The sequence below is a fragment of the Camarhynchus parvulus genome, chromosome 1A (genome assembly GCF_901933205.1).
Source record: "Camarhynchus parvulus chromosome 1A, STF_HiC, whole genome shotgun sequence".
NCBI classification, from domain to species: domain Eukaryota; kingdom Metazoa; phylum Chordata; class Aves; order Passeriformes; family Thraupidae; genus Camarhynchus; species Camarhynchus parvulus.
The window spans coordinates 27,824,263-28,098,341 of NC_044586.1; the positions used below are offsets into that span (position 1 = coordinate 27,824,263).

Here is a 274,079-nt window from a genome sequence, read left to right on the forward strand (position 1 = left end):
GGCACCTGTCACCCCTGAGGCATCTGGGTTGGGGAGAGGTGCCCAGGCCCACAGGCAGCAGGAAGATTTGGTTCTTCTCAGACTCTCCCTCATGCCAGTCAGCCTCCAAGAATGCCTTTGGTGCCCAGAGGCATCCTAGAGCCTATATTTAAGCAACTAAGCATGTCGGCATTCCTGCTACAGGCAGCAGAGATCCAAGGCTTTATTCAGTTGCCTACAAGATGGCACCTAAAGCAGTGTGGGAACCCCTAAGGTTCTGAGACACCTGCCCAGAGCCAGCAGATATGGCACAGGACATATGGGAATTGATGCCCACAGAGAAGGAAGAACATCCCACAGCCTCTCAAGTGGTACTTGATGTTCACAGAATTAAATGAGCTCTTTGTGAGTGGATTCAAAGGAGATTGCATTCTAGAGATTCATTGAACCAGCCATCAGCTCCCTGCTTAGGGTCAGCCTAAGTAGAGCTGCAGTGCTCAGTTCAGCACCAGCACCATTTGAGATGTCACAGGTTAGCCCCTCTTGTCTCCAGCTGCCGCTCCAGAAGGAAATTACCATCCTGCAGGTCACATCCCAGGTGTGCCAGCCCTGGCTGAACATCTCACACCACAGAAGTACCTCGGGTGTGTGTTACACAAGTTCCCCCACCCACTACCCCTAGCCTTACTGGGAATTAAAACACTTAGCTCATATGTAAACACCAACATGTAGGAGTCTTCATCTTGAACTGCACTGCAGCACAAAAGCTTCACAAGCACTGGAGGAAATCCTGTTATTTTCAGGGTTACATGCAGAATTTCTCTTTGAGCCCTGAATCTGTTTATAGATAAACTGAAGGGGTTTTTTTGTATCAATAAACATGGCAACACAACAAACTCACACTGCAGATGTTGCATGAAGGTAAGCATGCAAATGTTCCCCAAAGAGGCAAATAGTGGTGCATATGTGTATTGAGCTTTGAGATATGTTTTCCAAAATTTACCTTCTTTTGCGCTGTTTTAAAATGCTCACACTGTTTTGGAAAAAAAGTTTTCATCAAGGAAAACTTTTTTTCCTTGAACTAGAAAGCATTAAGCTGCTCATATTAACATATGAAAATTTGTGATTTATTATTGTTTCCCTATTGTCACTTATTTTCTGTGCCTCAGACATGCAATTAACTCCATGTAGTCAGGCCCATCTGCCAACATCTACACAGGACATGACTATACTGTTGTAAAAGTAACAGAAGAAATTTCCTGATCACCAAGATTGCCTTGAGCTTCAGGGAAGCTGGCTGTCTCTACAGGAGAAGAAATTTCAAATAGGAGCAGCTTGACTTCAAGACAGTTCCTGGTGCAGGCAGTGTGGGTGCAGGCAGAGTGAAAGCAGAGCAGCGACCTCACATCGAGCACCGTGGCTGCCGGGATGACATCGTACCCTGCAAGCACGGGGACATCCATGGGCGCCACTCCTAACTGGGGAGCTGCAACAAGCCAAAGTGCTCACACCAGCAAGAGCAAAAGATGACTCCATGTTTGTTTAAAGCTTGCTTTCCTTTCTTTAGCTTATGTAAGATTTTATCTCTTTCCTTTTTCATCAGTTTTGAGCATTCAAACCCTAAAATCAGACCCAAACCCAGTGGAGAAAAAGACACCTGGTATCACATTAACTCTTTTCAGATAGACCCAGGAGACTTGGTTAGCCTACCACTTAGTTGTTGAGTATCAAAAGCTATTACTATTTTATAATTACGTTTATATTTGCCAAAAATTTGACATTTTATACATTAGCAAAAGTTTAGATGCCTCACTTGGAATAATAGCTTATGGTGCTTCCTTCTATCAAATGCACTAAATAAATCTTTTTTCAGTTGTATTAATGCAATAGCTGTATATAATTCTAGCAACCATTTCAAAACACATTAAAACTATTTGCTATACTGGAACATTTTGACATTAAGTCAGAGGTGGTGTTTCAGTTAGAGGTGGTTTTCCCTTCCAGAGAATGTTTTCACACATCATAGGAGGTTACTTACTGCTTATAGGAATTTATTACATTTGTTTGCCTCTTGACAATATATTCTGTATCTGTCATCCATTTTTATAAATGCCCAATGAATTTTAAATTAAACCACATTTGGGAAATCAATTTCAGTCTGTCTCAATAAATCACAACATTCTAGCTGTAATGTCTGGATGGTGAAAATTACTTGAGTCTAAGTAATGTCCCTAAGGCTCAGGAATTCTCTGATCAGCCTTGAATGTTTTTAAGGTGGATGTTACTTAGAAGAATAAATACATGACTCAGAGAAAGGTTAAAGGAAGGTGAAAAATTTTAAGCGGGATGTCACTAAAGGCACACAGGAAGCAGAGCAGATATGCTAAGAGCAGCACATAGCAATTCAGTGATTTATTTGTTATGCCAAAGCCAAATCCCAGCTCCAAATCAATGTTTTGCAATGGATTAGCCAATGTGGCAGGAACAAAGATTGAAGTCTGCCTAAACAGCAAGGATATGAAACGTGCCTAGTGAATATCGGTTGAAATGTTGTCCATTAACACAGGGAAGCCACACACGAACATGAAAATAAAAAAAAATACTAACTTTATTCTGTGTTAAATCAGATACTTGCAGAAACAGCAGAGACATGGCAAATCTCTGTTATCACTGGAACAGGCTTTGGATGTACAGGGACTATTTGATGAAAGAGAAAGGGGTCTTAGAGAGATGATAAGACCACAAAATTTAAATAAATAAATAAAATAAATAAAAAAGATTTCTTGAGGATCATAATCACTTTGGGAATAGTTGCATAAAGTGGCCATTTAGGATATAAAGGGAGCTGGTGACAAGGCCTCAGGCTGTGTCTGAGTGAGCTGGAGTGGGGGTAAGTATGTGCATAGCTGAGAGCCACCATTTCTCATTTGCATTGCTGGCCTCAGCCTTCCTGTGAGCAGTGCAGATCAAAGTCTCCTCAGGACGGTTAGGAAAAGCAGGATTTGGGATTCTTTCTCAGTGCCCTGCATGGTAATACCCTGAGCTATACTTCATTCACCCGGAAAATGTGGCCAAGTCCTCCAAGGTGTGCAGAGGCATCAGGAACTTGGACTCCCCCTCTAGAGGCTCCTGCAGCTGAGGAGCCCTGGTGACAACAGCCTGCAAAGGCAGCTGAAGAGGTGCAGTAGGGATGGCCAATCTGGTCTGGACAGCAGATCCAACATCCACTTAACTATGCACAGGTGTGCACACACAGCTGGATTGAGATCCTAACAGTGGGTCAGCAAGAAAAAGCATGGAAGGGTTAGTTTGCCAACCATGACCCAAGAAGAAACTGCTGGTGTTAAAGATGAAGATAGGAACTTGACAAAATACTTATTTGAAAATTGTTAAAGTTGTCTTAAAACACCTAATAGGGATATGCAAATGCGTGGAATTACTAAGCATGAACAATTCCAATAAGTATTTTGATTAGGTAACAGTATTTCTCACTTTAAAAGTTAGAAGTTTGAAACAGATTTGAAGCCTGATGCCTCTATCTGTATACATTTATTATGAGCTTCTGAAAGCACCACGATAAAGTGACCCTGCAGAAAAATGGAATTGTGCCTCTTGGCCACATCCTGCTAATACCATCTCAGCAGGCTCATCAGAAACAGAAAGAATGGGAATGCACTACTGGAGCAGAATTGAGGCAACCAGGGCCTATAGATTTAAACATTTAAACTGAAACACATTTTCTCTGATGACACAACTAGAAACACAGAAACAGATGTGCGAGATTTTGATGCTGTCATGAAAACATCCTAATGCATAACGGATCCAAACTACGTTTGGCAATGGCCAGAAGCACTGCACACTGACCTTCTGAGCAGGTTCACATAAACCACAAGCCAGCCTGCTTCAGCCTGCTTCAGCATGGATGCAGAAAATGATGCTGCCCAGTCAGGGAGTGTTTTTCACCAGATTCCTCTTGCAAACACAGCCTGCCCGTACACAGGGCAGAGCAGAAGGCATGCACAAGTGTAAATCAATTCAGCGCCGGCAGAACTGGAAAGTAGCTAAAAACAGTTGGCTGCACTTCAGAAACTTTAGTTCTAAAAGTATTAGTGTAAAGAAGCGTCAAATTTAAAAACCAGGACATCTGCAGGACGTGAGTATACAAGTCTTTGCCATTTAAAGTTCCTGTAATGAAACCTGAGACTGAAAAAGTACTCAATACATGGGTAACAAGGACCTGATAAGAGACTGTGTTCTTTTATCACGTGAGCTGCCTCGCAGAAGTTTCCACAAACAACACGCACAGAGATATGACACGAAGGCGTTTCATGGGCTGAGATCTCCGGCACGGTGTGTGGCTGTCGCGTCCAGGCAGCGCCCAGGCCAGAGATGGCTCCTGGTGGCACCTGCGAGCCGGGGAGCCACCGGGCGAGGCCTGGGGCGCAGGGCAGGGCTCAGCCCACGCAGCTCCCGCTGTGCTGTGCTCGGGCAAGGATGAAGCCACCGATGACAAATCACGGGTGAAAATGTAGGAAGCAAATCTGGACAACCTCTCCTGGAGGGCCTAAGACCCCGCTTCTTCCCGGCTGGGTAGGGACCCACCTCGGGGCAAACAGGTGCCCCGCGGGCCCGGCCCGGGGCAGCGGCAGCTCCTCGGCACTCCGGGAACTGACCAACGGCGTTTCCCACCGGGCTTCCCGCGTCCAGCCCCGCGGGACCGGCCCGCTCGGCCCGGCGGGCGGGGTAGGCCGGGGGAGGTGGGAGGAGACGTGGGAAGGACTTCGGTTACCACTACAAATCTGGTGACAGACGCGCCGCCGGCACATGGCGATGGGCAGGTGGGTGCGGGGCGGCGGCAGGGCCCGGGGCGGCAGGGGGTGCGGGCGGTGGGCGGGAGCGGGGATGTTCGCGGCGCTCCCCCGCCGCCGCCGCGCGTTTCCCCGCGGGCCCCGCCGCCCGCCGCGCTCCCCGTTCGGGCGGGGGGCGTGAGGCGGGCGGGGGCGGCCCCGCGCGGCACTGACGTCGCGGAGGGGCCGCTCTGAGGCGGCGGCGGCGGCTCGGGGCGTCCAAGATGGCGGCGGGTGAAGGGTGCGTGCGGGACCGGCGGGCGGGAGCGGCAGCGGCAGCGGTGCGGCGGCGCTGCCAGCCCGCCCCCGGGGCCGGCCTGCGGGGAGCAGGTGCCCGGCGGAGGGGAGCGCGGGGCGGGAGACAGCGGCGCCTTTTCCTCGGGGAGGGATGGTAGGGGCGGCGCGCTGTTTGCGGAGGGACACCTGAGGAGGAGGTGCTCGTTATCGCGGGGGCGAGCCGGGTACGGCGTGGGGTCGGGGAAGCGGGACCCTGGGACCGCCACTCCCGCCGGGCAACAGGCGTTCTGCCGCCTGCCCACCGCGCTCGGTGTGTGGCGGGGAACCCCTGCATGGGGCCCGCTGTCGTACGCGTCCCTGAGGGGCCGGGAGGACGTCGAGGTGAGGGAGAGCGCGGGAGGAGCGGAGGGCGGCCGTGAGCAGGGCCCGCTGCTCTCGGCTCCTGCCTGTGGTGGCCGAGGCGAAGTCGCGCCATGTCGCAGAGCGCCGGGGAGCGCCGGACCTTCTGCGGGACCGGCCCCGCGGCACCGCGCCCTGGCCAGCCTTGCGGGGCGTCTGTGCTTGCAGGGCTGTCAGAGCTGGAGCTGTCAGAGCAGTCAGAGATGTTCGTTTTTCTAAACGAGCTCAACTGTCAAGTGTAACTTCAGATCAGTAAGAAGTGCCTGTGTGTTTTAGTCAGTGCTTTTGGTGCCTGTGTGAAAGTGCTTCAATCTGTGGTGTTTGTTTATCGTCAGGTCTCCTCCGCAGGAAACGCGCGGTTATTTGCAGCAGTAGACATCCAATGTAAAGCTGTACCGCTGTCTGTGGTGTCCTGGGCTAAATGGCAACTTCTAGGCAGCACATTGGATGTACGTTCTTTAGCTGGTAAAAAAAAAAAAAAAAAAAAAAGAAAAAAATAGAGCAAAAAAAGTTAAATGGCACGGCTCCAAGGAAGGGAGACTGGGGGGTTTCTTGACAAAGACTGTTCTGTTAGAAATCGGAAATAATTCACAAAATTTCTTTTTGAAGTGCTGCTTTGATTTCAAGTCTAAATCGTTACGCCTGCTGGACTGTACTGCAGCTGGAAGTTATGCACATAAGTGTTTCGTTGAGTTGTTTTCTTAAAGAAAACTCGTTTAAAAATCAATAAAGCAGTACATCTTCCTTCTAGTTACTGAATTTGTTATCTAAAACTTTTGAGTTGTTTAAGTACCCATGATTCCTGCGTTTTCAGATATTCAGCAGGTACTCTGAGCCTGATGAGAATCAGTTGGTAAACAGTCATCTGATATAAAAGCCAGAATATAAATGGGCCACAAGAGCACACACACGTGTGTGTATATAATTGTAAAATTTTGTACTGCATTTCTAGTCTAATGTTGGAGACTTCTCATTTATGTGTCAGGCAATTAATTACACAAGTAGTGACTAGGGGTAAAATACAGCCTTTCCTTTATAGTTATGTTTTATAAATTTAGCTGTGAAAATCGCCCTTAAATTGTTAAAATCTTGATTTTTTTTTTGGCATGGAGCAGAAATGGAAGAAAACCGTCATTTTTCATGACTTATAAGTTGGTTTTTTTGGCATCACGTGCTTTTTCAGCTCATTAATTACCCAAAAATGTACATTTTGCCAGCCTTTCTTGAGTGGAACAAAAGGAATTAACATGTCAGTAAGGCTGAAATATGGTACAATAAAAAAATCCTTTTCTATATATCTTTATTCTAGCTTGTGAAATTTTGGTGCAAGAAAAAATTTCTGTATATCTCTCTGTTTCCAGACAACTTAGTGCTTTCAATAGTAGTATTCTATATGCTAGTAGTTGTTATTTTGCTTACTGCTTCAGCTCAGGTCTGTGGTAAGAACACAGAGGGGGGCTTGATCTCTGAAGTGCTGGTCAACTAATTCAAAGTTTCTTTGTGTGTGTGCACAGAACTGAACCTCAGGAGAGAAGAATGCAGAAACTAGGGCTGAATAACTTCCTTTAGGGAATTTTAACATCAGAGCATTAGATTGTACTATTTTATTGCAGCTGCAGTTTTCAGGTGTGGGAATGAGTGTGCAGTAATTTTCCTGTTTCTTCCATCATTGTCACTTCACTCCTGTTTTGTGCCCTGAGATCTTTTGCCAAGTTTTGGTTCTAAGGTACAGTTTTTAAATGTTGTGGGTTGATGCAGTCTCAGTACTTCAAACATTCATTATGTCAGTGTGCTGCTTGACATTCATCTGAAGTTTTCTTGTCTCACTTTTGTACTCTAAGCTTTTTTGCAGTGTTTTCAGATATTGCTGTCTTTTTGACCAAACTGCATTTTGATTTCTTCACTTTTTTTTTCCAAAAAAGTCTTCTCCCATGCTAAAATGTTTCCTTCCCCTCCCCCTTCCACCCTGTCTCTTTTCTCCACACATCGACGTAGGTGGGAAAATGTCATGCTGACTTGCTTGCTGGTGGGGGAGCTGGGGCTTTAGGTTTTTCCCTTCGAGGTGCTGATCTTGCTCTTTCGTAGAATTGTGCTGCTTTTGCATGAGGAGCTTGAATGTGCAGTCCTGATTTACACAGTGGCTGCCCAGAAATCAGTGGACTGTTTTTGTCCTCAGTCCAATATCTGCTTATACTGAGGCATGTAAGTAGTTTTAGTATTGAGAATGTTTTTAAAAGTGTGAGAAAAAATTTGCCCATATAGTATTAAAATGAAGGAAAAAAAAGGCATAGGGTTTACACAGTGACTTTAACAAGCCCAGAAAATGTTGACCCCTCAGATTGCTGTGACTGACAGCGTTGCTGTGTGTGACAGCCCTGTGGGAAGGCAAGGTTTAGTGTTCTTTTCTGGTCTGCTGGAAAGGACTGTTACTAATATGTTATGCAGTAGAATCTATATATGTTAGTCCAAAACCAGAAAGAGAAGTCTTTTCCCTTAAAATTCTCTGTACCGTATTTAATTATTGCAGCACGCTTTACATACATATTGCTATCCTGAATTTTATCAGTGTTACAAAAGTTCCCCTTTGCTGTGGAAAAGAGGTTGTCAGACTAGAAGACGTGAGATAATGCTGATGATCTTATTTATAAAGACAATATAAAAAGCAAACTTACTGTGCACAATTATTTGTAAAAGAATCTAATTAGCAGCCTGCAGATAAGATTGCCTTTTAGAATGAATTAATGTTATGGGTGCAACAAGATGAAAGAGTAAGGAAGCCCTTACTTTTGTGATCTGCTGACCATAGCACACAGGAGATCTCGACCTCCCCTAATACACTGTGGCTGGTACTTGATCTGGGAGCTGCTTGGTGGTGCAGGGGTTGTGGTGTCTGTAATTCTTTGGTGCAGTCAGTATGGACTGGAAACAACTCTTAGCCAGAATGAGTGAGAGATTAACAGGGGCATGTAAAACTGTGTACAGTTTTTTAGTTTCTCTACAGCTGATTCAAGCTTTTCTTCATTACAGAATAAATTCTATACAACATGTGCAATGCTGGGTATTATGTGCTTGGAGACCTATTACAGCTCTTATGTTGGTATCTGTATTGTAATATTTTAAAAGGCACTAGCCATGGGCCAGTTAACCAAACAAAGCCATTTTTGGTTGAATCTTTTAACGACAGTTTTTATCAAAGTACCAGATGAAAATTAGAGCTTCTTTTCTAGCCATCTGCAACCTTTTACTTGTTTCCCTTCCTTAGTGGTGTCATGTCACGTGCATTAGGATTTCCTCTAGCTAATGCTTATTTTACACTAAACATCTGTTCTATATTGAGAAATCTATTCAGTTTTTCAGAACTGTAGAAATTGGTAAATATTAGCATATTTAAAGCTAATAGCAGGAATATGGGTTTTTTGGTTCTATCCAGAGTTGTGTAAATCACTCAGTATTTTTGTAGTATGGTTTATTCACCTGTAAAGCAGAGAATCCAGGACCTTTATACTGTACAGCCTAAGTTGGGTCCAGAGCATGTATTTGTAATGGCAAACTCATCTCACTTGGCATAGACTGAATATTTGACAAAGCCTTGAACTCCTCAGGTGAATTAATTGTTTCATCTGGCAAGCACTGTGCATAGTGGTGCTGGTGCTGTGTGCTCTTTGGCCCTTCTGGTCAGCGATGTATGTGGTGAGCACAAATGCCCCAGATCAAATGTCATCATTTCCTGATGCATCACAGCATTGTTACCATTTTTCTCTAGATGTTCAAGATAGTCAAAATGGTAAAAACAAGAATGAATCGCCGTCTCTTTAATTTTTTGCTAATCAGAGACTGTTTTGGGTAAATGCACCTTATAGGAAGAAGCAAAACCAGCAGCTTTGAACAAATAAGTGCAACCATACAAACTTAATGAAAGATATAAGCCAGTGCTAGTCAGATTTTTAAATGAACTTTTGAAGAGCTGAATTAGAAAGTTTTTATAGAGTTTGTGGTAACCGATGTAGATACCTCCTGGTATTTCTGTCTTTAGAAATCAAGTTCTGCTTTGCGAAGTTACTCTTTCAGAGGTGTTAGGATGATGTGTTAAAATGTAGATATTTAAGATACTTTATTCTAGAAATAGTATAATGGGCACAGAGGAGCAGTGATTTAATTAAAGGTGTGGTTTAATTAAGGGTTTGAGTTGTATAAAGCCCCATTTGTCTGAACTGTTGGCACTGTGTAAACATAATAAATTTAAGTGAACTTTGCACTTCTGCCCCTGTATGCTTAGGGGTAGAATTAATATGAGAATTTTGGAATCTCAGAATGGTTTGAGTTGCAAGGGACCATAAAGATCCTGTAGTCCTATCCCGTGCTGTGCAGAGGGACACTTCCAATTAGATCCAGTTGTTTAGAGTCCAATCCCGCCTGGCTCTGAACAGTTCTAGGGATGGGGGGCATCCACAGCTTCTCTGAACAGCCTTTCCCGCTCTTAAATGGGAACTCTGTAACAGCATCTTTTAACAAAATCAGTGCCCCTTAATAAAAAAAAGCAAACCAGGCTGAAAGTGTAGCTAGTATGCTTCAGTCCTGAGCCGCCAAGCGCTGGGAATATAAACAGTGGTATGCCGGCAATTTAGTGTGAAAGTGGAACTGCTGTTGAGGGTGTTGAGTATGTGTGGCTCCACGTGAGTGATTTCTTTCATGTGTTTGGTGGGACTCAGCTGAATGAGGATAGTGTGATCTTCGTGTTAATATGAATTTGGTACACTGACTCCTGTAAAAGGGATATGGTTGGGTATTTATGAACTATAATTTTCTTCTTTTTTTAGTTGCAGGTTGAAATATCATGGGCAGAAAACAGTTTGGATGATGTGTTTTGCCAGCATATTTCTGCAATTTCAGTTTTAACAATGGATAAATGTAAGCACGTAGGACGTCTGCGCCTGGCCCAAGATCACTCCATTCTCAATCCTCAGAAATGGCATTGCATGGACTGCAACACCACGGAGTCGGTGTGGGCGTGCCTCAGCTGCTCGCACGTAGCGTGTGGCAGGTACATCGAAGAGCATGCACTAAAGCACTTTCAGGAGAGCAGCCACCCCGTGGCATTGGAGGTGAACGAGCTCTACGTGTTCTGCTATCTCTGCGACGATTACGTTCTCAATGACAACGCAACCGGAGACTTAAAACTCTTGCGGAGTACGTTAAGTGCAATCAAGAGTCAAAACTATGAGTGCACTACTCGAAGTGGGAGGACTTTGCGTTCTATGGGTACCAGTGATGATTCCTACCTTGCACACGGCGGTGCCCAGGCCACGCTTCGGAAGGAAGACAGGATGTTCACAGCTCTCTGGCACCGACGGCGTGCCGTCCTCGGCAAAGTGTTCAGATCGTGGCTTGAGTTGACACCTACTGGAAAAAGGATTTTGGAAGAAGAAAGACGTCAAGAAGAAGCAGAGCTAAAAAAGGATGAAGCTAGGAAGAGGAGACAAGAACGAAAGCGTGAGTTGAAAGCAGAGATGGAAAAGATGCCTCCAAGAAAGAGCAGTCGTTTACAAAATCAGATTAGAATGTCCTCAAAACCAGAACCCTACCCTCAAAGAACATCACAGAACATGGAATTTTTGGCAGAGTTGAAAGAAACATATACCTCAGAAGAACTGAGATTGAAAAAAATAAGTGACTCTCCAATTAAACGAAGGCCTACAGTGACTCCTGGAGTAACAGGACTGAGAAACCTGGGAAACACATGCTATATGAATTCTGTCTTGCAGGTATTAAGTCACTTACTTATTTTTCGAGAATGCTTTTTAAAGCTTGATCTCAACCAAACTCAGGAACTGCTGGCAACAGCAACCAATGGTAAAACAAGATCTTCATCCAAACACCTGTCAATAGCTGCCTCAACATTACACGTGAATGAAAACCAAGAGAAAGCAAAGGGATCATATTCTGTGAGGCGGCCTAGTTTATCCTCTGGATTAAGTGGAGGAGCATCAAAAAGTATGGAACTTATTCAGCCCAGGGAGCCCAGTTCAAAGCATATTTCTCTCTGTCATGAGTTGCATACTCTGTTCCAGGTTATGTGGTCTGGCAAATGGGCTCTGGTGTCTCCTTTTGCCATGCTTCATTCTGTGTGGAGACTAATTCCAGCCTTCAGAGGGTATGCCCAGCAAGATGCTCAGGAATTTCTCTGTGAACTTTTGGATAAAGTACAGCAGGAACTGGAGACTACAGGGACCAGATACCCAGCTCTCATCCCTGCTTCTCAAAGAAAACTTATAAAGCAGGTTTTGAATGTGGTTAACAACATTTTTCATGGACAGTTGTTAAGTCAGGTATGTTTTATGATTACTTTTTTAAAGGTGTTTAATGGTTTATAGTTCTGGATTTACTCTAGTCAGTCAGGTATGGACATACTTCAAAGGTTTATACATTTATAACTGTTGAGGGGAGATGGTGAGGATATATTACACAGTTTCAGAAGAAATATTACACAGTTTAAAGAGAAGCTACCTTGTAGTCCTCCCACTACCAAGAACTCAACCATTCAAACCCAATACACCCGTTAATCATAAAAGTCTTACATTTGTTATTTTAAAACACACCTTTCCACCTACTGAGAAATACTTGTATTTGCTGTTAAGCACCACCTCATTTGAAGGAATGAAGAATTTACAATTTCAAGTATCTGGCTTATCACTATAGTGCTACTAGATAAAAGGTGTTAAGGAAGGTTAATCTAGTGTGAGTAGAAACTGCTTAGGTAATGGATGTCAAACAGGATATTATTTCACTAAATAGCTTGAATTTGAGCTTGATTACCAGTGAGTAATTGCATGCCATGATTTTATATACAGAAATACTAATACTTCTTTTCTATTGCAACACAAAGATACCGAAGGCTCTGTCAACACAGAAACCAAATTTGTGGGGTGGAGGCAATGGTGGTTCTCCTTTTTGCATGACTCCTTTTTTTCCCTACTTCTCAGCTCCTTGTTAAGTATTTCAGTGTGTTCACTGCTATTATGCATATCATAACAGTGTGTATAAATGTCTGAATACTGACTGAACAAACAAATGCTCGTTTCTGTTGAATTAATCTAAAAACTAACCACATTGCAGCAGGAACAGAAGTTGGGAAGTTCCTGGCTCCTGGAATGGATTTGTAGTATACATGAACATGTTAACTGAGGGAGTGTGGAAGCATTTGATGAATATTGTGTGTAAAGAAAAGGCTTAACACAAAAATGTCTGTTCCTGGTATTCTGACTAGTTGATTGATAGTTTAATGTTTTATTATGTAAAACTGGAAATCCAAGTGTTTTTTGACTAAGGTAGGATTGTTTACTGCTACGATCGCTGTAAACTTCATAGGAAGGTAACAGGGTTGTTTGCAGCATATGTCAGCCCTCAGTCATTTTAGGTTTTGTGAAGCTACTGGAAACTGTTAGATCTATCAGTAAAACTGGATCACCAGCTACCTTCTGCCTGGCCCAGAGTACGAGCACTTCTGTGACATACTTCCTTTCCTTGGCACTAGATATCTTGCATCAGTGTTGCACAACTGGAGGTGTTTAGTATATTATGTCATTAAGGAGTTTTTTGTTTGAAAATTCCATTCCTCTCCAAAATAGCAATTTTGCCAGCAAAATAAGGTGTTTTTTTTAGGAATAGTGACAAGGTTTGCTTGCATTGCAAACCTCCTTGCAGGATTCATCGCTTTAGTGAGAATTTTCAAGGCTCTAAAGACACAGCATCATTTCAGTAATAACTACTTTCACATATTTTTAGCTTTTTATGGTGAGGTTTGTGACTAGAAACCCTCCCACCTTCCTGAGACCAGGAGAGGAGTAGTGAGAATTCTCTCATGAGTAAACTAAAACAAAACCAATACAAAACAAAGAAGAAATCCTCACTTCCACACTATTGAGTAAACCAGAAAGGGAATTAAGCAGTTTTGAGGTATCCCCTGACTTCTGTGACTACATACAGCTCTTACTGCAGCTGCTCCATGTCTGTGTGCAGAATACAGCCTTGATCAACTCAAGAATGCCTCAGTGAAATGAGAGGAACAAGAAAAAGAGAATTGAGGCTGTTATCTAGTCATTTCTCCCTGGCTCATTAGGCAGTTCCCACAGACTGTTCAACACTTTACCCCTCCCAGTGTTCCCCTTGTCTTTAGCCACTCCTTTTTTTTTTTTTTTTATGTTTAGTCGTCACTTGTGGTTTTGAACATGATAAATATTATAAGGAAAAGGTAAGCCCTGAATATTTAAATTCCTTCCTTGTAAAATATATTCAGATCATCTTAATGATTTAGTCCCTTGTGTTTGCACATGGGAAGATGAACTCTTTAAAAATTCTGTTAGGCAATTATTTTCTTTTCCTTGGTAAGATTCCTACATCATGATTTCACTAGGCGTTTGTCAGAACTGCTGTAATGAAGTCAACAGAAAAGGCAAGAAGACACCCATGCAGGGCTGGAAAAAACCCCCAAACTTCTTGCTGTGTCATTGCATCTTGGACAGGGCTAGCTCTTAAAAGCAATGAGTGTATGTTCAATCCTTACAGGCTTAACTTTATCTACCCACAAGAGAAAGTAAAACTGTGATAAACACAGTAATAAAAATAAATATAGTAATACTGTGACAGTATTACAGCTTCTTTCTAGAAGATAATTGGAGCTGTTCCCAGCTACCCTTATTAAAAATAAGACGGAATTTTATTCTGGCATGTTAAGTTACATCTTACTTCATTGAGAAAGGGGAATTGGGAAGTGTGTTTCTGTGTGCAGTTGCCTTCCATTTTAGAACCCCTAAAATGTTACCATACTTACTGGCCTGTTGTACAGAGAATATAAGTTCAAGATACTTGATTCTGTGAGATACTCAAGTGCCATGAAGTCAATCTTCCTGACCTTCAAACCTCAGGAATACTATGAGCTACTCTTGATAAAGAACACAGAGGATCCCTTCCAGTGCTGATAAGCTGTGTGTTTACTTAGGTATCACATTACTTTCACATGTGCAGCTCAACTTTTCCCTCTTTCTTCTAGTTCTAATTTAACTTGAAGGGAAGTAATAAACCTGAGTTTGCCATCAGTCTGTTGCTATTGAAGTGCTGCCTGGTTCAGCACTAACCGAATTTAGGATCTAAGATTAAGAAAGCAGAGAATTGAGTGTTTGAGAATCTTGTGCTTTTTGATAACTAGATAGATAGTTCACTAGATAACTAGATCTTGTGCTTTTGATAACTAGAAAAAAGTTTTGGGTGATGTCAAAACAGTGGAACATTGTATATGAGTTGTTTATGTTTTGCTATTTTCTCAGCTGATTTAAAGTAAATTTTCTTCATCTACTGCTTGAAATATTTTACTGTTTTGTGGAGTACTAGACTAGGTAGTTCATAACTCCAGGAATGGCATGAGCAAATTGCCTCTGGTTTTTTATTTTATATTTATTCTAATACCTGTTTTAGGATTTCAGCCTTTTACTTTGCAGTGCTGTGAAACTGCAATAACTGGTATGTCTAAGATAAGTAAAGATCTACATTGTAGGTGCAAAACCCTTCTCCTCTGCTCTGTCTTCACATGCTAGTCTTCCTGCAGTGATGGAGAAAGTGGCTCGTACCTCTCAATCCCATTGGGACTGAGGAGATCCCAATATGTCTGTTAAAACCCTAGTTCTTTTCAATCCCTCAGTGTTTGTACTCTTGTGGAAGGTACTTACTGTCTCCTGTCCTCAGTCCCTCAGTGGGAAAGGAGAAACTACTGTGCTGTGAACTCATGTGGCCGTGGTAAACTGACCCACACTGGCTCACTGATCTCTAAAGTACACTTCAATAGCTCAAGTATGTTAGGTGTTATCAAGAGTTTTTTGGCTTGTGTTTTTTTAAATGGTACCAACTAAATAGCACAGTATACAAAAATTTTTAAAGTATCTTTATTTCAACTTTGTCCATATTAAACAAGGAAGGGGACAGGTGTGTTTCTAAAAACCCAGAAATTGAAATAACAGATTTTATTGTGTGCCACATGTACTCAGAAATCATATGAGCAGAAATTCTTGTACAAGGATGAAATCCACCTTGAACTTCCTTCTCTGGGCTAAACAGTCCCAGCTCTCTGAGTGTTTCCTTATATGTCAGATATGTCCAAGGCCTTTCATGATCTTCCTAGCCCTTTGGTGGACTCCAGCATATCCATGTCTCCCTTTCTTCTGAGCACTGGGCCCAGCACTTCAGCTGTGTGCGAGCTGAGGAGAGGGCAGGGAACACCTGCCTGGACCCGCTGGTGATGCTCTGCCAAGTGCAGCTCCAGAGGCTGTTGGTCTCCTTTGCCGTAAGGGCACATCTCTGGCTCCTGGACAGTTTGTCCCCCAGGTCCTTTTCTTCCCACTCAGCCTGTACTGCTGCCTGAGTGACTCATGCCCAGGAGCAGGACATGATGTTTCCTTTTGTAGAGCTGCATAAGGTCCCATTTCCGCCCTGTCCCGCCCTGTCCCATTCCCAGTGGGTGACAGTGCCCCCAGCCAGCCTTACCAGCCACTGCTCCTGCTTTGTGTCATCTGCAGGCTTCTCAGAGTTCAGAAAAATTGCCTCCAGTATTTTTTATAGCAATGCCTGGTAGGAACTAGCTTCTTATACCTCTGGGCATGCTTAAAACTTCCTAAGCAGTTTGATTACTTCCTGATCATTTTTAAGATGGGATCTGAGCAAGATGCTTCTCCCTGCTCCTGCTCAGCACGGCAGAATAACAGTGTGCAGTGATCAGAGAAATGAATATGCCAGGTCTCGAGGAGTGAAGGAGGTTCTAACCAGTGTAATATGTAAACTATTCTTAAAGCATATTTCAGGACAGATTGTCTGAGAAAAGGGGAAATGTGATTTTTGAGTTGTTTGAAAACCTTCTGGTTTGGGTAGTATGCTGTGAGTTGGAGTTTGGGGGAGAATGCTGAGGGTGATCTGTGTACTGCTGGGTATGAAGTCTCCCACTGAATAGACTGTTGGAAAGTAAGAACTTGAGGCAGGTAATGGGACAATTTGCTCTTAAACCAGTTGATGTCATGTATACTGATTTCTGTATTTTGGTGTTAGTCTTTGTGCTTTTACGTTTAGCCTGACCTCCAAAATGATTGTCAAGTTGTTTCCCAACTAGATGAAAGTAACGTTTTACATTAATCTGTAAGAAGCCATTGAAACACAGACTGCAGTTATCTGTGGTTATACTTTATGTTATTCTGCTAAATAGGTAAAGATAATTTTGAGGATACTGTATGCTTATCATTACAAAGTTCAGTTGGGTTTTTTTAATGCTGACTGTCATATGAATTATACATTCCAGAGATACCCTTCAACTTCGATTACTTTCTTGTGCAAAAATTGAGTTACTAATCACTATATATATGTCTCATCTAGTGAAAGCATAAAAATGGGACTGGCTATTTTACTCTTCTTAAAAACAACAAAGGAGAGTTGGAGCAGAGGTGGTTAAGAGTTTTGTTTCTTCCATGGAAGTGCAGGGAACATAGGCAAAACAGTTGATGATGAATTTGGCTTTTTCTGCAGCAATATGTTAACTATTTTCTTTGGCTGCACTTACACTGAATGCCATCCAGGGCAGTGGCTGTCTGTCACGTTATTGTGGCCACAGTGATGCTTGTCTGAGTAGTCTCCGTGCTTAGCTTGAATCAAGCAATTTGATCCAGCTCTTTTCAGTCTAGCCTTTGGCCCATGATTGAATACTAAGCTTTAACCAAACAATTGTATTTAGTACCCGTGTTCAAGGCATGAGAGGGTGGTCAGGGCAGAACATAAGGTAGAGATTTCAGACTAGTTAAAATCTGTAATTTATTTTGTTCTTGTGTGAACTTTTCATTTGCTTTGCTATAAATGACAGCATTAAAACTTCTTATAATAGCAATTCTGAATTACAAAGGGAATGTGGAATCAAACTCTGAATTTAAAAAGTATAATCATAAAGATAGACATCACTAACCAGATTGCTAGAGTAGACACACTTCCCTATTACTGTTGTGCATACTTTTACTGTACAAAGTTACATGGAACAAATGCATGAAGTTTTTGCCCTTTGAGTTCATGTTGGGGTTCATTTTGTGTTTTATAAAATTTCAACCAACTTTTGAACAGTTTTTACAATTTCTGCCCTCTCATGGAGAAAGAAAATCTGGGTTGCACTGTGTGAATGATAATGGAGTTTGAGATAAAGGAGTCCCATTTAGGACAGAAAGAAGAGTGATGGGAATGTCACCAAGCCAATGCCAGTGGACAGTGCAGATGAATTCCACAGAAGGCTGGGAATCCTCCTGCTTTTTGAGTAAGCCACTTGGTAAGCCCAGCCTGGCTAAGAAAAACACTTCCACCCTTGTTGCAGCCTTGCCTGGCTGTCCTTTCCCACCACATCCAGGAGCAGGGAGCGCGCAGGGCCTGGTGGGGTTGGGTGCCCTTGCCTGGGTGTATCGGGTTACCGTACTGTTGGCAGCTACAGAAATCCCAGAGTTTAACTCTGCTGCAGAGAGGACTGGCTTGGATTTGAGGAAATAAGTGCTGCTGTGTATCAGTACAGGGTTTTGTCCCCACAAATCAGCTTTGCTCACAGTTGCATGACGAGATGAGAAGCAGATTTATTGCATCTGTTTGTGTTCTCCTGGTTTTTTGATGAGAAAAACTGGAAGCTCCATCTATTATTAATGTATTTTTCTCTGGGTTAGTACTCCTTAGCTAGTTGGGAAAGAAGATCTTAACCTAGATTATTAATATAATACACTAAATTTAACACCTCAAAATGTGTTAAAATTATCTGTATTGGAGTCACGTGTGTTCTACATCCTGAGCTCCTTAATCTTAAATGTGCATTCACGCGCAACAAATTCTTACATAACTCATCAATTAAATAAACTTTTGGCCCAACAAAATTACCCATTTGTACAGCAGAAATTTATTGGCCATTCTGGGATTAAGCTGGAGTGTGATTGAACTGTGGCCAAACATACCATTTTGTCTCCCATGTCTAGATTTCAGCTCTGAATTACTAATAATTTGTGGCTTTGAAACGTTGCCAGATGTTAGCACTTGCAAAGACGCTCCTGACAGTGTAAATTAAAACAGAAGAATCTCCTCTTTTCTGCCATGTAAGTTTTGAAGTTTTGTTTTCTAAGAACAAGGCAGTGGCATTTCATCTTAGAATTTAAAGCAGTTAACAGCTTTCCTAACTGCACTGCTGAATGTTCATGCTGGGATACAAATCCACATGTGCACTCGGTGGCTAATGCAGAGATGGAGTATAAGCTTTGCAGCTACTGAGTGCAGTTATAAGAACACCTAGGAGGAAGATACCACGAGGTGACAGATAGGGCCTTATATAAATGATCATGAAATACCAAAGCAGGGTGAATAATTATCTAACAGCAAACCTTCAGAGGAAAACAAAGGAGCATCTGAACAAAACCGAGTGTACTTTCACACTTGTGTAGGCTTAGTAATCACACTGAAGAGAACTACACCAAATTTATGTGGAGCAGCAGCAGTCTGAAAGGGTCCCTGTGAAATAACAATTTTGGATGTCACATGAATTTTCATTCCTTTATTACTATGTCTTTGCATTAGTTGTTCCGAACAACTTGTGGTATTTTCCTGAATAGGAAGCATGCAACACCTAGTGTGTTGTCTTTCCAGCTTAGAAGAGCTACTTCTTTTAACTTACTTTCCTAAGTATTGAATGTTATAATAAACTAATTGTCTCCTGCCTGTAGTATCTGCATTTTCCAGGTTGACTCACTTCACTTCTTTACATTTTATTTATGTTGTCTTACTGCTTGTCCTTTCCCTAGTGTGACGATGGATCCACTTACTGAAAGAAGAAATAAATTGTTTTTACCTGTTAATTTTTCTTTGAAGAAGTGTGCTTCCTAATCCAGGCTTCCCTGGAAGACTTACAAAGTAAGAAGGATATGACTTTAAAATCCCCAGCTGTTCCTTTTGTTTTTCTTTTGTGTGTGTGTGTGTGGTTTTGATTTATTTTGACTTATTTTTAAATTAACCTACATTATAATTTCTCATGTAAATTTTCCTTTTTGTGAAAAGACTCCTGAGACTTCACCAGCTGCTTTCTTTTGGACAGTCCCAGACAGAACACTTTGACACTGTTTTTGTTTCTCAGTAAAACATAAGAACACTTACTTGTTTGTGATAACGGTTTTGGACATGCTGCTTCAGAGAAAAGAAATTAGGTGTATCATCTCTGTCATTAAATGACTTTGTCTTGTCTTTGGTTACCCTTGGTTTTCTCTAGGAAAAAGAATCTCTTTTTAGAGCTTTGTTATGGTACATGTTTAGCAAAGTACATTTTTGAGTGTAAGCAGCTGGTGAAATATCTTTTTTACAGGTTACATGTCTTGCCTGTGACAATAAATCAAACACCATAGAACCTTTCTGGGACCTGTCCCTGGAGTTTCCCGAGCGGTATCACTGCAATGGCAAGGAGATGTCGTCTCAGTATCCATGTCTGCTGACAGAAATGCTGGCCAAGTTTACAGAAACTGAAGCTTTGGAAGGAAAGATATATGCATGTGATCAGTGCAACAGTGAGTAAAGGCAGTATGTACTCATGCGTACATTCTCTGTGTAAAATATAAACTGACAGTGCAAGTATAGGAGTCTTAAAAGTACATTGCAAACAAAGACCTTCTTCTTATGCCCTGCTGTGGTCACTTGATAGCTGTTACTTGCCCCCTAGAAGATTAAATTGTTCAAAACATGTTTTGAAGTGTGATGCTTCATTTAGATACAGTCTCATGACACACTAATGGGGTTTCTGGGGTACTCCCAGCTGAAGAAGCCATCACCTTTTAAATTAAGGTGACTAATGTAAGTGACCACAAGTGTTTTTTACTTGCATTGTGAAATAATCATTGCAAAATGGCTCTCAGAGTGTATCCTTTTTAAGGAGGCACGTACCATAAATAATTAAGTCCACACAAATTCTGTGGATAAATTTAGACTGAAGTACAAGGCCATTACCAAGATTTGTATTGTGTAACTGTGTGTTTGACCTCAGCAAAACGAAGGAAGTTTTCTTCTAAACCAGTTATACTCACAGAAGCTCAGAAGCAGCTGATGGTGTGTCGACTACCTCAGGTTCTCAGATTACACCTTAAACGGTTTAGGTAAGTAGTACTGCAACAAAAACTGTTGCAAACTCACAGATTCAGTCTTGCTCTACCATTGCTTAGGATCAGTGTTTTTCAGATCAGTTTCATTTCCCTTTACTAGTATAGTGAGAAATAGTTACTAGAAACTTCTTTTCCTTGTACACTTGAAACATCAGTAAGATATGTTATAAATTTAAGCTTTAACTTTTAACTTTTTGGATTTCAGTACTTGCTACTTTAGTACCAAAATTATTTTATCCTTGTTTTCAGTCAAAACCTACTAACCTTGTTCTGAACTCTATTGGTAAAAATTAATCTTGTGGTAGAGTAGGATGTTCATAATCACTAATGCACAGACTGTATTCAGTGGAAGTCTCAGATAACAATCCTGTATCCAAATACATAAATATATTTAGCCTCAGAGAAGGGAAGTAGACACTGCATCTCTGTGAACTCATAGCACAACATCAGTACCATCTGTCCCTCATACAAAGGAAACTGAAAATGAGATAGAATAAATGAGAAATACTAAGGAGGTATAACAGGTGGAAAATACTTCCTACCCACCACTGCAGAGATCTTAAAATAGATGTTTCAGAAGATGAGAACAGTAGGTACCTTAGATACATTTAAAAGACCTTGAAATAAAGAAGTGAAAGAGGAAGCTTAGGAAAAAAAACCCTAGCATTTTTTTTGTGCACAGAATAATAGTGAAAATATTATTTTATGTTCAAACATAATTCAGAATGCTGTACTCTTTCCTTAAAAACACTTAAGTTTTCATTTGGTTTAACTTCCCAGGTGGTCAGGACGCAATCACCGTGAGAAGATTGGTGTACATGTTAGTTTTGAGCAAATGCTAAACATGGAGCCTTATTGCTGCAGGGAATCCCTCAAGTCTCTCCTGCCCGACTGCTTCATCTACGACTTGTCTGCTGTGGTAATGCATCACGGGAAAGGATTTGGCTCAGGGCACTACACTGCCTACTGCTACAATTCTGAAGGAGGTAGGAACCAGCTGGGACAGGAGCACTGAGGGAGAAAGGGGTGTTCCTAATTCTAAACTGATACAAAGAGAGTCTTTTCTCAAAAGCAAAAGGGAATCAGTTGTAGCTGATCTGCCTGAAATGAGACATGCAGCTCTGTAGACCAACAGTTCAGTTTTTGTATTGCCTTGTTAAATCTGTTCTAGCTATAAACTCTCTTGTAAATCTGAGGAAGCTGAGCTGGGCTTTTAAAACATTGAGGTAAATAAACCAGATCAACTGAAACAATTTACTATTTGTACACAACTCATTAACTAGGACAAAAAACTCATTAATTATTAAATATGATGCAATTACCTAAAATCAGTGTCCTGATGACTTTTTTTTTTCTGGTGTATTTCCTTATTGCAGGATTTTGGGTACACTGCAATGATTCAAAACTCAACATGTGCACTATGGAAGAAGTATGCAAGGCTCAAGCCTACATTTTGTTTTACAGCCAACGACTTACTCAGGCAAATGGACATGGTAGAGTCCCTTGTCCTAGCACAGCTGAAAGTCAGCAGCACACAGAATTAGCTGGCTCTTCCATGGACAACAGTAGCAGCTAATCCAAAGCCAGTTAACTGTGTGCATGGTAAAGGTTTAAATTGTCATAACTATGTATTTTTAAAAGGAAGTACAGTATTGTACTTTTTCAATGTTTATATAGTTTTGTATTAGTTGAAGTACTCTTTACAATGGTTAGCAAAAGTTTTTATTGACAATAAGTAACTTTCAAAGTACCTAGAATTTCAATACAGCTATTTTTTTAAAGAAGAGATTGCTATGTGCATTTAACTTTTACCTCAGGCTATTTTTTTAAGCTGGTTTTGTATTTTGATAATATTTTTGAATTGGTTTAGAAAATTTACTTCAATGGGCAACTGATATTTGTCTGGTTAATTTTCTGTATATGCTTGTGTACATTTTATAGTATAGTTCTAATGATACCGTGATTCTTACTGTCTTGCAGGAATTGCTACTAGGTCTTAGAATATTGACATTCACCAGCAAGGAAAGTTTAAAACATGTCAGATAGTAACTGAATGTTTTGTAGGCAACTTCTGTGAAATTATTTTGCAAGCTTGAATGGCTACACTAAAGATACACTGATAGAATTTCTTAAAATCTGAACTTGAGGAAATAGAGCATGAAGTTATTTTCATGTAAGTGTGTAAGAGGAGTGTTTAATAACACAAGAATGTATCTTTATCAAGACTTGCATGTTTTAGCCTTAACAAACCTGACAGCTTAAAACTCAAGTGCCAAATTCAAAGTAATTTAACAACCAGGGGCTCTTTTATTCCAAAAATTTTTAAAGTTTTCTTAAACAAACAAATCAAAAGCTCAGTAAGCCCCCGAACAATAAAACCACACTTACCCCACTGTCCCTGCTACAAGAACATTAGCGTCCCTTTTCTTGAATTGGGCCAGCTTACTTTAAGCTGCAGCAAGCATTGTCTGTCTCAGTCATCCCTGAACAAACAGCTGATGAGAAGCAGCTGCAGTGTTGGCATGAAAGCATTCTCAGACTGGTTTCATTACCCACAACTGCTGTACCTTATACTACATGGTCCTACCACTAGCATTAACAGAACTGTGCAGTGAGGAGAATTTAACAAGCAGGAATTATCAATCCTCCACATGCAGTAGTTAATGCCAATTAAATTTTAATTGTGAAGTTATTTTGTGTAAGTCCTATGCAAATTGTTACCTCATCTTCTGCAAAGTTTATACCTCAATAAAATGCCTTGATATGGACAGAAAAGCGGGTGTGTACTGGAATCAATTCTTACATTATCATTACATTTTTAAAAATAATTTTTAGATTTTGTCTAACAGGAGTTAAGGCGTTAACTATACAACTGATTTGGCCATCTGTCAGTGATTTAACAGCTGGGTTTGCTATCATTTCTGTTTCTGAAAGATGCCATATTATAGCAAGCACATAGCAGCCTCAGATCTCAAACTTCTTGGTCTTGTGCTTGTCTTAATTAAGTATGCAAAACAGTTCATGTGTTGGTTTGGGGAATTTTTTGGTTGGTTGGGTTTTTTGTGGTTTTGTTACTGGTTTTTTTTTTCTTTTTTTAGCCAAAAGCCACGTGCTGGAGTGATCTGACAAATGTACTTGTTATGGCTGTTCAGTCTTTCAAATACTTTCCTCTGCTGTCCTGGCTGGTGAGGAAATGCATGTAATTTAAACACCACTTTCTACTTACAGGTAGTTCAGAAAATTTGCCTTTTAGGCTTCTGATACTTTTTGTTCCTCCAAGCACATCTCTTAGGAGATCCATAGGGGTCTTCAGAGACTCAAGCATTAACAGAAGAGAGTCTGTCTTTTGAACATGTAGAGAGCAACTTGGGTGTGAGAGTTAATTGGTCTCAGTCATCACTATTAAGCACATTGAAGGAATCTTAGAAGGATTACCCTGCCATCTTTACTAGAAAGATTGCCTAGGCTCTGCTTCCAGTTATTCCCCTGCATTGCAGCAAAGATTGCTGAGTCTCAAGGCTTTCTCTGAAAGACATCTTTAGCTCTGCAAAAGCAAATCCAGCTTTCTTCCCATTGCTCCTCTTGGATAGAACAAGAGAAGCAGAGGAGAAAGAGTCCTAGTCCTCCTAATCAAGGCAGTGGGGAGGGTAGAGATGGTTAGTGCAGTCCTCCACAAGGATGAGCTAATTCACGTGCTCTTCTTTACAGCTTCCACTTCAGTTCTTGATGTTTAACTAGTTCAGGTAGTAGCTGTGCACCCTTTAACCAGATTAGGGCTGTTGGCCTCTCTTGCCATAAGGGCACGTTACTGGTTAATGGACAGCTTCTACACCAGGTCCTTCTCGGGGCAGCCTCTGGTTCCTGCCCAGGAGCAGGAGTGGTAATTCTCGGTGTAGAGCTGCATGAGGTTCCTCCTGCCTCATTCCCTGGGCCTCTCCTGCTCCCCTTGTGTGGCAGTGCCCCCAGCTGGCCCACCAGCCACTCCTCCAGCTTTGTGTCATCTACTCACTTGCTGAGATCTCAGGGATGCAGCACACAGGCCAAAGCAGTCTCACTTTAAACTGAAAAACAATAACAGTTTCCAGTCTCAGGTGGTAAAGGATTTATGCATCCTGACAGCACCCACCTTCACTTTTCTCTAGTGGTAGAGAAGGCTTCTACAGAGTCCTCTACCATTTAAGGGATTCAGAGATTTAGCCTTACTGAAAGAAAAAAAAATTGTAGTTTCAAAAACTGGGGACACAGGCACTTCCAAAACAACTAGGTAAAAAATGTATTGTTCATCTGAACTGCTGCCTAGCCTACACAGCTTTTGGGTTTTTTCCTAGAGCCCTGTACCTTTGTAAAAGAAGGGAGATGTAAGCATCAGTAGAAATGCAAAGCAAAGCTAAAATGAGTATGACTTCAAGTTATAAGAGTTAGGTGCCTGTCATGGCAAAAACACAAGTCAAAAATGATAAAAGAGTCAGAGCAGAGTTGTCTTTTTTCTTTTACTTTAAAAATACTGAAACATTCAAAATTATAAAACCAGAAAAGCCTCTTGAATCCTTGTAGAAAAAAAAATAACTATGCATAAGTCTTAAAAAAAATATAACCTGCTTCAGAGCATGCCATGCTTTTGGCAAGCTACATGGTCTTTATCTTTAAACACACCTTTGTGAAAGTGTTTGGGCTGAGGAAAACACACTGCCCACCTCCCATTCTGGACAGCTGACTGATGTTCCACAGAAGGCAGAGTACCAACAGTGCATAATCCTGGGAAATAAATAACAGTGAAAAGCCTTATTCTCGTTTTTTTTTTTGGAAGTAGGATTTGGCAAATTCCTCTATCTCCACAAACACCAGCTGTAAAAATCAAATCAACAAATTCCAGTTATGTTTACACATCCCATCATTAAGTTTGCATACCATCTTACTGTGTTTTGGTACTGTTCTGGAAGTAATATTTTGATACACTGAAGCAAACATGACACAACCACACAGAAAGACACAGCAGCAGTTTTCTTGCTGGACCAGGAACTCCACTTGTCTCCCCACAGGGCCTATTTCAGCCTCCTCTTTGAAATGTGGTCATACTCACTCAGCTGTGTTTGCTGTACCCACCAGCCCTGTCGTACCCACATGTAAGAGGAGAAGCATGGTAGTTGAGTCTAAAATTAGGAAAATCTTAGGCTATGCCTTCATCAAAAGGACATGTCACTCAAGGTACACTGTACATACTCTACGTATGTACAAGAAACAAGACCCTATCTTCTGGGTGTTTGACAACAGACCTCAACATCTGGCTCAAAAGTCTTTTGGTAAAATTTTGATTTTGTCAAGTGACAAGAGCATGTTTCACTTACCAGACAGCATGGCCAGGACTTTTAACACTTACAGCAGCAGGAAAAGGCAGCCTGAAGAGCATGAGAGCAGCAGGAAATTTATTTATTTTAAGGAGATAGAAATAGGGCTTGCCTTTTATATGCCAGGCAGGAGGATGGAGGAGGGCCAGCAGCACAGGACACTTGTATGCAGAAACACCCAGTTAAATTTATGGGCAAGTCATCACGCTCTGCAAGTATTTTTCTGACTCATTTCTACTTCAACTTGCTACACATGATGATCAGCCTCTACGTGTGAACTAAAAACAGCCAGCAAATTAAAAAGTTAAAAGAGGCCATAGTCCAAACTAGCTCTGCTAGTCCGGGTCTATTATATTCAGGTAAAAAACCCAAAAAACAAAGGAAAGAAAACACAAAATTGATTTGTAAAACCAATTTAAAGTACTATCAGTGAAGTTAAGCCTTAAGCTGTAGAAACAATATCAAGTCACACTGAGCTTCTACTAAACAGGCACCTTCTAGGGAGAAAAGTCTGGAAATTGCCAATAAGCAGGCAATTACTAAAACAATTTGTGTTGTTCCTAGTGGACTTTGTACAAAAATAGGCGAGCTGGAAGCCAGCCAGGCTACAAGAACCTGCTCGAGTCACATCGGGAAGTGCAGAAGAGTATGGTCTTGTTAGCATAAATAAAAATAGCAGCAGCAATGTACCCAGCAGAGATTCTTTCAAGTGCCAGCTTGCACTTTGCAATGCACAAGCACCCACACTAGCTACTGTTTCTTGGGAAGCTGAGACACACATAGCCACACAGCTGCATAAATTAAAATTCATTGCTGGGATGCCAAGATTCCCAAACAGCAACAGCAGAAATAAATACACATTTCAGTATCCCATTTCATCCATTTCTGCAAGTTTAAACAGTACTGAGTTTGAACAATACTTGTAATTGGGGTAAAAACCCCACCAGTGTCTATTATTTTTAAACTGTAGGCAGTACATGACACTGCTCCCCTCTAAATTGCAGCTCACATAATCAGGTATGAAAGGACAAAAATGCAGCTTTTACCTGAAGACAGAGAAAATAACTGATATTTTAAAGTTAATATGAACTTTTCTATATAGAAGAGACAGGCTGACTATAAAGGAGCAGGGGAAGTGTCTGTTTTCTAAGCACTTATGTTTAAGGCACTGTTAGTGACCTATTAACAGAGCTGTCATTTTTATCACCAGTAGCTATTGAAAATTTTAATATGCAAATAATGAGGTAAAGATACAGCATTGGAAGACATATTCATATAGGCCTGCAGAGCCATGGGATTTAGTTAACCTCTACAAATGAGATTCAACAGTCAGATTTCACTGCAGCAGGAAGTCAGACAATGACTTTTTATGTCAAGGAAACATCAAATACTCCAGATTATTTTGCCTGCATGAAGTAACTTTTAACACCCAAAAATAAGTATTTTCTTTGTCGCCACCACTTGTGCAATCAAATGTGAACTGTAAAAAGACAGGAAATCACATGAAATTTGACTCTGTGCAAGAGGGTATGCCAGTGGCAAAGATTCTGTAGGCACATACACTAAAACTGAGTTGACTTCGGCCTGAAGCGGCATGTTGATGCCACCAGCAGCAGAGACCACCAGCTGCATTAATAGAGCTGAAGTCTAAACTAAAGACTGGCACACAAAAAACCCTTACCACACACCTTTACTGTAGTTGTCACATTTTGTCCTGTAAAGTGTTGATGACTTCTTGCCCTTCAGTACTTCAGTATCCCAGCACTGACAAGACTATTTAAACAAGCATGAAAGGCCAAGTTTCATATGAAGGGTAAGACAAGGTCCAGTTTCAAGACAAGAAATGGCAAATCAAGTTTGTAAAATATTTAATAGAGCAGTTTCCCAGTGGACTCCTGACCAGAATCATAACCAGACTTCTAAAAATTATATATATTTTCAGATTTGAAAATTTATCTTTATTTTTTACAAAATGGATTCCAGGAAGTTTAAAAGGCAATATCATAGAGGACTGGGGCGCAGAAATCAGGTGTAGTCATTCAAAGCATTCAAGTAGGAATATGGTCATATAAATATTTGAAAAGCATCTTTTATCATAAATGTTCAGAACAAAATGTATAACTCATTCCAAACTAAAAATTGAGCTTTATAGCACGTATTTCCCTGAACAGAAAAAATAAGTAACTTTTGAAATATTTCTAAAGGCCTGAAAGCTTTTTCCATGGTTAGTTACAATTAGAAGACTTGCCTTAGATTAAATTCCTTCCTTTCCAAATACGGAAAGTATTAACATCGGTCCACTGTTAAAACAGACAATGTGTTGCAAATTAATTCTGGTAGAGTATGTTCCAAGAAAGCCTGGAGTACAAAGGTGCTGAGGTGGCTCTGAGTTAGTAGTCGTCGCCCCTGCTGACGACCTCCTTGCAGGTGGGGCGCAGCAGGATGGTGTGCTCGAACTGCGCCGTGTAGGAGCCCTTGATGTCGCACAGGGGCGGGTAGGGATCCACGATGCCCAGGTCGCACAGGTTCTTCAGCGCCATCAGGTATTTGCTCTCCCCCAGGCGATCCAGCCACCGCCGGCAGAAGGCAAGAGTACCAAAGTTTTCGTTGATAACGTTTAGCAAGTGTTTCGCTCTTGGAAGCCTTGGAGGGAAAAAACCAAACAAGAACATGTTGGAGAAGAAAGAGGTATCACCAGCATGCATTCACTACAGAAATAAACCACACCAACTAAGAGTAAGGTTAGACTGCAAGGTCTTTTCAGACTGCTTAGACTTGGGATGTCTTTCTACATCAATCATATCTTTTCTTTAGAAAATGAAGTGCACTCTTCACCTGCAAAACAGATTGTGAACCTATCTGCAAGCTAAACTAAACACGGGGACAGAAATCTCTCTCTTAAAAAATAAAAGGACATTTCATTTTATAAAGAAAAACAGAACTGTTCCTGATTCAGAGTGGTCAGTAATCTGAACTAATTTTGGCAGAAGCTTGATGGTTTAAAATGCCGAGTTTTCACTTCTGAAGTAAATACTCAGTAAGCTTTTTATCCATACTTCTTAAAATATACAGGCATAAAAAATATATATTTACAGATCTTCTAAGAACTAAGTTTAGTTGCAGTCAAGCAGTTTCTTTGCGATCTTTAGTCTAATTCTTCCCATCCTCTCTCACATTCCTGGTATGTGCTATGGAAAAGCATGTCTGCCTGCTATATTTCTGACCAGAGTGGTCTTTGTTTCAGAAAATATGTTGCATTCCTAAAAATGACAAAATGCAAACCCAGTGAAATTAAAAATGAGGAATTTCTTCGTTTTACAGCAATGCACTAAAACAAAAACTCTCAAAATATCCATAAAATAAAGCGGCACAAATAGCTTAATCTGGGAACAGCAATAAGCCAAAGATTGTGGCACACAACCACAGTACAGATACTGACTAAAAAAACCCACTATACATTTAATACACAGGTGAATACACAAATATAATCTATATATTAAAAATAATGGCAGGAAGATTGTATTCTGAAAACCTATTTTCTCCATTTTCAGTTTCTTGGAAATAATTCTGCGTTATTCCACCGAGAGTGTATTTTGTAACAATATTGCTAGTATTGCCCCTCAAGTCCTCCAACAGCCTCATTAATTAGTGAAGAACATGCATTGTATCAAATTTGAATCCCAAGGGGGTGGTAGCTTTATCAAAATACACCAACAAAATCCAACCTTATTGGCACATGCCCAACATCAAAGTTCTTCATGTAATGAGAACACTCCATATCATCATGAACGACGCCTTTTCCTGTGCTACCAAAGGTTTCTATGGCATACACTTCACCTTCCTAAGGAGAAAAAAGGAACATGATGCAATATGAAAATGTGACATTGTGTCATTCTGATACAATATCTCAGTATTACACTTCTGAACACAAGTAATTAAATGGGAATAGATTAAATTGTCAAATCAATGTAGAAAAAATTCAGCATGGAGATTTCACACATTAGAGTTACAACTATCATTGACATTAATAGCATTTTATTTCAAGCCAGAAGCATCAGCATGTTTCTAGTCACAACTTCTCAAAGTCCTTGCAGTTAAAACATTGTCAAGGCCTACATCTAACATAGCTAAGAGACTGCATTTGCTACTTGGAGGTACTTCTCCTGTGCTATTCAGGTATAAGTCCTAGGATATGTATAGTTTAGAGATAGCAAGTAGATGTTGATTACAGACACTTACTCCACTGATGAACTTTCTGCCCAATTTCTGCAAGAATTTTCTGGTAACAGGTGCTAGTATCTACCCTTAACCTGCTCATTTTCATTCCACAAGATGAATTTCTTCAAGAAATGAAGGTGATACATATCTGCAAGGGCATTATCAAAATTCTAGCTAAGAACATACTAAAATGCCATTATACAAACTCATTTCTGCCAAGTGCATTCATACATCCTTAACAGCAGGACTGTGACAGGGACTTAAAAAGCCATGACATCAAACACTGATGGACACTATGAGTTCACTGTTTATTTTATTAAGCTACTTTTAAAGTCACCAGCCCAGAATGAGAAGCCATATGAAAAGCAGTAACAGGCTTCAAATTCAAGACAAACTTTTGAAGATGTCCCTGAATATTCAACTGACTCGTTTAAAAAAAACAACCCTCAAAAAGCCCCATACAATGCTGCCACAAGATTCACTTAAAACCCACTTTTTCTGAATAAGGATCATCAGAGGCTCTGTTAGTCACAAAAAACTCCCTGGATTGCAGTTTGATACTATAATTAGCACAGTACAGCAAGACCTTGGCTATGCTTCACATTCTTCATTGTCAAACTCACAGTACTTAATGATGTAGAATTGTGTCCTAAGTAACCTACAGAAGCTGAAGAAATTAGAAAAAGTCTTCTCCCCAAAGCCAAACCATTAACTAAGTCAAACTAAGAAGAACACACAAGTTTTTCTATCTTCCTTTTCCAATACTCTTAATCCCTTTGCACAGTCTTATAGATAAGATAGTTTAAACTTTGCCTTTTTGTGCACATCATAGGTCAACAACTATGATACAAGTTTTGGGTGATGAGAGTGAGCCTACCTCAAAAAACAATCCTGTCCAGACCACACCTGTACCTATTCAGCTCTTACAAGTCTTACCTATCCTGATAAGACTTACTGGTGATCATTAGTGATGAAGCTTAGAATAAAATTAAAAGCTTCTTGTCTCATCACCCATCTTTTAAATCTTATCTCATGAGAACAAGAGCTTTAGCGAAAATGATGGCTAAATCTCAGGTTCCATGTTTGAATACTGCCTTCCCAACAGGTACAGCCATTGCCTTTCCCCTGCTCCAGAACACTACTCAAACAACATCTTTGAACAAGCCTCTCACATTAACTACAAATACACTTAATTACTTTGTATCTGCAGAGAAAAACTACATTGGAAGCTTTTCAAGAAAAATACTGTATCTAACAGTACTCACAAAAAGTTATCCAAAACTACACTTCAGATGTATTTATCAAGAATTACCGGAGTGAGAGAAGATTTCATTACAGAAGAAACAAACAAGGAGTATGAATGACCTGCAAGTCATTCAGGAAAACTCTGATTTCCTGAATTCCAGTTCACCCCTAAATATGAATTTCTGTTCTTTTCCATGTTCCTAAATGCAACATTCCAACACCCCATTTAATGACATAAACACACTGAGAAGTAAATATGCAGGAGTTTCAGTAAGTATTACTACAGCATTCAGATTTCAACAGTGGTGGGTTTCTTTTTGTTTGTTTGGTGATGTGTTTTTTAAATAGCAATGTTCCAAGGCTTCAATTTCAGGAAGTGTTAGATAATGAACACTCCAGGGCTAAAATGAAGAAGGCACTGAGACAGAAGTACTCCTGTACAGGAGCATTACACAGTACAGCAGTTATTCCACTGCAATTTTTCACCAGAATCACAAAAACTACAAATCAAAAGTGCACAGAAATACTATTCTTGCAATGATACTGGGAAAATCTAACAGAAGGAATAAAGAACTCAACTCACCTCCATTCTTGTGGCTTCTCCTCCCTTCACAATGGGTACTGTTTTTCCTGCATGTATCCTGTATGGCCCAATGGAGTGTCCGTTCAAATTGCGGATTGGCTTCACTTTGGAAGAGAACATGAATATTACAGGCAATTGCCTAACAAATGGTGAACCCTTTAGGGCAATTTGGTTTGTTATCCCATATTAAAAGAGTAATAGGGAGTCATCATACTGCAGGGAACCAAACACAGAACTATCCACGTATCTTGTACAAACACCAGCCAAAACACAGGTTAGTTTTGTACGCTTTAGCAAGGCTTCATTATTAAAGAGCGGCAACTCCAACAAGCTTATTAAATAAAGCCAAACAGCAAGTATCAAATTATCTGTACAGTTCAAAACTGCTGTTTAGCATTCATCTTATCATCTTATCTGTTAGAGATAAAATACTTGGAAGCATAAAGCAAGAACATTTCTCCAAAGGAAAGCAAGCCAGCCATGAACATGTATTTATGCAAGACTCATACCATACTTCTAGCAGAAAAGTATTTTCAATATCCTATGTGGAAATCAGTATTTATACAAATCTATATACAGGTCCACACTTCTAAAACAACTATCCCTGTATGAAGAAAATAACTTGCCTTGGTATGTTTTGCCATCAATTTCAACTTCATAAGACTCCATAACTTCTTGTATGGCCTCTCCCACATCACAGAGACGTACATCTATTCCAGCACACTAAAAATAAATGCAAATATAAATGGAAAATAATCACAACATTTACTGAAAAAGTCTTTGTAAATTACTTACATAAGGATCATACCTTTATTCCAGTATTTGTGGCATCCTTTACAGCTTGTAATAGTCTGTCATACTTTGGATTGAACGTGACTGTAAAAGCACAGTCAATAATACGACCTGAAATCAGCAGAAGTTAGTTAGCTTCATAGTATTTGCACTGAAGAACATTCTCAAGGTTTTAATTAATAAATGAAAACTAACCACTAATATGTGTTCCAAAATCTATTTTGCAAATATCATTGTATTGCAGGACTGTTGGATCTCCAGCATTGGGAGTGTAGTGGGCAGCACAATTATTCAGAGAACACCCCGTAGGAAATGCAAGACCTGCATTTAAACCATTTTCCTTTATCAGCTTACGTGAGCAGTCTTCTAGTTTTTCACTGAAAGGCAGAGGGGAGGGAGAAGAAAAAAAAGAAGAGGATAGTTGTCATTAGTACCTCTTATGATGACTTCAAATAAATCAATGCAAGAACAAAACCTCAGAAAAATATTAAAGCATATGTTTTTATGTCAAATCAAACTATTTGAAAGCTAAGTAGACAGACAACCCTAGGCAGAAAAACATAGGCATAACACAACAATCTTCAGCTCTTTGTGTTGTTTCCTCTTCTACCCCTGCTTGGGCAAAAATGAGTCCTTCTATATTGTTTTTAATTTAGGTTTAAAAGATTTATCCTTACAAGGTACATTTAATCAATTCTTCCTGAACAGCAGAGGTTAGACAACCAGAGTTTAGGCAAATTAAATGCATTCTTTACAATTACTGTGATTTAAAAGGAGGTGGGAAAATGGAGGTAAAGCCTCTAATTTATAAAAAAGCCCTCTGATTGCAAAAGGACTTTTTAAAAAAAACCTGAGTCATAACTATGATAAAATAAAACCTTGTGAGACTAGCATTTGTTTTTTGGTTTTGTCTAATCTCAAGATGCTAGCTACTGCAAATCCACAAATACACATCCAACAGTGCATTCTCCTTCAGTGTCAGTGAATGAGGTAAACTGCAGCTCACTGCACTGCACCAAACTCTGATTTTAAGAAAGCCAGAGAAATATGAAAAAAGAGAGCATATTTTAATCAGCAAGGTCCCATAATCTGAGGTACATTAGCAAGAACAGTCATGTTTAGAGAAAATGTGTGCTTAGAACAGCCCATCTGTATAATTCACTAAGACAGATTTGTTTCACCCAGACAACTGAGCTGCCTTTCTTCTACTTTCCCTCATGGCATATTATGTCTTTCTGTTATCCTTGCACAGTTACCTTGGGGATCAGCTCTCATTAGCTTTCTTACTATCCTACTCTTGTCAGCACAGTCCTCAGTCACACCAGGCTGAAAGCACCTGATTTTGGAAGCTAAACTGTTCTGGATCAGTGCAGTACTTGGACAGTAGACATTCAATCTAGATAAACTGAAGGACAGAAAAAGTAATAGTTGGAAGAATCACAAAAATCAGTCCAGGCTAATTCTTTCTTTAAATTTAATCAAATTCACATTCATCTGAATCCATTTGCTCACTTATTTCTTACTAACTGAGAATAACAAAAAACCCCACTGTGTTTCCACCAGAAACAACAGTCAGTCAGTGAAGACTAAACACAGTCCAAACCTTCCTGCCCTGAATACACAGCCATGCTGGTTTTATGCCTCCTTGCCCAGTCCCCAGCACAGACTGCACCTCACTGTCCACAAGGCATTTCATGACAATTCTGGCAAGCAGCAGCAGCAGTGCTGCTATTGCTGCTTCTCCCAGCACTGCTGCAGAGCAGCAAAGGCACAGAAAATTAAATGAAGCATATAATCGAAGTACATGAACATCATGGAAAGCTTAGTTTAAAATTCAGTATAATCCCAGGCCTTGTAAAGCTGCATAAGCTAAAAATGCAAGAGGAATCTTAAAGGAAATAATTGGCAACAGTGGTTGTGTACCTCAAATACAAATCTCCCCAACACTCATTACACAGTGAATTGAGTACACAAAACTGAGAGTAAATCTCTCCCCCTTTGGAAAATGAAGAAAAATCTACAGCACAGGTCTTCTAGAAGATGCGTGTCCTCACCAGATTTCTATCATTGTCATTCCAGGTTTTATCCAGCTCATAACGTATTTCCTCACTTGTCTGTGTGCCTCTGCAGCCTCCCGAAAATCATTCCAGATTTCCTCACTGGCTTGGTCTAGCGCTTTCTTTTCTTCACTAGTTATTCTCCAAGCAGCAGTTCGCCTTGAAAATAAAGGAAAGGTTTCAAACAAGTTACGATAATCACAGCAGTCATTATAACTTCTGTCTAAAGCCTGCAAAGTGTTTATTAACCAGTCAGGTCTACATTCCCTTCTGTAAGAAAAGATCCTGATTTCTACAATTTTCAGAATAAAGGAAGCCTATTTAAAAAAAATTAAAATCTCTCAGTACCACAGACTAGCGGCTGTGAAAGGCAGTAACATCCTACCAAAGGCCCAGACAAGCAGGGTGCTTGAAGGATGCCCAAGTGTTCAAAGACACAGAACAGGCGTACAAAATTCATATTAATGCCTACAACTCCACCTTAAGTTTAGCAGGGCAAAAAACTGCATCAGGCTCTACTCATGCAAAAAGTTTATTTTTTTCACAATCTTATTCATTCAGACAGCATTGTTCCTGTATAGAGATGACCCTCAGCACTGTAGTGTGACTGCTTGGCCTAGAAACTGTTGCTGACACAGACAATAAGCATCTTCAAAATTTAAGAGGTTGCAGTTCCAGTATTATTTCCAGTCACGCTCAGAATATTTAACTAATAACACCTAACACAGTGCATGGTAAGTATGACACATGCCAGAATGTTACTTTCTAAATGGGCTGGATGGTGAATTAACATTTGTTATGGGAGAGCACCACTCATTCTGGCTCTTTGGTAGGTTCATAGAAGAAATACATAAATATTTTTAAATATAGGATTAAGTATAAGATTAGCTTTGAATATATTTTGTATTATGCAAAAATCCAATGTGACTAAGGTTCCATGAAAGCAAACAAACAAAAACATAATTAAAGTACTCCAACAACTGTCAGAACTTAGCTTAGTAGAAGACTACTCTGACTACAAGGTAGAGATAACCCTTCAAACGGTGAAGCTGTAGCCACATAATAGTGCAAAAAACCCCAGTGATGACTCAAAGAACTCTGTACATGGTATGCAAGACAAAAACTACTAGAACAATACACAGCTACACATGCTGGCAGTTGGGTCTTCAGAGAAAATGGGTGGTAGACAAGATGTACCAAAGATGCTGAAATACACTGATGTTCAAATTTAGAAATTAATGCAAATGAGTTGATTCTAAGCAAACAACTGAGTACACAGAGTGTAAAGGATTAGTTTTTGAAATCCAAAGGTGTAGCTTTTTACCTGTTTCACAGACACGTATCTTAGCTCCACTTTGAGTTTTCCTTACAGCCAAAAAACAGGTACAAGTGAATGAAGAGACTATGCCCTTGAGTTTTGCTGCATTTTGAACTAAGAATATATACTTATATGTAGATAAGTATACATATTTATACTGAGTATTTCAAAATAAAAGGAGGATAACAGGCTATTCCATAAATCTTCCTCAAGATGATCAGAGGATACAAAATATTTTGAAACCCTTTTGCTTGTTTCCAATGAACTTTCTGCTTCTTTTCAGATAAAAGTGTAAAGCAGAAATCCCACATTTACCTTTCTCAGCAGTTTTCTTGCTCCAATAGCAAGCATCACACATACTACTCTTACAATTTGCCTCAATCCAGCAAATTCTACCCAAAAAAGAAAGCAACGTGCTGTAAAACCTGGGCTCCTGCACTGCCACTAGAAAACTGGACTCCCGCCAGCACAGTAGTCATTGAAGATGGAAAAGGTGCACTGCAGAAAAACACTGGGGACAGAGACTCAAAGATCCTTTCAGACTGTTCTGGATTCCAGCAGCAAACACCCCTTGGTAGCAAGAATTGCTGACAAAGTCTGGGCAGCTGCTCTGCCATCTGTCACAGACTTCAGCGCAACTCCAGCAAACTGGCAGGAAGCCATCCTCACTCTGTCTTACTGTATTTCAGCATATAGTCACTTCACACAAGTCAACTGGGGGACAGAACTGCCTCTCTATATGTAAAAACACTGTTTCAGACCCTAGCATTTTGTTGAAAAAGCTGCACTACTGCCACCTGGGAGCTCAGGAAGGGAGGCAACAAGAATTTCTGCTAGGGCCTAAGCACTTCAGGACACATGAAGAATCAGTTGGTCAGATGAAGGCCTCATGCTAAACATCAAGTCCTCCCACAGGTACATGAGCTAACAAGCTTTTTTTTTCCCCTAATGTGCTGCCTGTCACATGTCAGCTGAAAAAATTCAACTCTTGCTCCAAACCATTTGGTCCAGCTCTTCACTCCAGTTACAGCCTGCGGTTTTCACCAGTACAAATCTTTACAGGATCACACTGTAATTTAGATTATAGTGATCAAAGAAATCTAGAAAATAATTTCCTCAGATTATCTTCCCCCAGATAGTCCAGTCATACTGGAGGGAAGGGATGCCATCCAGAGGGACCATTACAAGGTTGAGAGGTGGGCCTGTGTGAACCTCATGACATTCAACAAGGCCAAGTGCACGGTTCTGCAACCTGGGTCAGGACAATCCCCTCACAAACACAGGCTGGGTGAAGAATGGATTGAGAGCAGCTCTGAGGAGAAGGATTTGGGGATGTTGGTGGACAAGAAGCTCCACATGACCTAGCAATGTGCACTTACAGCCCAGAAAGCCAAGTCATACACTGGGTTGCATCAAAAGCAGTGTGGCCAGCAGGTCAAGGAAGGTGATTCTGCCCCTCTACTGCATTCTTGTGAGACCCCACCTGGAGTATTACATTCAGCTCTGGGGCCCCCAAGATAAGAAAGATGTGGAGCTGTTTCAAAGAGTGCAGAGGAGGGCCATTAAGATGATCATGGCTGTAAGCACCACTTCTGTGAAGACAGGCTGAGAATAGGTGGGGTCCTGCAGCCTGGAGAAGGGAAGGCTCTGGGCAGACCTCATAGCACATTCCAGAACCTAAAAGGGAGAGCTTTTTCCAAGGTCATGTAGTGACAGGACAAGGGGTAATGGCTATAAACTGAAAGATGGTAGGTTTAGATTAGAAGCTAGGAAGAAATCATTTACTATGAGGATGTGAAAGGCACTGGAACAGGCTGCCCAGAGAAGCTGTGGAAGGTGTTCCTGCCTATGGCAGGGGGGTTGGAACTAGCTCATCTTCAAGGTACCTTCCAAAGCAAACCAGTCTGTGACTCTGTAACAGCAAAGAGGCAGAAACAAGTAGGCAGGGTCAAGAATTCCTGAATTTTACTTTAACAAAATTGGTGTATCAAGAAATACTGCTTATTTCTTTTCTGCCCTCCCGGTTGTATCATTTCAAATTCCCACATCTGCAAGAAAAAACACAAGCTTCAAAAAAACCATCTAAACACCCCCCCCCCCCAAACAACTGGAGATATAAAAATGTTAAACCTGTTAGTCTGTTGTCTATGGAAGCATTGATTATCTGCTATTATTTTTAGGCTGAAATTTGAATGACGCCCACTTCTAGCTGAACTTCTCACACAAAATACACAATTGTGGGTTGATGAGAGGTAACTTTAGAAAGCACAAGACATTAACAGTTAAGAATAGAAGTGCAACTCTTAAAAAAATCAAAGGCAAAACCCTACTGACCTCAGCATGAATAAGACATGGCACAAAAATGCTCCACCAATATATAAAATGAAGGAATTACTCAGAATATGAAATGTCCTGGCATTAATGTCAGCTACTAATTTAAGCAGTGGCTTATATTAGGAAATACTAAAGTAGCATAGCAAGATTTGAATATTTAAATTAGGAAGAAAACTAAGCACATATTTGCTTAAGCACATTACATGAGGAAACTATTTCAGGTTCCTTAGAAGCATATATTCTTCCTCCATAGCAGAACATCAGGTCCAGAAGAGACACCCCACTTAAATCCTGTTATGAAAGGAGGTTTGTTTTTATGGCTTTTGTCCTTTTTCTTTTCAATAAATAGTAGTTAAAAAGAGAAAGTATTTTAATCTTCAATAGCTGAATATGTATTAGAGGTGTAAAAATAGTGTGTTATTTGTTAATAAACTATGTACATGATTAAGTTGTTTATTATCTAATTTCCTGGTTTAAATAATATTCTTATGAACATGGCCCAGCTTAAATACTTAACTCTTAAACATTAAGGAATCACTCCTGGATCAGCCTGTCAGAACTATCCTGTGCAAGCACTTCATTAGCATGCTGATCTTGGAAATTGTGTTCAAACTAAAGCAATGAAAAAGAAGAAGCTTCCTCGAAAGCAAATTTTCATCTCATAAAAATGAAACCGTATTACCTGAACACAACTTAGAGGAGGTACTGGAAGCATTACTTCTCTTACTTATTTTACTTACATTCCATGAGAAATAGGCATTGACTTTTAAAAACTAATAAAAACAACATTCCAGAGTACTTTCATTCTGAAATAAAAGTCATTGAAATCAGACAATGCTTTCAGACATACAAATATCTACCTACTCTCTCCCTTTGGTTTAAACTATTTTTTCAGAGCTTTGATTCAATATTTCCAGGGAAGTTTAAAAGATCTGAGTAATATTTGGTCTTTTCATTCAAGTTTGTATACAATTCAAGTTAATCCTGTGCCATGCATCCTGTGTCTCTCCCAGGTAAAATATGACCTTCCACAACATTTCACATAGGAAAAAAAAAAGTCAGGAAAAGTCATTCAAGTTAGTATGTCCCAGTTTCTGACAATGCACAAAGAAATAGTAGTCTCCTGTAAAAACATAAGGGTGCAGATCTCTGTTCCAGTGAGCCACTGGAAGCTGTTTTTTGTTTAGTGCAATTGCATGGTATTCCCACATTACTATGAGTTACAAAAACAGGTGAGGTTAAAATAACTACATGTTAATTCCAAGAGAGAGAAGCAAAGTACAGAATATACCAGGTAGGCTTTTAAATTAAATGGAGAGGCTGACATGTCTCTACCAAAAAATAAGTAACAAAAAGTTGGCATCTCAATGGCCACAAAACTGCTGCATAATAGTGTCTCATCTCCCTGAATTTTAAACCTTCAACTCATTTCTAACTCAGACAAAGTTTTTCTTACAAGCTGCCTGCTGAAAGTCTGTCAGCACCATGGGTCTCAAGGGCCTCCTGCCTCACAGCAATTCTGCTCATACTGGCTGCACCTTAATTAAAAGGGTAGGGAAAGACAAACATTTCTGGCCTGAAAACCAGTATTGAGTTCCTTGATAATCCAGTTAAAGGAAAAAAGGGCAAAACCCAAAGCACATTACTCATTTTGTCCATTTAGTTGCACATTAATATTTTTTGCAGCACATCAAAATGAAAGCATTTCTTCCTTAAACTTAAAACACTCACCCATCTTGTGTTGGTGGATATTCACATTCTTCTCCCTTTGGGAAGACATTGCTGGGGAATAGATCACATATTGGAATAGAAGGTGGATCTGTCTGGACCTTAGCTGTTAAGTATAAGAAAGTGTTACACACGGGACTCTGGAAATACTAACCCTCTTATTTCAACCATAAAAGTTAAACAGCAGAAGTTATTAAGATCCCCTTAACTAGAATCTGGGCTTCTACCAAGACAACATTGTATCACGAAGCCCTCATATGACTTCATTTAACCAATGCTCCAGGCCAGTGAATGCCCTCAATGGCATTCAGGGATACCAGAAAGAAGATAACTTGGCCAGACTTAGCCTAAAAACACAAAGTGCACCCTTAAATTTGTTTCAGCTGCAAGACCAGCACTTGCACACACTTAATACCAAATATTCATATAGTCTTTATTTTTGTGCTTGATACCTACGTCCTTTCTTCTTTTTCTTCTTCTTCTTCTTTTTCCCAGTTGCTCCATCTCCTTCACCATCTCCATCTATAGGAAAGAAAGTGCTCAGCTAAACATAAAATAATCTTAAAAGAACCAAAGTTTGAATAGAACACAACAACATCTGGACTCTCTGAAAACACTTATCTCACAGCAGAATTTAATGGATTAAAAGACAACATCCAGAAGCTGCCACCAAACCATCAGCATTTTCAGTCCCTACACCAAACACAGACCTAAGAAAATAGTTTTGAAAGTTGACAACAAACATATCACCAAACAGAGGAAAAAAGAGAGCTCAGCTAAAGTGTTTTCAGAAAGTCCTACCTCATATTCCCCTGGTCTCAATTCAGGCAAGCAGATGCATGGAATTGTTAAAGGACACTGTATTAGACACAACAGCTAACAAAAAGCTAGAAACTACTGCATCCACCCCATCTTCTGATCCTCAGCTAAAAGAACGTACTGCATCTGGAAAGGTAAAGATCCCATAGAAGTGAAAATGACAGCATTCTAGGCCAGGGTAAATTTAATCTTGAGATAACCGGGAAGGTCACAAACAACACTCTCAGCAAAAGCACTGAATGTGCGAGATACAAGGGTGCTCAAACACTGGAACAGGCTTCCCAGAGAGGTGAAGATGCCCCATCCCTGGAAATAGTCAGGGTCAGGCTGAATGGAGCTTTGAGCAATGTGATCTGCCTGAAGATATCCCAGCTCATTGCAGGGCCTTGGACCAGATGACCTTTAAAGGTCCCTCCAACCCAAAACATTCGATGAATCTATCCCAGGTTTCCAGGGAGCACAGTAGGTAAGCACCAAGAATCAGCCACACCATTTACAGTCACATCTGGGAGGTAAAAACAACCCTGAAGACTTCACATTTGGCTACATCTAATCAATCCCTACTTACTTCATACTCAGTACTTCAGGTGCTATCAGCTACCTAAGCCTTCTGGTCCTAACCACAAATTCTTTTCAAAACAGACAAGTACTATTCATCTACATATAGAACATTTTCAACTACAGCAAAAAATAAAATGAAAAGAACTTCTAGAATCAAGTCAAAGCATTCCATTTTGAGCACATTTATCCAGAAGCTTGTATTAAAAACCAAACCAAAACACTGACCAGCTGCTGCAGTCACTAGATTTCAAGCCTGTCATGATGGTCAATATAATCAGCAATTTTATGCCATGATGAGTGCTGTAATTCTGCAGCTGGGGCAAATTTCAGTAGTGTCACTCCTGCCCCTCCCCAGCTCATTTTGGCATTAAGTATCTTAATTTAAGTTTCTGTAACAAATTGCAAACATAAATACTTTGTATCTATAAAAAGTCCCAACCTACCAGATTCTTCATCAATCTGTATTCCATAGGCAACCAAAAATCCTTATCAGTGCATATAAATTTCTTTAAAATGTGATAACTTTGTCACATTTGTCTTGACCTTGAGCAGTGCCCAAACCATTCATAAAAGAAATTCACTATGCATACTCCCGTTCATTCACCAAGAGATTTCTGGATTATTTTTTCAAAGGCTAGGCCTAAACTGAAGAGGAAAAAAAAACCCAGCATTTCTTAAATATTGCTGCTGTTGCTATCTGGGTATTGTAGCTTTTTCATACATCACTGCACGTGAAACTGCCAACTGTGAGCCAAACCAGCCCTGTCTATGCTTTCATGTCCTTGAAGACTGCTGCAGACTAACTGTGCTGCCAGAAACAGAACTACTGCATCTACCAACACTGTTTGTCTTCAGCTTACTTAGCTGCTAAGGAAAAAACTGTCACCAGAAAAGCAATTTCAGGTCTTTGTGAAACAGAACTCCAACCTTATATCATTTTGGTATAGCCATTTAATAACTTAGCACAGTATCTTGCAAAAATATTACATATCAGCATATTTTAACATGGCCAGGGAAATCCACAGAGCACTTGCTAATCTCTCCTAGAGTTCAAAAGTTATAGCATCTCCTTTTTGAGGCCATCCACTTACAGGCTTATCAAGAGGAAAAAAAAAAAAGGAAAAAGGGAGTAAGTATTTTATTGATTTTAATCCAATGCAGCATGTCTTATAAAACAATTCTGAAACTACACAATTAAGATGGTGAATAGTGAGAACCAGTACAGGCAAGAACACAGCTGTCTTCAAAACACTTCAGTTAGTTATAACTTTTCTGCAAAAGTATCAGTTTTACTAAAAACACATCCAAGTCTAATATGTGGGGAAAAAAAGAGAGATTATTAATTCAGTCATAGCATCACTTCATTGCTTTATGCTTTCTAATACTGTAAGAAGGGTAGGAGAGCACAGCATTTGATCTGCAACTATCATTGTTATTTCTCCTGAGATAGAACTCTAACTATTATAATGATTTCAAAGATTTCTTTCCATTGTATACAGTTTTCACTACCCTTCTTGATACTTCTTCCTAAAGTTGCAATAATGGCAAAGCACATATTGCACTAATTTCAACTCCATAATTTGAAAGATACCACAAAACAAGCCATAAGAATAGATTTCTATGCACGGCACCTGCATTAAACTTGATGCTGCAGATTGGTAATGGTCAAAGATAAATTTGTTACTTACTATGTCTCAGCACTCTGACTGAATTTTTTAGAACTTCCATACCCAATTCCTTAAAATGACATTCTGGAAGGACAAATTCCAGCAAGTGAACTAAGAAAATTTCTAAGCAGACTGCTCAAAGTGTTGAGCCAACTTTATATGCTAATTCAGAAAAATGAAACTAAATTACCACTTTAAGAAACGTGTTTTCTTAAACATCCATTTCTGTTGAGAACCATCCATCAAACCAAAGGAAATATTAACTGGATCTTCCTACAGAAAAGATGGACTCGGTCTGGATTTCAATACAGACACTTTCAAGGTTCTGGCTTAGAAAATCAGCTACACAGCACAAGCATGTGTCTTGCTTATGTATTAATTTCCCCCCAAATTCAATTTTAATGAAAAATTATAATTACAGGTAAGCAGGTTTCAAGTCACTGGTAAAGACTGTAAAACCTACTAATTAAAATGCTCCCTTAAAATTTTCTCTGTATGTTTTAAGCCAAGAATAAGAGACATAATTTGGAACATAAATGTCTACTGGCTGTGGTAATGCAGGTGAGAATGATTTATAGCTTACCTTATCTCAAACTAAACATTCCCCTTCAGCAGGTAGATCCTTGAAAACACAAACTTTAACAAAGCCTGTATTGCTGTTACTTTTATATGTACACCTCTGTGACAGCAAAATCATTGCCAAATGTAGAAACTATAGATTGCTACATCTCACCTCTCCAAATAGAAACCCAACCAAAATCAAACCAAGACATCTGTAAACAGTCTGTTAAAAGGGAGTCTCAGAAGAAGCTGAAACTGGAAATGTTAAGAGAAAATATAAGTTATACTTGCCATCATCATCATCATCTTTTTCTTTCTCCTCCAGGGCTTGCTTGTCCAATTGTTTTGCTACATCATCAAGAGCACCTTCCATTTCTTTATCAGTTTCTTGTCCTGTTTGTAAAGTTAAAGTATGACTTACTGTAAAACATTAGCTCCATGTTAGTAACAAACAGCCCCCAAAGCTTTATAAAAACATTATGTTGTACTCATCCCACAGACACCCCAGTACCTAATGCCTTTTTCTGTCTTAAAGCAGCCCCAAAGTGTAAGGCTGTAGGACAGTACCATGACAGGTGCTTTTAATGAAACCTGCACATAAAGGTAGATTAGCCTGACACTTCTTTTAATCTAGCCTGATTACTTTTTTTGCCAGGGTAACTAATTCTTCTTCCCATAGCAGCAGCCTGCTCTTGTGAGATAATATGGGCATGAGATAGATAATTACAAACGCACAGCACGATCATGGCTAACTGATGGCCTGCTAAAACAAACCCAAACCATTGCGCCTTTACGCTATTTGCCCAGACTTGCTCCAGCTCTCTCCGAGAACTTGGGAGGGGTGCAGAGCCTCCACCAGGCGGGATGACTCTTACAGCGGCAGTCTTACACCTTTCTCCCCCCGAGGCATAGGAGGGGTGAGGGCAGCGGTGCCTTCCCTTGCGCACACCGGAGCGGGGAGGACACCCGGGCCCAGCCGAACGGCAGCAGCATCCTCCGGGCACCGCCAGCCCCTCCGAGCCGCGGGGATCCCTCTCAGCCCACACCGCTGCCAGGGGCCAGGACAGCGGCCTCGGCGGCGCCCCGCACCCGCACGCCGGGACCCTTGAGCCCCCCACAGCCGCGCCCGCTTCCCGGTGTGCGGCCCGAGGCCCCGCACGCTGCCCAGCCCGTCAGCGCAGGGTCGCGGCGCGGCCCGGCCCTTACCCGCGGGGCCCGCTCTGCCCTTCTTCTTCTTCTTGCGCTTCTTCTTGGCGCCATCGTCGGCGCCGAGCCCGGCCGCGCCGTCCCTGTCCTCGGGCTCGGGGGGCAGCTCGCCGTTCAGGTGCTGCTCCCGCTCCTCCGCCCGCCCCACGCCCGCCATGTCACCGCGGCCGCGCCGCCTCGCGCGCACGGAGCGAGCCGGGGAGAGCGGCGGGGCCAGCGCCACGCTCTGTGGTGCGCGCGGAGCACGCCGGGACGGCGGAGGACTCGGCCGGGAGGGCGGCAGGGGGCGGCCCTCCGTCGCGCACGCGCGCCGCCGCCGGGGTGCGCGCGCGGGCCCGTGAGGGGGAGGCGGGGCTGGGGCCGGGGCCGCTCCCGGCTGCGCGGAGCGATAAAAAATGGAAAGGAGAAATCTCATAAAAACAGCCCTTTCCCTCAGGAGGAACAGCTGCTACGGTCCCGTACAGCACGTAAGATTGTTAGGGTTTTACCATCTGAGGGCACTGAGAAAATGTGACTAACGCGAGAGATAACTGGTGTACAGAAAGAAAATATTACAAGAGGAAAAAAATCACTTGTTTCAAGTCACATAGAGCAAAAAAGGCAAGATTCTAATACGTGATAAAGGACACTGCCTTGTCCCATTTCTGCTACTCTGTATAAAACCAAGGCAAAATGCCAAATTTTCCAGCATCCACTAATGAAGTATTAAATCAGCCCAGTCATTAAAATTCATTTAGTGAGTTTATACTTTTCACAGGTTTTCTAGTAGTATAACCATGCTCGCTGAAAAACACTTTTCCTCCTTGGTGTACTTGAACATAACACAGTATAGTGTAGTGCCATTATAATTTATAACATATAAAGGTTAAAACAGGGCCTTGTGTTGCATAGCTACGTTTTAAAATGCTTCTGCAGGCAGGCCTTAGCTTGGGAAAGCTGGTAATGCCTGGTTCCTCCCCTGAGGTACAAATTCTGCCCCCTTGGCCCCACCCAGGCTGGCTGATTCCGTCTGCCCCTTCCCTGGCTCATACCCATGGGCATCTCCTCACTCCTGACCTGGTACAATTCCCAGCAAGAACAGAGCTCAAAAGGACTAAACTAATGCTGTAGTACTGATCAAAGGCCATCCTGCTCCAGGCAAGGTTCACGGAACCATGATTTCCATCCACTGCTCTCACACTGCCAATGGATGACGCGAAAGCATATGCACTAATGCTACCTACAGCGCTCTGGATTTATTGCTTTCCATTCTAATCTTATAATTAGATAGAAGCAGAATCTACAGAGCTGGTTTGGTTTGATGTTTTCTTGTGGATGGTGACAGGAGAAAAGGGGCGCATCAATGATCAAATTCCCTGAATTCTCCATTTTGAGTCATCTTGCATCTTCCTGTTGTGTGTTTATTGTAGTTGGGCACTGTAATGGTCCCAGGATATCTGACAGCAGTGATTTTGTGGTTTGCTTTAGTCCATTAGTCTCTCATACATCAGACTGCTCTACCCCTTGCTCTGACCCCTGTAGTGCCTTTGAAAGCCTGAAAAAGAGTGATTGTGCTCTTGTTCCATTTGATCTGGTGTTTGCCAAAACAGGTTGCCAGACCATGGGTTTTGTTGACTCTGGAAGTGAAGTGACAGATAAAGGAGTCCATAAAGTCTACAGAAGCCCAGGGAAGACAGAAGGGGAGATATTGGCCAGAGACAGATAAAATTAGAATGCATCTCATGCAGAAGCTGCAAACATAAGATCTGGAAATGCATCAGGGGAAAAAAAAATCACAAGCAGAATAAATGTTTCTGTGGTCAGCTGAACTAACAAAGGCAGTTTTCTCAGAGCATTATTTCTTTCTATCTGGCACCATTCATAGTCTCTGTGATACCACTGTGATAGAGGGAGAGATGGCTTGTGCCACATGGTTCAGCAGTTTGGCCTGTCTCTGTTGAGGTGGGGACATTTCTTTGAGCTGCTATTGTTTACTCAGCTGATGATTTTTGGAAAGTGTGTCCAAGTGTCATTATGTTTGGGCATGTTATTCCACCAATTTTGTCTGAAAATGAACCTTCACATAAACCTCCTTTCTTTAAAAAAGTAGGCTGAAAATAAATTGTAGAGTGGTGTCACACTTAACTCAACATAGAATGTAATAAAACCCAGCAGAGTGAAAGCAAGCTGTGAGTGAGCTAGAAAAAGCAGGATTAACCCACTGTCTCTACAGTTTGAGAAGGTGTTATTGGACCCAGGCTGTGTTCATCAGGCTCTCAGGGCAGAGGGCACATTGGACAGAGCAAAGTTAAGCATTTTCCAGATTATGCTACTTCCAGAACTAGAATTAGCACTATAGAGAAAAGAATATGGATAACTAAGAGGGGAATATCATGATAACCAATGTGCAAATATAGGAATGCTCTATAAAAAATTTGCAAAGTGGGAGTAAGAAGCTGGCCTGACTGCACTGACAAAGCAAACATTAATATGAACAGGCTGACAACTGGTTCCACATTCCCCATCTGGCTGCTTTGAAGAGGATCTAAGCTCGTGGATGCAGAGAGAGTGAGACACACCTTATAGAATGCCCTTACCAGCTCAGAGTTTTTTGTCCTTCTTCTGTTATTGCCAGTCAGCTGTTCCTAGTGTTTAATGCACATTATATTAATGGATGCTACTTTTCCCAATTGCAGGCTATACTAGACAGCATGATAAGGTGAAAGTATTGGCCAGGCTGTAGGCCAGGAGAGACCTGTGAGCACCATTTTGAGCTGGAGATTTTTCTTAACCAGCCTCCCAGACAAAGGCAGGCAGTGGCTGGGGAATTAAGGGAAGGGCTAAATGCAGTCCAAAACATTCAGCAGGATTTGAAACACTTTTCTGAAAGACAACACAAAGAGTCACCTCCTCTTATTTTTCTTCTAAGGAGACTGCTCCAATTGCATTATTTTCCAAGCAAACAAAGTGATGATCTTCAGAAAAAGACTTTTTTTTAGGGCATGTTGTGTTTTCTTTCGTGTTTTGTTTTCAAATCGTATGTAAGTGTCAAGAAATGGCATGGAATGGAGTGGGGGAGCTGTCTCTGACAGCTGTGGTTTAATCCTGGAAAGAGGGTGTGCAAGGACAGCTAGGGAGTAAGTGGTTTATATCAGCCCCCAGAAGAGTTGAGCAGTGGGATGTTATATTTGTTTCTGTTTGTATTTCTGGGACTGATGCCATTATTTTTGTGTTTATGACACTTTAATATTCTTTTTTCCTAGCTGAGGGCCAAAACTCATAGTCCTTACTCAGCTGTAAAAATTCACAGAAGTCAATGGGAAAATTTTTATGACTAGAGGTTTAATATTAGGCCTAAATGCTGGAAGTAGACAAGGAAAACGTTTCCTGCATGAGAGCAAATATGTGTTATGGCCTCTAAAATGAAAGATATTCCTTGTCACCCATTGCCAAGGACAAAGGATTCTTGTACTTCCTCAGCCATCTCCAAAGTTTTCTTATGACCTAGATGAAGTAGCGAGATCAATGTGACAAAATTAGACAAAAAATTCACATTTAACTCTGTTCACTGTGGTCTTCTTTCTGCATTCCTTAGTGATTGTTTTTTTTCTTTCTTCTTTTTGCTGAACACCAGTTAGATTACAGCCTGTCAGCTGTAATCCAAATGTACTGCCTTGTCTCAGCTGGTGTCCCAACATCTGCGTCCCTGGGACAACAGGTTTCAAGGGTGTATGAGTGCTTCTGAAAAGAAGCAAATTTCTCCTCTCTGAGTGGTGAAAGTCACCATGAGAAGCACAGTCTGCTGTGTATGTACTCAGACTGGGACAAAGCAAATGCTTCTCAGTTTGCATCAATGGATGCGTGCTGTGAAATAAGAAAGTAAGTCAGCTTTAGAGCTTACTTTTCAAATTGCTTTTAAACTACAAGATTCATGTGAACAAAACAAGTCAGTGCCTCAGGAAGACTCCTGAAATTTCTGTGGCAAGGAGCTATTGCTTTAGGCAGGAATGCAGAAATTAGAAATACATTATTAGGACATGCTGCAGTGAGCATCTCCCTGACAGCACATCTCTGTGCCTGTGCCTAGTCTTAGTAAGGGATGAAAGGCTACAGACACCCTAGACTGATGTTTTTAAATAATTTTTTGGGTATTTATGATGGAGTCATAAAAATGATTTTTTATAATAAAAGCATCTTTCTTGATATGGTCACTGAGCCATAACTGCAGATGGAAGCAATCTTCTTTTTCAGATAACAAACTGAGACATTGTATATCCTCAGAAATAATTATAGGTCATATCTCCTGAAAACCCTAGTTTAGAGTGGTATGAAACTAAATTATCAGGAACTATATTTTGAATTTGAGATTGTAATCAATTTTATATAATTTAATGCACCGATGTATTAATGTATTCTTATTCACACAGTGAAGGTTCTTTTCTTATCTGAAAAAAAACTTCAAGACCTCACACAGAAAGTAATTTAGTGTGAAAAGCACTAACAATTTCTTTTCCACAGCCTGCTGATGTAACAGCTTTCCTCTGGGTTCTCTGCTCCACCCCTTCTGCATTCTGGGGAGTAATGGAAGTAATGTTTACAGCTGCAGTGCTGGAGGCAGTACTTGTGTATTTCTTTCACCAGATATTTTTATGTCCAGGATAGTCTTCTGTTTCAGCTTCACAATTCCTTCAGTCTTAAATTTGAAACAGTCATTCATTTTGCTGTAGATGAAAACAAGAATGAAAGAGAAAGGCAAGAGACCAGAACTGTTCTTGTATTTCACTGTAGATCTTCCCTCTGGTTTTACTGCTAGGTAATGGTGTGGCACCATTAGTGGTGGGAGCAAGGAAGATTCTGTCAACTACTTTTTCAAGGAAATCACAAAACTTACCCCCAAGGCAGATGTAGCCAGGACAGAGTAGGACAGACAGGGGCAGCACAGGGCTGGAACTGGCACTCTGCCATGCCGTGTGAGCAGAGAGAGGGAAGTGGGAAGGTGACAGTGTCCTACATCTAACACTACCTCCTTGAGCTGTGATACCTAATGTTCATTTCTGCTGTCAGCATTTCATGAGTTTCATATATTTAATTTAAAAACTTTGGACAGTTAGTTATATAATGCCACAGAACAGCTTTGTACTATTGTTTTGGCTTGGACTGAACAATAGCATATTGCTGGGTGCAGAGCTCTGTGGATTTCATGAAATTCATGTCTGCTGACTAATGTACTGGCAGCCAGTGTTCACAGCATTCCTGTGGGGTGTGACTCCCCAGGATAACTGGATTTTAAGTTCAGATCTCATCACATTTGCTTTAGATGGATATGTTTGTTCCAAGGACAAACCTTGTTTTGCTGAACTTGCTTTGGAATTTCAGAAATTTACTCCAGATTGTTTCAGTTTATGAAATTATTTGTGTGCATTCAGACAGTGCAAGAAGCTACCATTGAAACTGGAAAGGGTAACTGTGTGGTTACAGCAAAGCTTGTTTGTGTATAGAGGCTTGAAGACTAACACTTTTATTGGTAAACTTTCTTTGTAAAACTCAAAAGCTTTTTAAAACTCAAAAAAATATTAAGAAATTTTCCACATTGGCAGGACTCTAATTATAATAAATATGGCCCTCTCAAAACCATAGAAAATCACAGTTTCCAAACTGGGAAAAAAAATAGCCCAACAGAAAATAGGATCAATAGAATGAGTATCTGCTGGAGAAAACGTTTTTAGACACTCAAAGTTGTATTACATCAAAAAGTTCTTTGCATGTGACATCTAAGAAAGGAAAATTTTGGATTTATTTGGTTATCATTCTCTGGAGCAAGAGTAAATAATTTAACATAGGAGAGGAGAAATCAATAACCATGTTAAATTGCCTTGTATTGCACTTCAGCAGGAATCCTGGTTTGGCACTGGCTGCACTAAATCTCCTCATGCTGCTCTGCACAGGTGTTTCTAAGCTTGATCTATGAGGGTCTTCCTTGGGAGGAAATGTGGCTCAGTCTCAGCTATGTAGGGGCACACTGCCAGCCTGTTCAGATATGGCTGTGGCAGCAAAGATAACCAGTCTGCTTTCTGGGGTTTTTAACTGGGACTGGTCTCACTGAATAATACAGCTGGTTTTTTCTCCTCAGCCCAATTCAAGGCAGGCGTGCCATCTGTACACAGGAGCATACTGAAAGGCATGAAGATGCTTTCTTAAAGAGTGGTACAACAAGAAAATAAAAATATCCAGTTTTATCATGTGTCCCTGTGTAAAATCACTATGAAGGGCTCAAACCCAAGGAGCTGCCCAACATCTTTGATCTCAGAGGCAGATGAGAGCTCACCACTGAATATATCTAGTAAGTCTGTGGCTGCCAGCATATTGCAGGAACTTGGACAGAAATTGCAGCTCCTTGCTGGGTATGAGACTGGTAACATGCTAACCTGTTGCTGAGGAGAGCTCAGTGAGGGGATAGGTTACCATAATTAGACCCAGAAGTCACTAGTGTACAAAAGTGTGGAACCAGGTGAAGCCAAGTTGCAGAGGAGGTTCAAAGTGGTGCTCTTGAATCCAAATGTAGAGCATGAAATCACTGCCATTGGAAGAGAGCAATGCAAGAAAAGCTGTGCTTTACCAGCCTGCACTGCAAAGGAAAGAAGAAAACCTGAGACAGCACCAAACATGTCTCTCGGAAGTAAAGGTAAGGTCATGCTGTGTAAATGTGCTGTGTTGTAATGTTTGGCTTCCAAGGGGTAGAAAGCACTTTCTGTTAAGTCTACACTCTCAGCTGGCTGCTTGATCCAACATGCTCCAATTTACAGCTTGTTATACTGCAGTTCTCTGCATAGCAGTGTTTTAGGACATGATGAAATAACTGTGCAGCTTAAGAAAGAGGTACAAACACTTAGAAGAACAAAGCCAGTGAAACTGGGCAATGTTTCAAACCATTTATCAAAGCATTTTTAGTCTCCTCTTTCAAGGTGAGTGATAGAGTCATAACATATTGCGCCAGCAAAAATATTTGCATCCAGAGCATTTCATTCAGCAAGTGTAAGTAATCCTCAGTGCAGAACCACAGGTTGGGGTCAAGCCCATTCTAGGTCTCTAGGTGCTACTGTAGTCTTCCTCTTTAAAAAAACAAAACAAAACAAAAAAAAACCCAAAACACCTTTGGGTTTATGTTTTTGAAAGCAGGTTCGCCCTTTAATATATGAACTAAGCATTGCAATCTGTTTTCTTCCTGTCTAGCTGCTGCTGTGCAAATTGATGCCAGTCAGGCACCCATCATAATCAGCCTCTCACTCTCATCCAACGTCTGTGAAGAAAGAGGTAAGAGTTATATGGCTCTTAGCAGAGGAGGTTAGAATTACGCAATACCTGAATAACTATTCTGAATGTCTGATTTAACTGAAGTATGGATTAGCGTAAGGGAGAAATTGTCAACCAATTATTCTCCTTGATTTTTGGATCTATTTTTTTTAAATATCCAGTCTTTCTCTGATTATCTCTGATCATCTGCCAACAAGGTTTTCTACAGAGCCACTACAGATCCACTACTCTTTAGAATAAAGAGGTGTCTAACTGCTTTCAGGTATTATATTAAGCCTTTTTCTACTGGAACCCATCTGATCACATATATTTGACATAATTCCACTTTTGCTCTGAATGAGAGAACTAACAGACTAACTAAAAGTTCTTCACAAGGCATTATATCTTAGTTTAGATCTGCCTAAAACATGGACAGATTTGATGATCTGAATGGAAGAACTGCTTACTCTGCAATGATATTTTGATTTCTTTAAGGACATTGCCATGTAAAAAAACCAGAAAAAGCATTTGTTCATTTTCTTCCTAATGCTGGCCATGAAGTTGGTCAGGTGCCACTGGGGCTGCAGAACTGAAATTCCTTGGCTGGTGAAGGTTAAAAGTGCTGCAGAGACATTCAGCATCCTAGCATGGAGGATGAGCTCCATAACCAAATAAATGGGCACTGAACAAAACTATGCATTCTCTTCTGTTGTTTTCTGAAAATGTGGCATCCACTTTTTTCTGGCTGTAACAAATAATTTCTGAAATGCTCTGGTGTAGAGTTGCATGCTCTGGTGTCTCTGAGCTATTAAGTTTACAAGAGTATTGATTCCACCCTTAGCTCTTGTGCTCACGGGCAGCCTCTTACTCTTCTGTGTCAGCAATCTCAAGATTGTGCACACTTCTTTTCAGCACTCTGCCAGTGCATCTGCCAGTGCACTGTATAGTCTGGCAGCTGTTGGAGTTTTCTTAATCCCAGATGAACACCTAAAGGGTTGACAACCAGCTTCCACTAACCTGTCCATACCCTTTCCTGTCTCTTGGAAGCTCCCATTTGCTTGGTCTGTCATCACAGGCTTATTTTCTTGATTTGGTAAAAGGAATGGATTTCTGTGTCTACAACTCTTACCCACTAAGTTCTTGTTTCTGAATAATTTGCTAAGTAAAATATACCTGCCAAAGTGCAGCTGCAACCACAGCTGTCTTACAGGACAGGCTCTAGACTTCTTCATGCTGCTTCTTTTTAAGCCTTCTATCATAGTACAAGATAGCCTTAACACCCTGAAGGATCCCCATACAGAACTGGCCAAGTGTTTAAAATGTGTGGTAGCTTCCAAATACATCATCCATTCTCTGATTACCAGCTAGAGTGCTTAAGTAGTATAAAGGAATGGAGGAGGTGTCAGGATAGTTAAGATTTACACTGCCTGATCAATTCTCCAAGGAAGAAACATTGAAATTTATAAAGCAGGCTTGGTTTAAATGAAAAAAATCTTTGCTGATAAGTAATTGTAATTGTTAATTATTACAAGTTATTAAAATTAACTTGTATAACTTTGTCTCTGCAGCACAGTTTCTGAATTTCTTCTGTTATATCTTGCTATTTAACTGGCAGTTCCTGTACACTGGCAAAATGATAAACATATTCAGATTTAATCTTACGTGGACAATCATCATTCACAATAATAGGTTTAGTAGTAAGAGGCTGTATAAAATCAAGCAGTTTTCCATGTGTGAAGTGTATATGCTACAGTGTATTGTATAATATAGTACACTGGCATATTATTCCTCATAAAATGGGTTATTATCCCTGCTTGACTCCTTGGGGAACTGAGTAGCCCAAAGTTCAAAAGATTAGATGCTGCAGCAAAACATGGAGTTCGCATTTTTTGGCTGGCCTCTGTATGTCACCTTCCAATTGCTATGTAATGTGTTTGCAAAGCCAAGAAAAAGAAGAGTAACAAAAAAACTTATTATCTGGGGCTTCCCCAGGAAACATAATATTTTCTGATTATTTAAATAAGTGCTGTTGTCTTCCCACCTATGAGACATACCTTGTCTTAGAATTACCTGTTTTAGAGAACTCTCTGAAATGTCTCTGTCATTTGCCCTCATGGATTCTGGGTCCTGGCCTGCAATTGTTATAAGGGCACAGAGCTCATCCAAACCCTGAGAATACTTGACACTGTCTGTGGTGCAACTGCTCTGGGGTCTTCCATATTACCACATTCCCCAAAGCTCTGCAGTCAGCTGCTTTGATCATCTAGTTGAAGATAACTTTTATGGCACAAATAGATCATGCGGTCTCCCTACAAGCAAAATGTTCCCTTCCATCGGGCCTGAGCATGTTTGCAAGGATTTGCAGACCCTGTTGGCCTCTCAGGTTGGAAGTAAAATGCTGTTTCTGATAGTGGTATATGCTGATGCTGTCCTGTGTTAGTGCCATGAGAGTTGGCTTAGTGTTCTTAAATATTTATGCTTAGCCTGGTCAGCAAAAAGTTTACACTGAGCAATATTTTATGGCAAAATTGGAACAGCAAGAAAGATTGGCATGAAAAAATAACATTACTTTGATTTTTATCAGCTGATATTTTACCTAATTAGCTTACCTCAAAATTGACCAGCTTCTGTGCTCATTTTTTCCTTCAGTGGTTTTTTTTCCCTAATACTACTGTGATGACCTGCACATTTTTTAACTGCTTCAGGACATACAGATAAAAGTACTGGAGGCACGTGCCCATATATACATGTAGAACATAGTGCACATAGAGTGTCTGATTGAAAAAGATGTCAGCCAAAGGCAGGACTTAAATACATGCCTCCTAGGTTTGGCTTAGTTTAGCCAGCCTCGAACTCTCTCTGCTTCCTTCTCAAGATCAGTCATGGTACTGAAATAGATATAAATTTGGCTGTTAGAGAAAGAAATTTTAAAATATTTAAATTATTGTTGTTTCTCAGAAGGATGAAGTAAGCAATAGCAATGAAGAGCTGCACAACAGGTATTTGGAATACAAGACGGTGAAAGTGAAGTAAAAAAATCAGATAGACTTTCAAAGCTGACTGCTCCTCACATCAAAGGATCTCTGTTTTGTGCATGTGTAGGTCAGTGTGGTCATTTCTGGTGCCAGCTTAACCACAGGCAACTTGTGTGATCTTGGACATCCTACTAGATCCCTTTCTGTTTGAGACTAATGTATTGAATAACATTTACCATCAATGTTTACAAAGCTCCTCAGGATTCTCACATGAAACACAATTTAAAAGATTGCAAAATCATTCCCTGTAGAGAGGTCTTAAGGAAACAAACCAGAAATCTGCCACTTAAGGCTGATACTGCTCGGAGAGGGAATTGGGAGATCAGCAGATTGTGCTTAGTCAAGTGGGTGGATTTTGTACTGCAGGCTCTGCTCATCTTCCATTTCTCCCAACCTGTGTGTTCAAGGAAGGACATGACCGGGTTAGTGGCTTCACTTATCTATATGCACCTGGACCCAATACCCAGCATACAGAGCTGATAGAGAGTGCTGGTCCCTGTGTTCTCTGCAGAGGCATATAACAGAGGCCATAAAACTAGAGAATAATAACTCCTTGACTCTCATTTTAGCTGTCCTCTGAGCATCTTGCTGTTTGCCAAAGCTCTGTAAACTCCCATGTAGGGTTTCTATACCAGCATATTTAGCCCTTATTCAGGTCTCATTATAGTTGGAACTTGCAACTCTTTTGAACATGGCAGCATCTGCCTTCCTAGCAGGCAGGGAGGTGCACTATGAGCGCTTCATTGAAGCTGCAAATTAGTGCAGAGAGCACAAAGCTATACAAGGACACGAACAATGTGAACAATAATGGACATGAGAGAGGTGATATGTTGTGCAACCTAAATTTTTTTCTGCAGCCTGGAGTCATATCTTAGTTGGGTGTCTAACAATGGCCTGGGTTTATTTTGGCTGATTGTTTTTCATCTAGCCTCTTCACTCAAACATAAAACTGGGCGCAGTCTTTGATGGCCAGAATTCTGCTCAAACAGATTAATAGTCTATGGAGAGTTTGGCGTTAGAGAATATTGACTTGGGAAGAGGAAAACACCACCTCTATCTTGTGTGCAAGTCAGATGGAGGTGAAGGACCATGGAAAAGAAACATGGAGATGACTTCTACAAGTCTCTTCTAGGAGTCAAATGCAGCCCCAAAGCACTGTGTTATCTAAATTGCTAAGCTAGATGGAAATTGCTTTGAAAATTGAACTTCCCATTTGTTGTGAGGACAGGATGCACTTTGGCTTACCAGAAAATTTAAATATGCAAAGGAGACCAGCAGGCAATTGGGAGCCAGGAATACATGACATGAGCTGCAGATGGATATTTCATATGGGCAAATTGCAGGCACACTTTTGTCTCCTTCACCACTTCTTAGTGCCTCACAATGCAGTGAGGCGCAATGCATCATGTAGGTCATAAAAAGAGCTGATGAAATGCTATTTGTTCTATGCATTCTCCATTCATAATTATGATTTTTCATATTAAAAATAATTGGCATAACTTAAAGGAGAAAGTGGGGCTACTGACCTAACCCTGAAAAGTTTACATACAACAAGAAACTGACATATCTGTGGGTGATCACCACCAAATACTTGCAGTTGTTTGGCTCCTCTAGTTAAATGCATCTGTACGTCTCTTCCAGCCCCATTTTCTAGTCTGTTTTTAATAAGGATAGAAATTAAGGCTATAATTGTATTTTTGAGATCTTAGTAGATGCTTCTTTTAAGAAAAGCCATTTAAAAAGCGTTGCTCATCATTTTATATCTTCGTTTTTGTTCTATTTATTTCACTGGGTTTCATTCATTCTCCTAGGTTTGTGTTAAGCCATCTCATTAAAACAATTGCAAGGATTTGTTTGGATGCTTATCCTTCTATACAGCTTTCTTAATTTTAAGGGTGGGTCTCCTATCTAAAGGGGTCTGTTGTTAAACTGCAGCATGAACACTGATATTTTCTATATCCTCTGTGTCAATTTCAAATGCAGCCGTAAAAACAGACCTCTTCTTGTGGGAAAGCACACAGGTGATTTCCTCTGAAGATTTCCAGACCTTGTAAATTGAACATCAGCATTTTTCTTCTGGATAATGTTATCAGCATCCATGTTATTCTTAATACATATTAAATGTAGAGACATTAAAATGTTCCTGAAACGGCCAAGTGAGGGCTCACACATGCATGACATCTACATGCTATTTGACCTTATTTTTTCTTCCTTTAAATTTTACAATAGATTTTGAACTGTTTTAGAACTCCTAGGAATTTACTAGTAATTGGAAATGGCATTAATGTCACAGCATTTAACAACAGTTCATTTTTAATTTGAATTACTAAACCAAGAATTTAAGCCAACTCTAGTCTGTATCACAGAGGGATAAAAATTGATACCTGCCTCACAGGCTGGTACCATGAAAAAAGTCAGATGAAGGGACAGATATGCAAAGTGGCTCTTTAATTAAGGACTCGTAGATCAAAGAGAGCTTCTTGGATTTCGTGGCTTCACTGAGATACACCAGGAAAAACAGGTTTTGTATTGCTGCTTGTTTACAGCAGCAGCCTAACAGTGATGCTTAATCAGGAAGGAGGTCTGGTGACTAATACAAATGAATGGTCAGAGAATGGAAATGGCCTTGGGATGGCAGGTATGCCCAGCCAGGTATAGCACAGGTAATATTTATTGCTTTACTTTTCTTGTTGTTCTTACATTTTTTTTTTTTTTTTTTTTTGTTTTCAATTTCACATCTTCTGTTCTCTCTAAGGTGTCTTAATTGCAGGGAACATGATGCTTGTATTTCTTTAGCACATCATAGAATCAGAGAATTGTTTGGGTTGGAAGGAACCTTAAAGGTCATAGAGCTCCAACCTTCCTGCCATGGGCAGGGACACCTTGCACTAGACCAGGTTGCTCAGGGCCCCATCCAGCCCAGTCTTGGACACCTGCAGGAACAGGACATCCACAACTTCTCTTGTCAGCCTGTTCTTTACAAAGAACATCTCTCCCAACAGCACCTACATGAGTGGGTATCTTTTTTTCTGTTTTACTCAAGTAGTGTCTTGGCAAGAAGAAGGAAAAGCAAATTGCCTGGAACTATATTAATTCAGGATTTCAACAGAGGTCCATCCTCTCAGCTGAAAGCATCTTGTAAATGTCTTTTCTGAGCTTTGGAGAATGAACAAGGAAAATGAACCATTCCTCGTTTTGCTTTTGGGCACATTGACTAGCAGGCAGTTGTTTGCCTTACTTCAGGCCTCATCCTTTTTCCACTGAAGTCCATGAAAAGGCTCTCACTGCTTTTTTAGTTACCAGAGCTGGTCCTAACACACTGCAAAAATTCCAGAAACAGAGGTAGAATATTTGTGACCCCAGTCAGTAAGCCTGCCTTCAGGCATGGAGTTTGTAAACAAACCCATTATTTACAGGGGTTGGATCAGTGATTTTTTAAATTCCTGCTACCCTCTAGAGAGCTACTGGCACCCTGCCTAGCAGTTTATACAAGGCCTACATAAGGCCCTATCAGAATGACAGGTATCCAAGCCCATACCATATTCTTTACTTGGCTCATACTACCAGGCTGGCAGCTGACATAAAGGAATAACCTCAAATAAATGGCAATAAAATTCTGAAGAGCTGCCATGACTGTTTCATATAGGCAAATATTCTTACTTGGACTTGTTTGGTTTGGTTTTTTTTCTGTAAACTGACTTTTGTTTATTCTGTAAAATCTGTAGGCATATTCAAATCTTCATGATACTCCAAAATATCATGCTGCATCTACAGTTTTGGTTTTTACTAAGTGTGCAAAATTGAAGGCATGTAATTATTGAAAGACTTTGTGTTATCGAATACAGATTACAGAATGTTACAGATCATATAATTTAACAAATATATAAAATTAATGTTTTCAGAAGCCTTATGAAAATGTTAATGAGTCCAGTAAAGCTGTTAGTTTTTGAACATAATATATGAATGGGTAGGAATGTCAGGCTGGAAAAGGCTGATGCAAACTGAATTTTGGATTAAATAGCAACAGTTCCAAGACCCCTGATTGGTGTCACCAGGGCATTCTTCATGGTCCATGTGCACAGACTAAGACCATGTGCTAAGGGCTTTAGTGACCACAATTTTAAGAAAGAAGTTTTTATGCACTAAAATTTTTTTTTTTTTTTTTACTGGGGTCTAAACACTGTCCAAACCCTTCCTACTGTAGTTAAGGGGAAAGCAAGGAGTAGAGCTTCCCAATTCTGTCCATGTGTGACTCCTCAGCCTCTGCCTCAGAAGTATACTTGGTTTGATAGGTAGGAGAGGTCAGGTTTTCCGGCTATGCAGCACCACCTTCCAAAATATGCACAGTCTCAGTACATTGCCTTTAGGCAGAAGTTATCAGACAAAGGTCTGGGAGCTGTTTCTGTCCGCAGTTCTTAAGCTACAAGCTAACTTTGCAGGATTTAAATGAGAATGACAGCACTAAAACTTGTTTGTAGACTTCAGCCTTGAGTAATCGATAATTTCCTCACTTACGACCAACTGTTTTGGATCACTCTTTGCGACTTCAGTATGATTCTTCCATGCAAACATAAATATGAAAGCTTGTTGGAGTTAGTAGATCTTTTTTAGCCCTTTAAAGTTAATGAATCCATCACAGTGAGGATTACAGGGTTCTTTGCAATTAGCTTCTTCTACAAGTAGCAACATGAAGGTGTGTGCTCCTCTTTGGCACCGCTGCTGGGCGTGGCTCTTCCAGTTTGAAGGGTTGGTGTGTTGTAACTGCTACAGGGCTGCATTTTGTGAAGGCCATTTTCTCTGCAAACTCTGGAATTTTCTCTGCAAACTCTAGAATTGAGCTTTGCCATAAATACACCTCCCAGATTTATTTCATTTTAAATGTGCTAACTGCCTTGCCACTGACTGATGAAGTTAAGAGCTTCTAGAGATTAAATATAAATTCCTGTGGATTTATGCCAATGTCCACCTACTATAGCTCTGGCCCAAAGGGACAGTTATTTGTATGTAGTTAGGTTCCTATTCCTGCCTTTTTTTTCAGTCTAGTTTCCTTAATTATTTAATTATTCTCTATTCACAATTTTTATTAAGTCTCTACCACCCTACATTCAGTGTATTTAGGTGCAGCCAGAACACAGCTGAATATTCTTTTTTTCTCTGAAAGGATGGTTAAATATTATCTATAGTTTATCTAGAATTCTATGATCTGTCAGAGAAAATACTAAGTATACTCACTGCCCATTCAGAGGTAGCTATAATTTATTGTGATGTAGGAGGTGGGTACTGAATGAAGCCCCAAGAAATCCTGATTGATATCTTTCTGGTCTTCACTTTCATGCAGTGTGCTGTCTGTTGATTTAGGCTAACTATCTAGCCAAAACTCTACATCTTTATGACAAAGGCTGTCTTATAGATTGAAACATGTTTTGGTGAAATAGATTTTTTGAAAGATTTGCCAGTCAGGAAAAATAAATTTAAGAAACAGTTGAAAAGGCAGAAGAAATCTATGAATCAAGCAAAACAAAAATAGAATTCTGTTTGTTTAGATTTTATTTCCATCTTCCTGCTATGTATGAAACCATTTAGCCTAGAAAAAGTAAAAGTATGCATTGCACACAGGTAGCATGTATACATCTTATTAATTTGAAGAGGAATTTTGATTTACTCCTGAACTTCTGGGAAATTCTATTTTTCAGTTATTAAATGACACCTTGTAAGATGTCCACAATGTGTAGCTTAGAACACAATCCATGAAGCTACTACTACTAACACCTCTATATTTAGCAAAAAAACTCCCAACTTCTCCTTTGTACAGTTTTCTGCTTACACTGGCAAGGAAACAGTCTAAATGAGGGAAGATAAACTAGTAAATGAACATATTCAAAATCTAACCTATCTTTTGTTTGTTTGGAAACAAAATTTCAAACTATATTTCATAAGCTAAACTTTAGTTTTTTGAAAATGGATACAGACAGTGATATTTGCTTACATCATAATATTGTCTGTAGTTAGTGGCATTTTAAATACTTGTAACTTTTATTTCATGATAGATTAGCTGGAAACACCAAAAATGGTCTAAACTTTGTGATAAATCAGAATTTGTCATTGTTCTCTACCCTTTGTGTCTTATTAATTATTTTCCCTCTGAATTTTAAACAGTGGTTCTTAGAGTCAGAAGGAGTCTCTCAATTAATATTCTTCTTTTCCAAAAATCAAATAATCTTTTTTTTATAGCAATAAAATAGCTCTAGGTTTTTTTTTTTTATTTATTTCTCAGCAATCCAAATAGTTAAAGATAATACACAGCAAAACTTCATAAGCCAGCAAATATTTGATTGCCTTACAGTGAAATCAGTGAGTAATCATAACAGGAGTGCTAAATATTCTCTTTAAATTTAAGCATTGCTGGTGATTGTCTTTCTTCAAGAGATGGATTCTAAGATTAGTACCATTGTGTTTGGAGTCCTGTTAGTGTCTGCTTCCACATCTGTCTGTGAGGCTTCTGCACCCCAAGGACTCTCCCACACTAGACATGGTCATGATTGTGAGAAGCTGCGCAGTAGGCAACATAATTCATATCCAGCTCTGGGCTACACCTTTAAGTACCAGCTAATCCTTTCAATTCTCTGCCCTAAGTATCATAATCAGAGATCATTAAAACCAGATATATTGCCATGACCTGTCATTTAGTAGTTCTTTGCATCCATATTTTCTACTAGCAGAAAATACTTTCCTTCAAAGCTGCTATTATGTGGACAAACTATTGGACAAAATTGAAATTTAGAGGAGATTAGAGAAAATTCATTATGAGAAAATTCTTCTGATTCTTGGCTATGTAGCTCTTAAGTATCTTTAGCCACAGAATCTTTGTATTAATTTATTCTGAAAGGACTTATATAAGATGTAATTCACAGATGCAAATCTGAAAAAGATTAGTATTTGCAGCATTTAAATTATTGGTCACATTGTCACATGGTTAGAATCTCTAACATTTTAGAGAATACAGAATGTTGGCATGCAAACCAAGATTTTGTTAAAAAGAAGCAAAAAATAATAGTTATAATTTCTGTGTTTCTGTAATTGTGTGACTAACGGTCACTATTAGCTCTCCATTTTGTATCACAGAGTAGATGAGTTACATTTGTAAGTGCAAAACCACTATCAGTTTCCAAATCAAGGCCTCCTTTGTCGCTGCTTTTGGCAGTGTTGGTGTATTTTGGGAATTGGCTGCATCCACCTTCAGAAAATGTCTGACCTTCCTCTGCAGCCCTTAAGGAAGGGCATAATTCAGTCTGCAGATGTTCTCTCAATTACCTCAGGTATGCAGAGATCACAAGGGAAGAGGAAAGAGAACAGCCAAGCTCCCAAGCAAGAAACTCCTCTCCTTGTAGATCAGATGCTTCTCCTCACAGCATGTAGCAGGAACCATACACTTATCCTGTCAGGTGAATGAGGGGGACAAGGAGAAGAGATAAAATAACTGTTGTCACCCTGGTCACTAGCTGGTTCTTTTCTGACTGCTTACTTATGCCACACAGTAAGAATTTACACTCTTTTTACATGATGTATTTTTATCAGTACTTCATATGACATTCTAAAAGCAACAACAACAAGGAAGCTGCAGTTGTGAAGGTTTGGAAAAATGCCCATATTAGATCTTTAAATACTATTTTAGGAAATAAGATTTTTTTTGTATTATTAGCCATTATATCATATACTATTTGTGATAGTTGCCTCTAAAAAACTCTGAGAGCAATGCTTCTCTAAACCAGCATTTATGAAGATACAAGCCCTATGTATCTTGTGCTTGATTGATGTTCTGCCCTTTCAAGTGCCACCACCTGACAAGTGTAATATATAGAAAATCTGAGCGTCAGACTTGCTTTCTCAGAGTTGTTTGGAGTCATAGTCATGCTACTTTGTTTGCCTTCTTAAAAATGTGTAAGGGCAGCCAGAAGAACAGAGGGAAATTGTTTACAGCATCTTTCCTGAGTCCTTTCCTTTACAAGTACAAGATGGTCTATATTTGATTTTAAATAATCTGCTAGTCTCAGGTGAATGCCTTTTCATTCAATTCATTAAAGCAAAGAGGTTTGCAATACCCTTGGCAATCCTCTGAAACCTGACTTCACCCAGGCATGGAACATCTTGCTAATGCAAGTTGCTCATCTGTTTCATTTTGCCATTAAACCTTCCCTTACTTACCATTGTTTTCTCATGCAGGGGTTCTGTTTTACTGAATAGTAAACTCAAATCAGAGAAGCTGCCTGTGGCTGGGCTCTGTGTAAATAAAAGAAGGAATGTGCTGTATGCCATTAATTCACAGTGAGGAATCTAAACTAAGGCTGGACAATGATGGCTCCAATGCAAACTCTGCTGGTAAGAGTTTACAAGCAGTTCATATCTGCCTATAGTCAAGTAGTTCACCTGTTCCTCCAAGCCATGACACCATTGCATGGGATGAATTGTGTGTGGGTAAGAACAGTAGGAGTTTTTCAAACTTTAACAATCCTCAGCTGTCCTGTGTTGTGTTTGCAGTTTCTTTTAATGGAACAAGGTGACATGATTTCTCACTGCATCTTTGGTGGTTCAAGGTTCCCTTGTGTCTTTGAGGCAAGCCTGCTTTTATTGATACCTTTCCTATAGGTGAATAGCAACAATGGCTTTTTACAAACTTCACAATGTCTAAAAATGAGCAAAATTAAAGGAACAAGAGAGGAGTGAATAAGAGCAGAGTGGCAGGTGTTTATTGGTGATATGATGTCTTCATTGGAGGTGTAAAGATAAGGCTCTGGATCTTGGCATTCCTGCTGCCTGCTTTACAGGACCAAACAACCTACAGAATCCCCCCAATATACAAAAGACTTCTTAAACAAATTAATCTTCACCACACTTGTAAAAGACAAATAATGCCAACACATGAATAGAATATGAGTATACCACACGAATAGAAAATGAATATAGAGACCTTCAGTAACCTTTGAAGTCTGCTCTTGGCTGCTACCAAAGCCTGCCTGGTTAGCTCATCTAGTTAAAACACATATTTCTCCTGTTGGCTGGCTTTCAGAGGCTGTTTTGGCAGGAGCCAGGAGATCTGCAGCACTCCTGATTGCATCAGGCCTTAAGAAACACCTGAAATGCTGAGATGACAGCACGCCTTAAATAATTGGGGATGACTGGGCCTAGGCTTCTCATTTATAGAGACATTTTTCTGCTACTAGATTTATTTGTTAATCTAACTTGGTAACACTCTCCCTGATACTTTATCTTTCTCAGGGCAGGGACAAGCTGTGGGTGACATCCCAGGCTGCTTAACCTACTGTGCTTTGCAGAATTATGGGAAAGGAAGAAAAGATGTAATAATCAGATTCCCTATCTGCCACACCTGGAGTATGATCACCTCAGTGATAATTAAATGTCCACAAAGGAGAGGATCAAAACAGTCTGTCTCATTTTCAAAAACTAACAAGGACACTTGTGAAGACAAAACAAAACAGCTGTATGCAGGAAGAACAAAAACAGAAGTATGCCTTTGCTCAGGTGGGTTTTACCAGATTGTCAAGATATTTTTCCAACGCATGAAGTTTAAAAACTTTAAAGAGGTTTGTTTTTATAAAATTCTATGTTTATCTGGTTGCTAAACTGTCTCAAGTTGTCTCACCAGAAATTCTAACTGGCACCCATTCCAAATATGTGTTCTACAGGAAATTAGGAAATTCATATTAAAAAAAAAATTCCAGAGGAGAACAAAAGTTTAGAAATACTAAAAATTTTCTGTTTCTGAAAACTAAATATTACTTGAATCTGTATCTTTGAAGATGGAGTAAATTGCCATTCCTAGCTTAGATGAATTCCTCACATCATTCTGTTTTCTGAAACAGCTGAGGGAGTAACCCTCAATATGAACCCTGAACAACCCCCTTAATGTAAAGCAGGGCCCTAAAACTTGAGAACTCTGTGGCAGAGTACCAGGAAGTTTTGTGGCATTGTGGGACCCAAAGATTAGTAACTACAAGAAGCTTTTGCTTCAGCTGAGCAGAAATCTGTCATTTGGTAGCGGTGTGAAAAACTATCTTTTTGTTGAATAATTTTGATTTCCAGGAATCAGCACTTTCTAATAAAAATGAGTGAAAAAACATTCCACACCGAAGCATGCTGCTAGAAAATTTCAAACAAGATCATTTTCCTTACAGTATAAACTTAGTGAGTAGTGATTTAATAAAAGACACTGTCCTCCCTTCACATGGCTAAGTACTAAGGAAATACGCAGCACAAAGTATATTTGTGTAAGTCTGTATGTAGAAAGACTGGAAATATGAGGAAGTTAAAGTTTGGAAAGGCAGAAAAGCAAAAGATAAGCAATAAGTAAGATAACTTTAAAATAAGGAATGGGTTTTTTTGTTCAATGTTCCCCGAATGTTGTCTATTACCTGAAAATTTCTCAATAGAGTTAACAGTAGAAGTGATAGTAGAGACTGAACAGGCATTTTTATCATCTTAGCACAGAGGGCACAACAGTAAACATCAGTGACTTCTGTATTCAAAATTTTCCACCTGTCACTGGATATGAGTGGAGCTGCACTGAAATTTAAATGTTAAGAGGATTTGAGTCTCCATACATGCAGCTTCAGTACCAATTAAGGCATTCAGATTATTTCTTTCACTGTGTCTTATTTTCCCAGTTCTTGAGAAATCGGTCACACAGCAACTATCATTTCTGATTTGCATTTTAAGAGTTTGCATAGAGGAAGTGACCTTCTGGCCTTCATGAAGTCATTGAGGGAATTCCCATACATTTCAGCACTAACAGGATTTTTAGCTCAAGAATCAAGGGCTAAATCTGAATTAAATATCTACCTCTAAGAGGAAGAAAGTAAGGATGTTTTCAGATGTAAATTTTCATATTTCTCCTTTCTCCTGGAAGCCTGACCCAAAAACCTATTTGGGAAATAAGTGGAAAAAAAGATTTGTGTATTGCTTCCTCAGCTCACAGTGCCTGGTCCTGTTGGTCCAGTTGGCCCCTGTCCACTAATGGTAGGAGCATAAGATTTTGAAAGCCTGGGATCCAGAAGGTTGTGACAAATCCATAAGAAAGTTGCACAGGGGCTAGTTACCTCCTCTGTGTTTGCAACTATGAAGTCCAGCTTTATAAATCAGAGCAGCTGTTAATTCTAGGAAGAGTTAAACAGATTTGCAAAGAGAAATCAAGACATTAAGAAGCCCCTGCCATCAATTACAGTGTAAATAACCATTGCTATCTGATCTGAAAGAGAAATTTGAGTTTATAAGGGCTTACATAGAAGGAATGTTACTAGCTTAATTGGTCAAGCAAAATTTACCACCTACTTAATGATATAATTGTACTTCCCTTATTTCTTCTGGGTTGTCTGGCTTCCCTTCGCCCCCTCACGTACGATGTCAATTCTGCAGACACATTCACAGGGTTCCCTAAGGGTAAGGGTTCCTTATTAGAAAAGAGACCTAACATAGCTCCTGGCAGGTTTTTGGGATCTTAAAACAATTGCAGTCATTATTTAACTTTCAATGCCATTTCTGTGATCTGGTTACAAGTGAGTGACTGCATTTTAAGAGCATTTGAGCCATCAGGAGAGCAGAATGCTCATCTTTCCTCTGCAGGAGTACTGACTGTTTGTCCTAGTGGCCTCGACTCTTCTTTACCTATGAGCAGTTCAGGAATTTCAATGCATCAGGTCATTCTCATTCCTCCTGCAAGGGGCAAGAAGCACATGCCAGTTGCCACAATATTAGAAAAGGAATATTATTTATATGATCTAGCCATCTATATGTACTTAACCCCGTTTCTGCTTTCTCTCTGGCAAAAAGTCTTGATGTACAGCACTCAACAGCATATTTTAGTCTTTAAAAAATAAGAAACCTTCCATTTTGCAACATTGAGAAGTACTCTTTGCAAATCAGGAAAAAGTGTAAGAAGGAACATGCATTGATGTTAGTTTTAAGTACCCATTTTGTTTTCCGACATGATCTGGAAACACTAGAATTTTTTTTGTAGGAAATTAATTTATAGGTGATTTATTCCATTGAAGTTTTGCATGCAAGGCATACATTGCATGTTGTGAAATACATTGCTGTTGTAAGACTGTGAGGAGAGGATTCTCCAGATCTTGTTCACCCTTGTTGACAAGCTGTTTACCTCTGTTGCAAGCTGTCATTAGGCTACAAAAATGAAATCGTGTTTTGCATTGCACAGAACTGCATTAAATTGGATTTTGATAATCCCCACACCTTTCCATGAACACCAGCACAAACACTGTTTTGCTTGGTTATTTTAATTACTTTCTCCCAGTAGGAGAGAGCACCCACTAATTGTTGTTTGGTTATTCTTTGCTCGATTCTTGCTAATGGAACATTCACTGCTTCCTGTCTTTGCTCTGTGCATTTTAGTGCCAGCCATGGCAGTAGAACAGAGGTACTTTTAAACATCCTGTCATCTTTGCTATGGCAAAATTAAGGCTGTTTTAATCACTCAGGAACAAGCTATTCCTACAGAAAGAAAAATTTCTCTACATGACACCTATCTGTGATCAACCTCTCTGTCCACTGGGTGACACCAGCAGCCTATCTGACATCTGCTAGCTGTGCATAGCGCCACAGAACACATATCTGGAGAAGATTTAATCACAGAGCTGCTCTTTTCCTAGTAACACTAGGAACATTGTCTTTCCTCTCTGGTGGGAAAGTGAGATAAATTAATAGGAAAACCAAAACGCAGGAAAAAACTAAAACATCTTCCAAAACTACTACATGTAGTTTACAAGGCTGAAGGAGACAGAGTGAGAAAATACTCCATAAAATACACAATGAACTGAGGTCCTGTTGTACAAACTCATTAACAGGACATGCTTTAATATGAATGACCCACAGCTGAGGAAAATGATTGTGAACAGCTCTGAGTCTCAGGTAACAAATTACTGAGATGCAGTTTGATTCTGTCCATGTTACCCTTTTTGCATTCCCATATGGAAATAATTTATCAGTTTTAAAAGAAAGATCATGGTAACATGCATATTTTCTGGCTGATAAACTGATTAATCCTTAGAACAGCTTACAAACTACTTTTAAAAAATAATTTAAAGACATTCTCAGATATGGGCAACATTTTTGTTTGGTTTTGCTGTTGATTTTGTCATTTTTCCTTTTTCTTTACCTGTAATTCACTGCTACAAAAATTAGGCACCAGTACATGCTTGATTTTAGTCCTCCTCTGATACAGATGTAAACAAAAGATGCATGAGGAGTAAAACCTAAAACCTAATTAGACTGTCATCATGGTCTTAATTGTTTTAAAAGCTGAATGGTAAAAGCAAGATGGCTGGTTCTTTTGCTTCAACAAGAAACTAACTGTTGTTTAAGGAAGAATGGAGTTTGTTTTTAGAAGGAATGTGTTAGTAGTCCTTCCTGTCAACACTCTTAATGTCTCTCATATGTTAAATAATCAGCCCATGAGCCTATGTCACCTGGTTACCCCTCCTATGGCCTTTCAGCTGATAGAGTGAACATCCCATACAAAGGGAGCTCTTTTTCCTGTTTCCAGGGGGGTGTTCAATCCATCTTCAAGCAATTCCCAGACAGACTCACCCAGCTGTTCCTGTGCTCAGCTGGAACAGCTTTATGCTACCAAGAGCCATAGCAGTTCAGAACAGTTTCCCAGGACTGCCTTGTTGTTACACTTGACCACAGCCGTAGTGCAGGATACCAGCATTCTCTGAGGATTGGGGTTCACTGAGGAAACCTGCCTGAAGTAGCAGCTCCAGCTCTCCTTGTGTTATTGCATACAGTAGTGACTTGCAAATACCAGAAGAAAGATAAGAAGCTTCAAATGCAACTCTGCCAGAAGTCACAAGTTGGACAGGGTCACAGTCATCTCCAGAGCAGCTCAAAAGCAAAGTAATAAATAATATTCAGAAGTTCTGGATTCTAAAATAGGCTATGGTACTTTTTTGTTAGACAACAGCAAAGCTTCTGGTGAAGATCTGAGACTGGCCCAATTGCAGTTTAAAAGTAATAATCATAACGAATTAAGTAATTACATTTAGGGTAGACTACAATTCCCCTTTTCTGTATTTCTGAAAATTTTGTCATGTGGCAGAGATGACAATATTGGTTCATGAATTGGTCATGCTTGATTGTCTGGAATGTTCAAAGCTTGTTACAGAGAGCTCCAGAAGCACTGTGCAATACTCACTAATTGATAATCAGTTGGTGTACGAAATTAGTAGTCTGCTAGTCACTAAGTGCAGAGTAATTCACATGGGGAAAAAGATTCAGAATTATTCATGAAGATGCAAAATGGATACCATAGCTTTTAACACTGAAGTAAGAGATCTAAGACTCATTCATTGACAAATCCCTGAAAACTTCTGATCATTCTTTGTAATGCAAGCACAATGTTAGTCAAAGGGTAAACAAAACATTCTTGAGATTCTGGTACACAGCATATGACTGTCTTCATCACATCTCAATGAGGGATATAAATGTAGAATGGCTGTTCATATAATGAAGGACTAAATAGGGTAGCTTACAAAAGAGGCTGAGATAAGAGACATATTTTAAAGCAGAAATGTTGTGGCAAAGGAATAAGAAATAATTATTGATCGTTTCTGAACACACAGACTGATCAGACACACCAAGGAAGAGATAAACAGCAGATTTCAAACAAAAGGATGTTCTTTTCTTACAGCACGTCATTAAATTGTGGAACTCTTTGCCACAGGATGTTGAGGAGGCCAAAAGTGTAAGTGTGTTCAAAATGGAATTAGATACATTCCTGAGGGCTGGCTCTGTTGGCAACTGTGAAAAGTCATGGGCCAGACACAACTTTTGGTTGACGAAATCCCTCAACTGTTAATCCCCTGGTAATGGAAGTCCACTGAATTGTTAACTGCTAATGGCTGATGTGGATCACAGAAAGAAGGATCTTCTTTTAAATGTTGTTCCATTCCTCCCCCAGTTACCAGGCATTCACAGGGATAGGATGGTGGACAAGTTCAATGAGCCTTTGGTATAATCCTGCACATATGTTTTTATACCAATATGTGCAAGGTTATTGCTTTAATTGGAGTAAAATTTTAGGATTAGGGAGGAAAATGCACAGAGTTCATGAGAAGAAGGTTCTTTACCTCTGAAGTCATCCTTGGCAAAATATATCAAACAATTTTGTATATATTTAATTTTTAAAGCCTTGATGAAGCACAACTAATGTTCCCAGGAAGGGAAGGTTTCCCTCAAACTGTGTAAAAGATTAAAAACCTACTTAATTTTAGATACTTTCTTCTGGAGGCACATAACTAATTTCCTCTGGTCCTTGGAATTTCCTCAGATGATCAGGAAAAAAAACCCTTCAAAATGAAACACAGTTGTCTCTGTGTCTAATAATTTAAAAGGCTACCCTTAGTACACTTAGGACAGAGTCCATCCTTAATTTCCTACTAAAATTATTGTTCAGCGAAATAAATACAAATGAGTTTGAGAGAAGGAATTCATGGCCTCAAAAAAAAAAAAAATTAGGTTCACATGTTAAGCAAGAAGGAAATGCTGTATGATATTAAACATTTGCCTTTAGACAGCTTTCTATATAGTCTCTTAGATGCCTCAAGGAAATGGTTTTACAGAAGCATCACAATAACGCAGTTGCTCCCAGGGGCAGTTGTTTCTCCTGATTGTGGCATGTACTTCCTGCCATATGGACAGTCCCACTCTCTGCCCCTGCCCCCATCTAAAGATCTTCAGCCAGGACTTAATTCCTGTGCTTTCAAAATGTTAGGGAGCTGTGTGCTTGAGGGGCAGGAGGCAGAAGGGAACCAACGATTTATTTGCAAGAAGTGCCTTTTCAAAAGCATTGTTTGTGCTGAGTTAAAATAACTACCAAACACCAAACATTCCTTCACTTTTCTTTCCCATAGGATTTTCATTCCTCTTTTTTTCCAAAGTAGATGCCTTTTCTGTGTAGTTTACAATTTGATAATCATTTGCTATTTGTGAAGAAGTGACAAGGATAACATATGAAACCTACAATAATAAAACATGGTGTGCTGACATACATGCAAAACACAGTGCTGTTCCAGTTTAAGAATGAACTCCAGCCAAGGTAACTCTTTGCCCCATCGGTGCCATACAGCATGGAACAGCGGTTAAATATCATGAGAGCTGGCTGAGGGGCACTGGCATTAAATGATTACGTTTCTAGATGTACAATCACCTCTGGATATGACTGACTCACCTCTAGCAGCACAATTCTCAACAACTGCATTTTCCAGTTTCTGGAGCATGTCAAACTGACACCATGATGTGATAGAGAGGGGAAAGCAACCTGAAATCTGACCCATATCCATAGGTCTGGAAACGAGTTCCCGTGCTTGAGGAAAGCAACAAGGGCTGTGAAAGTTACTGACACTTACTTAGTGTTTACTTAGTGTAAGAAAGATGGATTTGGTCCATTAGTCCAGATTCTCCATGTATCTCAAACAATGACAGAGGCCTCTCTAACAAGCAGCAGAGTGCCTGGTTTGTGCCACTGGCAACCTGCTAAGTGTGAAAACCAACCACAGGCTCACCAAATGTGTGAGGAAGCTGGAAGAGGAAAAATGAAAAGGAAACAAAGCAGGAAGAGGAGAAAGCTTGCCCTCGGTAACACCTGCTGCATTTACCATTAGTGGTGAAATTCCTACACACCTACAAAGAGACATCTGTGGGGAAATCAGCCATCCAATCATAGATGCAAAACCTGGGATGAAGAGTAGGGAAATCCAAGGGTTTTCTTCCCCAGGATATGAATATGTACCAGACTCCCATAAAGGTCAGGTGAAACCAGTCGGACTTTAACCAATCCCAGACTTCCCCAGCTTCAGCCAGTGTTCTAGCATGCAGGTTTGAGATGGGAAACCTAACAAAGATTTCATTAAATCCACTGTTAACTTTTCATTGCTGTTCCTACATGAGTCTAGGTTGAAAATATGGAGACAGCATAATGATAAGGCACAGTACACATTTATAACTAGTTGTACCAGCCAAGCTAATTTATCAGCATGAGGAACTTTATAGGTGAGGTTTTCGTGACACATTTCCCTTGAAAAATAGAGTATTGCCTTGAAAAAGGTGAGGGAAAATTACACCAATTCATTTCATTTCAGCTGATTCTCAGGATCCAAAACTCTTAAAAGGAATGCTGGGTTCCATAATTGCATTTGCCTTCCAGCCTTGCCAGCTTCTTAAGTGCACTCATTGTGAGACAGGCTGAATGCTTTGCGCTGATTCGGCAGCTCATCAATAGCATGGAAGGAATTTGTGCCAGTGAATTTGGACTTTTCTGGATTGAAGAGTTGAATGGAAGTCTTCTGAGAATATAATTCAAACTAGTTTCTGCCCTTTTTTGCTGCAGATAATCAAGATGACAGTGTTTTTAGTAATTTTTTTCCAGTAAAAGTAATGCTTAAGAAATAAGCCCAGGATGTGGAAACCTCTATTTATACAGTGAACCTAACAATACACACATCAACTCTTTGTACAGTTTTATGGTTCACAAAAGATATCTTGAAAAGGCCAGTCAGGAACTCAGCGGGAAATCTATGCTGCTTCTACTCTTGGTTTCTTTGATTAAGAAAGGCATTTTATTTATTTTGTGGTGATAGTGTACTTGTTTGCTTATTAACCATTACATTATTCACTATCTCATTCCAATTATTCAGCCAAGCAGCAATTAATCAATAATGAATTTTTGTTACTGTCATCCTACTGAACAGGCAAATTGGTTTTCAGTTAGGCCTTTAGTTTAGGCAAATGGGTAATGACAGTTCTTGACTTCCTCCATAGTCTAGAAATAATCTGAAGAGGTCATCAAGCCTTGCTGTTTTTACCAGTACAAAATCAATCTGTCAATGTCATTACAGAGACAAGAGATGGTGCAATCCTTACAGAGCTGTAGACATCTACAAAATAGAGCTTTAGACTTGAATTTATTTTCTAGAGTCTTTCACAGCCCCTGAAGGACAACAGGCACTTTCACTGTGAAATTTGTCTCCTTCCAATGTACAGTGGGAGTGGGTCAAAATGAATCACATGCTGGAAATGCCTGTTTCTCTCCTGAGGGATTCAGTCTCAGGCGAGTTGAAATCTACTTTTGCTGGTTAAGCTGTTTGTAAAAACTCAGTGATAGAGAAGCCACAATATATTCACAAAAATACATCTGAATGCTTTATTCTCTTATTGCTTGGCAGTTTTTCCTATCTAGTTTTAGTTCCTATAGTTAAAACATGCTCTTTCTTTCTCTGTTTACATAGACATGGAAAACAGGCTGTTCTCTTTCTTTCTGTAGAAGGTCATATTTTTATGTCCCTTTCTGTCTCCCATAACTGTACTCCTGCACTCAGTCTTCATGTCTGTGTGCTAAACAAGCCCAGGTTATGCAACCCTTCTTTATTAGTTATATCTTCTGGAGCTCTGGCCAGTCCCCTTGCTTTCCTGCAGATTCATGCTGGTTGGTATGCATTTGGCCACTCCAGCATTGCTGAACTTACAAGTTATACTTTGTGTTTCCCAGGTTAGATTGCTATCTGCACACCCCATGGTGATTAAAAATTGTTTGCCATCATCACCAGCACAGATAATCTAAAACATGAAAAGGACAGCTCAATGATCTTGTTTGTACATTGCCAGCCCAAGAAGGGTGGTACTACAAACCCAAAGAGATAACAAAACTTTCATTACATGTATTTCAGCTATAGTGATTAAATTTAAATAAACTTCAGCATGAGCAAATCTTTTTTAATTTTTAAATGTGCATGCACATCCACATATGTATTTGTCTAGTTGCCTCTCTAAGGGGCAGTTTGAATCAACAGATTTGTTTTTATGATGAGAGCATGTGAAGTTTGGTAATGCACATGAAATATTCCTCGACAGAAGGCAGAAGGAAATTAACCTCAAGAATGACCGTCTTGGTCAAAAACCGCTAGGGAAAGAGAGCTTGTGAAGACAGCCCTAATTGACTCCTTTTGTCAGCTGGAATGATGCAGAAGGGCACATAAGAGGAAAAGTATGGGGTGGGCTGAACTCACAAAACCCCTACTGTGCATTGCTTAATGTCTGCATTTAATATCTCAAAGTTCCCATTCTCCCAAAGGTTAAAAGAAATCAGGATGGAGATATATATGCTTATAAAACCAACCTAGTGTTCCCAACAATAAAACACTTTTTATTTTGACTTTTTTTAATGTTCTGACAGATTACTGCATAGAAGTTCAGAATTGCATTAGTATTAAAGTTCATCTTTGACCTTTCACCTTTTTATGTGGAAGAATCAGTCAGGGAGAAAAAAACATTCCCCTTTGCCCTGGCTTGCTTATTATGACTCTCTCAAGAATTTCAGTCTGGGGCTATATGCCAGAACTATGTTTAGCTCTGAGAGGAGAAAAAAATCTCCCCCACCCCCCCAGAATGCCACCATCCAAATTCATCTCTCAGCTTTTACTAAAGACCTGGATTTAAAACACTCTGGATTAAATTTATCCCAGTAGGAGTAAAAACTTTGCTATGCCAGTTTATCCTTACTGAGAAAAGTTGACCTTGAGAGCTGCTTGCTCATGAATCTTCTTGTTTTATAAGTTCTTGGTGTTTTAGAGGTGAAAGAAGCCAGAAAGAAGGTAAAACTTTTACTTATGCCATAAAATGCCAGCCTGTGATAGTCATGTAAGGCTATAATAAGGGTGACAGGAACCTGAAGAACACTGGAAAACTTTGACTGGTAACATTTACGTACCATGCGAGCAAACAAAGCTTCAAGCATACTTGAATTTTATGCTTGAAGGCACAAATTGATTGCTTGTGGTGGAAAGAATAATGAAATTCCTCAATGTCACAACATCACAGAATCAACCAGGTGAATTGTAATGGAAAGGGTTACATTCCTCTGACAGCAATGATGATTGCCAGAGGCAGCCTTTTCATTTATATTCACTTAGAAAAGTTTCAATGCAGTGTGCATTCATGCATCAGATAATTTTTGGAACAGAGGTGCCTACCCCATCTATCAACCTCTTCATTTTGTACATTTATGGACCACATGTATCAGAGAACAGCAGTGCTGTTTGCAAAGCACTCTGTAGGCAATCCCAGACTGGCAGAAAGTTGCTTCCCTACCTGCTTGTTAGCCACACTGAAACGCTGTCAGAGCTGAAAATGCAACAACACAACCAGTGTGCACCCCACCATGTTTTGGCAGAAGGATAATGCCCATGGTTACACAAAGCCAGCATGGGAGCAGTGTTGGGGCTTCCTCATCCATGTGGCAGAGAAAGGCTCAGTTGGACTACACTGCACATGAGGACCAAGCCAAAGTGCAAATCCCTGGTGTATGGAGCAGAGGCAGTAAGCTGGGCTAGAAGTGGCTGGGGGTTTCTTCTCATGTTCTTTGTGCTCCCACCATAGGCAAGGAAAGAACATGCAGAACTGAGGGAGAATGATAAGAGAGATAGAGAACCAAGAGACTGGATGATCTATGTAATGAAAAACATGATAGGGAAGGGGAGAGAAGGGGAAGTTATGGGAAGCAGGATGAGGCATTATCAAAAAGGAAAAAAACAGGGAGAGAAACATGGTACAAGATATGAGGAAGAGAATGAAATAAGAATAGAAAAATCAAGAAGTAGTCAGGAAAGTTAGAATAAATAAGAATTTGCCTCAAGAGGAAGAATACAGACAAAAAAGGGTCCATGTATCCAGAGAATCAGTAGCTGAAGCTGATTGCTAGTTGTCATTTGCTGACGTACACTCAAAACTGTACCCCAAGGAGAGCTTATAGGGTTCTCTTTGTTATGATGCTGACACAGCTCCCAGCAGTGAATTTAAACAAGAGGACAGAGAAACAAGGACCTTTGCTATAGTGTGACATGTATGATCTTGATGTAATTGTTCATCACTTCCAAATCTGTGCTGCTCTGAATGCTCCTCTCACACAGGTAAATAAAGCTTCATATTAATGGGACTAAGAAAAATGTTTCAGAGTTGAGTAAAACAGTGCCATAATAATTTTTGCTATAAAACTGAAAAATGCTTTTCCTCCCCTCTCAATTACCCAAAAGTAAAAGCAGTAAAAGCAGTGTTCTATATTACATTCATTACTGGCTATATTACAGATTAACACATACTGGTATGAGTGTAAAATGAAGGCAATTCAGTGGTCCTTTGGATTTCCATCTAGTGAACAATACATTCATTGTTGCTTGAGTATGCCTTACGCTGAAGTATTCATGGAGTCTTGCAAGCTGAGAGCTTCCCTGAAGTAAGCCAGAGGTTTCCATGTTTAACACCAGGAACATTCCACAACAGAAGCATCTTTGGATAGTACAACAGCTTAAATGATCCTTACAGTTTCACATTCAATTCAGCCTATTTTCTATGAAACAAAGGCTCCTTTACACTGCCAGAAAAGTGACGTGGGCCTTCATGTCAGCGTGAATCTGGCCCAACTATGACACTGACCAAGAAAAGGCTATTGCTCTCACCTTCCTTCTTGTATCTAGTATTTCAGAAGGCTTTTCCTCAAGCCCTAAGTCTGACATCATCCATATGTTATATCTATACATATGTTATATGTGTGGAACAGTCTTTGCCATATGTTGCAAAATTATTTATCTTATTTGAACTTGCTCTGGTAATTTTGAATCTGGGGACATAGACTAGTGAGTGATACTGTGACTAAAACCCAGCGCGAATAGAAACGCCATAAAAACCCAGAAGGCTGCCTTTTGTTGACATCTTATAACAAAACGCATCATTATCTCAACTTGTTCAAGAATTCTAGCACAAAACAGAATTTGGATTTTAACTCATCTGCTTTGTTGAGAATGTCATGATGTGATAGCAATCTATAAATACCAGCTTCAGGAAACATTCAAATGGTTGAGACATCATGAACTTCAGAATCAAAATCAAATTCAAAACTGTGGAAGTAAGAGTAGGGAAATGTTTCTGGGTCTTTCTGAACAGCTCTGAATTAGCTTTAGTTTTGTGGTTCACTTCTCTAGGGAGAAAAAAATTACAGAAGTTTCAGATTTTGCCCACATTTTGAAAACTTATGGCTTTTAATATCAAGCCTAGTTAATTCCTGTAGGTTTATAATCACTTGTCAAAATAACCTTGGTCATCTTTCTTCTCTAGAAAAGTTTCTTAAAAGATACAGTATTTAAACAGAAAAGTTCATTGCTACTTACAAAAGTTTAAAAGCAGGATATCGTACTTTACCCCTTCTTGGTAAAATGACAAAACAACAACAACCACTACAACAACAACAACAAATCAAATAAAAAATTGTTAACATATGAAGAGAAAACCCAAACAGTTGGTTTTTCCTGTGTCTAAGGTGCTTCATTGTGTTCATCTTCAAATATGCCATATTATGACACACCTAAATGGAAATGTTACTAAGATGGATGGTGGGTTTTGATAGTCCATGAAACAGCATGCAAAATGTTGTTTTGTACACTCCCATATGCTCTTTGGAAATCTTGGAAGGACCAGAAGAATCTGAGTTTTATTTTTAAATTCTTAAATAAAATATTTTATACAAAAAAGTCATGAAAGGTGAAAGCTTAATAAAGTTGTAAGTCAGCCTGCCTAACAACCCTCTTTGTTTTTCAATCTATCATGTTCATTTAGACTAAGAGGTTGCTCTTGCCAATTCAGCATTATTTTTTTGTTCTCTTCTTTGGCAGATGTACATCCAAGGAAAGCTGCTCTTTGCCAACTCTATTATAATCAAGTACAGCCAGGCTACTAAAGAGCTTAAAAATAGCTAAGACAAAGAGTGATTATCACATGGGTTACTTCCAAGGGATTTCACGTTCAGGTATTTTACTTTATATCAGCATTGGTTGTAATAATTTCATTCTCAGACCTTTGGCTTCTTTGTTTAATTTCTTATATATAAAGCACTGTGACTCAGAGCAGCAAGTACAGCAGTCTCAGTATCAAAGTACTTGGACATTTTTGGTGTGTTTACAAGTTCTCCATCTTGTATATTCCTTCCTGTCCCATTCAACAGTCTGGGCTGTCTAAACCCAGCTGCTGAGTCACAGAATCTTTACTGGTAGTTACTGTCAAGGAGGAAACAAGAAAAGAGAGGAAGGTCCTGGGCTCATCCCGTTTCTTTGTGCATGTCTGACCAAGACTTGTTTTATGGGCTGTTATATATACATTTTGGCACTTGTCATAAAAATTTAATTGCAATTAAAGGAGCAATTACTTTTGCCAGCTGTCTTCTAGCAATTAGCTTCTTAATTTCATTAATATTTGCAGGGAAGCTTTAGAAACATAACCTAGAGAAATAGCAGGAGATGGTCAAATATCACATCTTCATACTGAGCATACAGCTACTGGAGGGAGCATTCCCAGGAGCTAAAGCATGTCCTGCAGTAGTTGGCTCTCTCACAGAAGTTTTCTAAGCAGAAATAAAGATAGGCAGGAAAAGGAAATAATTGCAGCTTCTGCAATTTATTTACTACACGGCTTTTTCGAACCGTGTAGTAAATAAATTGCATATATTTATTTTCAATTTAAAGCTGATGCAAGCCAGTAATCAAACTGAAACCTCAAGAGTACCTGGAATTAATGCAAAGATCACTGTTTTCCACTCTTGGTTTAACCAATATATCATACAGGCAATGATGATGATGACGATGATGATGATGATGATGATCTATTAATCTACTGTTAATAGTTAAGAAGCAGTGATAACAGTGACAACAAAGAAGAACACAGAATATAGGCCAAAATGAATAGAGCAGTCTTTTGCTGAGCTGCTCTCAGCTAGCTTAGACAGGTCATGGAATGTCTTCTTTGACTTCTTTTTAATTTAACAAAACAATGTATTTCATTTATATCAAACACTGGCACATATTATAGTTGCAGTCCATTCATCTCTGAAGGAAGCTTGTCACTTCATGTGCACGCAAAACAATTACTGGAGTGGTAGAGAAGTCAGGGATTAAATATACCAGATAATTAACAGTAGCATTTTCAAATATATTAATTACTGACCTATCATGCTTTCTCTCCAAGTCAAGCATTCTTGATTGAAGTCTGGACAGATCAGCTTTAGGCTGGGTGTTTTTGCAAACACTTCTGTGAGTGATTGAAAAGGCTACAGTGGCCTGTGGAATTCCCAGTGCTAGTTCTTCTCTACACTAGAATTTTCCTTAATTTTCCACTGTGGTATCATCCCTAAATGCAACTTTAGAAGCAAATAGCAAATGTATGCAGTTGCACAGACAGGCATTTGCCTAATCTAAACCTACATACAACCCATGTCAGGTGTGGTCAGAACCAGCATGGTTATTCTACATGTGTGTTTCTGCTCCTTGGTACCATAACACCATGACAGGAAATCCTTAAATGGACTGGGACACTCCATGGGGTTCTTTCATGCACAGGTGCAACTGTGGCACAGGAATAGTTTTAATGAAGGAGAGGGCAATGAAGAGTCTGTGTGAAAACCAAGGCTAGGTGACATAGCTATTTCCACCTACTCTGCCATAATTATAAAGATGGTGCTAAAGATGAGATTAACTTCATCCTTAAGTTTCCAAGAGTAGAAACTTCTGGTGTTTTCCCATCTTGCCAGCTGATTTCCTAGCCCCAAAAATTCCTGGATACTCAACACACAGGTGCGAGTGCATGCTCTGTTCACTTCCTTTCTTTCAATACCCTTGGGCCCACTATACAGGACCTTTGAACTCTTTCCTCCTGCATAGCATTCTGTGGGGAAGACAGCCTATTGAGAGCTCCAGGTTAGGGAACATACTGCACTGCTAAAAAGGAATTAGCATCAGTGAAACACTGAAAATCTTGCTTTTCACTGGGAGATAAAAAAGCACTATCATTTCTCTATCTGTTCATGGAGTGATTTCTTGTGAGACAGCATTTTCTTGTTTGTAAATCAGCTGTTTCTTTAATGGAAGCAAGCAAGCAGGTCCTAACCTGCATTCATTTTTTTTCCCTCTTAATTTACCTGTAAGATGAACTAAGCATGGAGATGGCACAGATAACTGACTAACTTAAGTTGATGGCCATATTTCTACAAAAAATAGCCCTTGGAACCCTCTTTCAAATCTCTCCTCCAAATTTGCTTCCCTCAGGAAGCCCACCAGTATCTTAATGAATGTAAGCAGAAACAACCATCCATAGGAGTTATGGATTTCATAATTCAGTACATTTTTGTACTTGTCCATTTGTTTATACCTCGAGAGTCCCATTCCAAGTTTCTTCTTTACTACATTATAAAAGTACAGACTGTGCTGCAAAATTAAGCTTAATACAATAAAGCTGGTTACGTGTTGGGATCAGTGGAATGTCTGAATGACTGGCTTTTTAGGACTGGTCTGGATCCACCTCAGGCTGATCCACTACACTAGAGCTGGTTAATTGATACGGTGTGAGTACTTCCAATATGAAGCAGCACAGCAGAAGGATGAGAAGAACAGGTTTTAATGAGAGAAAGAAGAAATACAGCAATACAACTGATACAAAAAGTACACAATATAACACAAGAGTCTAATAAATTAGCAGAAAACTTGAGAAACAGGAAGAAAGTTTCAGATGGTTGAAGAAAGAGGCTTGCTCAAAAAGATACAATCTTAAGTCTTCATAGATATATATACATTCTTGGCAGTATAGGAAACATACAGTTCTAACATAGAAAATATTGACTGAAGTGGTAGTATCAATTCCTGAAGAATATTTGCATATGGTACATTATGAAGTATACACACAGGCAATTTAGCATTCAAGAAGTCTCCAAGTAAAGGAAAACATTATGGATTCCTTTTTGGTAGACAGACATTTCCTTCCAACAGCAGCAATTGGATCTGTTCAGTATTCCATATGAAAACAAACACACAAACCTGAAAACAGCAAACAGTAAGCAGACCTTTTGCACAATGAATTATGCACCAATTTGGCAGCAAGATTCAAAAGAAAAAATACTCCTGCCTCACCTCTTGCCTTTCATGATCAAATTACTTCCCTTCTTTCCAGTAACCTCTTAAGCCTGCCTTCCTGGGGATGTGAATTAGGTGAGAGTAGTCATACCTAAGTGAGAAGAGTGGTTAGTCACTGTTAACCCTAAAACCAAATCAGTGAATGTTTACAGGAAGAGGTGAACATCAGCCACAACTCCTAACAGCAGCAGAATACAGCCTTTGATAAGTTCTGATACAAAAGTCTAAGCATTACCAGGGAACGGAAAAGCTCCAGATAAAAGAAGTGACTCTGTCCTGTTGCTGCTCTTTTGACACTTCTGAAGCCTACAAAGGAAGTCTGTCTCTTAGGAGTCACACACAAGTAGAATACATCTCCTGCAGAACACCTGAGCCCCATTCCTGGATTAAAGATCTACTTGCTACCAGTGTCCTCAACTGACACATTATTTTCTTCCTAAAGCCCCACCTACACAGGCATTTAGGTGATGCTAAAAGGAATTTTGCCAACAGTTGCCACAGCACAGAGGTCTCTGAAGGATGAGGAGAAGGTACAATGGGAAGCATACGACACACAGAAAAACATTCTTTCTTCAGTCATCACTAATTCAGGAGAGAGTAACAAGTGCTCATTACTAAAGTGCTTGTACCAAGGAGTCAGCAAAAAATACTGCAGAAACTATTGCCAGGATTGCTTAAAATTAATTCCATCTTCAGGATGAAAGTGGAATTACAAATAAAATTCTGTATAAGAAATCAAGCAAAGTGCTCATACAGCATTTTTGCATCCCTGTATAAGCATTTCTCTATTCCATTCAATCATTACTAATTGGAGGATGGATAAGCCACATCCACTCCACCTAGGCAACTGTCAGGGATACAGGATAAAGAGAAAAAACGATACAGGCAGTAGTGAGGCAGAATTTTATTACAGATGCTGAAGAAATAATAGCAACAAAAAAGACTTTAAAAATGGTTAGCATTACAGTTAAGAAAACTACTTCTGAAACTGGGGAAATCCAGGCAAAATTTTTAAAATGGCTTAAAAATAATCCTGGTGATGTACATGATTAAATATGTAAAGAAGACTTTAGGTCCAGATTCATATCCATGGTAAGAAGAATGGAGGTAAATGAAGTACAAAAAAAGAAACAAAATAATTTGGGGAAATATCATAAGCAGGAAAACCTATCACAATAAAAGGTCAGCATCCAGGAATGTCTTCCTGCTACTGCCTACATCCAACCCAGAACCTGAGTTCTTGGAGCCCTAGCACAGCCAGCCCTCAGGCTTCATACCTGCTTTAAGGACCTGCTGATCTAAACCTCCTCGAGGCTGATCCTGATCGAATGACCCTGTTTAAAGCAGCATCAGCCACGGGCAGGGTGGGTGCAGGGGAGGCTCCGCAGAGCCAAAGTACACAGGTTTTCAGTGCAGTGGAAGGAAGGAGACTGACTTCACACAGAACTTAAAGGAAGAGATGCAGAGGTTGATTACACACAGCTTGAACACAGAGCACAAAAAGCAGAAAGTCTTTCTATGGAAATGAAACATAGATAAAATAGAGGCTTGTTTTTAAAAAAAGCTGCTGAAGACTACCAGTCTGGTGAGTGTTTCCTGTCTCCACATGGACAAGAAACTGTGGATCCTTCCCAGTGTCTGCAAACTTCAGAATGTATCATGTGATTTCCCTCTGTAGCCCTGCCAGAAGTCTCTTGCTGTAGTTTGTTCTTTTGAACATTTCCTCTTACATTTTAGCTCTCATTTATTAGCCAATTAAGCAGCAGCTTATCAAGATTCTTTTCTTTTCCTTCCCTGTATTCCTTGTTCTATGCTGCCTTTAGGGCCTGTTTTAGGAAATGCTAGAACTAGCAGGCAGGAGATGTTGAGGAACATGTATTTGTTTACATGGTTAAGGCAGGGCAAATGGCCATACAGGCACTCACAGCAGCTCAGGTGCAAAGACTTGACAAGTGAAAACAAAGTGAAGAAGCTTCTGTAATAAAAGATGTAAAATCAGGTTTGAAATACTTCCACAGTTTGCTTGGTAGAATACAATTCTTTTGCCTTTGGATAGCAAGAATTAAGTTTTTGTTTACCTTTCAAGTAAGTAATGGAATAGTTTGATATGAAAAAAATACAACCTCTTTGCTAGACAAGCCTTGCAGTGGGACATCTGGCAATGCACATTTACATCATGAAGGGGGGTGTGTGTATGTGTATATACATATATATCTGTATGTATGTGTATACACACACATATATATATTTATAAACCTTATTCAAACCCCTTAAATTAAGAAATAATTTGTTTATGCTCCTCAATAAAAACTCAAAATGGTTCTATTCAGGGAGATTTAGTAATACTTGTATTCTGGAAACACCTGCTCTTTACCAGTGGGAAAGGTTTAAGCACAATTGCTAGATCCCAGCACTTTCTGAGATCAAGATCAGGCAGCTGTGGAGCCAAAGCACATTGACATAGCAGCTGGAGAGTACATGCTCAGCCTCTACTGCTGAAAGCAGCAAACTTGTTTAGGGGAAGGCAGACTCAGCCATGACTGTGCCACCCTCCTGTGGGAAAGGACAAGTAAGGCTCGTGTAATGAAGAACATGTGTTCAAGGGTCAGTCTTGCTGAGGAGGCATTAGCATCTTACAATCATTAGGCAGTGAAGTTCTGAAGTCCAGGAAGAAACAGGAGGCCAGGTTGAAATGTAGGTCAGAGCTTCCTGGAAGGAATGTTAGGACAGACATTGCACCAGCCCTACGAACCCTTCTGTTTATGAGTTTGTGACTGAGGATGCACAGCAGCACCTTGGTGTGGATTCCCTCTAGTCTATCATTTAATAAAGTTTAGACAAAGGCCTCCTAACTAATGGAAAAAAGTGGCCAAATTCCTCAGCAGTTGGCAAGAGAATGCTGGAGAAGAGCTGAAGGCAGCTAAGAGGGAAGAGAGAGACAATCAGAGAAAAGGTCAGACTCGGTAAAAACTGGAGCTCTGAAAGACACCTGCAGAGTCATCGCACCTAGCTCAGCACTCCTGTGGTCACCCATCTCAGGAGAACCCTTTGCAGAAGTGGTCAAACCAGAAGAGCTTCTTCAGCCCAGAGTACATCTTTTGCAGTTTGGCCACGAATGTTCAAGTTTCTGCTGGGGATAACTTATCTGGTGCATTACAGATAGTCCCACAGGTGAGAAACAAACTACAAAACCCTCCCCATCTGGTTTGTGTGGCCCATGAAAAGGAAAGGTGGGAAGGAAGAAGTTCACAAGTGGGATTGCGTACAGCATGGATGCTGCAACAGAGGCAGACAGACAATAAATCCAAAATGTTTGTGAAGCATCCTGTTCCTATTTAGGTTTCACTCAGCACTGTTCAGTGATCACTGCAAACTTTGCAGACCTCAAGCACACAGGTGCCTGCAGACCACCCGTGAACATCCATGCTGGGACATGAAAAGCTTGGACTGTAATGTCATACTGAGCAGTGCAGGAACAGCCAACATGAACTTGTTTAAATTTCACCAGCTGTGCCTTTGGATGAAAGATCTACTGAACAGTTTGTACATTTCTGGCTTTTATCCCATAATACAGTTAAAGCCTATTATTATTATTGAAACACAGATATCAAACATTATAAATAGCCTGCATTTATGGTGCTTCTATTGAGATCAAATGCGTGATTCTCTGTCAGTAATGGCTATTGAAGATACTGACATTTCTCTTTTTGTTTGTTTAGGAATGGACCTTTCTTAAATAGCACAACGAAATGGAAAGGATTGGTCGCTCTCTCTTTTGGAAATCTGAGATTATTTTCAGTTTTCATCCATGCAGCTGGAGAAGGTCAGGAAGCAATCTTTAAATATTAAGATTTGAGCACAAATCAAGCCAACTAATGACACTTATTTTGGGACCTTGTAATAGAATTGCCATTATTTTAAAATGCAACTTTAAAATGTTTTTCAGTAAGCCAGAATTACTTATAAGAGTCAATATACCAAGAGTGTGGTATAATTTTGAGCTGCTATACATTATTATTTCTGTTTTGACTGTATGTTCCCCGTTTATGGTGCCTGCCTTCTGTTTCAGTTCTCAAGTGAGAAAGTCAGTACACAACTCTAGATCTAGTTATTTCTGTTACAAATACACATAAAAAGAATTTGTGTGTTATTTTAAAATCTGAACCTCTTAAGAGTGGTGGTAAAGGGAGAGGACCATGGATGTCAGAGGGTCCAGAAGGATGAAATGAGTAAGTAGAAAAAAACATGCACAATAATTTCAGTTTTACTGGCAGTATCATAAACAGTTCCTAGAAACTTTGGGGAGTAAGACACAAATGGTCTTGGGCAGCCTAGGTCTCAAGAACAAAAGGAATCAAAATGAGTGAGGGAAGTAATGAGTGGCATCATCCTCATAAGGATTGAGGAAGCCAGCTGCAAGTTAAAGCACCCATGCACTTCCAGTCCTATCCATATCCTAGATCACTGAGTGCTCACAAAAGCCACCCTAGAAGAGGGACTGGATTTCATGGCCATGAACTGATTTAAGCCATCATAGAACTGCATCCTCTAAAGCAAACTGTCCATGAGGCCTTTAAGATTTAAAGCTGAGAAGGTACAAGGGTCAAAATATGCTGATCACATGAAATTATTCAAGTTTTGGTCCCATTCAACCCTTTTACAATAAGCCACTTTGTAACAGAGAAACTTTTTCCTTGTCTACTAAATTGCAGTCACTTTTTCAGAATCCTGTGTTCAATACAGAAAGTGTAACATGGGCTAACAGTGCACTCACTCTGTTGAGCCTGTTCTGTTCTGATAAGCTGCCAATAACCTGAGCCACAGCAGTGTGAAAGGGAAGGCAGCACAGAACAGGTTCATATCCAGCTGTAGCTCAAGTCACATTGCTTTATCCATCTACAAAAGAAAGTTCATGGGAGGTAGATTTTACCCCTAGCTATGACTGTGTATTACCATACACTACCATTACCTCTTATCTGATTTCTGCACAAATTTCCAAGTCGAATAAATTTGATGTAATTTTTAGCATTTAAAATCCCAGGTGACAAAATAAACACATATACAGGAGGGAATTAAATATAATGAGAAAATTAATAAAGCACACCACGAAGCATTTTAAAAATTAGCCTTTGGTTGAGAGGCCTTTGATTTGATCTCTGATATCCATATATCCACTGCCATGTTTCTTGTGTGATAATATATTTTGCATCAGAGACCAAAAAAGCTCTGCAAAGTCAAATTGAAATTTAAACAAGTGTTGTTTGGCATCTTTAGTTTGTGTTAGACCAGGTGGCAGCTGTTGGGAGATCATTTTGTTTTAACAGCTTTTTGTTTTGTTAGCAAAGAAAAACATTGTCCAGCCAAATCCCGCTGACAGTGAATAAATATTTTTCCTCCATCAGACCAAATATTTTCATTTGCCATCCTAATAGCTAGGGCTAAAAGATCTAAAAGGATTTTTCTTTCTATATGGACTCAAATGTATTTGAAAGGTTTGGTGTTTTATAGGAGGTGATTATTACTCTGTACTCTGCACTGCTGAGGTTAGTATGGAGTACTGCACCACACTTTGGTCATTATACATCCAAAACTGGAGAGATTTGTAAGGAAAGCAAACAAAAGGCAGAAAACATGACTTCTGCAGAATGACTGAGGAAAGTAGAACATCAAAGAAGTTTATTGACAAATCTTCTCATGTGTACAAGACAGTAATGATGATGTAAAGATGACCACATACTGGCACTGGATCTAGGAATAATTGACCGAACATAAGCCTGAGCAAATCTATGGAGAAGGATTCTATCAGAACCTGTTAAGGTGACATCCACTACCACTGAGTCAAGAAGTCCCTGAGCCACAAATAGCTGAGGAACAGTCTGGAGAATATCCCTACACAATAGTCTTCCCTCAGCATCTGTTTAGTCCCTGTCACAGACAAGATCCCAGAGCAGCCTGGCCCTTTACACTGACCAAGTGCCATTCTCACACTCTGCTCAGACGTGATAGTATGAAACCTGTTAATTCTAGAAAGCAGCTACCTCTGGGAACAAGCCACTTGCAGAACTATAGCCACCCTTCAAAAACAGTTTAAAGGTCAAGGGCAGTTTAGTGTACTTGTCCTCTTGTTTGTTAAAAAAAAAAAGGAAAAAAAGAAGAAAGGGATAACCTACAAGATTACAGAATTCAGTGTGGACAAACAACTCCATGCAGTCCACCATATAAATTAATGAGAAAGTTGCAAATTTAGCACTTCTGAAAAAACCATAAAATTTCCAATATTATAACAAACAGTCACATGGAGACAGGTGTGCTCGGGACAAAGTCTGAAATCTCAGTAAAACTGGTTACTCTACCAGATTCCATCTTGCATTTAGAAATCTAAGTGCATGATTCAGTGATGTCCAGCAATCCTCTGCTGGGAGTAAAACTGTCTCATTTCTATGACTGATGGCAGAAGCCTTCACATTTGCAAATCTTGCCTGTAGTTGACAGAGGTACATTTAATTGCATTTGAAAGATGCTCTATTATCTGTAACTCTCTACATTTGCTTCCATGACACAACAATTTAATTTCTATCATGAATACATACACTTAAAAAAATGGACAAGTTACCTTCTTATCACAGATCTTTGCCCAGATTTAAGCCTTTACCTAGATCCTTAGCTGTAAAGTGAAGTGATATAAAAAGATGTAGTGTTAAATTGTAATCCAGTCCAAGAAGCAAATATTGTCTTTGGAGTGCTTTCCAGGTACAAGGAGAAGAAATTATTTAACCCTATATAACTTGTTTCTTTACTTCACAGAACTACTAATTGGAAATGGGATAGGGCAAATGCATTTATTGTTAGCTCTGCTCTTCACAAAGGATTTTGGCTGCTGATATTCTTTTTCATAACCCATAATTTAGTATGGACTTCCTGCTAAATATTTCAAAAAGTTGCAAAGCTCTAAGAAGCAAATGTTCTGTTTTCACAAAAATCCCAATCTTGGGTAACGAGCCAAAGAACACAGAACTGCACTCAGACCTTGACATGCTCAATATATTAAGACAACTCATTAGAGCTAATGCACACTTCAGTGTGTTCATAAACATTATTTTAAAGGCAGCAATAAATTATGCCAAGAAATCTGTCAGGTTCATGAAGGAACCTACAGCATGTATATACAGTAATCTCAAGTGACAAAATTATGAGAAAATCTGGATCATAACAGAGTGTATGACATACGTAGATGGAACCTGGTCATCAAATCAAGAGAAGTCAGGCTTTGTGTGCTATACGCTGTTAGCAATATTTTTCTTCAGGAAGAATATTAAATAGATCAAAATAAATGACCTGATGGCTGTTTTATACAGAGGTGATGAGAGGCAGAGAAAACAAGTGAGTCCAGGTGTTCATATGAGCAACTTGTAAGACTGCATTAAGTAAGACCATGGAAATCAGTTAAATTGCTTGTAGAAAATCTATTTGTTCAAAGTAGGATCAGGACTTCCTCCAAAAAGTCATCGTTTGATCACAGCTGTGTCTAATGTCAAGGCTGTAATTTCACACTACACCATCTTTGCCAATAATGTAAATGTGGGCTATCCTGCGTCTCAGGCCAGCAACACAGTACGTGCTGACACAGCTGTTTTGAGGTAACTGCTGTTACTGCATTGCTGCAATGAGAATGGTGAAAAGCAAAGAAGCCTAAAAAGGGTGAATTTTTCACCTGGGTGGACTCATGAACTGGTTTATAAAATGGCCACAAAACCCTGTGTTGACATATCTGCTGGATGAAAATGAACAACTCACGATGGACAGCACTTTTTTAGGCCAGTTTCATTACCAAGACCAGCATATAATAAAACTGGGCCCCAAGTGAGCCACCAAAGTAGATTCTCCAGGATTTTTACTAAGGACTGCAGCAAAGGAATAAAGAGATAGCAGCTTTTATAAATGTGAGATCTGTCACCAATTCCAGTACCAATGCAACTCAGGCTACTACTGACTTCATCTGAAACTGTGAACACAGTGATAATTAATATCCTAAATCTGATTATATTTCCAGGTTGGTATCATAGTCCTACACACTGCAAACTATGATTTGGATCCCATAGGAGAAGGTCAGGCGTACTCTTTCTGGGATACACAACATCAGATCATGACATGATGGTGGATGAGTTCATGGAAAAATATTGATGGAAGATACATTTAGGCTGTCAGAACACTTAGCTAGGAACAAAAAATATCTGGGCACTTTGTGAGGATCTCAAGTTAAGAATGAGGAAGACTTCTTCAGAAGCATGGACAATGCTTCAAACACAATCTATCCAAAGCAGCTGTTCTAGACTTGGCCAAAAAAAATTGCTTACCACAGAGAAAATAAAAGTGTTTCATCATCTTAGCCTAATCTTTAGTTATAGAAGAATAAACTCTACCACTAAGAGGAGGCTTATCTTCTGAATACACTATGAAAAGCATCTGATTTTTTTTTCCTACAACCTCCTTAAGACATCAATCACTCAGCTTCCAGTCACTTACACAAAATAAAGGACACAGAACACAGTGTTACTGGTCAATGAAAAACAGCAACATGTTCTCTTCCCAGAACCGTGTGTGAGGGAGAAGACAGGCACTATACAGTGAAAGAACACTGTAAGTCATACTCCCTTCTCTATCAGTTGGTATTTCCCTCTTTACCCTCTGTGAAAAAGTCCACATATTTCACAGTGTTCATGCAAAATCACTAATACAGGCCAGGGAGTTGAAAGAAAACATTTGTTTTCTGACATACCATCAAGAGTTCCACCCTAACCTGCTGACTGGCATTACCTTCCCCTCTTTCCATGACACCATCCTAGGAAAGATATTGCTCTGCACCACCAGCATCTAAAAAGCCCTTTACTCTATAGAATCTGCAAAACACAACAAATACTCTAAGGAACTGATGCAGTGTTTTGTCCTGGAAGTGGAGCTCGGTCCAAGTAGAGTATTCCACACAAAGAAGTGGTGCTCTCGCCATTAGAGACACAGGAGCTTTGCTTTGTTTTGTGTCAGAGAGCAAAAGGAAGAGAAGGCAATTTAACCAGCTCCTCTATGAGGTTAGCATCAGTTTCCTGCTCCTTGTAACACTACCACAGAGATAAAAGCAACTTGCATAACCTCCTACCAAACATCCAGACTTCATCATCAGTTAACTAAGTTACAAGAAACAAAATACACAACTGTAGTTCTCTCATGGATTCTTAATCCCACAGGTTAAAGTTGTGATCTAAGGAAAAGTGAAAGAACATTAGCGAAAAGCAAGTATAGTGTTCAAACAAAACACTGCACGTTGTTAAGCTCTCAGATAATTTCCTTTAAGAAAATTACTTCAGGACATAAGCAAAAATGTACAATTGATCATTATATCAAATCAAACAATTACATAAGGGTTCAGTTTACAAAAGGTTAACAAACAATTAATAGCTGGCTTAATAAATAGGTGTTTTCTTCTCATCTCTGTCAATCCAATAGATAGCTTCTAGCTATCTGTAGTACCTTCTACTGGTGTGCTTATAACTTTCCCTAAAATTTACTTACGACACATTTCTCTAACATGAATTACAACTTATAGACATCATTTATTAACCCTTCATAAAATTCTAAATAAACCTTAATATGAATCATGATTAACTTCATACTATTTCAGCCCCATACCCGAGGACACACGAAATACTAGCTCTTTCAAGTTTTTATTTAAAATTCTACATTTTAGCTGGGTGCCACATCACTAGTTGAAGAATCACAAATGCCTATCATGGCTTAGCCAATGCACTGCAGACACAAGAAGTGAAACAAAAGTAGTGGGGGACGATCACAGAGAACAGTTCAGGTTCTTCCAAAAGAAATGTCCTGGCTGTTTTTGTTGGAACAAACATTGATACCATGACAAAAGAATCAGAGAGGAAAAAAAAATGGAGTCTGTTGTAAATCAAAACACTGTTTTTCCTTCTTTTTAGAAATGAAAAACTACAATATGTCATTAGATAAATAAATAAAACAGAAAACACAAAGGTAGATTCCAACCCCCATCACTAGGATCTTAAAAAGGGACAGCCATCTATTTCTTGGATGCATCCCAAACTTCTCTTACCTGCAAATTTTCAATATACTTTGAGGTCCTATTTAGTGTATCAGTCTTAGGGAACATGATGTATTATATTTAGGTCTCCTTTTTTTTAATCCGGTATTTTCAGCTTCAACCCCCCACCTCAGTTTTCTTCCATCAAACTGCCTGCTGTTAGTTTAATAAAGTTCAGCTCAGACTTATACTTTTCCTTCTCTTTCAGAGCCTCTCTCTTCATTTTCACAGTTGTCCACAAAGTCTTCATTCTCCTGTGTCTTTTCTTCTTCCTCCTCTTCCTCCTCCCCATCATCTCCAAAAGTCTCTTCCTGCATTGTAGTAAAAGTGAAAGACCTGGCAGCAACTTGTGCCGCCAGACCAGATGTGAAGTTAAAATCTGTTGATATGTGGAGCTGGGCCAGCCTATCCTTGATTTTTGAATGTAATGCATCCTTAGAGGGAGGCTGTGAAGCCTCTACTCCATCCACACTGCTTGGCTTGAGCTCTTCAGCAGCCCCTTCACACTGATAATACATTCTTCCTTCAGCCCCTGTAGAAACATCTTTACCTGTAATATTGTCTTTGTTTTTCTCCATCTCAGGATCTTCATACAAATATTCTGTCCTGCTTTTATCAGCAGCATTCACTTCTGGATTAGAGTCTTTTTCTTCAGATTTATCACAACTTTGGCTGCAGTCCTGCTTTTCTGTATCTGAATTCATATGTGACTCCACATTATTTAGTAGATTCAATGGTTCTACAGGAGACAAGGGTTTCACTGCAGCTTGAAAAGGGGGAAAAAATTAAATGATAACTAAAAGCGAGCTGCCATATATAAATAATTTATTTGCCTGAAAAGATGCAAGATTATAAGGGTTAAAATTACTTTAAAAAATCCCAAAACAACAGAAACACAACCCACACCAAAACTTAAAAGTGTTTTCTAATCACAGAGCTGAAGTGAAATGTGATGGCTACTTGTAACTATTCCTTAAAATTTGTGACATGAAGAGACAGCACAAAATTTATGGTGTCTAAAGCCAGCATCAAACACAGAGGATGTATTCAGTGTTAAAGCAAAACTCAAGTAAAACTACTGTAGTGCATACAGATTTAACTGTCTTCTTGTGAACAACAGTTTACCTAATCCACTAAAGACAGCTGGTACATGAAAAAGTCCTTATAGGCAGTATCTGATCTCATACAGCACAACATACAAATACAACACATATCCACACAGTCAGGTCAGGTGTCCTCACAAATAAAGTATGGTTTAATTTAGCCTCTCTTGAAGTTAGTAGCAGCAGTGAGTCCCACTGCCAGCAACGGGATGCTTGCCAGGAAGTCTCTCCTCCCAGAGTTAAGGGTTAGTGTAACTCGGTACAATCGCTCCTTGAAGAACAGGCGGCTTTCATGTTAACAAAACGATATAATGTCCAGTTCCAAGTAACAGATTCCCTAAACTGCAGCAGCTCCATTATAGTAGCAGCACGAACATAAATGAGAGCGGCAGCAGCAGATTCCCAAGTTGCATTTCCCTTTCTAATTCCATTCTGACTTTACCCCTGCAAGCAGAGATGAAAATAACTCTGGGAAATACACAAACTTTTCATGGGAAGCAAAATTTACGGTATTAGGATTTTTCAACCGCATCCTATTTCAGTAATATTACTTTAGCTAGCTGAAGGCAGGCACATCATTATGGTTGTCACATGGATAACTATTGTCATTAGCACACTGAGAGACTGTGGCATTGAATGTGTATTGCACTGCTTGCTTTAGAACTTGATATACCAAAGGAGCACTGCACCAGACTCATCTCAGTTGTTTATGGAGTAGTTCTTTCCCTCTCTTGTAAAATATATGTTGCTACTTATTTCTGCCCATTTGCTTGAAGAGACAGGAATATGCACAGTAATCTTATAATTTGGGAGCAAACTTCTTGCCTACTTCCTCCAAAGAATACTTTGAAAGGCTAAATTTCTCAAAAAAAAAAAAGATACTTGAGATTGGTAGCTGGCCAATACGTGGAGTTGACAAATTAATAAGCAGGGTGAAATTCATCTGTTTTGAGAGCATGGCTTTCCAAATCTGATAAATAGCTATATAACAACTGCTGTATGGACAAGGTGGGAGAAGGGGAAACAGCTGGATACCACACAACCACTGACAGAATGAACTTTTTTGCAGGGGAGAGATTAGGGAAAAGCTAGAAATGATTTTGCGGCAGAAGAAAGTTGTTTTACAGTGTTTGACAAATGGAAATGAAGCTACTAAAAACTTAGTAGACCTTTTCAAAAGACCTTTCCACAGCACTTCCATGTAGTGGCTCAACAGGAGGCCAAAGGACCAGAAACATAAGCTTACCTACACTCCCATAAATTACCTATTACCCAGAATGTAAGAAGTATTACCATGGTACTGGGCCTTGGAAAACTTGCTTTAGTCTAGTGCTCTGCTAAGATGATATTTTTTTCTTCTGGAATCCAACCTATCATCTCCAATTGACTTCATGTTGTGCTCTTAAGACATACCAGCTTGTTTGGAGCTGACCTCTTATGTGGAAACCCTCACCAGTCCCTCTTTAAATGAACCAAAAATCCTCATGTCCTTGTTAGGATAAGTCAGAATGGCTAGCTGGGTGCCTTCACTAACAGATTAAAGCCTTTGAATATTTCAGGATCTTTTTCCATAATAGTCACAAGTTAGGAAAACACAGGATTTCTGGAATTTGATTGTCCTGTAAAAGCAAGATTCAAGAGGACTATGGAAAAGTGGTATCATGGCCATCCAGTGGCTTGGGCCAATGGAGACAAGAATATGAACCTTTCTGGGTTTCAATCCTCAAGATAAGGCAAGTCAGAAATGTGGAAAGTGCAGATCACATAAATGTCTCTTTAAGGACTGACTTGTGTATGGATAAATTAAACCATAATATGCCACAGTCCATGATATCATATTTACTGGCTTGTGTTTCTTTTGAAGAAATATTGAAGGATTTCCTTAAAAATCGGTAGAAGATGTTATAGCAGGTGTACATATCAGTCTGTCAGAATAAACACACACAATCTGATCCAACAGAAGACAGTATTAATTACTTTCTTGAACTGCCTTCATGTTTTCCACGTTTGTATAGGACAGAAATAATCAATGTCCTACGCAGCTGGAGAAAATCATACTTTCTTCCCTCCTCACCCTTTTATCTCTAATCCTAAAGCAATGTAAGAGGAAAGGAAAAGGAACCAACATGAGCCATAAAGGCTTTCTGGTGAACAGTTACTGCAAACTACAGGAGTGAGCTGACTCTTTTCAGCTCTGGCCACACATGGCCTGAGGATATGCTGATAGGTATTACCTGCTCAGGGCAAGTATTACTGCTCAGGTAAGGGAATGTCCTAGGCAAGTTCTCCTGACAAAAACTCTTTCTGCAGGAGTTTCACTAGGTCTGTGAAGACTTGAACTGGAGGTAGGATCACTTTGTCCTCCAACAGTTAGGAAAGGAAGACTTGAAGAAATTTATGTGAAGAGTTGTGTGGTGTCATATCTAACAGAAATACAGAAATCCTACTCCTGAGCAAACTCTGGTGCAATTTGATGTCTTGGGTTTTTAACGTAACTAGAAGAGAAATCAGTACCAATACTCAAGTAATCTCTTTTACCACAGTTGTAGCTTAATGGATATAAAGAAGAAAATTCCTAAGAACAGATATTTTTGATGGTTTGATGTCAAAAGAGACAGTCTCATAAATAGGTATGGTCAGTTACTTAGTGTTCCTAGTAAACTACTGGAAATTTGCAGTGCTTGGTCATTTTTCTGGTAGACACCGTCAGAGGCAGAATCCTTGGATATGGTGCCAGACGTGAGGGTTGTTTTGCATAACATAGAACATGGAACTTTTCTAAAAAGCTTTTCCTAACCTGTCTTTAAGAGAAAGAAATGAAAACAAGAAAAAGGAAAAGACAAACTCCTGCCAATTTTAAAGAGAGTAAATCAAATAGCTCAAGTAGTGAGAGGAATCAAGTTTTAACAGACAAGCTGTCTTGTTGAGGCAAAAGAAATGTTCATATCCTGCTTTCAAGTGCAAGTGAATGGAGATACCCAGCAGTCCTCAGAATTAGAATAGGCTAATTTGAAAGAACTCTTCTTCTTAGGTGGCTTGTGTTTTTTTGGTTTTGGCTTTTTTTTTGTGTGTGAACATATTCTGTATTCAGTCTCTCATAGAAACAAAAGCCAGTTTTATTATTTTATTTCTCCAATATTTCAAAGTCCAGCTCTTCAGTTTAACCTATATACTTTTGTACGTCCTGGATAATTTTTCTGCTGGTTTCTTTAAATTTTGAAAAGTAATTTATTTATGCACCCTGGTAAAAATTCGTATTTACTGGAAAGCCATGAAAGAAAGTCAGTTCAATCTGCATGGTTTATATCCTGACAGCTTTCTTTATGTCTTAATATTTTTGTGTGTTTAATATTTTAGCTCAGTGTTTTGTTTAAAGCCAAATTCTTACTTCTATGAGTTCATTTCAATAAATTATATATGCTAAAATATAAAAAGATGGAATGGCAACTAAGACCACACAGCTCTGTCAAAGACACTGCTACAGCTAAGCACTGTCTGAATTCCAACATAGTCAGAAATCCATGGCAGACACCCATGTTTTTTAAGGAAAGAATTAATTTTCAAAAGAAATGCTTACCATGTTCACTGAATAGTAGCTGTTTCCACTTCTGTCTTTCTATTTCTGAAGCTTTGAATCCCAGTACAGATTTCAATTCTTGTAACACCCTCTTAGATTCCTGTCTCTCTCGCTCTTGCCTCTCTCTTTCTTCTTGGGAGAAGCAGTAAAAATCTTCCCTTTTGTATTCATTATCTGTATCTGAATAATCAACATATGCTTCCAGTTCCTAAAGAAAGAAAGGAAGAAACTCTTGATCCTCACTGTCAGGTGCACTCAATCCTACAATCTGATTCATGATCAAGTGATAGCAACACAAACTAACCACAGTAATAGGATGGAGCCCTGTTTGAGCAGAGCCAGTGGACTTGACACTGCTCTTGATGGTATCTGTAGTATTTTGGAGCAAGTCCACTCATTAACAAGATTTACCTTCATACACAAATAGGAACAAGTGATATACCTTGAAAATGGGAGACCATTCCTCTGTAATTACAGGTGGAAATAAGCAATGCTGATGTGGGTTTTGTGTTTTTTTTTTTTTTAATTTACACTGTAACCAGTTCTTGGTAGTTGTGCATCTTGCTAATTTAACTTACATAAATCCTTATTAAGAGGATATAGAGAATAGCAAAATATACAGGATTACAAGCATAAAAAAACAGAGCAGCATTTATAACAAATTGTCAATAAAGTAATTAGTCCCAGCTTTTTGATATGGAAAAACAGCTAGAGAGAATACATGTGGGGGAGAAGCACGGGAGAGACAGAGCAGAACATGGGTGTTCACTGTGCTTTCAGAATGTATCTGCCACTCAGTTCTGGGATGGAGGAGGCCCACCTCTCTTTACACAGCCCAACCATCACCCAGGAGGTCCTCTAACAACACAAAATTGTTCAGTGTTACAGTAAAAAGATATCCAAAAATGCAGAGCCTAAGCAAACTGAAGGCAGGATGATTTGTGCTTGAGTTGTCACTTTTTCAGCTGTGTCTGTTTATCCAGCAAAAGTAGGACTATTTCATATACTGCCTTTTAGCAATTCTCACTTTTTATTATTTTGACTTGTGTTGTTGCTCTCCTTTGGTCACTCATTTCTAATGTTATATATGAGAAATGAATAGTAGTGCTCTTTTTTCCAGGATGGGGAATACCTCCCCATGGAACAGCAAAAGGAATGTACACATTTTTTTGGCAAGTCCAATTCTGAAGTGGTACTAGCCACTTACTTGTCTATCTCAGCAAGACAACAAGGTCACTGCACAAGCAACCGAAAAAAAGAATGGATACAGCAAATAGTCCCCGATTATTATTTTAAATGGTCCTTTTTTTTTGTTTTTTACCTGCTCTTCAGGGATTGGATCTTTGTTTTCTATGTATATGGCAGGCTGTGTTAAAGGTACTGTAGTATGCTGTAGGTTGTCACAGGAAACTTCAATTTTGCCTTTAGGGGAAAAAAGAAAAGGGATTTAAAAGAAATAAAATTGAGTATTGAATGATGTTTCTGACTCACTCAGGCAGGGTCCAGGTATTTTCATAACCAGGATTTGCATACATGAAAAAAACGGTGAGAAGGTTGGTTAGGTTACACTGAAACTGTTAGACAGCACTTAAGTAACTTGGCTGTTTTTATAGAAGCTGGGTACAATGGAACTTGTGCTGAAACACTTCAACTAACAAATCTCAGAAATTTTATAGACTTTGAAAACCTGCAGATGGCAAGCAAAATCAGTAAAACCAGAGAAGAGACTTTGTTCAGAAGTTTAAAAAAATTATAGATAAAACAGCTTCAAATGACTGGAAAATATTGGAAGGACTATTTAAAGAAAGTTTACAGGAAGGTATTTGTGAGGTAGCAAAGAGACCAGAAATAACAGCCAGTGTGGATTTGTTGAAAATAGAAGATGTTAATTTTGCAATGCAGTAACAGGGCTTGTGTATAGAAAGAACCAAAGACATCCTGTATTTTGTTTTCAGTAAGACTTTTGACATGGTGTCATGACATCTTTATAAGAAAAATGCAAAGGCCAGGAAAAGTTGCTATTAGGTGCATAGAACGGCCTCTTGGATCATCACAGCATGATTACCATTTTCAGACTGGAATACATTGAGTGAGGATTTGTCTCAAGTCCAGTACTCTTCAATATTGCCAATGGGTGAACGAGAGGTGTTGCATCTCATTAAATCTGCTGATTTGGGGATAATCTGCAAGAACACTGAAGGGTACCACTAGAATAAAAAATAATATTGGAAAATCACTGATACAACCCAGGTAGAAATGGATTTCAGACCCAGAAGTTTGGTGACAATGGCTGCAAATTTTTGTGCTTTAGAACAGCCAAATGCACAAATGCATCACAACTGACTGGGGAGCGTCACTGAGAGAGAGGTGAGGAGCCTCACCATCAACTCTACCCCACTGCAAGCAAAAAGCCAAACTACAAACCAGTACATACAAGCAACAGCACTGACTGTTAGACACATGAAATAACATTTCTACTCTGGCACTGATCGGGCTGTGGATGGAACATACTGCCCAGTCTGGGGCCCCTTCATTCAGCAACACTGTGGGCCAACTAGAGGAAATGTAGAGCAAAACACTGGAAATTAAAAAGAGGACTAAATAAAGTATAGTCACCAGGGAAGAGCTGAAGCATAGGGACTCATATAGAGAAGACAGAAAGAAGCATAATAATAATCTTTGATAATGTAAGAGCCATCAAGAGGAAATGGATTTCCATTGTGGGTGGATCAGAAGTACTGCTTTTAAATTGCAGCAAGAGGTACTTCTATTCAGTAATAACATTCTACTGGTAATGGAATTAAGTGCTGGAATAGATGCCTGGAAATACTGTAAAATGTCTCTGAAGATAAGTTTTTTAGGAAGAGGTAAACAACATTTACTCACAAATACTAATTTACCCTTGAGAAGGGAAATGGTTTAAATGACCTTGCCAAGCCCCACCTAACCCTATTTTCTATTTCTAATCTATACACTCAACACTTAGGGATGGTGAGATTGCAGCAGAGTACCACAGCCTTGCTCTTATGAATATCTAAAAAAGTTGTGTACAATTGCAAAGATGGTTTAAAAGGAAAAATGATGGAACTTAAACAGTTTGAGGGCCATTGTTTCAAAGATCAGTAATACAATGCTGTAACTAGCCATAAAGAGTACTCCATTCTGTAATACTAGCAGTAGATTACTACATGCTTAAACTGTTGAAGCTTTAAGTGATACATTTTATCAGTGATGAAAAAATGTGAAAGAATAAAGAAAAGAAGCTGAAAGTTCTAGGAAATGAGCAAAGAAGTATATGTAGATGAATGATAGATAGGTCCATCATTGCCCAAGGAATTTAAATAGAGGTGATCTCTCTTAAATGCGCTAAAGCCCCACTTGTTCTGAGGCTCTGCTCTGTACCTGACAGGATCAGTGAGTAAGTAAAGGCACTGATTCTAGAAATAGACCATATCATGTAAAGGAGGAAGCCAAACTGCATTCCCTGGAGGAGCTATATGCTAAAATATAAGATACATTCCGATGTCACCACCAATGACAGGCTGACAGGAGGGTGTGAGTGTCCAATCTATTACTCTGAAAGGCTTTGCTTTGGCTGTTTAATGTACCTGTAAGAAACCAGCTCTGGCATATAATGATTCAGGGCAAGAAGCATGCACTGCTTGTTCAAGAGGACTCAACTCTTTATACAGATGCTCTACTGGCTGAACTAGTTAGTTGGACTAAACATCTGTGGCAGCAGAAGTGCTCAGCATCCACTTAGACAAAAGGCTCTAAGCCCATGGGGTTCTTGAAACAGCTCTTGTCAAAAGATTGATTTAGTTTTGGATAGTAATGCATAAAGTAAAAGCTGTGCTGAGCTTGTTATATTTATTCAACAGGAAGGTATCTTCTCCCAAAGAGTTTTCAGAAAGTATTGGGAAAAAAAAGAATTTATTGAAGTAATTTGCATTACATGACTGACAGACCAGCTGTTAAAGTATGTAGGAAGACAGCAAAAGAATTGAACTTGATTTCATGTACAGCTTGACAAGGTCAACTCACAGAAACTGGATGGCTTAGAAATATATCAGGAAAGTCAAATGTTGTCAGATAAAAATAGTTTTCAATGACCAAAATAATTTAAAGTAGCTCCTGTGGATTAGTTCAGTAAACTTGTTGCAAAAGAGAGGTTCAATCCCAGCACATTTCCAGGAAAGCCAATGGGCAAAAGTGAAGGATTATTTTATTTTTTATTTCCCACACAATCCCTTCTAGATCACACACGAGGTTATTTTTGTACTGAACATTAAAAGGAAGCAAGTTAAAATAAAAAGGCCTGCTGAGAAATTTATACACAGAGTAAAAATAAATTTAAAATAACTAAAAATACTATGGTGTGTAGTCTAGAAAGAACTTTTAAGCAAAGGGGAAAAAAGATCAGTAGAACTGCAGGTTGTGGAGGTGTCAACACAACACAATAGGTCAGCACATGCAAATATATCAGGCTACATCTAACATCCTCACAGGCTGTTTTACACAGCACTGAGGGGGAAGCTGTAAGACTGCACTATCAGGCAAAGTATAAGAGTTTGTTTATTCCATGTCTGGACCTGCACAGAGCCTGCAGGAAGCCTCCCAGTGCTCCAAGTTTTGATGTAAGCATGAACAAGCTTGGCCTGCCTGCCTCTAGGCCCACAGCAATATTTATCCATCTACTGGACATTCCACCCATACATCATTAAGAGCATAGTGCACTTCAGATTTGGATTTCTCTATACTCCAAGTTCTGCCCTCCAATTTTCCTAGTGCAGTCTCCATTACCAGCATTTTTCAGATGCTGGGCTGTGCCTTCCTAGAACAGTAAAAATGCTCCTGGAAAAAAGAAAGATTACAAATTACAGGTTCAATTCCATGCCAGGAGATCCTAAGTTCCATTCAGTTATTTAAGTTGGTTATGCTTCACAAGAACAGTATGGGCAGTACAGATCTCCAGTGAGAGGGACAACAAACAAAACACTGGGATATGCTGCTCACTAAGACTTTTAAGAACACCAAAGGTTAGCTCACTCCCTTTGAGGGAGGAGGTAAATGGGTATTATATGCTCAACATGTCCTCCATGATTTGAAATGTTCCAGAAAATGTGATTGTCAAAAAAGTTTCATGACAATGTCATTATCATTTCAATTAATGGCATCATTTTAATGCAGTAAGTAAATGAAGATCTTGAGGGCGATTCATTAAAATCCTACCCCTTCACAGTTGATTCACCCATCAAAGGCAAAAAGCCATGATCAGTCTACACCTGAAAATGTAACCATCTGAATCCACAGGTCTAACAGACTGAGTTAACATGGTTGCATTTTTTGCTGAAACAAAAGCTTCAAGGCCATCACAATGAAAAAGTCTGATATAAGGGCACAATTTTTCAAAGTGTATGGTTTTAAGACCTTCTTCAGCTAAAATTCTGATACACAGGCTGAACACTGTCAATGATTCATCTGATCATTTCATTTCTGAAGTGTATCCCATTAGGTGCTAAATTAATCTCTCATATTTACCTTTTTTATTTGGGTTTCTTCCACTCATTTTTTCCACCTGAGAAATGGCTTCTTCCCAGCAGCTGTTGCTTGCCTGGATATGAGGCTGAATAAACTTTAGTTTTTGTTCCAGAACCTGACGGGCTTCTGTTGTCAACTCAGGCGTCTCCTTAGTGCTAACAAGCTTTTCAAGCTCATCCTCAAGAATTATTACCCTAAGTAATAAGGAGACAAACAGTAGTAATAATAAATATTTGACTTCACCTTTCTTTCAATTATTTAAGTAATATACTGTTATTTCCTTCAAGTTTTAAGAACCCAACTCAGTCAATTCCTCAAAGATGCCCCAAAATTTTAAAATTAAAATATTTTTTTCTACATCAAGATACATTGCTTATGTATAAGATAAGCAAGGCGATACCTACAATTGTTATAGTAATTCTTACGTGTAAGGTTAAAGGAGTAGGACAGTCTCAACTGTTTCACCAAAGCAGTGACAAATCTTTAGGGATATTTACTAGTTAGTTAGTATGAGCTGAATGTTCTTATAAAGCATTTGGTATGTGGAAAAATCAATGGAAGATAATTATGTTTTTTAAGGGAGTCACAAAAGCAAGGCAAAATTTTAGCGCACTGCTTATCTTCAAGTTTTCAGATACTCAAAGAATACCCAGGAAAAATATCAGATTCCATAGTAAACCTTTGAGCCCATACTGTGTGAAGATATGGCTATGACCGCAAAGACTTTTTTACTTTTAATTGAGGATACAAGCTGACAACCCAAAGAACTTCAAGTCCAAATCCTTCTGTTAATTCAGGTGTAAACTCACTCATTGAGCAGGGCCTTGAGGTGCAGCTGCAGGCTGCGCACGGCTGTCTGCAGGCTGTTGAGCTCCCTGCACTGCTGCTTGCCCCTGGCTGCCCACTGCAGGCCCGCCTGGTGCTGCGTTTCGAAGTAGCGGTAGAACTCGTAGCTCCTGCGGAGCTCGGCCAGGCAGGCGGCGTGCGTGGCAGGGAGGCCCTGGGCCACGTCGCGCAGGATGCGGTGAGGCAGCCGCTCCGGGCACACCGAGGGCTCGGGGCACGCGTTGGCCGGGGAGAGCAGCAGCGCCAGCCTCCGGAAAAACTCTGAACTCTGCCCTACCCAGAGCTGAAAGAGGACCTGCAAAACAGGGGAGAGTTAGCTCCGTGCACCTGTGTACATCTACTTCCAAAGTAAATGTACGGATACACCATGGGAAAACATTCCTTGGCCGGCAACGGGAACTTTGAAAAACTGCAAAAATCCGCTGACTGTTTTTGAAGGGTATTCCAGACCAAGTGAGGTTCAGGTCTTGTGAACCTTAGGTGACTGTTAATTCCTTGATGAAGGATATTAAATGCAATTATGCTCATGAAGTTGTCAGAGTCCAAAACGTCATATTCCTGTCGGCCAGTTTCATTATTTGCTATAATCTCCACATACCCTACGGCTCGTAAAGGGCTGCCAAAATTCCAGTGGCAGCAAAGACATTTTTCCCTTTATAAGGCCAAGCTGTCATTTCTACAATCTAATAGCTACTACACTGCTCCACACCCAACCTTGAAACATGAGCCTAATTGCACTGTACTTCAACAAAAAAAATATTCTGCATCTGAAGAAAGTTGAGCTGCTAACTTATTTCTTTTTTCAGCCAAAGTAAGAAATTCCACCAATACTACTAAGGAAGGAAAGTCTTTTAAGAAATGGATTGATTCACAATGTTATATATGATACTAAAGAGGACAGTCCATCTAGGAGCAAGGCAGTCCAAAATTTCAATTTCTTGAGAACTTCCACTTCCAATGAAATGAAAAGAATTGTTTTCTTAGTTTAGAAAAGTTTACTCAGCAGACCATGACAGTACAGCAGCACCTTTTATGTCCAAAATGAAAAGGAAAGGTTATGATACTTTTCTCTGCATAATGGCCCTTATTAAAAGGGATCAGCTGTAGGTGATTATGAGGTGGAGACTGAAACTTGTTCACAAGCATTCCAGACCAAGGAAGGCAAAACATTTACTCATCACATCAAAAATACTTGGATGCAAACTGAGAAAGTATGCCAAAAGAAAAAAGAATCTCAATTTACAAAAGATGCTAATGAGAAAAAAAGAATACATGAATTATATGAAATTAATTTGGGGTACACATGCAAGAATGATTTGGCTGGGTGCAAAAATACAAAGCAAACAAATGGGCAGCAATCACTCAAGTGTCCCTGAACGTGTGGTGCCCTGGCTAAAAAAATCAAAAGCTCATGCTGTAATAAGCACAAAAGAAGACCAATCCCTTCCACCAGACATAAATCACAGGCAGTAAAAAAACAGCATACAGAAATAGTGGACTTCAGGAACTGATAATAATATTTAAAAACCTACCTGAAAAAAGGCACAACGACAAGAGAAAAGGAAATTCCAGATGTATTTATGGTTGCAAGCAGCTTGCTCTGTTAGTAACTACTGATGATCTTTGCTGACACAAAATATCCACCTGGCTCTCCTCAGCTTAAACTGGGATGTTTTTCTTAAGTGAAAAATTTTCACTCTTTAAATTGCTTTACTTCAAGGACAAGGTAGCCAAAAGACACATGCTACATTTGTCATATGGCTTAGCATGACCAGCACTTTATTATAAAGGCAAATTCTCTCAAAGTGAAAAAACAAAACCAAAGAGGACTGCACATACATCCAAGGCTCACCACACAAATATGTCCCAAGGAATCTGCTTAGGACTGATTTTGTTAATTTAGCTTGGTTCAGTTATACCACACCCAGCCTACATTGCTAGCTTTTATGAGTTACCATAAATTGAGATTTTCTAGTTGTCATGAGCTTGTATCCAGAAAGCATCCTACCCAGTTTAACTAAAATAGAGTTCAGTTAAATGACTGCAAGTTGCAGGTAAACAAAGGCTTAGCTTACAAACTTGGGCACCTCTTACTGGCTTCTTGTGCTTAAAAAGAAGTGGGTAAATTAGCAGGCTTACATGGTTGCAACTAGAACTTCAGCTAATGAAGTGCAAGAAAAAAAATCCCAAATGCTGCTATTTATTGTAGCTCTTAGCTTAAAGCTAATTAGACAAAGCCTCAAAGCTTAGTAATCACTATTACTGGTAGCATTTACTGTCAGAACAAAAGAAGTCAAGGTCTATAAATTAAGGGAAAAAAATGTAACAAAAGCCAACCCCAGAGAAACACGGAAGTCATATAATAATGGAATTTTCCATTAAAAAGACAATGCTAAAGGGGAACTGCCCTGGCAGAGGGTCATTAGAGTATAGAAAGCTTGCATTCAAATTAGATCTTCCTTCCAATTGACTCATTCAAACAAAAAAAACCTAACATCTCAAAACAAAATAGATAAAAAGGTCATTATATAGTTGTCACTCTGTTCAGTTTAAAGTTTTCCAAACATCAAAGAACCACACTGGCTCACGGCAGCAGGGGTCCAAGCTTATGATTTCTGCTTCTCAGTGTGACTAAATGCAGCTACTCCCTTTGGCATTTACAACTAATTTCTGATTTTTGATGTCTCTGTTTTTATTCACATCAAGAGATTAGATTAAAAAAGAATTAAGTACAAATCCAGAAATTATTTTATTCAGCTGGGATCAGGTGAAATCAGAGAGCAAAAAATCAGGTTTAAGGGGCTTGATCAAGCTGATTATAGAACAACTGACTTGAACTTCCATGATTTGCAGAAAAATATCCTAATGTTGTATTGAGTAACTTCTCTTTCTCTACATGTACAAAGAAATCAGATGAATGCTGATAAATGTAGAACACATGGTAAGAGCCTGACTGATTACACCTTACCCTCAATTCAGTGTGTCGCTACAGGCTAAGACATACAAGCCACAGGACTTCATGACAACAGAAAGATTTTCACCAGAAGCCTGTATGGAAGCATTAATCCCTTCTAGGAGAGCTTACCTTGAGTGCAGGCAAGCTGAAGCCATCAGTCAGATTGTGTGCCTCCTCTTCAGAGACCTGCTCCTCACTCAGTCCCAGGCCCAGCTCCTTAAAGGGGACCACACAGATGTAGCTGGTCACGTTGTCACTCTCCGAGTTCAGAGGGTAAGTTTAGCTGGAGTTAAGGTGGTAAACAAAGCCACTTTTGCATTAAACATACACAAAAGGAAAGAAATACTTAATAAGGTTTCTCATTCCAGGCAATTTTTATGAAATCACATACTTTCATCCCAAATCTACCTGAATCCTCTTTTGCAATCCTTATTTGAAGCACAAGTATTAAAGGCTCTTAGAAGGATGAGAGATATGACACTGACAAAACACCTATGTCAAAATACAAATACATAAAAAGAAACGAAGTAGATTGATGAAAAATCCCTGCATCCCTTTTGAATGAGTGAAACAGCTTACTTTTAAATACTGAGTTTCCAAGACATAGTTCATGTCAATCTTAAACCAGAAATTGACAGAGGAAAGAGAACAATTGTGCAATGTTAAGTTTTAAAGGTAGCCTGTGTGTTATAGACTAAACTCAGGATGTAAATTCACTGAGAGGTCTGTCTGTGGATGAACTTCTCAGAGAGGTCTTTACAGTAAAAGGTCTTTGACATTTCAGAGAGCTCTGTGAAGAACAGGAGCTCCCTGACTGTGTCATAACATTAACTTTATTGATTATATCACTGTAAAGACATTTTGATCTTGGCAGGATGAAAGACAAACTGGTATCTATCAACACCATTCAGCACATTTAAAATCACAGTAGGAAAATGTACATTTCTAGTCTTCAAGAATGCTTAAAAAGTAGGAAGCAAGCCCAATATAACTGATACCAGAAATGAGAAAAAATAATTCATAGACTAGGCAGCATTTATTTTAAAATGGCACTAATTTTAGGATAATCTCAGGCTGGGAAGGAACAGTTCAAGATTTTTGCATGTTTTCTCATAGTTACCCAGTCACAAAATAGTAAAATTAATTTTAAAACAGAAACATAAACCTATCGCCGTAAGTACAAAATCACATCTGTTCCACGGAAATATATATATATTTGTAAAGCATTAATGAAAATATGGTCTTAATTTAATATATTTGTTTCTCATTTATAGTTTGATCTAAAAACTGAATGCTCTCATCTCTTGCACATAAAGCCAATTAGAAACACTTGTCTCTTGTCCATCTAATGTGTTTTCAAGGGGTAGCTATGAGTTCCATCTGCTTTCACACCCAAATTTTCCATGTGCTAAATTCTCATAGGACTGAACTTGCAAAACTGATTTGCTCAAGAGACTTTTACCAGTTAAGCAGAAGAACATTGCAGGAAAAAGTAATATTCTGTGTCCCAGGAAACAGTAAAGCAAAGTGTCCAGGATATAAAAAACCATATTTCTCCCTCCTTTATTCCTAATGTCTGGAAAGGAAGAAGCCTATTAAGTGTTCCAACAAAACCCTGCAATGTAAATTAATTAGGATCAGAATATTGCTACTGTCACTAGCAGCTGCCTGACGTAAATGGTGTCTACTCTGAATTAACCTGACAGTATGCCCAGCAGAGGGAGCACATAGGATGAGGATGGTAACTCCATCAGAAATTGAAAAGTCAGGTCAAAACCCTTCAGGACCACTAATCTTAGAAATCACTTGTACTCCTTGTTAGCCTTTTCCTGCAACATGGCATTTCCAACAGTATGAACACCACAAAAAGCAGTTTGGACACACATGGAATCCTAAGTCATGCTAAAAATAAATTCCAGGCAACATCTCAAATGTGAGGTTTGACCAAGGAGCCACTTACCCATGCTGTATCTCAGCCAGGGATTCCCAGTTGCCTCCTGTACCTCCTGCCTTGCCCTCCTCTATTGCAGCCCTTCCACTCCCATTTCTATCTGACAGATGAAAGCAGAGAACTGATCCCATGCCCCCATTAGCTTCCTAAGGATCAGACATTTAGAGAGTTTAAACACATACACACCATTATATACAGGAACACACTTCCTTCGTGCTCTTTGATGTTGTAGTATTTTTAGCTCTACTGACTTCTAGTCAGTAGTTAAAGCCAAAATACTAAAGCCTAACTATCTTAGATTAGCTAAATTTTCCTGTCTCTGTGAAAATATTTCATTCATCTGTTTAACTTACATGCCTTATTAGCTTGAAAAAAGAGAAGGCAATGCTACTTAATAATGAATTGACAAATCCAGAATAAAATACTGTACAGTGAATGTCTAACCTCTTATCAGGTTAGACACTCTTATTTACCTACAGAAAAACAAGAATGCTAATGTATCCCTGTATGTAACAATTTAACATTTATACTTCAGTCTTCAAAAGCACATTCCCATCTGAAGATCTAACAGGAGGGCCTCACCGGATCCCTGGGAAATCCAAGCTGCTCTTCTACAATTCTCACCTGCTCACCAGGGTGAGCTAAGCATGTGATGAACTGGCTGGTCAAGGAAGAAACCTTGCACTGAAAAATGCCCAAGTGTCTCTACTCAGTTATTTCAGCATGGCAATTTAGGCTTTTATAATCTCAAGAGGGTACTATTTTTTGTTTAGCTTACTTGTTTTCTTGCATGAACTTTTCCTCTCCCTAGTTAAAGGTACAGGTTTTTCTAACAGTTCATGATGCAATAACTAAACCTTTACAGAGCAGAAGCAACAAGTTTTTACTAGATTTACTACAGGAAATTTGCAAATGTCCCTGTGCCCAGTGTATCTCAAAGACAGATCGCATTTTATACGCATTCTATTCTATCACTCAGTTTAAAATACTACTATCCAATGTTTGGCTTTATCACTAATAAAAAATAACACTATTTATGCCTTGACAGTGAAGAACATCACCTCACAACAAAATCCCAGCTTTTTAAGTTTACGTGGTCCAATGCCCAAGTCCTACCTATCAAAACAGTTCAAATCAGACCATTCTGCATCAGCTGAGGATGAGATTATTAACATCAGCCAGTAACATAAGCTACAAAATTTCCTCCATTCAGCTTGTATAAAACTACACCAGATTCCCATGATGCAGAACCCACAAGGCTCTTAAGAATAAAAGTGTTAAGCAGCTAGCATGCCGAGGGAAGCATTGCCTGAGTTACCACACAATTCAATGGAGGACAGTGCAGAAAGCTTCTGGACTGGTCTGTGCCACATCCTGTAAATATTTACCCAAAGTGCCTAATTCCTAGTTTACTCTTTCAGCCATTGCATCCTGCTATAACCTTAGACAGATTCTGAATTAAAAGAGAAATACTCTTTTCTATGGGATTTTGTTCTGTGATTTTGAGCAACGCACTCTTGCTGCCACGAACAAATCAGAGCAAGAATGGTGTGAGCAAATGCTGAGTTCTTTCTGCTAGTGCCCAACGGTCTCTCCACACAAAATGTAAGCAATATGACCTTCCATCTCATTAAATCACTGGTCTACCAAGTTTGACACAACTGCCTGGTATAAGGCTAAAATATGACTGCATATTTTCTCTTCTACATGGGAACAAATTTTAATTAGGGCAAAATTATTTAACTGTACTCACTGAAGGCAGCTATCTAACTAAAAGAGGGTACACTAGCCACAAGCAAATATTGCTGAACTTCTACTGAATAGAAGTGAGAATGATAACATAACAAGTTTATGCAATTTGTACCACTATGAATAAAGCTGTGACCTAAAATTTTTAATTCTCTGTCACAGGTTCATTAGACTGATCTCCTTCTAACATATTTGAGATATACATTAACATAAAAGCTTAATTTGCTGCAGTTAATTTGGTAGGAGAAAATCAACTTACCTTTGAACACAGGGGTGTCGACTGAAAGGCCATATTGTTCAGAGAAGAGGATATTTTCGTGCAAGGGATATTTTGGGCTAAGAGGAATTATAAAACAAAATCTTGAAGGGCTCTGAAACACATCATCAGCACTTACACCAGAGCATGGGTGTCAGTAGTGATACAATGTTTTCAGTGCACTGCATCTTATCACACAGCACAGTACACAAAAAGGCAAATTTAAAGCACGTTCCAAACCAAACACAAGCCCCAATTTACTAAGCTACCTTTTCTTTCCCTTGTTTAGGTATGTAATTAGATACTGTACGTTTCTAGACATCCTGACTCTCAACACAAGTGCCAGTAGGCAACATGGACTACCTGAGGTGGTGGGTTTTTAGAGGAAGGATATTTTTTCAGCATGTACAGAGTAGCCAGTCTTGCAGCTCGGAAGTTGGCTCTGACGGATCGGTACACGGCTTTCCGGAGGCCGATCAGGTGCTGACTAGGATGCTGTCCAGCTTTATTAAATGGGCAAGCGGCACTGACCCTGTCAAGCAAACTTGAAAAGTAAAATGTGATACAACTGTACAGATGTCCTAAAGTATTTTTAAAGAACAGTACATCAGTTTTCCTATTTCATTATTTAGAAAGCTTTTTCAAATCTCTCAGTAACTATGAGACTAAACCCTGATCATCTCAATGATATATTTAATCAAAATTTCAGAAAGCAGCCAGGATTCCTCAGTAAATAGCCTTAATTTATTCTCATCTGGCAAAACTCCTGTGCACATTTATTTTCTCTAAAATTTTCCAAAATTGTGTAGTAATGGTAGACATACTGTAACATTATCTCAATCAGGATACAAAACTATTACAAGCCCACTGTCAGCTTTGAAAGTTTTAATAAACATGCATTTAACATATACCTCTTTATATCCAAATTTATTTTTTCAATAAGTTTTGAAGGAAAAAGGTGCCAACACATAGCTTTCCATACAAAACACTACATTCTTTTAACGTTCCTGATGCAGAAAGTTTTCTAGGTGAAGAAAAGTATTATTTCAGAAGTGACATAGATTTTACCATCATGCAATAAATGGGAGCTATGAGAGTCTTGACAGGTAAACACATGCCATGTATACACCACACAAGCATATTGGAAGATACATTTGGTGTCTGGCTATTCAGGTGAATATACCATTTAAAAGAAACAATGCCATTTGCCTATTAGAATATAACTCAGATTGCTTTAGCACTGTAAGAAATCATCTCATCTGGAAATAAAATGAATTGTGTTCTGGGTGAACATTGAACAGGTCTGTGGAACTTTAAGCTCCAGCTGTATCTTTTCATGTACAATCTGATGTCAAACCTGTGACTGAGACTCTGGAAACAGCCTAGGTGCACTCTACTTACTGGGACTGATTTTACTAGAATCAGCTCAGGAATGAACATGGTCTGGACAACAGGACAATCAGTTATGATTAATTGTTTGACTGGAAGCCTGCTTCTGTTCTCACCTTTCCCAGGGCAGGGTGAAGAGGTGATTTCATGTGCAGTCACTTAAAAGGGAAAAGCACACAGGGTCCCTGGTAAGCCAGAGGTGGGTTGCTGCATTGGTAACTACTTCTGTAGCCCATCTGACTAAAAAGCTGACCAAGTCAGCAGACTGACACTGCTGGGAAAATGTCAGTCATACTCCATGCGCTCAGCTGGACCATGCTGCACATTGACTGGGAGGGGAAATAGCCTGTGGCCTTCACTATCAAATATGAAAACCAGAGCAGCCCACCCAGTGAGCAAGGCTGGAACCATATATCAGTATGTTTAACACCATTAACACAAGCAGATTCATGCCAAATATGGCCATATATTGAATATGCTAGCTGAAATACTATATAAAATATCTGCATACCATTTAAAATTATGTGTTATTAAAATGGTTTATATAACATCTCATAAACTACTTTAAAATCTGAAAAAAATAAAAACCAAACTGTGTTCATTTTCATTTCTAAATGTAAATTTAAAATGCTAGCCTTGCTGTATTTTTCACTAGGGAACACACATGTAATGCAGTACATCCCAGTCTCTAACCTTTCCCTAGATTTTGGAAGTAACTACTGGAAGTGTTTATGTATAAACTCTCACATCAGTTTGTAGACCCAAGCCTATGTGAATTGTCAGAAGAAAGCTCAAAGAAAATGAGCAAAATTCTTCTACCAGGGATCTATGTTCTACTCCAGTGATGCAGACTTTTCCAGCTCCTATAGAGAACAAATATAGCATAACTCAAGCACAGCATGTACTGGCAATATGCAGCAAAACAATCTGCTTTCCTTCTGAAATGGATTGTTTCAGTGCTTTTTATAAAAAAATTCTTCCTTATTTGACTAATTTAATTAGTAGAATCTATTACATGTCTTTCTGTCAGGCATGTCCTATCCCTAAATTCCTAGTGTTTCATTTATCTTCACAGATCACAGAATGGTTTGGGTTGGAAGGGAATATGAAGATCCTCTAATTCCAAACCTCCTGCCATGGGCAGGGATACTTTCCACCAGGCTCCTCAAAGCTCCATACAGCCTGAATACTTCCAGGGATGGGTAAGTCACCACTTCTCTGAACAATCTGTCCCACCATCCTCACAGTCAAGAATTTTTGTCCTAATATCTAATCTAAACCTGCCCTATTTCAGTTTAAAGCCATTCTCCCTTGCCCTATCACCACACACCCTTGTAAAAAGTCTCTCTCTTATCCTCTATGTATTTTAATTGGACTTACATGTTATCAAAATGTTATCAGCTTTGCATATCAGCCACAAGTAGCAAGAAACAAAGAAAGTTTAAGGGTGAATTTCCCATTTTCTACAGCTCCAAACCCATTTTACTGTATAGAACAACAGCAACATATTTCTACATTAATTTTACAAGCCAAATCTTAAATTGGCTTTCAACTTTTAACAAATTTATATAAACACATTAATAAAAATCTATTCCTGCACTCCACCATGAAAGCAGTTCTCTAAAGATGCTAATATACATCCATATGTATTAAGTTCACAGAGCTTAATTCAAGTTTAAAATACAGTAAAAAGGGAACATTTCAGAAAAGAAGTAAATTATTTTGGTGACAAGCAAGGGAACAAACACTTGCTGCTTACTGCTGCAGTCTTCCATTATGTATTCCTTCAGTTCTTATTTTATGATGTGCAAGACAATGGGCATACTTTCATTACCCTCCAGAAATTCCAGGCTGCAACCTGTGATCAGGCTTCATTTGGCTAATTGCAAATGAAGCAATTAGACAGAAATACTGCCCTTCTGCCTGAGTAGAGCCCTGCCCTACCTTTGCTATACAATTTCTGTAATCCAAGCCACCCAGGTGACGTCTCAGCCTTACAGAACTGGTACCATGCAGACACACCTGAGATTCCAACAGAGCCTTAAACACTTCCAAAGGCCAGGCTGGAATCGGAATATCAACTTGTCTTTGAGAGCAGCTAATGTAAGAGAAGCCTGACAGGATTACAGAATCACAGAATAGTTAAGATTGGAAGGGACCACTGGAGGCCATCTAATCCAAGCTCCCTGCTCAAGTTCTTAGTTCCTGATCTAATTCCTGTTCTGGTTCCTGTGGCTGCAGTCAGTTTTACTGGGAGGAGAATGAAAGCAAAAGGATGTTTGACTATTTGAGTATAGCAGGCACTACCACACAGCAATAAACCACTTAACCTATAGAGGACTGACCAAAACCTCATCAGTAATAATCTACCATTTACAGAGACAGTCCAGTATCAATTAATAAGGGGCAAATAGGGTAGAATAAAGCAAAGCCATAGATATTTCAATGGATGTGTAAATTAGCCTGTGAGAACAGGAACGGATGGTGTCATGGGGAGGAAAACCAGCAGTGGACCATGAGGAACTTCAGGCCAAAGCTGCAGACCCTGTCAGAGTTTAGCTAAGTACAACCAGTCAAAGTCTGAACTTGGCACTATTTAAATAACAACTGCAGTGTCTTTCCACTCACAATGTGGTCAATGCACAAGCCTATGCTGAATCAGGAGTACCTTAAAACAGCTGCACATGTAACACTGACCAGGATGCTGCATCTCATTCCTTCAAGGATGTAAAATAACACAAGAGGATACTCAGTAACTTTTTAAATGCAACCATTTCTATTGCCATGAGATTTGAGATTCCTTCTGAAAAAGCACTAGGATTTGATAACCTTACTACGGGAGAAAACACTAAACTTTGTTCTGCTGGTTTACTGTAGAAAATTGTGGGGAAAAAGGAAAACTAGAATTTTGGATCATACTCCAAGAGGTACTCAAAACACAGAATTTCACACTGCCCTGTACAACAGCATGTCTTGCACATGTGGATGCAGAAAAGGACACTCTGGAGTTAGAAGTTCCTCTAGGCTAAACCAACCCAAAACTTGTACAGCACTGAGTTCTTTATACTGTACAGTTGTTCCAGTGAAGATGCTGGCACAGTCAAACTTCTCCCACTCCATCCATATACCCAAGTCTTTTGAAAAGCTTGCCAAAGTTTCAAGTAAAGAAGCTATTAGATCAAGCATCAGCTTAAAGACCAGTCTGTTTTTTGTTAATCTGTTATCTAAGATATGTAGTGAAACAACAAGGCAGCAGCAATTTAGACATTGGCCACAAGTTCGTTTGCTTAAACTTAGGCAAAAATCCAAATGTTTTTCTCATCTGTAATTTGGACAAGCCCGAACAATAATTTCTTTTAAGAACCCGTTTGCAAAGATAAGACTGCCTATTGCTCAAGTATATGCTTCTTCAGCAAAAATCCAGACCAAAACAAAAACCACATAGCTAGGCAGACTGAAGACATGCTTATGCATTCCAAAGGCAGAATGAAACATTTCTTTAGTAGAATACACTGAAGGCATCTCAAGCTAAAAAATTAATCCAGAATTTTTAAGTCTAAAGTTGCATACATGCATGTAAGAATGTGTCTGAATGTAGACTAGTTGGTCTGGCACAGATAACACCTTGTTGCCCACAAGGGAACTTTTCATTTTTTTTTAGAAAGAAGTTGACTGTATTTTAGGTGTTGGAGTTTCCCACCTCCTTTAGCCTTAAGCAGAATTGGCACACATGGATTCATCTTAGGTGGTTACAACACAAAAGCATCCGCAGCAATGAGAGTGCATAGAAACAGGCCTGTTGGCTTTGGAATCACTGCATACACTGAACACTTTCTGATGTCCTTTCACACAGCAAATCAGCAAAACTTACCAAATAACTACAAGAGCTAAATAATCAGAGCACTTTTGCATCCCTTAAGTGGAAGAAAGGCAAATTCAACAGTAAATAACTTAAGAATCTAAATGTTTCAACACCTGTATGCAAGCAAAAAAGACTAATGTTAACTTTACTTGAGGTGGGAAATGATGTTTGATGGTTTTTGCTGATTACTGTGTTCTCACTACTTCAGACATATTTTTCAAATAAAAATAGAATGGTTTTCATGTCATCCTGTTTTGTAAAATATGAGTGATTACTTACAGATCAGTTTATTTACATCAATTTGGTAATGTAAAAATGAAACCTCTAAATGACTCTCCAAAATAGTTAACTTAGTTCAAAGTCCATTTCTTCATATATTTCATTGCTAGCAATGCAGGACATTCCAAAGGTACCTGAGTTTTGTGAGCCTTAATTAACCTTCAGGATGCGGGGTTTTAACACTGAGATGTTAGAATTCATACTTTTGCTATGAATGGTAATTATACTACTTCATGTAAGTTAAAACCTTTAAGTATTATGTTTTCCAGTAATTCCAGTTGTTATGGGAGACAGTGTAACAAGACAATTTTAGACGACAGCTGGTTTGTATGGATCCATGTGATAAGTAAAGTGAATTACAGACTCACAGGGTAAATCCTCTGGAAATCACTTCAGTCTCCTGAATGAGCCGTAGAGCTTTCCTCACGAGGTTAGTAAAGGCCCGGCTATTGGCCACTGTTTCTTCCAGCTGGATGCAGTGTTTTCGCAGGGACATTTGCAGCTTGGCTGTCCTCCACGTGCCCCACACTCTAGCAGCTGCATAGAGCAGCAGGGGCGCGCACAGCAGCCACGAGGATTCCTCCCACCACGAAGGGAACATGAGCAGCGCACTTACAAAGGCAAGGAACAGCGAGACATCCCTGCAAACAGAGACAGCAGCACCACCACACATTACTCAGGGCAACAGGTAGGAAAATGACCAAGTTTTCAGTTACATTTGAGATTACAAGATCTTATTGTGGAGCTTTTATGTAAGTCCTGATGGGAGCTGTAAACACTAAAAACTACTCCTTGTGACAGGTTTAGATGAATATGTACATGATATTACTTGGCTGGTAAACTCTAAGGAAACCTTTCTTCAGCTTTTTTACAGCATGAGTAGGAGAGTAATGTATCACTTTGAAAGGTCAGTTTCCCTTACACACTTACATGATTTAAAAAAATAGAAAAGAAAATTAAAAAAGGAAAAAACCTGACTACTCAGCATTATAAACCAGGGTGTGTAGGAACTGTAATATCTGTACTTCCAGGTTCAAGAGTACAGTAGGGAAGGGCATGTTTCTTTTGGTAGCAAATCCCTCGGTTAGTGCCAGCTGTATTTTTTCTAGAGTCTGACTCATTTAACTTGGACATTAATGCACCACTAGTTTCTAACACAATTTTATAAAGATGGCTTGAATAATCTTTTAAAAAAACTGGCACCTTTTGAAAATCTGTAAAGAATAGATTTCCTAGTATCTCAGTTACTTCTCAAAAACATTTAAAAACCTTATAAAGTTATTTTCCTCTATAAAAATTCAACATAAATAAATAACTGCTAGAAAATACACCGTGTTTCATATATATTATTACATGGTTTTGTAAAATAATCACACTCTTCAGAGAGATGGATGGGATACCAGCTTCAAGGTGCATTACGACTATACTTTTCCAGAATATTTTCAATGAAAAACATTTTTTTCCTTCATCCCTTCAAGCTGTGTATCCTGCATTTAGGTTTGGAAGTATAGACTTGGAATATTTTTCCATTTCTAAAATAAGGCACAATCTCTGGCTTTCTATTTCCTGGACAGTTTTGCGGTCAAATTTCAACCAGCTTTACAAGTGTTAACTCTTTAAGGCTACTGGCTACCAATAGGTTTTAGTAAAAATCCAGGGTTAAAATATTCCAAATATGTAACTACCTCTGAAAGGGACAGACACACAGTCTCTAACTTCCTTGGTACATTAAAAAAACAAAAAGTACCACAAATAAAATAAATAAAATCACAACAATGAAAAACTAGAAGGGATTTAACAGCTCACTTTGTTCATTTTCAGCTACTGGTTGGTTGACCCAGATCATCATGGACAGGCCAAAGATGAAAATGGAGACTCCACAACCCATGTTGTGGCTATTCCAACTCCTAAGTATCCTTAGAGTTCAGAAGATTTCCCTCAAGTCCCAGTTTGAATCACTGGCAGATTAAATGCATTATTCTTCCTCATATCCTTCCCTTTTCTGAACAGAACAAATGATGACTGATCAGCACCTTGTACATATCATAACACTATTCCATCCCAGAGATATGCAGATCCTTTCCTGGAGTAGTACTGCATACCCAATTATTCATCACTTGGTATTTCTTAACTTGACTTTTCCTTCCCAAGTGTAGCAATAAACTTTTGTCTTTATTGGATTTTCTATCAATTTCAAGGTATTTCTCCAAGGTACTGTTGACCTCTGGTTAATGAAAACATAAACTTGATGTCATCTGGAAGTTGAACAACATTCACAAATTTTTTAAGTGTACTTTATAAGCTGAAAGTTAAAGAAACTGAATAATGCCAGGACCAGAAAAATCTGGTTCAAAAGTTCTCTTGTTTGACAGAGAGCATCAATACTGGCACAACTTAAACAGCTGAGGTGTGACTCTATAATAATTTTGTCTACTTTTTCACTATATATATGAGAAAATAGCACTGTCCCATATTATGTGATATTTTTTCCTACGGATTACCACATTTCCAAGCAAGACACTGTCAGAACCACCACTGGCATTGTTATTTTTTAAATACAGGTGGTAGCTGTTCAGATACTGCTGCCTCATACACAACACATTTTATAAAGACCACACCAAAACCAACACTTTTTAATTCAGTCTTCACACTCATGTCTCATTTTCAAAATCACCTCTAAATAGCTCCAGAAATTAATTAATTAATCAACTATGTTAGTTCCTCCTTATAGAATATATTAGTTAGGGAGTATTCATTCATGTTCATGTAGCTACGTCAGATTAAAATTCACTCTTTCAATAAAATGCACAGTGGAAAAAACATGCTTATACAAAAATCTGGGGACCAGAAGAATAAAGACCCAAGGACGTGAGAAAAAATATAGTTACTTTAATGTTGCATTTTATATCAAGAATGCACAATATATTTTTTGCTAGTTTCTCAGTGACTATAATGGTAGATATCCTCAATACAATACCAAATATTAGGAGTTGCTAGGGAGCGTAGCGTTGGAAGCTGTCTGTTTTCCTGTTGCTTACACTGCCCTGCAGACAGGATACTGGGGTCAAGGAATTCAATCAGTTCCACATCCTCCTGCAGCAGAACTTCCTGTTGCAGGATGGTACGGAGCGTGTCAAATCGAAATCCAACATCCTTACCACATACAAATGGGCAGGAGAAAAAACAGGCATTAGTAAAGAATATGTAAATTCTTAAAATTAAGTTAGCAGAACAAGAAAAACACCCACACACCCTACACTTCATTGACAACAATCTGTTCCCAGAGCAGGGAAATGTTTCAGATATATCACAAGTAGCTACTTTTTTATTAAATTTGTTTAACCTTTAAAGCTCACACACTACCTAACAGTTCGGGCTTGCAGGATGCATCACACTGACTTTCTGATCTGACCCAGATAGTAACAATAAGTGGAAACACACCACAGAGTATGCCAATTAAAAAAACAGAAAATACTTTTTTTTTTTAATGTCATGACATCATTTATATCATTAACAAACAAACAAAGAAAACTTAGAGAGAGAAAGAGAGATACTGCTAATTGGTCAATAAATATCACTTGTGGACACTTAATAACAGCAGTGTCAGTGCACTGGATCAAAGCCCCAAGCCAAGGCAGGGGAATACCCTCCTGCAGGAATCTGTACCTTTCCGAAAGGAACTCCATCCAAACATGAAACAGCATGGGGCTCTGAAGCCCTCCCACCTACTGAACCTCAGGCAAGCTTTAGGGAGTTACATGGTTGCGAATTTGACACCGTTAGCATTTGCTGCTTTTGTCCCAACTATAGCTCTTGAAGACAAATATGGAGCTCATGAAGACAAATACAACCATCAGAGTAGCCCCCTGAAATTTTTATTTGCATACTGCACCAAACCATAATTAGTTCAAGTTAAGAATGTCATAACAAAACCCAACAAACACTGAACATGTGCATCCCAGAATCTAGCTAATTCCAGGAAAGAAAAAGAGAGTATGTCTGAAAAGTCTCTAATAGAAACTTTTAACACAAATGTGACATTTCACAGTACAAAATCTGTTTCATTCTGTCACTGACAGAATGAGATTCTTTATGAAACCATAAGATAGCTAGTTTAGAAATTTAATTCCATGCACAGATGTCACCTCAGATAACTTTCATTCTACTTTTAATGGAAAACATTTGTCTCAGGACTATGTGCAAGAGGAAACTCTGCCCTCCTCCGACACATCCTGTGTCATTTCAGTACTCTGCTGGAGTATGCAGCAGGACAAACATGTTTTCCATGTTCTCCAGCTCTTTCATATGCCTCCATCTCAAGAAAGTAAGGCTAAAAATTGCTGTTAAGCTAATACCCTTGATTCATAGGGGAAGAGGGAGGAAGAAAAAAGTCAATCCAAGATCACTAATGAGAGATTTTCAGAGGAAATTATGTCCTCCTGAGATAAAGGAGAACTGAGATACAGCAGAACTCTGTGAGAAATGGAAAATTCTAACTTCTCATGTTGCTTAGTATTTTCTTTTGAAGCTCCATTTGAAGCCATCATCCCTACAACATGGTAGAAAAAAATAAATCAAAATTCTAGATTCTGGAACAGTCTGAAGTGACATTTGCAAGCCATCCTAGGAGCATGAAGGAGCTGGATACAAGTCAAAGCAGATCTGAGACAAGCCCAGACTGGAAAGTGGTGCTACAGAGAAAGAGCAAACAAAGTTTGCTTTGCCTTTCTCAAAGGCAGAAGCCCTGTAGAGAGCAGTGTAGAAACAAAGAAGCCAGGATGGGTCCAGGGGCAGTAGAGCTGCACTGTAGTGGTGCTGTGCCTCAGCTAACAAGCTGAAACAGAGGGTGAAGCAATACACAGCTGAAGCTCTAGAACCTTCTGTCTCAGGTGGTCTCTACAAGGAACTAGGCTTCAACATAAGGACTTTCTCAGTCAGTGTCTCCCCACTGCCCTCCACCAAAGGGGTACCTACACTGCATTTAAACTCATTTCAGCTTTCAATAATTTCTTAAGTTTCTCACGTATTTTATTATCTTCCAGCTTTTGAACATCTTTAACCTGGCTTCTGATACTGTTCCTGTCCTCTTGTGCCCAATTTGGCACAGTAACTGAAAACCAGAATTAGTATCATCTAAAGAATAAGTAACACTCGTAGAGCCAAAACCAACTATACAGACCAAAGATGATGTTCAGAGGATGAGATACAGAGGAGAGGAAGACCTGTGGATTAGGAAAGGAAATGGAAAAATAAAAAAAGTGATCACGTACCAGTCGGTGAAGTATGTCATCATTTTTCTTATACTGTGGAAAAGGAAACCAGCTTCTAAAAATCTCAACTAGTTTTGACAGGATGCCTTGCTGAAAGGAACAGAAATTATTCCAATTAAAAAAAACAAACCAAAAACCAAAGCCAAAGTTAAATAAATAACAGCAGACAAATCCTTTACTTCTGCATTTGATTTTCTTGTTAATTCAGACCCAAGTACCTGTAAGGAAGTTTCACTTACTGTGTCTGGCCTAACTTCAGAATGCACTAGGAGAACATCTGCTTCCTGTCAGTTTGCTTGTGAACAGGAGAATAAAATAAAACCTTCAGTAACCCCACCTATTTGGAGCATAATGGATTGTTATGCTGTTCTGTTAAAAATAACTACAGCTAAGATTATATTGATCTCAAGTTGGCAGCTACTGCATTGATATGAAAGACTTTCTCTCTCCTGGGGGATAAAAACCCAAAAGTTAAATGATTGGCAGGCTGAAGAGAAGTGAAAGACCAGAACAGGGACAACCTCTCCTCAGCAGCCCACTGCAGCCTGAGCACAATTCCAGAGGAGTTGTAAATAGAGACAGGAAGAGTGATGATAAGAGGAGGAAATGCCCCCAAAACTCCCCGTCCACACCAGTGCACACCACCAGGTACTTTGTCTCTATGTTGCTTCCCACACAACCTAAATCCACACTTTTATCTGAGCTGTAAATGTAACTTCAGATGCCACTAATAGAGGGACTCCCTCTCAATCATCACACATTCTACTCATGTATCTTCCTAAAACAAGATGCAGGACAGATTATAACTGAATGGATGCATGGTTTTGCTTAAGTCTGCAGCCATTCAATGAACAAAAAACCACAGCTTTTGACACACCATTCTATCTACTTTCCTCAGACTGAAGTGACAGGAAGGATTTTTCAAAATATTTAGTTATATATATTTCATGAATTCTGAGGCCCTGTCTCAGTCTTCAGACTGCTGACATGAAATACAATCAGGTAAAAAGTATGTCAAAAAATTAATTGTGAAGTGCCTACATTTTGTGGCACTGTTTCAAAATAATAATAAAAAAACCTCATACAGATTCTAATAGCTCAATGTATAAAAAGTGACAGCTTCTTATTTTTCCATTTTTTGTTCCCCTCTTGTTTGTATTTTTCTTGGTTTTCCCTCCAACTACAAGTGGGAAATAGAAGAACAAACCCAAGCAACAGGAGCTCAGAGTTTTGTAGTTAACCTGTGATCAGCCTGGCAGCCTTCTGAAAGGCAGTGTGACCAGTCTGGTGCAGCCAGGCAGGGCAGAACAGCCTTAACATCAGGAACTGTCACCCTAAAGCCCTTGTGCTTCAACACATTTTGAAATAACTTATTTTGGTGCCCATTTAAGTAAGCTAACTCAAGCTTTTCTTAACAAATGTCTCATCTTTCTGTGTACAGTTAGAGTTTGAGATCTATGCCACAAGGAAGTGTTTTTAGGTCAGTGAAGAGGCAAACCAATAACAGGGATCTCATAATGATAGCTCTTCCCGAAACACTGACATCATTGTGGCTTAGCAGGAGGAGCTATCCCAGCAATTCACACTTAAGACTATGGAATAAATCCAAGCGATTGTATTTTGATGTTGCTCAAGGGCAATTACATAAGCCAGAAGAATGTCACTAACTGCAGCAAAAGATCATACTTCAAGTTTCTTGCAGAGCAGTGCAAAAGGAAATAAATTTTCTAATTACAATTTGTAGAAAATTGAAATTAAATGAACAAAGGTCTTGCTCTGCATTTGAATTTCAGACAGGTATTTCAGTGAAAAGTACTTTTCCCTGTACATTGAAAGCAGGGTCCAGAAAGAGTAATTCATTTAATTTAAGAATATGCCTCTTGAATCTTATCATTTTCAACTGCTTAGCCTTTGTAAGTCTTTGGATTTTTATAGTGAACATTAAAGCTACACCAAGGATAGTTTTACACTGCTACCACCTTACTAAACTAGACTGGAGTTACTGAAAAAACCTAGCATGCTACAAAAGCAACCTTTTAGTTTTTTCTCCATGGTTTAGTTTAAAAATAAAGATCTGAGCTTGCATAAACACTCAACAGGCAAGTCAGTGCTTGAAAATACAAAACAAGACAACCCACTGTCTTGGGCTGTGACCCAACACAGTACAGCAACACATTAAATTATTCACATCCTTGGAATAGAGTCTCACAGCTTGCATTCCCATTGGGAGTGTTACTGACAAGTAGAACTACTTTCACCAACACACAAGTCAGGTCATGTTGCCAGTGCTTCCAGAGTATTCTTACAGCTTTAGAACAACACTCAGTCAAACTCTCTGTAAACTAAATAACCAAGATGCATAACTCCTAACATTTAAAAAATATTAGCATAGTACATGCACATTTTAGGTAAATTAATTTGAATCTAAACAATAATTCTAAGGACTATTTCTCTTTTATAGATAAATTCTTCAAAAGAAGCTAATGCTACACACTGAATACTTCGCATTAAGTGGGTGGGACAAAGGCAAAGGACTGGTCCCTCTGCCATCCTACATCAGGTCACCTGCACAGCTACTCAGGGCTAGCCCCAGCACAATTCTCAGAAGCTGCCTCCAGCACCAGCTCTGTTCTAATGACAAAGTATCATCATATCTAAGGTGGGACAAGGTGTGACAGTATAATCAATTGAAACATTCAGATATGCGCAGCAGTCTAGCACAATGGCTGAGAAAGGAAAGATGTAAATGGGAAGTGATAAATTCTGTAAAGATCAAGCACAAATACCCAAATGAGATTTAATTCCAGAAAACAAGTCTAGGAGCTCTTACTAACAGTGCTTTTGAGTATCAAGTGATCATGAGACCAGGACTATAGCTGTAACTTTCTCCAGAGATTGGCATAACCAGGAACACTACACCTGCAATTACTATGCTAAATCACATCTCCATAATCCCTCAGATGGGAGCTTGGCATTTCATCAGCCCCTAGAACACAACCTTAAAACACCTTGACAGCTTTTTAATTCACAGTTCATTAAGACCATATTCCAACTAAAAAAAAAAAAATACCAAAATACCACTACCAAAACTACATGTCCTGAGAAATTTTTAAGATGTTCTTCAAATTCAGCTGGTGCCTCTGCATTTCCTTAGGCCTGAACCATGTGCTCTGCTTGTCAGGACAGCAAGACATAACAGAAGTATTTGTATCAGTCACTAGGAACTGCTTTTTCTCCTCAGATTTGTTTTTTCAGTCTCTGAAGATCCCAAAGCAGACCTTTGCCGTGCCAAATTCTTGCTGCATGTCACCTGCTTTCAGCTGCACAGGGTTCCCACTTGACAGAACACAAGAGGAGGAAACAATCTCAACTCAAAAACAAGGCAAGACTTCAGCTTTTACATTTTTATTTTAATAAAGTGTTTAAGGCATTTGGAAACTTGCTTTTCAGAACAGAAGGAAAGTGATATACACATACTGGGAATCACTCAGTGTGGAACAGCATCTGCTCCCTGTAATCATAGTTACATCAAGCCTCAAGGAAGATCATTTTATATTAGGACTGTGGGTAGGTACATATTCAGAAGTCAGAAACCATTTATTTTCCAGACATTTTATCATTTCAGTAGACTAGGCCAGTGAAGGCCAAGAGAAGGAAAATGGTAACAGTCTCATGTAAAACTGAGGAAATGACTGGATAGGAATCCAAATTATTTGTCTGTATGTCATAAAAAAGTTGCAACAAAAGCCACAGATCCTCCTAAATCCAGTCTACTTTTCTAAATGTGTGGCCAGCTGCCTCTCCCTCATTTCTTTCCTGTTGAGACACCCTACCAAAATGGGACACAGAAATCAAATGACAAAAACAGACTTTCTAACATCAAGTTACAAAAGAAAAGTGTTAACTCTTCCCAACTGGAATTGCAGCAGGAGGAATCTCTGACAATTGATCACTAAAAATTACACACAGGTTTCTTCCTCATTTCTACTATGTATCCTTGTCTAGACAGAGATGAGACAATGTGAACATCACCCAGTGTTTGTAAGAAATGGACAGCCCATTTTCACACACCCACTCCCTTCTAGTTGCAAGGCAAACTATGAAAAATTACTTCTACATCTGACACAATACTGAAGGAATTGCTGCCAACACAATAAAATTAAGTGTAAAATGCTTGAGGGGAAGGGAGAGGAAAAAACCACAATACCTGAGGTTTTTAAAAGCAGTATATCTTAATACTTTTGAGGTTCTTAACCCCACAGCACTTTTGTATAAAATTCAGGGGAAATTATATACACAAACACAATATCATACTGATTTTTTGACTGCCACAAAAGTAACTATGCAAAATAATGTAGCTGACAGTCCATGCATTACTTCACAGTAACCAACAGAGTATCAACCAATGAAATGTCATCCTATTTTTTTAATTAACAGTGAACAAATGTAAATATTTAACAAAGAAACAAACAAACAAACACTTAATCAAAGTCTTCCTACACTAAGTCAGAATAGGTATCTTCAGTGTAAATGTACCACAAACCAGCCATTAACTTTAAAGAGAAAACATATTTTCAGGTGATTTCTTGAGGGTTATGGTGAGTGCCAGCTGACAACTTTGAAAAGCAAAAGTGATGGACCTAATATTTCCATGAATACTTTTAAAGGTAGCTTGAAATAAAGAAAATGGTGAGCTAAACCCCAATTTAAATTCAGCCTTGCTTTGTGACCAGTGATAGAAGCAATCATTATTAGAAATGCAATAGCTATCCACATCAACTGTCTCATACAAATTGGTTACTGCATTTCTATTGCCCAGAAATCCTCTTTCTTAATATGTTGTGTCACAGACAAAGCTATACTTAGCAACTGAATGCCTGGGAAGTGCTGGAAACTAGAAATATTCTGTTCTAGAAAATTACAGGTTCTATTCCCAGAACATCATGCTAAGCTAACATAATAAGATCCACTACATAAGACAATTTTCAACACTCAAAAAATTATTTATCAAAGCTTCTTGCTTCCCTAGCTTACGTAAGAGCAAAGAAACACTCCAAACTATACTGATTAACCACAACTTCCAGATATGATAACAGGCTGAGGTTCATTGTCTGGGGGTTTTTGCCTTTGTATTTTTAAATACAGGAAGTGATTTCTCTCTGTTCTGATTTCTCCTGTTTGTGAAGCAATGCAGTTCTCTTGTGAGAAGATAAATACTCAGCAACAGGAAACCGCTCACCTTCTGGGCAGCACGCACAGTCTGCTCCCTTTGGCTTTCTGCTGCTGCACATTGCTCTGCCTTCTGTGACACTGAGGAACATACTTCAAAATCTGTGTGTCCCAAATCCTGCAGATATTGGTACAGTGGGGAATTCTGAAAAGGCAGTTATAAAAAGAAAAAGGAGAAATATAAACAGTGTTAAAAATCATTCTGTGTTTCCCACAAAACACCACTGTGAATTCAGCAACCACACAGCAAGCAATGAATGGACTGAGAAATGGAAAAAAAAATTAGAAAAAGGCTTCTGCTTTCTCCAAAGATGGTACTGGTCTGGTATTCTGGCTTTAAAAAAAAATCTCACAGCACACAAACAAAAACCAACTCAAGTTTTTAAAACTGCTGCAAAACTAATGATTTACGGTCCTTAATAAAACAGAAAAAGTATGGAATTCTGATCACCAGAGAACAGTGATATTTAGAATGATAAGATATTTATCTATATAGATCTGTGAAATATCTTCCTGTTATCTGCACCAGGTATCTAGATTTACTTAACTCTTATTTTTCAGTTAACAACTACCTATATGGCAGTATGTAGGGCACATTTGATGAAAACAATACCTAGGATAACTCCAGTTCTACTCATGATATGTAAAGAGACTTCATTTTTAAGAGAAACTCTCAGCAATTTGTCTGATACAGCCCAGTTAAACAGAGATTAATTTTGAGCTCTGAAAATTTTTATTAATAAGCTTATGCAAACACTAGCCAACTGCATAGAAAGAACACCAACATCCTAATTTAACATACTATCAACCAAAATACTGTATATAAAAAGCAAAAACCTTACAGTAAATGATGCACAGTTGTGGAGGCCTGCAGAAATAACCACCTACAGAACACTTACCACTAATTGTTACACCGACTATCATTAACTTGCTGCTGCAAGTTGTGAAGGGGCCCACCTAACGCTGACTATGTACCAACACAGCCAAATCTCAAATGACTGCTTGCCATGAAATAAAACTTGGAAGCCATCATGCATACCAGCTGAATAAATTTTTACCTTCAGGAATTTTTCTTAACCCTATCACCAGAGTGCTATTTTAATCCCTCTTATCTATTTAAGGCATGCAAAATCATACTTGTGTTTACTCTGTTTCAGTTACTCACAACAGATTCAGCATCCAGTCATTACATGAAACTTAAATATTCATACCAACTCACAGGTACAGACAATCACACTCACCCACAATAATAACAATGATTGTGCAAAACACTAGGATAGGTTAATGACTCATTTCCTTCTGAGAAATTTCCAGTGTGATGACACAATCCTAGATTTTCTCCAAGTACCCCTCTTCCATGGTTGAGTACTTTTTCAAAATGCATCCAACTCTAATTAAACTGTGCTGTTCTGGACCAGCTGTTTCTCTCCAAGTAGAACATGCTATTTTGCCAGAATTCCTTAATTAAAATGGAGGAGAAAACATAATAGACTAGAATACTTGTTTTACTTAAGACCCTGTGAAATTCACTTAATAACTTCAGGACAAAACTGAGAATATGCACAGATATGCATAACATTGTCTTAAAATGGCTTTCATACAGAGCCAGGCTGTGCACTGCCAACACACCTGGAACAACCTGAACACCTCCACACAAGAATTTTTAGGGTAGCATGGAATTCTCCCCATTTAGATGAAGGCACAGACAAAGCAGTGGGTAAACAGAGAATTTTTTCTTCAAAAATCATAGCTATAAGGCTTGCTCCAGGAACTTCAAGGAAATAATATCTAGGCTCTTGGCAAACCTGACCATCATCCTGACCATACCTGCACCTGCCATTATACAACACATGACTGCTCTTCACTTTATTGGCACTCACCAACATACAGACAGCTGGCAAAATAACCCAAAAATAAAAAGGAGTTTTTCTACTATTATCTCAGGGTGCACCTTTCTTTGGGGTCCATGATCAGATAATTTTTAAAAGTTGATCAAGAAAACTGCTCTATTGCTGTTTAGATTAGTTCCATTTCCTAACAAAAAAGGATGAAGGAAGGCAGAATGAGAGGTAGAGACAGACAGAGATTATCCACTGAAAATGAATTATCTAAAATTTGGAAAGCTATCACTAGTAAGTGCAATATGGCATGTAAGAATGCCCAATTCTTCTGGTTGCCTAGCTACATCACAATCTTCCATCTAACTATAATTAGTAGATTTTCTACTCTTCAGAAGAAACAGTAAAAAATACACCATCTCTCCAAACATTAATGAAATTTCAGATTTCAGCCCCTAGCTAGGAAGAATAATTTTATTTGTTCTTGCAATTAAGGTAGAATATGGGCACCTTACTAGTTTTACATAAATCCCCTCTGACTAACTCTTAGAAGGCTTTTACATGGTCTTGTAATGGGTAAATTTACACTTTTTTATCCCTGTACAGAACTGGAAATCAGTTTTCTGACTATTAGCTTAGGAAATCAAAATTAATTAAAATTTATTGTGAATGTTATTCCTTTAATTAGATAATGGGGTTTATCTTTCAGTTGGGTCTTGTCTTTCAGTTTCTCAGAAAGCACTCAGGCTACAAAATCTTCCTCTAACAGATTTCTTTGGTTCCACATGCTTTGTCTGTTCCATTCTTCTGAAATATTATTAGCAGAACTAACCTGCATATTGGCAGAATCCTGAATTTTTATAAACTTCAATGACCAAGAGCTATGCTATGACTAAAATTCCTTATGTAAGCAAAACCACCATTGTTCCCTGTTTCCGAATCCATTAGAAACATGCAAGATGTGGGTAAAGAAAGCAAGGAATAAGAATTGGGCTGAGGCCCTTCTGAAATTAGATTATTAGGAACCTTAACAAACCAATCACAAAAATCATCCATTAAGAGTGAGGTCTCTTGTGTAGCACAGCAGCTTCACATTTTACTTATAAAAATCTGAAGATTACACTCCTATTAGGAATACTACAGACGGCATACATACATTAGTCTATGCTAACATAAACCCACACTATTTATTTATTTATTGTATTTCATTTCCTACTGACCTGTCACTTGCAAAGCTGTGTGGTCTCTATAACTCATGGTTGCCTATAATCAAAGAGGAAAAAATGGAGGATGTCTCCACCAATCTAGAGATAATATCTCCCATGACATGTAAGTAATGTCTAGAAAATCCATTAATGGAATTTTTAAAAGTCAAAGGGTAGATTTTATGTGTGGACATTCATACAGAATTTCCAATATTATCAAGGAATCAGAAAATTATTAATTATGCTACTACACAATTGCAGTGTGATACCATTAAAAGATCCTATTTTGTATACTGTGTTTTAGTACAAGAGACAGAAGTACTACATGCTTACAAAGCATGTTTCATCCTCACAAAGCTCTAAAAGCAATAATTAAATCTCATAATGTGTCTTATGTATCACAAATTATAGCTCTAAGTTTTTAGCTTAGATCCTTACCCAAACCTCTCACTCCTAAAAGCCTTCTTTCCCATAAAAAAGATTGCAGACCTGCATATGTTCTTGAACATGCATTTCTAAATGTGAGAAAAGTTCCTTGACTTCAACTCATGCTGTTGTTCATCAGCACTGTCAGCTCAGCTGCTTTCACCTGCAAATATCATGATAATATAAAAAAAATACACTTCTTGGTTGGGGAAAATAGGAAGCCTTAGCCTTGTTTCCTCCCAACGTTTTTTGCCCAGAATTCCTACATTCCTTTTTATAACAGTCCAACATTAAAAAGGAAAAAAAAACCACAACAGCTTTTACATTTCTCCATGTGATATAAATGCTACACTTTTATTTCAAGAATTTCAGGATACACCAGAAAGTTTATCCTTGCAAGCAGTAATAGGTGGTAATAAAAAAAAATTAGACCTGTGAAAAAGCTTTTACATTGGAATGTAAGGTAAAGGGATAGCAAGTTTGTTTCAGTGGATGGCACAAAGAGGGAATTTTAAATACAAAATCTCATCTTCCTATTAATACAGCATATTATTCTAGAGGAATCTATTCCAAGTACTTCTGAATTTTTATTTTTAACCACTGTCAACTTAGATAATAAGTCGAGAGTAGTTAAAAGTAAAAATAAGAAAGTTAATCATTAGTATTACTCACTTTTGACAGTCAGGTTTGTTTTTTTATTTCTAGTTGTCTCTGGCAGAATGACATGGTAATGAATAATGCAAAAAGTAGAGAGGAAATTTTAAAAAATAATTAAGCTTATTATTATATTACCATCATACTATCAGTTACTGATAGGAAATATTACCTAAAGTAATTGATACCAAAACAAGGTTTTTCAGCAATATGCTCTATTTATTTCTAAAATTTCCTCCAAGTTGCTGCTGCTTCTGCTAAGTCATCTTCTGAGACACAGGAGACAGGGATTACATTTAGGGCCAGTGCATTTTTAAAAATTATGTTAATTGTCCAAAATGAGTGCTGGAAATGAAACAGCTCCAGAATAGACAGAAGACTAAAAGCCATTCTTCTTTGGTGTACTTTTTACAGATTATATATGAAAAAACTTGTTAACAAGTGAAGTGAGATAGTCAGAAACAGCTGATATACTGAGCAGGAACATAGTTTCTGAAAGTTTGAAGAATCAGAGTTTTCTATGGACTCAGCAGAGACCAACAAAAAAACCACTCATCTTTTTATGACTTTTCTAACTCATTACAGTAATACTGCAAAGTCATTCAGTTGTAACCATTTACAGTACAGGATAGGTTTATCTAAGCTTCCATTAACAGAATCAAGACAGAAAATCCTTTCCTCTTCATTCACAACTCCATGAGCATATTTATTTTACATCCATAGCGCTAAAAATTATTTCACTCACAAACATATGTTTAATTACAATTCTCCTTTTTTCATTGCTGAAAGTGGCTGAGACTCATTCTAAACCCAGGATATATTTTTCAGGATTAAAGAACAGTCCACTAAATTACTGTGGGTCTTTAACACTTCCCCAATGCTTATTTTAATAGGGCACTGACCTGGGTTAGAAAAAAACATCATCTAAACTGAAGACTGCAATTGTGTCTGCAATTATAAGACAGTAAAAATTTTAAAAAAATCAAAATCAAGGCACACACTAAAATATAATCAGACATAACATTGCCTATTACTATGTGATGGAAACGCTGTATTAATAGAAAATTCCTTAGCCTCAGAAAACAGTTGCTTTTGATAGATAAATACTCAAATACTTACATCTATTACAGCCTTGCAAGCACAGATACCACACTTAAATATTTGAGGCATTTTGAGAAAAACTTTGCATGCACATATCAGAGACTAAGACACTGTTAGCTTTTATAGCCTTGTTACAATAGCAGCTGAAAATCAAAGCCACACCCAATTATTTTTGCTGATGCATCATGAAGTAAATGACTCAGGATTTCTCCAATAAAGACAGGGGCTTCCCTCACCCCTGTTCTTTACTATAATACAATTTGCCACTTAGTAGCTAATTAAACAGATTAACCTTATAAGTAGTATTTAATGACATTGGACAAAGGCTTAAAGACCTCCTCTTAAAATACAGATGTTCAAAGCTGAGGTTTCCAGTATGTCAAAAACACTGTGGGAGCTTAAGCCACCTCCAAAATAACTACAATTATGAATTATCATTTAAAACCCCAAAAGGTTAAACATTTCTTTATGAATGACAGCAAAGGCTAAGGTATGCTGAACAGGTGGCTAAACTCAGAACAAATCACCAGTATTGAAATCTTCCCCTCTCTCAAAACAGATGTGAAAAAGTTGAGCTAACACTCACAGACAGAGCGATCTTTGTCTCCTGGAAGAGCGTGTTCCATTTTTCTCTTTGGTACTGCTCCCAAGCACCTGACAGAATGTCGCCCACCTCCCCGTTTCTCTCTGCTTGTCCCTCCAGGATGACCCAAGATGAGGATGAGAAGAAGCTGTCAGTGTAACTGCACCTGTGGCCCTGCACAGAGGCATTTTCCTCCCTGCATCAGCGGATGCAGTTTGAAACTTCCCAGGATCATGCGATTTCTCCTGACTAATGTGGCTTTCTAACTGGGAGGAGGGAGACAAAGATGACAGATTGCTAAAGGCTTTTAAAAAGATGCTGCTTGAAAGAATTATTGCACATTGATCTCATATTCAGCCATTAATAAGACTTTCCAAGCAACGGTGTTTAAAAGCCTTGGTCATATTCTCCTGGCTGGTAACCACCTCCTCCTGAGCGCCGGCTGACAGAGAGCCAGGCGCTGCTGACACGGCTGCTATTAGACAATGGCTTCGAGGCAGCCAGAGAGACATTTAGATTTCTTATTCTGCTTTCACTGCCACAGCAGCACAGACCTTGGCTTCTCCAGCACTGCTGATCATCTGCTTTACAAGTAGGTTCTGAGAATTACTTTAAAGCCATTAATCTATTACTGTTCCCAGATATTTTTTGATGCACAATATCTTGGCCAGTGGCAGGACTCGGCATGGGGGGTGGTATGGGGCTGGGTCAGGGGAAGTTTGGGTTGGGTATCAGGAGAGAATTTTTCACCTTGGAGGTAGCTGAGTACTAGAGCAGGCTCCTCAGGATGGGGGCCATGGCATGAGACCTGTTTGACTTCAGGAAGCATTTGGAAAATGCTCTCAGGATCGTGATGTGATTATTGGGGTATCCTGCATGGGACCTGGAGTTGGGCTCAATGACCCAGTTGGGTCCCTTCCAACTCAGCATATTCTGAGATTCCATATGTACCTATTTTGCATGGACTCGTGTGTCCTCAAGAGTTTGGGAAGTTTAACAGCCTGTGTTTATTTCTGTATCACTGTATCTCTGATATGGGAATTCTCCTTCCTTTGCATTTTACAGCAGGTGGCTGCACATTACTGCCATCGTGGAAAAGCATTAGAAAAAAAACATTACATACTAGACAAAGCACTGAAATTCACTGAGAGCTCTGCACTGTTTACCCATTCAAAAGTGGACCTGCAAATACAGGTGAAAAGCTGAGCAGGTCCTTTCTGACAGAGATGAAAAATACTGGAAAAACTGCAAGTAAAAGCAGTAAACATTACTTTCCCTGAGGGACAAGGTAAGAAGCTAGCTGTCTCTGCAGCTTGAGTTTTGGGTGGGAAGTCACTCATCAGACTAGGCTGATGATACAGCAAGGCTGCTTTGCTTTATACCAGTCACTAACTCACAGATTTACTCCTTCATTTACATTCAAAACTCAATTAATTAAACTAATGCACCCGACTGGTAAACTAGTGAAATATTTCTGATACATTTTTTAAAACCTCTTTAAAACATTAGCTCCAAATAATCAACTTATCTACCACAGATCATGCCAATTCTTACTCCAAATGACAACACGCTGTGCAAACAACTTTACTGAAGAGAATGGCATTCAAGAAACAAAAGGCAGTCACATTATGAAGATTTAAAGAAAACTATACTGAGCAATTCTTTATATTCCAGTGTCTCAAGAAAGTTGATTCATGACTTGAAGTTGTAAGAGGAGTACTGCAGTATTAACCCTCTGTACATGACTCCAGAGCAACAAATACAGAGGAGAATTAAAAAACAGACCCCAAAATTTACTCTGAATCATCGTGTATGTTCATCTTAAAATATTCTATTAAAAATAGTAACGGCAATATAGATTTACACACTCTATGGTCCATATAATAAATACTTTAATATATTTCTTCTGATATCCAGAAATGCTTGATGAGTTGACTTGGTCTCTGCAACAACCAGACTGTTCTTCACATAGTTTTAAGCTTGCACTTTATTTTCTCTGCGGTATCACCTGCCCCCAGTCGTGTGATGAAAAGGAGCACGGTCTGTCCTCCCTTTCAACTGAGCAAACCGCTGAGAAGCAAAATACCTGAAACAGTCCATCCATCACCAGCCCAAGTGCCTGTACAGCACACTGCAACCCTCAGCAGAGCCATCTCCCCAGGCTGCATTCACATGGTCAATTGAACCTGCCATTACCCGTGGGTGCAGCTGAAAGCTGCAGTGCCACTTTAGAACACTGATGTTCTAATTTATGCAGCCGAGTGCTGAGATGGAACAAGGAAATAATCTGATAGGAAAAAAAACTAGGATGCTTTTTTTCCTTAGCCAAGTTGGTTTGTCTCATCAGTCTCCTGAGCCATTGTGCAGCATCACCCACAAATCCAGGTGCCTGCATATGGAACAGGATGTGAATAAACTGCGCAAGAGGAGTGAGGCCCAAACACCTCTTCTGCCAACAGCCCACACTTCAAGCAGACAAAGCACACTCCCAAAACCAGCTCATTAGAATGACAAGTGAACTGTGGCTTTGACAGAGCCATGTATTTAGAACTGGCTTTATTGTATGCATACATAAAAAATAAGAGTTCACCCAATATTCAGTGAGAAAAATCCTACTAACAGAGCATTACTGACAGTACTGTTGAAGGTGTGTGAATGCTGGTTTTCAGCTTCTTTTTCCTAATGTGTGAGACATTATTTTTTAGAATACAGTATTACAAGTCTGATGCTTGACAAAAAAAACCATTATTTTGCAAGTCCTAAAGTTTTCAGGCTTTTGAATGAAAGTGACTTAAAATTCTCATCACAACAAGAAGTTTCTTGTAGGGGGATAGAATATAAGAAAATCAAGATAGCGTAGAAAGTAATCTTACCCCTAAGGAGTTGCAGCTGGTCCAATTATCAAAGATTAGGAACAGGCCTGAGTTTAACAGGCCACAACTGTAACCAGTGAGAAGAAGAGTGCTATAAAAGAGTGGGGTGGCTGGTTAAGAAGGGAACTGGAGTCAGTTAGCTACTTTGTGAAGAAGAAAGAGTCAGTGCTTGGTGGAGCTGCCCACAAAAAACACCAAGAAGGTATGAAACTTTTGCAATAAGGAGATAACAGTATGAAACAGCTGACAACAGTTTCTGAGGTTAGATTCCTTGGTTTTTGTTTAATTTTTTTAAACAAACTTATTTTATAACAGTTTATTTGGGTGAAAAAAGCATTTGTGAAAATGTGTGACTGAGTACTTTGATAAAAGCTCAACCTTTTAAGCATGTGGTTTACAAGGGTTCAGATAAGGACTTGAACATCTAGTGATGCACCAATATTCTAAAAAATACCATATATTAGGCATGTTTTACTATTGTAGGCATATAGAAAACATATTAGCTAAAGGCTGTTCTGTATACAGTGCATCGTGCTGGGAATTGGTGGTGCTTCTTCCTAGGATCTCTTTCCAATCTAACAGAAATCTGTGGATCAGATCATTATATGCAGGCATCCTCTGTGCCCCTCAGCACCAAGCAGCCTCTTGGTTTGATGCCAGTGATTTATATGTTATTGTTGACTCTGGGACTTCTACTGGGCCAAACAATCCCAAATTTAAAAGTCTGGAGTTACAGTAATGATCAGATCCTCTAGATCTAGAATAAAACATTAGATTCCACAGTGCTGCAACCATTATGACACACAACCAGCTATTCTTTAACATGTATTTCTACTAGTACTGAAATAACCCATGAATAACAATATTAAGTAAATAATATGGACAGAACTGGTTGTAGGAATGGCACAAGGTTCATGACTGAATTAAAACAATGTCTCAAGTGAGAAAATATTTCTTTCCTAATTAAAATTTTTTAAAATGGAAATTTTATGCCAGTGAAATTAATTCAGTATTGCACAATTGTACATGTACATAATTCTGACATAAATACCTGTATTTCAAACACTACATATGTAAAAGCCCTTAAAAATCTAAGGTGGTGGTAGTTTGATATTGTGTGAGTCAAAATCATATATTTGTGCAGTCTGAGTAACTTTCTTCTAAATACACAGAAATAAAACAGAAAATAAAAGAGTCCTACAACCCCTCTACCAGAACTGCTCTGACACAGCAAGGATCACTTTCTGGGATTTCAACAATGGTCTGGGTGAAACTGAAGGGAGGAAGGAGCATCTCACACATGAGGTGAGCCTGAGAGAGCTGGGACTGGTGAGCCTTGAGAAACCTCAGGGTGGGTCTCGTATCCAAAGAAAGAGTGCAAAGAGGAGAGAAATGGGCACTTTTCAGTGGAGCCCAGTAACAGGACCAGAGGCAATGGGCATAAATTGAAACACATGAGGTTCCCTTTGAACATCAAGACATTTTTTTAGTGTGAGAGTGACTGAGTATTGGCACTGCTTGCCCAGAGAGATTGTGAGATCTCTCTCTATCCTTGAAGATGACCATCTGACCATGGTCCTGGGCTACTGATTCTACATGACCCTACTTGAGCAAGATAGACCAGGTGACCTCCAGAGGTCCCTTTCAATCTCAAACATTCTGTGGTTCTGTGAGCACAGCTTGAATATCTCTCCAAAGGTAAAAAAAAAAAGCTTGCACAAACTCATTAAAATGTAGGACAAATTGCACAGCTGAAAACAGAAACTGGAAGCTGAAAATGCAGTATTTGGATCACCTTCATTTCAGTGTTCTGAAAGAATGGGTACAGGAGAAAAAAGATGAAGCAGAAAGGATTTTTAATAAATCTATAAACTCAAAAGCAGAAAGAATCCAAGCATAGCGCCTATATTTAAAAGGAGAAAAAGCAAACAAGAATGTGTCAGTTCTATGAATTTGATCAAAAGCCAGCATGCTACTCAGAATAATTATTCTTTCTTGCAAAATTCAAAGACAAAGAAGAAAACAAATTATCATCAAAGATATCACATTGGTTCACCAGAGGTAGATTGCACCAAACTTACTTGACATCTTTCTTTGACAAGACAGCTAATTTTTACAGATAAAGGAAATGCAGGAAGTTTATGTCAACTTTTTACACTATGCTGTATGGTTATGGACTTTTGATACTGTGCCATATCAGGATAAAAAAGATGGGAAAGGAACCAAGTATGCTGATGGCAGAGATAAGAGTGGTCTACACTGAATGGAAAGCCATTGGATCAGAAGGTTACTTAATGGAGTTCATGAAGAATGAGTCTTTGGTCAAAGCTTTTGCATTTTTAAAAGCTTTGATATTTGCCATAATTATAACTTATAAACCTTGCTAATAACATTTCCTGATAAGACCAAGGAGCATCATATATGCACAAAATGATTGAAACATAATAGAAAAAGAATGGGAAGGCCTTAAGTGGGTATTGGTAATGGCATGCAATTGAACAACAGACAACAGCAAGACCTTACACAGAGGGACTAATAAAAACCAACTCTCCAATGGTGTGGAAGCTGTTGATAAAATCAAGGACACATACGAGCAGTTACCCTATCATTTGAGTCAAACTCTACTCCCAGCAACCAGCACCAGGACAAGAGGGCACAGTCTCAAGCTGCACCAGGGGAGGTTCAGGTTGGACACCAGGAGAAATTCCTTAACAGAAAGAGCACTTAAGCACTTCTGCCTGGGTAGGTGGTGGAGTCACTATCCCTGGAGGTGTTCAAGAAACAACTGGCCCTTGGTCCTAGTTAATAAGGTGGTGATCAGTCAGAGGTTGGACTGGATCTCAGAGGTCTTTTCCAACCTAAATGTTTCTGTGATTCTGTAAATTCTAGAGACAGATAGAACTATATAAGATAATGGAAAATATTAGCTGACGTGCAAGTAGGTATGAAGTGGCCATGAATAAATTTCCAGTCAGAAATTAGGTGGCAGTTATAAATCATCAAAGTCCTGACACAGTCGCTCCACTGGCATAATGATGCAGAAATTTAGCTAGTTTGAACAAGAAGCTTCTTTAATTTATACATTAAAAAAAATAAAAACAGAAGGAGATCACATTGTCCACACAACAATAAAAAAGCTAACACAATTCCAGTCTCATACAAATACACAAAATGCTGAAAATTTGCAGAGGATACCAAGTAACTGCAGCACGATGGTCTTCCAGGTTTTCTATAAAAATTCATCTTAAGCAACTTAACATCAATTTGTAATCTATGATCTCCCTTAATAAATTCAGGCACCCACTAATAACACCATTTATTGTTCCTCCGTTGTTTAGTACAATCTGCCCTACACTGCCACCATTTTTAATTTGTTGTGCTGCTGGGTAGACGAGCCCAGGCCCAACATATCAGGGGCACCTCTGTGTTTCTTGAGTTCTGTTCCTCCCCACTGTGTTTGTAGTATTTTAATTAGAAGAGCAACTGCTTGTAACAAATGCAAGAACTGAAGTGCTGGGACTATTGAGTCAAGTGAATAACAATTGCTGGCTGGTGCAGGATTTAATTTATAAATTGGATAGAATATGGCAGCATTTAGTGGCCAGAATAACTGCCCATCATTCACCATTGTTCAGTCATGATGATCTGCAGTGGTATTTGAACTTGATGGAAAACACTGCTCTCCCAGAGCAGGAATTAGGTGTTTGTGCTTCTCTGCCTTCAAAGATAAATTAATGTAAAGGATTCCTGGATAATGAGAAAAATGATTGGTCCTTGGAAGCTCAGAAATATTTATCAGCAGGACATCATCTGTTTGATGCTGCAAAATTTTTAATGTGGATACCTGTTATTGATGTCTTCAAGGCCAGCTGGACAGAACTATGACCCAAAAAGACATGCAAAAACCTGGGCATTACCATCATATGGAACACATGAAGTATGCCCCATTTGCTTCCCTCTCCTACCCATCCTTTTGGGTGTGAGGTACATAAAAGACACTTCTTTCCTGATTACACATTTGTTAGCACACCACCACCCCTTATAACAGCCATTGGTATCTGGCTGAAGGGAGCTCCAAATGCACAGAGAAAGCAGCTGTTCACAGCAACTGAGATCTAAAAGCTTTCTTGCAACCGTGATTGCTGAAGAACATGGGAAGTGACCTAGTGAGGTGCAGAGAAAATGTAGTTGCTTACCAGAAATGGCAAATAATTAAGGGGGAGAGTTAGGGACCCAAGAAAACAAAAATTAAAAATACAAACATGTTGTAACATTAACTACCCCAATACTTTTTGGCTCCTTGCCAATTCCTAGCTCTGGCTCATGTGTGCAAAGTATGCTCATAATTCTCTGAGGAGGCTTCATTTTAGAATAGCATGAACCCTGCTGAGTACTCCTGAAGATAATTTTGGTGTGTATTTCATAGTACCCATTTTTATGAGCTGGCAGCCCACCCAGTTTTGTAGTCCAGCCAATCAGCCAACCCAAACAGTATTTGTCCTACTATTGCTTTTCTGATTTTATTATGATGTACCACAATATATGACAGATCTGTTAGTGTCATTCAGTGTACCTGTGTGTATGGATATACACACACTTGGTACAGCAAATGTACCCAAGAGCCTTTATTTCACTTCCTTGTGTTTTGGGAAGTCCTTTCCCAAAACACAAGGATAATAATGAAGAGCATATGCAAGAAGATCTTTTACTCTCTATGCAGCAGATATTTTTCAATCAAAATGGTAGTTGCTACATGAATCGAAGAACTGCGAAACTGTAAAACATGTACAACTTTTACTGAAGATAGAAATGCAGAGGGCAGGCATTATACTTGTGAAATAAATTTTCACCCCAGATTTATAGTATGAAAGCAAGCAATTTAATGTATCAGCAACATAAACACTAACTCTTATTGTTAGGATCCAAGGTCGGGTGTGGATGAACACAAAACTTTGTGGTATGGACCAAAGACTAAAGACATACTGCTTACACAGCTGAGAAAAAAATAATTGCTTGTGTAAGGAGTGTTTTGCATCCTGGTTGAAGGAGAAGCCTTATTGCTATTATAATAATTACTAATTTTAAAGACAGCATTTCTCTATAACCACTTTGTACACCTGCAACACCAGGTGCGCCCTCCATTAAGATACAATTACACTCACCCGCTGCAAACAGACTGGATTTTGTTACCGAACCGCAACAGCTGATATGTTTAGCCACTATTATTTCAATAAGGCCAAGATGATATTGTAGCTCTAACAAGACGCGATATAACTAGACACGGTTTATGCAAAGCCAGTAATAACACAAACACTACAGAGATAAAGCGGTTTCAGTTCTCGCTGCACAGCTGCGTGAAGAAAGACACCTTCTCCGTGAGTGACCCCGACTCAGAGGCAGAATTTTTTAGCTGCTCGCTCCCTGTGCGCTGACCCCGAAGTTCAGCCCGGCGGAGCTCACGGGCGGCTCTCGGGGAACCGCCGCCGTCACGGGCCCCGCCACACCTCCCACCGCGGCCGCCCGACAGCGGGGCCGGCCGGCGCAGCCCCGCCGCACAAAGGATCGCCCGGCCCCGCTGAGCCGTCCCGCCCTCGGCCTGCGCGGAGGGCGCGGCGCTGGCCCCGGGCTGCTCCGGGCCGCGGGACACGCTGAGCACCGCCCCGACCCGCCGCTCCCGCCGGTCCCGCCCGACGTTGCCCGCCCGCGGCGGGCGCTGCCCTGCGCCGGGCCCCGCGCCCGCCTGGCGCCCCGCGCCCGCCCGGCCTGCCCGGTGCACGCCGCCCCCGGGGGCCGTGGCGCAACGAGGGGAGAAGGCACCCGGGCCCAGCCCGCGCCGGGTCGCCCCGCGCCCACCTCAAACACCACTTCTTCGTCGAACTCCGGTGTCATCCTTGCCCGCCATGCCACCCCCTCCTCGTGGGCACGCTGGGAAACCGAGTCCGCCGTGCCGCCGACCGCCTAGCCCCGCCCCGCCCGCCGGGCGCTGCCTGGCGTCGGGAGAACTACAACTCCCAGAAAGCACAGCGAGCGCCCGCTTTCGGGCGCCCTGTGGGCGGGGCGGATGGGGCGGGGGCGGGGCGGGGGAGGGGGCAGCGGGGGCGGGGCGGGGCGAAGGCCCGTCAGGGGGGCCAGTAGGGGGCGCCGGCGGGAGGTGTCTGAGGGCGCTCCGTGTGCCGCGGCCGCGGGGTGGGATGCGGCGGTGGCGGGCGGGGGGAGCTGCTCCTGCTCCGGCTGCTCCTCCGGCTGGGTGGCGGCGCGGGGGAACAATGGGCTCCTTCTCCTCGGCCCTCAGAGGGGCCGTGGCGTAAGGGACGAGGGGAAGCGCGGCTCCGCGCCTGGGGAGCACCATGAGCTCCGCCGGTGAGTGCCCGGGGAAACTTTGGGGAGCGGCGGTTTCCGCCCAGCCGGCGGCCGGCGGGGCGTCCGCGTGCCCCCGCGGCCGGACAGCGTCGCCTCGCTCGCCCTGCGGCGGCGGGGACGCGGGGATGAGGGGCTCTTGCCGCCGGACGGGAGCCGGAGCCGCCGGCGCGCTCCCTGTCCCGGCTGCGCCCCCGGCTCGCTCCGGGGGCAGCGCGGGGAGGCGGGCGGGGAGCGGTCGGAGCGGTGAGGGGCGCACCCGGCTCGGGGCACAGTTCTCCCCGGGGCACAGCCCTTCCCGGGGTCTGCTACCGGCTCCCCGCACCCCTCGGCACGTTTGGCTGCGGGCACGTCCTGCTCGGGGCTGGGGCTGAGCCGGGCTCTCCGCTCGCCGCTCCGCGTGTCCCGAGCGGGTCCCTGCGCCCAGGCTGAGCTCACGGCGGGGGAAAGCTGCTGGGAGGCGGGCTGTGCCAGGAGAGCCAGCACCGGGGCTGGGGCTGTCGCTCCGTCTGACTCCGCGGAGCGGCCAGAGTTTGTCAGCTGCGGCTTTGCTTGGGGATGTACCTGCCTTGGCCGGGATCTTGCACGCAGGAGCCCCACGGCGGTGCTGGAAAGCGTTCGCTTGTGGCCTTTCCAGCTGCGGGTTGGAACTGACCTACTTCAGTGCTTTCCTTACCTTTCCTCCCCCTTTTCTTGACCGCTGCCAATTTACTGACTAAAAGAGCTCCAAGGCAAATTCTTGGTTTAGAACAAGAGCACCCCGTGTTTAAGGGAATTGCTCCTATTTATATTTGCTCGCACGGTGGTGTGCTAACTTAACGCTTTTGTTCAGGCATCTGTTAGATTAGTAGATTCCTTTCTTATCTGCCTAACAGGAGTCGTTTCTGCATTGAAAACATGTCGTGTAAATTATGATGTATTGGATGGAAACACAGCTAATTGTAGGGTTAAACGGGAAGCAGCAAAGTGCTTCCTGTAAGGATTGGGGTGGTGGTGGGTGTTCTAAAGAAAAAGCAATACACAGTTATCAAGCAAAAATATCTACCTAATTCTCAGTGTTTGCCTCTCAAGAATGTCAACTTGTTATTGACTCCAGCGTTAATTAAGTCATCTGACCTCTCATAGCTAATCAGAATTTACTGGAAAATGAAAAGTGATTTAATGCATCTTTCTGCTTCATGTAAAACATTTCCATTTTTAATACATTTGACAGAAGTGATTTTGTTTAGATTTTGAAAAGCATGTAATAAAGCAGGTTATCTCTGCTTAACCAGCTGCATTGTAGGTTCCCGTTTTTAGTAGTGCTGCTGATTGTGCAGTTCACACTGATCTTTTAAGGGTTAAACAGCTGTGCTATGTGTTAAACATAAGTGTTAGGGGGTGCTCAAGAGCTGGGCTGTTAAAATTTGATACGGTACTAAGTTTCAGAAAGTTGGGTTGATTTTCAGTACTTAACAGTGATTTCATAACTTTTAGATCTTAGATGGTGTGACTAAATCGGTTTTAAGTGTACATTGTGGTGGTGTTTATGGGGAAGGTGAGGACAAAAGGGTTCTGGTGAACAAAGTAAGCAAAAAAGGGATACTGAGGAATATGAGAAAGTGGACAGTTTAATGAGAAACCTAAATTTTAGCAAGTTTTTCAAGAGGGAGGCATAAAGAGTACTAGGACATAAAGAGGGAAGATGGGGAGTATTTAAGAGGGGATGAAGAGTATATTGTGTGTGATGTATTATGTGAAGATAAAATACATGGGGAACAGGTGAAACAAGATTAGAGATTCTGCTGACAGCATCATGACAGCCTTTGACATTTCAGTTAAGGAGCTCCTAGGCAGGGTATGAAAAGGCTGAAGACTTGCAGAAGACAGTTCTGAAGGTTTAATATCCCTCTCTTGTTATTGCTGCAGAACTTAGTGCCTGTAATATACAGGCATTCTTTATAAAGCTATTGTTCATAAAAACCACAAAAACTTAACAACTCCTGTATTTGAATTTCAATCTTGTGATCTATAGAATCTTATTTCCTACATTGAAGTTATTTAATTGTGAATTCAGTTCTTACACTGGTTTGTGCTATATAAGCCAGTTTTCTGACAGCTGGGTGGTAATACAGCGTTTCTGTAAAAATGTTATTGTCTGTGAAGGCTTCAGGTAGAACTTGAGATGCTAGAAATCTTTCCTTCAGTTTGACTTGAGGGGCCTAAGTGCCTCTCTTGGGTCTTCTTTTAATGTACCTTTAGGACAAAGCAACATGGTACACCATCATCTGTATTGCTTTATTTTTTTTAAGTAGCATTTGCAGGTGTATGCTTGATAGGCAGGGCTTTCTCTAAGAGAGATACTGTGCTATTTGAGAGGACTGTGGTATGGGGAGAAACCCCAAACACAGCTTCTCCCCAAAGACAGAAGTTCCAAAAGGTCTGAGATTGATAACCCAGCCTTAACCTTGCTCCAGCCTACCTTCTGCCTTTCTAAATAATGCAGTGCATATTCAGTGTCTTGCTGTGTATCTTTTCTATTTCCTCTACAGAATTGTTTCAGTTACATCTCAGTCCAGAACTAACATAACTACATGATGGAGTTCTGCCACAGCCGTTGCTTACATGTTTTAAAATGCATATGTAAGTCTGAAATTGTTGCAGCTAAGGAACTATAGCACTTTTAAAAAATTTCTATAATTCTAATATAATTTGAAGATTATCTCATTGTAGTGATCAACCCATATGTTGGTTTCAATCTTCACTTACACCTATACTCCTGCCATTGCTTTCTCATGCACTACACAAGATATATAAATATATACACACTACATACATGATGCCAGTGAATGTCCATTTACTCATTTCTGCCTGGAAGTATTATGCTGGCTTCAAGTATGTGCTTTGCCTTTAAAAGGAAAAAACAAAAGCTCAGAGTTATGAGTTTGACATTTATTATTTCTTGCTGAAGAAACAGTCCTTATATGTGAATCTATAGAGCTTATTTAATGTGGGCAGAATGTATAACTTAGGCTTGAAATTGGTTTTGACAACAACAGTGAGAAAAATGTATTTTAATGTCAGAAATGTAGTTCAAATGGAAAAAACATAGCAGGAACAGAATAAACAAAATCAACATGACTTTTCCAATCAAACTTCGTTGCTTTCAAGGATTGAAAAAAAATGAGGCCTGCAGCGTTTAATGTCCCTTTAACCCTCAAATGTGTCAAGTCTCATTAGAGTTACTCAGCTCTGTCTCTGCATGTGATCTTAAAAGGTTGTTTATTCATCTCTTGTCCTTGCTCTGAAGTTATCCCTAACTTTCCTGTTTTATTTCAATAAGTCAGTGAACCACCTAAGATTTTGAAATGGATGTTTTCCTTTTGCAGTTTAATTAGGATGTTTTCTAAAACTAGTGGCTTGGAAACCAGTTTTCCCTTGTACTTTAAAAACTACATGTGTTATCTTCCGGGATGTTATGACTCATTCCTTTTTTTGTTTCTTTTGAGCATTGTGGCACCTGAGAAAATCGGAGCCTCTCCATAATGAGAAAATAAATAAACATTTGCAGGAAATAAATTAATGATCTCACAATACTGTTTTGAGGTGTTTACCTAATGAAACTTTCTTTTTGTAACTGAAAACAAAGTAATTGACCTGAAAAGCCTTGTAACGAGTCTTTAAAATTTAGGCTGCTGGAGATCAGGATTTTTAGAATATTTATGTGTTTCTTTCTGCAGTGTATTGAGTGCCAGTGCAATAATCTCTCAGCATATCCCAAACATAGCAGTAATTCTCTCTCTCCCTATGTGTTCCTTAAAAGCAAGATTGGCTTTCCTGTTTCGAGGCTGTGAGTTGTAGGGTTTTGTGCCCAAAATAGTCTCAGGAACAGCAAATTGGCTGTTGGAGCAAGCTCTTCCTTCATGTGAGAAAAAACAGCCCATTGAGCTCTTGGTAGATACCTTCTGGGCATTGCATCATTTTCATATGAAGCCTACAGATGTGATTTGCTGCATCTGAGAATACAGTGGGCATAAGCAAACAAGGTGCCACAAGAAAGCCAATGCATATATTTGCTCTAGGCCAGCTGCTGCATGGTAGCTGTTTGAAGCCCTTTTCTTTTCCTAGTGTGTGAAATAGATTTGTCAAGTAGTATGTGAAATATATGTAACCTTATAGGTGAAAAGGAATAAACTGCCATATATATTGTGGTAAGATAAGAGCATTCATATGACCAGCTTCTATAAAGTAGCTGATTTTTTAAATTCACACCTTTGCTTACCCCATAGTAATTTGATTGTGTACCCTTTCCTTAAGCTTAGGCTGAGCTGCTGTCAAAATCTGATGCCACACTGATTTATTGTTTTACTTTCTTCCTTCTGTTTTGTGGTTCAGAAGGGGCATTGCTTTAGGGTAGGTTGCAGGATCCTGCCAGGATGCTCTGTGGGACTACCACAAGGAGAATCTCTGTTCATATAAAGCATTGTAAGGAAAGGAATATCAAGTTATATCAGCTTGGTAGTGCCTAGAACCATTTGTCCCATTTTTATGGACAGATGCAAGTTAATGTGACTTGTTCTGTTCTTTTGTTGTTCCTAAATATGGAAGGTGTTAACATGATCTCGAAGGTATTGACATAAAATTTACCTGGGAAAAACACTCCTTTAGCAACAGTAGGGTTTATTGCAGATGGGGTTTGATTTTTGATTTTTTTGCCTCAGCTCACCTTCACATATCATTGTTTCTCCTTGTTCCTATGTAGGGCAGGGAAAAGAACAAGAGGTAAAAATTTGAGGATTTAAAGCTGTGTAATAATAATGCTTACGATTGCAATATCTTATTGGCTTTTCTGTTCATTCTCGTGATAGTGCATAGGAGAAGACACCCAAGTGTTTTTAAGTGAGGTCCTCAGCTGTCAAATTTTATCATCTGAAGAACAGAAATGGCAGCACTTTAGGGGTCAAAAGACTGAGAGTAGAAGTTGTTTCAGGATGTTCTCATCCTCCTCTGAAACAAATCAAAGGAAGAACAGAAGTACTTACCAGTCAGGCAATAACAAGTGTTGGTCACAGAGGAGACCAGCAGGATGAGAATGGGTGTTGCTTTTTCCTCAGCATGCTGAAGGATGTAGTTCACCAGAGAGATAAATGTCTGTTTCTGTGCTGTGACCTGAAGTCAGACAAAGGGCGCGTGCATTGATCTGCATAGGTGGTGCTCGTGGCAATTTGTTGTTAGAAAACAAACGCCCTTTTAAATCTACTTTTTCTAAGGGGGTTAGGTGTAGGTATTTTTAAGCACTTTTTTTTTCTTCAGCACTGAGCCTGGTGTTGGCTGTTCCTGCCTGAGCAGCAGATTTCCTGTTGGCGATGGCAGCATTGCTAGTCATTTCATTTATGGATTTCTTCCTTTGCATAGTCAAGCAGGTTGGAGGATATCTCTTTGACAGTTTCTCTGGCTCTTAAACATTTCATCTGTTTATGCAAATCAAATTTTATATTTCTACTCAGATTTGCATTTATTACTGGAATCCCTGGATGCAGGGATTCTCTTTGAGAAATGGGTTAAGGTTGGAAGTGGGAGTGGGGAAAATCATAGTGATTCCCTAATTTCCTGAGTATGACCGGCTAGAGAATCCAATATCCAGTCCAAAGTTCCCTCTGAAAATTCTACACATGTCAGAAAGTGAGTTTAGGTTGTCTGTAAGTGCTTGTGGCTCTCCCCCAACACTAAGTGAGATATTTCTGTAGTTAATTATCCTTTAGGTTTCATATGATTTAGAGTTTTGTTTCTAGTTTGAACATGTCAAACCTCAGTGATCAGCTATGGAAGCTCATCAGGGGTTAGGTGGTTTTTTTTTGGTTTTGGTGGTTTTTTTTGTGATTCAAGAGCCATCTGTTACCCAAAACCTTTCACATATGCATACGTATATATCCTCTTACCATCTTAGTTTTTAAACTCTTGGTTAAATTAACCAGGATGAGCTTCCTTGGGATTTGAAGCAAAATTTTTAGACCTTGGATGCTTCTGTAGTTATTTCTGAGATTGCTGGAAGGTGACATTGCATTTCACTAACAGTCTGGTAGGTAGTATGTACAGAAATATTTTCAACTCCCTTCATCTTTTATACTTAGCAGATTACTTACTGCTTAGCTTCAGACCTGCATGGAGCTCTCATAAAATAACTACGTACAATGATTTCCAAATTCTCTTCAATTTTTACTCTCCTAAGCATAACCAACCATCTCTGTCCTTAGGTGAATAGCTAGTTTCATATGGCACCAGGAAAAAGCCCTCTGTCCAAACAACTAACTACCCCATGCATTTGCACTATAATGTTTTCTTGATTATATTTATTGGTTTTTACCTTGCTTTTGCTTGCCATTTAACAAAAAGTCATTCTCATATGACTTCCAGTCATTCCTTACACCTTTATATATAACAGTTGCCTCCTACTTAGATTTTTTTCTATTCTGGATGGGAAATTGTCCGTTTTAGAGCACTGTTATGTAGAACTGTGTTTTTCATCCGACTGTGAATTGAATTAGTTTATAAGCAACTGAACTTTGATTCTCAATTTCTAATGTCAATCTACTATACTTTCACCCTTGTCAGCTGCTGTAATCTTTTTCTAAGTAGTTAATTGCTTGTATTCTTCAGAAACTTAAAGATATTTTGTTGAGGAAAACTACTGGTATGCATTCCTTCTTGGACCTTTCCTCTCACATCACATTTATGTTTGAAAGGGCTCTTCATCACATTCCTTTCTGATGGCTGACTGCAGATCTGTGTTGATACCGAGACTGTAATGTGCCTGTTAGTACATTGACCCATATCTACTCTAGATGTAATGTGCAATCAGTTTAAAGCAGACAGTGGTGTCTTTATTATCCGACACAATTTGCTGGTCTCTTCTGTCTGCCTGAACGCTTTTTAACATGGAAGTAATTTGAAAAATTCTAGTAGGCTTCAGAAATCACGTTGAATTGCACTTATTATCAGAAGTTAATTTTTCTGCTCTGTTCATTATCCAGGTTTCCTCCACTGGCTTACAGACTGTTCTGTTTGCTTTTCTTTTCTTTACACTTTCATGGTTTAGTTTTAATAAAACCATGGGAGTTTTTGATAGTTTATATTCAGGTAATGGTGTCACGTCATAACTTCTGAGTGTGCTCCCTAATAAATACTAGTTAAAAGCCCTGCAGAGTTATCTAGTTTGGTGGTATCCAAAATGTAAGGCACTCCCACTGTAGAGAGAGAAACTTGCAAGGTTTATGAACTTCAGTTTATGCGTGGGAAAAATAATCCACAGGATATTGCTTACCTAACCAGTGTTTAATCTCCCGTATCTTTGTCAGTCTGTTTCTCTCACTTGGGCATCAGGAAGGGTTCCAAAGCAGCCTGTCTCTCTCCTGTTTCTAGGGAGTTTTAACAACTTGGTAAATATTGCTGAACATGGCCCACTACTGTGTTGTGTTCTGTGACAAACTGGGCATCCCATGTTTGTTTTTCTACCATGGAACACAGGCTCCTTTATTGCCATTACTTCATATTCCAATTGAACAAGCAGTTGACTTGTCTGAAAGTGAGTGTACAGCTCTCTTCTGCTCATCAGGATCAGTAGTTACCCACCTAAAGAGTTAATTTTATTTTTTCCTAGCAAATTGTTGATTCATTTCTCTGTGGGTTTGAAACCTGCCTTTAGATGGGATGCAGAAGGTGGGATAGCCTGGCAGTAAGTGGTACTTGGGTCACTGTTGTCAGTGGCTATAGGAATCTGTACCTTTGGAAAGAAATTCTGGATTCCCTCTTGTAAAATTTCTTAAAAATTGTCTCTGCCATCAGAGACATCAGAGACTCTGCCTTCAGAGTTTTATCTCTTCACTAATATAATGACAGCAAGGGCAGCCATTCAAAGGGTAGGTAGAGGCAGTCTGGGTACCATTTAGTGATTCATGTCCTAGAAAAACATGGTTTTACTGCTTCTGGCTCTCTGCTTAGAGCAGTGGCTTGCTGTTTAGGGAGTAGTTGCAACTGAGGGCATCTGTCCTTTTTTTTTTTTTTTAATTTTTTATTTTACCCATCTAGATTTCCTTCAAACAAACAAATCCCCACAAAACAAACGTAAACTTTGAAACTTCATTCTAATCTAAGCTAGAGATTAAGATGTAGTGTATATCTATAGTAATAATGGTGGTAAAACACAACCAAACACCAAACCAACACTTCAAAGGGAACAATAAATCAATGGCCTACGCCATCTATTTGCATGTGAAACATTAACTAGTGTGTTTTCTTGAGGGTGTTATTTAACATGTATATGACTTACTGAAAGTATAGTAAAATATTGATCAAAATAAGGGCAGTAAATACAGAGGTAATATATAAACAGTACAATAAGCTTGTTTACTTTATAAATTTGCACCTATAAAGAACACTCAAAGCTCTTAGAAATCTGAAAATATTTCAGCATATGGAAATGAATTGGTCATAAATAATCTCCTGAAATATTCAAATATTTCAGACATACTTTAAAAAAAAGCAACCACAACACAAGCAAACAAAAAACCCCAAAACTACTCAAACAGCAGGTTCAAAACTCCACAGTCTCAAAGCTCCTCATGAGCTCCTTTTCCTGACTGCTGTACACTCTCCTCAGGAGGGTTTGTCATCTTGGTGTGCCAAGCGGGTCATAATTCCTGATAGTGGTGACTGTTTCTACGTCAGACAAGTTGGAAGAGTAATTTTGTACAAGGCACAGAAATAGTGTTTTATAATAGAAAGGTACTGCCTTGCTACAAATTACTGCACTAACTTCATACCTCAGACTAACTGAACTATTGGCAGTGAAGTGCCAGTTTTGCAGCTGGTACAGTAATTCATCTCAGTATTGTCTGAAGAGGAGAGGAAGGGAACGAGGAATTTTGGGTTACACGTTTCTCAAAGTGGTGGAGGAGGGGACTCAACTACCCTAGTCACTATTCTGGCTGTCCCATTGTCTTTGTGGTTTATTGTATGTGCGGCACTTAACACACTTGCAACATTTTAAAAGGGTATTGCAGTTAAAACTACAGAACCAGGCTCTGCTTTTCTTGGCATCAGACTTTAGCATGTGAGGGAGTACATGTACTAATATTATGTTAAACTGTTTGTTTATGAAAAGACTTTGAAAACTTCCCTACCACTTCTTGATGTGCCTCTTAAAACAAAGAAAGGCAACTAGTAAAGAAGTGGTGTTAGGGAAGGAATGCATGCTTTTAAGAGAAAAATGTATCCATACACACATTGAGTTCTTGTGGATCAGAAACGTTACAAAACTTTTAACACTACTGCATTGCAGGTGAGGTTGTTCTGTGGGCAATGGTGACTAAAGTCTTTGTTTTCCATCCTTCCTAGAAATTAAGAAGCCACCAGTGGCCCCCAAACCAAAATTTATCCTAGGACACAAGGCAGCGCCTCCACCTGTCGCACCGAAGCCTGATATTGTACTTTCTGGTGGGATACAAGCAGCAAGGAAAACCAAGCCAGCAATTGCACCAAAACCAAAGGTTCTCAAGAGCTCCTCCATCCCTGAAGTTAAACCTCCATCGTCTACACGAAAAAGCACAAAAAGCTTTGAGGAACACAGGGAAGATCCTTCTCAAACTCTGGACCATTTGAACTATAAAAATGAAACCTCAGAAGGGAGTACTGGAAACACAGCATATATTCTACCTGTGTCACCTTGCAAATTTGAATGCCTTCATAAACTTGGAAATGGAGAGAACACCTGTAAAACGCAGATCATTCTCGAGCACTTTGACACCTTAGAAAACATCAAACTTGGTGAAAGAAATGCACTGTCTCTGGGGGATAGTCACAATGAAAAATTGGCAAGTAGAAGTCAGGTGGTTTTGAAAGCCAGCATTTTGGAAGAGAAACTTAAGGATGTCCTAACTCATGGTGTGTTTCCTAACAGCAGTCCTGTGAGGCACAGGTATGCAGACAAATTTGACAAAGGGAATGGCAGCAGTTCCAAGAATGAAGTTAAAATAGAGTTTATGGAACTTGTACAGTCTTCGTCATCTTCTGAGATAGTTAAAGGGAAGCAACAAAACGCTGATGGTAAGACTATTGCTGATGAGTTTCAGATGTCTGAAATTTGTCCTAGTTTGATTGAAAATAATCACAGTTGTTCTTCCTCATTGGATAAGGAAACTCTAGAGAATGAAAATTTAAGTAGCAATAGGATGTTTTCAGTTGAAGTAGAGATGAAAGCAGATGCTGATAAAGCCTCCCCTGAAACATCTTCAGTCCTGAGCTCCAAAGTGCTTCCTATCCCTAAGCCAAGAAAGCCACGTACTGCATGTCTAGTCCGTCAGGATGGCATAGACAGCACAGGAGAAGGAACAAAGGAACCATCTAATTCAGAGAAAGATTCTCATGGTGTTGTGGACCAAAGCTTAAAAAAGCCAGCAAGAATTAATGTCCTTGGTCAAAGTGTTTGTTATAATAATAATAATGCAGAAGTGTTTCATCCTGAAAAATGTGAGGTAAATCAAAGCAATGCAGAAAAAATGTCTCAGGTAAAGGAGCCTGCTGTGAAAGAGTCAGCTTCACAAAATCTTTTGCCTCAGTTTTCACATGGAAGTCCTGATTTGGGGAGACACATTGAATCTTCTTTAAATGCAGACCATAACTTCATGGATGAGATAACAGATGACACCAGTATCCCAGATGCTGTGGACAAAAGGACTGGCTTTGTCAGGTGTAATACCCTGTCCATGAGTTTGCCAAAGCAGGTCAAATTGGCAAGCAGTCAGCACTCACCTGCTGCCAACAACCTCCATGTTTCCCCACAAAACTTGGAAAATAAAGAACTTAAAATAAAGGATGAGAGTTCCCCAAAAGTTATTCCTAAGAAACCACAGAGACATGGCCTTCCAGCTGCTGGCCTGCTGAAAAAAGCTGCGTCAGCAGAGCTTGTGGACAAAAGTTCTTACACCTCCAGTGAAGACAAATCAAACAGCCTTCTAGAAGGATCTCACTTTGCACATCCACAGGCCAAGGAGCAGGATGCACTTTCGTCTTGTGACATACCCAAACGTTCTTCTGAAAAACCCGTCTGGAAGTTACCTCATCCTATTCTTCCCTTTTCAGGAAATTCTGAATCATTAAAAACTGCCACCAGTTTCAGCCACCTGACTGTTGTGACGAAGCCTAGGGCCAAGTCTCTCTCTGCTGTGGACATGGACAGGACAGACAAGCCCTGCAAAGACCATCACAAGAAAAATAGTTTGAAAAAGCTTCTGAACATGAAACTGTCGGTTTGCTTAAAGAAAAGTGACTTCCAAAAATTTCTGTCTAAAGGCAGCCAGTCAGTGGAGAGTGCTATTGCCAACCTTTCCAATGGGAATGGGTATGGAAATAACAGCAGTAATGTAGGGTCTGTAGGCAGTGAAAGGAAAGCTAAATCTGCCAAGGCACATTCCATAGAAATAAGTAGTCCGGCATTACAGAAGAAAAGGCAGAGAAACAGAAGTCAGCCTGAGATGCGAAATAACCAAAGGCTGGAGTCTTTAGAAAGACATGGACTTTGGGGAGAGAATTTGTCCCAAATGCCTTTGAATTCTGTAACCAGCACTTGTGAACCAGAGTACGAGAATGTGCGTCACTATGAGGAAATACCTGAGTATGAGAACTTGCCTTTTGCTATGGGTGCTAGGAGAAATCTCTGCCCAGAATGGCAGAACTCCAGCAGCGTGGAAGACCAGAGCACTGACTTCTATGAATTTGAGGAGCCTTGTGAAGCTACAAGCAGGCGTTGGAGGCTTGACAGGTAAAATAAAGAGAAAAGGGAAGTTAAACAGCTGCGTTGTAACTCTGTTGGTTGTAGGGATGTTTAAATGATAACTTGAGAGGCTGTACCTCTTCCATTAAATGTCAGCAGGACAGTTGTTCCTGTATATCTTTCTGTAGGATTTTGTTGTTTTGAAAACTCCTTGCACTTGGCAGTGAGTCAAATGGAAAAGTAAGCTAGTTATTCCTCATATATTCCTCAAATTTTGGGAAACTTTTCCAAGTTTAATTAAAGCAAATCAGATACAGTCATGTATTTGTATTCAAGAGTACTTCAATGGGGAGGAATGAAACTTACCCGTCTCACAGTGAACTGCAATAACCATCCTAAGAGTGCATAGTTGCTAGGTTTGTAGGGGGAATGAATATATTTTTAGATATGTTCATAGAGCTGAGAAGAGCAGACAAGCTTTTGGTTATGCAAATTCTTTATCAGGTCTGGAAAGCTTTTTTGGGTATAACAGAAGCTACTGCCTCTCTCTAAATACAGTGAGTCCTCTGAGCCTGTCTGTGCACCCAGCAAAGGTGATAGTGGTGCACAGTTTCTGTGTGACTCATGGAATATTTGCGTGGTGGGGTTTGGTAACTCGGCAGGTTGCTTCTGTGTTTCTTTAGCTCAGGAGGTAGTGAAGAGAGATAGTGTCAGCAGATTCAAAAAGGGATTGGACAGGTTCATAGATATGAGGAAACGGCCTCCATTTGCCCCAGGGAGGTTTAGATTTGATATTAGGAAAAATTTATTCACTGAAAGGGTGGGCGGTCAGGCATTGGAATAGGCTACCAAGGGAAGTGGTGAAATCACTGTCCCTTGAAGTGTTCAAGAAATACCTGTCTGTGGCACTTGGGGACATGGTTTAGTGATGAACTTAGCAGTGCTGGTTTAACAGTTGGACTGAATGATCTTTGAGGTGTTTTCCAACCTTAATGATTCTGTGATTCTACATCCAAAACAGCTGCTAAATGGAATAGGCAGGAATAGATCTTTTAATATTTGTATTGCTGTGATGGATGCTGCAAGGAGAAATGGGCCACAGGGAGTGGCCAGACTCATGGGCTCTCCCTAAACAGCATCACTTAGTGTGTCTGTCAGTGTGGTAACATGTAAAGCATCACTTTGTCCCAATATGGTATCATGCAATTTCTTAACTTCAGCTGATCAGTTTCTCTTACAGATCCTAAAGATTTATCTCAAACCAGCAATAAGGATTTGAATCAAATATGCAGCCTGTATATTTCAAAGTCCCCAGCAAACTTCTTCACACTATTGAGAACATATGAATAACAACAAGAATAAATGAATTAGCTTCTATATAGTCACATTTAACTTCCTTTTTCACTGAGAGTTAATAAGCTTTATTTCATTTTGGATGTGTGTATAGTAAGCATATGCTCCAAAGAATCTGTGTTCTCTTATATAGGAACAGACAAATATTTTAAGGGGCATCCTATGTTAATTGTTATATGGCTAATATTATCAACATGGGTCTGTTTGTTGGGAAAGGTGAAACCTTATAATGGAAAATAGGATTTCTAGTTATGGGCTAGGTACTGGTACATTTATTCAAGTGGTTGTTGAGTATATTTATAGTTTACAGCAGGGTGTTTCGTAGTTTTGTCTTTGGTATACTTTAAGCTCCTGACAGAGTGTATGCTTTTTGTTTAAGTCTAATCTTGGAGCATCTTTCAGGGATTTTGACCACGCTCTCTTGGTATTTCATCAATTTGGTGTACCTAAGAAGGATGAGGGCAAACTTGCATAAGGATGCATTTCATGTGTTTATGTGACTCATTTTGGTTTGTGTTGTTTTGTTCTGAATACAGGTCTGAATCTGTCAGCTTTAGGAGGAGGATGGTTTTGCTGTATGAAGCATAGTAGATGTGAGATTGCAGTTGCTCCTGAAGTGAAATTCTGTAGTTTTCTTATTTGGCTAAACGTGTGAGATTTATTGTTATTTCCTCTCCACACAAACCTTCCCCACTACCAATGATGATATAAGGGTTTAAGTGGTCTCTCTAACACACCTACACGTGAAGCTGCTCCCTAAATTGGATGTCCTTGGCTGGGTTTGTGTTATTTTTATTTAAAAAACACCCATAGAAAACAAGAACTAGAGCCATTAATGTGTTTATTTTAAGTCAAATGAAATAGTTGGAAACTGCCTTAGGAAACAAGCAATGCATGTAGTTACTTCAACAGATTTCAGAGAATAAAGAAATCCCTAGGGAAAAAAGGGCTCATAACAGTACAGTAGTCTCCTGACCTGGAACAGTGCTGCTGAGACAGCAGGGATGAATATTCGTTTTGGCTCTGCCCTGGGAGGTGGAAGGGTCCTCGCCCAGACGCGCCAGGCAGGCAACTTCTCCAGTTTTCCCATCCAGCATTATCTCAAATCCTTTGAAGCTTCCTTATCAATGTTGTCTTACCCTTTCTGCATAGTTCTGTAAGAGCTTTTTATCATTTCCTGGGCTAGGCTGTATTATAAAACCAGTTGGAGAAACAGTGCTGCTGTTGTTACTGAAATAATTGCTTCTTGCGTTTTCCCCAGCCTGTCAGAACACGCACTCAGCTCTTTTTCATAGATTGTGGCACACAAATTCCTGTAATGCACTGCTAATGGGGATCTCAAAGCAAATTATCTTATGATGAAAACCAATGTACAAATGAGATTGTTCTTCTGAGAAATTCAGACCAATAGCCCACACTTCTAGTCATAATAGCACATTCAGTATATTAAGTCTGAATGCCGGTCTTGCCATTACCAGAAGAGTTCAGTGGTGTCTTCAGCTCATGCTACATTTCTTTCTGGAAGAAGAAATAAAATTTTGATAATGTACTGAATGCTTTGGTGGTTACAGAGGAATTTCCTCACAATCCCATCTGGTGAAACCAGTATGCTTTAATGGAGAATGGTAATAGCTTTTGATGCTTTTATCTAAATTTCATATGTCGCATTTAATTCAGCCATGTATTGTTTGCTTGAGCCTTCCCACAGGGAATTACATGCAAGTGGCAGGCCTGGGTAATTAATGGTAGGTAGCAGTTGTCAGGATTTAATTTCTGAGATATTTGATGTCAACCTCCTTTCTACTGAAAAGAGAAGGCTTGGCATTGAAAGGAAGAGAGTCAGGGTCCTGATCTGGTGTATGAACCACTGAGGTGGAACAGGTGCTGCTGCTGAGAGTCAGAATGGATTAGGCTTTTGTTAAGTAGTTCAGGGGAATATTTCAATAAAGTAAATAATGTCAATAGATTGGGAGCAGATAGTCTATGTTTTGTTTCCACTATACAAAAAAGAAGACTTTCAAAATGGTGTTGAAGGATTATTTATTTTTGTCTCGCCTACCTGTTTAACTGCCAATTTAAAATGGATAATTTAGATGAATGGGCTTTTATGAGTACTCTATAAACAAAGTGAGTGAAGACTAGATGCTGTGAGATAGAAAATGTCCTGTTAAGTGTAAAAGAAGTTTTAAATATCATTATCCAGTCAGATAACAGGAAATGCAGCTCCCTGCGATTGCTGAGTTTTGTGGGTTTTTTTGTATGTTTGGGTTTTTGGTTTGTTTGTTTGTTTGGGGTTTTGTTTGTGGTCTTCTTTTTGGTATTACATTTTCCTGTGCAAGGCAGTTGTATTTTAGGTTGAGTGAGTCTACCTCTTCAGCCTTCTGGGAATAGCATACTGTATTTACTGGCTACTTTTGACAGTGTTCCTTGAAGCTGTTGCATTGTACATGACTGCTATTTTATTTATGGCTCTGATATTGTGTTTCCAGCTAGGATTTTTCCTTGGAAAGGCCTGGAGAGGCGGGAGTACCATGTGACAACAATCCTTTATGATTTCAATGTTGGTTTAATCAAATATTGCTTTGTATTTTACCCACACCTGCTGATTTAGAATAATCCATTGGTTTTCCAGAAATGAGCATGTCAATGCAAAATATAAGTTTAATTTTCTGTACTAAATTCTGCTTTGGGGCCTGAGTCCCCAGAGGTCAATTAGGTGTCCATGAAAACCTTTGTGGAATATTGAATTTCATATTGAAATCTGTGTGGTTAAGCACTTTGCTTTGATACATAGTCCTCTTTGATGTTGTGGTGGGGTTTTTTTGTATGTTTTGTGGGAGTTTTTTGTGTGTTTTTGGGGGTTTTTTGCAATTGCAAAATTCCCATTCAGAAACACTAAATTAATAAAAGACTGCAAGGTCTAAATGGCATTTAAAATATTGCAAGTTCAAACCCTTATGCTGAGATTTGAATGCACAAAATACATTTTAGGTATTGGATGTGTTATACCCATGTCTTCTTTTTATTGAATTTTTTTGGAAAGATATAACTTCCTGATAAGTAGAGGCCAAGTATGTAGATATATATATTTTTTATATTTCATCAGTTTCTCAAAGATTATTTTCTGATCTGAAGAAGATCAGTTCCTCCTTCTGCATCAGCTCTGCAGTTTTGCCTTGTCGTCCAATCTCCCCTGTGTGTCTAGCTGGCCTCTGCCATCCTTGGTTGTACATAAAATTCTTTCCCTGCAATTGCCCGTCAGGTTTTAATGAAATAGCTTTGATAATAGGCTATTTAGCTTTCCTTTCAGGCTTCATTATCCTTGGCCATGTGTTATTACTGGCTTTCTTTTTGTGTTGAGCTTCCTTGAGCCTGCCTTTCTTTTCCCCTCGCTCCTGTTCTCACTTGTGGTGCGGCACGGAGGCCTCTGCCGGCTCTGGGGGTTTGTCAGTGAGGAGTGAGTCAGGGGGCTCAGATCTGCAGCCTCGCGGGCAGTCCCAGCCCCCGAGGTGGGAACGGACAAAGCAATCCTTGCCTATGAAAAGAATAAGCAGTTTTGCTGGCTTGTCACTTTTTGCTCTTACAGACCATGAAGAGACAAATTCTGTAATTGGTAGGCATGTGTAATTAGAGTCACATCAGGGAGGCATGGAAATGTTGGTGAGAAGTGGTAGCAGTACAGTTGCTTGGGAATATTGATGTGTCACATAAGGACTTAGGGGGGAATGCAAGTGCTGGGATCCTTGGCTCTGGAATTCCTCTATTTTGTAGTGTCAAGTTCATTATTTTGTACCACAAGGGTAGCTACATGGAAGGCTCGCAGTTAGTTGCTCAGGACTGTTTTGGGTTTTCTTTTCTTTCTTTCCAGGAGACTTTATGTGAGTCAGTATCTCCATGGTTTGCTTTTCCAGTAAGAGAAGTTTTCCTTAGCATTGGAGTGTCTTTCAGTTATACAGCTTTACAGTGTAGTCTGCTATACAACCTGAAATAAAATGTATATACTGTAAGAAGAAAATAGGCACGCTGGAAAAGTACTCAAATCTTCTAAAGCAAACTGGCAGAACAATGCTGATACTTTCCTCTCTTGCCTCTTACTCTTTTTAAGATTTTTAAAATTTCAAACTAAATAGAAACTTTATTAGAATCTTGACACATCCTCATGCAAATATGTTTTTGAGATGTGCTGATTTAATCTGTTTTGACAGTGGGAGAGATTCTGAGGTCTGATTGTCTCCATCTTCAATGAGAGAGAGAAGGAAGTTGGAGAACTGCATTTTTCCAATACTGTTATTCTGGTGTACAGTTCAGTCCGGAAAAGATTTAAAATGTCTTATGACATCGAAATAATTGTGAAGATCCCAAGATGGTAGTGAAAAATAATTTTTGTCTTTGATATTTGTTTAATCCTTCTTTTCAACGGCTTCCTCTTGATTTTGGTAAAAGAAAGAGGTGTGGGTATAGAAGGCTGGCACAGCCAGGAAAACTTCTGACAGAGTTGGAGGTGCAATAGCGAAAGTTTTGTAAGTGATCGGGTGGTATTAAAAGTGCTACATAAAAACAGGTGTGGTTTCAATTCTCAGTGTTATCTTTTTATTTTACGAGAGGCAGTAAGATGGTGTCAGTGGTGATGAGGCAGGCAGTGCTGTGAGCACTGCCCCGCTGCTGGGTGAATCCTCATCTGCTCTCCAAAAGATTTGGCAGCTACTTTGGTTAGTCTTGTGCAGTCTAGAAAATGACATCATATTAACCTTGATGCACATGCAATCCATATTAAAATGGCATTAAAAGAGCCATTTTGAGGGTAAGCTGTGCTATCCTTTGTTTGCCACTGAAGAAATGCTCATCATAGATAGCAGAAATGTCCAAATTTGTGTTGCCATTGCTCCCCCAGTACAATAGAAGGATGTCCTTGTCCTTCCGGTGCCGCTGCCCTCAGCTCAGTGCCTGGCTCTTGGCCTCAGCTGGGGGGTGGCTCAGAGTGCCGTGGGGAGCCGAAGGAAGCAGAAAGCTCCTGTGTCCCTTTGGCTCCTTCCTACCCCCTGGTCGTGGCTTACAGGAACTCAAGCGTCACGCACTTTCGGAAATTAATCTGCAGTGCTTTATCTTTTTCTTTCCTCTTTTATTCCATGTCTGTGTTCTTCCTAATTTTGGCATTCTTCATATGTATTTCCTTTTCTTGAAGGTGGAGGAAGCTCAGTTAACGCTGCATATTTGTCACCGATGGTGGCCTTTCTCCCCCGCCTCCACCGTGTGCGCTCTGTCTGCTTTTGCCAACCGTGATATAAATTAGCAAAATGAAGCTCTAGAGAATACATCAGATGCAGAGTGGAGAGTCTAATGGGATATGAGAATTGATGAAAGACCCATTTATATGTTCAACAGCAGCCTTTTCCTGTGGGTTATTTTCAGCATCAGCTCAGGAAATGTGCTTGTGGAGCTCTGTGGCACAGTGATATTCCAACTGCATTCTAATGTAGTAGTATCTGTAAAACAGTAAAAGTTTTAGGTGGCACAAAATAAATGTGCAAAAAAAGTGATCAAAATACAAACTTAGTTTTTTATTTAAATGCCAACTGTGATATTAATATGCCACATTTACCCAGCATTTCTATTTGACCTAGTTAAAGATGTTTTAATGAATAGATTTACAAAACTGTGCAGCTATGTTGTTTCAATGCACTACATAAAATTTAGGTAAAGAAATGCTTGGTTTTATTTTAAATGCTAGAATCCAGTAAGCTTCATTTAGAAACATAAGGTTTATGCAAGTTTTAATTTTTCTTTGAAATATCTTTGTGCTTATGATAAACTGTTCTACTCAAGCAGAAAAAGACTAAAGAAATCTTTAAGATGCATATAAATAAATAAAGGTAGTTTTTACCAAATCTACCATTTTGAAAGCTTCAACCTGAACCTTATGGCTCAGTGATTTCAACTTCTGAAAGTTCACTTGGGTTTTATGTTGCCTTTTTCCCAGTGGTGTTTGTGGAGGTGGGCTGTTCCGTACAGATTTTTAGATAAGATGAAAAATTTATAAAGAGTGTCTAAATCCCATTCTTCTAATTTGTGCAAAATATTAGAGGAAGACATAGCACAAGTCTAATAAATAATCTTGCAAGCAGCTCAGCTGTTCTTTACTCTCAGTCTGTGTTACTCTTGACCAAACTGTTTCATCCTCTCTTTTCTGACATACTGTCCGGGAAGCTGCATCAGCTCCCGTGCGTGCAGAGTTGTGTGTTTAGGAACTAAGCCACTCCATTTTTATTTCAGATCTGGGTCACTGCCTTTTGAGTAATCTGTTACTCAGCTTTTGTCATCTTCTCGATATCTGGTATGTAAAAAAACCCAAGTGCAATAGGATGTGCATTATTTTTAAATTGAGTGAGCAGCAGTTTGAAGAGGGATATTGGAGCCCTGATTCAGGAATAGTCATGCAAAAATCATAAAGCTAATGCTGAGTCAATAGAGAAGATATTGGGTAGGGCCTTGCATTAACTGTGGTTACAGTGAGCAGAAGTAGCTATGCATTGAAATGTCATTGTAGCTCTGGCAGGGTAAGATCAATTTTATTTGAAATGGGTATTAATAGGGAGTTTTGTTCTCACTTGGTCTGAGTTTTCCCTTTCTTATTTGATACATTTGTTTTGATTTCTTTTGTCACAATTACATTCTTGTTTACCAGAAGTCTATTTAGTGTGTGCTAGAGTTCTCTTGTGGTTTTTCCTTTTTTGTGTGACTGGAAAATGAAGTGTTGTTTTTATTCTGATCCTGCTGTCCTTTCCCAATCTACTTCATCCCACAAGGGTCTGTTTGTGAATTGAGGGAAGTTAGAATAAGAGGTCCTGATTGTGAACGAGTGCCATATTTTTCTGGTCCTTTTTTATGTTGCTTTTGCGAGGAGCTTCTTCCAAAGATCTTTCCAATGAGCATTGCAGCTCTCCCTCTGAAACAAGAATTAATGATAGGGGAAGGCAAAAAGACTTAAATTCTACTGTAAATCTCTGCAAGGAGATAATTTGAGAGCTGTTCACACCTTTTTTAAACTGTGCTTTCTAAAGTCATGCTGCAAAGTATGCTCATGACTGTAAATTCTCTTTGCCTACCCTAGGAGACAGGTAATCCCTGACAGCATTTGGTGGTGATGGAAAGCACCAGTGCTGGGATCCTTTTCCTGTTACATGCTTCCAGCCGAGGGTTGAAATCCCTAGGTTTTGCCCTGTATTTCACTTTACAGTGCCAGTGCTCAGTACTGTCCCATTGTACCCTTCTGGATCGTATTCTGCTACATTGGCATCATCTGCTTTGGGCACCTTTGCTGGGATGGGTAAGATAAGGAAGACTCCTGGCCTAGGCTGCATTTCGCTCTCTTTTTTTGCTTCATGGTCCAATATGCCCAAAGCAGAATGGAAAAGCAGAGGGACATGAAGTTGACAGTGAGGGAGGGGATTTTTTAGCTCTAATGGTAGACAGTCACCATTGTTCAGAAGGTCTGAAGTTCAGGTGACAGTTCTGAATTTATGATGGGTTAGGCTCCAGGTGCCTCTAGACTGATATGAAATTCATCTTTATGCTTTCTAGACTGGCTTGTGAAAGGAATTGTGCTGGTGTTGACTTCTTCAGGGTGGTTGTGAAGGGAAAGTATTGCAGCAAAATGTAACTCATTCAAAAGGTGCAGTAATTGATGCCTTTACTAATCTTGCTGATCAGTTATCTCATTATATATTTTCTTAAACATTCCATAGAAACCCACTTATGATCTTGGTTAGTATTCATGATTATTTGTCAATCTGAGTGTCTGTCCTCCTTGTCCCAATGTCAGCTGTGCCTGGCTGTTCAGGAGCTGAGCTGTCCCACTGTGGGCACCAGTTTTCTTGCAGACTTTTAAAGTGAGACCTCTGTCTGTCTTATCCTTTTCTTTTCTAATGTGGCTTTGCTGTGGTGAGTGTGGAAACATCTGAAGCATGCATGTGTGTTTATGTTGAACTTTCCAGGGAACTGAGGAATTGTCAACAAACGGTCTCACTGAAGATGACTTCGGTGAGCATGGGAGGCTGCCTGTGGTGAGCAATCCTTGGGTGCCTCTGGCCTTAAGAGCTCACGTTTGCAAATCACAGCTAAATAAGGAGATAATTTGAAATCTGTTTGCACCTTTTTTTAAGTTGGACTTCTTAAAATTTTGCCATGGAAATATGGGCATGACTCTATTGATCATAGTGTGCCTGAAGTAGGGTTACTGACAGAATGGATTACTTAATAAATTTTGTACCTGTGTTTTTAATGTGAAGCGCATATGACAAATGTGGGTTTTTTGTTTTGGTTTGGTTTTTGGTGCTTTTTGTTGGTTTTTTTTGTTTTGTTTTTTGGTTTTTTGCTCAGAATGCGAGTCAGCTGTACTTTTCTTTCATCTCATTGAAGAAAGTAGTATGTGCTGCCTTGACCTGAGGATAACAAATGCTAAACCTGGGATAACTTGGTTAAATGCTAAAACTGGGATAACTTGGTTCAAGCAAGTCAGGTGCAGAAGTCTGCAATGTGCTCAGGCAAGTATACAAGGAGCTGCCAGTGGCATGATTTCACAGCCCAAATGTCATGGCAGCTCTCACAGTGTTTGTGATATCCTCCTTGCCCAGAAGTCCCAGGTGTAACCAGTGAGTGCCAGAGGTAAGGACTGGGACAAAGAGGGTAGTTCTTGGTGTTTGTCCTGGCAAGAGCAAACTCCTGGCCTTTCCACATGGCGTCTCTCAGCAGACAGCTTTCAAAGTGCAAATGGCTCTGAATGAAAATGCATTTCAAATAGATTGTATTGAGCTTTTCTTTTGATAGTGTATTTCTGTCATCAAGATCTTGGCTTTTTGAAGTAAAAGTGGACACTAATGAGTGCATACAGTACATATGATATTGTTTAAAATAATTCTGTTTCAATTCTTGAAGTCTTTAAATTTAAATTTGAAAAAGGAACCTGGAGTGCACAAAGTATTTTCAGTTGTAGTTGCTCAGCTGGCTGCTAGTAGGTATTGTTTTCTGGCTGTGATTCTTGAGGAGTGTTTATATTTGTAATTGAATATTTTAAATTCCCTAACCAGTCTGCAGAGGATATAGCACAACAGTGCTAAGCAATGCAAATAGTCATGGATTCACTGGTATGGTTTGTTTGCCCCTTGTTTTGTGCTTTTTTATTTTAAAGGCTACTGTAGAGGTCTGTTTTATTCCTTGCCATGCCACCTGTGGCAGGATCGCTCACAGAAGGAACTAATGAATCTCACAGGCATGATCTGTTTAGTTAGTCTTAACAGATATAAAGAAAAAGAAGATCAAAATCAATTGTCATGTTCCTTGGGATCACACCAATAAAAATTCATGTCTGGTTGCCTTTTTTCTTGTCATTAGTCATAATAATAATAACTTATTAATATCATTGACTTCTTACTGCAGAAGAACAAATGGCACAAAGTTAGTGCTGTTGTGTAAAATCATATTTGAGAGGGCACCTTGCTATCTTGCTCTCTTGCTTTGAAAAAGCACCATTTTTGGCAGAGAACTTGAAGCCCAAGCAGCTTGGCTGCAATAAGGCAAGCAGTCTCCAGGGCTGGCAGCCACATCAGCACTGTGAGAGACACAGCAGCATCCACCAGCCTTTCTCACTGTCCACTACCCATAGAGAAGAGAGATGTGATCTCAGCTTCAGCTTTTTTCATCTGTGAGTCTGTCATTAAACCAGAGAGGTGAGTGATGCTGTAGAAGTCATCCCCCTGGTCTGGGTTGCATTTCATCTTCATTTGCAGCTTCATGGTCCAGTGTGCCTGAAGGAGAAATGAAAAGCAGGGGGACATGAAGACAAGAAGGGGTGGGATATTTTTAGCTCTAATGATAAACAGCTACTGTTGTTCAGGGAATCTGAAGTTCAAATGAGAGGTGAATATTAAGCTTCAGTTAAGCTCCTGGTGCATCTAGAGTGATATGAAATTCATCTTTGTGCTTTCTAGACTGGTTTGCTGGTGTTGACTTCTTAAGGCTGGGTGTGGATGGGAGGTATTGCAGTAAAATGTAACTCATCCAAAAAGTGCTGTAATTGTTGCCTTTACTAATCTTGCTGATCACTAATCTCTTTATGTATTTTCTTAAACCTCCCATAGGAGCCCACACATGATCTTGGTTGGCATCCTTTATTATCTTAGTGCTTTGCCAAGTATGCTTGCTTTCTAGAACTGATTTTCCAAAAACCTGTAGTAATTAAATAATAAAGACACTGGCCTGTCTTTAAAAAGAAGCATTACATAAAAGCAGAAGAAATTCACTAAACAAAACAAAAGGATTATTAACCAAGCATTAATTTCACTTTTGCTTTGACTTTCCAGAAGCATCTTCTGTTGTTTGAGCACCCAAATCAGGGAATTACTTCCTAAATTGTTTTGGGTTATTAATTCAAGTTCTATATTTACAGTCCTTCTCCGGAAAGAGATTCTGAATTTAGACAGGACCAAACAGAAAAGATTCTATAGAACATTTTGTTTCTTTAGGTCTTTTACCATTGCATTTTCCCAGAAGTGAACAACTAGAGTTCATGGAGGGAATCAGTTGGTGAGGCATGCTTACAGCTATTGGGAGTATGAGGGGCTATGAAAAAATGACAATGTTATCAGCCATTGCCTTCACAGAGATCCAGTGTGCTTTTAGGTCTTAAAAAACTAGCAGCTGAATATGCCTTAATTACTAAAATTTATTGCAGGGAATGGTGATGTTAAGAACTGAAAATGGATAAGCACTAATAATAGTTGCTTGCTCTCTGGGGAAAAATGAGGTGCAAGCAGCTGTGAAAAGATGGAGAAATGCTATGATGACACTAAAAGGATTTGAGATGAAATATAATAGGGCATGTTAAGTTGCTCTCTGAAGTTCTGGTATGTATTTTTTAGTTGAGTAGGAACTTCAGCTTGTGTAATTTTGCCTGCATGTTGAAAGCTTGCTTTAAAAATAAATAAACATAAACACCCACAAAAAACACACAATAAAATACTGGAGGAAGAGACAGAAAGATAAAGCGGAGTATACCAGTGACTCCTCTTAAAACAACAAAAGAATGAGAAATGAAGAGTTTAGCAGAGTGTTGTGTGCAAGGCTCTGTTCATTCAGCATTCCTACATATTTTTATTACTTACTGAAAGTAGGAAAAAGATCTAAAAATAATGAAGATCACAAGGAAATGTGTGTAAAGCAGTAGTGTGGATGAATATATTTTAGCAAGTACTTTGGAGCTTTGGAAACTTGCTTTTTAGTAGTTATGGTGATGCTCACACTTGAAGTCATTCCAATATACTATAAAATACTTAATGTTGGAGCATTCCATGGCAGAGAATCTTTCTGAATGATCTCAGTCAACCTTAAAGTACTATTTGCTTTCTAAAGGAGTGGGAAATGGAGACTGAAATGTTAATTGTGACTTCAGGCTATAGTGCCCTATGGAGGGTCCAAATCAACAATGTCTGAATGTGAAGCCACAGGTGCATTTGAAGCTTCTATTATAAGACAATAAACTAGTCTGAATTAGTCTTGGTCATCTCTTGAAGACAATAAGTGGTTTTTATGCTGATTCTCAGTGGTAATAGTCTGATGGCAATTTTTAAGTTCTGACAGTTTATCTTGTATGTCTTGCTAGGAGCAGCATGTTTTATTTCATTAGTATTTTACTATTGCAATAGGAAAATACAGCACAACATAAATGCATCATCCCATAAGCCACTCATTCCAAGGCAAACTAATGATTCCTTCATTTTATGTGTGAAATAAAAAAGCCCCACATCTATATTTAGATTACTTGCTCATGAGATATGGCAAGATGTTCTTACTCAGTGCACAGCACAGTGAGTTGGCAGGGCTGGTGTTTCACATGACTGATAATGCAGAAGTTTCTATGGGTATTGCTGTGGGTAGGACAAAGAATCGTGATGAAGAGGGAACAAGATAGAGACAGTTCACAGTATCCCCAAAATACCTATCAGAAGAGCCACTTAAAATAGACCTTACTGCATGCTTGTGGTATTTTGGAAGAGGGAGATTAATATGTGCTAGAAAAGACTGTTTATTTAAAGATTTACTACTATTTCCAAAGGCAGTTAAAGTGCAAGGGATTTCACTTTATCCAGAGATAACTTTAAGAGAACCATACATACACTTATGTTATAGATGACTTCAGAGGTAAAAGTACAGACAAGAGTAATCAGTAAATACAGATCTGCTTTCTGTTTCACCAGAAAAGCCACAGCATTTGCCATGAAAGGTTAAGGTGTAATGTCTGAGGGGAACTGTGTGTTCTTCAGCACATGGCTGATAAACACAACACAGTAACTCTGTCCCCATTTTCTATGAAGAAGAGGACACAACTGCAGATATCACCACAAAGGTATCTACCCCTGGCTCCAGTATTGCATCCTATCCCTGGACTGATGGCTTGTTTGATTCTGGAAAATAGCTGAGTGTGAACTGACTCTTGATCATTAATCATCTAATCATCCAATGTGTTCTTTCTTTAAAAAGCAAAGAAAAGAAGGGGAAAAGTATTAAAAATGGCACTAAAAAAACCCTCAACAAGATGTATCATGTGGAAGAACCAGAGTGCTGTGAACTGAGCAAATACAGGATACAAATGGAGTAGATACTGTACATAAGATTTTATACATGGTTCTCTCAGCTGTCACAGCTTTCTTTACATGAATACTGTGGGCATAAGTACCACAAAGGCCAGAAAAGGATCTTCCTATAAATCACAATGTTTAAGCAGTAAGGAAAAAAATTTATACAGTGAGTGGCTGTCATTTGTGGACACTTACTATACACATCCTAATTATCCCTAGTTAATTATTTAAATTTTTAAGTTGGTTTGGTTTTGTTTTTGTTTTTTTTTACTGAAACTTCCTATTAAATAAGCTGATTAATCTTATGTTTAGAAAATGCTTCACACAGCACAAACCAGCTAGTTTGTTCTTCATCCTTCAGTGATGAGGGGATTGGATTTGTGCAAGTAAAACACAGCTTCATCTGGAAGTATTCTTGTTTCTGACTTCCAAAAGGATAGATTTTCTTAAACTTCTAAGTTTTGGCATAGCTGCCCTGACAAGTTTAAATGAAGAATGACAACAAAGTCTGGGAGTGGGCATCCAGTAGAATATGCTGAGGCAAAAGAACAGTGATGTCGCAGGTGTGAAGACAATGTTTTCTTGATGAGAAGGAATCTCAGTTAAAGGAAATTAAAATGGCAATTAAAACAAATATTAAGAGTAGGAAAAAGGGCAATTAAATGTCTGTTAACAAAACTAGACATTAATGAATAATGGACTAAAAAGTGTATTCCAGTGTGGTGAGAGATAAAGCACTTACTATATTTTGCAGTAGGGGAAAAAATACCCTTGGTCAGAGATAGATTCAGTGACAGATGTGGATGGTAAAGCTGAGTAATTTAGTAAAGGAAGGAACAGCAGTAATTTTTGTTGCAGGTTTTGACTAAAGCTGGGGCATATATCTACCTCATGTCATGCTACTGATGTAATAAAGATGTTTGTGTTTGTCATAATAAAAGAATATGAGATGGGATCTAGTACAATAAATATTCTCAGCTGACTGTGACTTATATAAATTAGACAAGGGGTTTTCTGAAATGCTGAGGTTAATGAATAACTGCAGAAATCTTAGTTTCCTGCTAGCATTCCAGGGAAAGCTCCAGTAAAAAGCTGCTTTTTTTTTGTCTTCCTGAAACTTCTGGAGGCGCTATGGGAGCTGTCCCTGGCATACACCATATGCTGTTGTCATCAGCACTCATGTCTCTGGTGGCTACCGTCTTCCTGCATGCAGCTGGTAATTTCCAAACCCAAATAAAGGGGTGTCTCTCTGCCCCCAGGGTGCTGCAGTATTGGCTCAGGACCTTGTTGAACTCAGTGATGACCTTACAGTCTCCTTCCTTCCCCCGCCCCATTTGGTTCTGGGAGACAGTAACTGCTTGGGAGTTTCCCAAGTCCTTCCTGTAGCTGTCATAATAGAACCAAGTTATTTTAATCTTCTCTGTGTCTTCATGGCTGACCAAGGTCTGTCCACAGGCCAGCTAATCTTTATCTCCAAATACATTTCTATTTGTGATCAGCGTTTTTGTGTTGGTTTGCTTGTTTTTAACTCTATCTTGAGCATTGTGTAATAAACACTTTGCTGTAGCAGAATTCCCTTCCTTGACCTGCTGGGCACTCTTGCTGAGGGAGCCCCCAGTCCCTCTGTCTACGTTGCTGACAAACCTGTTTACAGTGCCAGTCCCAAAGTCCCAGTACTGAACCCAAGCCCTGAGGAATACTTCTGCTTTTCAGATTGCTAGCAGACACCTTCTGTGGGATCCGTGGTGACAGATTTTCTTTCTGGTAGCTATCACAGATAGAGGTGGCAAGTCTGAATAGTTACCCTCCATCCTTGCTTTCCTCTGATTCAAAGCAAGCAGAAAAACAGTCCTAACTATACCTTGCCTCAGGAGGCAGAGGGCCAGGTGTATGGAGAAGTGTGTAGCCCTGGCAGCAGTTGTTGGCTGTATAAAATTAGATGTTGGTCAGCCCAGTGAGATCTCTGCTGGCTGCAGCAGCTTGTAGACAAGGGTTCCTGGATTTGCTTTTTGTTTTGCAGGATAGCTAATCAGTTTTGGCTCATGTCAAAGTAAATCTGTGGCATCCCAGCATCTTTTTGCAGACCTTGAACACAGATTATGTGATTTTTAGATAGTTTTAATGTAATTGAAAATTATTAAATATTTTTGAGGATTGAAAGTAGGAACCCAGAGATTTGGTGTGTTTCCATGTAACCTTCCAGAAATTTAAGGCTGTTTCCTCTAGTTTGTTTTCCTATCTATCTTTCCCTACCTCCTTTTATATTTTCTTCTAGAATTGCATTTCTTAAATCTCTACTGAAGTTGTCAAGGCTAGTTAGAGGAAGGAGATTGTGTGCCTGTCTCATGCAGTTCCTGTATTGCAAACATGGCTGAAGCTAATAAAAAGAGACCTCTACAATGATTGTACAGCAGCAGAACAAGATTGTTGTACAGCTTTGACAGCTCTCCAAAAGGTGTCTGGTTTTGGGGGATGGGTGTTCTTAATTGCAGAAGATTCTGGTTTCCTGATTTTAAGAAGAGTTGTTGGACAGAATGGTTATGATATTGCTGTCACTGATGCAGTTGTTTAGCATATGCATTGAGAAACAGGCCTGTATGTATACATGCATCTAGAATTTCACAAAGAAAGCTCCAGTGTGAGTACCATATCTGGAACAAGACCTGCTGCTGGGAGATAGAGGATAGCAAAATGGCTATGATCTCTTTATCCTGCACACAGTACAAATATTGCTCTATACGTGCATGTAGCAATAAGGGGATAGATTTATCAGACTTTGTTGTTAGGCAAAGTCTGATGGACATGAATAGTATAAATACTCCAAAGGTACTGTGGCTTTTCCTTGCTGTCAATGAACATAGTATCAATGCCAGCATATATAAAATGTTGCAGAGTTGTGAGTCCACTGTGGAAAAGCCTCCAACTGCTATAATCTTCAGACTACCCACTACTGTTTTCAGAGTGTCTGATACCAAGTAGATAATTTATTGTGGGGTGAAACAGAAAGCTCTTTACATAAATGAAGTACGATGTTTATATTTTAATACTAGGTCCTTAGAAGAACACCATGATCATCCCAATGTGGTAATGGGAGATCTTCAGTCAGATGAAGAAGATATCATGAACAGTTCTGATGAAGATGATGACACAAATTCTGATTCCAGTAAGGGGGAGACTGATCCTCAAGAAGATAAACAGGTATCTTTTTATCTTTATCTTCTGAAGGTATTCCTCGCTCTTGCAGTATTTCATTAGTTGTAACATGTTGGAATATTTTCAAATGTAAACCACCTGTTGCCTGTTGAGATCGAGGTCTGCACTTCTGTTACCTTCTGTTACCTTCTGTGAGTGCCAGCTTGGAGTGATTTTCCTTATTTTATTTTTATTTCTTCTTCAAATGAGGAGCAGGAGGACAGTGTTAACTACTCTGAATGAAATGAAGTTATGAGGGTCCTGTCCCTCCCTTTGGGGGTACCCATGTTCTTACTTCTCAGCCCTGGACGCCCTGAAACCAGCCTGCCCATAGACCAGTCCCTCTCCTCAGCACCAGTCCCAGCAGCTGTTTCCTTTGATAGTAGTTATATCTGCTTCCTTTCTTTAAAAATAATTTAAAACAAAAACAAAACAAAAACAAAGCCCCAACAAGAGAAACAGAAAAACCCAATGAAACTTTTTAGTGCTGGAAGAGAAAACTTGGCATGTTGGGCCTGAATGTTGTTAAACCAAATGAGAGGACTAAATTGGGAAAGGGAAAGAGTCTAGGGAAAAGCTTGTTCCTGTGAAACCAAACAAGACTTTACCTGTATGGAAGCTAACTTACCTTGCATGCCTCTACAAATGCCCTCAGCCTTTCACAAGGGAGTTTTACGGGAAAGTGTCCCCATTAGGAGGGTTCTCAGGCAGGTTTTATGGAGTAATTCAGCGCTTGCTGTGAGGCATCTGCTGCCGCTTGCTTCAGCTGCCTGCGGCACGTGCAGCCGGCAGCTGGGAATTAACAACCAACTTCTCACAGCGAGAGCAGCTGCAGAGGAGAATGAAGCAGTCTCTGCATCCCCCATCAACTGGGCTTGTTTCACTTTTCCTTACTGCAAGCATCTGGCTGGTTTGATGCTTTATATCTGTTAGGGGACTTACAGAGCCTCTTTCCAGTGTTGTGCCGGAGAGCCTTATTTGTATCCCTTTGGTTCCCCCATTAGAGATTCTCAGAGCCAGAGTATCTTTGTCTGAGCAAATGAAAAGTGGCCCTTTCAGCACCAGCTGGTATGTGAAAAGTCTTTCAAATGGGGTTGTGATATTTCATTTTGTAATTGTTTAGCGGTAGCATCTTGTTCTCAAAATACTAATTTTCATCTAATTTGCAACTGACACATTTACAGTGATGGCAGATACCTTGCTCTGCATAATTGCCTTACTTGTGAATTCAGTCTTGCAGGGAGTGTGTCAGCTGTGCTTTCTATATAAGCACGGTGGCCTGAGAATAGGTGTTACAATCTTGCCTGAATGTGATTGACTCACACTGGATAGATCTCAGTGTTCTTTGGAAATAAGTTTAATTTCATAAGAAAAATTCCAGATCTGTGTGCAGATGTCTGTAGTATATAAAATAAATAATGTATTTTGCACATATCTGGTGTTATACAGAATTATTTAATTTAGAAATTAATTTTAATTCAGTAATTAAACATGCTGTCATTTAAATTCCAATGAAAAAAATTAAAGTAGATTTTGATTTTTATTTTGAGTGCAACAATATCATTAAAACCAACCTATGAGTACTATCTCTTCCATGGTTTATTTTCCAGCACTTGAGACTAACTTACAGGTTTTGAGAAGAACTAAATCTTTAGAGAAATCTTGTAACATAAGTGCTTATGAACCAAAGTTTTGTGGATAAAATGCCACTGATACCTGATATTCTAAACAAACAGTTCAGTGCCCATATTGTACTACCACACTCAATACAGCCTTCCCAGGACTTCCATCTCACTTGAGTGTATCCTGTGGGTGTTTTAGGGCTCCTCATCCTCTCTTTCTTTGCAGCCCATTAAAATGAAAGCCTGAATGTGCAATAGACGTGCTGACAGCTGGCAGCAGAGAAGCATATGGCAAACCATGAGAGCTGTTTTGGAAAAAGGTGTTCCATCTGAGGGAAATCCTACGTGGAAGTTACACTGTGTAGCAGACACGTTTGCATCCCAGTGCCTGCCCCGTTTGCTTTGTTATACCTATTACCTCTGTCTGAGGTTGGACTGGGCCACTGGTTTTTTGGAAGCCAAATGTGCATGTGAGACCCAAAATCATCTCCACAATGTTTCAGGCAAATGACAAGGCTCACATATCTGCATCTTTGGAATGTTGCTCTGTATTCCAGCAGCTCCATTAGTAGATTGTCCAAAACTGGCTATTTTCTTCAATGTGATTTTTTTAATGTTTTTTTTTTCTCCTGCCGTCATGTTTTTCACTAAAGAAAATGTGTATGTCTTTTAAAATGTTCCTGAAACACATTTGAGATCGCTGCAAATATTACCATTGCTGTATTAGTGAGAAGCAAAGAATCAAGTAAGATAGAAATACTACCTGTAGTTTAGTAGTTTTGCTAAACCACTAATTGTTGTTTGCTAGAACTTCATTCATTACAGGCTTCAGTGCTTCCTGTAATAATTAAAAGAAAAGGCTGAAAGGCTGCTCCTAGCTAATACTGTTGTTTCCAGATACAAGCTAAACAGATTTTCTCACAGATCCTGAAAAACCAGAAGGTGTCAAAGCCAAGAGATTTCAAAGCAGTATGAAGTATTTTTCGTAGAAGTAACTATCAAATAGTTACATTGAATTTAAGGAACTAATAGCTGGAAATGATCTTTATGACAATTTTAGTAGGTGCATAGTGTAACGTGTAATTTTATTTGCAGGGTAAGGCAGCTGGAAAGAAAACAAAGGTTTACCACATTGCCAAGGAGATCATGAGCTCAGAGAAGGTGTAAGTGTCAATGCTATTCTTAATAACTACTCAATATATTTTAATTGGGCAATTAAAATGTAACTGTTTGCTTTTTCTTGCTTTTCTGATAGGTTTGTGGATGTGCTAAAGCTCTTACACATTGTAAGTACTCCCAAAAAAAAGCAGTTTCCTCTTCTATTTGTTTAATCTATTAAAGTTTTATGTTTAGGCTTTATGGTAGTGACTGTGCCTTTTTTCTGCTGCATCTACATAGTCAAAATATAAAAATTAATCTAATTAAGCTGTACTTTAATGTTTCATATTTTACATAATGGATGAATATTTTGGTGGTTCCTTCTGGATCTCCTTAATAATTTATGCAGTTTCCAACTGAATGTGGGTATTGAATACTGAAAATTTAATATATGTCAATTTATGTTAATAAGAATCATATTTATAAGCCAGCTTGTAATGGCTTATAAATATGTACATAACACCAAAAATAAAGATTTTGGTTAGAATAACTCCTTAAATAGTAGAGGGGAGCAGGAACAATTTATTTTAGAACTGGTACATTAAAATGGTACATTCTTGAAGTAATCCAATTAATAGCTAATGGCTCTAATGGTGCATCCATCACCATGACAGTGTATTTTTGTGAGGCTGCAGTTCCTTGGCAGACATTTACTTTCTGATAAAACCTGTGATTGTAGTACCTGGAATGTGCTGTACACAGCCAGGGTTAAGTATTTCATCTGTGTTTGTGCAGATCAGTCATCTGTAAAACATGCTGTGCTGAAGGTGATAATGGGAAATTAATGAAGAATTTTTCTTTCTCTCTCTCTATTTTGCGTGTTTTCTGTCAAGTTTGAAATTATATATATGTGTACCATTTTGTCACTCTGTTAAGTGCAAACATAGTGGTTTTTTTCCTTGGGCAATAGAAGTGGTTATATTGCAAACAGATGCATTGGTCTGTCTCAGTCCCTTGAGAAGCATGTTCTGTGAAACTGGGAACAAAGGCTCTTATAGATGGCTGTATACAGTCCTGTAATACAGGGATTTTTTTCAGGGAACAAAAAGCTCACCGCATCTTTTGCTGATTCCTCTTAGCTTTCCTCCTAGTAACTGTTTTTCTGATTCTGTTCAAGCTTGGTTTTTATGAGCTGGCTCAGTCAGTTGAAGCCAATATATAATTTATATTCAACATGGTTTCTAATACTGAACTTAATCTTAAATACTGACAAAAGGAAGAGAGTTGTCCTAGGCAAGTTTTAAGCTGTGTAATTTTAAATTGTCATATTTTTCAGACATTTGACTTATTTGTTAAAGGTATCTTTGCTTTTCAGTGTACCAGATTTTTAGGTAATATGTGCAGTACTGGAAGAAAGCCTGTTGGTAAGGAGGATGCAGGCAAGTAGAAGAACAGTGTGAAAAAGGGAAGAGTAGAGAGCTTAGGAAGTTTCTGGGATAAACTTAAAGCTGTCCCCACAGTGAAGATGTGCAGTGGTGTGGGATGTGTTTTGCTTTTCTTTTAATGGATAATTTGCAACTCTATTCATGACAGTCTACTAGTTTCTAGCTGCCAAATAAAAACTCTTAGAAATGTTTTTGTTGGCTAGCAATGACAATCAGCATGTATTCAGCCTGGTCTAACAGGGAGGATGCTAGGCTAGGAGTTTAGGAAATACTTTGTCCTTAACTTGTCCTTAGCTGCAGCAGGAACCTTGGTGGGTGTCTTTGTCAGAGAGGGCACTGGTTTTGAGGCTCTGTGTGTGTGCATTCTTCATTAAATAAGAACTGCCATAGGTGAGTAAGGTTGCAGACACGCAGTTTTTTGTTTCCACAGTGGGGTATGCCTGAGGATTTGTTTGTTTTTCACACATATGATTAAATCAGTTGATTTAATAATATATGGATAATATTTTAATGTTGATAAAATTATCCTTTTGATTTCATGTGCTCTGACCACTTTGGCTTGCTAACAGCCAGTCAAGCAACCTCTGACAAATTTCTGAATTAGAACTTAGATTCTCCCCAGACTGGGCTCTTTTACCCATAGTAAACATTTGGCTTATTGAGGGATGCTCCATTGCATCTTCTGAGCCATCCATTAGTGGTTTTCCACTTGAAATTTAGTGACTAATTCCATTAGCAATGATCTAAAATGAAAAATACTCTCTTCAGTATATTTTACCAATGTCAGCTAAATGCATCACATGGCACCAAGGAAAAGGACTGTTGATGTAAGGAAAAGCTTTTTAATTTGCTTCATCTTAGAGCCTTTGAAGTGGAATCTAAAGCAGTTGAGGAGGTAGGAATGTGATGCAAACTAGTTACAAGTACCACTGAAATTTTTTAGCATTTTTTTCTATGTTGACAAAGTCAAGTTAGGTGGAGCAACTCTTCCAAGATACCAGAGTGCCAGCCTATGTGGACCCTGTGGCACACTACAAGTACATCTGACTGCTTCTGTTGAAGACACACTGCAAAATTATAAACACTTGGTGATACTTCTGTAAATACTAAACAAGATGGTCATAACAGAGATAAGGGACTCGCATGGCTTTGCACACAGCACACAATCTCAAACAGACCCAGCAATTGGGGTTGCATGAGGATCTAATCAAACATTAGCTGTAATCTTGAATTTTCTATATTTCTGTTACTGTGTTAGTGCTCTTTTAGGGTGAGATTCCAGTAAAATGCTTTTAGAAAATTCTGGAAACAAAGGAGTTTAAATCAAACTAGCTCTTCTGTATGCACATTTTTGAGATGGTTCATGCATTGCCTCCTGAGAGTGAACCAGGGTTGACAATATGGGAGAAGTGCTATTTTTTGCTAAGGACGCTTGCAGAAAAAAGAAACAGTGAGCTGGGTGTAAAACACAAGTGACATAAGAGAAACAAGCTTATCACTTCTCTCTGAGTTGCTCTGTGCCTAAAAAACACCCAGTGTTCCTGGCAAAAGGAGTAAGGCAGGATTAGTGCCCTTTGTACTTCTTTATTGTGGGATTCTTTGGAGATGATTTGCTCTGCATGAGTGAGAGGACCTCCTCAGCAGCTTCCTGGTACTGTGAGGGTAAGCTGTCTGGCTATTTGTTGTCTTTTTTTTTTGGTACGTTTTTGTTCTGAATTTTATTCTTTTGCCAAAACCCTCCACTCTTTTTGTTTTTCCACTCTTTTTGATTCTGTTTCGTCCCTGCTGCTTTGGTATAAGCAGCAAGGCTTTCTGGTCCAGCAGAAGAACTTGGTTTTTTGAGATTACTCCTTACAGGAGTAAAAGCCTGTGGGCTTTTGCCTGAGTCTTTAAATCTGTGCTTCTGACTTAGACCCCTGTTCTATCCATATTTGGACTCTGAGACCAAGTAGGAGCTTGCCAGCAGGCACCTCTTAGCATTTCTGCAGCCACAAGATCAACTTCTTATTGCAGAAGGCAGATAAGAGGTCAAGCATAGTTTTCTATTGTGTGTCCTTCCAGAGACACGAGTGAAAAATTCTGGTTTAATGTTACAATTTTTCAGAAGAAAATGGCAAAATTCTGTATATAAAAATGGCATATAGTTTTATATACTGATAGATAGATAGATAGATAGATAGATAGATAGATAGATAGATAGATAGATAGATAGATAGATAGATATAAACTGATGTCTGTTGTAGCCAAGCATTATGAAAAATAATTCATGGTAGATTTGGAAAAAGAATGTAGTGGAAAATAAAATAGCTATGGCCTTTGGAACAAAGTTCTGACTTTGGGTCCTGGCTTACAACTGATGTACTGTTTGACCATGAAAAATTCTCTGAACATCCAACTCCTTTTCCTCCATCTGCAAAATTTCAATATTTGACCAGTCTGAGGTGAATATATTGATAAATGTTTGGTCTCTGAAGTACTTTAGAACTGCTAAGACACTTGACAACGAGTTGGAACTGTAGTCCTCTTACTAAGAAGACTAACAAAATAATTTTAGTTTAGAATGAAGTGTTGTTCTACTACCCAGCCCATTGCCTGAAATAGCATTCTGGGAATATGCCGCAGTCAAATCATTGTTTATTGTAAAAAAATCAAATCCATTGTTGTGTTAAGGGCTCATAGATTATTTTATTACCTGAGACAAAAGGTGTGGAATTGTGTGTCAGTTTTCCAAAAGTAATGGCATATGTTTGAAAAATATGATCCACACTGAGTCATAGTCTTGATTAACTATAGCTGCTGTAGTTTAACTTAGCAGTTTATGGCTAATAGTCTGACTCCAGCTAGGAGTGCCTATTTATATTTTAAATAGTCTATTTGTGAAAACTTCTGTAGCTGTATTGCTAAGCAGTCATGTTTACAGTTTGTCACATCTAGCAGCCTGGTTGTTGTGAAACTTCCTCCTCTTCCCTCCTGCTTCACCGTAGGATGTCTGTATGTGTGTGTATTCCTTGAAAAGCACCCAAGTGCAAACCTGCTTTTTTTCCTTAAATTAAACTGATCTTTGAGCTATCTGCAGGTGTATTTAGCTAGGAGAGTTGTTCTTCAGTGTTCTTTTTTTTTTTTTTTTTTGGCTGATGGTATGTTCTGGGAGAACAGATCTAAGATGAATATTGTTTGAAGCGTGAGGAATAGAATATGTGACTATGTAATACTTTCTCTTGTTAAATTGGCAAGAAGTTTTAATTTCACCCATTTGAAATTATTTTCATTCAACTGTTAGGTACCTAAGGTGCACTTGACCCAGTCAGCAGCTGAGCAAGGTTTTAGTCTGCTCAGTACCTCTTTTGATTTACAGCTAAAATTGTCCTTTGCTCCTTAGACTGACACAGGCAGATCACTGCTGGGAATCCTCTGATGGGAAGAACTGAGGGGTTGTGAGTCAGGGCCTTTGCAGAGGGGAAGTGCCTGGGCTGATTGCAGATGATTCAGAACAGGATCAGAATTATCAGATATCACAGCCTTTTTGTTGTTTAAGGAAGTTGGATTGAAGGAGTGGTGTGAGGAAATAAAAGCAGTGATGATGGTAACCTCCTCAAATATTGTTTAAAAACTCCACAGCTATAAGGGGAGTGTATACTAACAGGATAAATAGAATTTCCTACACATTTTCAAGTTGGAGGTGTTTTATCAGACAACAATTCAGCAACAGTATGTGTTTAGAAGCCTTTAATATGCTTAGACTAGATTTTCATGTGGATAAGTACCCAGTGGGAGGCTGTCTTAGCCTAGCATAGACTAGAACTGTTTCCGGTTTGGAAAGAAGGTTCTTTCCAAGGATGCCAATGTGTGCTGTCCTCTTGAAGGGGCTGTGTGAAAACAATTACCTTTACCTAATCAGTAAAAAGTGATATCAGAAGATTATTACTGGACCAGAATATAGTGTAAAACTAGAAACTGTAAACAAGCATTTCAGAAAATGTACAGTAGCCTCCCTACTTCTGAAAGGAAAAAAAATCCTGGTAAGAAGCTGGGGTGATTCATTATAACTAGCATAATATTTTGGGTTTTGTCATGCAGCATATGAACCATGTCTAGAGTTGCAAATGTTTTTCAGTGAAATAAGCACATTAATTCCAAAGCATGGCAAGTTGGTTTTTGGATTTGTTTTTTTCTTTTTTCTTTTTTCTTTTTTTTGATGAGTAAGATTTCAGTGTTTGAAAGATACATTTTTAATTAGAAAATCTGTCTTTAACATTCACTTGTAATGGATTGCTTCATTGCTTCAAACAGAATAATTTCTAGGACAACCTAGGTGATTGCCTTTGAACAGGCTGATGAAAGCAGTGTTCTTCAGCAGTTTTATATAGGACAGCATGCTAAATATGTTTGTAATATAAATCACGTCATGCAGGCATGTACAGATATCAGAGCAATGTATATATTATTTGCAAGAGCAATTCTGCTTTTATTTAGCAGTGAACTGATTGAGATTTAGAGGGAGCTAGGTGCTGGTACTTTAAATAACTTTTACTGCAGTTTCTAATTTCTAAGTCATTCACCTACTTGCACTAAAAGTTGTCATCTGAATACTTTCCACTCCTTGGGGGTGAAATTTCAGGGTTTAGTTTGTAAATTAGCTATTTTATATCTGGTAATTAAAACAGACCTGATCTATGTTTTGTCCTTTTGCATATGAAATTACTTTCTCAGAAGGCCAGTACCTTCAAGTGTAAACACTGATAATTCCAGCCTTGTTACATTTGTTTTTCTTTTCCCACCCCCGATCCCCAGGCATGTGCTCTCTGCATTCAGCTCTTGAGTTTATCTCAAGATGAACTTGGCATGACAGTTACTTCACACCCACTGCCAGGTTAAAAATAAATCTTAATATGATTACAGTGACAAATGCATAGTCAGTAATGAAGATAATTTTAAAAAATATTTAAAAAGAACGTTGAAATTTATCTCTTGTTGTTTTGCAGGCTTTCAAAATTTGAAAGGTTCACATTATCTTATTTCCCTGTATTTCCTCTCTGCAGCATTTCCTCAGTTTACTTAGTTGTGGAAAGGGATATAGGGTGTGATGAAGTAAAATTTTGGATGGCTGTTTCAATGATAGAGCCTTTAATGGCATAATCTATAAACCATAATGAAGCTGATGGACTTTGGGTCAAGCTAGTTGAAAACCCAATCTGTATTTGGAAAACGCCCTGCAGACTCTTTGAATGCTGTATCTGGAAGTTAAAGAAATGCTCTTAACTACAGCTGACGTTCCTGTGTTATCTAGTGGTGCCTAAACCTGGCTGCCTGCTCTCCTTTTGTTGTTTGGTTAGGGAAAAGCCTGGGTTGTTGATTACAGTACAGACAAAGCTGCTTTGCTTTTCATCAAAAAAGTGCAAGTTGCCTTATGACATTCAAACAAAATTCTCATCTCATCCTGTGGCAAAATACATACAGTACATTGTGTGTGCATACAGTTGGGGGTGGGGGAAGAATATTATCATAATATGATGATGCATTTTGCATGAAGCTCTCCAGAATGCCTCATTTGAGCTTTTGCCATTGTAATTCCATGTATCATCTCAGTGTTAAGCAGTTCCCCAGGGTCAGAAAAACCTATAAGATGCAGCTGGTAGTTAACCTATGTGTCACTAGTCTGCACAGAGGATGTAGACCAGAACATTTCCATATGAATAACGCCATCTGTTTTTTAACTCCCTTGCATTTAGTTCTCAGCCTTCCCCAGTTACAGGCAGTGCCCTGTATCTCGTTTCAGTTTCTTGTCAGAAGTGCCCAGTCACAGCCTTTGTGACCCATAGGGTCAGAAAGCAAGAAAGCGTGTCTGGAGCTCACGTTGCCAGAGCTGACGTAATGCACAGGGAGAGCAGGGGAAAGTTGAGGCTTCAGTTTGAGAGACCCTAAATAGTGCCAGATGCTGGACTGATGGGATAGCTAATAAGAGCTGCAGTGGTAGACTAGGGAGGGGGAAAAGGGGGATAATTTCTTTTTTTCCTCAACCTGAGGAACCTACAGGTTTCCAAAGACAGGCATGGACCCCATGCACATTTAAAATATAACTTATTACTGTGCTTAGAACATTTTGTTGCTTCCTTTTTTCAAGATACCTGCAGATCATGCATGTGATACTAGATTTCACTAACCACAAACTCCAGAAGAGCTGTTTAATTCTCTTCTTGCCCAAATTTAAGTGAGACACAGTAATATGTAACACTACGTAATTTATATTTTCTTTTTTTGTCAATTAAGACAGTGTTGTTTTTTGAAGAGAAATGCTAGATTGCTGAACTTTTTGAAAGATTTGTTTGCTTGTGAATAGGAAATATACCCTGAATAATGGATACTGAGTTTCAATCTTGGCAATGCTGATTTGTGTGGGATCAAGATTTTAATTTTAAATAGTTTAATGAGGACCAATGAGCCTCAGCTGTGTCCTATTGGGAGCTGGTTATAGCATAAAAATGCTGTAAGATCCTTCAAGAGTAAGTAGGATGCTCCTCCTCCCTTGTAAATGTCTCAAAGGTACTAGTCAGTGTTGGCTTTGATCATTGCCAGCATTTGAAATCTTGTGATTCCCATGTTGTTATGGTATCTTTTCATTAGATGTTAATTTCCTTGTATATAGAAGAGCTGCTACATATAGTAGCAGCATTTTTTTGACCCTAGTTTTTGCCCTCTAAAATGGCATTCATAGATGAGTTATGAACACTAGGATGGTTTTAAAGTAAGATACTATGATTGTATTAGCTGATATAAAAGTTTTATTTTTTGACTTACATATTTGCCAGAAGGCACTCTAGGCTGACAGTAACCTTGCAGGTACAAGCCTTGTTTAGCCCACCTTAGTGTCCTCAAAAGTAATGCTAACACATTTCTTAAGGGCTTGTTGTAAAAATATGGAACAACTTCTATATTATGCGTACAGGACCAAGAAAGTAAAGTTCCAGTGTCAAACCAAAAGGATTAAGGTAGTCCCAGGGGAGTGAATGGAAGCCGCAGAAAAACAACCCAGATGGTACCTGCCTTGCCTTAGGTGACAGGGAGCAGTGCCTGGAATGTCTGTGATGAGAACTCCTTTGCACACTCAGTGTTGGTGCTTTGAAGGCTGTTCACTCATGGCAAGGGGGGGTTTCTGTGTGCTTTGTACTTGGCAGGATTTCAGGGATGCTGTGGCTCATGCCTCCAGGCAGCTTGGGAAGCCAGTGATTGAGGACAGAATCCTGAACCAGATCCTCTACTACCTACCTCAGCTCTACGAACTCAATCGGGACCTCCTGAGGGAATTGGAGGAGCGATTATCTCACTGGTGACTATCAATAAAGGGATTGCACTCCTTTGATGTTGAAATTTATCTGAGGGGCTTATGTGACTGTGATTATGGTTTGACTCTTGTTTGTGTTTCGTGTACCTTCCTAAATGTCAGAATGCACTTTGAAAGTATAGGAGATTATTTTTCATTTAGATGTGCTTTTGTTCCATTTAGATGCATCCCAAAAGGTCCAGAAGGCATGCCAATACATTTTTGTAGCAATCACAGTTTTTATTTGAAATTTGATTTTGAATTGAAATTTCTGGCCCCTTCATGATAAGTGCACTGATTTCATTAGGGAAAAAGCAGGCTGTTCTGAAGACTGGTTTGCATTTTAGAGGTAGTTTAGATCTACTTATCAGGCACCGCACTGATTGACAGCCACAATCCCTTTGAAGATCGTTCTCAGTTACCACTGGTGGGTGGAGCTGTACAAAACCCACTGACACAGGCACTGCAATGGGTAAGGACTTTGCTCACCTTGAGCTAGTGTTCAAACAGTTCAAAACCATTTTTAGAAGACTGTATATGAAGTGGTTGTCATCTAACACTAGTGTGTTGATGTGTGCCTAGTAAGGTGTTTCAGAATAGCAACTGAGATGGGTATCTATCTGCTCGAAGCTTTTTGTTCAGAGCATGAACTAGCTCATCTTACTGTGAAAGAGAGATGTTTTGCTGTAGGGTTAAGATGTATGCTATTTTTAGCTCTAATTGCATCTTTTTTGTTGTTGTTGTTTCTAGGCTTGAGCATCAAAGAATTGCTGATATATTTGTTAAAAAGGGTCCATACCTAAAGATGTATTCAACTTACATCAAAGAATTTGATAAAAATGTTGCATTATTAGATGAACAGTGTAGGAAGAATGCAGGATTTGCATCAGTAGTCAAAGACTTCGAGGTATTGTATTCTTTTTTAAGGTATAACCTGTTTTGTGCCTTTTTAGCAGTTGTGATCCTTCACTGGGCTTTAGAAACTGTCCTTAATTTGTTTGTGTTTTGGTGATGGGGTTTTTTTCTGCAGTCTAGGCTTAAGACAGGAAGAAGACAAGAGGCCTTTTTAATTCTGCAATGTTGCCGATTCAGATTTTTTTGAATGCAAACTCAAGATAATTAGAATTTTTGAAGCATGGATCTTTTAATTCTGTGTTGTCTTTAGAGGTGTGGATTAATTAAAACTCCTGCAGTGAGCACTCCTGTCTTCTCTGCCCTTTTGCCTAATGGACACTGACAGCGATCACAAAGGAGCATCTTGCCCTTGCTATCCTGTTTCCTTTATTTCTGGGAAGCTTCACCTCTCTTCCTCCTAGGTCAAAGCACCTGTTCTGAATCTACAGAATATGAGTGCTTACTAGTGTCTTTCATGCTTGGGTAACTCTGCATGCAGTCTTCCACATGGAAATGCTTGCTCTGTAGTGTGGTGCTTAACACTGTGGCAGTGTCACTTTTCAAAGGTAAAAAGCTTATCCAGTATAATCAGTAGTTGTTTGGAGGCATGTTTTCTTTTACTGGAGCCTTTGACTGCTGTGGAATTGTTATTTATTTTGGGTGTTTCTTTCAGATGAGCCCCCGCTGTGCTAGTCTGGCCCTCAAGCACTATCTGCTCAAGCCAGTTCAGAGGATTCCCCAGTACAGGCTTCTGTTGACAGGTACAGTCAAGCTCTTTGCAGGCTTCAGAAACCAGTCTTCACATGCCCCAGAACACCTGTTTTCAGACAGTTGTATCCCTCTGTAAAGTGTGTTTGTCTGACTTCACATATGTGAGGCTTTTCTAAAACATGTCACGGTTTGTGAAGCTCTTTTTAAAATGTGGTGTGGGTTTAGAGGCTTTTCTTGCTAATATTGATTGTGGTAAGATACACAAGCTAAGTCCTAATGTTTACAGCACTGTGGTGTGTTCTGATGGTAGATTCAACAGTACATAGAAAACATTAAACCTGTCATGGTTTTGCTTGAATCTGTGATAATAGAGGCCTGTAACTTCCCCAAAGGGTTGGAATGCTCCTGTCCTGCTTTGGGTTTTGCATTTTTGGTTTTTTGGGGTGATGGGGGTTTAACAAATGAAAAAGGCTGTATGAAAAATTGGAGCAAGGAGAAGAAAGATATCTATGCAACTGTGAACTTTTGTAAGTAGCTTCTCCATTTCTTCCCCACTCAGGTATTTTGTCTGTAAAATCCATTCTCCTTTAAAGACAAAACACATGTTTTTAGTGCACAGTGGTAAGTGCTTAAGACTTGCTACCAGAGCCAGCTGAGGAGCTGATTTCTAGCTAGGAAATCTGGGCTCTGTACTCTGCTGTGGCACTGGCGTGTTTGGGTGGCCTAGAGCAAGTGATCTCCATGATGCAGTGGGGCTTTCTGTCTGTAAAGGGAGGGCACTGACAGAGGCCTCCTTTGTGAAGTATTTTGAGATGTGTTTGTTGTAAGAGGGGGATGGCTCCTGTAAGGATTTGGAAATACTTAAGGCATTGTTTTTGAGAGCCATTGCTTCTTGATGAGCAATTTAAAAATAACCTCTGTTTATGTAGTAACTGCAAAATAAAATGCTCCGTGACCTTTTTTTTTGGCTCTGTAGCAACTCATTGGCATTTCCCCAGCAGTACTTAGACTAGTGATGCTGTGGCAGATTCAGACTTAAATGTTATAGAGCAGTTTCCAAGTTATCAACACTGATTTTTTCATTTTAATAATCTCATTAAACTCAAGGTGTTGAAAAAAGGGGGAGAATTCTTATTAAATGGAATACTTTATAGGGAAAAACCTTAATGATACTTAATTGATGAAATCAACCCATAAAAGGCATTTGGGGACTTGCTTTATTTTAAAAGGATACTCACTTAAGGGCATGGTATAGTTTGTTACACACTTCAAAATCAATGGAGCCTCGGGTAAGTTGAAGGGTTTTAATTGAAATGGAGTTTAGTTGAATAGAGGATCAGGATGGAGCAAATGCCATTGTCAATATACACAGCAGAGTGATGGATGGCACTGCAACAAAGCTCAGATGTTGAAGGGGAATTCCTCGTAGTGATGAGCTGTCATTGTGGCTGGGACAGAATGTTTTTGACCTGAAAAAAGTCTCATCCTGTGCTGATGGGGGTTATTGTGGGGGTCCCCAGTCTGCAGACCTTACTGTGGCTGCTCAGCTTTAAATACACCTGCAAATACTGCTGAAAGGAATGGGATTGCCATGCTGGTGGCAAATTTAGAAACATAATTTTCTCTTGTTCTGTGGGAACAATAAAAGAGATCAGGCCAAGAATTTAATTATGCTGGAGCTGGAGAGTGATGTTTTGGGTCTGTTTAATTTTCAGCCTGTTCAGTCTTTTGTGCATGTATGTTGCCCTTGAGTTTTGACTCTTCCATGTCTCTGTGGATGACCCATCTGCTTAGTTACCTTCCAACAGCTCTGTGTAATAGTAGGCAATGCCTGTATAAGCTTGTGCTCTATGAACATCTGGAGGACATGCAAAACATTTGTATCTTTTGTTGCAGTGGGTGAGATGTAGCGATGGAGCAGCTGCCTAGGCTGGAGGTGGGGGGAGATCTGTGGGGAGGAGGGCAAGAGCAGCAGAATGAAAATAATCCAGGAAATGAAGCTGTCAGACCTGAGTCAGCAGGGATTTCTTCCTATTTAGATGTTCTGTGTCAGTGGGACAGCTTTGTACTGGTAACCTGCTGCTACTCGGTCACATCACAAGATTGTTGCGGTGCTTTGAAGTGGAGTTACTTTTGTGCTAACAAAAGCAGGAGCAGGTGGACTTATAAATAAACCAAGAAGATGAACAGTTTAGCACTGTTTCTGCTTAATTATACAGCTTCTCCAGTCCAGTAAGTGGACTTCCACGTCTTCACATAGTGGGCTCTGAATGCTGTACAGTAAATATTAGATGCCTTATGGGGGAGGCTAATCAGAGGCCTCTGACTTCTGAGAGAAATTAAAGAGGTGATCCTTTCTCCCAAAAGAGAAATTAAAGAGGTGATCCTTTCTCTACTCTAATTTGAGTAGATTACTTGAGACTGTGCAATATGAACAGGCTCTTGATTGTCATAGGATGAGCCTCTCACCTCTTTTTCACAGCATAAGGCTGGCAGAGAGTGTCTTTATTATCCTTGACTGGGTTATAGTGAGGGGCAGCTGAGTGGGATGAAAAATTAGCCTTTTTGCACTCTGCAGCTTTGCAGGTTGGAAATAGAGTTGTCAGACTCAAGGCCAATTACATGTTGTGGAACAATTGCTTTGAGTTTAAATTAATTACATTAGACAACCCAAGACAAAAAGTAGTTAATGACGCAGAAGATAATTTTAAGCAGAAGAAGTGATAGCCACTTCCCCAGCAAGTGGGAAGAGAGAATTGAGGGCTGCTGTCAGGTAGAAGTAGGCATACAGAAATTTTCATCACAAAAACAGTACTAGTGTGCTTTTATGTTTATTTTTGCTGTGCTTTGGGGTATCCAGCAGAATTAAGGATTTCTGAAGGGGTGATTAAGGTCATTCTAGTCTGAACAACAAAAGCTCATTTAAGAGGGGATTTTTTTTTTTTTTTTTTGCAAAGACATTAGATGCCATTTCACCCTAATATCTGACTTCTGTATTTATTTCATGTAGGAATACTTTTGCAAAAATTTTACTGCAACATTTTTCATGTCTGTGAAATCAGCTTGTCTGTATAGTTTATGGCAGTACCTCCAGAAGGCTGTTGTAAGTACAGAATTTCCAGTGTGTATTCACAGAAGAGACTAAAAATATCTGTTCTGATGCTTCTCTGAAGCTGAGTTTTAGCTGTAAACTGAGGTCCACTTACCAGATAAAGAGAGTACTAAGATGAAAATTACCTATTTATCACTTTCAGGATTTTACAGTTGTTTTATTGGCTGCTGCAGTTTTGCAAGACAAAGGCTGCCTTTGGTTTTAAATACATAATTTTAAATGAATGCAGTTATGTTAAAAATCTTGATTTTACCTCTTCTATTCACTGATTATTTAAATTAAAATGCTAGAAAATACCCATCCAAAAATGGATTTGAGTGGTGGTGTTTTGGGAAACATGTTATAAAGCATGAATATGCCAAGAAATAATTAGTTCCCATCTTGGGTCTCTGGTTTTATGTTTCCACGGCAATTACTTTGGATGTTAAATTGGTGCCTTCATGTACCAGGGACAGTGTCTTAGAGTGCCAGCTGTACATTTGCAGATGAGGAAATTATACCCACCTTACCTCTTGTTCCCAGCCTGTAGAGGTGAGTGTGGAGTTTGGGAGTCTTATTTCTGTATGAGCTGTAGGGACTTATTTTTTCTACTGGGAGATTCCCATTGGAGTCTTTTGTGCTGGCTCCAATGAACGTTAAGTTGCAATTGGAAACTTTTAATTTGTTGGCTTAATGGTGGAGTCCAAAGAGTGCTCTGGCACAACTCCAACTTGAGAGACCACCCATCCACAGGAAGGGCAGGAGAGGGCACCTGGTGTTGTATCTGTGACAGGTTAAACCAAATTAAACCTGGTGTGAACTCTTCCCAGTTCCTTTCAAAATACCTCCTGTTAATTTTTTTTCCCTCATACGAGCCTCTTACCAGAACAGCCCAAGGTGAAGCAAGATTAACTTTTTACAAAATGGAATATGTGGCCACCTAAATACTGCATTGGAGTGGGTGGTAGCTACTACAGCACAAGATTTTGAGAGACATGAAGGATGCAATATTGATGGAGTACAGCAGACAAAGTTTTGGTCCAGGTCAGACTTGTCTCAAAAGATCATATGTTAACCAAATCCCGCTAATGATCAAGCAGAACTCTGAGGAGAGCAGAAAGCTGAGTGTTCCCATGGCCCAGGCAATTGTGCTTCCCAGAGCTCCCTCCCTGCCTCCCAGCCGGTTCCTCTTCCTGCACCCCAACCTGCTCTTCATGCTTCTCCCTTGGATCCTCCCTTAGGTGTCTGCCAAACAATAAAATGTCAGTGCCAAATGTTTCTCTTCCTGTAGTTCTGTTTTCTTCAAAGCTTTCATTAACTGTGACAAGTTCTCTCACTTTTCATAGCAATTCTACTGCAGAAACATGTTTCATAATTCCCTTTTAATTTTGTGCATAAGGAAAAGATTACAATACACTGAATGGTCTCTGAGGGGCATGCATGAAGCAAGACATCTTATGAAGGCAGGAACAATTGGCTCCTGATCCTTTTTGAATGAAAGAATGAATTTGGGTAGGGCAGGCATATGGGAGTTGAATTATTTCACTCCTACATGAAGCTTGTACAACTGAGAAGCTAAAATTGAATGCTTACTACATTACATGTAATTAGTTTTCATTAGATCTGCCAGAATATTAATGCTTCATTTAAAAGGTAATTATAAATCAGTATTTGTTCATTTTATCAATCTAATGTATATCTCTTGGAATGTTTCTGGTTTGGTTTCTTTTCATTTTAAGAAGTTCAAAGATTACAGAGTACATGATTGATGTTTTACTGAGGATATATATTAATCTTTGACAGATTATTGCACTTTGATGAACTAGACACTCAGCCAGGGAATGGAAACTCGAGGGGGATGTCTTCATGTATAGTCATACATTTGGAGTTAATTTTAGTGAAGTAAAATAAATTTTAAAGCTACGAAGACTTTAATGGATCGAGGGTGCCATCTCGTGGTTGAACTGCAAGTGTCATTGAAAACTGAAAATGCCTATTTTAACATTGAGGGAAGTATATTGTGTTTATTACTGAAAAATATTAATCTTCCTGAGATCTTCTGTAGTGGACTACTTTTTTAATAGCTCCTGGAAACTAGTTTTGGTGTTCAGACAAAAAGTTATAGTCTTCAAAAGTTTTTTACATCAGCTTAAATGTAAATGATTGCAAGTATGTACTAATTTTTCACTTGCTTGTTTTCTTCTGGAATGATGTATACAATATATCACTTTTCACTGGAGAAGACCACTGTTTCAGTAACCTATCTCTTTGCTGATATACTTTCATTATGGAGATGCTAGTTTTCACTTTGTTATTACCTTGACAGATTTAAAAGATAAAGTAGTAGATTTTTGTCAATTAAGTAGTAGATCTGAAGAGCAGATTTCCAGGAAAAAGATGGGGGCTTACTACTTTCTGGTGTTGTTTATTTATTTAACAAAACTATCTCTATATTATTTTTTCTTTATACAGATTATTTAAAGAATCTTTTAGAAGAATCTGCAGACTATAGGGATACTCAAGGTAAATGTCTCTTTAAAGAAATAACAGCATATATACCAATGTTTCAAGATTTTAAATGCAAAATGCAATATTAAGTCAGTAATAGAAATGTTTTCTATTTAGTTCTAAGTTTCTCACCAGAGATACTAAAAGATTGCAAGCTTTTGTTTCAAAAAAGTTTGGAGCTGGCAGTCATATCAGCTCACGCTTGAATTGAAACCAAGAGATAAGAGTGAAGTTCCACAGGCAGTTTAAACAGATATTTTAGGCACTGCCATTGAAAGAGTCCCTTGCATCTGTAGACCTTTAAGCAGCATAAGCAGCATAATAAGCAGCATGCTCTCTCCTGCTATGAGCCTTTGTGGCCTCCTCCTCTCTCTTTGTGCCAGGAAAAGCATCTATGTGGCAGAAGTGAGCAAGATTAAGGAGCTGCCATGGGTAATATTTAACCTGAGGAGTTCTCCAGTTTGAGTTGTCAGAAGCTGCACAAACACACGTTACTCATGCAGGTTTTTGCCTGCATGTGAGAAGAAAGGAGATCAGAGGAAATGAGAAGTCATTGGTGATGAAGAGAACAGGACCACACATTTCATAGTGGTGCAAGATGAAGGTGGTTTAATTCAAGCATATCAATGCACTGCACATTCAGGCTGTTTCCTTCTTCAGAGTGTGCCTCAGCAGTACAAAAATGCTCCCAGTCAATGTTTCCATTTCATTTGCATGAGATCCTGTCACATTTGTGCAAGTCCATTGCCTTTAGAAGAGTTGTGCAGATGTAGTTGATTGAACTGCAATAAATGAATACCTTTAATGCACTGAGCCAAGTTTGCTTTGTCTGCTGGTACAATACCATGAAGTATATGAGTGAATATATTTCTTAAGACATTTAGACATATATGAGTATGTTGAAGATACAAGTCAAAGATGTTTTAACTTATGGCTCTTCAAGAGATAGAAAAGTTCATCCTGCACTTCTTATAGCTGTCAACAAAATACTTGCACTGCATGTTAAACAGCTGACCACTTGAAAAGAGAGCAACCGAAATATATATTTCACTTTTTTGTGGTTTCCCCAGCTTCTCTGGTTTTTGTAGTTATATCTTTCATAGTGTTTTTCTCTTCCTTCTTATATCAAAGATAGAAGCTGAAGCTAAGTTAGAACAATGCCTAAGTGTTAATTTGATATTTGACGTATTTGGTAGTCCATCTTAGAATTTGGGTAAGTAAAGAAAATCTAATCTTTGGTCACCAAGATCTTTCTTGTAATAATTAAGCTTGTCTTACTTCTAACTTTGCTTAGTTGTTTAATTCCAATGCAGAGCCTGGGAGTAGGAATGGAGAGGGAGACTGGGTTTGGTTGTGATTAGTACTCTTGGAAAAAAACCCAAATAGTACAATTCTTCTTGCTGACCTTAATTTGAATACATTACTTCAGCTAAGTGGTATAAGTGGAATGCTCTTCCCTGCCAAAAAGCACTTTGTTTATGGACGTTGACCCTATAGATTATTTTATGTTGTTGTTTAGATTCATTTAGTCTTGGCTGTATAAATAGTCCTGAGATCCTGGAACTTTCCCTTCACTAACCAGCAAATTTTATAATTTTCTCTAAAATTCTTCAATCTTTCTTGAAGTCAATAGATAAAATTTGAAGGTTCTAATATATATATCTAGTAACAGAGAGATGAAGGAAAGTATAACAGAGAGAATCAGGTGCTCATTCCTGTCTTTGTGAATTTAGCTACATTTCCCTTCCTCTTCTTTCATGTGGGTGGGAGCTGGGTAGGGTTTTGCCTGAAGCAGCTCCAGCATTACCTAGAAAGAGACCACCAGCTACATTTCAGCAGGCTTGCTTGGTTCCATGACATCTATATCTCAACCTAAATTTTGATCAAATCCTTGATATGTGCTTTGTATCTTCGCTGTTTGACTCTGTGCTTGCATCGCCTTGGTTTGTGACAATCTTTTACAAAAATTCTCCTTCAACTGGCTTAGGAGGAGCTTTTTGTTCATGTCTGTTTAGTTTCTTATATGGTTTCATGAGGTTCTGAACCTTTCAGTTCAGAAAGCTGTGTCTTTTAACAGACTTACTTTCCAAATATGAGTCAACAATAAGGGAAGTATACGCATTCTACAGTACTAATACTCTAATGATTAGATAGGAAAAAACCCAAGGCCTTGGTTTTACCTGGTTTGGTAGGCTTCTCTGTGGACTTTTAACCAAATTTATTCCTTTCTTTGAAGTGCTTGACTGTAATTCAGTTACTCAGAAGGTGCTAAATGCTTTAGAGACTACATTTCAGCACAACAGTTGTTCCAGCTTTCGGTTTTGTCATTTTTCTAACTTAAGTAAATTGCAGGTTTTTGAATAAGATCCTTGTATGGGATGGATTCTTGGACTTAGACTGAACACTCACTGTATTCACATAATCATTTTATATAACTGCTTTTTGCACTTACACCTTAGGATCTTTCACAGTTCAGTTGCTGGTTATTAAATATCAGTACTTAATGTAATTGCTCATATTTGGTAACATTTTCCAGAGACTTATTTTTCTTTTGGTATTGCAAGTTCAAAATTTAGAAATTTGAACTTTACCATTATTTTGAGGGGCAGAAAAATTAAAGGCAGAAGATAGAAATAACAAAGATTTATATAATTTTTCTAGGTAGTCATCCATGAATGGCAGTGATGGCATTTGGGTAAAATGGCAAAAACTTAGTCTCTATAAAGTCTCTGTTAAAATGTTGTTGACTTTTCTGCTGTAAGTATAGTAATTAATTTGTTGTGTGAGAAACTGGAATTTAGCTTTGCCTATGGACTGTAGTTCTAAGAAATAATTGACACTGTTGGTTGAAGCAATGACTTGCTAGGGCATACTTATTAAACCATGATCCAAAGACTCTGGGATTTTTGGGAAGTGCTCCTGAATGCAGTGTCTGTACAAAAAGATCCTTCAGTCTTGGAATGATGTGGAAATGCAGTATGGTATCTGTGCATTACATGATACCAATGCTAACTGGTCTGTATAACCAAAACAACATTCCTTCATCTTTCAGATGCTTTAGCTGTTGTTATAGAAGTTGCAAACCATGCCAATGACATTATGAAGCAGGGAGTAAGTATTTTGCCATATGAAGCTGATTGATTAAAGCTTTTTCTCTTTCTCTCTCTCTGTCTCTCTCTCTTTCTCTCTTTTTTTTTTTTTGTTCCTTAAAAAAAATCATGAATGCAAGGGCAAGTACTTACCTTCTGCTTTTTCCCCTCATAGGATAACTTTCAGAAGCTCATGCAGATCCAATACAGTTTAAATGGACACCATGAGATCGTCCAGCCAGGAAGGGTGAGTGCCCCATGGCATTCAGCAGATTGCAGGGAAAGTGAAGATGATATTCAAGCAAAGACTGATGCTGGAATATACAAAGAAGAAAATTGGTCCCTTGCTTCATTATTAGGTTCTAGCAGTCAAATGAATACTGATGCTCCTTATGTGTAGGGGTTTTTAAGATGTTTATCTGACAGAAACTTAGAATTTTTAGATTATGATTCCTTGCCAGATCTTGCAGGCAGGTTTTTGTCCTCAAGCTTAACCCTCTATTTCTCATGGTTTCACGTGCAGCATGGCAAACTAATGCAGTCATCCACACTCACTTTTAGAGAAACATAAGGATAAACAGCTTTTCTCAGAAAGGGAACCCTGAATCCCAAAACTTGTGCAGCACTTCTAGTGTAGTAATAATATTAATCATGATAATAGTTATAAAAATGTTAGTTCATTTGCATGGCTTGTGCCCTAAAAGGCTAAGTTTTGCATTTCTTGTTTTAATTTACTAGGTCTTTTTGAAAGAGGGAACACTGATGAAGCTATCACGAAAGGTCATGCAGCCAAGAATGTTTTTTCTGGTAAGATGCTATGTATGTTGCTATGTGCCTTATCCTAGTGTAATTTTTAGTGGTTAAAATATTACACTGCAAGCATAACAAATAACTGCAGGTAGTAGAAAAAATTACTAATTGTTGCTGTTCTATTCAGTCAGTTCTAATGTAGAGATATTGTCTGTGGCATATGCACAATTTTAATGGAAAATAAGTTCTCACTAAAGTGTACTATTTTGAACAATGCTCATTTAAAATCTGACAGCTTTCATGAGAAGACATTATCTGTGGTACTGTGGAAGGTAGTACAGTTACCCCCTCTGTACCCCCGTCTGAGCTGTACCAGATCTTAAAACCTACAACTCTTGTCACTGCTACTGCACCCTTCCCTCCCTCCTTTCCTTCCTCCTGTCTCCCTCCTCCTCTCTCCTTGCCCTTGCAGGAGCCCACGTGCATCCTGAGCAGAGCACTGGGTGGAAGTTAAGTACTGGCTTCTTTTCCTGTCTCTGCTACTGCTTTGTTTTGAAACTGCTGTGCATCTCTGAAGTTTCTGTTTCCACTTGAACCCTTTGTTTATCTCTTCTATTTAGACAGAAAAGCAGCTGTTATCCTGTAATTTATGCCATTACTGGTCCACAGTCCTGGTTTAATCCTGTCTTGTAGTTACCCTGATATGAAGAAATGCCTAGGGATAGGCAGTCCTGGAGTGTGTATTATACCAGTTACCGAAATACTCTCAAAAATGTGGTGCTGTCTCAAGCTTCACAGACTAGATATTGCTAATTTCTGTGTCTCTTGGGTTTTCTATGTTTTGTTTTATGGGGCAAGGGCTTTGTTTTTTTCATAGATATAAATGGTACAGGCTAGCATTCATACCATTAGATGCAGTGATTTTTCCATTTATCATGTTGTGAAGATTTAGTAATCATTTTAAACATTTGGCTATTTTGCAAAGAGCCACATAGCAAAAACTTAAGAGGCACTTCAAGTTTTGGTATTTGTTTATGTGTAGTAAATGAAGTTTGGATTCATGTGTTGAACAGCACATAAAATAAAAAAATCTTAGTTATTGTTCAGTAAGTGCACTCAACAAATCCAAGTCTGGTAGAACAGGAAATAAACAGTGGATGCACTTTAAACTGGTAAAATTCACAAGGTACAGTTAAGTTTGTCCTTTACAAATTGCTAATCCATTCTGCTATCTCCTAGTTTCTGTATTGCTTTGATTTGTTTGAATGGTTAATTCTAATATCCTTTTAAAGTAGTTTGCTATACTATGTACCTGTGTATGCCAGAAACATGGTTGTCCCTTCTGACAGCCTGTTCTTTGACATCCGTGCACTGTTTAGTCATGTGCCAAATGTATATTTACACAAGGAGGATATAAATAGATACCTATTGTTATCTAAATTCATACATGAAAATGCTTCTTGGTTTCTAAGTGGAATAATAGGAAGTAGGAGATACTCTTCTGGACAGTTATCTCAGTGCTGTAGGAGTTCTGTACTTCCAGTAAAATCCATCTGAAATTATCTGTCTTTTAACCAACTTTAGTCATTAAAAGCATTCTGTATTACAGTTCAATGATGCCCTGTTGTATACTACTCCAGTTCAGTCAGGGATGTATAAACTCAACAACATGCTGTCGTTGGCTGGAATGAAGGTGAGTCACTTGTTAAAGTGAGCCTTTCTTCAAATCTACCTAAACTCAGGCCTTCAAATTTTGAAAACACACCTGTGTTTACTTTTTGCAAGAGATATTAAATATGCTTATGTTGTTCCAGAGCAATTGTACAGGCTTGACATTTTTTGCATAATGTGGCTTGTGGAATTGCTATCTAGGTCTCCCTAAATATTCTGTTTCTACAGGATCATCTTGGCTGCATTTCACCCAGTGTTGTCCTACTCTGGAATTGTCTGCCTACTAATTTTTTGCATTGTATTTTGTTTAGACTGCTTCACTTTTAACTGCTTTTTATTGCTGACACCCAGAGATTAGGCATCTTTGCCCGATAAGATCCTGATGGATCAGTTTTCTCTGGTTTATAGATTTGCTAACTGTGAGGGAAGATACAACTTTTCTTCCTGAGCCCTTGTGAAAAGCATCAAAGTTAAGCCTTGAGCCCCCTGGGTAATGATAAGGGACATGCATGCAATATAATGACTCAGTCGCTGACATGACACTTAATGGGAACAACAAATCATTGCCTTGGGAGTCATTGTCTCCAGTCCTGTCAGAAAAAATCAAGTTGTTGTACAGATCTGGCACTCAGGTCCAAAGTTTTGCAAGCAGAGCTACAAAATCTCTTTAGCCAGCAGACGTCTTGCAGTGGCTCAGACCCACTCTTGATTTTTAATCCCCCTTAAGTTTGAAATTTGGTAGCTCAGAAGGATCAACAGGGTAGTGCAGCCCTTGCCCACTCTGGGGTACACCAGTGGGCTACATCTCATCCTGCTGCAGCAGCAGTACCTTTTTTTGTCCAGTTGCAGGAGGTGCTCAAGGCAAAATGACTGGGCCTCTGTGGAAGGTGTCTGACAGCTCTTGAGCTTCATTCCCCTGTACATCTCCAGTGCTTGTATGAGGACCAGTGAAATAAAAGGATGGGCTGTGTGTAATCTTAGTGTAGCTGGGCCCTCTCGACTGGTATATGATTTCCTATTTCTGAGTATTTTCTCTCCAGTGTTCCCCTTCTGCAATAAAAATGTAAGAGATTTTCCAGGAATTAAGATTAAAGCAATGACAAAAGTACCATTTCAGTTTGAATGTGAAGTTTTCTCTCTCGGCTGAAGGTTAAGAAGCCAACGCAGGAAGCATATCAGAATGAACTGAACATTGAAAGCGTAGAGAGATCCTTCATTCTTTCAGCAAGGTAAATCTTTCAAATAAACAGTGATTTTAAAACTGTGTGTTTTCAAACAGGCCACACAAGCTTTTTAGAGCTTGTTTTGCACTTAATGTCATGAAAAGTTACTCTTGGCTACAGTGATTACAGAATAGAGGAAATCAGTAAATCAGAGTGAATAAAACCATTGTTTGGTTCCTCTTTTTCACCTTAGCTACACCTTCAGAAACTTCCAAGTAAATTGAAATACTATCCTTGCACTGCCTTTCCTTGAGAGGATTTCAATTTACTTCATTTTAGGCTTTGCTTTTCAGTATTTTTTTTCTTCTAAAATTACTGATATGCTCTATGTTACCAAATTCTCTAAGTAACAGCAAAATGATATATGGTCACTGAGCCAGCTCTGGTCACCTTCATTGAGATGCCTTTAGCAAAGGCCTGTTTTTGTGCATTGTTGTTTTTATGGTGCTTGAGTTGAAGTTTTATGTGTTCTGACATTTGTGACGGTGCTGATACCAATGAAGAAAGACGTGTTTTCTCTTTTATTTAGCAAAGCTGAGCAAGAGCAGACTGCTGCTTTTTGTGTGACCTTGTAAATACTGACATGAGAATGCACAGAGATAGCAGTATCTGTAGCTGAGGGGTAGACCAAGGTTAACATTGTCAAAGAAGCCAAAGGAAAGTAGCTCAATTTTCAGAGCAGTAGTTATTTATAAAAGCACACTTGAAATGGGTAATTCTGTATTTCTTCAACAAATTTAAACATTTCTTATAGGTCTTCTGCACACTGGAGATAAAAAATGCACTTCACAGTTTAGGGTATGGTTCTGCTGCAGTGGAATGTGAACAGCTCTGTGCTGCTTAGGTGCCTCGGTGACCAGAGGTCACACAGACACATGAAGGCATTCAGGGGATGGCTGCAGGCAGTGAGGATTTATCTCTACTTGACTTGAAACAGTGTTTCACTTTTAATTCAGTTGTTCTAAAAAAATATAAAAGAATAATTGGAACTTCTGAAAATGTTATCATTTTAACATACAAGCTACCTATTTTCCACAAAACAGGATAGACTAGTCTTTTTGATGAACTGATTAAGTGGTAGATTAAAAGCAACTCCTGGGAAAGATGTGCTGGCCCATAGGGGAAAACCCCTATAGATAACATGCTCATCAAATTTGGCAGAGTTTGTGACAAACTTTTGTCTTAGCCTTGAAATTGCTGGAATTAACCTCATATTGCCAACTGAGGCTGCTACAATTTGTTTTTTTTGTTTTAGTGTTGTTGATGTTGCATCTTTGGGAGCATTCAGCTCTGTTATTTTTATACTTGCTGGGAGCCATGCCTGTGCAGGAGCCCTAAGTTAGACAGCAGGGTCAGAGAGAGGTTGCATTTGCATGGCATGAAGGAGGTGCTGGAGGCTCCAAATGTAAATGACAGTTTTCAGATTATTTTCTGTCTGTCACAAGAACTGGCCTGCTGTGGTGTAGGAGGAAAGCAATTGAAAAATACTACCAGCAGCAGGTGCTTGCATATATTTTTCCTAATCAACTATGTTTTTCCTATTGATAAATATTCTAAATGTGAAGAGAATTCACATCTTGTCAGCCCAGGCTACATCTTCCTTTGCATGATGCCTCATTCTAACAGCTTGTCAGGTCCTATATGGTAAAAAAAAAAAAAAAACCACCTTATTTTCAAAACTGTTCAAATTAGTCTTAAAGACAGTGGAGACAAATTTCATTTCCATGGGTTTTTTTCAAATAATAAGCATTATGTGGAGTGTACATTAAAGAAGGGATTCTGATATGATCCTGGGAGCAGAGACAAGGAAGTGAAAAATAAGCTGGTTAAAAATTGCTAGTAGTAAAAAGAGGCCAGTTAATAATAGAAATATAGATTAATGCCTAGACAAGAGTCTGTTACTTCAGGTTTAGTTTTACTGGCTGCATTAGTATTGCACTTTATCTAGTCATGGTTGAGGTTTCAGTTTTCCTGGGATATCTGTAGGAATGTGAATTGTTTTTCATAGTACAATGCAGCATTGTACTAGAAATCTCTTCATCAGAAAAGCAAGTTAATACATCTGCATGATACAGCACTGTACAGAAGTAAAGCTTTGGCAACAGCTGCCATGGCAGCCTGACGTGGTCTGGCCCCTCAATAAAGCTGATGAAGAGCTACCCCAGGCAGATAGGGCTGCATCTCCTCCTGTCCTACCTAAGGATGGTCAGGCAAGACAGGCTCAGCTGGGAGAGGTGCCCTAAGGCTCTGGAAGCAAGAGGGACACACTTCCCCAGTGCCCTCCTGGGGCCACTGAGCTGTTTAGTTCCAGTGAGCAGCTGGGTGTGTGCCCTCAGCACATGCATTTGCCAGTGCTAGCCATTGCTGGGGTTTTCTGTAATCCATTTGAGGCTTTCCACTGTGATGTTAAATCTTAAATAAATAAAAACAATGATGTTTAAAAAAGCCAAGAAACTCCTGCGATTTTAATAGACAAAATCACTTTTGTAAGAATGCAACAAATAGCGGACCTGCAGCAGGGGAAGCTGTGGGGGAGGGCTGGAGTGACAGCAGCAGAAACTGCCGATTTTGCTGCAGCACACCATTGCATCGTTGCCAGTGGCACCACCTTTGCTCTTCCATTCTGAAGGATTGTAAACAATCCTAAAGGCTACCAGTAGCAAACCTACCAAGCATGAGGTTCCTGGTGAAATACAAAGGTGTAAGCCTGTAGCTGTGTAAGCCGCTGCATACGGAGCAGTCCCCACATGGTAGGGATGGTGGTGATGTGTAATCTCCAAAACTTGTGCCATCTTTCAAGTTAATTAACTGATACAATTACAGGAATCTAATTAAATGTAACCAGATTTTGAAAAAGCCAAAGGAGTTGATTAGCATTCTGAATATTTCGTAGTTAATGCAGACCAGTTGTTCTTTCCGGATGAGGAAGCAAAGGTAAATAGACTGAACAGAATGTTCCACTCAGAATGTGAGATGTTGGGACAGACACTAATGCATTGCTTTGCCCTTGCATATATCTTATTTCCTCTCCTTTTGTTCTGATTTTGTTGCTCTGTGTGCTAGATCCTTTTTCTTTTGCTTGAGCCTCACAGGCTTCCTATGTGTTTACTTTAGCAGATTTGTCCTCTCTGATTCTGTATGTTACTCAGTTTCATCCCATTCAAACCCCCCATTCAAAATATTTTCCTTAAATGTGCAAAAATTATAAAAGCTTCCAAATTCACCTACAAAACCATTAAATAATAATTGGTGTTAGACACCTTATTTGTGTAAGTCATTGCTTACCTCTTCCCTAACCTTTCTTTCTATATATTTGTGTTCAATTCCTCGGTTTAAACAAATTAATTTATTTGATACCAATTAAAAAGTGGGGAGTAGAAAAAAATGTTGGGAGTGGATTCTTGTTTAAATCTTAGAAATCCTTTTTAAGCTGGCATGGCATCTTAGTCTAGCTGCTCCTCTGCTGCAAAACTGCTTCATCCTTCCTCAGAGCCTTCTCTGTGTTGCTGGCACAAGTAGTTGTTCAGCTGTGTGATGGTAATTTAGTTGGTAAATTGATCCAGAGGAAGGGCAGGTTGATGGCTTGCTTTAGTATGGATTTGTTTCCCAATTCAGCCCACTGCATTACTGTGTGTGTTCCGGCACAAGAGTGAAAATAAGGTGTAGTGGCTGAGAGAAAGGATACTAGGCTGCCCTTTGCAGCAGGAACAGCACAGATTTATGAAAATGGTGCTGTGCCCATGGACAGAGGAGATGCTTTGGCACTGCACATAATCCAGTTTAGCTGCGGGGTCCTGCTGCACCAGGTACTCCTCATGTTCCCTGTGCCCTGCCACTTCAGCCTAATGCTTTCCTTGCACTTGTTTAGTGATTCACCACCAGCTGTGGGATAAAGAGATGGACTAAGCTTACCTGTCTGTCTCTTTGAGCTAGCTCATCCAATGGAAACATTTTGGGGAAAACAATATTATTTGAAAGGAGCAAATAGTTAGGAGCACTAAGGCAGGAGAAGAATCAGTGTGGTTTTATCTGACAGAAGCTTGGAGTTTCACAGGGTTGGGTATAGCAATCTGCACTCTGAGACAGAAGGAGGTGGGGAGATAAAAGGCTTGCTGGAATTTCAGGTTGCCTTCAAGATGGAAGGCCCATGCCTTTGTTCTAGGAGCATCATTTAAACAAGTATTATTCAGGCTATTCAAGGGTCTGGGGAGGAGGGGGAAGCAATGACAGACAAGCCTTGAAAGAATCACAGGGATTTTGGAAGGAGGAAGGGGAAGGAGGGAATCCACATGACAGCAGACAAACAAATCTTTTTTAGTATTAATCAACATAAATAACTAACACTATGCCAAAGGTTAAAAAATAATGCCAGTTGCAGTAGGAGTTGTAGACGTTTTATAAACTGGAATTGCAAGAGACTTACTCCACTGTGTAATAAAGCTAGTGGAATTCTAATCAACACTTGCTTCTTAAAATGTTAATAATAATAAATTGCTTTTGTGGGTTTTTACTCCAACAGCTCTGCTACAGAAAGAGATGAATGGTTAGAAGCTATCTCCAAGTCGATTGAAGAATATACAAAAAAGAGAATCACATTTAATCCAAGCAAAAGTCTTGAAGAGGTATATCCCACCATTATTGCTGGTTTGTTCTCTTTTTCAATATAAAGTTTCCTGACAGGTGCTTAGAGAAAAGAGAGGTATTCTGTGACAAATAATAAAGCAGGATGGTAAATAATGGAACAGATGGTAGAACAGAATATTTCATAGTGTTATCTACTTCATAAATTTAAAATTATTTTCTTCAAAAAAACCCAAATCAGTTTTCACAGTTCTCTGTAGCCTTGTGCGCAGAAAGATTAAATGAAAAGGTTTTAAAATAAAGCAGTTATTGATCCAAGTAGGCTGGTAAAGCTTGAAAGTCATTAAATGCATCTCTTTTGTCAGGCTTGCATTATAATGGTCGCGGATGAAATAGTAGATAACATTTAAGACCATGGCAGTTTATCAGAGAAGGCTTTCCAACACCATTAGCATTATCTTACAATCACTGATGAACATTAGTCTTATTTCTCCTCACTGAATGTAGTGCTACTGTGCCTGTGTTCTCTCAGGCAGATGCAGAGAAGCAGGAAGAAGACAGTCCTCTGGGATCAAAGGCTCCCATCTGGATCCCTGACACGAGAGCCACGATGTGCATGATCTGTACCAGTGAATTCACGCTGACATGGAGAAGGCACCACTGCAGGGCGTGCGGGAAGGTCGGCTGATCTTGTGGTTACCTTTTCAGTTGGTCATTCAGGTTCCTTGTGTGACATTCAGGTGGAGCCTTGTCAGAAACTACTCTTCTCAGAAACCCTGTACTATGACACAATTATGTGGGTTAGAACCAACATGTTGGGGCTGGTGGTTTGGGGACTGGAGTTTGGGCTTTTTGGACAGGTGTTATGACAGACCAGTATTCAAGCTTCAACATGCTACATGTTAGTTATTTTGCATTCTGGAGTTCTGTTTATGGTTATTTTGTAATTACATAATACCCACAAATGTTAGTTGAAATGAAGAAGTATCTTCCTCACTAATTTTCATAAGATAAATAATGATTTTTGATTTGAAGTTAGTACCAACCTTCTTTTATATCTACACTAATGAAAGCTATATCTAATAAACTTTATCTTTCTTCTTTTAATCCAGTGGGAATACAAAGTTAGAATGCAATGCAGTTGAGGCATCTGTATTGTAAAGAAGTCATCAAGCGAGCAATAGCTTTTTATCTGTTTCAAAAAATTTGATTGAAACAGTTCAGTAACACAGTAGGTTTGTTCTGTTTCTAATGGATCATTAAGTTGGCTTACTGACTCCTAATTCACGAATTTATTTTTTTTTTAATATTTAAATTTTTATAATTTAGAGGAGGAAAGGACAGCACGTTGAGCATAAAGACATGGGAAAAAGCCAAGATCTTAAAACATCTGCACTGTAAAATAATGCCTATTTCAGGTTTTTATGGGCTTAAAAGTGCTGAAGTGAATGTCTTTGGGTATTTGGTGATTTACAGGTGCACATCATGTACAATAATGCTTTTATATGTTTCTGTCTTGTTTCCAGATTGTCTGTCAAGCTTGTTCATCAAACAAACATGGCTTAGACTATATGAAAAACCAGCCTGCTAGAGTATGTGATCATTGCTTCAGGGAGCTACAAAAGCAAGGTAAAGAAAGTCTTCACAAACTGTGTCTTACTTTTGTGGCCTTTATAACATGGTATATGTGTGTCTCATCTTTACTGCTGGGTTCGAGTGCTTAATTCTGCTTGTGCCTGAAAAATGATGGGTGCCCGAGATTCTAAGCCAAACAAGCTTCTGTGCAGCAAGTTAAGAAATGAATTTGCAATACATTGGCTCTTTCTTCCAGAAACATGTATGCCTTTACCCTATGGTGATGACATGTAGCTTATGTTGCTTTCCTTTTGAGGTGACAAGTGTTACATTGCTTTTCATTAATCACAGGGTACAAGTGTAGAGTCCTCACAGTTTATCCTGACCTCCCAGGGGTTCATGTATGCTTTTACACTCTGTAACTTGTTTGTCCGTAAACTAGAGACACAGGCCTTAATCTTTCTGAAGCTGAGTCTTTTCAGGTCTATAAACTGGCCTCAAGCCACTCTCAAGCCTCAGCTCATATGGAATTCAAGAATTTGGCATATTTGTACCTCAGTTCTGAAAGCAAGCTCCTAACCATTGCCTACTGAACACTGGCAATACGGAATTCAACATGAAACACCACAGCCAGAGCAATTTTCACTGGAACACTTTCAGAGAATGTGGTGCCTAGGGGATAGCAATGGCTGGATAGCCTAATGGTAATAACATTTGCTTAAAGACGAGATCCAGGGTGAGTGTCCTCATCCTGAGAAAACTCTAGTACATCTCTATGAAGAAGCTTCATATCATTCTGCAGAAACAAGTGTAAAATCAATGGAACAATGGAAGCACCTCCCAGTGAGGTGGGAATCCAGTCCCATCTCACAAGACTTGCTGTGAACTAAGTTGAAATACTCGAGTATAAAGTACCCAAATGAGCTGTAGACAGACTGAAAGAGCTTTCTGGTCCCCTTCCCTTGGCAAGGCTCCAGTGTGACACGAGCTCTCTGGGGTATCAGGAAATCTGTGGTGCCTGGTGAAATGATAAAGCTCTGGATCCCAGCAAGCTGGGGGTGACATTTCCAATGGGGGTGCAGAAAGCAGCATGGATAATCCAGGAAATGACAGTGGGAGCCTGGGGTGATGGGAAGGACAGTGTCTGAACCAGCTGCAGGTGTCTGTGCTGGGCACTAGAGGCTGCTGTGCTGCAGGCAATTGCAGCTGCCTGAAGCTGGGAGAAGGGCTGGGGAGCAGGTGCACCACAGCTGGCAATCACATTGCTCTCCTGCTCTTCTCATTATCTCAGAGCATCACCGAGTTCAGGGCCAACTCTAGAAGCAGACTTTATGAAACCACTCATTCCAAGTGCAGCTGTAAAAAAAAGTGCTGCTAGAAAAAGGATTTTTGAAGAGGTGAAGTGTTGCATAAGTCTTCCAAGAGAGATGAGTAACTGCCTGTGGCAGTGGAGAAAGACAGCATATGCTGGGAGATGGGAATGTCCAGAAATGTGTGTGTGCTGGAAGAGGAACATCCCTCTTGAATAAGGTTGAGAAGTTAACAAATGTAGAAAATTGAAACATAAAGTACAGAAAACATAGAGGACAGCTGTAAAAATTTGCTGTGATTTTTAAGACTTAATTTTCACCCTCTTTATGAGCAAAGGCAGTTCAACACCCAGAAATCAGACTTCGAAAACAAACAAGACCAATTGGTTTAGTTTTAAACTTCTTGTGGTTTTTTTAGTATGATTGTGATTTGGGGGGTTCTAACTCATGGTGTCGATGATAACACTGAAAAGTAAATTCAGTGCTGAATTTCACATGATTAGGTGTTACTATTGTAACCCTGTAATCTGAATAAAAATGCCAGCTGTTTTTAAGGAGAAAAGTCCAAGAATGAATTGCCTGTGTTTAGTCATCTGTGACATGGAATCAATATATCCATCCTGTGCGTTTTAGATAACCAGTGCACTCCTAAGAACGGATCCCCAGTCAACCATAAATCTCCATCAAGTGCCTTGTCTACAGTATTGCAAAGTATTCCCTCTGGAAGAAAGCAGAAAAAAATTCCTGCAGCCCTCAAAGAAGTAAGTATTTTATTGGTCAAAAGTGGTACCTTATTGGTATTATATCATCAATATTAAGAGTGGGGGGAAAAAAAATCCTTATTTTAACTATCTTACCTAGAATCAAAAGTCAAAATGAGTCTCTGAGGTTTGGGCCTTAGTTTTAAATATGCAGGGACATGAACAATGAAGCACTGTGTAAACTTCATAAACACCTGTGAGACTGTGATTCAGAGCTATAGTTAAAATTGTAATTTCTTTCTTGCTTCCCTGTGTTTCCCTGAATTGTGATTTATCACTGTACCAACAGTCAATGACAAGACTCCTACACCAGCTCAGCTCTTGGTTTATGATTAGGAAGAGTAGAGTAACCATACTTATTGTAGGTCTTGGGAATGGGAGGAAGTGATTTTTCAGCAGGTTTGCTGATGACACCAAGATGTGTGTTGCAGTCCACACACCGGAGAGAAGGGATGCCATCCAGAGGGACCTGGATAGGCATGAGAGATGGGTCTGTGTGAACCTCACAAAATTCAGCAAGTCCAAGCCAAAGGTCCTGCAGGGAAATCCCAAGAACAAATACAGGCTGAGTGGGGAATGGATTGATGCCAGCCCTGGGGAGAAAGAACTGGGGCTGTTTGTGGGTGAAAAGGTCAACATAAATTGGCAATCTGCCCTTGCATCCCAGAAAACCAACTGTGTCCTGGGCTGAATCCAAAGCAGCATGGCCAGCAGGGTGAAGGAGGAGATTCTCCCCCTCTGCTCTGCTCTGCTCTGCTCTGCTCTGCTCTGGTGAGACCCCACCTGCAGTATAACTCTGGTGTCCCCAATGTAATAAGGACATGGACCTGCTGGAATAAGTCCAGAGGAGGGCTACTAAGTTGAAGGAGGGCTGAAGCACCTCTTCTAATAGAGCAGGCTGAGAGACTTGGGATTGTTCAGTCTGGAGAAGAGAAGGCTCCAGGGAGATTTTGGAGCAGCCTTCCAGCACTAGAAGAGGGGCCTACAAGAAAGCTGGAGAGAGACTTTTTACAAGGGCATGTAGTGATAGGACAAGGGCGACCCTTTATAAGTTGAAGGAGGGTAGATTTAAATTAGATACCAGGAAGAAATTTTTTACTATAAGGGTGGTGAGGAACTGGAACATGTTACCCAAAAAGGGCTTGTGGACTCTCCATCCCTGGAAGTGTTCAAGACCAGACTAGAGGGGCTTTAAGCCATCTAAGCTCTAGGGGAAGGTGTCCCTGCCCATGACAGGGGAGTTGAAATGAGATGATCTTTAAGGTCTCTTCAAAGCCAAACCACTCTGATCCTATGATTCTTCTTATATAGGAATCTGTGTTCTCCAGCTATATGTTTTCCTCAGCATTTCAGCTCTCTCTTGTTGTGTTATATCCAACTTAAGTTCCATCCTCCATTTACTGGAAACCTCTCTTCCAGACCAGATAAATGGTAGCAGACAAAATAATTTTTCTTTCATCCATCTGCGTTAGTTAGCAACATTAACCTGAGATCAGGTAAGAATTTCAGTCTCTGACAGGCAGGGCTCTGGAAATCTGTTAAAAAAAAAAAAAAGCTGTACTGTGAAATCTTATTAGGGTTTGTTGATTCTTTTTTTTTTCCTTTTCAGGTTTCAGCAAATACAGAAGACTCTACAATGAGTGGCTACCTACACAGATCTAAGGGCAGTAAGAAACCATGGAAACACCTGTGGTTTGTTATAAAAAATAAGGTGCTATACACATATGCTGCTAGTGAGGTAAGAGACCACATATTAGAAACTAAATATCCAGTGATAACACTGTCTTTGTAACAAAGTTGTTTATTTTTATGATCTAGAAAAAAAGCTATAAAATTAGATCACCTTACACTATTTGATCTGATTGTGATGCAGTATTTTGAAAAGGCCTAGTGAGCTTGATACCATAATTCATTGATATAGCTATGGTGTTTGATTCCAGGTCTAGCTTTGAGTACCTCTGCGTAGAACACCATTGCTCAGTTGTAGGTATTCTCTGAGTCAGCTGAATACATGGGGGATCTGTTTGCATGCATCACAGTCCTAGTGGCAAAGGCAACATTATAAAAGCATCTTGAACTATCTTGTTCTGCAGTTCCATAAGGTATTTTGAATGCTTGCAAAAGGAGTAAACTAAATCTTTTTACTTCTCCCGAAACTGTTGTCTTCAGCCTAGAGTTGTTATTTGATATAAAAGAAATGCATCTTATGTAATGGCATTTGCTTTTTTATTTAGAATGAGTAGTCCTATGCAGTGTGGAATAATCTCTAACACACATACATATATATATGTATATATGGTACATATATATGGTATCCCAACATGTGCTGAGGATGTATTTTATTGCATCTTAGAATGTTCTTAGAATGTTTTGTAACAGATACAGATGTATTGATCTTGGGCTTCAGGTTTTTGTATTGTTTGTTTTGGTTTACTACTAGCTTTCAAGAGCAAAATATCCAAAGCATCTATTTTAAGGTATTGCTATCCCTCACTTTCAAATTGTAAGGCCCAACCTCTCCTGGCCATGTAAAGAATTATCCTTCCTCACTCCACACCACCCCCACTCTAGTTATTTCCTGGTTTGTGCTCAGATTTGTTCCTGGGCTGTTCCTGCCAAGCTTTATTTTAGAACTTGGAATTATGTCTAAAACCTGTGATGTTGTTTCCACTACAGCATTGGCAATACTAAAAATAAAACCCAACCCAAGTAATTCTAAAAACAGTTTAAATAAGTATGTAGAAAACAATTACTTTTACATCAATTAGAAAATCATTTCAGAGCATTGTGTTTCTTCTGGCCTTTACAAAGGAAACTGGCAGAGGTAAAAAAAGAGCAAAGTCTGTGAGTCACCTTAAATTTTCTTTTGCTTTGTTCCTCTGAGATATCAACTTTACAGAGTAGCTCTCGGGGTCGGCTGCTTGTTCTCTGCCCCCGAGGTGAGTTGGGTGGTCCAGGGAACGACCCCAGGCTCTGAAGAATGAGACTGGACTCTCTGTTGTTCGGTCTTCAGGTTGTTTATTAAGTCTTATCTACAAAATTTTCTCCCTGGCAGACAGAGGTCTGACCAGCAAGGCAGCCACGACGCTCTCCGCCCGCTCCCAAGGCTGCGCCGTCTCTTATACCACAAATTACGTATATCATATTTACCTTTACCTTCCAATACCTATCACCCATGTTAGACAGTGCACCTATATTCTAAACCAATCCCCAAGTGCTAACATCACAGCAGAAGATGAAGGCCAAGAAGAAGAAGGAGAAAGGCTGGACACACCCAGTTCCCTCCATCTTGCCTCCTGAACCCCCATACCAAAAAACTCAAAATCTTCTTTTCCAGCCCGTGATAATTTCACTATTATTCTACCTAAACTGTTGTGGCTTGCTGATCTTCATATAAGGTTGGTAATTTGCTCCATGGGTCATAATCAAAACCACAGGTGTCTTGGGCTCTGTGACAGGGTCTCTGAGACCCCTAGCAGGGGTCCTGGTGTCCTGGACAGCCAGAGGTGTGTCCTGAGTCCCGACAAGTAGCTTCAGTTTGCAGTTCACAATCACAAAATTAACTCTTTCCTATTTTCTTAAACTGAGGAATATCCATCCTTAGTTTTCATCTTGGTGAGCCATTGCAGGAGACATTATTTAGAGTGTCTAAAGGGAAGGTGCAGTGTTGCCTTTGCCACTTAAGCTACTTATATTTGTTCCAAATGATAGAAAGATCAATGGTAAAGAAATTGCCTATTAGTGGTATGAAGACCTGAGACAGTAAAACAGATTACTCAGCCTTACATGACTCTTTTCCAATATCAAGAAATGCAGCTGTCACAGGATACTTTTGTTTCACTGTAGAGGCAATTACCAAAGTCTTCACCTGATGTGTCAGTGTTTATGTAAATTTGGGGAGTTAGCTATTTTTTTTTCTTCTGTTCATAAGCATTGCAGGACCTTGCCTGCAATGCCTTCCGCTGTTTTGGAACTTGCACAGGATAAAAATACTCCCTTTTTCCTTTCCAAGAATGCTGTGTATTTTATTCATAAATAAAAAGACAAGAGTATTAAAAAAAAAGGTAACTGAGGTTAATGAGGAAGGGCTTTTCTAATCACCTATTATTGAACACTCAGCAACTTGTTTTCCTCTATCGTGTTAATTTCCAGCAAAAGAAAGTGAGGTAAGTTTAGCCATTTAAAGATTTGGATCTTGTGTTCAGTGCTTGGGAGCACAGGTTGCCTCCATAGCTCCTCCTTTTAGCACACTCAGTGCAGTTAATAGTGTCCCACTTCACTTTGAGCTTGCTGCAGAGAGCACTGGGCTTGATGGGCCTCTGATCTGTTGGTACAAAAAGTCCTTGCTGGGCAGAATGATGGACCATGCAGTGAAAGCCGAGGTAGATGCTATCAGGGAAATGAAAAGAGGGTCAGTGATGTTGAAGTCTGAGGTTTTATTTCCTGTCCCCTGACTCATGCCTGGAGAATATAAAGAGCAGAATTCTGTGCATGTATGTTTATAACAATTTGTTGTATTGTCTGCTGCAGTGGTATGGTGTGTGAAGTCTAAATGCATGCCTTACTATGTCTTACAAGCTCTAATTTTGTATTTTTTCCTTTTTTTTCCTGTTACATAGGATGTGGCAGCATTAGAGAGCCAGCCTTTACTTGGATTCACAGTCAGTGAAGTAAAAGGTGAAAACTCAGAGTCTAGAGTGTTCCATTTACTGCACAAAAACACTTTATTTTACATATTCAAGGCAGATGATCCCCATTCAGCTCAAAAGTAAGAAACTATTTGAATTCATTTCTGTTACATATTTCTAGAAAATTCAGAAGTGGTGAATGTTAATATTCACACATTTAGCATATGTATAAAAGATCCATATTACATCATAAGTAAATGAAAGTTTTAAATTATTTAAACGTAAGGTTCCAGTTTCATTAGGGGTTCTGAAATGAAGGAAGCAGACTCTCTTCTGCAAAAGACTGAATGTAGAATGAGAAAGTCAAAGATAAAATAAGAAATCTTTCTTTTTCCTCACCCATTCCTCTCTTACCCTGATCTACTCAAGTGAAGATTGAACGTTACCCTTGGATAAATCCAGAAAATGTTTTTAAGAATTAACTGATATGCTCCTTTTTTTAATCTCACCTGTTCATATTAGTTAATCAATATATGGCAATGAAAAATAAAGCAAACACTAAAATTTGGGGGCCAAGGTTTGAAGTGTGTGAGCTGATGCCCATGAGCACCTAGGCATGCACTCAGACCAAAAGCTTGCATTCAAAGAGCATTCACACAAGCTGTTTCATTTCAAGTCCTGTCTGGACTTGGAGTCATATTTATCAAGCTATGAATTGTGTTGGTTTCATGTAAAATAACCTGGACGCTTGGTCATTAATCAGTAGAAAACATTCATCACATGATTCATAAAGTAAACTAGAAACGAGCATAGAAGGAATACATGTTAAGCTCTCTTTCTTACATGCCTCTCTTATCTGACTGGTTTCATTGCCATTTCCCCTAATGAAGTTTACATTATTAAATAGATCTGATGCATTTAAAAGCCCATTATTAGTACTTAAACATTCAAATGGATGCAGGTTTGGTTTTCTGCAAATAGGAGCATTCTAAAAATAAAATATCCAATACCACAGGAAATTTTGAACAGCTGAGAAAGTGCTTAATGACATTTCTCTACAGAAGAAAATCTGGAAGTCTTTATTTGATTTTTGGGAGTATTTTGTGCAGATGTGCATAAATGTTTCTTTGTTAATTAAGATACTATCCTGTTGTTTCCCCTGTGTCCTCATTTGTACTATATAAAACAAACTAAAAAAACCCCAGGCATTCAATAGGTTTATTTTTCTACTGAGACAATGGCTTTTCTCATCAGAAGAAAGCTTGAAATTGGACATAGTGTATTTTACTGGGTTAGGAATAACATTAAGTAGTTTACATTTCAAGCTTTCTCCAAGTATTTAATATCCTTAGGAGATTTATGCTGAACCTTCAGAATAAATGCTGCTTTTACAGCCTTAAAAGGAAAAAACAAAAAGATGCTGTTGGCCTGTTTGCATCAGTGGACACTATTTTCTCCTGATAGGACCAAAGAAATACCTGATCTGTTGGTCTCAGTGCAATAATAAATTTTAACAGATGGTTACTTTTCAATGTGGTTTTAAATTCCAGTGCTATATTCAATGCTTAAGCTGTTTATGATTTTTTTTTGCATTTGTATTCTACTTTAGTTGTTTTTAATGTATACATGGCAATAGAAAATACTAAAAATATTACTAAAAAGTAAGGTAGATGTTTGAGCTGTGTGTGCAGACATGTGTGAGCATGTCATGATTAATATGTTCATGCCAAAAGCTTGAATTCAAAGAACACGCACACAGCTACAAAATTAAATGCTCAGGGCAAGGAAGAGCCAGCATCTGTGACTAATGTTTAGATATCCTGTGAATACCAAGACAGTTTGAATTTCTGTGATAAAGATAATTACAGTCTTTGTTTCATTCAGTTCTTGCAAGATTTCCACTCAGGAAAAAAATGCTCATTATGTGGGCCTCTTACCTTTACATACACACAGTTCAGCCCTCACTCAGAAAACATAATTATTTGTTCTGTAGCATTGGAGTGCTTCAGGAACATTAATTTTTGCATTCTTGAGGAGCTGAGGATGTTTATTACCCTCGTAACCAAGTAGGAAAAGAAACCACAGCTATAGGGAGTAAAAGTGTCTGAATATTAACTTTGAATTTCCAGTTTGAGAAACCTTGGATCAGCTGTTTGGGACTTCCCCCAGTGCCCTCTATGCCCTTCCCTGCCTTTTTATGTGCCTGTGACTTCCTCCCTCAGCCCCACCAGTCCTTGGCTTTTACCTGCTGCAGAAGCAGAGCCTGGGTTATGCAGATGCTGCCTCAGGTACAGCAGTGCCCTGATTCCTCCGAGATCATGTTTGCAGGGAAAAAGAGAAGGGAGTATTGGAGGTTTTTAAAGGTGTGCAGACCCTTGGCATAGCCTAATTTTAGAGCATTTGGTTTCCCAGCTTTACCGGTTCTTTGTGCATGTAACTTCAGTATGGGAGAGGCACAGAAAAAAGCTTCTATGGGATGGCCTTGTACCAGGCCATGGTTGGACTCACTGGATAGACTTTGGTATTTGCACTCACAGACCAGCTGGATGTATTATGTTCCTTCTTGTGTGAATCTGCAGCTAGTGTCAGCACTGAGATTTATTCTTTTATCAGCTACTTCCTAACAGTGTTTCATTTTCTAACAGGTGGATAGAAGCTTTTCAAGAAGGCACTGTATTATAGCAGTGTCAGCAAGTTTAAAGGAAAATATCTAAGGATGGTGATAAAACAGACTACAGCAACTGTTCAAAGAAACAGAATCCTGCCATCACAACCTATATAAAATTGTATATTTGTCAGGATGAGGAGTTGTTGCATTTTTAGTGTAAAATAATATTTTTCTAAAGAATTGTATGTATTTCTGTGTTGATACAAAATGTGTTATTTATTAAATTCCAGTGTTTACTTAAATGGGCAGAATTATTTGTGTATTGAAGTCCAAAGTGTCCTCAGAATGGCAGATTGTTGGTCAACAGGTTACAAACTTTATGCTTTATTAAAAAAAAAACCAAACCCACAAACCAGATTTGTTGCAGTTGTACATTTCCTCGTGATTTATGTATAGGTTCTTGAGTTGCTGATGTTCACGTTGCAATTTAGCAAGAACAGATTGGTATAGGAATTTCACAGATTTGGGATCTTTGTTGACTAGGTAAGCTCCTTTTTGAGAAGTTGTCTGATATTGATGCTCCTTTCCTTGAATGGCAGTTGAAATCTCGCATACCAGTACATTAAAAAAGTACAACAAATTCTGTGTCACAAAAACAAAATACGGTTAAATTATTAAAAAACAGAAAAGGGAAAAATATTTTAAAAAACAGTTTGCAGCCACAGGGATAAGGCACTAGAGCTGTTACAGTACTACAGATGCCAAAGAGACTAAATGAGTTATCTTCCAGCAATTGCAAGATCAATTATCTTTTAAGTTTCCAGGAATTATTCAAACAGAGTAAAAATACATTTTTGATCATCAAAGACAAGATATCTTATTTGTTTCAAAACTTCATGTCGAATGAGTTCTGTACACAATATGAAACACTCTATTGTATAAACTATTGTTCAAAGAACAGTAAACAAATATGTGCACCCTCTTCTCTGAAAATTTTAAAACTATTGTATATTTAAATATTATGTTTAAACTGGAAATGCCACACGGAGACAACAGAGCTTTTTTAGTGCAGAAGGCATTGAAAATGCATACCATTCTTTGAAATACCTTTTGTTTACAATATGATTTGTTCTGTTTGACACTTTAAAACAGAATTCAGCTTTAGGTGTTTGGGTTTTGGGGTTTTTTCTTAAATAAAATCATCGGTATACCTCATTAGGAAATACTTACTGATGATTCTGGTGCATTTAGTCTATTTAACTTCTAAAAAATGTTAACACTGTAATAGCATAAATGGAACTAAAACTATGAAACCCACATGAAAGAAAGCCATTTTTATGTCAAATGCAATGCATATGTAGTCAGTTAATTTCACTATGAAACACTGGTTATAGTCCCCTGAATCAAGCTAGTTGTGGTAACAAAATTAAGAGCAATTAACTTTTAATTAATAGTTTGAATTCCATGTTAATAGCTATTCTGTGACCTCACAGCAGAAAGAAAAGAGATGTTAGAATAGTTAATATTCATCACAAAAAGGCCAAGAATGAAAATGCAAACCAAAATTCTCTTATTCCCTCAATATACCTCAAGGTCAGGTCCAAGATACTAACAGAGGTCTGAAGAAGCTTAATTTCCAAGAGCTTCTCCAAAGTTAGTAGTGGGCTTGGAAGTCGAATTCTTAATATTAACTATACAAGAAATTTCATTGATTTCCAGCATTTCAGTAGAGTACCTTATGAATCAGAGACTTAAGGCTGTAGATTTGACTTCCCTCAGGAATGCCAGAGATTTGTCCAGATGGTGTTGGAAATGTAGTAGGAGTCTGATTAAAGCCTCTATTCTCTTTCATTGTAATACAAATCTGCTAAATTAATACTTCTCTCTTGTTATATACAAAGGGCTTTTACTTAATTTTCAAAAACAACTGCTGAAGCTAAGTAAATTACTACCATGTCTCTTCAGGGTGATTTCTGACGTGATTTTTAGTGTATCCAAAACCAAACTGGTATCAATATAACATAGATGGGACGTGTCTCTTCCGGTTTATAGTATCAAAGGGAAGAGCTTCTTCATATTTTCATAGGGACTGCGCACCAACGAAGATGGCAAGTCATGAAGCAGGAAATGAATCAGAAATTTGGCTAGGAGCAAGCGAATTTAATTTTAGTTTATGCTTTGATATTTTCCCTGCTGCAAAACAGAGCAATAAAAGTCAAAACACACTGAGTAAGGTGCCCAAGTTCTGCTTCATGTGGTGTCAAACTACCTCTACAGGATTTGGTGCAGAGGGAGAAAATAGTTTAGAGTGTTCTGTGGAAATCAGAGCTCTTCTTCCAGAAGTGGTTGATCGGGCAAAAAATTTGTGACATAAAGAGATGGGAACAGAGCCTTATAAACAGTAGTATACATATTGCAGTCACATTCTGTGTGAAATAAATTGTCTTTGTAAATGTGTTTGAATATTTCTTTTCCTCACTCCTGCATTAGTGCTTTGTGTCATATGAAGAACCCACAACGCAAGCATTTTCATAACATTTTCAGATGGTTGCTTTTCAAACTTGCCCTATTTCTCCAGTTCACCTCCCAGTTTGATGCATTACCATCAAAATTAAAATATTCATGTCTTGATTTGGCTAAACACTAAAACAAGTTCAGAAGATTTTAGACACCTGCTACCTCTTCTTATAAGAATCTATAGTTTGTAATCAATTTAAGATTGGTTAGTAGAGTATGAGACAAACATTAGCATTGAATATTAGTTCTAACATTTTTATTCATAGATAAATTAAAGCTTCTAGGATCTTGAATTCTCTTTAACTTAAAACTGTGTGCCCAAAGGACTTAAAACAATCTGAGCAGCTGTGGAACACATTTTACTAAATATTTTGTGCATGGAAACTCAATTACTCAACCATGTTTATTACATCATAATGTAAAGAGATGTCTGGAAAGACACATTCAGTGCATTTGTTTGCTGTAACTGCTGTCCCCTATTTACCATCCAAATAGGATTTTATTTGGAGCAGTCCTAAATCATACTGTCTAAATGGAAAAATAGAATTTTTATTTTGTAACTGAAAACAATTTAAAGTTGTAAATATTTCTGTGGATATTCATCATTTTTGTATAAATAAATTCACATTATTTGAGTTTGCGTCTCATAATATTTTCAGGTTTTATGTATTATGTAATTTGTGTGTTCAGTGATTTTCAAACAGCAGAATTTGTTGCCATTACCTGCACATCAGTCTTACTTTAAAAATCATTCCAAAGATTTAAGGGGGTTAAGTCTATGTGAAGGTCAGATGAAGGGTGTTACATTAAGAAATCCTTTTGCAAAATGTAGTTCTGCTGCGTCAGTCAAAGTATGCCTGAATCACAGTTTCTGTTGGCCTTGAGTCCTGCACGTGGGTCAGAACAACCCCAGCAGGCTTGGGGCAGGCAGAGTGTCTGAAAAGGAGCTGGGGGTGCTGGTCAACAGCAGCAGAAATTGAGCCAACTGTGCCAAGAAGGCCAAGGGCATCCTGGCCTGCATCAGCAGTGCTGTGGCCAGCAGGACCAGGGCAGTGATTGTCCCCCTGTACTCGGCACTGGTGAGGCCATGCTGCAAACGCCATGTTCAGTTCTGGGCCCCTCCCTGCAAGAAAGATTCTGAGGTGCTGGAGCGTGTCCAGAGAAAGGCAGTGGTGCTGGGGAAGATCTGGAGCACAAGTCTGATGGGGAGTGGCTGAGGGAGCTGGGGGTGTTTAGTCTGGAGAAAAGGAGGCTTGGGGAGACCTTACTGATCTCTTCAAGCGCCTGAAAGGAGGTGATAGCCACGTGCTCAGCTTCTTCTCTCAAATAACAAGGAACAGGACAGGAGGAAATGGCTCCAAGTTACAAAAGGGGAGGTTTAGATTAGATACGAGGAAAAACTCTTCATCCCAAGGGTTGCCAAGTGCTGGCACAGACTGCCCTGGGAAGGGGACTCACCATCCCTGGAGGTATTTAAAAGGTGTGCAGATGTGACACTTTGGGACATGGTTTAAGTGGTGGACTTAGCAGTTGCTGAGCTAAAAGTTGGACTCAATTATTACCTTAGAGGTCTTTTCCAACCTAAATGATTCTTTAATTCCATAAGTATTTTAGCAGGGCATGTAAGGGAGAGATTTTTCTGTCAGGTTAGTTATGCTGCTTCCTTATATATGTTTGAAAGCAGTTCTTTGAAAACTTGCAGTAATAGCAGAAAAGGTTTTGCTTGTCTGTGTGTTGTTGATAGGGATGTATCCCTTGCAATCCTGGCTGACACAGCTACAGGCATGCCTTCGTATACAGATCAAGTATGAATTGGGTCGCTTGCTAAAAAAAAACCAAAGTATGTTTTACAGGTTACACTGACATTTCTGCTATACTGAGGATATCAGAATACTTGGCTTAAATAAGATTTGGTGCAAATGGCTTGGTATTTGTTAAATTAAACTGTGCTAAGCTCCATCATTTAGAAAGTGGATGTGCAGCTCAAGCTAGTTTGGGAAGTGACAAGCACTATAAATTGAGAATGCTGCAACATTTGACACTTAAAGGAATTGCTTAGCAAGTTAATTTTTCTGACTTAAAAATTCTTCACTGAATTCATTTGCATTTGGTGTTTGGGAACGTCTTTGATCAAAAAGCAAAATACGATGCTTGCAAATGAACTAGTGAGATCAAGCTAGGGTTGATAGATACAAGTGCAGCTTGTATCCAGGGACTGGGAGCAGGAAGAAAAGAGTAAAGGAATTGACAAGATAAGAGCATGCATAATTTTATTAATGTGAACACATACATTTGCTTGTATTCTTTGGGGTTTTTTTCCTATCACTGCTGCTCCCATGTTGATGCTTATGTCAATTGATTCAGTAGAAATTGCATTAAATGGTCTAAATGATTTTCAGATCATGAAATTGCACATACAGCCCCGGTGACCTAAATGATCTTGAAGTTGCTGCTGATCTCTGACCGAAGCTTGACCATCTTCATTGAACCGATGAAAGAGTAAGAAGGGAAAGGCTGTATTTTAAGTATAAAACTCTTACTTAAAATCAAGATAATTTAAAATAATTAGCATAAACTAAGTAAGTAGCTAACTCAACTTTGGTCCAAACAGATGTTGAGACCAAGCCAGAGCAGCAGCAAGTTGTTCCTGTGGCACTGCCCCAGCAGGAACAGGCACTCATTAGCAGCCAGGCCATTGCCCTTCCAAGAGCACTCATTGGCAGCCAGGCCATTGCCTTCCCAAGAGCTGTCCGGGGCACTGTTGACCTGTAAGGATGGAACTTGTTTCTGCCATGCAGGCAAAGCTCAGCTCTTTCAGACTCAGCTGGTTGAACTGCTACAGTGACTGTGCAAGGAGGTGCGTGCCGCCAGTGCTGCACGTTTCAAACCCAATCTGCCAGTGTTGCCTTTGGCTCTGCCTCAGCCAGGCAGAGCCAACCTCCCCAAAGCCCAAATGCTGTGCACCTGTGATGTTCAACGCTGCTTGGTCCCATTTCTCTGCAGGGAACTGCAGTGGGGGTGTGGAGACTTGTGCTCTCCACTCGATGGGCAGAATTCAAGAACTATCTTCAGTTTTGGACCCTTCACTCTAAAAAGGAGCATCCAGAGGTGGTCAGCAAGGTTCGTGAAGGGTGTTTAAAACATGCTCCATGAAGGAGCTGGGTTTGTTTAGTCTCAAAAAGAGGAGGCTGAGGGGGGCCCTCATGGCTCTCTACAACTACCTGTAAGAAGGGTTTAGTGAGGTGACTGGTCTCTTCTACCATGCCTGCAGTAAGTGAACTAAAGAAATGCCTTTAAGCGGTCCCAGCAGAGATTTCCAGATTAGAAAAACAATCTTTTTTCCGTTAGGATGATCGGGCACTCGAATAGGCTGCCCAGGGACGTTGGAGTCAACATGCCTGGAGGTGTTTTAAGAGGCGCCAGGATCTGGCGGTGGCTGGTGTGGTTTAGGTGTTACAGTGGCTGAACGGGGCGATCCTAAAGGTGTGTTCGCACCGCGACGTTCGTGTGCTCCCAGGGCCCTGCCCGCAGTGCTGCGGGCCCCGCGGGCGCAGCGCCCAGGCCCGGCCCGGTCCCGTTAGCGGCCGCTGCCCAGCGCCCCGCCCTCACCGCCGCGCGCCCGGGCGCAGGCGCAGAGCCCGCGGCGGGGCGGGGTCGAGCGGCGGCGGAGGCGGGGTCGCGAACTCTGACCCCCGGGAGCCGGAGCCGCACCGCAGCCAAAGAGACCCGCCGGACCGGCCACCGGGCCCGCCAGGTGAGAGAGAGAACCGCCGGCAGCCGAGAGGCGCCCCCCGGCGGGCGGCGCGGCCCGGCGGCGGGAGCACGGGGAGCGGGGGCGGCCGCGCTGTAACGGTGCGGGCCCGCGCGGCTCCCGGCCGCCACCGCTGCGGAACGTGCAGCCGAGCGCGCCCGCCCCGCCCCGGGGCCCGGCCCGGCCCGGGCGGCCCCGCGCCCCCCGACCTTTCACCTACAGGAACCGCTTGCGTGTCCCGCCGCCCCGCATCCGGGCGGCGCCGCCCGCCGCTTCCCGCGGGAGCTGGGCAGAGGAGCCGGGGGGGAGGCGGCGGCGGGCGATGGGCGATGCCCCCTCATGCTGGGCCCCGGCCCCGCGCAGCCATTTTGTGCGGAGCGCCGCGGCGGGGGCGGGCACGGCGCTGGCCCCGTGAACCGGCGGGCAGGGGAGATGCGAGGGCTGCAAGCCGGGGCGGCGGAGAGGGCTGGGGATGGAGGGCCCCGGCGTTGCGCTATAGCTTGGCCTCGCTGCCTCTCCCTTTCCCTGTCCCGAGCCCTGCGCCTCAGCATTGCCGTGGGGTGACCCTGAGCTTCCCCGAAGCCCCCAGCCACTCTCTGCCTGCCGACGGCATCACCCCGCCGGTTCACCCCTCTGGTATATCCCTGGCGGCTCTCTGGGTTTGTTTGGGTTAGGGTAGTATGTCCTGAATAACACCCGGTATTATTTTTACTGGGTCAGATGATCCTGTCTCTGTTCCTTCTTATCACTGGGTAGAGTATTTCTTCGAAGCTGCGGACTTTGTGGAGTCTTTAATTTTTTCTTTGTTGCCATGTATCGCTTTAAGTGTAAAAAGCACGTCCGTATTCCCCAGGATGCGCTTACATTTGCAGGCTGTGGAGGGAATAGAGGAAATGCCGTGTGTTGTGCCGGTGAACTTACGCAAGAGAACAGGGAAAAAAAGTCTTTATAGGGGTTTCACTGAAAGACGAGTGTGTGGACGTGATTCTTGAAAAGCCAAGTTAGACATTCGTTCTTATGTGAAATCTCTGATTTGAAGCTACTAGTGTCAGCAGAATGGACTTGGGAAAGTGGTGTAGCAGGAAGAGCTGCCTCCACACTTGTCATGGAAAAATAAGATGGGGAAAAAAATTCAAGTAGTTTTCTATATGACAGCTTCCTGGTTTTGGAATCAGCATTATATAAGTAGGAATACAAGTATCTGATCATTTAGCCCATGGCTTGTTCCTTGCTGTACAACTTTACTCAGGGACACTTGTTTGAGCGAAATCTTAGGGTCTGTGAAATATTTGCCTGCTTCTCTCTGTAGCTCTTTCTCCAGAGACATTGCTGAAGCTCTCTTATCACAGGGCTAAGCGTTTTCATGTGATGGTGGTCAGCTGTATGTGTGCACCTGTGTGATAATACAAGGAAGGTAACTGAGGTCACCCAGAGGGTGTGCAGTCCTCAGCTGCTTCTGTGCTTCCTGTGCACTGCTCTGAATGGTCAGGCACCACTTGCTAAGCCTGCTGCATTCTGCAACAAATCAAGATACTTATTACAGAAAGAAGCTCACAGTAGATAAATTAGCTAGCTTTAACTCTTCTCCTCAATTATTAAGATTTCTGGTTTTCTTACTGGTTGTATTTTCTTGTGAAACGTATTCTTGAAGGGAAGAAGGTTCGTAGGAGTTCTGATATCTTTAAGAATAGTTATATCCCAGGCTAGATTGTGGGATAGGAGGGGGTTTTTTGGGGGGTTTTCATGGTTTTGGTGCTTTTTAAAAGCCTGCCTTAATTTTTCAGTTTAAGGTTCTTAGCCTGTGAAGAGAAAGCCCTAAGCAACATGTGTAACTCTGCAGCTGACATTGTTTTGGGGAAAAAGGGGTTGAACTGGATGACCTCCAGAAGTACCTTTCAACATTAATTATTTCATGATTGTATTGTTATTAAAGGTCAGGGGGAGCAGACAGGTGTGCAGGGAACCAAAACCAAACCCCACTGATATTGTAGCATGCTCACCTGTGAAATACAGCTACAGAATGCTTATAGCTAATGTGGTAGTCCAATAAAACTGACTTCGATCCATTATGTGAAATCTCATATTTACAATAGTAAGATTAGTTTGTTCCCTGTGTTTATACTAAATTTTTGCTTTAATGTATGTTGTGCTTATTATATAATGTAAGTAAGTTTGTGCAGCCAGTGAATTTGCTGGAGTTTCCTTGGAGTGAAGGAAAGCAGTCTCCTTGAGAAAAGTAATTTGTGTCTAATGTTTGGGTCAAAAAAACCTGAAAAGAAGCAATACCTCAAGCTTAAATAAGGAGTTTAACTGTATGTAAGGACTAGAGCAGTGTCACATCTTAAGTTGTTCATGTTTGTTCTGGCTGTGGACGAAGCGTGGCTCTCAGCTGGCAGGTGCTGCAGCTGGTACAGTCTCTATGTATCTGTCCTGCTTCAGCAGCCATCCTGGCTTAAGCACTTTTAATAGTAACCTTTGCTAACCTGAGTTGTTTTGGCTGATGGAGGTCAGGGATCTGTGGTGGGTTTACCGTGCCCTGTGAAGCTGCAGTAATCTGCTGGGGAGGGTTACCCACAGGCTCTGGCTGGCACAACTCTCTGCTTTTTGTCACACACAGGCTGCAGTGTGCAACCAGCAGTGACTATCAGGGGAAACTAACCTGTACCTGTGTTACTTTCTGTCCAAGTTTTTACTTTTTTTTTTTCTTTTCCTCCTCAGTGATGTTTCAAGCTGCTTTTAGCACTTTAAACTTGTGCCTGTACATTACTGGGATAAAGTAACCTGCTGCAAAACAGAATTCTATCAGTAGAATTTTATGGATAAAACTGCAAAGGTACAGTTAATTATATTCTTACTCTCATGTATGCAGACCTGTCCATATTTTTACGCTTCCGTCATCAACTTTTAATTCCAGAGATCACTGCATTACTTGCCAAAATTTTAAATCAGCAAAGGATTTATTTTTTGTAAAACCAAACTCTTTAAAATTTCAGTTCTCTGAGACTGGAAGATGGCTTGTGCTGTCTGAGTCCCGTGTATCTGATGTTGCAGTGCTGCAGATTTTGTAAGGAAATACATTCCTTCCTGAAGATCATGGTCTAAGAACTGCCTTTCTGTATCAATATTTAGATTAATTTTGTTGACTTTGCCAGGTGCCAGGCCTTCTCTAAAAGGCTGTTTATATTTGTTTAACTTAAATTACTTTTGTTCAAATTGGTAGTAAGCCAGGTGAGACTAAGCTCAGTATTTGAATGCCTTTGTCGGAAGTTAAAGTGGAGACTTGAAAAATATAAACCACCAAAAAACTAATGCCAAACCCTCTGCTATTGTCATATGAGCCCTCAGAAACGGTTATTTCATTCCAAATAAGTTGAAGTTGCTGTTTATAATTTAGCAGTAACTCTGTGGTGTGAGAACTACCCTATTTAGTGTGGTAATGTGTTTCCTTTGAAGTCTTAGCAGGACAGTGTGTCAACATGATTCTTAATTGGACTTCATATGAAGATTTTTTCTGAGTGCCTTTCACATGTTTATAGGAATTTAAAAAATCCCAAACCAAACCAAAAAAATTCCCAAGCACACACCCACACTCTTAACAAAATCTAATCCTGTGTAGTTGATAACAAAGGAAAAAAAAACGGGGAATCACAAAATGACTTGGGTTGGAAGGGAACATAAAAATCATTTCGATCCAGCCACTCTGCCATGGACAGGGATGCCATGCTCTACATTAGTTTGCTCAGAGCCCCATCAAACCTGGCCTTGAATGTTCCCAGGGATGGGGCATTCCAGCTTCTCTGGATAACCTGTTCCAGTCCCTCACCACCCTCACAGTAAAAAATTTTTTAATATCTAATCTAACATGCTCTCTTTCAGTTTGAAGCCATTCCCCCTTGGCCTGTCACTACATGCCCTTGTAAGAAGTCCCTCTTCATTGTTCTTGTAGGCTCCCTTCAGGTACTGGAAGGCCGCAGCTGGGCCACCCTAAGCATTCTCTTTTCCAAGCTGAACAATTCCAATTCTCTCAGCCTTTCCTCATAGGAGAGGTGTGCCATCCCTCTCATCTACTTGGCGGCCTCCTCTGGACTCGCTCTAACAGCTCCATGTCCCTTCTGTGCTGGGACCCCAGAGCTGGATGCAGCCCTGCGGGTGGGGTCTCACAGGAGCAGAGGGGCAGAATCCCTTCCCACAACTTGCTGGCCATGTGTTTTTGGATGCAGCCCCAGGACATGTTTCGTTTTCTGGGCTGCCAGTCCACATTGCTGAGTCCAGCCTTTCATCCAAGAGAATCCTCAAGTCCTTGGCAGGGCTGCTCTTGATCAGTTCATCCCCCAGAACGTTTTACATGGGTCAGTTTCAACAGTTATTTACTGGAAGGATGTGTGAGAAACTCAGTTTGTTGTATGAGAGTTTTGCTTCTTTGTTTGGGTTTTGTTTTGTTTTTCCTTTTAATCTGAAGGAAGCTTCCATGGATATGCAGATGTGCAAGTTTGTAAGTAGTATATTAGTAGTATTGTTGAAGAGGCTTGCTGGTTTCTGTAGAGTATCTTCATGTATATATAAACTACTTCATCTGTGGCTGTAGTTCAGTGAATACTCCCAATACTCCAAATGGTCCTCTTGCATAACACCTGAATGGCAGTTTGGCATTATAGACAAGCTGGTGTAACACTGTGGGCTTTTTTCCAAAAAGAAGTGGTCTTGATTCTGGTCCTACTTGCTTTTCCTGTGTTGTGTGTTGTTAGGTGCAGGGTGAATGAAGTCAGAAGATGAGTTTACAGCTGTACAACCATGAAGGCAAATGGAGAGTGGAACAAAGCCGGCAGTGCGGCTGCCTCCCATGAAATACTGTAATTGTACCGTAGAGAAGGTATTGCCTCCAGGTGTTTGGAAAGAAGGGTTGCCCTTGCTGTGATGTGTTAAGGTGATCTTTCTGTGGCAGCTGGAATGGACCTGGCTGAACCTAATCGAGTGAATAGGGAAGTCTTCAGTCAGATGAGCTTCCTGGTCCTGGTTCATGGTGCAGCTTCAGCTCTGGTGCAGGGAATCGGTTTGGGGTTTTTTTATAATTTTTTCCTCTTGCAGGCTTCAGGTAGAGACGCAGGCTAGGGCTGACAGTACACAGGGCAGGTACCTGATTAAGTGGCTGTCTGCTTACCTAGCTCTGGCATGTAGCCAGTGCTCCTGGGAGTAGACTCCACTTGCAGACAGCCCTTGCCTTTCCTCCTCCTTTTCCCAGTTGGCTGTGGGACTAGCGAGCTAAGTCAGCTCAGCTGTGGCTGATGGGGCAGGTTCTAGAGATGCCATGATAAAAGAAGCAGAAGCCAAGACCTAAAAGTGCGGCTATCCCTATGGTGGCCCAAACTGTAAAAGTTATTTGTTAGTCAACTGAAAATTTATCCTAGTGATTCTGTTTTCTCATGTTTCCTCCCAGTGTAGCACTGATTTTAAATTAATTGCACAGGCATGCCTACAAATGCATCTCTTTCTGTATTGCTCTGTGCATTTTAATTACTCCCTTATGCAAGTGTCTCATTTTCCCTTATTTGCCTGCAGGTCCAGCTGCTTCAATTTTGTGTTGTTACTTACCCCTTATATATGCACTGTCTAAAGCTTGGTCTCATGTGAATTTAAAAAACAGTATCTGTGTGTTGAGGGTCACATAAATATTCCTCAGTTCATTAATAAAGAGAATCTTACTCCTTTAAATCTGCCAACTCTTCTACCCTCTTGAACAGTGTGGTTTATAGAACAATAATCCAAGAATAGCTCATTTAGCTTGCTGTGTTCATTGAGCTTTTCCTGTATGAAGCGCTGAACACAGTAGCATCATTTGTTCCACAAATGTGTTTGAATTCCTTGGTTTAATTCACTATTTGTAAACATTGCAGAATACTGCTCTAACATATAAAGAAATCTTGGGGGGGGTCTTATTTAAGCACTAATTCAGCCACGTTTAATCATAGAGGGATCGTTAAGTGCATTCTATTTCATGTGTAGGAGTTTATTAAACAACTTTGGCACAGGCTATGCTGAATTCTTAATTAGTATATGATTAGTTTGCTAATGGAAGTGAGGACTAGTTTCCATTTTAAGGTACAGAGTACCTGTAAGCCCAATGTCATGACCTGAGCTAAAATCCTTAGTTGACTTTGAGGTATATTGAAATCTTTCAGTACTGAAGCAGTATTTCTACAGAAGGAAATTGTTCCCTCTTCTTTTGCAACTGGTTTTCTGTTATATTAACTTTTTGAGCTTTCCTAAAAAGTCATGTTAACCTTCCTGTATTTTACTGTGTGTCATGGTTTAACCCCAGGCAGCCACTTGCTCGCTCGCCCACCAGTGGGACTGGGGAGAGAACCGGAAGGGTGAAAGCTGGAAAACTCATGGGTGAGATAAGGGCAGTTCAATAGGGAAAGCAGAAGCCACACAGACAGGCACAGTGAAACAAGGAATAATTCACTGTATCTAGTTGATAGGCAGGTGTTCAGCCATCTCCAGGGCAGGCTGCTTGCTGAATATCCAACGTGATGGCAGGGCCCTATCATGTGTGATGCCTGCTTGGGGAGAGAAATCCCATCACTCCATCTGCTTCTTCCTCTTTCCATTTTTATATACCGAGCATGTCATATGGTACAGAACATACCTTTGGTCACCTGTCCTGGCTGTATCTGCCACCCATCTCCCATGTACCTTCAACTTCCTCACCAGTGTGGCAGCACAAAAAGCAGAAAAGGTCTTGGCTGTGTAAGCACTGTAAGAAATAACAAAAACATCTCTGTTATCAGCCCTGTGTTCATGACAAATCCAAAACACAGCCCCATACCAGCTACTGCAAAGAAAGTTAACTTTCCCCCAGCTAAAACCAGCACACTGATAAAAGAACAAAAAGTAAAGTTCACAGTAACTTCTGCAGTCATAACTAATTAATGTACTTGTACCTCTAAAATATCTAAAACGTACTTGTGTAAATTCATTAGTTTAACAGGTTGGTTTCATCTAGGAAAGACCCCTGTATTAAGACACATTCCATACTTAGTAATTAGAAGAATCATTATTCATTCCATACATAGAGTCAAACTGGTTTGACAGTGCCAGCAGGGTAAATTAAACTACTAAAATTTTACAAACATTGTTTTTGTAGCAGTAAAACTGGTCAGGGGTATGTGGTACTTTGGAAAAAAGTAAACTGAAGATCTTTGGAATGGACAGAATTTTCTTGTGTTATGTCTTCGTGCTGATGTGGTTTATTCTTACTCATTTAAAGGAGATTACATCAGAATCAAGGCACTTGGTAGTGGGCCAGCTATACCAACAGTGTAATATAATAAAATGAGAGATGTTGTCTTTTTTATCAAATTGAGCATCGAAACTTAAAGAAATGTATTTCCTGGTACTACTTTTAAAGTCCTTAGTCTACACGGGTATAATATTTTAAAATGCTATTAATAGGAACCTCCGACTAAGACAATTAAAGTTGTGTAACTTTTGTCCCTGGAGAAGGTTAAGTTAAATGGTGATGTCTTCTGAGTATAACTTAACTGAACTAGTGGAGAGGTTAGTGCTTCTGACTACCAACCCTCAAAATTGCTGTCTGCTCTCATGGGAATGTTTCCTGACCCATTTCAGTTGAAGTAAGCCTGAAATACTTTAAAAAGTAGGTATTTCATAAGTTATTTTGACTAAAACATTGAGAATTGTTCCTTCCTTAGCACATAAAAGCTGAGGAAGAAGTAGAGATGAGGGGTTTAATTGGTGCAAGCTAGTGAAAGTTTTCCACTGCTGTGGTGGCCTACAGAGTGCTTAAGTAACAGTGGAACACCATTGGGCTGATGATGCCAGATTCACCACCACCCTGTTTGTACTAGCTGATGATAGTGATGCATTTAAAAATAATTCTGAGTCTTGTCAAGAAGGCTCACTAACTCATTTACTAGGGACATAAACTAACAGTATTAACTTACAGACAAAAAGATTTGGTAGCATTTTGAGTCTGAAGATTGAACAGAAAAGCAATAAATGCAATTTAAAGCATTTAAGAGGAAGTCTAATGCCTGCCTTCTGTCAAAATGCCTGCTTTTCGATGCTGCTTCTGGTGGATGGGGGGATTGAGCTTTTGTAAGGAAAAGAGACAGATATACAATTCTGCTTATTATTTTTTCAATTGTTTTTGAAACACCTTCATTTTTTATTTAATTACGTGACAAGTAATGCTGTCAAGCAGTCAAGGAATAAATTTGAGAGCAAGTGCAATGATCATCCTTGTAAAGCAGGTCTAATCAGTCTAAGTACAATGCTGATATTTGTGTTACTCTCTACCTAGAGCAACAGAAGCAAAACGTTTCTGTGCTGTGTATCTTCTGAGAAGAGGATTTTTCCCTGTTCCCAGAAATAAGAAAATAAACAAAGGGATCATCACAGACTAGAGGAATACAAGGCTGCCAAACTAGAATGTATTGTACATTTGCAGAGGCCGTGGTTTAATCACATTGACAGTCTTAATGTTGTTAGTTTGACATAGTTGTCAGCAACACATCTTTTTAAAGGAAAATTTTAGAAAGGTTATGTTTGTGCTGTAGTTTTACAGTGTGTCAGATTATAATGGTAGAAAGTTAAAGAAGGAAGTAAGAGCTTAAGCTGTGACAGTGTCAGTGGCTAAATGGCTGTGGGACAAAGCACTTCTTACCACTTCATTTTTTCAGAAATTTTGGGTAAAAGTAAAGGCAAGGATCTTGGTCTGATGTGAAAAAGAGAAACCAGTAGAGCAATTGAGTAGTACTTGTTATAGGCGACTATAGGCTTGCTGGTTGAAACAGCAGCAGTTGAGAATAATTTTTGCAGGAGTATTCCAAGTGAAATATAAATGAGGCAAAAACTATTTGGGCAGTGTTTGTAAACAACATAGTGCTTGTGTGTTGGCAGGAGCCTTGGCTCTCCTTTATCTCTTCTAGTCATAATATAACTAATATTACAGTTCTTTTAACTGTTGGACATTATAAAGCAGATCCTAAAAGTATGTGCAGCTTTTTTATGTTGTGGTCTCTGGTCTTGTAGAATTCCAGGTTTTAGATAACTTTCAGTGTTTTAGATAACTTTAGAAAGGAAGTAAAAATGTGATTATCAGTCTTAAATATCTGAATAAAATTTGGTTTATCATGATTTGTCTCATTCATTTTGAAAGGAGAAGAGACTATTCTAAGGAAAAACCTGACAATTAATTGACTCCATCTACTTCTTTCCTATACTAGCAATAAACATTTCTCATATATGGGCTGGTGTGTCCTTTGAATGTGTGTGGCATGGTTTTGACAAGTGTGGAAAAGAGCATTTCCGAGAGCAAGAAGATCCATGTTGGATGAGAACACCCTGAAGATCACTTCTGGTTATTGAAGATCAAAACTCAGACTGGTGATACTTAGAATAATTAGAGTTGAAAAAAGATTGAATTCAGCTGTTAACCCAGCACTCCTGTGGTTGCCAGTAGGCCTGGTGCTATACACTTCCAGAGATGGCAATTCCAGCACTTCCCTGGGCAGTCTGTGCCAATGCCTGACTACTCGTTCAGTGAAGAAATTTTTCCTAGTATCTAATCTAAACCTTCCCTGGTACAACTTTACTCCTTTCAGGTGCTCGTAGAGAGCAGTAAGTTTCTGCTGTGCTTCCTTTTCTCCAGGCTGAACCCTCCAGGCTGAACAACCAAGTTATGCTCCAGCTCCATTGTCCTCTGGACTGCCCCCAGCACCTCAGAGTCTTTCTTGCAATGAGGGGCCCAGAACTAGACATGACATTTGAAGTGTGGCCTCACCAGTGCCAAGTACAGGGGGATGGTCACTGTCCTGGTCCTGCTGGCCGCAGCACTGCTGATCCAGGCTAGGATGCCACTGGCCTTCTTGGCCACCTGGGCACACGCTGGCTTGTATTCAGCTGCTATTGACCAACATCCCCAGGCCTCAGCCCATTGATCCAGCCTGTCCAGATCCCTCTGTAGAGCCTTCCTACCTTCCAGCAGGTCAGCACTCCTGCCCAGCTCAGTGTCATGTGCCAACTTAGCGAGGGTGCCCTTGATCCCCTCATCTGGATCATTTATAAAGGTGCTAGAGAGGGCTGATCTCAGTACTGAGCCCTGGGGAGCACCACTGGTGATTGACCACCAGCTGGATGTAGCTCCACTTACCACCACTCTGGGCCCAGCCAGGCAGCCAGTTTTCTACCCAGGGAAGCATGGTCAAGCCGTGAGCTGCCAGTTTGTCCTGGAGAATGCTGGGGCAGATCATGTCAGGTCTCAGCTTTGCTAAGTTCTGGGCAAGCAACATCCATGGCCTTTCCTTCATCCCTCAAGTAATTTTCTTTGCTGGGAAATGAAGGTTATGAGGTGTTTATGGAACATTTCTCAATTTCAGGTAGCTTTGAATTTAGAATATATTTATTATTTCATGTGAAACAATTCAGCCACTGAGAATATTGGCTGGAGTAACTCAGGAAAATAAGCTTTTAAAAACATGAAAAATGTGCTAAATATTAAAATTTACATAATAGAAGAAAAACAGCTGAAGTGGTTTTTTTGTGCTTAATTCCTTGCAGGGATGTCTAAAGAGTGATTAAGCATACCTGATGTGAAGTCTAACACAGATACCCTAGGTAAGCAAAATAAGAACTACAAAACCTTTTACAGCTGAGTTAGCTGTAAAAATCTGTAGATTTTAGCTGAGAATTTGTAGATAGTTCTCCTTGACCTGTCCTGTTCCCCTGTCCCCAGTGCAAGATGAGCAGCTTAACACATAGCTGCTCCTGAGACCCCCTCTTAGGGACCTGGCTTCTCGCCCAGGTGGTTTGTGTGGGTTTGTGTGACTCCAGAGTGACCTGTGTCAGCCAGCTGGCTGGGCCAAAAGCAATGGGTACAGTTTTGTGGTGCAGTTCAACTGAATTACCTGCTTCCCACTAATAACAATGGAATGGAGGTTTGCCTCCTCCTTGAGTCTTCCTTCTTTTCCTCCCTTTCTTGACTTCTAACAACATATTCTCCCTTCTGGCTGCAATAGAATGAATCTGACTGCCAAAGAAATCAAGTTCATTGTGCTTACCTAGATGATGTTTGGTGCATTTCTGCCAGCTGAGTTTTCTCTCCTCTTAGTGAGTTGAATTTTCCCACTGTGGGGTCAAGACCACTGCAGCTTGGTCAAGGTGAGCAGGATCCCCTTCCTGGGAGGGGGCTGTAAATTCTGTTCAAAGTGCTTTTGAAGTTACTCCTTGACTCAGCAAGTAAGAAAGAAGTTTCTGCCAGTTCAGTTACTTGAACTGAATCTCAGGCATTATGTGTATGCTAGCACATGAAGAGATGAAATTATAAGCCAAAAATGGAAAATGGGATAGGAATGCCTATTTCAGCTCTCCAGATCTGCAACATGAAATGTTGTCTAAGAGTTTATTCTTGAAATATTGAAGCTGATTTTTTTTCACTGTTACACATGCTCTTCAGCTCTTCAGAGAAAAGTTACATGGTTTATTGAAGGTGATTTCAATTAAGCTGTTTTAGTACAGAGTACTGGTGTTACAAATACTGATTTTGTCAGTGCCCTTTGGTTTAAGGATCTCTGAGTTAAATAAAGCAACAGCACACAAAAGAACCTACTTCTTAGTGTTTATGCAAATTGAAAGTGCAAGTGTCCAAATATAAAACACTATGTGAGTAATATGTAAATTCTTGTCAATAATAGTGAGTACATTCCTTTTGCATTGTGTGCATGCCTCACATGCTCAAACTCATGATTTGTGTAGCTTTGACAGCTGGTTCTGCATCCATAAGTTGAACCACCCTGTGCTTGTTGCAGACAGCATGAAGCAGTAGGACAGGTTCCACCTTTTCTCCAGGTTCCTCTTCATCATAGGAGTTCAGTCTTGTTTGTGTACTTGATGTCTTACGTTCATGCAAGTGCAGTTCAAATGAGTCTCTTTTAGATAAGTTTCAAAAATTCTCTGCTAGGTTTATGCCTCTCTGAGAGCCTGCTTCCCTAAGACTGGTGCATCGTAATTGAATACATATGTATTCCTTCACTGTTTTACTCCAAGGTGAAACACATCAGTTTAAATCACTTTCAGTCTTCAAGCTGAGCTGTTTTACTTAGCTCACATCTTGACTGTGAGAGCAGTTGCATGTGGTTTAGGAGAACTACCAGCTGGTGCAAATTAATACCTCAGAGTGATTTCTTTGTTACGGTATAGTGAAGTAGCACTCATTTCTGGCATTCTATATGTCAACAGTGCAATATTTTATTGCCAGTATTTTATTTAAAAGAGGAAAACATTGATAAGGCACATTGCCGGCCTAGAAAATTCCGAGTGCTCTTTGAGTAGTGGTTGTGCTGCAGCTCACTGGATGCAGAAGCGGAGTAATAGAGTGCTTCTGCAAGGATGCTGACACCTAGATCTTCCTAGGAGAAAATGCTTTTCAGTATAAGCTTCAGTATCATATCTCTATATGCATGCCTGTTATCTTTTGTCCTAATTTAACTAATAATGCAGCATGCTATGGAGTGATTAAGAATGGTCTAATGCACAAATATTTCTGTACTTCTCCTTTCACACATTAATTAGGCTTTAGTATACCATTGGGCACGCCTCCAAGGCCTGCAGTTCTTGCTCTAGTCAAAAAATCTTTCTCTTTCCAATTTTAAGAGCAGAATTAGCTTGAGTTAAACTTGAGTTAAAAGTGAGTTATTTTTTTTATTTGCATGGCTCACTGGGGAGGTTTCGAGTTTCATTGAGGAGTTGGTAATTCCTAGGAGTTCCAGAAAAGTTAAAGAATGAAAAACAGTATTAGTGTAAGAGTAGTGTCTTTGTTCATACAAGAGGTAGGTATTGCAGTGTTTTCAATTTGCTTTTGCTCAGTAAAATTGTTTATATGGTGCTTTATAATTTGTGAATGTTCCTTTTGAGGAATAGTCACTGCATAGTGACTATTTGTATATCAATAATACAATACATATGTATGCCTTGACAAATAAACAAGGCATGCATCGGAATCTTTCCACTGCATTAAGGTAGCAGCGTCTGTTAAACCCCACAAAATTCTTCTGAAGAAGATTTGGGCTCGTGCTGTGGCTGCAGTATTGATAATGAAACAGCATTTTTTTGAACACCTTCTGTGTCCCAAGTACTGCTGTCTGTTAGTTACAAAATTGACCTTCAAGCACTCCTGTTAATACTAAAAAATCTGTATGGGTCCAGAAGTTAGATTTACCCCTCTTGATTCACATTAACAAAAACTGTCTGTGTTCCAGTTTTTTAAGATGTTAAACATGGACCTGCTGATGTCATGGTCAGTAAGAGGCTTCTATTTTCACAGTGATTTTATTGTTGCTTGTTGGAAAAGCAGAAGAGGAAAAATAGGAAGTCTCTGTGTGAGTTATATAAATAAAACAATACAAGATTTTCAAATAGCAAATTATTTATTTTTATAGTATAAGCAAACTTTAAATTCTGCAGGGATGTCATCTTCATAAAACTGTGAACGCAGTTATGTGAACTATATTTTCCCCAGAATATTTTTACTTTTGAAACTACAGATGTTAAGCATCTTCTTTCCTTTCTTTGACAGGAAATTCTGGTGATTAAAGATCATGGCAACCATAGAGGAACTGGCCCATCAAATTTTTGAACAGCAAATGGGAGAGGTACATAAATTTTGAGTCCTGTTTAAGAGAAATTGAATAATAAAATGCACAGACTGACATGTAAAAGCGCAAATCACAAAAGAAAATTTTTGATATAGGAAAGGCTTCTGGACAGTTCCCTCAGAAGGCAGAAGAACCTACTATGTCCATTTTAAAGTTACACTGCAGAGCCTTTTTTGCCAAAATGCACCCCACAGAAATTAAGAACAATCTAGCAGGGTTTCCACTAAGTCACTAGCTTTTCAGCTTGCTGTCTGAGCCTATAGTGGTTTTCAGAGAGCCATCTGGTTGTGTAATTGCTTTACTCACTTCTAGTTTAAAAAGTCAGGACACAACTATGGAATTACTTCATTTGTAATTTTTGGCTTCACTAGTAAAGTTTTGCCATGTTCTTCACTTTCAGATATACGTGCTTGCTATGTGTCAAAAGAAGGATTGAGCTCCTGTTTCTGCAGATTTCTAGTTTTGGTTCTGTGTGACCTGTGTGTGGAATCTGTGTAGTGCAGCCAGAGAACTGCCAGAGATGCACAGACAGTTTGGGGGTGTGGATATGGGTATACAAAGCTATCTAGAAATTTTTAGCATAGCATAGACTATTTAAAATTAGCGCCACTTTAAATTAGATAGAGGCAGTAATTTATTTATCTTCAATAAATGTTATTTTTTAGCTTGAAATAACCACTCTTGGATTCTTGTCTAGACGTAGACTTACTTCTCGAGTAATTTGATTTCCTCTCAGCATTGATTTCAGAGGGAAAGGTTGGAGTGGGGGATGGAATGGTTAATTCTACTCTGAATAAATTCTCGCAGCTTTTATTTTTCTGTTATGAGTTGTTCTGAGTACTGCTAAGCTATCTCAAAGGGACATAAGTGGTTTATGGGATGTTTGCTTGTTATTACTTGTCCTCTTCATTAGGTGAGAACATGTGTTCAATGCAGTTTTGTTTTGGGGCTATAATTCTTTGTTGAGGTCTAAATAGGGCTGTATTTCCTGTTTAAATTGGTTTGGTTTTGATAGTGCAAGGCTAGTCAAAGCTAGCTGAAGTGTACATTCCCCTCAGGATGGTGTGATGAAGGTGTTTAGCCTCTGGGGTTTGTTTCTCAATTTCGTAATGTGATTCCAGGAGACACTGAGCTGACTTAGTATCTCAGTACCATGGGAGAGAGAGAGTCCTTTTTCTGTTTCTTTCCTTATTGATTTCCCCACCAACAGCAAGCTAATAACCCAGCCAAAACAAGTGGAAAGTTTTCTGCTGGGTTAGCATAGAGTAGGGTCTGAGAAGGCTCCAGTGACTACCAGAGCCAGCACAAAGAAGATGGCTGGTAGGCAGAGGAAGGCAGGGGAGAAAACAGGGAGTGTGAAGGTGCAGTGCTACAGAGAGCTGTAGCTGTCCTTGTTCATGGTGAAATCACAGCTCTACAGTCTTCATGGCTGTTCTCTTGTCAGCAGTGTAGATTAGGATTTGTGCTTTACTAAGGTTTTACTGTGTCTGAGACCGTCACACCGCATTTGGCAGCAGTGCAGCTTAACCATTCCCCAGTCCTCATTTAGCCACTTATTCTCACTGTGCTAGTCTTGCTCATGTAAGCTCAGGGTGTCATCATGCTGTGGACAAAACTATTAAAAAAAATTAATGGCGGCATAGGGGAGGAAGGTCATCTCCCTGTTGGTTGTGATCAGTGTCCTTATTTCATATGAGGTGTGGCCCACCAAGGCACATGGTTGGAAGGACTGAAAAGCATCCCTGGGGGCAGTGCAAGCTGGGACTCCTTAAGCCAAAATTGTTGTCAGAGGTCCATGTCATGAATGTGCTGTCTGAAAGGTGGAATCAGCAAGGAAAGCAGTCTCACAGGGGCCTCCTTGCAGTAACTTACATTCCTGCCTACCTACAGGCTGTAATTGCTTGGTGGCATTCCTAATCACTGAAAAATGATAGTTTAAGATCTAGGGAGTTTCAGCAGTATATTTGCTAGCATTTATAATATTCTTGTTGAAGTACTTTTAATTGAATTTACAAGAAAAATTTACATGAGTAGAACCTGAAAGGAAGAAGACCTGAAAGGAAAAAGTGTTCCAGTATTGAGGATAATGGAAATGCTTCTGTGTCTCATTGAAATAATGATCAGAAGTGGTTTGTACATAGATTTTGATTTTTTAAATAAAATTAGTTGTTGTTCATGAAGCATTTTAAATCACAAAATTACCACAACAATTTTACAATGTTAATTGTAAATTTACATTTAAAAAAAAATTTAAATAACAAGTTAATTTGTTAATTTAGGGCTTTTTACAGGGAAGCAAAACATTGAAGCAAGATATAACCCTGTCTGTATGGAGCATTGTGCAGTGATTGTCTTTGCTCAGATTCTGCCATCTACTAGTCATCTTTTGCTCAGTGTGAGATAATTCTTATTTCTATATCAAGACCACATTTCTTGAATCATGTAGCAAATCTACCTGCCAAGAGCATTCTTTCTTTAATCTCTGGCTTGGTGCACTAAGTCTGTGGTGGTTCATTTCCACAGTCCTGCCAGTTTGCTGTAACAGGGGAAAGCTACGTCGTTGTTGAAAAAGTCTGTCACACACATAAAAAGTACAATTTTAAACAAATTTTGCAGTTACTCTTGTCAGTATTAACTGAAATAAAAAACCTTTTATTCTGCATAGAAGTAAAACTGTCAAGCTGACATTTTGTGGGGTTAAAAAGTACATGTGGATCATGACATTTTAAGGGAGCAAATGCGGAGCAGTTCTATAATATGTTGCTTATTTTGTAAAGCAAAGGTAGATGCACATAAAACTTTAATTGCTTCTGAATCACCACGTGTACCTGTTGATTTGAGTGGCTGATGCAGAACTTCAGTGCTTGAAAGTACCTCTCTTGCACGGAAAATGCTGCTGGTTAATGAACAGTTTTTTGTCCTTTACTTAAGCAGAGAAGCAGATGAATTGTTTAAAAGTACTTGTACACAGAAAAATTGGGTCTTTTTAGAAAGCAGTGTCCAGAAATGACTCGGCAGTAGTTTGACAAGCATTTCTTTTGGTGGTGCTGGCAGTTTAAGTAATCTCCCCAGCAGATTAGCGTCACTCATTTGCTCTGATGCATCTGCTTCTGAGCATTGTGGAGACTGGATTGAAGAAGATCTGTGAAGATCTGTGCTAAGAATAGCCTTTGTTTGCTGAGCTGCTTTTCAGCCTGCATCGGTGTCCTGTTCCAGATCACGGAATGACTAACCAGCCAGTTTTACCTACCACACTGAGGGGAGAGGAGCAAGTAGATTATGAGACTGCTACCAAAAGTAGCACCTTTTTGGGTAAAATATCAAAATCAACACGGGCTATTTCTGCTAGAAGGGGAAGTCTTACCCTCCATCCCATCCCTCTGTCATACTGACCTTGAGCTGTGTGTTCTGGCCTGCTTTTGTTTGCTGATACTACCATTTAGATGATGGTATGGTTGCAAAATCAGGAAGCTGATCCAGGAGGAACAAAAAGCCTCACAAACTGTTATGAAACAGCACCTTTACTGCAATATACATATATATTCTCTATATTAATTGGGAGGGGCAGAGGGGCAATGAGGTGCAGAGAAGTATTGGTATAATGGTGTAGATACTGGGAATTATTGGTAATAGAGATTTGTAGGATGTTGCAGGCAGTTTTGTGAATAGCAAAAAGGTTTTGGAGTTACCTGGGAATTTAAGACCAAAATTTCAGTTTGAAGGTGTCTGTAAACTCTGTGAAGAGAAATTCTCTTTGTAGTGCAAAAAAATCTGGCCTTTCTGATCGAGCCTCTACAAATAGGAGCTTTCCTTAATTTTTATTGACAGATAATGTAATGAATAACACAATACCTTCCCCCCATGCCATTGGCTGTAGGCTGTGAAGAATTTTTAAAATACTGATAATTGTTAAAATACTTCAATGAATTGTGTTTGAGAGCATTCATGCAGAGATTTTAATGCAAGATACACTGTTTGCAAACTTTACGCAATTTATTCGTTTTCCCTTTGTTAATAGTTCTCCAGTATAGAATTCTTTAACGGAAAAACAGAATTGAAACTGCCAATTGCTGTGTTTCCATACAAAAAAACCCTTCTCTCACTTCAAGTGAGCCATTAAAGTACATTTATTGCAAACAGCACAGCTATGATGGTAGATATTGTATCTCATGAACGTCAACAGTAGTAAATATTCAGGTCGGTTGCCATACGCAGACATGTCAACAATTAATTGCTTCACTTAAAGTATTTGTAAATTTCACATTGGAAGGTACTCCTTCATTTCAGAGTCTAAATCAGAATTTTCTAATTAGAAAAATTAGGGTGTTGAATTAGATTACAAGCATTCACTTTTTTTATAGAATAAGAGTGTCAGACTTTCGTGACCTTGTTCAGAGAAATTGGAAGTTGATGAAACCTGAAAGTTTACTCCATTAAGGTAGTGGATTCATTAAAATAGTATATCTGTTGTCAGTCCATGACATTTGTTTCTCCTTTCTAGGTTACACATTCCCAGGAAGGTGGTACGCAAACACTAATGGATGGGACAGCACAACGAATACAGATTGTCCCTGCAGATTCGGGCCTCTCTTTATCACAGCGTATACAGGTATGCTTCATCTGATGCATTTTAAAAGCAGAGATGAATTATTTGCTTCTGCCAGTTTCCACATGCAGTTCTTTTTTGTTTTCATCATGTTACTTGCTTTAATGTAACTATTCAGCCCCGGATGGCAGAGACCCTTACTGTATAAATAGGAATAAAACATCATTCCAGTCTTTCCTCTCTTTTTCCTTTTTTTCTTTTTCCCTTGTAAGAATTTTAACATCACAAATATCCTAAATCACTGAACAGAAAAATACTTTTTGCAAGTTAAACTACTCCTTGAAAGTTGAATATTTTGTCTATTTGGTAGTTCAAATAAGTTGGAGGATTTCTACATTTTGGAGCAGAAGCGGGGAGGGAAATACTGCATTGTATCTTTGAAGTAATGAAAAAGTGCAGAGAAACTTAATGTCTGAGAAGAATTCTGATCTTTTGGTTGTCCCAACCCATGTTGTATCTCTTGGTATTATAATCCATAACCTGGCCAAGTAATAACCTCCAGTTAAAGTGAGGGTAGTGAAGTTTTTGGCAATGTAGGTACTTAAATCAACACAGAAATGTGTTTATGGAGACTAGGAACATTTGGGGAATGAAATTTTATGTTTTATGCCTTAGAAGTCAGTGCAAATCAGTTTAATTTTGCATTATAGTGAAAAATATCAACTGCAGAATAAATGTAAAAAATATTCTCAGATATACATTGTTCATACAAAAGCACACATTTAAATGAGCCAGCTGCTAGTATAATCTTGGCTGCTTTTTCTTTTACAAGCTTTGCTCTAAACATTGCCCTCTGTTTTTCTTCTGTTTTGGTACATTATGTGCAAGCTTTCAACCTTCCAAGGCTCTTCACAACCACCCCCCATACATTATGGGCTTTTTTAAAATTTATTACCTTCCTATCTGTGCTCTAGTTGTGGTATGTGTCTTACCAACCCTGTAGGTCTTCATTCTTTCAGCTGCCTCTGCTCCATTTCTCTGCTTTGTGTACAGCTGTACTTTTTATTAATTAATTTGTGCTCATCAATTAAACACCATTCTGTCTTCAAAACGGATGGTAAGCACTTTGGCTGTTGTCTGTTGATGTGTGTGGTACAACAGTCAGTCAAAACACTCATCCTTCCTGCAAGAGACATCTACAAACATCACTAGTATCAAACTTAGTAATAAAAACTTTGCTCAGAGAAGAATTTATGTGAAGAGCAATGGTAGTTTGTAGGAATAAATGTATCTCTATGAAATGTCCCACATAAATGCTACATTTAATAATTTTGAGTTTATATTTCCAATCAATATTTTTTCCTTTATTGTTATTAAATGCACCTAATTATCTGAAACAATGAAATAGAAAATCCTCAGTAGAAGGTTCTTTAAAACATGTTCCATTAGTCACTCTTAGAGAATGCTAGCATTTCTTCTGTGAGAAAAGTTGAATTTTCTGTTTGTTCAACAGTCATTCTGCACAAAATTGCTCCTGTTATAAACAAGTGTATTAGTTGTCTGTGTTTAGACATTTTCTTTTTTGTAAAATAGGAACACACAGTTACTGAGGTGTTTAATTTATTGAAATGATGTTAAAATGGAAATCAAAACTTGTTAACAAAAAAGGCTTAAAGGCAATAAAGGAAAATGATGTCTTCCATTATCATCAGGGTGCTTATTTGAAATACGTGAGGGTAGTGTATTTTTTATGCAATCCTGAATTGATATATTCCTGTTTTATAATATTATTATTTTAGTAATATTGAGTTTCAGGTTATTAAGAAAGATAGTGTGTTGTCACTGATTCATGGTGGATTCGTGGTCAGAAGATAAGTGTTTTCCTCTTCCCTCTGACAATGTTTTTCTCTTACCTTGACATTTAGGTATTGCAAGTTGTTGTGCTGTGCTGAACTGCTCCACTTTTCAGTGTCCCCATTGCATTGTAGGTGGAGGCTTTGCAGGTGTATGGCCATAAGAGGTCAGCTGCAGTCAAGAATGTACTTAATTGTTTAAACTGCTTTCTCTTATGGCTCTGTCAGTTGTCAGATGCTTGTCAGGTGCAGAAATCACTTGTGCAGGTTGAATGGCTTTGTAAGGATATTAATGTAGCACTATATCTACTTTATCATGTAGTGAAAACTGCCTGGGCATCCTCCTAGAATTGCAGGAGCCCATTTGAAGACTGGGACTCCATTTGTTAAATAGAAGGTGAAGTGAAAACTGGGTGATGTATCAGTGGTTCTTCTGCCTACTGTCCTGCCTTATTTATCTACAAGTACATATATTTTTTTAATTACACAGCAGGGCTACAGTAGCAGAAAAGATGACTTAGTATATATGTTCCAAAAATAGTTTCAGCTGTACTTCAAGTTTGTGTCTTTACTATTTGGGACATGCTGTTTTTTGGGTATACTTTTTATAAACCTAACTAGATGGAATATGTACCTTTTTTGGGGTACTCACAGTTATGCTTTTAAGATTTGATATGGAGACATTTTAGTTAAGAGTGTCTTTCAAAGAGCAGGTCTGGAAATTCAAAAAACAGCGCAGTGTTCTGTTTGGCTTTTGTACATCTATGCACCCTATTGAGCATAATATACATTGGATTTCTCCTAATCCAAATAAAATAGATGCTTGGAAAGAAGAGGAATGGAATATTAGCTACTTTGGAAATAGCCAAAAATTACAAAGAGAAATAAATTACAAAAAATTACAAAGAGAAATAAAGATTGTGAATGAAGGAAAATGGAACAAAGAAAATTAAATTAAGGAATGAAGGGAAGTGAAAAGGGCAAGGAAATTTGCCTTCTAAAGAATATAGAACCAGCCTAAAGGAATTTAAAGAAATAATGGTCTGCTGTAGCCATATGTGGTCCCAGACATGAGGATATATGAAAAAACTGAACAGAAAATTTATCGTGTCGATAATTATTGTCATGTTTTGGCATTGGCTTCTCACCCTACACCCCAAATCCCATGATAACTTTTGTTCTTTAGCGTTTAGAATGTTATCATTTATCTGCACTTTTCTCTTAGAGACACTTTTAATCATATTGTGTAGAGAAAAAGATTTGAGTTTTGATCCATTAAAATGTTAAGAGCACAAGGCCACCTGAAGGAAACACATTTGTTTTGTGTAATGAAACTCATGATTTATGAATATTTGAAAGTGGCAATATTGTGTTATAACTGTTGAAATTGGATACTCATCACTGCTTATCTTTTTAAAATGCAAACTATACACAGGTATTGGGCATTTAGAGAAAGTAATAAGCCTGTTGTGAAGGTTCAATAGCAAAGTTGATAAAGAATTCATGTGAAATTATGCCTCCTTCAGTTTCTTTGTGCCATAGTTCTCCATCTAGGAAATACAATTAATATTGGCACTCCAATTATGGGGAACAAGTTACGGTAAATATTAGACAAGTAAATAAATGTCATCTGTAATAAAAATAAAATTCATATCTGCAATATGAATGGTAGGGATGTGTAGATAAACATAAATGTTTTTCTACAATTTAAAAAACAAGTTAATAGGAGCTGTTTTATTGATCTGTAATTCAAAATAGTTTGCAGGAAACAGTCTTTGTAGGATAATTCTCCCTAGTCTCCAGAATAAACCAGGCAGTTTTCCATATAGACATTTTTAAGGAGATATGCAGTGACTAAAAGTGAGATTTATAATGGAATATATATAGAATCCTGATTATTTTCTCCGTGGATTATAATCTTCTGACAAAGTTGGCAGAAAGTAGAGGGCTATTTTATAAAAATTCTGCTGTATTTGTGCTTGAAAGCAGGGAAAAAATGGAAAAAAACACCCTGTAGATCTGTTCTTTTTCCTTAAAAAAAGAAAAGAAAAAAAGGCAGGGAAGGAGATTCTGTTTCACTAATTTATTTAGAAATGTACATGTAAAAAAAGGTCCCCACAAAATGAAGTCTAAAATGTATATACAGGTGCAAAAATATAATTGCTTTTCCTGCTGTTTACTGCTTACTTTTTTCGCTTGGACGTCTACGTTTGTGGTTTTAAGAAGTTTTTTGTTAAGTAACCAAACCTTGGAGGTGCTGCAAACACTTCATGTAGAGAGCAGTGAATTCAAGATTTAAGATTTCTTATAACCTGTTGGGTCTTGGGGCTCAGCTAGAGACATGCCTTGAGTTCTGGATGTTAGAATTGTCAGGAGTTTCAGTAGTGTTGTAAAAACACGTGTCAGTTGTAAAAATTGAATACGAACTCAGGTTTTACTTCAAACACCCTTGATTGAAATGTGTTTCAAATACAGTGAAAATCCAGGTTTTTGCCTGAGTTTAATTCGCTCTTGTGTGATGGAGGGGAAGATGATCCTGCTTCTCAAATGTGAAAGGCAAAGTCCCATTTTCTTCAAGTGCCCGGATTGGGTCCAAAAGGTTAAATCACCATAACAATTGAGATAAATGTATTATTAGATTGTCACAGATCAGCAGACGGGCCAGAAGATTCAGATTGTTACATCACTTGATCAGAGCTCAGCAGGCAAGCAGTTCATCTTAACAAATCATGATGGCTCTACCCCAAGCAAGGTGATCCTTGCCAGACAAGATTCCACTCCAGGAAAAGTTATCCTAGCAACTCCAGATGCTGCAGGTGTCAACCAACTGTTTTTTGCATCCCCTGATATATCTGCACAACACATCCAGGTAGATAATCCACTTTATTTCATATTTTTCATTCAAATGGGATAAGAAAAGATGTTTTATTTCCAAATAAGTCTGTCTGGGTTCTCCTTTTTGGTTTTTTTTAAAGTATAATTTTCCTTGCACTGCGACTCACTGTGGATACTTAAAAATTATGAAAAACCTTTTTTTAGTAAATTTCTTGCTTTTAAAATTTATATGTTGGCTCATGACATTAGGAAGAATACAGTTATTTTTATTGTCATTTCCAGATTCTGCCATGCCAACGGTCCTTTATTTCTGCTCATTAACTCTCCATCTGTTTTCATGTATTGTTGAAAAACATTTCTCCATTGTCCTTCTCTCTTAACATTTCCCTTTGCTGGTTTTCCTTTTTGCACACTGTTGCAACTGCTGTTCAGCTGTGTGAATTCTAGTCCACAGCAGTGCTCAGACTATTTAGTGGAGCAATACATGACTCTATGGGGGTGAGGATATAACACTAATATTTTGTGTTTACTAATGTGATATTGTTGCTAGGCAGGGTTGTAACTCCCTTAGCTGGTCCCCAGTGTACCTTACTCCCATGCACATTGTATGTGCCATTTCCTTAGTTGCCACCCTCCAACTTCCAGGCTTTCTGTCCCAGCCTGGCAGGGATGGCATGGCACTGTTGTGAAGAGTGTCAGAAACATGCAAGAAGAGCTGGGAGATGTGACCTGCTTCAGCATGAAGTAGGAGGATGCTGCATCCAGCTGCAGTACAGTTACTGCATGTGTTCCACCCAGACACATTTATGCTGCTGTTACAATACATCAGTGGTGGGCCAGACTACATTCAGATGGCTGCAGTCCATTTAGTCCCGTATCAAACACTTAAACATTGTGACCATAAACAGCTGCTTAAGGAAAAATGTTAAAAGATGGCCAAGTAAATAATGATCTTTTTGAGCATATCCTTTTACTTTCATTAGCTGATGGTTCAGAGGAACCTCCTGATTTGGAGACTGCAGTTGGACCATCATATTTGATAGCTGCTATTAAAGTTAAACAACCTTTTTTTGTTATTTATATAGATCATGTAAGCTTTATTCTATATAATATCCTATGGTGTGCCAAGAATACGTTAGATTATTTTACTGTCTGAGAGAATTGTTTAATTAGGTGTCTCTTGCACTGGAAGATACTATTAAGGATTTGTGTGGGGGTTTATAGATCACTACAAAATCCTCTTTCAAGCAATCTCTTTTCAGCTGCAGACTCTTTAACTGTTTAGTTTGTGCTCTTCTGTGAACCAGTCCACTGATTCACTACCTACACATTGTGTAAGCTTGAAAGATTCTCTGTATTATATAATATTACTATTTTTGAAATTCACAGTTCTTTGCAAATGGACACCCTAGGTCCTTGCTCCAAAGAATTTTATTACTGTGAATAGGGGACCAGTAGCAAAAGCCAATCCTATTGAGAGGCACTGAAGCATGCTTAGTGTTATCATGCATTTTGTATTTTAGGTAAGCCTCAACAAAAATATAAACTAGTGAGATACGAGTAGTCCATGTAAAAATTATTTTCAAAGACAACTTAAGAGATGAGAAGTATGCCACACTGGTTTATAAGGCAAAATTCAGGAAAAGAGGAAATCTGTAAAAAAGATTGAAAGCTGTAGTTCTGATGGTATCATTTGGGCAAAATATATCAGTTTGAGAAGCAACAGGGTATTCTGTCACTCTAGTTAAATTGTTCTGTTGTCCTCTGATATATATGGGTAGAGATTTCCTTTGTTCATTGAAAATTTCAGGAAATATAGAGTACCATTCATTTGCTGTTCGCCTGCATCCCTTTGGGATCTTTTGTATTTTCTCCCTCGAATGATCTTTCCATCTCCAATTTCACCTGTTTTCTTCTTCTTCTTCTGTAGCCTTCACTTGAAATGCCCATTTGTTTGTTCTGCCAAAAACCTCTCTGTTATTGCATCTTATCTTTACATTGACTCATTTGGCAAGACCCTTTCTCCCATCATCTATTTTAACATCAGTGGCTCTTTTTCATATTAATAATAAATTTTTATTCTTCATGTTCAAGGTCAGTTAATAAGTTCTCTGAGTCTGGGGGTTTTATCTCCTTATGGGCCGTTTCTGTAGTCCTTCCTTATGTGGAACTTCCCATTTCAGTGCAGCTTTAATTTATGGAAGGACTTAGAATTTATATTTTCTATAATATCATGAAAATACATAATGTTAATACTGGAAATTTGGAAGGATCAAGAGGTTACTATTCTCTTAACTCATCATCTTACTTTTCTTTAAAAGTTGGGTTTTTTTAAAGAAAACATACGAGATGAATCTCAGAGACTGTATTGGTAACAAGGCTAACTAGAAAGAAATATGCTTGTTAAACTTTTCTACATACATCGTCTGTACTATGTTCCAAACTCTAAAAAGCACAATTTCGAAATTTTCTCTCTGGAGGAGAGAATACTTTCTGTTTTGGTTACTTCCCTTTTTATCCGAGGACGTGTTCTGAACATGCAAAGCAAGAATGTGGAGTCTGGCTTCCCTTTAAGGCACAGTAGAAGTTAAAAACTCTTAAAGCTTCTGAACTATATTCTCTTTTGAATGAGAAGAACTTTTTTTTTTCTTTTCTATGTCAAGATGATGTTTATTTGTTATTTGTCATTTGTATGTTCCTTTTTTAAATGGAATTTTTGCTTTATTTATGTTGTGGTGGGATAGTTTTCAAAGATTAAGTGAAATGTTCTGGTGCCTGCCCTGTAGTACTGGGATTCTAAAATTATGTGCTTAACAAAGTTTTACAGGTATCAGAGATAAATGACTGAAACAAGACAAGAATATTTTAATAATGTCAAACTGTTACTGAAAGCCAAGCTATATACCAGTTGGAAGTTAAAGGTTGTGTCCAGAGTACATTTACTTTTGGCCCATATCTATGTGTATTATAAAAAAAGAAGTTAATAAACCTCTGTGTAGGTCTAGTAGCCTTTACAAGGAATTTTTTTAATTCCGTCTGTTTAGTGCTTTCATCTCTTTTGTACTATCGATGAGCCACTAGTATATAAATATAAAATTGAACAAATGGTAAGAGTATGCAGATGCTGAAAGTTTTTCAAAATGTCAGTCCATTTTGCAAAAGTAGTATTTAGAGAAATGTGATCTTGAATTCTTCTCAAAAGCTTACAAATAAAACGCTTGTTCCCTCCTGAAAGGGAGCACAGTGGCATGGCAGGTAGCGACTGTGTCTCTGAAGACCATTAGATGCAATCAAGAAAACATGATACTTTGTAGATTTAGTCCCCTATCTTAGACAAAAAACACAAGCATGAGATATATTTTACTATTTCTAGATGGTAAGAAAAATAAAAATTAAATTCTTTCACACTTTTTTTCAGATTTTAACGGACAACTCCCCCAATGAACAGGGCCTAAATAAAGTGTTTGATCTGTGTGTTGTGTGTGGAGACAAAGCATCAGGTATTTGGTTTTTTCTTCCTTTTTTTTAAGGTGGTGCAATTTATAAAAGCAGTTTAAAATTCTTCTGAAGCCGTGTAACAGTTTGCATGCCTATACATGTATAAATTTCTGTACATGCAGTGGAGAATTTCACTAAGTGGTACTCTAGTAACCATGGATAGAATTTATTGTTGTTTTACATAGAATGATAGAATATCCTGAGTTGGAAGGGACCCTCAAGGGTCACTGAAGTCCAACTCTTGGCCATGCACAGGACACTCCAAGAATCACACTTTGTGCTTGAGAGCCTTGTCCAGACACTTCTTGAGCTCTGTCAGGCTGGTGCTGTGACCACTTCCCTGTGGAGCCTGTGCCAGTACGCAGTCACCCTCTGGGTGAAGAACCTTTTTCCTAACATATAACCTAAAATCTCCCTGACCAGCTTCATGCCATTCCCTTGGGTCCTGGCACTGGAGGGAGTGTGCCAGGTCAGTGCCTGCTCATCTATTTCCCCTTGTGAGGATACCTGCAGACTACTATGAGGTCTCCCTTCAGCAGGGAGCAAACTTGCTAGAAAGTAAAATGTATTAAATCTCTTTTTCAAAAAATTGGCAAAGTTTTACATAAAAAATACAGTTGCTAGAGCTCTAAAACTTGTCAGACCTTACCCATCTCAAGGAAATTTCCATCGAATTTAAGGCAAAGATCTGATCGGTGTGTTCTAATTGTTAAAACTTCTCTGACTCCCCAGAGGAGGGCTGGAGTCTCCCTTGAGGGGCTGGAGATCCAAGGAGGTTTTCCTCCTGTGCTGGCCTTGGAATATTGGTCAGTGGTGATGACTCTGGGGAGAGTGCCATGTTCCTCTGAGCAGCTGCAGGTTTTGGAGAGCCTCCCATGTGACAAGCTCTGTCATGAAAGCTGCTTTGCAGACACTTGCAAGCTGGAATCCAAGAAGCTACATCAAAAGAGTAGGTGAAGAAGCAGCCCTGGTACTTTGCAGAATGAATATTCATAATCCAGTTGCCACTAAAATGTTTCAGACAATATACTTTGAATGCGTATGATGCTTTTGAAATTTCACATTTTAGTAGTGGTAAAAAGGTTGTGATAAATGAATCTAGAAAAGCTGTCAGAATTTTTAGAAACTTCAGGAAAGAACTTTAAAGTGTTTTCCCCTAAATTAGGTCATATTTGTGATTTATTTTGTAATGTGCCATAGGTATTTCAAGGATTCATAAATTAAAATAGTTGCAACTGCCAAGCATGCCTTCATCAATCCTTTTTTTAATGTTTATATTTTATGCAAAATCAAAATAAATTACTTCTAAAAATAATTGTAAAACTTACTTTTTGTAGTATATTTTAGAAATTTTTGTATTATACAGAAAACTTGCAGAACTGGTCTTCAAAAATAAAAATTGTACTTATTCTAGATTATTTTTTCATTGATGTTTTACTGCAAGAACTACGGACATACCGTTTCCCTGTTAGGAAAATGAAAGGTGAAAATAAAGCTTTGAAGTGATTGCCTCATGCTGTCAAATGCCATGTTGCACTTTCCGTTGTTGCATTAGATTTAATGCATACAATTTCAACAGCTGAAATTGTAATGAGAAATCATGGGAAAATTACTAGAGAAATCTATAAATTAAAATTTTTTTGCTATGTTCTTACTGACCTTTTTTCTTAGCCTTTTTTAACACTGCTGTCAATAGATAAGGAAATAATTTAATAAGCAACTTGCCTGTTTGTAAAATCCTGTTTAAGTGCTTTGAACTAGAAAAATGGTTCACCTGCTTTTTTATGTTGTTTTATAGCCCCAGAATATTTTAAGATCTGCAACCCATGAGGAAAAAAAGGTCCTCACTTGAGAACTTCATTCACTTAATGAAGTTATGTGGGTTCAACACAGACCCACAATCCGTGGAAAAACAATCCATGGGTAAAATAGCTAATATTTTGTCTTTAATAAATGTCAAGTCTAAAAAATGAATATGATACTGTAAAATTAATGTCACATTTTCTGTTGCTTTGTAATTAGGGCGTCATTATGGAGCAGTGACCTGTGAGGGATGCAAAGGATTCTTTAAAAGGAGCATACGGAAGAATTTGGTTTATTCCTGCCGAGGAACGAAGGACTGCGTCATTAACAAGCACCACCGGAATCGCTGCCAGTATTGTAGGCTGCAGAGATGCATCGCCTTTGGGATGAAACAGGATTGTAAGTCTGAACAAGAGCAAACTGCTTCACCTGGCAGCTGCTTCATGTTACAAAAGCTATGCTTTGTGTAGATACAAATTGTTATCATGGTTACATATTTTTAAATCGTTGTATCTGTTTCCTTTAAAGAAAGTTTGGTGTATCAGAAATGTTAAATGCTTTCAGGTGTTTGCTTTAAAAGCTTAATAAGCTCCATGCCATGTGATAAAAGTGAATGAATTGTTGTTCCTACATGGCAAATATCAAACATGTCTGCATTTTTTTTGTGCAGTTCAAGTTACTGAACTTTTTGAACTCCACCTTCCTTTCAGTTTTTCCATAACTGAGATTGCTGTTCAATTTTGGCAAAGCTCTGCAGAGACAGTTACTCATAAGGCAGAGATCCATAGTGACCTAAAGTTCAGTTCTTACCGATTCCTGCAGATTCCAAGTTCATTTCTAGCTTTCCATACATTAGATGTAGTGGTAGTGCGATATCACAGCAGTATCAGAATACTAAATACACAGAAAATCACACAAAACATAGATTCTTCAGACCTAATACTGTGACACTGTTGTAGTACATACAGTATTGGTCTTGTTCTCTGCTCTCTGTCATCCTGCACTTTTTTTACTGACCCTCTTGAACTTCTGTGGACATTTCCTCCTTACAGCCCTGCCTCTGTCAGCAGAAATCAGTAACACAGAGGAAATTAATTCAGAAAGGGAGGAAAAGCTGGGGCAGTGAAAGTGGATCTTTACCCTCTAGTTCAGCTGGCAGTAAGTAAGAACAGGCCCCTCCACAGGAGACTTTTTTAAGCAGAGCAAAATCACTGCGTTAGGGATCAGAAGGCAGGAAAATAGTCTCTGGGTCATGGGTGAATAGTGAGTGGGAGAGAGGATTGGTGATAAGAAGTCTCATTCCTCAGTGGGGTGGAGAAAGGAAAGAAAACTTAGCATGGTCTTGGACTGTTGCTCCCTCAGTGAGGATTATTTGTCCCTTGAAGAAGCCTTGGCCTTTTCTCAGCAAAGTGAGACCCTGCTACTGAGCACAGCATTTACAAAGGAAGATGAAATACTTGCCTCCATCTCCCACCCTTTAAAGCACAATTTGTGGGTTGCAGGCTGACTTCAACAGCATTGTCAATACTTAAAATTACAGCATATGGGGTTAAAGATACTTATCAGTGTAAAAATTTGAATAGCATCACAGTCTACTGCTATCTTGAAAAGTTTTTAGTTTTTTTATCTGAAGTTATACATTTTTCACATTTCCACATTTTCCCCATAGAGGGTAATATTGTAAGTTTCATTTTAATGTTCAAAGCAAGATGATACATCTGTAGGCTAAAGCCCCAGTTCATTCCACCTTGTTTCACTGAGTCAAATTAAAAAATCCACTTGTTTGAAGTCAGTGACTGTGAGCCAGAGTCTTGCCCAGATTTATCTTAAATGATCTGAACTCAACTTTGTGAATGTACCTTTCCCTCTGTTTTGTCTGAGGTCCTAACTTGAGAAGATTTCATTAAGTGAATGAAGTTATATGGTTACAACAGAGACACACAATCCATGGAAAAACATACCATGAGTCCTTTACAAAGGAAGTGAGAATGTGAGATAGTGAAACTGAGGGAATGAGAAGCTTTAAGCTGCCACTTTGATTCAAATGAAAAATGAGGAGATGTCTCCCTTAATTTTGACTTTAAAATGCTGCATATGTTCCATCTCAGACTTTGACTATTACATCATTTCACTTAGAACTCACCAAGTTGGTGTGCTGGTTTTATCCAACTTGTTAGCGTGTTGGTTGTGGGATATATTTAATATATATATATTAGCTATTTTCGGGATTATTATTAAAAACAAATATTAAATAAAGAAAAAAAGTATTATTTCTTATTCTGTAATTTGAGGTGATTTAATAGTTGGGTGTTACTTCTGTAGCTGTACAGTGTGAGAGGAAACCTATTGAAGTGTCAAGAGAAAAATCTTCAAACTGTGCAGCTTCTACAGAAAAGATCTACATTCGGAAAGATCTTCGTAGTCCATTAGCTGCAACCCCAACTTTTGTAACAGACAATGAAACAGCAAGGTATGTAAATTGTATTCAGAAGTGGCTATCTCTGCCTTCTGAAAAAAAAATTGAATTTAAAAATTAATCAAAATTAAAACTTGTGCTGTTTTCTGTCAGATCAACGGGTTTGCTGGAGTCAGGAATGTTTGTTAACATTCATCCGTCTGCAATAAAAAGTGAACCTACTGTGCTGATGACTCCAGATAAGGTATGTGATGATATGACTGATATAATAAGTAGAGCTAATTGCTGTAATTGTATATGTAAGGAGAGAAGGGTGTTCTATTTGGTTAAATTAATTTTTAAAACACTCCTTTACAACATTCACCACTGTTACAAATGCCTTCTCTTTACAAGAATCCTCTTAGCCTCACACAGTAAAAATACTGAAAACACAACAAAGTAAATACTCTTCCTTCACATTTTTAGGAGTCTTAAGGGCAGTTTTATTTTAATTTTTGTTTTGGGATAATCCTGATGCTTGGCTCGCTCTTTTGTACAAATAAAGTGAAGTGTTCACAACTTCTTATGGCACTATTACACACTGTCACAGTGCCATGTGTAAATACAGTTGGATACTTTTTTCTCCTGAATCACTATTTTTTTGGTAAAGCTGATAAGACTTATCTCATCAACAATTTTATTTATGAGCTGTATTTCCTTTGTTTTAATTTTGTTGCACTTACTGATCCACTAAAGTCTTGTGGTAGCTTCTTCACATATGCAGAGTATTTGTGTTTTTGTAGCTGATATTAAATTAGAATGGGAGAATGGATTGTAAGAGAATGAAGATAGTGCTGCAGGCAGTCTTGCCCCTGGTAAGTTGCAGCTGTGTAAGACAGGTGACCAGCACTGAAGGAGAAGAAGCATGGAATGCTGATGTGTATTGACCAATCACAAAAGAGTAAAAGGGCCGGCTGGTGTTATGCATGTGAGAGAAAAGGTATAAAGAGTTAGGAGGAGAGAGGTGGTGTTAGCACTAGCAGGTTGTGCTGTGAGAGGAAGGAGTCTGTATTGCTTGGTGCTGCTTGTGGGATTGTAACAGAGAGAAGGTATGAAGGCTTTAATAAACTGCTGATGCTTGTGACCATCTTTGGTGCTAACCTTTTGAGTCCTCTGTCAATCAGAGGAAGTTTTTAGATAACAAGGGACTGACACTGGTGTCAGTCGTGTGACTGTTGTGAAATTGGTGCCCCATTTTAGGGGTAAGTAACAACAAATGGTACCCTGTGTGAGGAGTGACCAACAGCACGCTCATACTGTTTTCATGCATTTTGCTTTGCTTGCTCTGTCTGGTGTTAGCAGCAGCATATTTGTCTGTAATAATGTACTTTAATAATGTACTTTTTTTTTTCCTGGGACAGAGTGGAACACATCTTACTGCCTCTCTGCATTGCTAGCCAGTACTGAATTGCTTTTTTCCTTTGTAGTTTAACAAAGACATAAACACCAAAAAGGCTACAGCATAATTATTTTTATGTTTGTTTATAATGGTGACTTTTCATGCATTCCTTCTTCTCATTCTCCTCCCCTGTTACTACTGACTCATTTACATGGTGAAGGAAGATGCTAAAAATATAATCTAGAGCAGTCTTATATTCCTGGTGACAGACTAGTGCATAGAGATGTAAAATCTTTCTGCACTTGCTTACCATCAGTAGTATTCTTTCTGAAAGAGATAGATAGCTATTACTTTTAACAAGTAAATGTCAAAATATTCCATATTTTAGATGCAGTGCAGTGTCTGATTGCTGTATTGTGGTTACTCATGTACTGAAAACAGTTTTCTTACAGGTATATCTTTGTATATGCTCTGTTCTTCATTTATGTGAAATCTAGGCTCTTCTCTTGCAGGTTAACTGCTGCCAATTATCTGAGAATTAAAAGCTGTTCTTTTCCTTTAGGTAGAAGCATGTCAAGGAGATTTAAGTACACTGGCAAATGTGGTGACTTCATTAGCAAATCTCAGTAAATGCAAAGACGTGTCACAAAGCAGTACAGAGCTATCCATGATCGAAAATTTGAGTAATGGAGATGCATCATTATCTGAACTCAAGCAAGAACAAGCTAGTAGTGATGTTACAAGGTAAGGCATGTTACATTTAAAAATACTATCCTTTTCAAGAGAAGGTCTCTGTCAATTCAGACCAGGCAATTAGTTAAGTCATCACAATGTAGGAAATGTATCTGCTTTAAAAGTAATAGTAATATCAGCATGAGCTCATGTAGAAGGTAAATATTGTAAGATTCTTCCAAGTGAAATTAAAAGAAAGTTCCATTAGAGAAATAAATACTTTTAGTTGTTTGTACTTGAAATGGATTTCAGTATAAGTGTTACAACTGATTTTCTTACCTTTTGGTTGGCCATACTGAGGTAGGTCTTAGTAAGGTCTTGTACTATAGTCTTAGTACTTTGCATCATCCTGGAAAACTTGTTCTTAAGAGATCTCATCTGTGTTAAGTGCCTGTAACTATTAATCACCTTAAAAGCTTGAAAAGCATTTTCCTCCTACACAAGAGAAGTTAGAGAATTCTCACTACCAATATTAATACATTCACTGAGTATCTTACAAACTTGTGTTTAGCACTGGCTTTAACTGAGACATTGTGGTGAGCATATGTGTAAGATGTATATACAGAACATTAACAGTTTTGCCATCAATCACAATCCTGTTCTTCCTTGGTTGTCATTTCATGCAAGCTTCTGACTGCTGTCCCAGCAATATTCTTTTACACACCACCCACGTTTTACATTCTGTTCTGAAAGTGTATGTGGAGTAAATCTGTTTTGCAGAAAAAGGTGGGCATATAGTAGCTGAAAATCTGGTTTCCCTTGTGGTCTCTACTGCTTTGTATAATTGCAAGTAGATTGCATTTTTTCTGCTCCTTTCTTTTTACTGCTTAGAAAGTCAGTCCGACTTCTTATAGATGCTGATTTGGGCTTTTGCTGTGTCCTCCTAGGTAAAGAATGTTAGAATATGTCGTGTAAGTGGTATTGTTACATGTGCTGATAGCCATCATTCAGTACTATGGCTGTTCAAAGAGATGTAGTAATCTTACATTTGGTGGGACTTCCAGATGCTTATTTTTACCCACTTCAGGGTTTCTGTTCAGTTCTAAAAGTCTGTCTACAAAAGGCATCTGGTTCTCTCAGCCAGAGAGCTTGAAAGAACTCTGACTTGATGTACTCTTGTCAAGTAGGTTACCTAATATCTGCACAGTGGGGAGGGTCTAGTTAAATATTGCTGTGAAATGGGAGTTGTTATTCCAAGAGAAACTAAAAATTTTCTCTAAATTACTGAGTTCCCTGTCAGGCCCTATGCCAGTACGATCTAACAGGCGCAGATGTTTATTGAGGAAGAAGAGTTTAAGGGACTTCATCCATCCATGCTTTTCATGTATTTTATTCATTGCTTGCAGCAACCCATTGCTTTTATATTGTAGTTTTATGTGCCTTGTTCTCTAATGCTTCATGATATTATTTCTTTACAGTTTATCTGCAGTCTTATATATCTGTTGATGACCAAGCCTGACAAAAAGAGAACCAAAATTATCTGTAGCAAAGGATATCAATGCCATGTATTTTAATGTTGATTATGCCTTGTTTTCTCACTTTGTGGGCTAGATTTTCATAGCTCCCAGGCAAGCTTTGTTCTAGATTCTCTTTTTCGTGATGTTTTACCTTACAGACCTTGCTCATGTTGGGGCTTTGTGTAGGAAAGGACTCACATTGCTGAGCCATGAGGAAGCAAAGCTGCTGTTGACTTCTGCTGGCTCACTACTGGCGATTTATGAGATAGGAGGGAGAAGATTTCTTTGAAAGCAACATGGAAGAATGACTTGGGAAGAAAATGTTATGGGCAGGCATGGTTAACAAGTGTACATGCCCACACTATTTTTCTAGCACTCTTCAGCCTGTGCTAGAATAAATACAGGATAGTGACTGATGCATATGACATTTACCTTTTGGGGAAAGAGGAAGTCTTTTTCTTCTCTTAAATTTCTGTCCCTGCCACACGAAGGACGCTGCAGAGATCCTGGTGTTTCTTTAAAAGCAGTGTTACTGAGCTGCTGTGTTTGCCTGTTCTACCTAAGACTGCAAAGTGAATTACGGAAGACCTAAAACTCAGATCTTCTAGCAGGAGTCCCTAGTATAGTTTCTAGAGCTGAGGCATGAGTGCCTTCCCTTTGTGCCAACTTTGTGCATACCAGAGACAGAAGATGGCCCAGGTATGTCTGTATAGTCCACTTGTTTATACCCCAGTCACCCTGGTGTGTATAGATCAAGGTACACAGGCTAGTGAGGACCAAAAAGGAGTTCATTTACCATCCCAAGCCTTGAGGCAGTGTCAGCAGCTCTTTCCCTGTGATATTTCATTTGGGTGTGCGTAGTCATGTTAAACAGCTCCAATTTTTTTTTTAGCATGTTAGTGAATTCATGTAGCTAGAGAGCGTGGGGGTAGAGAAGCTGGCCAAGTTCTATACCAGATTTTGGAATTAAATTAGTGATTTTAGACTCTGTGGTAATAAACACATCTATAAATTGAGAATTGAGCACTACATATATCAGCTTTTGCAAAGTTTTCTGGCCTCGGTGCATAACTTTTTCATGCAACACTGTATAGAAATGTTGCTGTTCCCAGGATATGTCATCTGTCTGTAGGCAGTGATGAAGTCTGTATTTTTGACTGAAGGTGTGTCAGTTGTAGTTCTCAGGTGTATTTATGAGCAGAAAAACAACACGTGTTATCAAGCAGCCAAATATTGAGTAATACCTCTGTGCTTGTCCTGACATCTGCCCTCCAGCATTTGTGCTTGTGACAGCCAAGAGTCACTGCCGTGCAGCAGAGGGTACTAAGGGTTGTATTGAAAGCATGGGAGTGCTTTCTCTTACATATTTTGAAGCAGTCTTTTCAAATTAGGTTGAAAAATCTTAACTACAACTCATTACTTAAGAAAAAATAGTCTTACTCTGTTTGTGCTTCATGTCAATAAAGCCTGTAAAATTTATGCATGCACTAAGTGACTGTAACAGCAGTCTGGTGATCATGTCCTCAAAACACTCATGCCAGCACTCTCAGTGAACATCACTAAAGAGATCTTGAAAAGCAAACTGTGATTCAGCAGCACAACCAATATGTCAAAACTGTGAATTTGTTGGCAACTAGTGTAAACAGGATCTGCTGCTAATTTTTGTTTCAGAGTTCGGTGGAATGTCAGGAAAAGCATGCTACTGACTTTAACTTTCCAAATCTCACTCTTTGAAGCAGACTTCTATATACAGGTTTCAGACTAGTGCAGGTTCTTCTGAAATTGAAACTGTCTCTAAAATGAAATTTTCTTTTTGTTTGTTTGTGATCTTACAGGGCATTTGATACTCTTGCAAAAGCATTAAATCCAGGAGAGAGTGCAGCATGCCAGAACTCTGAAAGCATTGACACCAGTGCACAGCTGCTTGGTGGAGAAACAAGCATGAACATCGTGGAAATAGAGGGGCCACTACTCAGTGATGCTCATGTAGCATTCAGGGTACTGAATACTTTCTTGCTGTTGACTGTTTATAACTGTTTTGACATAGTGATGTACAATAATGATCTGAATAAGCTTTATTTTGAATTTCTTAGAGGAGTATTTGTTCAGGTATTGGCATTAATTCCCAGTTAATAAACTGCTTTTGTTCACTGGTTAATTCTTTGTTTGGGAGAAAGTCCTGCACTCTACAATGGTTTAGCTGCACTGGTTATTTTATAGTTACTTACCTTAAAAATACTGGGTAAGCCATACAGAAGGATTTACATAGACAAAGCATTTGCATTAAGCAGAGTTAGCATTTCGTTGCATGAAGCAGAGTCAGCACCCACATTCTCACTTGAATGGGTGCGTCTGATGCAATCTGCAACTGGATTTTGAGACCTTTAAGTGTATCTGTCACTTTCTTGTTTGTGTAGATACCCTATTTTAGCATCCTAGTAATTGACTTAAATACAGTTGCTGTGTTAGTTAGCCATATATTTTCTGGATTTATTTCTCATTTTACAAGGTTGCATGAATTCCTTTTATCTTTTTTCTTTTCATCCTTTAAATCCTTATTTTTCATGGATATATCAAAAAGCTGGGTCATCTGAAAACTTAGTAACAGGCATTTGGTGAAACTTTACCCCTCTTACAAGCATCTGTTTTGATCATTCAAATGAACATCTCTAATGCAAATGTCAGCATTTTCTTTAAAACTGCATTAGCCAGAACCTGATATTAAAAAATATTAATTTCTGAAGACAGAATTACATGTTCTAAGCTATTTTGGGTCAAATCTCTTTCTTCACATATGCAGGTAACATCACTAATTTTACTTAGTAACATTGTGAAGGGTCCTTTCTGATATGTGTTGGTTATATGTTTTGGACTTGGGAGCAGCTGTGTATTAGGTATTTTGCTCAAACATCAAAAGATTGCTCTTGTATTTCTCTGTAAAAATATTGATTGAAAGAAAAAAAAAGTTTTATGAAATAGAATTTCTCTCTCAGACACACTCTCACTCTCTCCAGTAGTTGTAACTCCTCTAATGTAAGCAACTTCGTTCCAGGACCATGATTCTTCTCTGTTATTCTTTGAGAATGTCTCAGAAGTTGAGTTTTGAGATTTTCCATTTCCAGTTGTCCCAGACATGAATCTCTATGAACGAATCAAACTTTTTGTCTTTTTTGTTGCTGTGTAGTTATTAAACATACAGAGTGTAATGGTGTGAGTAATAATGCAAAAGGAAGTAATTCAGTTTTGTTGGGATTATAACTTTTTATTTAAAGAACAATTTTATTTTTTCACTTACAAGGAATTCAAAAGACTGATTTCTTCTTTTTTTTTTCTACTTTTTTTTTCTTCTTTTTTTTTTTTTTTTTTTTTACAGCTCACCATGCCTTCTCCTATGCCTGATTATCTTAACGTTCACTATATCTGTGAGTCTGCCTCCAGGTTGCTTTTCTTGTCCATGCACTGGGCACGTTCCATTCCATCTTTCCAAGCTTTGGGGTAAGTGTTCCATTTATTCACTTACGTTGTGCATATGTGCTTTTGAATTTCTGATTTTTGCTGTCTTCTTCAGGGACTTGTAAAAATATAAAACTACTAATTAAACCTTTTATAAATATTAATTGTAAGGTAAATTTTCTGAATTAAAACTACTCCAAGTTTGAGTGCAAATTCAGGACTTGGTTGGGTTTTGTAAGAAAGAAAAAATTAGATTTAAAACAATCAAATGCCCTCACACTGCTGCTTCTTAAAATATTTTGAGAAAATAGGAATTTCTATCAGCTTTCTAATAGCTACAGCTCTATGCTGCATCCCGCTGCTTATCAGGCAATCACCAAAAAAAAGCTTCTGTCTGAATCCCCAAAATTTTTATCCTTATAATGTGAATTACTAGTAATAATCTTGCCTTTAATAACCTAAATGAAGAAAATGGTTTGCTAGATTCAGCAGACATTCAGAATGACGTCTAATTTCAGGAGATTTGCCAAAAATAATTGGCTCCTGTAACCCGAAGGTAATTCTAACTGTTCTTTTTACAGTTTGTATAGTACCCTGCTTCTCCATCAGAATTCAGTGTGTCACTTAAGTTGAATTTTGTAGTCCATTGCTGATCATCATGAAAAAAATGTCCAAACTGCATGGGAAAAACTGATTTATCCTATATTCAGAAGTAATTTTATGAAGATACATCAAACAAATAGAGATATTGTATCAGCTCTGACAGAAATGGTGAATAAATCATGATAGTTTGTTCTCAGTGTTTCTGTTTAATTCAATATCAAAATAGCCCGTGACTGTGGCAGGAAAGAGAATTCCTTTTTTAAAATGGGGGATTGTCCCCTTTCCTAGGAAAGCCTGTCAAAAGCAGGATGATCTGTGATTACCATTTCTGTTTACTCAGATCTTCCGCCAAATTATTCTACACTTTTTAAGGAAAGATACTGTATTGTGTGTAATTAGGCCTTTGTGTTGGAGTAGGACAAAGGAACATTGTATAGAGTTAAAGAATAGTGGGGTAAAAAATAGGTAAATAGAATGTGTTATTCTGGTAGAAATTGTTGACCTGCAGAATTACAAAATGCACAGCAAATAGACATAGTACATTATGTCAAAAGGTTTTTGTTACAGAGACACAACTGCAAATTAGCACAAATTGGTATTCTAACAAAAAATGGAAATTGCTTCTTAAAAATAAAATGTAGTACAGAAGACCTCTCTCTCCAAAAAGATTCAGCAAGAAAAATCTGCACCTGCTCTTTTTATCTGTTATTTCACAATATATTTTTCTGTTTAAAAAATGTGGAGGAATAAGCTGCTGTAATAGTGTTAATATTCACCTGTAGTAGCATTTAGAGACCCAGTCAAGATCATGGGCAACCGTATATAAATAAATTCAATTTTTCTTTGAAGTGCCTAAAATGCAAACTATTTTCAAGTGGAGATTTATTTGAAATTAATGCACCCTTTATAGTTGGAGTACATTATATCCTATAATTTTGGCTTTCAGAAGAGTGATTCATTTCACTTTTGAACTGAAGAGAAATTCACAGAGCATTATGACTAATGGTTTTGTCAGGAAGATGGATAATTGTACCGAGATTGTTGCCTGACTAAAGGAGGAAACATTCTCCTTTAGTCACAGCAGGATAGTTGCCTTTGACCTAATGGTGTAGTTAATGATGCCAGATATTGATTAGCTCATCTTTCTGCATGGGCATCTTTGTTCTCAAGAGTTTCCTACTGAAACCTTCACCAAGCTGGTTACAGCCTCTTAGTTTTGTGAGGCTGCTTAAGCAATCTTAAGAACTGGTTCTGGTGTAGCCCTGATCAGCCATAAAGATGCTGTAGATGATATGTTTATCTGCACACACATATCAGAGGAGTAGCCAGTATACCCTGTTTTCAATGGTGCTCAGCACAGTCCCTCTGATTATGGTAAAGGAGATGAACAAAGATGTGACAAATACATGCAGAAGCTGCATGTATAGTATCATGTCTACCATAACAAGAACTTGATCAGAATGGAAATATTGCTCTCAGTAAGCTCTTTGTAATCCAGTGAAGGACAAGTCTGTGTTCACCAATCATTTGGCATCTTAGTATTGCACTAAATCATCAGAACTGTTCCTGAAGATTATATCTGCATTCATCAAAAATCCATTCCACTGTATTTTTGTAGTTGAAATCCTAGCTGTAATATGCTTTTCTTCTTTGATAGATCTTGTACTTCTTTTAAATTTCCATTATTTGTATTCACTGGCTAAAACTGAAACGTTGTACCTGAATTTGACTCCTCTCTGGTGGGATTTGCTTTCTAAGGTACTGAGCTCTTGCTAAGCTCTGTGAGTTAGAGCTGCTTGGCATAACTAAAAGTTAGGTTACTAATATGAAAGTGGCTGAATATGAATTGATATATTTTATTTTAAGCTGCAGCAAATAAATCCTTATGACTGGTATTTATACTTTGAAGTCTGTATTTCGAACTTTATTCCAAATTTGAAAGGGATGCAGACAGTAGCAGTCAGGAAGCTCAGAAGCTTGATCACACATGTTCCATTTCATCTCTATCTTTAATTAAAAAATTATAGCAACCTGTCAGTTTTCAAGTGAAAGAAAAAAAACAAAACCCGTGAGTCTGTTCTACATCCACAGTACAGGAACAGTGCAATCTTTTTTTGTCCATGCATACAAATGTTGTCCCAAATCCTAAGAAAACTAGTATGATGGAGTAAACTGTGACAGTTGTTATTTACTGTAACTTCAGCTTGCTTTTGTAATAGAAATCTGTCTCCTTTTAGGTCATTTAAACAAAAATATATTGCTTTACAAAATTCACTTTAAACAAAGTATTTTAATTCTAGCATGCAAAGAAAAAATTATGCAGAACTTCATTTTGTTGTTGGTTGTAATGATTGAATTAGATTAATGTTTTATGAAGTGTTCTTCAGATTTAAAAAAAATGTGTGAATGCAAATGGCTGGTTTTGTTAAATTTTTGTGCTTTTTAATAGACAGGATAACAGCATATCATTAGTAAAAGCCTGCTGGAATGAACTTTTTACGCTTGGTCTAGCACAATGCTCACAAGTTATGAATGTGGCGACGATCTTAGCTGCTTTTGTTAATCACCTTCAAGGCAGTTTACAACAAGGTAAGGTGTATACTGTGCACATGCCAGACTTGGGAAATTACTTGATATTTTTTAAGTTTTGAAGTGCACAGAAGCTCACTATTTATTCTTCAATTGTTATTGTAAATTTACTGTTTAAAGAGGTTCATATTAGTATTGAAACAAAATGAAACTAGCAACTACAGTCCCCAAGATAGAATTTTTTAGCAATTTTGCAAAACTCAGCTATGATAATATTTAACTCCAAATATTTTTTTTTTTAATTTTTGTTTGTTGTATTGTCTAATAGTGTTCTGCTGTTAATATCATCAGCCCAAATTAGGAATATTTTGGGCAGCATCAGTGTTAAGAACACAGGAGTACTGTGAATATGATTCCTCTGTATGAAGGATACAAAGTAAAGAATGTCCTTGTTCTTCATAGCTGTGACACAAAGCAGCTAAATGCCAACTTGGTGATACAGTTCCTTTAGATAACTTGGCTTGTTGACTTCCATGTATTAGTTTTTAGTCTACGTGGAAGTCTTCAACAGATCTCCACTAAGTACACTTTGTTCCTTGCTAATCCTATGTCCTGCATCTTTGGCATATTTTTCATTTAAATGAAAGACATATCAATTGGCCTCTTTTATGAAAAGATAATTAAAGAATTATTTCCAAGGGGTTTTTGTGATTTAAAAACATCCACAAGATCCTCCTGTAAAAAACAATAGCTTAAAACAAACGGATCAAATCGCGAGATATACTGGATCAGCTAAAGATACTAACAGATCTGTGATTGTCTCTAGCAGATAAAAATGGAATCTGGAAATTTTAGTCTATGTAATATTTAAATATGTTTACCAGAAAGGGTATTGTAGTAACTAGTCATGTTTTTATCGTTATTAAAAATACATATTTCTACCATTTAAACTGGGAATCCAGATTGACTGCAAGAACCAGTTGTGCAGTCAACCAGCTGCAGTATCTCCAAGAGATACCAAGATTGTAGAGTCTAGAGTCTCTACTTTGATGGGTTATGCAGGGAATGGAGTTTTCAGGCTGCTTTGCTATTGCTGACTCAAGGGGAACAGCTCTGCACCAGCCACATTCCCCTCAGTGTAAATCAGGGGAGGTGAATAGTTCTCCTTTCCCAGCAGTGGCACGGTCTCTGACTAAACCACCCACAAACCTGGACACTGTCCTACCAGCGGCACCTGATCCTTAGGCACAGAGCACAGGTCAGCACTAGCAGTGTATGCTTTACTTATAAATAGTCTCTTCCTTCCTTGATCATTTCAAGCTCTAGTCCATGCCTGATAACTGGAAGCATTAGCAGGAAGAGCCTAATTGGAAGAGGTAGAAAAAAAAGAATTAATACTCTGTAATTGCTGGTGTCAAGATTATTCAGACCTAATAGGAATTTATACATGGTATAGATTTCCCATTGTTTGAATCTAATAAAAAATTATTTTTAAAACTCCACATTTCTGCATGTGTGTTAACTTGGGAATTTTTCTTACGTGTGTCTTGATTTAGATAAGCTGCCAACAGACAGAGGAAGACTGGTAATGGAGCATGTCTTCAAATTGCAAGAATTTTGTAACAGCATGGTTAAACTGTGTCTAGATGGGTACGAATATGCATATTTGAAAGCAATTGTCCTCTTCAGTCCTGGTATGTAATTATTCCAAATGTAACATTTTAATCTGTGCTATTTATTTCTGCATACCTGTTTCATTATATGCAGTTACTGTCTCATTTGTTGAGGAATCTTGGAAGGTTTGTGAGGACTGTAGGAAGAGGAGGGTTAATCTTGTAGTGTAAACAACTGAATCTTGCTTTGGGGACTTTTTTTGCAGGGGGAGACGTTGATTCTTTTTATTTGTAGATTTTTATTCGTGGTTCTGCCACTTACGCTTTTTGTTGGTTTGGGTTTGGGATTTTGGTTGTTTAGGGTTTTTTTTTCTTTTCATTTATTTATTTATTGCTTTTCATTCTGTGCCTCCTTTCTGGGGTACATTTTCTGAGGACCTGCAGTTTAATTTTCTGAAGTGTTGCTCTTGCACATCCAGATCAGATAGTTTTTCATATATTAAAATCCCAACTTCAGTCTATCTGGGCATCATTTCTCACATTCAGAATTACAGAAACATCACATGTCCTCCACACAGACAATGCATAAGCATTTCTGGCGAATGAGCACCACAAACATTCACTTATGTTGTTATTTCTGTCTTCTAAGCAGTATTTGCTTAATGTACTCTCAGGAGCATTACTAGACATGCATTAGACAGTAAAGGTAATAGAACTTTATTTCCCTTCTGGGTGATTAGTTTACAGTAGGGAGGAAAGAGTCCTCTGGTTATGTAGATACTTACTGAGTAATTACATTGTGTATCCCTTATGCCTGGATGTAGAAAGATACAAAATTAATTTTCTTGCTTGGAAGTTGCAGAATTAACTTTTCACAAAGGCGTTTAGGTATTGTATCAGCATCCTGCAGGCCTTAGATTCATCATTCAGAATTGGGATTTAATACAAAGCCAAATCAAGTCTTTTGATGAAAGAAGAATGTGCAAATCTCAAGTACTTCCTCTGTCTCCACGAGTTTTTCACTCTCACATTTAGAAAGTGTCTTCAGTTACTCCATTTCACATTAGAACATGTTAAAAACACCAGCAGCTTCCTTAATCTTGTTGCTGTGCCTTTTGTAGATGCTGATGTCCTGTAGAAAAGATTGGAGTGGATGGTAAAATGCTCACAGAATCTTAATGACCCCTGTCAGTAGTGTAGGACATGGAGGAGATCTGGGTATTTGGTTCTTGTCAGTTCTGTAGGCTTATTAGATCCAAGAGGAACTTTCTTTTTGCATTCAGTTGCAGTTCACCCTTACATAGAAAAATTAGTTGAGGTGAGAAAATCTTTTAGAACTTGGACACTTGCAAAATGTAAATTTTAAGCAGGTTTTCTAATATATCAAATTCATATATTGTGAGGTTCTTGCTTTGCAGTTTCCCTCAGATTTGCATGATCTTTTCTATATCTAGTACTACCAGTAAAAGTGGCAGCATCAGCAGGAATTCATGGTATTCACTGAAGTGCACAAACAAAACCCTGCATATCTTGCATTGCTACCTATATTTATATAATTTTATATATATATATATATATATTGCAGTAATGGAAGACTTCTGAGATGACAGACATTCATGCAAATAAAAGGTGATATAAGTAGAGTCAGAACCCTTCAGAAAAGATGATAAATTTCCAGAGGCATTCCTATTGTGATATTTTTCTATTGTGGATCATTAAGGAAAATCAGATCCTGCGTGTTTTACTCGAAGACATAATCCTGCTGTCAGTCCTTATGACCAGGAGAGTCTTGCATGGTTCTGTGTGTTTGCTTGTACAGTTCACTGTATCACTACAAGAGTTTCAGTTTCCTGATAAGCAGGGCTCACCATTAAACCCACTAAGTTTAAACACAATGTTAAGCATGCTTGAGAATTTTTGCAGTTTTCCCTTTCTGCTGAGGATTGAACAGTTGCAAATACACCTTTATTACAGAAGAGACTTTTTCTAAGTGGATGGTTGGAGGGTGTTTGCTGGTTTAATTTTAATAAATAGTACTTGCAGGAGATAGAGTTCTCCTGCAAGTGTTCTTACCCCAAAATAATCATTTGCATGGCATTCCTATACAAAGAACTGGTAGAGGTTACTTCACGAAAGAAACAAAATTATGGGAGAATGCCTCAAGTCCATTTCTTTAGAATTATGTCATTAGGATTTCTGATAGAATGCTCTGGCCTGTGTAGGAAAAACAATCCCATTAGACACCAAAAAATACTTCTTGAGGAACTTTGCACTTGCAAAGTAGTATTTACCTATTTGTTTAGTCTGAAATTTGTCTCCTTCCAATTACATTTGACAACACATAAGGTGGAAGGAAAAATACCTTGGAAAATACTCTAGTCCAGTCACATGATTGAGAGAAATTTTCTTTAGCTGATGTTTTCAAATTCACATTACTAATGAGTAGTTGCTGTAATGGCAGTGTGTTGTCAGGACTCTTGATCCTTGAGCCATATAACAAAATCTTCATACACATGAAAGTCATGTTTGGTACCTTGAACAGGAGGGATGTCCTGGCAATGACTCACAGGCCAGAAATTCTAATTGCAGGGATTTTACTGCTGTGCTGCAGGATGGGGCTGGGCTGTGCATGCAGCAGAGCCCTAAGGTAAGAACCTCTGCTTTAGTAGGCCCTGGTAATTCAGCTGTGCCAAGCCAGCTGTTTGATTGCCACAAGACAGCCTTGGGCAAAGAGATCAGTGTAAAGGGTGTGTCATCTTTCTAAATGGCTGCAAGTGTACAAGCAGTGGTCTTCAAAGTACTCTTTCCAGAAGTTGACTTCTTGCTGTGTTCCTGACATGCCTCTAAAAGCAGCAGCACAAAGTGATGCATTTTGCACATCAACTCTAACTCTTCACTACATGATTTGTCATGCTAGTATGACAGTGAAATTTTTACATTCAGATAGATGGATAATAAAATTACAGACCATGTAGAGGGTTCAGAATTACTGCATAATAATTTCTGAGAGTGGCTTGGCAGTTAAGTTGATGTCCTTTCATTTTAGCAACACTTACATTTTGAGTAAGTTCAAATCACTGCTAAAAATTATGATTAGCACATTAGAAATTTTTGCACCAAATAGTTGAGAAAGGCTTGTATGTAGCAGACTGTTCTATCTGAATTCAAACAAAGCATTTGAACAATGCTCCCAAGCACATGGTGATTCTTAGGGTGTCCTGTGCAGCCCCAGGAGTTGGATTCAATGATACTGATGGGTCCCTTCTAACTCAGCATATTCTGTGATTCAGTGTGTTTTGTACCTGTAGTAGGAAACAGTTCACAGCTTTTTATTCTGCTTCTTCCACTGATCTTAATTTTATACTTCATATTTCACCTAAATATTACTTGTGCATCCAATGTTCCAGGAAGTGTCAGTGTGTTGAAACAATGCTGTTTTACTGCTGCACAGAGAACAGAATTGTATCATCAAGATTGACATAAACATTGCAAGCACTGAATATATTTGAACCCTTTAAAATGTCTGATCTCATTTATGGAAAGTTAAGTAAAATATAAATGTAAAGAAAAAGAAATATAAGGAGGTAAAGTAGTGTCCACAACTAAAACTGAAGTTGCTGCAGCTACCTCATAATTATTTCAGTATGTTGGCTACTGGATAGTTGGTATGGATGTTCATCTTCTGTAGAACGAGTATAACAAAGAAGAGTTTTTTTTTTTTCAGATCACCCAGGTCTAGAAAATGTGGTACAGATTGAGAAATTTCAAGAAAAAGCTTACATGGAGTTCCAAGACTATGTAACAAAGGCGTATCCGGACGATACCTACAGGTCTGTAAACTTAGATGCTTACTTGATTGATTCTCTTTTCAGTCACTGATTTGTACAGTTTTTCATGTAATAGATATATACATTTTCTTCTTACCTCATTAAAATTAAGGAATTACTTTTAGAGCACTTCAAATATTATGCATGTGGTCAAACATATTATGTGTAGTATTTTTCATCTCGTTATTACTTTCCAAAATTAAATATCCAAAATAAATGTTATTGCATTCAATTTGAATTGCATGTATTTGGAATATTTCCTCATTTAGTCTTAAATCCAAACATACATAGTACACATAGTTGACAGGCATTTGCACATTTTCTGTACTGTTTAAGACATGACTCAACATAAATTTAATGCCATACTGATTTAAATATTTAAGTCTTTCATGAACTAGATATAGCAAACTTTGACCAGTAGTGTCCCTTGGCATTTTTTTTTCTCTTCTTTTGCTAATAATATCATGGAGAACAACACCAAAATCTGTGATTTGCTGAGTAACACTTTTCACCAAATTTATTTTCCAGGCTATCTAGACTGCTTCTGCGATTGCCTGCTCTCAGGCTGATGAGTGCTGCCATCACTGAAGAGCTGTTCTTTGCAGGACTGATTGGCAATGTTCAGATTGACAGCATCATCCCATACATTCTGAGAATGGAGACAGCAGACTACAACTCTCAGATCATAGGTCATGGTGTGTAAAAGGAGCAGTCCAGGATTCTGTACCATGGCAATCATGGTGATGTAAATGCATACCCTGTCTCCAAGAGATGGTCATAAGCCTTCCAGTGCACCTTTCCAAAGAAGGCTCATATTCCTCCTTTCCAGTACACTTGGGAAACATGGTGGAGTGTATTAGGATATAGGATCCCTTCCTGTTCTTCATCTGTCTTCAAGGACTTGTAAATTAACTTGATATCTGAAGAAGGTCAAGAATTGTCCATCCTATTTTTGTAGGTAGACGGACTTGGATTATTTGTTTATGAAGTTCAGGCTTATGAGGAAACTGAAGAAGCTTTGATTGAACTAAGGTATCTCAACTTAGTTTGATGTTTTAGACAAATAAATTAACTTTCCTCTCTGAGCTTTGTTTTCAGTGTTTTGCTGCTAGTTCTTTTTCACGTATCAAATGGAAAATACATAATCAAACATCCTGAAAAGGCCAGTTTCCATGCAGACAAGACCCAGCTTAGTTTTGGCTGTTTTGAAGAGTGATTTGTTTCCTGCTGAATTAAACACTGGATAACATACCACAAGTGCAGGGAAATAGAAGACGTTCACATTTAAAAATATTCGGATGTTAACATTGATGCAGCTGATCAAAAGAGAAGCAGCAAAGAGTCAGTAGTGACTGTTTTGCAGATGCAACAGAATACTGTATTCTAACAATAACGCAGTAGACATCAGCTGTTTTATACTATGAAAAACTAACAGAGAAGTGTATACTGCAGGCATTCAAAGACAGCATACTCCTGCTTTTTCTGGTCTCAGAGCTTTTTCACACTACCCCTCCCTCTTTGACACTCAGTGCCCAGTGATGGAGGCATTCTAGGTGCCTCTTAACTTTTGTCCATGTCTTTATTTTTTGTTATCGTTAGCCTTTGGTTATGTAATACTCTTTTCCAACCAGTCCTGTACTTTTCAAATTTGATTACTTTTGAAATTTGAGTTTGTCAAATCCAGTGTCCTTCCATATGGGAGCATAGCCTCTGCTGCTTTTCCTTTACTCATTAGAAATGGGCCTAGATACTTCATGAATGTTGCCTGAATCATACTCCATAGCTCCATCTAAGGATGACTTTAAATGCTCTTCTGTCTTGAGGATGTGACTCACATGACAAGTAACAATGACATGTGGTTGCTTCTTGCTTCCTTTTGCAACAGGAAGTTATGCACCCCTGGCGTGTTTATTTCCCGCTGCTTAAAATGAGAGAAGTATCCTAGTGAAAATGGTGGTCTTCTTTAGACATTAGCATTTAGGATTTTCTGAATCTTGGGTCAAGGCTGAGTTCTCTTTAGCATGACCCCTTCCTTTCTCTGGCAAAGCTGAGTGAGGAAGAGCCTGACCCAATCAAGAAACACATGCCTGCACCAGAAATTGCCTAGCCAGAAGATCAGATTAAATGGAGGCCTTTGCCCATTCTGCAGTGGCAGTTCCAAGGCCACCCTGACACCAAGAGACTACAAGATGAGGCTTGAGTTATAGAGTTCTTGAGTTCTGTAGTTTTTTCTCAGCATCTCAGGATCACTACCAGACAAAAAACCATGAGAACTGCCTCTGACACTGAATTTCTGTGTTCTTCTCAATTCTACTGACTGAGCTGCTTGGATCTTTCTCTACCCTAGCTCCATAATCGGAGACTGTATCATAGAATCACAGGATCAGATGATGGTTTGGGTTGAAAAAGAGGCCTTAAAAATCACCTAGTTCCAGCCACCTCTATGGACAGGGACATCTTCCACTAAACCAGGTTGCTCAGAGCCCCACTCAACCTTGCATTGAATGCTTCCAGGGATGGGGCATTCCAGCTTCTCTGGATAACCTGTTCCAGTCCCTCACCACCCTCACAGTAAAGAATTTCTTAATATCTAATCTAACCTGCTCTCTTTCAGTTTGAAGCCATTCCCCCTTGTCCTGTCACCACATGCTCTTTAACAAAAAATCCCTCTCCATCTTTCTTGTAGGCTCCCTTCAGGCACTGAAAGGCTGCAGCTGGATCACCCTGAGCCTTCTCTTTTCCAAGCTGAACAATCTCAGTTCTCTCAGTCTTTCCTCATGGAAGAGCCCCAACAGCTCCATGTCCTTCCTGTGCTGGGAGCCCAGAGCTGGATGCAGCCCTGCAGGTGGGGTCTCACAGGAGCAGAGCAGAGGGGCACAATCCCCTCCCTCCTCTGCTGCCCACGCTGCTTTGGAGGCAGCCCAGGACACCTTTGGCTTTCTGGGCTGTGAGTGCCATTGCTGGGTCGTGTCCAGCCTCTCATCCACCTGCACCCCCAAGTCCTTCTCCCCAGGGCTGCTCTCCATCTGTCCATCCCTCAGCCTGGATTGATACCAGGGGCTGCCCCAGGTGCAGCACCTTGCACTCAGTCTTTTTAAACCTTAGGAGATTCCATGGACGCATTTCTCAAGCTTGTCCAGGTCCCTTTTGGATGGCATCCCATCCTTCAGGTGTGTCAATCACACCACTCAGCTTGGTGTCATAAGCAAATCTGCTGAAGGTGCATTTGACTTCTTGGTCTATGTCATTAATGTAGATGATAACACTGTCCTTTATATGGACCCCACATGTCTCAGATGTCCCGTGGGATTCTGAGCCACTGAATGCAACCCTCTGGTTGTGACCATCCATGTACTTTCTTACTCATCTAACAGTCCACCCATCAAATCCATCTCTCCAGCTCAGAAAGAAGAATGTTGTGGAGGACCATGCTACACAATTGGTCATATCCAATCCCACAGATCAAAGCACTTAGTGCTGAGGACCCCTGATGGCATGGAACAATGTGTGTGGGCCTTTGCTGTGCCTTTTCTGTGTTGGAACTGGCCATGGCAGCTGAGTTCTTCTCATGTTGCACCTTTTGAAGGTTGTATGGTTCAAGTTCTTTATCTGTTTCCTGGAGAGCTGTATGAAAATAACTATCCTGTACCTCAGGATGTGTGCATCTCATCAGCAGAGTTTATGTAAATTTGAAGGACTCTTGCTGCCATCCTGCTGTGCTTGTTCTCTCCCCAGGACTTAGAGGCCCATTTTTGATCTGTAGGACCAAGTTGCAAGATGGGAGGTTGATCATTCTCCAGTTCAGCTCTCCTCAGAAATTCTGACCGTGCTTTCTAGTCCCTTGCTATCCCTAACCCACTTCTAGCCCTAGCAGGCACAGGAGATTTACAGTCCTCTATATTAAAAGTTTAAAGGAAACTGACAACATACTACTTCTGAATATATTGGAGGTAGTTTTCCAGGCATTCCACTACTCTTGGAAGAGTTTTACTCTCATATTCTCCAGATTTATGAAACCCAGGTAATAGTAAGATGAAAATAAAAACCTCTTTTCCTTTGTAATGAAGCACAGTATGCAAATCTCTCTCATATCCTTGAAGAAATTTTCCACTCCATAGCTTGAGCCTCAAGTGTAATGTGGAGTTCTTTGTTTAGAGTTGAGGAAAAGGTTCAGCTGATGCAGCCTCTCATGTGGTGCTGTCCAGCTTTGGAAACAGCTGAGAAAATATTATTGTATCTACAGATGTAAATTTTTAGCAATTGAATCCCTCAATTCAGCCATCTTTATTGCTTGAAGGGACCTTGAAAGATCTTTCATTCCAGCCTTCCATGGGAGCGGGACCCCAGAAGAGACAGACTATCTAGCACCCTGTCCAATCACATCTTGCAGTGATTGATTGCTCTCAGCACGGGAAATGTCTATTAATCCAGATTGTCAAGACTTCTTAAGGAGAGTGGCCTTAGACCCTGTCAGCCACTTCCCTTAATATTCTAGGGTGGATTTCTTCTGAGCCCATGGATTTCTGTGGGTTGAGCCCTTGCAAAAGGCTGCAGACCAGCTCTTCACCTACTGGTGGGTTGACACGTGCATTGTAGATACTTGATCCAGTGCTCTGCAGTCCAGCTGTGCTGGTAAAGATGGAAGTGAAAAAGATACTGAGGAGCTCTGCCTTATCATCATGACTAGTGAGTAGCTTCCCTGCCTAGTTAGGCAATGGCTCTGTATCTTCCCTGTGCTTCTGCTTACTACTTACATATCTGTAGAAACCTTTCTTGTTATTCTTGACATCTTCAGCCAATTTTAGTTCTATCTGAGCCTTAGCATTCCTGCCCACATTTTTGCATGCCCTAGCAAGATTTTTACTGTCCTTGATGGGTATTTAGCTGCCTTTCCATAGCTAGTATGTGTCTTTTTTGTTTGTTTGTTTGTTTGGGTTTTAAAAAAATTTTAATTGGAGCACTGTTTTGGAGGGGATGTCCTCAGAACCTGTTTTTTCTGGATTCTTGTCCTTGTTTTCTCTTTGTGCCCTAGTCTGTTTGAATACAAGTTAACTTCAGTTACACATGGACTGCAACTACCATGGACTGCTGGGTCAAGACTATGTGCTTAGGATGTGTTAAATCATAAGCACAGAAACCTTGGTCATATTTCAGAAGGTTGTTTAAATTCAGGTGTTTGTATATTGTGAGGGCCAAAAAATCCCTACATTTTATGATGTTGGATACCTCTGACATTTGGACCTCTAAAGAGCCAAAGTGCATACATACCACACATAGCAAACAGCTCTGGCTACTGGTAAGTGACCTTTTTTCCCCCAAAAGTTTTACATTTTTATGATAATAAATTTTCAAGATTGATGTAAAGGTGGAGTGCAGCTGATCTATGCTGCCTGCCAATTAATCTGTTTTGTCTTTATGATGATCTAAAAGATGCATCCCATACAGGAGGTTGTTGTTTCAGTGTTACTCACTTTGCTCAGCAGGATCTTCATTAATTATTTCAGATTATTTCATTAATCATTTTTAAACTATAAATTCATCCTTTTGATAAGGAATGAGGCATAATGGGGTTTTCTCAGGAATGGGAGTTTTAAAACAGGAAAATACAGGAATCAACATGGTTTTTCCTTATTCATCCATGTTAACCATTACAGTCCTCTAAGAACAATGTAACAGCTCGTGGACACACCAAACTGTGAAGTTCTGGTTTTGTTGTTTTGGTTGCTTTAAGATAACTGCTTCTAAGTTAAATGAAATACATCGTTACCTGCAGCTGAGACCCTTAATGTTTCTAACAGTTATTTTTTATGATTACATGATCTCACATTACCACCTGTGTGATTTATCATCATTTATAGTCTTATGAATGAATTCCTTGGTACTGAATGAGAGACTGGCTAATTTTACTGGGTTCTGTCAGTACCATTGTCAATACAATAACAAAAAGGATATGGATATTAAAGTATTTCATTGTTTTTCTGATTTCTTTTCAACTTTAAATTACTTGTCAACTTTTTGATCTTTACAAGCCTTGAGAGTTTTCAAAGCCCGTCAGGATTTAACCAAATTGTGGCATTTGCCCACCAAGAACTCTTTGCCAATGAAAGGAGAAGTTTCGTTTCAACAGCTTTAAATTTTCAATGCTGAGAACAAGAAAAATCATTTTAATATAAATCACATGAAAGGAATACCAGTTTTATACATTTTAGAATCCTATAATTTAAAGACAATAGTACTGTTACACATAATAAGCTTACTAGTTCAAATACTTTTCATGAAACTGTATGTTGCACACATGTATGTGGGTTTAGGTTGCTTGTTTCATACTGCTGAAGTTCCTAGTGCAAGTAATTGTTATATTTTAAACTTTTTTCAAGAGTTCCTTCATTGCAATACCTTCTGTAGTTACAAACCTATCTGTCATACATTTGTTCTTGTTGTGTGATCTTCAGGGTCAGTGAAAGTCAGTCTGTTGTTTTTGAAACTTGTCCTGTGCATTTTGTTCAGCTTTTGTGGTTTGCTAGTCCATCAGTTTCAGTATAAGCAATACATGATCACTATATTTGTCTTGCTGTTGTATAAAGAAAATCACTTTAAATGTCTTGAAACCTGGCTAAATTAGAAAACTCTATTTTGGATGTATTTTTAAAAATAAATTGTAAGTTTCTATTATAGAAAAGCATTGCAATATCCTATTATTTGTTAGTGTTTTATACAGATTGTCGTATAGACCTAGAACACTGTATATGATTACAAATAGGTTGTGGATCTTTCACATTTTTATTATACAGTGGAGTATTCTCTGGGATTCGTGGTAGCTGCAATATCTTGCTGTTTACTAACCTTTGTGCAATTAACCCTTTGTTTCCATGCTTACTACTTTCTGGCCTATCCATTTGACAATTAATTTATTGTAAAATTTAATTTACCAGTGTTTTGGTTTTTAAAATGCTGTATGGAAATATGTATTGTAATGAACCCCAGTCATGCATCTTCATGTCATATAATGCAATAATGGATATTTGGAAATTAGTATTTCATTCATTATGGATCAGTGTTAGGTTGAAAGTTACAGTATGGTTGAACAAAGTGTTTTTTCTTTTGAAAGAAACAGACTTCAGATGTTCAAGTAAACTTATCTCAGTTTTAAATACTACTGGATAAATAATGAATTTATTGATGTTTAAAATTGTGAAATCAGCACAAGTTTTGGTCTATTTCAGAACTGATTTCTCAATGATAATTTTAAAACTGTAAGGTTTTTAGTTGTCATCTTCTGTTATAAACTAATGTGGCATTTGCGTGGATGTGCAGATAACCTAGAACGTTATCCCAAATGAGAAACTAATTGCCATTCTTTCCATGTTTAAATTCTGAAATGTTTTTATCGTGAAGTAAATTAACTGACACACTGCCGAGAAATTGTAAGGTGCACTGGTAAAAGATAAAGTTTGGATAATACAATGAGTTTACTAATTACAAGAGCTGGAAATTAGCATTTAGAGTCTCTTTCTCAAGAAATTTTACTCCAGGCTCTATCTTGCCTCTGTTTTGAAGACTTAACCCTTCTTGGTACTTAGAATCACAGAATGGTTTGGGTTGGAAGGAGTCCTAAATATCATGTGGATCCAACGCCTGCCATGGGCAGGGACACCTCCCACTAGACCAAATTGCTCAAAGCCCCATCCATCCTGGCCTTGAACACTTCCAGGGATGGGGCATCCACAGCTTCTCTGGATAACCTGTCCAGTGTCCACTACCCTTATCATATAGAATTTTTTAGAATCATAGAACCATTAAGGTTGGAGAAGATCTCTTGGATCATTGAGTCCAACTGTTTCATCCTTGTGTCCAATCTAAATCTGTCCTCTTGCAGTTTCAAACGATTGGCCCTCGTCCTATCACTACAGGCCCTAATGTCTTTCTCCATCTCTCTTGTAGGTCTCCTTTAATTGTTAAAAGGCCACTAGGAGCTCTCCTCAGAGCCTTCTCTAGACTGAACAACCCCAACTCTGTCTGTCTTCATGGGAGAGGGGCTTAAGCCCTCTGGCCATTTTTGTGACCCTCTTCTGGATCCACTGACTTCTACAGAGCCCTGTTCCCCAGTCAGTCTGCTAATGAACTACTCTTTCTTCTGCTAGTAACTTTGCACAGCCTTTTAGCCACTTCTGTGGCATTTGACTTTTTCTGTCAACAAACATCCTTAGCACCCAGGCTTGCCTTACCTCCTAATACCTCTGTCAAATAACTCCAAAGAACATTTCTGTTTAATCATAGAATCCATCTATGATGTGCTGCTTTGTTTTCCTTCCCATGTGTACCAAGTCTTGCATTGTTACATGCTGTGGATAGCCTTACCCTTGCCCTGATACACAATGGCTAATAGAGAGTACAATTTTCTCTTAGGTGAATCTTTATGAGAAGAAGTCAGGGTTGTGCATTTGGCTAGAATATAAGAACCAATTGTGCCCTCTGAGGCACTGTGTTGCAGGTGCAAGTCATTTGGACTGCTGGAGCATCACCATATTCAGGTATCAACATCTGGATGCTTAAGGTTCTCATGACTGTTGATACTGGTTGAACAAATGCATTTCCTGATTATTTTTTTAATAACTGGATCTTGTAGAAATGCTTGCCCAAATATATTTTCAAGTTAACTCTGCTTGGATTAAGGGGAGGTGGTGGGGTGCTGATAAGGAGACAGGAATATTTGTGTTCTGTGTGAAATGGTAAGGGGAAAAGGGATAGCACAGAAGTTATGCTATGGGAATGCTTTTAACTAAACTGTGGTGGATTTGCCTGTGACAACAAAGAAACCAGATGGAACTGCTCCACTGTGGGTTCTTCTGAGCTAACACAGTGCATTTCACTCAGCAGAACTGTCTGCTGGACATCCAGAGAACCAAATTGCCATGCTCTGAACCTCCTGGCAATACCAACTCCACAGACAAGGAAGTTGGTGGGCAAGAGACATGTCAGCAGCCAACCCTGTGGCTTTGGTCCTTAGCAGACCTGCAGTCCAGTCCCTCCCAATAAACTGTTCATGAGGTGTCTGAGCTCCTTTATGATGACTTCAGTTCTCCTGCATCCTAGGGTTTTACCAGGGAGCAAACTGAACAGCCACCTAGTTTGGCTAATGAAGGCTCCCTGAGGAACAGCTCCAAAAGGAATTTTTCTTTCACTCTGTAACCAGGAGAATTTTGCCATTGGAAAATCAAAGATGAAGGTAGAGTTACTGCTGCAGAAATAGTCCAGACACTTCCCACAAAGGGGCAGGTGTTTTCTAAAAGTGCCAGTAAATTTATTATTCTGGGGCTTTTGAGAGCTAAACTGTCCTCACAGCTTACATACGGAAAAATTTTTGTAAATGATGAAATATGTACTTTTTTGGTAACATTTCACTTAGTTCCAGCATGTGAAGTTAGAAGATAACTTTTTCAATGAGTAGAACCCAAGTGACAAAAACTTATTTCACTGTGTTTTTAGGAAATATATATGGATGATAAGATGAAAAAAATGTTTTTGTGAAAGCATTAGAGATTTCAATGTTTAGACTAAAGTGAGAGACACTATGGTTAGAGACTGGATTAGATTATTGTTGGACACTGAATTGTGGGGATTTGTGTTGTGGATTGGACTTTGCTTCTGGAATTTTGCAGTTTTAGAAGGATGGGGCAGGAAAAAGAGCATAGCATGCTCCTATTTGTTAGTCTTATGTGGATTTTTTTTCTTAATTTAATTAAGAAAAGTATTTCCATTTTTTATTGTAAATGGATGTTCCACAGTTGTGAACCACTGCGGAGTAAATTTACATGACTTTCCATTCTAAGAACAGAGGAAATGACAGTGGAATAGGCAAATGTCATAAAAGGAGTTCTTCTAAGATAAAATGTAAACACTAAATTATTCTGTAGATCAGTTGACTTTTGCACTTTCTGAGAATATATGAACTTCAGGTTTTCAAGATCAATTGTACCACTGAATAAAGCTCTTTAAAACTAAACTAGGATTCAGTGAGATGGTCGTGTGCTAACAAAATGAAGGGAAGTTACATGTCATCCTTTCAGTCACTCAGGAAACAAATTTGTTGATTTTCGAAAAATATGTTGTTTGTTATGCTCTCTTAGGAAAGAAGCCAGTTACTTGTGTTCAGACTTGAGAGGGGTTTTTAGGCTTGAAAAAGAGTCCTGGCGCTAATTTTGTGACATGTACTTGAACTAGAGGAGAAAAACAAGGCAGCATTAAATATATTTAGCAAGAGTTTTTGAGGCAGTGAGGTTCAGTGTGCTAATTTTGGGATAAAAAAAGGCAACATCTAACAAGAGTCTTAAGTTTTAAATCCCTGGGAATCAAATACTTTTTATGGGTGCATGAGTTTGATAAGCACCTTGAGTGACAAGACAGCATTTCAGTGCTGTCATCTCCCAAAGATGTCCCAGTAAATCCTTAGGAAGACATACTTGCATTTGTATTCCACTGTATTTAACTGTGACATTTGCACCGAGTTCAGGGAGAAATTTTGAACACAGTAGTCAGATTCTCTTTTTCATGCACAGTGACACATTAACAGAAGCAGTTTGAGTAGATGTGATGGGACTTCAGCAGTTATGAGGGAATGAAATCCTCAGTGGAGATCTCACTTGACTAAAGTAATGGAGAAAATAGTACGAAAAAATTTAAAATGCTATCCAAAGAAGATGCTGTAAAATGTTCCTGCCACTAAGAAAGTATTCCCTACAAAATCTTCTGTAGCATCAAAGACACATTAAGAAGCTGATCCATTCTTCCACTTTGTGTCACAATGCCTTGTCCTCCACAGAGGACACTTTCTCAGACCATGGTGCCACATGGATCAGTGAAGTGATCCAAATAATTTTTTGGGGGGAAAAACCCACAACAAACAACTACATTATTTCACTGCCAGCAGAGAACATGCTCATGGAATTATACTTGGCAGTTTGTGAAAATTATCTCAGTTACATTAATCAGGAATAGGCTTAGAAACTGGCATAAGCATTGAACTTATAAAATGTCTCCAAAGTTGGCTTCCTAATTTAAACTATAAGTCTTTCATGTTTTACACACAATCATCAGTAGTTTATATCAAAATAATGTTTTTTGTGGGTGAAGTTAAAGACAGTGAGTGAATTCTGACTGTAAATGTTTTTATGCCTGCTAATGTACACTTACCTGACCAAATTTTAATACATTTAATAAATTTTCTAAGACTTTGGACTGT

At 39.2% G+C, this 274,079-nt stretch overlaps 5 protein-coding genes across 24 annotated transcripts; 3 read left to right on the top strand and 2 right to left on the bottom strand.

Moving 5' to 3' along the window:
- The first annotated feature begins 4,792 nt into the window (after nucleotides 1–4,792).
- Nucleotides 4,793–23,416, top strand: USP44 (ubiquitin specific peptidase 44). Of its 5 annotated transcripts, none has more exons than XM_030960572.1 (6): nucleotides 4,793–4,817; nucleotides 10,280–11,788; nucleotides 19,855–20,053; nucleotides 20,527–20,635; nucleotides 21,422–21,627; nucleotides 22,018–23,416. In XM_030960572.1, exons 2-6 carry the CDS (start codon nucleotides 10,361–10,363, stop codon nucleotides 22,215–22,217), a joined length of 2,142 nt encoding a protein of 713 aa, XP_030816432.1. In that variant the 5' UTR covers nucleotides 4,793–4,817; nucleotides 10,280–10,360; the 3' UTR covers nucleotides 22,218–23,416. The 5 variants fall into 5 exon arrangements, with proteins under 5 accessions (XP_030816432.1, XP_030816431.1, XP_030816433.1 ...); XM_030960571.1 differs by lacking the exon at nucleotides 4,793–4,817 and adding an exon at nucleotides 5,025–5,067; XM_030960573.1 differs by lacking the exon at nucleotides 4,793–4,817 and adding an exon at nucleotides 5,025–5,067 and having other exon boundaries at nucleotides 20,557–20,635.
- A 4,421-nt stretch (nucleotides 23,417–27,837) lies between these two features.
- METAP2 (methionyl aminopeptidase 2) lies at nucleotides 27,838–45,332 on the bottom strand. Its single transcript, XM_030960171.1, has 11 exons — nucleotides 45,076–45,332; nucleotides 44,161–44,262; nucleotides 40,718–40,783; nucleotides 40,265–40,367; nucleotides 34,879–35,040; nucleotides 33,020–33,201; nucleotides 32,841–32,935; nucleotides 32,659–32,755; nucleotides 32,033–32,136; nucleotides 29,712–29,827; nucleotides 27,838–28,629 (listed from the first exon to the last, which is right to left on the bottom strand). The coding sequence occupies exons 1-11, from the start codon at nucleotides 45,230–45,232 to the stop codon at nucleotides 28,377–28,379; spliced, it is 1,437 nt and encodes a 478-aa protein (XP_030816031.1). The 5' UTR covers nucleotides 45,233–45,332; the 3' UTR covers nucleotides 27,838–28,376.
- A 33,640-nt stretch (nucleotides 45,333–78,972) lies between these two features.
- VEZT (vezatin, adherens junctions transmembrane protein) lies at nucleotides 78,973–140,122 on the bottom strand. 8 transcript variants are annotated; one of them, XM_030959420.1, is made up of 12 exons: nucleotides 140,050–140,122; nucleotides 125,527–125,661; nucleotides 120,288–120,377; nucleotides 117,995–118,170; nucleotides 115,386–115,658; nucleotides 109,882–110,019; nucleotides 105,661–105,808; nucleotides 102,539–102,870; nucleotides 101,730–101,923; nucleotides 97,510–97,610; nucleotides 96,189–96,396; nucleotides 78,973–92,274 (listed from the first exon to the last, which is right to left on the bottom strand). In XM_030959420.1, the coding sequence occupies exons 1-12, from the start codon at nucleotides 140,083–140,085 to the stop codon at nucleotides 91,694–91,696; spliced, it is 2,412 nt and encodes an 803-aa protein (XP_030815280.1). In that variant the 5' UTR covers nucleotides 140,086–140,122; the 3' UTR covers nucleotides 78,973–91,693. The 8 variants fall into 8 exon arrangements, with proteins under 8 accessions (XP_030815280.1, XP_030815279.1, XP_030815288.1 ...); XM_030959419.1 differs by having other exon boundaries at nucleotides 109,882–110,031; XM_030959428.1 differs by lacking the exon at nucleotides 140,050–140,122 and adding an exon at nucleotides 130,759–130,809 and having other exon boundaries at nucleotides 109,882–110,031.
- A 250-nt stretch (nucleotides 140,123–140,372) lies between these two features.
- FGD6 (FYVE, RhoGEF and PH domain containing 6) lies at nucleotides 140,373–213,508 on the top strand. 2 transcript variants are annotated; one of them, XM_030959437.1, is made up of 21 exons: nucleotides 140,373–140,556; nucleotides 149,926–152,347; nucleotides 169,332–169,479; nucleotides 172,191–172,258; nucleotides 172,351–172,381; nucleotides 180,811–180,962; nucleotides 181,707–181,863; nucleotides 182,524–182,611; nucleotides 188,125–188,175; nucleotides 191,213–191,271; nucleotides 191,425–191,496; nucleotides 191,988–192,056; nucleotides 193,594–193,692; nucleotides 194,820–194,899; nucleotides 199,413–199,515; nucleotides 200,007–200,153; nucleotides 201,001–201,103; nucleotides 202,993–203,120; nucleotides 204,730–204,858; nucleotides 207,740–207,888; nucleotides 210,394–213,508. In XM_030959437.1, the coding sequence occupies exons 1-21, from the start codon at nucleotides 140,544–140,546 to the stop codon at nucleotides 210,428–210,430; spliced, it is 4,305 nt and encodes a 1,434-aa protein (XP_030815297.1). In that variant the 5' UTR covers nucleotides 140,373–140,543; the 3' UTR covers nucleotides 210,431–213,508. The 2 variants fall into 2 exon arrangements, with proteins under 2 accessions (XP_030815297.1, XP_030815299.1); XM_030959439.1 differs by having other exon boundaries at nucleotides 193,609–193,692.
- A 3,023-nt stretch (nucleotides 213,509–216,531) lies between these two features.
- Nucleotides 216,532–263,924, top strand: NR2C1 (nuclear receptor subfamily 2 group C member 1). 8 transcript variants are annotated; one of them, XM_030959702.1, is made up of 16 exons: nucleotides 216,533–216,627; nucleotides 219,343–219,457; nucleotides 230,219–230,294; nucleotides 234,799–234,906; nucleotides 239,335–239,565; nucleotides 242,950–243,031; nucleotides 245,052–245,231; nucleotides 247,155–247,302; nucleotides 247,402–247,492; nucleotides 249,189–249,370; nucleotides 252,651–252,813; nucleotides 254,189–254,310; nucleotides 257,321–257,460; nucleotides 258,957–259,094; nucleotides 262,738–262,843; nucleotides 263,369–263,922. In XM_030959702.1, exons 3-16 carry the CDS (start codon nucleotides 230,241–230,243, stop codon nucleotides 263,541–263,543), a joined length of 1,920 nt encoding a protein of 639 aa, XP_030815562.1. In that variant the 5' UTR covers nucleotides 216,533–216,627; nucleotides 219,343–219,457; nucleotides 230,219–230,240; the 3' UTR covers nucleotides 263,544–263,922. The 8 variants fall into 8 exon arrangements, with proteins under 8 accessions (XP_030815564.1, XP_030815562.1, XP_030815559.1 ...); XM_030959699.1 differs by lacking the exon at nucleotides 219,343–219,457 and adding an exon at nucleotides 227,206–227,262 and having other exon boundaries at nucleotides 216,539–216,627; XM_030959700.1 differs by lacking the exons at nucleotides 216,533–216,627; nucleotides 219,343–219,457 and adding exons at nucleotides 224,658–226,006; nucleotides 227,206–227,262.
- The last annotated feature ends 10,155 nt before the right edge of the window (nucleotides 263,925–274,079 follow it).

What these genes read in the sequence shown, in the direction of transcription:
- FGD6 (XM_030959437.1), top strand. An exon ending in ACTGCAGGGCGTGCGGGAAG is followed by an intron (nt 200,154 to 201,000) that starts GTCGGCTGATCT and finishes TCTTGTTTCCAG; the next exon opens with ATTGTCTGTCAAGCTTGTTC. An exon ending in TTCCTGCAGCCCTCAAAGAA is followed by an intron (nt 203,121 to 204,729) that starts GTAAGTATTTTA and finishes TTTCCTTTTCAG; the next exon opens with GTTTCAGCAAATACAGAAGA.
- METAP2 (XM_030960171.1), bottom strand. Translation starts at nt 45,232, where the DNA reads ATGGCGGGCGTGGGGCGGGCGGAGGAGCGGGAGCAGCACCTGAACGGC. An exon ending in CCACAAATACTGGAATAAAG is followed by an intron (nt 32,756 to 32,840) that starts GTATGATCCTTA and finishes ATTTATTTTTAG; the next exon opens with TGTGCTGGAATAGATGTACG. An exon ending in TGATGGCAAAACATACCAAG is followed by an intron (nt 32,137 to 32,658) that starts GCAAGTTATTTT and finishes TCTCTTCCAAAG; the next exon opens with TGAAGCCAATCCGCAATTTG.
- VEZT (XM_030959428.1), bottom strand. Translation starts at nt 130,809, where the DNA reads ATGCCTCAAATATTTAAGTGTGGTATCTGTGCTTGCAAGGCTGTAATA. An exon ending in CTGTGCGTGCTGCCCAGAAG is followed by an intron (nt 120,378 to 125,526) that starts GTGAGCGGTTTC and finishes TGTTCCTTTCAG; the next exon opens with CAAGGCATCCTGTCAAAACT. An exon ending in ATGACATACTTCACCGACTG is followed by an intron (nt 118,171 to 120,287) that starts GTACGTGATCAC and finishes GTATGTGGTAAG; the next exon opens with GATGTTGGATTTCGATTTGA.
- USP44 (XM_030960572.1), top strand. Translation starts at nt 10,361, where the DNA reads ATGGATAAATGTAAGCACGTAGGACGTCTGCGCCTGGCCCAAGATCAC. An exon ending in TGCATGTGATCAGTGCAACA is followed by an intron (nt 20,054 to 20,526) that starts GTGAGTAAAGGC and finishes GTTTGACCTCAG; the next exon opens with CAAAACGAAGGAAGTTTTCT. An exon ending in TTACACCTTAAACGGTTTAG is followed by an intron (nt 20,636 to 21,421) that starts GTAAGTAGTACT and finishes TTAACTTCCCAG; the next exon opens with GTGGTCAGGACGCAATCACC.
- NR2C1 (XM_030959702.1), top strand. Translation starts at nt 230,241, where the DNA reads ATGGCAACCATAGAGGAACTGGCCCATCAAATTTTTGAACAGCAAATG. An exon ending in TCAAGGCAGTTTACAACAAG is followed by an intron (nt 257,461 to 258,956) that starts GTAAGGTGTATA and finishes GTCTTGATTTAG; the next exon opens with ATAAGCTGCCAACAGACAGA. An exon ending in TATCCGGACGATACCTACAG is followed by an intron (nt 262,844 to 263,368) that starts GTCTGTAAACTT and finishes TTTATTTTCCAG; the next exon opens with GCTATCTAGACTGCTTCTGC.